General features: G+C 40.3%; 12 protein-coding genes across 14 annotated transcripts; 5 read left to right on the top strand and 7 right to left on the bottom strand.

Annotated features, from left to right (window-relative positions):
- Positions 1 to 33,794: 33,794 nt before the first annotated feature.
- prdm2a (PR domain containing 2, with ZNF domain a) lies at positions 33,795 to 41,338 on the bottom strand. The gene is given in 5 exon segments (XM_054609600.1): positions 33,795 to 34,001; positions 34,914 to 38,559; positions 38,562 to 39,226; positions 39,747 to 39,811; positions 41,233 to 41,338. Coding segments are annotated over 2 exon segments (4,209 nt in total). The 5' UTR covers positions 39,157 to 39,226; positions 39,747 to 39,811; positions 41,233 to 41,338; the 3' UTR covers positions 33,795 to 34,001; positions 34,914 to 34,945.
- Positions 41,339 to 46,929: 5,591 nt separating this feature from the next.
- Positions 46,930 to 57,672, bottom strand: si:ch211-156j16.1 (uncharacterized protein LOC564557 homolog). The gene is made up of 4 exons (XM_054609758.1): positions 57,219 to 57,672; positions 51,018 to 51,440; positions 50,567 to 50,669; positions 46,930 to 48,489 (listed from the first exon to the last, which is right to left on the bottom strand). Exons 1-4 carry the CDS (start codon positions 57,280 to 57,282, stop codon positions 48,483 to 48,485), a joined length of 597 nt encoding a protein of 198 aa, XP_054465733.1. The 5' UTR covers positions 57,283 to 57,672; the 3' UTR covers positions 46,930 to 48,482.
- A 1,036-nt stretch (positions 57,673 to 58,708) lies between these two features.
- LOC129099928 (forkhead box protein J3-like) lies at positions 58,709 to 107,121 on the bottom strand. Its single transcript, XM_054609377.1, has 13 exons — positions 107,038 to 107,121; positions 98,455 to 98,578; positions 97,704 to 98,183; positions 82,984 to 83,058; positions 80,530 to 80,613; positions 76,394 to 76,495; positions 72,440 to 72,595; positions 68,256 to 68,469; positions 66,249 to 66,539; positions 64,227 to 64,316; positions 62,471 to 62,743; positions 61,831 to 61,932; positions 58,709 to 60,783 (listed from the first exon to the last, which is right to left on the bottom strand). The coding sequence occupies exons 3-13, from the start codon at positions 98,064 to 98,066 to the stop codon at positions 60,662 to 60,664; spliced, it is 1,872 nt and encodes a 623-aa protein (XP_054465352.1). The 5' UTR covers positions 98,067 to 98,183; positions 98,455 to 98,578; positions 107,038 to 107,121; the 3' UTR covers positions 58,709 to 60,661.
- Positions 107,122 to 114,210: 7,089 nt separating this feature from the next.
- On the top strand, positions 114,211 to 130,011 carry rimkla (ribosomal modification protein rimK-like family member A). Its single transcript, XM_054609555.1, has 5 exons — positions 114,211 to 115,044; positions 122,653 to 122,883; positions 124,793 to 124,879; positions 126,167 to 126,370; positions 127,117 to 130,011. Exons 1-5 carry the CDS (start codon positions 114,882 to 114,884, stop codon positions 127,626 to 127,628), a joined length of 1,197 nt encoding a protein of 398 aa, XP_054465530.1. The 5' UTR covers positions 114,211 to 114,881; the 3' UTR covers positions 127,629 to 130,011.
- Positions 130,012 to 131,853: 1,842 nt separating this feature from the next.
- Positions 131,854 to 141,716, bottom strand: zmynd12 (zinc finger, MYND-type containing 12). Its single transcript, XM_054609836.1, has 8 exons — positions 141,518 to 141,716; positions 138,550 to 138,679; positions 137,493 to 137,664; positions 137,233 to 137,399; positions 136,786 to 136,908; positions 136,604 to 136,688; positions 135,538 to 135,683; positions 131,854 to 132,089 (listed from the first exon to the last, which is right to left on the bottom strand). The coding sequence occupies exons 1-8, from the start codon at positions 141,655 to 141,657 to the stop codon at positions 131,958 to 131,960; spliced, it is 1,095 nt and encodes a 364-aa protein (XP_054465811.1). The 5' UTR covers positions 141,658 to 141,716; the 3' UTR covers positions 131,854 to 131,957.
- A 150-nt stretch (positions 141,717 to 141,866) lies between these two features.
- On the bottom strand, positions 141,867 to 144,918 carry LOC129100174 (epithelial membrane protein 3-like). The gene is made up of 5 exons (XM_054609735.1): positions 144,838 to 144,918; positions 143,641 to 143,728; positions 143,438 to 143,540; positions 143,185 to 143,325; positions 141,867 to 142,590 (listed from the first exon to the last, which is right to left on the bottom strand). The coding sequence occupies exons 2-5, from the start codon at positions 143,716 to 143,718 to the stop codon at positions 142,415 to 142,417; spliced, it is 498 nt and encodes a 165-aa protein (XP_054465710.1). The 5' UTR covers positions 143,719 to 143,728; positions 144,838 to 144,918; the 3' UTR covers positions 141,867 to 142,414.
- A 1,122-nt stretch (positions 144,919 to 146,040) lies between these two features.
- ccdc30 (coiled-coil domain containing 30) lies at positions 146,041 to 160,490 on the top strand. Its single transcript, XM_054609106.1, is given in 29 exon segments — positions 146,041 to 146,101; positions 147,459 to 147,696; positions 148,458 to 148,640; positions 148,835 to 148,955; positions 149,207 to 149,397; positions 149,743 to 149,823; positions 149,996 to 150,070; positions 150,562 to 150,718; positions 151,218 to 151,289; positions 152,019 to 152,134; positions 152,252 to 152,379; positions 152,544 to 152,580; positions 152,583 to 152,765; positions 152,999 to 153,097; positions 153,604 to 153,732; positions 153,902 to 154,039; positions 154,174 to 154,352; positions 154,552 to 154,819; positions 155,732 to 155,854; positions 156,281 to 156,451; positions 156,679 to 156,888; positions 157,431 to 157,588; positions 157,713 to 157,878; positions 158,455 to 158,576; positions 158,765 to 158,906; positions 159,032 to 159,168; positions 159,421 to 159,538; positions 159,639 to 159,703; positions 159,938 to 160,490. Coding segments are annotated over 28 exon segments (3,792 nt in total). The 5' UTR covers positions 146,041 to 146,101; positions 147,459 to 147,681; the 3' UTR covers positions 160,146 to 160,490.
- A 1,132-nt stretch (positions 160,491 to 161,622) lies between these two features.
- LOC129099749 (zinc finger protein 362-like) lies at positions 161,623 to 170,221 on the bottom strand. Of its 3 annotated transcripts, none has more exons than XM_054609109.1 (9): positions 170,133 to 170,221; positions 168,186 to 168,249; positions 167,631 to 167,865; positions 167,112 to 167,255; positions 166,439 to 166,754; positions 165,685 to 165,909; positions 165,285 to 165,363; positions 164,943 to 165,101; positions 161,623 to 163,844 (listed from the first exon to the last, which is right to left on the bottom strand). In XM_054609109.1, the coding sequence occupies exons 2-9, from the start codon at positions 168,246 to 168,248 to the stop codon at positions 163,728 to 163,730; spliced, it is 1,338 nt and encodes a 445-aa protein (XP_054465084.1). In that variant the 5' UTR covers position 168,249; positions 170,133 to 170,221; the 3' UTR covers positions 161,623 to 163,727. The 3 variants fall into 3 exon arrangements, with proteins under 3 accessions (XP_054465084.1, XP_054465083.1, XP_054465082.1); XM_054609108.1 differs by having other exon boundaries at positions 167,631 to 167,892; XM_054609107.1 differs by having other exon boundaries at positions 167,151 to 167,255; positions 167,631 to 167,892; positions 170,133 to 170,177.
- Positions 170,222 to 174,423: 4,202 nt separating this feature from the next.
- On the top strand, positions 174,424 to 180,993 carry si:ch211-112c15.8 (tumor necrosis factor receptor superfamily member 1A). The gene is given in 9 exon segments (XM_054608658.1): positions 174,424 to 174,436; positions 174,535 to 174,549; positions 175,383 to 175,431; positions 176,464 to 176,630; positions 176,863 to 177,030; positions 177,660 to 177,697; positions 177,975 to 178,077; positions 180,428 to 180,729; positions 180,731 to 180,993. Coding segments are annotated over 9 exon segments (936 nt in total). The 3' UTR covers positions 180,812 to 180,993.
- Positions 180,994 to 191,463: 10,470 nt separating this feature from the next.
- alas2 (aminolevulinate, delta-, synthase 2) lies at positions 191,464 to 199,023 on the bottom strand. The gene is made up of 10 exons (XM_054608818.1): positions 198,897 to 199,023; positions 197,329 to 197,680; positions 197,135 to 197,230; positions 196,767 to 196,989; positions 196,020 to 196,204; positions 195,732 to 195,911; positions 194,965 to 195,129; positions 193,603 to 193,871; positions 192,436 to 192,598; positions 191,464 to 192,094 (listed from the first exon to the last, which is right to left on the bottom strand). The coding sequence occupies exons 2-10, from the start codon at positions 197,657 to 197,659 to the stop codon at positions 191,931 to 191,933; spliced, it is 1,776 nt and encodes a 591-aa protein (XP_054464793.1). The 5' UTR covers positions 197,660 to 197,680; positions 198,897 to 199,023; the 3' UTR covers positions 191,464 to 191,930.
- Positions 199,024 to 200,285: 1,262 nt separating this feature from the next.
- LOC129100048 (N-terminal EF-hand calcium-binding protein 1-like) lies at positions 200,286 to 216,957 on the top strand. The gene is made up of 12 exons (XM_054609553.1): positions 200,286 to 200,542; positions 203,958 to 203,982; positions 208,266 to 208,374; positions 209,544 to 209,569; positions 209,817 to 209,914; positions 212,320 to 212,578; positions 212,787 to 212,866; positions 213,895 to 213,948; positions 214,164 to 214,276; positions 214,408 to 214,485; positions 214,656 to 214,747; positions 215,728 to 216,957. The coding sequence occupies exons 1-12, from the start codon at positions 200,426 to 200,428 to the stop codon at positions 215,754 to 215,756; spliced, it is 1,080 nt and encodes a 359-aa protein (XP_054465528.1). The 5' UTR covers positions 200,286 to 200,425; the 3' UTR covers positions 215,757 to 216,957.
- Positions 216,958 to 230,596: 13,639 nt separating this feature from the next.
- On the top strand, positions 230,597 to 238,475 carry LOC129099624 (large neutral amino acids transporter small subunit 1-like). The gene is made up of 11 exons (XM_054608931.1): positions 230,597 to 230,786; positions 231,392 to 231,925; positions 232,087 to 232,212; positions 234,613 to 234,718; positions 234,876 to 234,920; positions 235,598 to 235,721; positions 235,832 to 235,935; positions 236,236 to 236,332; positions 236,745 to 236,894; positions 237,952 to 238,126; positions 238,399 to 238,475. The coding sequence occupies exons 1-11, from the start codon at positions 230,711 to 230,713 to the stop codon at positions 238,473 to 238,475; spliced, it is 1,614 nt and encodes a 537-aa protein (XP_054464906.1). The 5' UTR covers positions 230,597 to 230,710.
- The last annotated feature ends 1,789 nt before the right edge of the window (positions 238,476 to 240,264 follow it).

Raw genomic sequence — 240,264 nt, forward strand, 5'->3', positions numbered from 1 at the left:
TATGTAAATTGGCTTTTAACTGGTTCCCAGTTATTTCATAGTTTTGTTTTTATTATGAACATACAATTGAATTTGAAAAATTTGAATTCAGCAAAAAAATTACGCATTTTCGTACATTAAATGAATTCCTCCTGACTCAGGACAATTCCCATACCATTACTGTTTCACTATGACAAAGTGCTCTTTTCTCTGCAGGCAACATTCAACACTGTATTCCTGTAATGAAATGGTTTTCAATTTATTCCTTACAAGATAAGCCGTCAGTCTCAATCTGCTCAACATACAAATCCACCAGCTGGAGGAGTAATATCATCCATCTTGCACTGACAATTACATTTTTGTGTGGCCAAAAAGCAAAAAAGATTGCAAGTAACAGATAAAGAGTTAAAGATATCATTTAAAATTTCCCTTCCGGATACTATCACTTAATGGATGAGATATCCCTGGGCATTTCATTGAGTACAATACTCTTGGCCGCAGCAGCATTAGTGATGACAGGGGTTTGACCTTGTCTGTATAAGTACTATCACTGCAAATAACATTCACAGAGATGGGGCAATTATGACTATGAGAAAAGGCAAACAGAAATAGGAATAAAATAATTGAAAATGCAACTATCACAGAGACGTCTAAACAAATTACCTCAAGTTCAAGCTTCCTGCCTTTGATATGAAAGAATAATTTTCAAATTCAAACCACACTGAAGCAGTGAACTCGGGGGAGCTGGTTCTAGCATTTTGAAAATACTGCTAGATGTTTTTGAGCTTCTAGATGTGAAGCTCAGGAAACACTCCGGCTATTTCTGACAGTAGATGAAGACAAAGCTCTCTTTGAACCAAATTACCCAATTTACATTCTCATTTGTCACACTCTGGGATTGAGCTGGGCCACAATAAGCCATCGCCATAGTAGCGCACGGCTGTCCCTCATTGGAGCAGGGCCCATTAGACAGGCCTGGTGGAGTCAGAGGACGGGTTGAGAGGGCAGATGGGACCATGGTGATGTATTATGCATCAGTAAGGACCGTCCCTTGGAGGGCCAGCTGAGGCTCCAGTCGGAGAGGGACAGACTGACCCAGCCAGACCCATCACACTGGCTCCCTCTCTAGCCCCTCCCACCAGTCCTCAGAGACCGTGGGCAGCCTGCACTCCTCCATGAACCCGGGCAAAGGTCCAGCACTATTGGCCAATAGATGTAGAAGTCAGTCTTTTGTGTTGAAATATTAATTTGCGCACAGGATGTGCTTTTGATACAATGCAACAGACCAAGATATCCTGTCTACACTAGCTATATTTCAATCACTACCTTAGCTTAAGCTGTCATGTAAGCAGCATTAATTGTCTTTTGCCTGCATGGGGGCATTTTATCAATTTTAAAAGTTGATACACGTTATATTGATGTATTGCATGAACATGTTAGAAAACAGATGCCTATTAACACATCCAGCAGACATGGAGGCAACATTATCTTTGGATGAAAGCACTGATACTGAACCAAAACAGTAAAGTTGTGAGCTGTCAAACCAAAACAATGAGCATTAAGATACCAAAATGCTAAATGGAGCCGAGGGTGGGGGGGTTGGGTGACAAGTTGCCTGTGGGTTCACCAGTAAGAGTGACACCCTTTACATTACATTTAATTTTCTCATCTATTAGAATAAAAATATTGATAAGTGCAGCTTTTAAGTCAAAATTACCATCCATTTACTTCCATAAACCACATGCTTTCAGGCACTTAAAGTATACTGTATCCATGTCGCTGAGTTCAGAGAAAGAAGACTTTATAAATCTACCATACTTGCTAGCAAAGCTAAGTTTGTACACTTTGTGCATAGAATATTGATCCTCTCAGAATAGCCGGCAACGCCAGCAATATTGATTTGCACTGTGTTCGAAACGCATTACAATGGGCTCACAATTACGCCCTTTTTTAAAAAAAATTCATTACATGAAATATTGATCCAATATGTTCCTGTATTAATTGTTTTTAGCTCTAGAATTTTGTGCAAGTTTGCTTTGTGAAAAAAAAAAGACACATGAGTCTGCTTTGCTTTTTCTGTAAGAGTGACAGACGTGTCTGCAGCTCTCCACTGATGATTAGAGCCGAGTGGAGGTCAGAGGGGTCAGAGAGATCTTATTTATCAGTGTCTCCACTCAGTCACTGTCAAAGTCACCTTTAATGGCCTCCAATCTGCGTCCACATCCCCCCCTGTGCTCAAACTCTCCCTTTTCTCTCCCCCCGTTCCCCTCCACCGATGACTGACAGCACAGCTAATGTAGTCACAGCCGGGTACAGCACGGGAAGGGGAGATGGAGAGAGGGTCGGAGGCAAAAGCTCAGCAGCCAATCTCCTCCCAGCTTGACTGCAGGATACACACCAGATGGGCCCTTGGAGGAAAAGAAAGATCCTCACGGAGCCGCTCTGCAGTGAGCTGTCTGTTGCAGGACAATAGTAGTGGTTTGTTAAAATTTAAATGTTCTAATAATATGTCATGATAAAGTTGAGAAAGGTGAAGGAAGATTTGAAGTCAGTGTGTGACTTAGCTTGTACGTCGTGCACACCCCTCAGTCACTGCAGAACTGCAGGGGATCCGTCAAGATGCAAGTAAAACAAAATAAAGTGGCCAATCATTTAATTCGTTCACATAAAGGAAAAATATAATTCACATCAAAGTATCAAAATCATCCATGTGTTGTTTGTTGATTGTTCTTTCCAGTGATCTATGATGAATCTAGGACACAGAAGACTTTTTCTTTTTTTAAACTTAAAATATTCATAATCCTTTAGCAAAATTTGAATATCATATTAATCTAAACTTTTAAAAACTATTTTCTGTTTCCTGTAGCCTTAGATAAAAAATATTTCATTTTCAATTTTGAACCAAGGCTAGCAACCTATACATGTAGGTATTCATTCAAATGTTTTTTGGTTGTTATGAGACAAATCATTGTAATTTGTCAGTTGTTATGTTTTCTAAAAGGGATTGGTTATTGATTTGGGATTTAACTAATTGGGGACATAATCTGGTGTGGCATTGAACTGTCAAACAAGATAATGTCAAAATATTCATGAACATGTATAAATAAACTTTTTTAAATGTCATTGATAAGTTTTTGCAGTTTTCCCTGACCACAAAATCCCTCCTGTAATATATATATTATCTTTTATTATGAATGTTTTCTGTTTTCTATCATCACCATCTTTTCGTGTACAAAGGTTTGTATAGTCTTGATATTAACACATCAGCCACTTTATACTGCAAGAAGCGTCTTGTTCTGAGGGGGAAAAAAGGACATTGTTCTTTATTCTTACTGATCGACACACGTTTAGTGACTTTTTCCTTGTGCTATGACTAAAACCAAGAGAACAATGTTCAAAATAATGCTGACAGAATGAGAGAAACTGGACTGTGAGTAAATAACAGGACAGTCTGCTGTGTTGTTGAAAGAAAGCTGGCTACCTGTCTATTTGAGGGAGAATGAGAGATAAAGTGAAAGAATAAGGAGAAAGCAGGGGGACAGGGAAGCGCTCCCTCGGGTGCAACTTCTACGTTCAATGTCAGTCAGCAGTCACTCAGTCGTCTCTCTGTCTCCTGTCGTGGCGTGCAAATGGATTTTCTTTGAGCATTAAAGAAGATTTTTCGCCTCGCAGGGAAATAGACGAGAGAATCGAAAAAAAGACAGCAATGATAAGTAGGCACTTTGTTTGGATCTGTGTTGTAACTCATTTTAGTTTTGTATAAATTAAAACATATTAAAATGGCCAACGAGCAAGCACTTAAAGCCTGGCGTTCATGACCATTTCCATTCAGCAACAGCTGCTACATTGTCGCTCATACGGCGCATTTTTCAGCTCAAATTAATTAGAATTTCTGTGAGAGAATACAAATGACGATGGAACAAACAAACACAACAAGCATATGCTTGCAATAAATCGCAAACAGCTCAATCACACTCTTGACACCGCCACTTCAGCTGGCAGCGTCCTCCCTCCCCTAATTGGGTAGGAATCCAGCCTCTCATCTCCTTCTCTTCCATCACAAAGGTTATGTGAAATTATCAGCAAGAACATGAGCAAAACAAGAGGAGAAAATGGAGGGAAAGAGACGGAGGAGAGAGGCTGCCAGTAGTGTCATGTCCCTGTCGCCTCCACTCGACACAACACTAGTGGTTCAGCAAAATCATTTATAAGCAAAAGGTGCCACGCTAGCCGTCCAACAACATCAATCCTCAAACGTTCTGACAGCTGCTTACTTGGGTGATTGACGCCACAGAATATTCTTTTTTAAAAGGACACTGGGGGTCAACTCTTAATAAGAGGACATGGAGGGGGATTCAGTCAAAGAGAGAGGGGGTGAGGATAAAAAACAAATGAACTAGTAGAAGACTGTCGAGCACCATGTTCTGTTCAGTGTATCTGTCATTGCACTGGGGGAATTTAAGTGGCAATTGACTCTGATAGAGGAAATGTAACCTTGTTGTTGCACCCCTATTACACAAAGTCAATATTTTCATTTCATCTGAGGCCCTTTGCCAGAGCAGCTCAGAAATAGCATTCTGTGTCTTCACAAACAATTTGCACTGGTGCAAAATGAAGCATGAAGTCTACTCCTAAACTACTAGTCTGCCAGGTATTGGCACAAACTAGGATGTTCGCTTTTGATTTCACAAATTCAAGCACCTTTTTTTGACCTTTGTTCTCCAAGAGCACATTATCCGGCAATTTATAAAGGCGGATTACATGTGTCTTCACTGCACAACTAATGATTATTTTATTAAACCTCATAAGCCCTCAGTTATTTTTTAATTTAACAAACAATTTCATCGATTAGGCTATAAAATGTCAGATAATAGTTATAAAAGAAGAAAAAAATGCACATAACAACTTAACCACGTTGTTTGGACAGAAGTCTGAGAAGCTTGAAGGAGCGAACGACCTGACAATATAATTATATTATTGAGTAGTTGATTAATCTCAATGATCACATTTATTCCATTTTATTTTGACAAACTATAGGCTATATCACTGTATAATGAAGCATAAAACCAATCAAAATGCCCTACCCTTGAAATCCATTGACATATTAAATAAAATATTGTAATATTAGAGTATCAAAACATGCTCCCTATATTCTGACAGTAGCCTACACTTACCCTTGTACCTGTTTACCCCTGTTGACTTTTGCGGAAGTAAGCTGGCAAAAGGTTATTTTTTTAAACAACATAAATGTAAATGCAATGATCACAACATGAAAGTAGCACAGCAAAAAAATCCCTCAAATAGGTGGTGACACTGTGACTTCATCCAAGATGGGTTACAGATTGAAAGTTTCGACAGATTTCAACTGGTCAACAGAGCAAATTTGTATATCAAAGTTCATCTAAATTGAACTCTTCCCAAAAGCACTAATTTACTTCAAAACCATCCACGATTGCAACGGTTTCATTGATATTCATTAGTTTTGGGGTTAATTTCTAGGAACCTGAAAAACTTGATTCAGTGATGGACCTTATGCTGTTAGAAATGCTGGAGTGAGCAACCAGTAATACCAGCCACCCCTCAACTACCAGGTGGATTAAAACCTGAGGTGATGAATCACCCAACAACTTTTTTGTCAAGTACTGAGTCTTTCTTCTCTTGTCCCACATGCTTACTTGAGAGCAACTGAATCTATTGTTTCTTGTACCTGTGCATCCACAAGAAGGTGCCTCATCAGGGTCATGGACTTCTGCAGTGGCTCCTTCTCCGGAGGAGGAAAGACAGGCTGCTCCTGCTCCAGCGGCTTGGGACCGGTCACCATGATGTTTGCAATCTGGTCATTCAAGCTGTTCAGAGATTGCACAGCTACAGGAAGACACAACAATAAAAGTCAGTTAAAATGGATCATTAGTTCTATTTCAGTTGGTTGTTAATCTGGTGGCATTAAAAAAAGACAATTAAAAAAGGAAAAATGATAGCTTTTTATATGTCCTACCTATGATGAGTGCAGATAGGCTTAAGTGTGTATAAAATGCTTTTAATATCAGAGCGCCTTTAAACACACAAACACATACTTCTTCCTTTGTTGATGTATTGCCAGCCTCTTTCTGAGCAGGAACACAAGATAACAGTGCAGAGATCGGTTTCCTACTGTCACTCTGTCACTTACTTTCTCTGTCAACGCCCTTTCTGGTTCAGAATGTTCCACGTCGGCCTGAGAGCCATCCTGTTTTGTTTCCCTGTTCTTGCCCTTGTGTGTCCCTGGCAAACCTCTCCTTCCAGGTTTCCTCTCCAGCTTGGCTTCCACATTAAAAAATAGCCAGCCCTACTGTATTTCCGTCTCTTCACACACATACACACACACAGACTTCCTCAACCCGCTTCCATTTACAATTAATCCCCCTTGGTTTTTGAAAGGTCATCACAACTATTTCCGAGGCCACCCACATGGCGGTAATGTTGGATAAATGAAAGAGTGTGAGAAAAAGGCAATTTCCATATTTTTGTGCCTTTTAGAATAAGTATCTTTTGTATTTTTCATGAGCTGCTACACTAACCCCTTATGTCTCATTATCACTCTTTCAAGCATTTCAACTTTGCTAAAACCTCAAACTTAAAGCTTTGTCAGTCATAAAGGGAGGCACAGGGATCAAGGATTGACCTTCTGTCCAGAGGTCATCTGATACGGACTCTGAACCATTAAAATCTAGTGTTCTGCTGGAATGGATGCACTGGCACATTTCCAGCCAAATTAAGAAATACAACCTGCTAAATCCATGAAGAGTAGGATGATTTTAGGCCAAGAATCTGCACAGGGTCTTTTCAGGGTGCAAATATAAAGCCTCTTTCACACACAAAAGCCCACGCAAACAAAAAAGAGAGCATAGATTAATGTGTTACATAACAAAAAAAAAACGTTCACCGTGGCTGACATTTCCAAGCAAACAAGCTTTGAGTTGGAAATTTGACATGTCGGCACTGAAAGCAGAGATAAGAAGGGAAAGAGGGGGCTGGAGAAGAAGGCTGTGTCCCCTCGCAGTGAGAGTTTTACAGACATCAGATGTTTGAATACATGAGTAGGCTGGTTGTCGCCTGTGTTCACAGACACTCCAACCAGTTCACCTCTCTAAACACAGTCCTAACACACAATGGATTCCAGTAAGCCAGTGAGTGGTCGTACACATTTCTTTTTCAGTTTAAATTCAATTGTGTAAAGGCAAAAGGCAACATTTTCTCTCAAGCTGTTTTCTGTTTTTTTTTTCTTCTCTCCTCCAGTGGAGCTCTGGCAGATGTGATTTCAGCTGCTTGCTCTTAGTGCCCTCTGCTGGCTAAATGATGAACATGCAGGTAGTTGTAAATTAAAAAATGTGTACTATTCATTTTAATATCCTGAGAACACGTTTGCAAGCCAGCACAGTTTTGTTGTATGTGAAATAATTTAATGTCAAACACAAATAATGTCAGGATGTACATTTGGCTCTGGTTGTGCAATCAGTGGGGATCTGTTGTGTGCTTTTGATGATTTTTTTTAAGAGCTCATTCAGCTGTGTGAGCTCTTAAAAAATGTTTTGTTTATATTTATTTTGGGTTGTAAAACAAATCCATCCATCCATCCATCCATTTTCCGTAACCTGCTTATCCAGTTAAGGGTCGCAGGGGTGCTGGAGCCGATCTCAGCTGTCAATGGGCGAAGGCAGGGTACACCCTGGACAGGTCGCCAGTCTGTCGCAGGGCATAAAACAAATCATCACAATCTATCATTTTCATTTAATTTTTAATACATTTTTAAAATTAGGAAACATCAGAAGCTCTCTGTCCACACTGAATCCTTTAACTATGAACATCTGTAAAGTTAGGTAAACAAACTGCATACCGAGCAGCTGTGCGCTTCAGATCTGGAGACGTAATAGCTTTAAAGGTAAGTGAGGAGCCTACTTGGAAATTACATTCAATAAAGCAAATAAGCAAGTCGGTTGTTAATGGCACTTTTCAGCTCCCTGGTGATCTCCCTAGGTATGTTCTTAGGATAGATATTTTGCACCTGTTGTATTCTGAAGGTTGTTGGATGAATTGGGATATAAAGCAATTCATATGCATATTATTTGTCCAGTAACTGGAGCACTTTTATTTTGAGATTTTTTTTAAATGAGAGAAGGTTCAATAACTTTGTGCAGTTTTGGGGGAAAATGTTAAGTTATCTAATAGTCAATGTTTTATTATGAACATACAGTTAAATTTAAATCCCAAAATGTTTTTGTATTCATGTGAATTATGGAGAATGAAATTCGGCATTGAAAAGAAACGGGAAATCGGTCGAAGAAAATCAGTTTGCTGCTTGAGAAGTGAAACGCTTTCACTGTAGTATGAATGAGGAAAACATTTTATAAACTAACAACAGATTCGACAAATTGCCACTGTAGGGTAAACATTATTGATAAACTTAAAATTCATTGCCATTGATCATGAAAGCTACACTACGCACTGAAATCAATACAGAGATTTTACATACTCACACACAGTAACCTTTACCCTGTGTATTCAATGCCACATATTGATTGTCCAGTCACCAATGCTGCGTTCACTCTATCTTAATCTGCAAAACTGAAATAGATTTCCCCCTTTGCCTTCAGCAAATCTGAAAGCTGACGAGAGCGAGGCAGATATGGAGGTTTGAAGGAAAAGGAGACCTAAAATTTCCGTAGTTAGTTCAAAATGGATGCAAAGAATATAAAATTGTCATTCCAGCTCAGCCCTTGCGCTTTTCCTGTCTCCTTTCTTCTTTCTGTCAGTGTCTAGCCAGCGTAGGCAAATCATAAAGTGCCTTACATGCCCTCCTATAGAGCAGGAACAGCACAACATGTGAGAAAGAAGGATGGCACCCTGGCAGGCCTTTATCTGTTAGGAAAGGGAGAACTCTGGGTGCCAGGGGAAATGAGATCACTGCCGATGAGAAATGTTTGAAAGAATGTATGCAGTAACCCTAGTAGGACGAGGTGACGCCGTCAGGCTAAAGTCGAGATAAAGGGGACTTATTTCATGGGAAATTGTTCACAGCACACATGACATCTAGAGAAGTGTTGAGAAATGTGGAAAGTGATGAGCTAAAAATCCATTTCTTGGGTCTCTGATGACAGACTCACATTTGCTGCAATGCACTGAGCTGTGCAAGGTCAAACTGATCCAACTTCTTCATGGTGGTGTGAAGTATAGAAAAACTTAACACTGAACAGGATTTGTATGCAGCAAGGGAAATAGTGTATACGCGTATTTCTAAATATAAATTGTGTTCATTAATTAAATGCATATTCACCAGGAAGACTAGACTAACACATTCAACTAAACATTTGGTACTCTCTCTGTTACTAGGAGAAGGAGAGGGGGAATGGTCTTTTTTTAGGGTGCAAATATAAAGCCTCTTTCACACGCAAAAGCCCACGCAAACAAAAAAGAGAGCATAGATTAATGTGTTACATAACCAAAAAAAAAAACGTTCACCGTGGCTGACATTTCCAAGCAATGGGTCGGGATGGCATCCACCCTCAAATCACCAACAGCACTGTGCATATGGGAAGAAGGGATATTTTACTCCCTGTGTTAGTATGTTTCAGTTCAGATCGTCATTGATATTTTCATAATTGTTATTATAATGTATTTTTTGTTAAATAGCAAAAAGAGTTTGGTAGAAAAGCACATTTTTATTCCAAAATGAGGGAAAAGTTTTGGTAACAGTACTGAAAATAATGGTTTTGTATGACAAAGTATGGAAATCTTCATAAAACACTACTTATTATATCCCTCCAAGATATTATTGTGTATAAGAATGTTTTTTCTCCATTTGACCTTTATTAAATAGTTAGCTTTAAGTAGGCGTTTTCTCTTTATGTCCTTGGCTGTATAAATAAATACACTTTAAGTTAATTCCCTCAGCAGTCTTCAATGAGAGTGGGCAACAGTTTTACACACCAATAACCAGTGTGAAACCAAATTTGTAACTTTTATCCATCAGACAGGAAAACCTTTTTCATACCATCTTTTAACTTTTAACTGTTTTCTGCCATAGTGACATCTAATAAAAAGAAGCTGAATAGTTTAATTTGGCCTGTTACTTTTCTTAAATATATACTTTTCAGACAGGTTTGCATCAACGATTCCAATGGCCACATAATGGGGGATAATTCCAGCTGGGAGCAATCCTTTTGTGCTCATATTGGTGAAACTGATTCCTCTGGTGCTTAACTGGAAGCCTGGGTCTGGTTTAGTGTGTGCATAATTAGGCAGTTTTCACCTCCTAAACATCTGGCAAACGGAAAAGATGGGCTACAAGGGCTATTAGTTCAAACTGATAAAAGTCCACATTCAATAATGTGTGAGATCATTAATGGCATCATTAACAAAACACATGACATAATAGGAGCTATTTTAGGCAACGATTAACTCTTATGGGCTCTAAAGCTCTGACACAGGCAGGTTAAGATATGCTTGTGGGGTTCTTTATTGATTAAAACATTTAAAAATTCCTATTTTCATGCAGAAAATGTTATTCTGACACGGCATTTGACAGTACAGATAAAGAGACAAGACGGGTGAACTGTAACCAAGACCACGACTCTGAAGCTGCTGCTGACGAGTCACTGAAGCAATTTAGTCAGGAAACCACAATATGCAAGAACTCAAATGATGAACAGAGGTGATCTAAGTAGAGTGCTTTGTTACATTTTAGTTAAAAGGAATGCAGTATCGAAACACATTTCCACAGAGTAAATGATCTGCCTTGGCAGTATTGCTATACAACACTGCCCCCTAATGATAACAATAAAACACTGCAGTATTGGCCTATTGCTATTCTTCATGCCTGTAAACTAAAGTAGTCTGATGTTGTTTCCAGCACTTCAATCAAATCACTGAAGCCAGAAACATTCCCAGGCCTAACATAATAAAAGATCATACAAAAGAGAACACAACAATCTTTCAATTAACATCAGTCTCCTAACAGAGATCAGTCTCTGTTAAGAGATCTGATCGTGATCAGATTACGTTTGAAGTGTTTTCAAAAGTTCTCTGAGGGGTTTATAGTGTCTGATGGGGGAATATGGAAGTGGGACATCGATATGAACCAAATATCTTCACTGAAAACTAGGCTCAATAAGCATCGACATTAGTACACCACTAAATCTGACTTTAGTTAATCTGTACAGAGCTGCTGTTTTAAACCTGACTTGACCACCTGGCAGAGAAGTTACTGTCCTGTTATGGACATATAGACAAACATGCTCACATTCTACTTTGTGCTGAAAGGAAGTTGATCAATCGATTATGCCATCAACAATATTTTTGAAATATGTCACATATTTCCTGATTCCAGTTTTTAAAGAGTGAGCATTTACTGCATTTCTCTTTTATAGCATTGTATATCTTTCTTTTTTTATCTAATGTCACAGCCTTTTGACTTTTGTTTAAGCTGAATAATAACAATAATTATCTATAGACCTACTCTGCATGCATTTTTCCATGCACTCATTAAAACACAGCACGCAACAGAATTTAAACACCCTAGAATAACTCGTAGTTAATGTGCACATGATAACCATAAACAGGTTGCCCCTATGGAACATTCTGCATGTTTACAGGCATGTGCACAAATGCATATAATGCCACCATAATTCCCACCTACAGTCTGAGTGCAAGATGTACATGCTGCCAATAAAAGAGACAGAGATGGTGCAAAGTGAGGAACGCGCATCATTCGTTGAGTTGGAGCTGAACCCCGGAGGTTCTGTAGCTGTGAAGCGGAGAGCGGCAGGCAGAACTCTCATCTCTGCAGAGCTCATTAAACTCCACTAATTGTATCTGTTAGCCCCGTAATGGGCCAAATAAAGCGAGAGAAGCAGAAATGGGATGTGGTCACCTGGAGGTGGATAGCTGTGCACTTTAAATGGTTTGTGTATGTGCATGTGGGTGTATTTATATCTGTGTTTGTTCCTGTGAAAGAAAAATCCAGCGCTGGCTCAACATATCTGTCTATTTCTCCCTCCAACAGAGAACGCTGATCCCCCCCCCCTTCTGTTTCTGCTGAGCTTTACATGACTGAAGCGCTCTTCTTCTCTCTGCCCTCATTCTTCAGTTTTTTTTTCTGCTGCAGTTGTTACAACATCCTCTTGAATGGATTACTGAGCATCTTGAGCTTGTTCTCTATTTCAGCAAAAGAGAGAAAAAAAAAAAAACATATCTGATATCTGGGCACAAAGGGACAGCTGCTGCTACATAATTGGACTAACGCTGTTTGTACATCAACTTCATCTTCTAATAATGTAGCCTCGTAAAACACCGTCGGCTCATGAACAGATTCAAGGCTCTTAAGTTATGAGGCCTCTTGTCTAATGTTTTGTTTTTTCCTCTGGTAAATTTTGAACACAAAGCTCAGGAAAGATTCAATACACGCCACCGCCAAAGTCTGGATGAGATTAGACTGTTATGTCGACCAAAAGCAGTCTGGCTTTTATGCCTTGAGAACATTTGTGGAGTCTTTTCATAGATACTGGGTGGTCTGACAGTTTGCTGTGCACAGCGCTTCTCTGAACTATAAGAACTGTCTTTGTAGATACTGTCAAAGTTTGGATCTAGGCCAAGTATCAAGAGGACGATGATTCTTTGCCTTTGTTTGCTGTGAAAACAGACTGTTTGTTGCATCTGCTTCGACTATGATGATTAAAATGTGGATCCCAGGAAGAACACCTCCAACCGAAGTTCAAAGTTGAACTTCAGAGCACTCAACGTACGTCCCGCATCCATGAGGCAGGATGTTTTTTTTATTTTCTCTGCAATGCTGTGGGAATTTTAAAAGACAAAAATGCTCTCACTGTGAAATGATTTCAAACTCTCTTTAACAGGATTATGCCTTTCTCTGAGCTCACGGATGAACAGTTAATGTGGCTCATGCTGAGTGCATTAACAAAAAGATTGTGGCAAATAAAAGCAAAGAAATTTGAGCCCGACTAGAAAAACTGGCCTGAATATTCTTATCGTTTTGGACAAAACTGTAAACCAACCACTCCTCTTTACTACTTGATGTTTGAAATTTGAATATTCATGAAAGGGTTTTCAGTCGCGAAGGTGATGGTCATTGTAAATGACGCTGTCAATAAGTAGTATGGGATTCTGTAATGTGAGTGTACAGATCTGCCAAACCACAGCTACTAGGGGTTGGGCCGTCGTTTCTATTTTCATATTGTTTGATATTTTCATTTGCGATCCGATCATCACGGGGCGGAAGCAAAGCTCAGCGTCTGACGGAGCTTTGAAATAAAATATCTTAACATCAATGTCTCTGTGACAAACGCCGTCTCCTCTATTCAAACAACAGCTCCCATTTAAAAGTCTGTGTGTGTGCTTGGTGCGGCCATATCACAGCATTGAGTAGAACTTGAAATAAAGCCATTTCCTTTTTTCTAATTTCACAGAATCCAAATGATATACATAACTAGCGCTGTAGCGAATAGTTTGAGGCTTTAAAGTTAATTTATAATGTATTGACATTCAAATTATTATCATCGTCAATTTTTTTACAAAAACATTGTATGCAATAGTCCATCCACTTCTCCCCTCTCTGTCACTCTCCAACTCAGACACACAGCGAACGACACGGAGCTCCTCGACTGTTTGTCCTCAGTCCATAAATAGTTGAAAAAAGATAGACATAATGATTTCTTAAAATCCACAACGTGTTTAACAGAATATTCTGCTTCAATACTTATTTGTTAACGTTTAGCCTTTCAATAACAACATTTTTGCTACGTCAAAAAAAAAAAAAAAAACGTCCTACTTGCATCAGCGAAGATCACACCTGTAGCAGCAAACTAACAGCACCATTACATTTAGACATCCACAGTAACACAAAATCATATTTCTCCTTTTTTTGGGGGGGTGATAAGAACATATGACGACAGACATTCAAAGCTTCATTCTAAAACCTCAATCAAACCTTTGGATGAGGAAAAAACGACATCCGCTACAGCCCTATCCGTAAGTTTTGGTGAGCAGGAATATGTAGAACGAAGATGTGGAGTTATTTGATCCATGAAAAAGTGACGGCAAACTGGTTTGCAATCAAAGATTTGAAATTCACTTGTACTGATTAACGGGGCTAATAATGTAGCCTCTCTATCTGGAAATGCATAGAAGGGCGCAGATTCCAGAGATTATTTTAATGACATTTAAGTACTGATAGAAGTAATTAATCGCCTTAATATTGGCAGAGGAAAAAACAATCCGAAAACTTATCAGCACAAGCCAAACAGCTTCTCAAACCACACTTCAGAAGTCTGTATGCTGGCACCAGGAGAAGGGGGGGGGGGGGGGGGAATGAATCATACCTGACAAGACCATTTCCTTTCATTGTCATCCCTGCTGATTTGGCTGTGGGGGATGGAAGCTGCTGCCAAAACATAAACAAGTGGGACAACATGTACAACATGTTCTTCTGCCTGGGTTTGGTGTTTAAGGTCACACTGAATGGTGCATTTCCTAAGGAAACTTCCATTTAATGAAATGTCTTCAGTGGACCTGTGTCTCATTCAATGAGATTTAAGTGGTTGACAAGTACTAACAACTCCAGGAAGTGCTCATTAAAATGCTGTATTATATATTGCTGTATCTTGCAGAGTTACCTACAAGAAAATGTTGCCATACCAAGAAGAACAAGTGCGTAGATCATCTAGTGATGACCAGGAAAACATTTTTTCAACGTTTCTGTCTCTAACATACAATAGAAATGAAGCAAACTTTGTCACAGCACAAAAACTGACATTTACACTATTACTTTAAGAGCTTTTCCTTAGCTCTGGCTATCGACTACACATTTAAGTCCAGCCAACTAGTTTATTAATAAATAATAAATTCATTTTGGATTTTACATGTTCCTGTTTGTATGCATTGCCTCCACATGCTCTACGATGGTCATTATACTGACTAACTTCCAAATAGCCACAAAGTTAACAAATAAAGAAAATAGAAAAAAATGTACTGTAAATATAAGTACTGTGCCTGTGTTATAAATTTAAATGATCTGTACACTGTGACCAGGTGCAACGAAGACACTGCATCGTGATTCTCTATGCAGGGAAATACTTCAATAGTAGTTAGTAGGTCAATTTGTGTTGAGTAATAAGGCAATCTTTCCACCTAATTTTCTGCAAAAATAAAATGCCCCAAAATTTTAAACTTTTTCTCTAAGGTCCTTTAAAATTCATTATAACAATTCAATTCATTGTACACTATTTCTATAAGAGGAATAACATTTCTAACATGGTGTTAAGTTTGGCTTCTTTGGAGTTAAGTCAACACTACTCAGCTGTTCAGGCCTGACTGATCTTGAGGTCAGCTCAGTCTAACAGCTCTTGCTCTGTGGTTTTGTAGCACGCTGCGCTGAGCCATCTTAACACCTCAGCCGAGTGAGATTACTCCCTCAGGCAGCAGGGCCTCCGATAATTACAGTGGAAGGTGAAATTGTAAGCCTCTTCACACATCCAGAGAATGAAACACATTCCTCCAACCTTGGTTAGATGATAGTGTATGATTTATTATCCATCCAATAACCTGCAACATTGATAAAAATGAAATGATAATTGAATATTCTGCTTTTAAGTTTAACATTTGATGAGCATAATTTCTTCATCCATAATGCATTCCCCTTGATTAATAAGAACTGGACTTCTAGTTTCTTTTCACTTATTCTTTTAATCAAGCTACAAGTATTTTTGTTTTACTGGCTGAAACAGTAGCATTTCATTTGCACGTCAAAAGCAGAAGAGAAGTTTTGAATGGATTAGAGAACCTACAAAAATCTAAAATAAATCGATACGTAAATGATTTGATAAGCAGAAAGCGTTAGCTAGTATGAATAGTGGATGCATAATGAAGCAGAAATGCAAAAAATGGTTAAAGAAAAGAACAGCAATAAATCTGTTTCTGGGATTAAAAAGTGGTTAAAATGCAAAGGAAAAATAATGCGCAAATGAATACATGCATAAAAACAGTTAATAAATGCAAACTTAAATGAATGTCAAAGCTGATGAAAAAAATGGGAAAATTAAAACAAAGGTAACTATTATGTCACAATATATTAACTACTTGATGCCTACAATGTAATTTATTTATTAATTTTGGATTTTGGCAGGTACTGTCCTCCACATAGGGGACATAGCCAAGAACAAAAGCTAATTGTGTCTAGAGACTGTTCTGTTATGTATTCAATGTGGTTGGATATTAACTTGGTTAATTAATACCACAAGTGAACTAAAAAAGTCCCCTCTCGTGTTCTCAAAGTCACAGCAGGCGCTATTGCTTTATTTCAAATGTGCAACACTTGTCCTATAATCCTGTACGTGTTAGGGATTAAAGTCTAAGCTTTTATCATTCATCAATGATCTCTCGTCTCACAGAGGAAAGCTTGCCGGAGATGGATTGTCTAGATGGGAGCGTATAGACGCCTGAAGTGAGGATTTAGAAGCAGGAAAGTGAAGGATTAGACTCTTGGGTTGACCTGATTGGCAGAAATCACATGCTGCTGCTGACGCATCATCCACATGCCGCCACAGATAAATGCAGCCAGCGGAACAAAAAAACAACACAGGAGAGGAAAACACGCGTCAACTGACCACAACAGAATACAAACCCGCTGCAAAACAATCACAACTGCAAACACGATAAATTCTGAGTGATTAGTGAGGATTACAGTTCCGTGGCAGAGCAGCCAGAAGAGAAACGATTTGTCCCTAAAACATGTCAACAATCCTCAGCGTCAAACAGACACTTATCAAGTTTTAATCTGAATCCCATAATGCGATTGTTAGCAGGATGGGAACATCTCTTGCGACACTCCGCAGTGCACTCTGTGCCTTTCGGCTTCACCCTCGTACATTCTGATCTATTGTGAAACCACCTGAGAGCAGCAATCATTTTTACCTCAGAAGCAGAACTATAGACTAATTCCTTATTTATAGTACATCTGCCACCAAGGGAGGGCAATTTGAGAAACACAAATCTTTAAAAAGGGAGACAAGAAATCCTTTTAAGGAGCAGAAATTTGCCATGTCATTAACTGTGCTGTAAGAAAACGAAACACTGACACTCACAGATAAAGGGACTTGTTATTTAATGTGGGCAAAACCAAACACATCAGCCATGGCTGATGATGGCCTCTAGCTGAAACATTCAGTTTTTCCTACAATAAATAACTAGACCCCTTATCTTAGAGTGCCGGTGTTTTATTTATTTGATCCTTGCCACTATACCTTCCACACGATTTGAGGCTGTGCTCTTTTTGTGGTTTGTAGTGTCAGTAAAAACACACAACGTGTACCATACCACTTAGGTTGTGGAGATTTTCAAGTAAAACAAAAAAATCTCAGATTAAGGGTACCTATCATAGTATGTGGAAAATGTGAAAAAGTAAAACAAAACGGCTAGAATCCAAACATAATGAATGGGTCCCAGTCAGTTGATGACTGAGGAAGAGGGGGTAGCCTAGAAGTTGAGGCTGCTGCCTGTCTACTGGCTAACATCCAGCCCTGCCAGTTTGTGGCCGCCCTGTGGTGCTGCTTTGCGTCACTGCCTGCTGTTAGGATAATCACAGCACCACTGAGAGCCAGTTGGCCAGCAGAAATTGAGCCATTACACTGAAGGGAGTTTCAGTGTTGAATCCGGTGGATTCTGTTGGTGGGACCTGTGCAGTCATATAATGCAAAGTTTGTGGGGGAAGTGTCGCTTGTATCAATGTGACAAGGGTGTACTGCAGCACCAGCACCTTCCGTTTCTCATTCAAAAGACAGAAATTGAATGATCCTCAAACACATGGACAAAACCATGACTTGCCAGCGGTCACTGCTTAACTTACTTTCATTAAATATATCCATAATCTTTCAGAGATTGCCCTGGTTTTCACTCAGCTCCTTTTTACAGATATCTGTGTATATGTTATGTAATTGTGAGTAGCCCTTTTTCTTCACAAGTTGTATGCTCAATTAAAAGAAATTGTATAAAATGAAGTCCAGTCCAGTCTACCCTTGGAACTACTTAACTTAAAGCGCTTCATTGGAGTCCTTGATTTGATCCAGCAGTTTAAAGTTGTGATAAGTCTGTCTTCACACACATCTTCAGACAATACACACACAGAGGAAGACATCATCTCCAGCTCTCTACTCCCCCCTTATTATGCAGGATCCATCTCTAGTTGAGGTTTCCATCGACCAATTGCCAATTAGATTTTTCTGCTTCAAGTGCAAAAACTGCAGGGCTGCTTTCATATGTAGGCAAATTAGCACCTGTATGCATCAACAAATGATTGAATCAGGGAAATGAAATCAGCTGCACATGTCTACATCTGTTATTCCATCTACATTCAGTCTGCCAACGCTGAATGACTCTGACACTCTTACCAAGTAGCAAAACCTCGAAAATTGCACTCTACAAACTGCTGCATTGTTGATAAAACAATACACATTATTGAAAAAAAACAACTTTGTCTTACCTTAAAGCTTGTTCTTTGCTTTCCTCTGTATTAAAACGTATTTAACAACTAACTATACATCACAGGGCTCTGTGAACAGCTAGCAGCTAACAGCTAGCAGCTAACTGTTAGCCGGAGGGGATACGGATGCTAACCATGCTAGCGGGGATAGCTAGCATCAAAGTTGCAGTCATTCTCTTGCTAGCTTGCTGTTTTTATCCTCAAAATATCTGCCTATAAACACCCTCCCGTGTTATGATGGTAGTTGCCTGTTTATTGGCTTGCTGCTTTCCTCTATTAAATACCCCTTTTCCACAAACGCTTATTTGATTAGCCCGCCTTTTGGCATTATTCAGATAACCAAACCCATCAATCCGTGTGCGCAACAGAGACACCGTGTGGCAGCAGGTACAGGCTCACACAAAATGCAAAACACAAAAGATAAAATCAGAAAATACAGTCAACGAGAAAAAAAACGTTTTACATTTTTAATTCTGCAACATCTTTTTCCAGAGACAATATTCCTGGTATGCATGAATTCACAGGAAAAGCTGTAACTTTTTATTTGCTGGGACTATTTCTTTGGAAAAAAAAGTGGTTCTAATAACAAATCTTCACAATTAGGTTTTTTTGGGGGGGGGTTTACTTTTAGTTTTTTGCAAATATTTTTTGGGTTGATAACAACTCTAATAACTCTTCAGATGGTCCAAGGACATACAAAGTTTACATTGTTCAGTTGTTTTGTATTGTGTAAGTCACACTAGGCCTACAGTTTATTCCCATTTATTCTTTTTGATTTATTTGAAAATTGTATATTATCAGTTAGTTAGTTAGTTAGTTAGTTAGTTAGTTAGTTAGAAAAACATTGTTCAAGAGATCCATGCCTTTTAATTTGCAGTTAGAATTGTATGGACACATCAAAGTAGATGGTGGCCTATTAAGGGGAGCAGCAAACAGAGAAAAGGAAAATAAATAATTATTGTGTGAAGCTCCAAATCCGAGATACCATCTACTGTAATGTCCTTGAGGTGTGTTATGGTTTAACATGGCTTAAAGTATAAAACATGTGGTCTTTTTATGGCTTTTATTGCACTATAGATAAAATCAGAAGTCTATGTGTTTCTATCACCTGGCTTTCTTGTTGTATATCTCCTGTAAATGCTCCACAGAAGACAACAATTTTAAACACAAGTAATTTGAATTCAGAATGACACCCATGTGTGACAGGATGTGCTAACACTCAAAGTTCATATAAGAAAGGTTGTTCAGCAAAAGAAAGTGGAGAAGACAAGTAGATGGAGAGGCAGCGCCGCTGACCCTCAGTCCGCTTTCAATCAGGCTCCTCTGGCGGCATGCTCATTCATCTGAAGGTTAATGGAAGTTGGAGATGTCCAATTCTAAGCACAGGAAAGGGAAGGTGGTGAATTGTAAATTTTGTGTGCCAGGTGTCCCATGGTCTGCTGCTTAAACTCAAAATGACTGCCTTGACAGCAGTTTTCCTCTGTGAGGAGTTTTGATTAATAAACTTGGAAGGCTTAAACGATTCCCAGAGCAACTGGACCTAAAGTGTTTTGCTGCCACTAAGGAAACATCACCTACAAACATGCAATCCCCCAAAATGATTTGCATTGTTTACAGTCTCTCTCTATAGTTCATATGTGATTCTGAAGTGATTTAGCTTTGCAGATGGCAATACTATGGTTTCTAACTCATGTGAGTAGGTCCACTGGTGCAGACGGATGACCCGCATTCATCTGTGATTGACTTGTCAATAATAGGTCTAGACATAAAGTACATCAGAGCATGTTACATGATTATAATCTCTTTCTTTTCCTCTGGTTGGGTCATAATTTCACTGTTAATCCTGACCACAAATCCACTGAAGTGAAAAGAAAAAAACGAAACTACAGTCACACTAATATTATGCTGCAATAAGACAAAATACTGCAGAGAAGCCAATGTGAAAACATCATATTCTTACTAAGTTTTTCTATATTTTGAGCACCAGGCGCAACATTATTCATGCTCTTTGTAGTTTGTGCACTTGGTATAAACACCATTTGAAAAGAGATTAAATATTACCAAATATACATAATACTGAATATAATATAGAGATTAGTAAGTATGAAATATCTCTAAAGTATATCCAAACCTCTTGGCCGTACGGGTGAAATGATTTGTGAATTTGTTTAATGCTAATTGCTAATCAACCCAGCATGCAGTAATATGCACAATTCAATGTATCACTTAAATTCACATAGAACTACAAAAACACATTTTCCCTCAGCATACCAAAAACTGTGTGGTAACCCTGAAGTATGCAGAAATGCATACCCAAAAGTACTGCACAGCGTTAATGATAATGGTTTCTGTCGGTGCCTTTATTGTTTTCTAGTGTGGTGTGAAACATTATCCTCACTTACTGAGGTTGTGTGAGATCATTTTAAACCTGGCATGATAATGTATTTCTTCAATAAAGTAACATTAATTAGTTTTTATGCAAATCCAAATGACGTAGAGTCAGAAATAGAATGTCAATTCCCTGTCAAGTTTTTTATCAAGCGCAAACTAAATGAATCAATAAAAGCCCAAATTAGTGACTCATCATGTGAGGTAAAAACAGATGTGTTACCTTGCTGGTCGAACACATTTACTGTACCGGCAAACCTCTTGCAACGTGACTCCTTCTACATGATTAGCAACACCAGAAGCATGAAGCTAATCTCTTACTGCAGGAAAGCCCACCGGGTAAAGAGGTGTGAGGAATTTGTGAGTATGCTGGAACCATAACACAAGCGGGAAGCAGGAGAGGAATTAATCACTTCAAAGACGACCAAAATATGTTCTACACCTGCAGTGGTCACAAATTAAAACTTCAAATCACGTTCACCTCTCCTGAGCATGGATTTACCGACGGTTTATTGAGGTTTTAAGGGGATATTCAAGGGTAAAGTGATGCTGAGAAAGCAAACAGCCTCGTACTTTGACTGCTAAACTGAAAAAAAAATACTCTTGTCATCAACCAACAACAAGTAATTATCAAACTCTATCATTTCATCATAGCTTCAGGGCAGTCAGATCCTTTTTTCACACATTTGTCAGATGCTCTGCTGACTCGGGTTCTCACATTATAGTGGAAAACTATAGAAAGCAATTCACTTAAGTGTAATTTGGAAATTGGGCCAAGAGACAATAGGAGACATGAGAAACCAGAAAGTTTTTGTTCGAATTGAGTAACATCCAGAAAGTTAGTTTTGAAGGCCAGAAATCTCAGGTCATGGTGAGGTGACGCCATTGATCCACAATCCTTTGGACAGATATGTTTCAATAAGTTTGTGCTATTTAATGGTAAGCTTTTATGATTTCAGTTAAGCTTTTATGATTTCAGTTACAGGGGCAGTGTATTTCAAAGCACAATCACACAACAAGATGATGGGTAGCAATGATCCTCTACCTAAAATAGACTAACCTTGAAAATTTATAGACATGAACTTTTCCAGAACACTTAAACTATTTTAAAGACAGGGAACTAAGTTGTCACGCTCCTCGAACAAACGGGAACATCGGCCACTGAGGGATTCTCTGACAACACATCACAACACTGAACAGAGAACCAATCAAACCACCAGTGGGGAGGAAGAGAATTGTTGCAGGATTATGCACCTGGCACTGCCACGTGAATACGATTCATTGTGGAGAAAAAAAATTCTGTCAAGTGTTATTCTGCCAGGGAACCACCAGAAGGTTGTTAATATTCAAGCCTTTGGGCATGTGCAACACTCATGTAATGGGGGTTTTTTTTCTCTGCAATTCAGGAAGGCCTTTGCATATAGCTGAGGGCTTTCTGATCCAATGATGGGTGACAGCCAAAGATAACAAAAAATCCCCCTATAATTACTGTTCAGATATTGCGAGCCAGCACTACTGTGGATTAGTCTTGCAGCCGTGTAACAGTATGTAAGGTTGTTGCTAAAAATAGAAAAAAAAACACCCATCTCTTATTCACACAATTTGCAGCTTGCTCACTTTCTTGCCCCATCCCCTCCCTCTCCTCTCCCTCTTCTCTCCTTCCATCTCCCCCTTCCCTTCCCTTCCCTTCCGTCTCTTGCACATCCGAAATCGCAGACATGCAGCAGAAGCTTCAAAGAGCATAGATAACTTGGGGAGCGCGAGACTGACTGTAATTCAGCCCAAACACTTGCAACGATAGTGTCATTTTCACAAGCAGAGAATGACATTTGGGTTCAAATTCTCACAGCGCTCTCACCTATGCTGTGACTGATCAGCAGGCACCAGAGGGGAGTCACTGTGAATGAGCACCACTGTTTGACTTCAAGTTGTCTTTAAGTTTGAATGGGACAAAGCAACAGAGAAGGGAGAGATTGATCCCCTTGGCCATGTGTAAAGCAAAAGTGCAATAAAGACTGAATATTCAGTGTCTGTGTAATTTCAGTATGGTAAAGTCCAAAAACAAAATGCACAAAGAAAACTTGACATGCCTCCAAACATGCCTGCTGCAGTCTCCACTCTACCTGGATGTGAAATAATTGTTTCAATCATTCATATCAGGAAACCTATCCAATTTATTCATTCTGATTTCATAAAGACTCCACAAAACAGCTCACAGAGGAACAGTTTTTTGAAAGAAGCCATTCAAAAAAGTAACTGTTGTACAATATGTCATTGAAAGAAACTTTTCCAAAACAGATGAAGGCCATGGAAAGGGCATTGCTCTCCTATTGCAAAACTGCAGCTGAAAAGCAAACCATTAGTTACAGATGAATGAGAAATCCCACAAGGTACGGCTCAACTCAAAAAAAAAAAAAAAAAAAGCTCAAGGTCCTGCCTCGATTGGCAACTGAGTTGAAGAAATAAAAATAAAAATTTCTACCTGTGAAAAATCACAACTCCCTATGCTTCTATCAGGTCAGCCATGACCGAAGGGTGCCATTTTCTGTTTTAGGAACTATGTGACGCCTTGTAATCGAACACCGCAGATTGTGTCATGCTGTGGGGTTTGATCCTGAAATAAAAAAAGCAACAAGACCTCAAAGCTCCAGAATACAATTCACACTGACACAGTTCATATATATATATATATATATATATATATATATAAATAATGCATATTTGCGCCCAGGAGCAGAGTTTAACTGGTAGCTGTGGGTGTCTGGTACCAATACTGCAGACAAATCCCTTCAAACATTGATCATACTTTTAAAGAAAACCCATTAATTATATAAGCAAAATGAAAATGTGATTGCTAATTCACTCACAGACATGAAGATGTGAAATCTATAAAACTGTATTTGTAATTTGTAGTGTTGGTGCATAATTAATTGCATGTGTTTAAAATAAAATATGCAAACATTTAGTTTACTGGGAATCAACACTGCATTCTGACCAGGTGGACAAACATTATGCTCTTCTCTATAATCAGTCTCTACAAAAAGCAAACATAGGGAACTTCACAAAGGCATTTATTTTCTAACTGTATTGTTTGATATTCTACTGCTGTCAATGATGTTGTGTAAAATGGTTGACTGTAATTGTAGACCTGTGGCATGTTCGGTGGCACAGAGATCAAAGAGATTGTACCCATACGCATGAAAGGGAAGGTCTGCTCCTGCACACGCACACGCACACGCCAACACAAGACAGAGCACACACATTTTCCCCATCTCTCCAGAGCACGAGAGCAGCATGACAGTCTATCATCATTAACACATCGCTGTGTCAAACGGGATAACGATAGGAATGATTCAATATTGATGTCAATTTCGCAATGTATTATGTAATTTTTACCTCGGGAAAACATGTAAAACCCACACATTTTAGAAAGCATTGCCGCATGAAGTCGTATGAAATGCAAAGTGTGTCTTTTTTATGATAGATTTCACAACAGAGAAGAAGCCTATATAACACCCCGTATTAAGGATAAAGGGTAACATGATTAAAGGTATTGAGAGAACTGAATGGCATTCTTCTTTTATTGTGAAACTAGGACACACCTCTTCAACTGTTGCCTCCCAAAACGGATCAGTTGTGCATACCAGTATTGCTCTATCAAAATGTCTGTCTCACTATCAGAACCTTATCTACTTCAAAACAATCTCAATCTGTATTTAACATCAAATCCAAATGAACAGTGGGTGCACTCATTATTTGATCACTAGTTAAACTTAATCAGGATCAAGTACAATACAAGTTTGATATTTTTGCAAGACTTTAGGTGTCCGTTAACACTCACTGGCTTGCATGAGCTGACCCTGACGCCCGAACACCTGGGAGAAAGGGCTGCGGCTGCAGGTGAGCGTCTCCTCCATGGCTGAACTCCTCGTCCTCCGTCTTTAGAGAGAAAAAGGTGCACTGATGCTCAGCCTCCGAGAGTGGAGCAGGTCTGGCTGTTGCACTGGAGCGATCCTCTCCTTCTCACTCTCTCAACTGCTAAATTTGCCTTTTGAAGCCCCCCCTCACACGACCTCCCTCTCTCCTACGCCTTTCCCTATAGCGCCTCCCCCGCTGACTGCAGATCGGTCCTGTGTGGTGCTGCCTCAGATGCCGTCAGAGTTTGCTGCTGCTCCTGAGCTGATGGGAGATCTGCGTTGGGGTTGATCTCAGCCTGCTCATTAGTGCTCCAGTGTGGAGCTGCTTCAGCCGGAGAGCACTGCAAACACAGCATGAACAAAGCAAGAGAGAGAGAGGGAGAGAGAGAGAGAGGGATGAGAAGGAGAAGCCTGCTGGAGAGGGAAGAAGAGACCCTCTCCCCTGATGAAAGTGAGAACAGAGATGAGTATGTGTGTAAGTGTGTGTAAGTGTGTGAACAGCCAGTTTTCACATCATACTTTAGCTGCTGATGCTTGTAGTTGATGGCTGTGGTTTCCTTTCTCTCTTTCTCTCTCTCTCTCTCTCTCTCTCTCTCTCTCTCTATCTCTTGTCTCCTCTCTTTTTAATCCAATCTGACTTCTCTGTGGTGAGTTGACAGGTATGTGTGTTGGAGAAGTGGCAAGGTTCAAAGCAGATAAGCACCACAACATCTGTTTTTCTGACAAATTTGGTAAGTTTGTAGAGGGCTGTCGATGATGCCCTGCAAGCAAAAAGCAGACTCTCAATGTGGCCTGAGGTCTGTTCGTTCAGAAGCATCCTTATTAAATTGGAGTTTGGAAGTCACATAGAGGGGAAATAGGACTCCTCAAACACAAAAGCTAAACATAGACACAAAGAAATGTTGAAAAAAAAAAGAAAACCAATCAGGACTTTGTTGTTCAGCTTGCTAGACTGCACACACTGTGTGTCTCAAAGCCAAATGCTGGTCTCAGAAGCGTCACTGGATTTTGGTTTGGTGTACACCTCCACCTTTACTTTTTCTCCTCTTCTCTGTGATCTACTGTGTGTGTTTTATGCCTGGCTCTCAACCAAATTTCCTTCAGGATAATAAAATTTGAGTTATTTCTCCCCTGTTTCCCCCCCCCCCCACCACCTTCCTTCTCGACTTCAGGTATTATCTTCCAAATATAGACAGAGAAGCACAATGCATCTCTATCTCTCACTGACACACAGGTATATGCAGCTTTTATGCAGCACTTTGCTTGTGCAGGCAAAAAATAGTACATGCGCAAGTCCCGTTCAAAGCAAAACACGGATTCTGAACCGAAAAACTCAAACACGGACGAGAAAATCAGTTTCAAACTAAAGGGGCCAGTGGATCATTAAATATGGATCCACATCCTTTATTAATGTCCTCATTACCATGTCTGTTCCGCTCCTGAACAGCATGCAGAGAGGGGAGAAGAGACTTCAGTAGTTTATCCCAGCATCCTGTTTGCATTACTTGCTTCCACCAGCGCTGCTTTGAGGAGGTTGGTCACCTTTATAATACCAGAGACAGGTTCGTTTCCCCTTTGAACTATCTGTGACAGCCGTGTAAGGAGATCTGCAAGCATACATAGGTTCAAATATTTTAAACTTCAAGGAATATCTGGCCAAAAATGATAGGACTGCACAAAAAAAAACATAAGAAGAAAAAACATACTAAAGAAGAAACATGCAAGAAGAAGTTTAATGTTCAGTAAAAAATTAATTGAACACAGTGACACCCTGACATTAAAGGATGAAAATCTCATCACTGTCTTGTCAGCCTGAACAAGCAATGCCAGAGATGGTGTGAGTCAGCTCTTTTATTAGTCTTCACCTGGAACATTGTAATCCTGACAGGTCCCTGTCATCATTTCATGCACTGTTTACCTATACATGCAAACTTAATCACCTTCATTCAAACTCTAATTGTTTTTTTTGCATTTCCACAAACCAGAAACAGAACAGAGCTCAAACCCACCTTACTGTAGAAAGGAAAAACTGCAATTTGTCTCACACTATTTTATTGGATTCAGGTCAGTATTGATATGGTTTGTCAACTGTCAACAAGACTGACGAAATCAACGATAAGGAGCTCAAAGGGTTTCTCCTCAGCCTTCTGGGATGAATGTTTTTGTTTTCGATCATCTCTGATCATGAGTCCTCACTCCTCTTTATAACTTCCTGTGAGAATTCAACATGGCCATGGGCTAAGAGCCGCAGCTGTGTTGAGCATACAAAATGCAGCCTCGCAGTTTGAAGTTATTGCTGAGCTTGTGAGCGCTGGGAGATGCCGTACCTCTGGGCTGTGGTTTGTCGCTCCAGGTACACTTGCACATCTAACTATGTAAAAGATCATCTGCCAGGTACTGCTGCTTAAAAGGCACATGAAGGCTGGTCGTCTCGTTCCCAGAGACTTGACTTTTTATAATCCTTAAAAAGGACACGAGGTGTATTCAATGCGTTTTGATACACAGCTGCAATGAATCTTAATACCATCTCAGAGCTTCTGTTTTCCTCAATTCAACTGCAAACTTAAATAAACATGTAAATTGTTCACAATTTTATTTGTTCAATTTCATTTATATATATATATATATATATATATATATATATATATACAGATATATATACATACGTATATACATGTGCAGATACATACATATATATACATATACACACATACATACATACATATATATATATATATACACACATACATACTATATATCTCTCTCTCTCTCTCTCTATATATATATATATATATATATATATATACACACATATAAATGTATCTGCTGGAGCCGTGAACTTGTCTTAGAGAAACAGAAAATATCCAAAGAGTCCAAACCACCAGTGTTGATTTTTCACAAACGTGCTAAAAACCTTCACCAGGGGAAGAACAAACCCACAAGCCATCACATAAAAACACGAGGCAGACTGTACCAGCTCGCTTCACCTGCTGCTGCTGGAGTGTATTCATCTGAATTTTATTACAGTGTTCGCTATAACCATGACACAAGAGGATCAGGGGAATTGCTGTGGTATCTCAATGTCACAGACTGGGAACTGGCACAGCTACTGTTTCCAATCCATTTTTCCATTATACTGAAGAAGCTTAATTATTATCTTTCCCCTGGACCCTTAATATTATCTGCTTGTGGCAAATAAAAGATTCTGCATAACTACCAAAATTACAATTAAATTCATGCCCATTGCACTGCATGTTGATGAACAATTCAATTTAGGCAGAGATTACTTTTTTTCTATAAATGTTTGATTGAGAAAGCCTGCTGACACGAGCCGGCACTTGGACCTGTACTGTACAGACGGTATAAGTCGTTAATGTAGCTTTACTAACTTAGTTTCACTTAATTAAAGTCAACATCCATGTTAAATGCAAAAAGGTAGATGGATAAAGTGGTCTCTCAAGGCTTCTGCCATGCAAAGATGTCTTATCTTAGTAAAATAAAAATAAATATTCTATGTTGTATATGAGTAAGCCTACTATATGAGTGCTAAAGCACAAAACTTAAATGTACCCTGCAGAGTTTGACCACTAGTGTGCCAGTTTCACAATGTTTCAATAATTATCTCTGCAAATATTTTATGATGGAAGGAAATGTATTAAACATGCTTGTTAGGCCTCAACTACACACAAAATGTGTTTTTGTGAGTAACATTGAATGTAAATATAAGTTTGTTTACAAAAAACTCCACAGGTCCACCTTAAGCACAACACTTTATGGTTATGTTAGGTAAGTTAAACAAACAAGAAACATTATGTAATGTGCAAATAAGTCAGCTTTAGAAGTGTCATTAGGCATGTTTTTCACTTTATGCTGAACTCGGCTAATGACAGCTCCCTATAATCCTTGCGTATTTACAAAAAATTGTACTATCCATTTAATAATAAGAGAAAACACCCTATATTTATGGACCTACCGTACATTTTCAGATACCGGAGTGCACATTTAGTGCAGATGTTACTTAACCACTTTTAACAGTTGGTCTTAACTGTATGCAACATTGAGTATTTATCATCATCACATCATCATTGTTATTCAGTAACAATTGCACAGCCTACCTTACTTAAGGAACCAGTGTGTAGAATAGTGGAATATGGCGGTGAGGTGGCAGATGGCTACCAGCTGAACAACTGGATATTACACTACACTACACTACTTCTTAAAGATGCTTTGATAAAACCAGGAAGGTCATTTAACACTTTAGGCTGATTTTAAAGTATTTCCAAGTTCCTTGAAGAATCTTCTTCCCATTCTGTCGGCTGTCAAAATGTAAAATGTGGTACTGTTTTGAAGCTCTGACTCTTAGCTAATGATTGCCAGCACATTCACAGTAACTGACCTGAAATCTTCATACACATGCTGCACTTTTATATACTCTTGTAACTCAACTTGTTCAGCCACTCGCTGCTGCAACTAACTAATCAAAGTGATAAATGTGTTTTGCTTTTTGAATCGGACAAAAGAGGCGTGTCAATGTCCTTTTTACAACCAACCTTGTTTTACAGGAGATTACAGGAGATTACTCTGTGTATGTGCTACTCTTTCCACCCTTTTTTACTTTCTCAGCTACTCCAGCCCCTACAGCTTAGCTAACAAGACTTTTCCCACAAAACTGTGCTTCTGTAGATCAGTTTTCTTGAGAGCCATGGTGTGTCACTATTTGGAAAGGGTTCTTAGTGTTATCTCCAGCTAAAGCAAGTATACATACAGTGCCCTCCAGAATCTTTGGCACCCTTAGTGAATATGAGCAAAACAGGCTGTGAAAAAATGTCTTTGCTGTTTATCCTCTTGGTCTTTCACTCAAAATATTCACAAAAATCTTACCTTTTCATTGAAGTACAATTATTGAAAGAAAAAAAAAATGTTGACATTAAATAAATATTTTTCTCCAAAACATGTGTGTCACAATTATTGGCACCCCTAGAAAATCTTATGCTTACAATCTAACTGAAGTATAATTCCAGTCATATTTGACATTTTTAAATTCACCTGTTTGATTAGGAACTCTTAAGTGGTCAACCATGACTTCCTGTTTCACTGGGGTATAAATATGAGGTGACACAGGCCAAATTCCCTTAGTCATTCATCACTATGGGAAAGACCCGAGAGAACACAGTGACGATGTGCGACGAAAAGTTGTTGAGCTGCACAAATCAGAAAATGGATATAAGAAAATCTCTAAACAGTTGAAAATACCCATTTCCACTATCAGGGCATAATTAAGAAGTTTAAAGCGACAGGAGATGTTAAGAATCAGCCTGGAAGAGGACGTGTGTGTACACTGACCCCACGCACCGTGAGGAGGATGGTTCGACTGGCAAAAGAATCTCCAAGGATCACAGCTGGAGAATTGCAGAGGTTAGTTGAGTCTTGGGGTCAGAAAGTCTCCAAAACTAGCATCAGACGCCACCTACATCACCACAAGTTGTTTGGGAGGGTTGCCAGAAAAAAGCCTCTGCTGTCAATCAACAACAAACTAAAGCGCCTACAGTTTGCCAAACGTTACTGGGACTTTCAATGGGACCGGCTTATATGATCAGATGAGACCAAAATAGAGCTTTTTGGCAACAAACATCAAAGGTGGGTTTGGCGTAGACAGAAAGATAGCCGTACAGAAAAGCACCTCATACCCACTGTGAAGTATGATGTGGTATCTTTGATGTTGTGGGGCTGTTTTTCTTCCAAAGGCCCTGGACATCTCGTTAGGATACATGGTATCGTGGACTCCATCAAATACCAGCAGATATTAAATGAAAACCTAACAGCCTCTGCCAGGAAGCTTAAAATGGGCCGTGGTTGGACATACCAGCAGGACAATGATCCGAAGCACACCTCAAAATCTACACAAAAATGGTTCACCGACCACAGAATAAAGGTTTTGCCATGGCCATCACAGTCCCCCGACCTAAACCCCATAGAGAATCTGTGGGATGAGCTGAAGAGGAGAGTCCACAAGCGTCGACCTCGGAATCTGAAGGATCTGGAGAGCTTCTGCATGGAGGACTGGTCTCAGATCCAGTGCCATGTGTTCACCAACCTCATCACGCATTATAGGAGAAGACTCAGAACTGTTATCTTGGCAAAGGGAGGCTGCACAAAATATTAAATGAAGGGGTGCCAATAATTGTGGCACATATATTTTTGAGAAAAATATTTGTTTCATGATAAGAATTTAATGTTTCTTTCAATTATGTTTCTTCAGTTAAAGGTTAAATTTTTGTGAATATTTTGAATGGAAGATCATGAGGATAAACAATAAAGATTTTTTTCACATCTCGTTTTTCTCATTTTTACTAAAGGGTGCCAATAATTCTGGAGGGCACTGTACATCTAGATGCATGATTTTGCCATATGTAGTGTATCCATTTTCCCTCTTCACTTGACTCATCATTTTTTATGCTAAGTAATTTGCAATATTTGTTGTTCAACCTTTTGTTGTAGATATTAAATATGAAGGGTAAAAATAGGACAAACAGAGTTGATAGCTACTCCACAAAAAACATTCTCCGCTTTCCCAGAAAACAGGTCACAGGCTGTATATCTTTGCATTGAGACCTTCATCTACATCCTGATACCAAATTGTATTATACTGGTGGTGGGGGGGGAAATGCTATTAAAAAGGCGAAAACATCCCTGTGTATGGATTATCTAACAGAAACACCAGAAAAGATGCAGTGGTATTACAAAACCCGCTCTCTATTGAATCACTGCTCCAGTGGTTAAAATAAGGAAAGTGTGCCACCACCTGGACATTTTGTTATTTTTCTAGTAAGGCTCATAATGCAGGAACCATGCAAATCTTAACATTGTTAAAAAATAAAAAAGGAAGGACTGAGATTTCTGTATTATTTCCCAACATAAAATCCAGAGACACTTAAGAATAAACAACTATAATTTGTTTAATCTGATTTGTGCACCGAGGAAAGTTTCAAACAAACTTCACATAAGCTTTACATTTTCCATTTATTTTGAACACTCGCTTTGAAAAACTTTAGTGCAAATCATACAGAGGAACTGTTCAGATATTGATTACATGATTTTTAAATAATTAATAAATATACATGACTCAATTTACACTTTTGAGCACTTTTCACAGTTAAATAACAGTCTCCCAAACCGTCCTGTACATTCAACACATTGCAGTCTGTCCGTCTGAATGAAGCAGATTTTACCAGTGAGGGTTGAAAAGGCAAAATTCAAAATAGAGGTAACCATTATTATTTCTCTCTCTCAAAAAAGAGGCCATTGTCAAGTTTTAGTTTGCCAAAATTATCATAATGATAATCATAATGAAATAAGTACCCTGTATAGCACTAGATCTTCAAACTAGTAGCTTATAACATTTTAAATCAAACAAATACAATTCATCACACTCATTCTAATGAGATTAGTGACAATTTGCCACAAACTTTTCCATATATCATTACAGGATTCCAGCATTACATTTCCATTTTGTGATTTATACTGTACATGTGGAATTTATTATATACACTTCACACAATAAACAGGCTGGATTTCTAATATGACGACTTATAGTTTTTTTAAGGGGAAAAAGGTGCAAAATAAAGCCTATAAGCAAACTAGACCACAGTAAATATTTCAGAGGAAATGCAGTGAGGCCAAGCATTAGTCGGCTCTGCCAATGCTGATCAGACTTAAACTCTTAGTATTGTAAAAGTGGAAATGATGCATCTAAGCTGTTCAGATAACATAGTACATCCGTTTGCAATTGCAGTGCCAATACATCAAACTGTTTCCCAAAAGTTTAACATTTATTTGTGGTGGCCTATAAACTCCAAAAATCCAACATATGAGATGTAGTCTCACACAGAGACAAAATAATAAATGTACTCTGGTGGGCCACCAAAATAAATTCCTTATGTGGGAAACAACAAACTAGTTTATTGGTCATCACCTTTATGCCACATTTAGTCATATTATATACATTTGATGGCACAGAGACAAGTATCCTCTAAACATTCATACAAATACATAGCAACGGGGACAACCAGATTATGTACAAATTTGATTTGCAAATGCTGACGCATTAAATCTACCAGTTAACTTCACACCAATAATGAAAACACTGATCTTTCTTATAGTAAATCAACGCTCATGATATCCTTAACAAGGATTTTGATAGGTAGCTTGTAGCCAGTGTTACATGGTATTATAGAGCAGTGGTTCTCGTGGGTCACGACCTCCACCTTTTGGGATTGCTCTAGTGTGTGCAATCGTTGCTTTAATTATAACAGCTTGCACCTAATCATTGTCCAATGTGCTCCAGGCAATGTGACTTTTTGTGACTTTTCTCTCCACTTGACTGGTCAGAAATCCCCCAGTCGGACTCTTACAAAACACTCAAAATGTATTCGGAGGCAAAAAAAATGTCACTGGTAAGGGCAATGTAATGTGATTTTTACTATGTTACTAAATTTTTTCCTCCGCAACAATCTGGCGACCCCCAGGTTGAGAACCACTGCTATAAGGTGTGTTACTTTTATATGATCGTGTAGAAGTAAGCTAGTTGTATCTCCCATGTATTCACACCAGTTATTGTCAATTAGAGCAACAGAACAAACGTCAGCTTCAGTGCTTTAAGGCCTATTTGCATCAACATAACCATCCCAATTAATGTAGCTGTACTACAAGCATGCAGTAAGAGTTTAAAGCCAAACAGACACAGACAACAGATAAGGAAAAGTGCAAATGCATGCTGAGAATGATTGCCACCCGTTATCCCCTCTCAAAAAAAAAAAAAAAAAAAAAAAAAAAAAAAAAAAAAACACCAAGTAGGAAATGAGAGCAGCCTTCATGTTCAATTCCTCCCACTTCCTTTCCAATTTGCGACATGTTGCAGTCAGATTAACTTCAAAGTGCAAATCCAAGCCGTTGACAGAAAGTTTATGAAATGAAGGAGAAATATTTAAAAAAAAAAAACTCCAAGCTACTACAAAAAGCATTCAAATACTCAGTTGAATACATCCACTCACTGCAGTATCCTCAGTCGTCCATTTTATCCATCCTCATTTATTGTACAGCATGATGCAATCTGGGTCCATAGGTTCTACAATTTGATTAACAGTTTAGTATCAGTATGACACAAGAGTGTATGAGGAGCTCCACACAGCGGTGTCCTAAAAACAAGAAAACATATATTTAGAAATATTTGGACATGAGGTTCCTTACAATTATCTCGTTGTTGCATTTGTTGCTTGTAATTTATGATGTTTAAATGATTTTATATTTTATTTCTATACATATCATTAGCTATTTAAGAACATGGCAGTGCTGAGATCCCATTGGCGGTCCGTCCAAAATGTTAATTTCCCAATTAAGAGGCTTGATTATTGTAGAACCTGCTGGTGTGTTACCGTATTTTCCGCACTATAGGGCGCACTGGATTATAAGGCGCACTGTCAATGAATGGTCTATTTTCGATCTTTTTTCATATATAAGGCGCACCAGACTATAAGGCGCATTAAGCGAAACAAAACAGTCAGTCAGTCAAACTTCCTCCACTTCCGTACCATTGATTCATTAATGTTGAATTCTCTCGCAGCTGCTCTATTCCCATGTTCTACTGTGTGACTGATAGCCTTGAGTTTGAAGTCCGCGTCGTAAGCGTGTCTCTTGACAGGAGCCATGTTGGGGTCCTTATACACACACACTGTAATATTATGGTGAAGCACAGTATGTATTACTCCGCGACGCTCCTGACTACGGTAGCCGTAATGCTGCAAGCGGTGCGGCTTTGTAGATTACCAAAGTCGTACTAAAACATTTTGACAGAGCGCCGTGTACCACACAAAATCGCTTCGAGGTCAGTAAGCACAACCAGAATTAATCCATATATAAGGCGCTCCGGATTATAAGGCGCACTGTCGTTTTTGAGAAAATTAAAGGCTTTTAAGTGCGCCTTATAGTGCGGAAAATACGGTACTTACTTATGCTATTGTTCCTATGTTATCTAGGCAAATTAGGAAATTAGCGTACTGTAGGTCTTTTTTAATCGTTATCATTTAAAAAATGAAATGTATTTTAACTACCTGATGATCGCTGGTGGGCTGCAGAGAAGTCTTCAGGTGGAGGGACTCTGCTCAGAGCTGCTGGTGACGGCTCCGCTGGCTTGCTCTCGGCTCTCGGTTGGAGGCAGCTCATCCTTCTGTGGTGGAGCCTGTTGTGGTTTCACTATGGTGAATTTAATGGGGATTCCTTTGGCGCTATGCTGCACTCTGCTGTACTGGCGCATGGAGGGGTTGAAAGTGCGAACGATGGGAAGTTCATTCAGCGTGGGTGTCTCTTGTTTCGGCTGCGTGCTCTCTTTTATAATGATCTTACTTCTCTTGTTTGAGAAGACAGTTTGTACAGGTAGGATGGCGGGCCTTTTAGCAGGCCCAGACCTCTGGAGTCTGGTTTTATGCTGATGTGAGGCATGTTGTTTCTCTTCCACCCCTCTATGCAGGTGTCCATCATTTTCCTTTGTCACAGAGATTCCTCCTTCTTTCCTTTTCTTCACCTCTTTAGGTTTCTTGGGGCAGACTGCCATGTGTTTGGTTCTGCTGCGACGCATCGTGAACTCCCTGCTGCAGTGCGGGCAGACAAAGATCTCCTGCTGCTCATCCACATGTGCACGGGACATTTTATTTGATGAAGGGGCTGATTTGTTCCTCTGCGGCATGACCCTTTGGACCAACTTCTTCTTCCTTTTGTTCAGCACCTTGAACTTCACGTTTACCGGAGATTCTTGACTAGGTTTGGACCGGTTTGACTGACTGGATCTGTTGGAAGCGTTTAGTCCGTTAGTGGAATTGGTGGTGGACAGAACTCCGTTTTGAGTTTTTGCAAAGTGGCGTAGTGGGATGGGATTTCTTTTGGGCGTGTATCTCCTTTTATCACTGGCATTTGCACAAGCCAGGATGTGCTTGTGTAACTCTGGCATGTTATCAAAGCTCTTTCCACACTTGGTGCATCGGATAGCCGTAGTAAAGGTTTGCGGGATGTTGTGGGTGGTGAAGTTTGTTGCTGAAGCCACCGAGCCAGCTGGTGATCTGTTATGGTAAGGAAATGGAGGGGGCTTAAAGCTGGGATAATGTTGGTTAATGCCAAGACGAACATCAGGCCCCTTGATTTTGTCTCCATCTGAGGCCATGATTTTTATCGTTGATAACAGTTCTTCATCAGCCACTTCTACTTCATCTTTTTCCTTTTTCACCACTTTCTTGGCTTCCTCTGCAGCACCGGGCACTGATGGCTCCATGTTGACTTTAATTGAGTTATTGTAGTTCTGAGGTCTTAGTTTACCCTTTTCTTCTTCTGTGTAGGTACACTGCTGGCCAGGATGCAACTCTTCCTGATGTTGTTTCAGATTACAAAGGTAGACAAATTCTTTTGTGCACGCACTGCAAACGTAAGTCTTGCCGACACCGTGGAGGCTTGATCGATGATCGAGCAGAGCACAGGGTTTGCTGAAGAGCAGCACACAGAACTCACATTTGTAGGGCCATTCGTCAGCGTGGTTGCCTACATGATGGCCCAGTTCTTTCATTGAATGGAAAAGCTTATCACACACATTGCAGATGAAGTTCTTGGTGAAAGTCTGCTGTTGCGCCTCGCTTGGCGTGCCGTCTGAGGATTCTTCCTCTTGAGCTTTCTCAGAAGAAGAAGAAGAAGAGGTTTTAGATGAGATTTCGGGCATGGGAACTGTGCTGTCAGCAGCTTCTTCCTCCTTTATGGTTGGTGGCTCTGCAGTAACAACATGCTCTGGTTCAGTAGTTGATTCACCCACAGTAGGACAGTCAGATATCCCTGAGGTGGTGGTGGAGAGAGTCACTGATTCTGCAATGGAGGACATAAGAATAGTGTGGTCCACAGTTTGATGGTTGGGCACTGATACAATCTGTTGCTGTTCTATGTGATTAACAACCATCTGTGAAGGTGCTGGAGGCTCAGCAGTGTTTTCCTGTAAGGTAACTGCAGCGGGGACCATACTTTCTGGGGCTTCAAGAGCTATAGTGCACTCTATCAACACTGTGTTGCTAGTAATGTTGTAAGAGTTGATGAGGGAATCAGTTAGAGTTACGGTGGGCGTGAATGGCACGTCTGACATAGGAATGGACTCAACGATGGGCCGATTGAGATCAGCGAGAAACAGGTTCAGAGTCGGGTCAAGGGATTGGGAGAGAGTGACAGGGTTTACAGAATCTGCAGTAGCAAATGCGGTAGTTAAATCGCACTCTGAGAAATTTAACGCATTTTCTGTGCAGAAAACCAGGGGCTCGGGAGATATATTAGGGGCTAGTAACTGGATTGGTTGGCTTGAAGGGTTAGACATATTTGATGGTGCCAAAACTGTTATTAATGAAGAAGTAGTAGGGAGCATGGTGTGTGAGGCTGGGGAAGCAAATGCTATAGTGCACGGTGAAGCTGGCTGCAAGGCAACAGGGGTAAGGGATGCAGGAGATGGAGTCAGAGAATTTGAGGGAAGCGCAAGCCCATAAACAAGTCCCTCTGCCAGGGGCTCCATTGGGGTCATCACATCTGGACCTGTAAGTATTGTGTAGTCTGTGACTAAAGGGATCTCGGGATTCCCTAGGCTTACATTTTGATCTCCAATATTTACTAAGGCCGTCTCCGTCATGCATGTACTTGAATTTCCTGCTTTCAAAACTGCCTGTGAAACTAAATCAAATGTCAGTTCAGATTCACCTAGGGTCTTCTTTTGAAAGCTCAAATCCAGCGCTGCATCAGTTAAAGATAAGTCTTCATTTCTTTTGACTGTATTAGAGAGATCCAGTGGTTGCTGGTTACAGGAATTACCGCCGGCTGTAGGGGGCGAGCTCTCTGTCGAGACAGGTCTCACTGCTGGCTGTTCCACAGGTGGAGTTGTGTCATCCTTCACATTGGCTGTTTGGTGTACAGCTGGACTATATTGGTTATCTATCTGCCCTGTATTTACGGCGTCACAATCTCCACTATCTGCCGTTTCGTCTTTAGATGTCGGGTTCTGCTGTGGAGAGCTTGGTGGAGACCCGGTCCTTCTTTTAAACCTACCTGTTCCAGCAGCCAGGACAGCAAGAGAGACGGGTGAACAAGGCTTCTGGCCATCTGTGATGAGGGCAAGTGCCGGTTTAAGGCCATCCTGCTTCTCCAGGAGCTGCTTGAGCTTTGGAGACAGAAACACAGTTCTTTCCTTCTGCACAACCGTGGACTCGGTATTCTGAGGAAGAAGATTCTCTATTAAAGAAGATACAAGGGAAGATGATGAAGAAGAAGACACAACCACCTCGGACTCCAGTTCAGTTTTAATTTGTGGTAAAAGAGGTGGTGTTGCAGTTCTTCTCTTGAGCTGTGGTTGACCAGGTATCTCTTTGCCTGCAACTGACTCTGTATTTAAAACATGGCTGATTTGGGATGGGTCTAGAATCAGGGCATCCAGTCCGACTAAGGATGAAGAACCAGAATGAACATCGGGTACGTCACAGTTACTGACTGTGCTTGTTGACACTATCTTTCCATCAATATAAAAGCTGAGATTCTCTGAAATATTGCTAGAGACATCTAGCATGTATTGTTCTGCGCATTCCACGTCATTCTCCAGAATAGCTGCAGGTGCTGTATTGTCACCCATCTCTGTTTCCTGTTGAGAAGGTTCACTGAGCATCCTCTGAAGATTTTCCTCTTGGGCCAGCTGTTTTTTTCCACGTGTGTGACTTGCAGGTGCTGCTCGTGGATCCTACGCTCATGTCGTCGCTTGTTGGTATATGTAGTGAATATCTTTTCACAGTACTTGCAAGCATGATGCCCCTCTAATACTCCTGGTTTGTCTGACCGAGCACTGCGGTCACCGGCCGACAAAACGGAAGTATTAGAGGCGGTGGGGGATGAAGTGTGAAGCTGCATGACTGAGCCCACTGAATCCAGAGACTTCATCTTCTCATGCTGCGACTGACCCGGATTTGAACCAAAAGAGATGTTGCTTTGATGGCTTTTGTATGCGTTTGCCTCGTTGTTCTCCAAAGTATGGATGTGCATGTGTCGTTCTAAGCCTTGTCTGCTGGTAAAATGTCTCTCACAGTGCTGGCAAGGAAAAGAGTTCCATTCTCTCTCAGTATCCTGGTTGGGATCTTTATTAAGATCAGGGTAGAGTGACTTAACCATGTCTGGCTGAATGTTAGTTTCCTCTTGATAATTGTTGTCGTCATCATCCTCCTCCTCCTCCTCCTCCCCGTCCTCCTCCATATCCTCATTGTCTCCAATTTCAGAGATGTACAAGTGTGGAGAGTCCTCCATCTTTTGTGGAGGTTGTATCCAGATCTCTGAAGGAATTCTGTCACAACGGGCCTTTTAAAACTTGTCACACCTGTTGAATAGATAAAGTTATTGTCATTTAGCAAACCCACATATAATATAGCTTTAGGTCCGTTTAAGGGCCGCATTCATTACCTTAAACGTCAATCATAAACACTTCTGCATTATAATCATTCACCCTACACTGCAGTGCAAATCAATACATCACAAACTCTTATCTTCTGTTTTAGTCGTCTGCTTTATCGAGTTATTATTTTTACATCAAATTGCCACCACCTAATGCAATTCAAAATTCTGAAATGTGTTACAATTACAATCACATGTTCATGATATAATCTAAAAACTATACACCATAACACAATGTTATTCTTATCATAATCAGTCTATTTTCTATAAGTTCAGACATACTGCATCAGCCCTCAACATTTTGTAGTAGTAGAGTATATAAAATGATACTTCCTTTTCTTAAGCATTTAAAAAATAAACCAGTAACTCAACATTAAAGTAATTAAAAAAAATATTAATTAAAAATTAAAGTAGTCAACATTAAAATTGTTATCACGCCATTTTACCATTTAATTGATCAATGCAGAGTAGAAGGCATGCTTGGTTGACAGATGAACACAGGCTTTTCTTTCTGTTTGAAGAAGACAGACAACAAAGCACACATTAGAAATGAACTATGAAGCCCACTCCATAATATGGAATGAAACTAATAATTGATAAGAAGCAATAACTGATCACAGTGAACAGTCGTAGTGTGGGATCAGTCGAGGACAGTGTACTTGGCTGCTGAATGAACCTAAGGTCCAAATGTGTGTGCTAATGTACCTCATGCATAATGGTAACATTATGTACCAACAAACACAGAATAAACTGATGCACCCACACAGTGTTATATACAGTGTATAGTGTTTTCTTTTATCTATTAGTTGACTACAGTGAGTAGGGTCCCAAAATAAACTAATCTGTCCCCAGATTACCTAAATCAACATGTCATTGTTGCCTTGTACAACCTGCTACTTTACGCAACTAAATCATTAGCATTTTTAAATAGCTTCCTTTAAGTTCATATTTGAAAACTTTTTCGAAACATTAAGTTGTAGAAACAGAGGTTTATTTTGATATTCATCTACTGCTTTGTAGGACAAAATGGCAGGCCCATCATGTGTCGTGCTCTTCCACCTGCTCCTCACCGCGAGCTGCACGAGCTCTTGTGACGTCTCTATTTTACGAAACCGTTTCTTTAATTACTCGTTGGCATCGGCTATTTTTTCATTTTATTTATCCTTCATAACCAGTCAATTATTAGCTAGTTTTCAGGCAACTGTAGAGGTACGAGAGGAACATGTAAACAAAGATCTTATAGTTCATGTTTTCCGCACATTATATTTCAATATATTGAAGACAATCATGTGGTGAGTTCAAGTTGCACAAATAAAAACAGAATCAGTCACAAGATTGGCAGAATGGAAAAGTATTCCAACGCCGTTCAAGGGGCCTTAATACATACAGACTATTTGAGCCAGTTTCCTATTATCAACTTCTATTTCCACTCACCAGCGCTGCAATACAACTACTTACTTGACTTTATTTGCCGAACATAAAACTGTTATAAATATATCAAAAGTAATTATCTGGGTTTTTTTAAACAAGCTTTTTTATGGTGCGTTCAAAAGCATCTGCTTCACCTGGGTTGTTTGATGACGCTCCCCCCGTCCCTGCACCATTGCTAGCTGGTCACACATCACGTCGTCACATTGCTGTTTGGCTACAGAGGCTGCTAGCTCGTCCACTGAAATGTCACCTGGCTTTTTCTAAAATAGCCCCACTCACACAGTCGTCCTGACACGAGATAAACTGCTGAACAAATCAAACCCCCTATAAGCGTCAAGGTCTCGAGACAAGGCTGCACTTAAGTGGAATAAATCAGCTGTTATCGACATTAGATCATTGACAATGCACTGCTAGCTGCGATGCTAGCTCGCAAAGCCCTTGCTACATTTAGAGTAGAATGTTCGACTCAACCCGTTACGAACACTGACAGTTAATACAAACCTTCACGTGACAGGTTTTGTACATACTCGTGCCCCCCCAAAAGAACTGCCGTAGAACGGTTTGAAATATTCCTCTCCTGCAGGTTTGTGTACAGTTGAGTGTTTTTTTTTTTCTCTCTTCCCCAATGTACCAACAAGAAAACGGCGTTTTGATTGGTCGGCGAATGTGGATGTCAAATGTGGACCAATCAGCAACAGGTTTGTTAAGGCTCGAAGAAAAAAACCAAAAAGATATCATGGCAAAAGGCAGCTGTCATCTCCGGGCTCAAATGAGAACATTAACGCGTCATTGAGCAGAACTGTGCAGGTATTACAGATATTAATCTAAAATCATGCAAAATATTTGTATTATATTTTTTTAATATACACAACGACTTTTGTATTTGAAGGGGGGGGACGAACTCCAGGTTGTAAAACTAATCACAGAGCTTTTTGATTTTAATAATCTAAAACGTCTTTAGATCATCAAAGATACATTTGAATTTCGAATTATTCATATACATTTGACCATTAGTTTTAAACATTAAAGTGATTTAGAAATGTATTTCTTTACAAACTGTATCCTTGTAGTGTATTCAAAAAGCCTGTAGAGGGCGCAATGTAATAAAGTCTCAATCTAAAGAAGTTGGTAATGACTTCAGTACCCTTCTGTTGCATATAGTGTTACTTTGGTCATAATATTTCTGTGTTTATTGCATGGCATGAACATTTTAAAATGTGTATGATAATGAGTTTATTTGTTTCAATTGTAATAGATGCAGTAGTATAAATTAGATTCTTGGTTTTTTGTATATGACAAAATAACTACTGTGAGCTTGTCTGCAATAAAAGTTACTTGAAAAACAGCACAGTTTTGTTTTATCTACGTATTTTAATCTACTAGAAGTGCGTACACTTGTGACTGGATTTAATTTTCATCTTGCAAAAATATGTGGTTGATGGTTGTTGAGGTGATTGCCAATATTAATTCTAATGTTCACGTTCACATTATTTATTATCAATTGCACAACAATTACTGAGTCTAAATGCATAGCTCTCAGGCTCCCTCCAACAATATAATTAAACGTAAAAAAAAAAATGTGAATCAAAGACATGAAAAGTGCCAAGTAATGAAATACATCTGTGGTGGACAATAATTGCTAAATTTATAAATTGTAATGTAAACAGGGGTGTGATAGGAATTAATGATGATCAATTGAATCACAAGGCACTGTTTTATATTAAGCTCATACATTAACATATGAAAAGCAACCCTCTGGTTTCACATGGCGATATTTCACATAGGCGGTAGTGTTCTCATGCCACATGCATGGTATGTCTCTCTTGTAGCAATGTTGTATGTGGGCTGAGTGGTGTTCCACTTTCAAACTACATGTGTGCCATTGGAACTTCTGTGAGCCATTATGAAAGATCATAAACAACAGGCCGTCTCTCTACTCAGGCTTTTCTCCTTCTCTGTATTTTAGATGCAGCCGCCCAAACTTTGCTGTGAAGTTGCTGACACAGTGTGGTGTTTTAAACTTATGTAAAGTTAGCGCGTCACTCCAGGCATGCTCAGGGCTTCAGAATGCCTTCAACAGTTGATGGCAATTGCAGCTGTGGAATTATGAAGAGCAGTTCATGATTGGGTCCACTGGTCAGACACATACGTCAAATCATCATATAAGCAGAGGCTGACCGCCCGGCAGCCATGACTCACACATGGCTAAGCAGTCAAAGTTTGTCATTAAGTAGGTATGAGTTATGCTTGAGCTGAAAGCTCATTACGTATTTGGCTTTGTCAGAGAACAAATTGTACTTTGTTGCATCATGGTTGCATGGCTAAAAAACATCTTTGCAAAAGCTGTGCACCAGACTCTATAACTCTTAAGGTAAGCTGAGGTACAGTAAGGTTAGGTAAGGTACGATGCAATCACATATCAAGTAAAATGCACCCTCTTCCATGTGACTCAAATGGGCAACTTGCTTCACTGCCAAACTTAAGGTCAACATGCGATGCCTCACCTGGTTTGACTGTATAAATAACCCTGGTACTGTACATTTTGAATTTAAAAACAGCATTTTGAGAGGACAAATGCTGTTTTTAATTTCAAAATGTACAGTACCAAAGGTATAAAAGCTCAATGAGACCTTTGAGGACATAATAAACCTAAACTTTTGAGTATTATGAGAGTGCATTCATACATACCTACTGTGTTGTGATGTGTATGATATATATATGCAGGTATGTAAACATCATAATGCTTTTCCTTGGATCTAAGTTGGATGTTTAGTTCACTTGTGTTTCTGCAGATAAAAGCACAATAAAAATGAAATTAATATGAACAAAAAAACAAAACATATGTAGATATGTACAAAAAAAGAAGCCTTTCATTCAAACACACCATAAGGTCTAAAATGTATTAATATTCTTGAGGGCAACTTTAAAAGTGAACAAGAATCTGAGTGATTAGAGAAACTGAGACAAAGTGTGCCCCATGCAGATTAAATGCATGTTATCTTATCCTGTGGCATTGGGCGCCGGTTTGTGCCAATGACTCTGTTCACAATGAAACATTCACCATCCACATGAAATTATAGGACAAGAGAGACAGAGGGAAGAGGGAGAGGTGGTGCACAGTGTGTCTATGTATCAGGCTGACGAGTAAGCGTGAAACATAATGGTCCCTTATAGAAGATATGTGCCACACAAGGCAGACAAAGCATTGTCTGTAATCCCACAACATGTTATGTCACTGGGATGAAATACAATTTAACTGCTTCATGTCATGGGACGCCAGATGTGCAGGGAGGAAAATGTAAATTAGAGCATTTTGGAACACAAATACAAATTGTACAATGCAAAAACACGTCATACTGTACATGAGCGCACAACTGTAGCCCACTGTACTGTATATTTATCTACTGACAGCATACACACACACACGCACACACGCACGCACACACACACACACACACACACACACACACACACACACACACACACACACACACACACACACACACACACACGCACACAGACCACACCCATGCAAATAATCCCCCAAAGTCCAATAAACTCACTGCCCCTTGTCACTTCTGCACACACACACACACACACACACACACAAAACGAGATGCACTCTGACCCCCATGAAGTAGCATGCCATATGTACAAGGATATTGTGCACACACACTTGCATACCACACACACACACCCCATCTATCCATCTCCCATTTCACTGTCTCCGACCTTCTGCTGCCACACAAGCAAATGCAGCTATTATTTGCATCATCCATACTGTATCTGAACACAACCACACTGTTCCTGTCACACAACTTTATTCCCCTTCCCCACCACTCCGCCCTGCCCTCTCTATCCACCCAGCTGTCTGCAGCACTCAAAGCCCACGGGCCTATGGGCTGACATGTATCTCATGACATCACAAACCCGCTGCACCCTACAGACTTGACATGTGGCGCTCCTGGCACACACGCAGACCTACACTCTGGTACTCCATCATTGTGCAGAGTGCAGACATAAATTAATGACACACATGGAGGAAACTGCTCCCTGTTTACACTCGTGTCTTGTCATGTATAAGATACTAATACTTTTTTTTGTATCTCTAACTTCCTGGAGATTTAAACAAAGCATCCACTTAAATCCACAAATGCATTTTGCCCAATGCTTTTGTAACATCACACCCCATATACTGGTTTTAGAAAGGCACTGAATTGAGTGCATCTGATGCTCTGAAACTGTTTCTGATATGGCCGACTGTAGGCTGCATGACTAACACTAACTTGATTGTAGCAAGAAGGTCCTGGCCAACTGAGGACTCCATGTTTTGTATGTACATGCTCCGGTATCTTCACACTGGTATTCTGGTATCTGGTATTAGATAATATTCCTATGAAATGATCGACATTTTCATCAACCAAACACACTAAATACTGAAATCAATATACACATTTGTAAGAATCCACAGTCAGGTAAGAGAATTATCCTCATGCCTGCAGAAACCCTCATCAAAAGCTGTTCATTGCCAAGTACGTTACACATACAAGGAATTTGGCTAAGGGATTGATTGGTGCGTAACAGAAACACATTCATTAATATATATAAATTAATACAAGACATTATTTAAATATAGAAATATGAAAATGTACAATAAAATATGGTAAACAAATAAGAGTATGTTCCTATAGTGCTATACAATCTGTGCTTTCTTTAAATGTTTGGATTATAATTTGCTGAATAGGCACCAACAGCTTTCCGACATAAAAATGACGACCAGTTCAGACCACAGGTTCTGTGAGTGCAGCACAAACTTAGAGACACCGTGTGCCCTGATATTTCTGGTTGCCACTGTACGGAGAAAAATACACATTCTTAAATACACCGCTGTGGTTTCATTTAGCGGGAAAGACATTTCCTCATCCATATGTCTGCTAGAGCTGAGACATTTCTTCCTTCCTCTCAGACACTTTCACAGTCACCCCAGGAAACTTTGTGTAGTGACTAAATCCTGATGAACCAATTACAAATTTTCTATTTCACATGTACAAATATATGCTTGTGTATGTATTTACAGACATGGTACACAACATGTTTTCAAACCAGACTTGGACATGGTGGACCACACAAACACTTGTGAATATGCAGAGCTTCCACACACTCAGCTCATATTTATGCCTGCACACCACATAAGCGGGCGGTTTTAAGTCTGATAATTAAATATGAGACATAGACCGGTGTGTGTTTGTCATGAATCTGACTTGGACTCTCAGTGAATCACACACTTTTATGGTTTGTCCTAATAGCTGCCTCTGCTGGGACATTTTTGTTGGAACATTATGATAGGTTTAACATGTGTTCATAGGCACAGAGGGCACATAGTTAGTGATTTAGATCTCTATTAGAGTATTTATAAGTGTATGTGTGTGTGTGTGTGTGCGTGTGTGTGTGTAAATTCACATGATCAATGCTGGGCCCACCCAGGAAGTGACTCCACCCTGTAGCGATGCACAGAATTCCCCCCTTGCTGAAGGGGAGAGAGGGAGCTGCTGGCTAGCAGCTTCACAGAACGGCCCATAGCCTCTCCATCTGCCCCTTTCAAAAGACTCCATTGTTCCCAGCAGTCTGAGGCGAGAAAGTGAGCTAAAGAGAGTTATGAGGCTCGCCGGTGGGGCAGAGGTTGGGGCGGTGGGCGTTGGGCCGCTGCCTAAAACCACACGGAGGAGAGGGAGCCAGACACAGAGCATCTCTGTGCGACTCACAGCTTACTGTTGGAACCTTGCCTCAGCTTAACAGCACTGTATGAAAAAGTCCACTACATCACATAAAAAACACACCTAACCGTCAGAGGGCTCAACCGAAGCAACGGTCCGAGGCCATATGTTCCTCCATATTTGGTGTTGTTTCTCTCCCTGCTGAAGAGGGTTTGTTTTTTAAATCTGAAGCATTACTTGGATGGGCCAATCACAGCGGACTGCGGCCCCTGTGGAAGCTTTTAATGATGTGTGTGAATTGCAGTATTTTGGTCTGACACAAGACCAAACACAGTGCTGCTCGAAAATGTGTTGACTTTTAGGCGTTGCAACGGCAACTACGTGATCTAATTGACAGGAAATGGCTAGGACAATAACTGGATTTTTTGAAAAAGCTATTGAGAGACATCAGGCACGAAATACAGAAGAGAGCTTTCAGGGTGTTTTCAGTTTTTTATTGAAACAGTATGAACAAAAACACTGCAATTAAATAAAAGGGTTCAAACAAATCAGATGGCACGAATTAAAGATATAGAACTGATGATATGTGGCAAAGCAGAGGAGAGGAAACAAAGACATGTCGTTGCAAACATTTGCAGTGTCTAAAGCCTATTCATTAAACAATACATCACTTATTCAGTGCACATATTAAACACGTTTGTAAAGCAAGCGGAGCGGAGCTGAGACTTCGTTATTTGTACACCCATTTAGCACACTTAGAATCGCAAATATAACAAAATCGGGCATTACTGCCTAATACTGTGCACTAAAACTAAGTGCAACTATAAAATGCATCCCGTGCACGCAATCAGGGTTAGCTCAATTTAAAGACCGGATGGCTGTTCTGGTAATCTAACTATTAACAGAAGTACTCTGAAGACATTGTCAAGAAAAGGCTATCACTATGTCTAATAACCACTGGCTGTGTGTAAGCCTTCATAAGGAACGAGTCATACAAGCTGTTCTGTCTGGAATGGGTGGCAGTTAAAAGGTACAGTCAATTCACATTAATAATGCACTTCAAAAGTTAAAGTCCTCCTAACTACCTAGAGAATACCAGAGACAGTGGCACAAACCCTTCTGCTAAATTTCACAGATATGTATTAGGTTTTTATATGTCAGTGTTAAAGTGGGCAGAATGTCACGTTACTCTTTGCAAACGAGGGTGCATTTTCTTTTCTGTTAGCTCCACGCTAGCCTTCAGAGCTCATGAGTGTGTTATGTCAAAACAGCTTCTGCACACGGTGCTTCATACAGTTGGCCAACATATCAGGGATTCTGGCTTAATGAGAACATGTTTTAACTGGTGCTCAGGGGTGCTTAAAAGGTCTGTTGGCCACAACAATAGCCTGCCTGTATGTACTGTGTATTCCATAATATCAAACGCTAGCCTATGCAACTGCAACATATGAGAAAGTCATTAGCTGTATACTATGTAGTTTTCCTTGCATTGTATATACATCCTGTGGAATTCGTAGCAGTCTCTACTGCTCCCACCTTCCATTTTGTATTTAATTTCCTTTTGTTTTGTCAGTAATTTCCATTTGTATGTCCTTTCAAACTTCCATGCAAATCTAAATCAGTCACTCGTAACAGGAGAATAGATACCTTTCTTTCTCTTTTTTTTTTCTTAACAAAATGCATTTGAAAAGGCCTGAAATTCTTAATGACATCCTGCCGTCACCTAGTTTTGTTCTCTCCAAGGGAGTAGGGGGGACAGAGCCTTTCTAATCAGCGGCTCCTGGGGGGAGGGATGTGGCCGGGGGAGGCGAGGATGTTTGCTCATGTACCCCTCTTGTCTCACATCCATACAGTACATACATTAACACACACAAGCCTCCCTCCCCCCCACCTTTTTTTGGCAACAGTCTAGAGTCCTGGTTAGATAAGTTTAGTTCTGGTATTGTGCTTGTTTCAATTGTCGTGAATGACGTCACAGTTCAGTAGTTCAGAATTTCCAGAACCTTGGGTGCTCCTGCTGCTTGGCGGACTTTTTCTTCAAGGGCTGCGGGATAAAAGAGAGAGTGTCAGACAGTGTTTGAGAAAGGGAAATCGTTGAATCTACAGTTGTTACAGTAGGTACAGAAGCACTAAGCGGCCATGAATTCTAATACTGTTATCTTAAGATCACTAGTAAATTATTTATGATCTTTAAAAAACATTCTTCGTTGTCTTAAGATAACAAGATAAGCAAAAGGTGGTTTCCTCTTATTACTTTAAATGTTTGGGTCAAATCAGCCGACTGTAAATGCTTTCAAACGGCCCAGATTGAACTAAAAGTTGAAAAATGTAAATGTCTTCTGAGTAGCTAATTCACAGTAGAAATGATGGACTTTTACTTTGGAAAATCTCCTAACTGATAGTGATGCTAAAAAATGTATGCAGTCAGAGTTGTCTCATTGTCTGGAATTACTCATAAATGTATTTTTTGAGCAACACAAATACCTAATAATAATAACATTTCCCTCACAATGTTTGGTATTTTCTTTTTAAGTTATTAGAAACACAAGCTACATGTTTCATACTTCTTCTGAATATAATCCAGTCAATCTTATTTCCATATATGTATTTTGTTTTGTTGTATCTTGTTAACACCTTATTTTGAAAGCCTGACAGTGTCACACAGTCACTTGTGTATCCTTCCACTAACTTCACCAAGTCTGACATCGTCACCTTGATCTGATATGACCCAAACATGATATAAGAAATAAGAAAAAAACAACTCTTTGTTTTCACGTGATAACGAGTTACTTATCTTGTTATTTGGAGATAAAAAAGTTTGTTTTCTAAGGATCACAAGATTATCAAATTGTGATTTTGGGATGATGTTATTAAAAATATTTGAATCATGTCCTTTTAGGGATTCTGTAGTAGAGTATCTAAGGCTCAACTTATATTAAAGTTCATTAATCTTCACATTTGTTGAGTTTAGTGGCATTTGATGGTGTACAATTAATTGAACATTGACAACAATATGGATGGTGGAAAAAAATATTTTTTTTAGATTTAAGTAAAATATTAAACATATAGATCGAAATACAAAAAAGAAGCAACATAAGGTGTACATAAGAGGCGTGTTCATCAAAACCTTTAAAAGGGAGACATTTTGTGTTAAAAGCCAGGTTGTATGGGAATAGACAAGATTAGTCTTCGGAATACATGTAGCTTAAATTAGCGCAGATTTTAAGACAATATATTATTTTAAAATAGACCAACAATCACAAAAAGACCGTTAATTAGTTCCTGTGAAGAAAACAAAACAGAAGTTAGCGACTTTTTGTTGCTGCCCCACTTCTGACAAACTCAAGCCCTCTGCTTGTAGGGATCAAATCAAGCTGTTCATATGAAAACAGCCTGCTTGAAGACGGCTGGCCACAAAGACAGACACTGAGTCATAAACAAGCTAATTTCAAGGCCTAATAGAGCCACTTGTCACCCTGAAAGGCCATGGGACTGTTTGTCAGCAGAAGCGGCAGCAACCATTAAACTTTGTCCGTGTTTTTTTGGGGGGAAAGACATTTGTTACACGTCTGTGAATTAGGACCATGATGGGCTAGAAGGGGTTAAAGTTATTAGCTGAAGGAATCAAATAGTAAAAAATGTACAGAAACCAAAACGCTGTCTTTTTTCGTAGGTTTTTTGTTCTTGGCAGGCCTGTGACACAAAAAAAAACATTCATCATTAGCAAGACTTGCAGCTCAAGGCAGTATTCTCTGAGGGGGGGTTGGGGGTGGTCCATGGCAACACAGTCACTTGATCGGACTTACTTTCATGACACATGTCCACGCTCAAATATATGTTTAACAGCAGTGACCAACTATGGTTGAAATGCTACGCAGTTTGTGTTGGGCATGCCAGGTCACCTTATCACACTCTGTCCAGGGCCCATTACATCACTGGATGTGTTATTTCATCAAAGGATGTGTCAGTGATGACTAAAAGCTCATGCTGTTTCTTTCGCTCCATATTTAGAGGATGCCAGAGGTGATGACTCACTGGACAACATCCGTATAACTCCCGGCATTCACATGGATTCAAGCCATGTGTGTGGGTTTAACCAATGTTAGAGATGAGGTACTTACGAGTATTTTCCCATCCTCCTCACCACAGCAATCACCACGGCGATGACGATGACCACTGCCACCAGAGCGCCAATCACGATGCCGACTACCTGGCCTGAGTTCTCTGTGGGACGGAAAGACAAGAGAGATTTTGATGTTACCAGTTTTAATGTTATATATAGACCAGTGAAGTTTTGATATTTTCACACTAAGAATGAATCAATTGCCATCTCTAGAGTAGATTAATAACCTGTGATTAACACAGAATAACATGCGAGCAAAAGATGGAAGAGAGTCATATTCGGAGAAATTTAAGGCCTGCATGTGACTTTAAAACCCTATATGGCACTGCCAAACACACTCACCTCCACATTAGGCTCACACAGTGTCTGTTGTATGACAGACACTGTGTGAGCCAACCACAACTGACCACTTTAACACTACCCAAGCTACCATCCCACACCGTCCTCACCCTCTGGTTCGTCTTCAACGACCACCTCGCCTTCCGTCTCTGCCTTGGCAGCTCCCGTCGGTTGTACCTCAACCTCTGCTGTCTCAGTGGAGGCCGCGGTCTCCACTACAGGAGGGTCGGTGATAAGGGGTTCTGGTTCTGCAGTAACAGCAACAGAGGCTTCTGTCTCAACGATGGCCTCTTCGGTATCGGCTGTAGTGGCAGGAGGCGCTGCCTCTGTGACAACTTCTGTTGCAGCGACTTCTTCTGTTACCACGACTTCTTCTGTTTCAGCAACTTCTCCTGCGGCCGCTGCTGGTTCGGTGGCAGGAGGCCCAGTGATGAGAGTAAGGTCCACTGTAGGAGCATCCGTGACTTCAGGGACGGTTTCTGCTACGGTCTCCACGACCCCAACGTCAAGCTCTGTAGGGATCTCTGTGGGGCCTGGGGAGAGAGGTCACAGATGGGTTCACATGCAGGTATAAATGTGAGAAAACAGTCGGTAGCTGTGACTGTCAAGCTGTTCCTTGTGGGTAATTTATATATATTTGACACTTTGTCTGATTCATTAAAATTGTACTTATCATGGCTAATTTCCTGAAAAGTGTGATTATATAAAGGGACAATACATAAAAATATTGAATACCCCTCGTCATGGTTACAGACGTAGTACAGCATGCTTATACATTGTTCTGCCTCTTGGCCGGTTACATTACGTCCACACTGTCCATTAACACAGAACAGGGCCCTGGTCTGTCAGGATGGGTGCAAAAAAAGGTCAAAAAGGACAAGTAGGTTTAGATTCCTCTCTGACATAATGATGTGATGACATGACCTTTAGTCTTTCTAACACTCTTCCGTAACTCGTCTCCCATCACCAGCATCGTGACAACATGACCCCCAAACCCTATGACTTCATAAAATGCACATTCCCCCTCCACCCCCTCCACTTCTCCACCCCTCCATCCTGTCTTTAAGGCTCTCGTGTTTGTGTGCTGGCATGCCACATCCTCTGCCTCATTTCCTGTGGAGTGAGCTGCCTGTGAGGAGAGCGCGGGAAAGGCTTGTTAACCCTCAGCCTCTTAACATGTGAAGGGTGGGGTTGCTGGGACAACGCCTGACCGTGAGAGACACACCACAAAGTGGTAGATTTGAGGTTTCAAGAAGACTCAGGCAAATTTGATGAAATGGTGGACACCTTGAGGAAAGATCAGCCATATATTTTGAAAGCATTTAAAGCTTTTGGTTTTCTCTCTTTATTCAAAAAAGATATGTGGAATTAATGTATATTATCAATCTTGAGCAACGATGTAAAATCAAGATTTTTTCAGAGCTAAAAAATGACTTTCAGTAGTTGCAGTAAAATGGAGGCTCCCATTTTGTATATAACATCTGCCAAAAGACATGTATTTATCCTGGTGTCTTTCATCAAGGTCTGGACTATGAAGCAGCCAGGGCTCAACCTAATCATTTCCCTCCAATAACCCCACGTTCAACATCTTTGTAGCCACAACTGAAAGCTCTGCCTGGACAGCACTGCTACAAAATTAAGGAGGTAGATTTCAGTGTGGCACCAAAATTACGGTCTACAGTTAACTTTCCACTGACAAGATGTTGGCCTGAAAATCGCATCTTCTTTCCCTTTAAAACTGCTTCTCCCTGAAAACACTCTTACTGTAGAGGCCTATGAGTCTTCTAATCTTAGCGTCTGACATCATGCTCTCTCCTTCTCCCTTTTTTCCAATTGTTCTAAATACTTGAAATAATAGAAAATACTTTACAAGGGTAAAAATAACCCTGAATGGTCCAACAACTGATGCAGTTATTCCTAGTCCTAGATGTCTATTAGCAACAGGCGGGATAAATATAACAAAATATTTGTTTCCACTGAAGGGGTTTTTCAAAAGACGACTCAGACTGTTTGTTTGGAAAGTCTGTAAGCAATGATAAAATGGTCTGGGCTTCACAGAGTATGGCTGTGCACTGTGTAATCGACTCCTCTAACAATTGTTTCATTATGTGTACAGTTACCACAATTAGCTCTAAGTACTATTTCCTCCCCACTGTGCTGACTATCCTGGCTTAATACAGCTGCTTGGTGAGTAAAACAGTAAAACTGCAGCAGTCTACGTCCCCTCTCCTCTCTTTTCATTTAAACTCTCGCCCGTCCTCACGTCCATGACCCTGCCACTCCCTAAGGGTAGGTTTGTTGCAGCTGAAACCCTTTGAGAAGGCTGAATCCCTGGAGAGAAAGAAAAGGGAGGGCAAAAAGGGAAAGAAATCGGGTGGAGTGGAGCTCTTAGCGAACAGCCCCGACTCCCTTCGGATGCTTGATTTCATTGTGAACATGGTCTGTCTCTGGTTTGTTGTCCCTGCTCACAGCGAGATGTGTGTAGTGGTTAACAAGTAAGTGAACCTCTGTTAAACCTCAGGGGGGTCAGAACACAGGATCCCTGAAGCTTGTGGTGGACTTCAACCAAATTGGGGGGTGGGGGTGGGGGGTGGGGGTGGGGGTTGAGTCTCGGTCAACCAGTCAAAGATGTCTCTAGATATGTGAGCACCATGTAAACTCATTAAAAGCTCAGAACTTAAGGGGACCTTGCAAGGAAACTCAGATTTATTTATCCGGTAGCAAAAGCAGTTCAAGTTTATTTTCTCTTCAATCCTAGACCGAGAACGTTTACGTAACTGTGGCGTTGTCCTTATTATTCCAAATGTTTGGTGGCGCACTCGGGTGATTTTACCCACGATTACATCATTCTGGCCACACATGCTCTCTCACATCCATTTCCATGTAAAGCATGAAAGAGCCTGAAATCATCATCACTTAAAAAGCGCCAGGGAGTTCAAACTGAATGTGTTTTTGTGTGTGAGTGTAAACCTATGGCTTTCTCAGCCACTGACTGGGACTTAAAGGGTTGATTCATTGCAATTCCGAAACACACTTTCTCACTTCACATTTCCTCACTCACTATAAAAAAGTTAAGACGAGGTAAGTACAAGTAGAAAACAAAATGTGATGACACTTTCTGTAAAATATTTCAGTATGGCAATGGAGTAATTGTGACTTTGAATGATTTAAAATGTTCCTTTAACTAAGGGTTATGGATGTGATGTAGATATACAGAGAGGGACAGAGAGAGTTAAAAGTAAGAGAAGTTGTACAGGAATACAGCGAGAAGCTGTGGAGGCACCCATGTGGGGCTTCACTCTTGCCAGGCATACATAAAACCTGCAGAGAGAGTGAAAAGAGTGAGGGAGGGACACAAGGATATACAGTGTGAGACAGGAAAGGAGGGAGTAGCAGCTTCCATCCATTACGATCACAATCAGCTGTCACTGAGGCCCCCCGTTTGTGTGTGTGTGTGTGTGTGTGTGTGTGTGTGTGTGTGTGTGTGTGTGTGTGTGTGTGTGTGTGTGTGTGTGTGTGTGTGTGTGTGTGTGTGTGTGTGTGAGCGCTACTAATTCACAGTCCTGTGTAGGAGGGGAAGGGTCCGTGCAGACGGTGTGAGGGAGTGTGTCCCCCTTTGGAGTGCAAGAATGTTTTTGCGGCGCTGGAGGAGTGAATTGTGAGCAAGATAGGCGCCCTGCCCATCTCAACGTACTTTGGCAAGATGCCGCACAGCGTAACCTCCCCCACTCAACCAGTAGGAGTCAGCTGTGGAGATACTGGGTTGTGCCATGCACAGTATCTCCCAATGTCATATCACAGACGCAACACAATGAACTCCACAACTCTTTTTTTATCGCCAGGGGCAGAGACTGAATAAATTGAATGAATCCAGGCAAGGATGAAATTAAGTGCAACCATTGAGAAATGACAAAATAACCAGATCATGCTGTGGCATCAGGAAGCTTCCCAACTCTCTTCTTTACTTTCGAACAAAACTAAACACTGCAGACCTACTATTCAATCAAGAGGCATCTTTTTATAAGATTATGTTTGGGCATTTTATTCTTAATTTAATAGTGGGAGAAATAGACAGGAAAGGCAGGGGGTAGAGAGAGGATGACATACAGCATAGACTATGGGACGGACTCGATCTCAGGCCGCTGTGGTAAGGACTCTGCCTAATGTTCAAGCTCTACCTTGTGAGCTTCCAAGGCGCCCAAAATCTAATCTTGTTAACCTTCAAGTCCAACTCCCACATCATTAAACACCCACCCAGTTGTGTAAGTGTTCCTTAGTCAGCAGCTCAAATTTTTTTTTCTTACTTTCTCTTGCACCATGTCTCACCCTGCCTCACACGTAGGTGCTAAAGATATGAGACATTTGTGTCAGTACTCACAGAGGAGACAAACACAAAAAAAACAATCTCCACAGGGAGATTTGGGCCAGACTCTGAAGCCCTGCTACAGTCTCAAGTCACCAGGGCTTGGGCTTGGTCCCGGCTGAAACGGCTAAGACTCCTTTCCATAAACAGATGTTTCTTTCTCCTTGCGGAAAGTTTTTGGAAGTATGACAGAGCACTTTTTTTTTTCTTCTCAAAATGAGACTCCGTTCACGTGAGAATTGCTCCTTTCCTCATGGTCCCACTTACCGGCCCTTTGTCTCATATTTGGAGTATGAGCGCAACATTTTAGTCATTTCTAAAAGTGGGCAAGGACAAAGGGCATTGACCTCTCCCTTCAGCAGCCAGATGTGACAGGGACGTTATAGGGCCCAGAGGGGCAGACAAAACTCATTAAGGAGACCGGAGGGGGTGGAGGGGCAGCAGTGTGAGGGGAGGAGGTGGAGGATTTTACAGGATACATGGGGTTTGCTAGTTAGGTGAGCTGGCGTGAGGGGGTTAAAAGCCCCCCATTTGTGCAGCATAGTAGTGAAATGAGCTATTTTCTTTGTTTCCCCTTTTCTTTGAGAGGCTGAGACGGCTGAGCTAGGAAACATTCTGAAAGTTTAAGGACTTTTTTTTAGGAGTAAAAACCTCCATGGAAATGGGGCAGGCACGTCGTCTCCTACCGGCAAAGGTTGTTGTTTAAAAATAGACCCAGCCCCTCTCTGCTCCCCTTGGACGACACGAACCCCGTCCCCCGAGGTACAGACTCATCGAGCTCAACAGGGGAAGGGGGCAGATAGTTGAAGGAAGGCGGAGGACTGGGGAAAGTATGAGGGTTGGGGGGGGGGGGGGGGGGGTTGTTAAGTGGTAAAGCTTGATACCCCACCAAAAATGGGTAAATACCAAGGGGCAACGTGCCGCATGGTCTAACAACATGCGAGTAACAGAGGGTGGGGCGCCTCTTAAAGCTCATCATGTACCGGGTGTTCTCACTTTCTCGTCTCTCATCCATATGACCCTCTTAAATATAGAGCCTCTCTCTATTAATAAACGCACGCAAACCAGCCCTGCCCTACAGCTCCGTCAGGCCTCAGCCACACCCCCTGTGCCTGCTGCTTCCCCTGGGCAAACACTGCTGGTCGAGGCAATGGAATGAAGAGATGAAGAAAAGGGGAAACACACAAACGGGGAGAAAGAGATACAGAGAGAAAAACAGATGCAGTGCGAGAGAAATAAGAGAATCAGGAGTAAAATGAGAGGCGAGAGCGGATAAGCTTTCAGATAAATGTGTACGGTGTGTGTTACAGTTTACAGCCCCCATCCCTCTCTCGCTGTGCATGAGCACTGTTTTGGGAGCCATCCAAAGGATATTCCTTTCTTCTCTTTGCCAGTGCCAAGAATTTACAGACACGAGGCAGCAGAGCTCCTGCTATTACATCACATTTCCCTTTGGTGTCTGCGAATCAAACATTTGCTCCATAGCTCAAGAATAGTGTGAAAAGGAGAGAGAAAGCGAGACAGAGGGGGTTAACATTTTCAAATCAACACAGATTATCCATTTGAGTCGCTCTCTTTGTTAAACTAACACCCTTGACCAAGGTTTTGCTTTTCCATCAGGGATATTATCGGCTAAAGTGGAGCATAAGAAAAGGCTACAGCCGGCAGTTGTCAGAAGCAGTGATTATTCAACAGTGAAAATATATAAAAAAATATTAAAAGTATTTGAAATCAGCTTCACTTCAGAACCTCATTAAATAGTTAATGAATACACAAATAAATATTGGGTTATTTTACCTCCTGAAACCAGCTTCCAGAGTGTTGTTGTTCAGTCAACAGGGATTAAAACAGACAAAGAGTGGTGTGGTGTGGGCACATGGAGGCAGAGGGAGTAAGGGGACACAGTGTGCTAACAGCAGGACGGTGATAGCGGAGAGAGTTCACTTACTTGCATGTGTGAAGGCACAGAAAGGGCCAGCCAGGGCCAACAGGAGCAGCAGCTGAACATTCATTGTGGATGAAAACTTTTTCTCCTCCAGTCACAACCTTTAGGGATTCCCTCGGGGCAAAGAGCACGACACCAGAGCCCTCGCACACGCTGCCGCACACACACCAGACACACACCAACCGGCCTCTCCGGAGGAGAAGGTGAAGGACAGCAACAAAAAAGAGGTGAAAATAAATCTTGTGGGGAAGTTTGGAAAAGTAGCAGCCTGGGATCCGTTTAACTTGTAGAGGCGAACGGGCAGAGCCGGGTTGTTCTCAGAGAGACAGAGGAAGAAAGAGAGTGGTGGAAGGATGTAGAGAGGACAAGAGAAAAGAGAGGAGCTGTGGCCACCTTGAGGAAGTGGAGGGGGAGAGAGGGACTGGCACACAGCAGGAGAGAGCAAAGAGAGTGTATGTGAGTGACTGAGCCGAGAGTGGAGGAGGGGTGCTGGTACTGGTGGTGGGCTGGGCGGGTTGAGGAGCAAGGGGCAGGTTGGGTTGGGAGGAGGGAGTCCGGATTGGGGCAGTTAGGTGGTTTCAGCCCTAGTGGTCCGGCCCCGTGCAGGACGCCTTCTCCTCTTTGTGCACAGCCATCCCTCCTGTTTTTTTTCAAACCCTGCAATATCACGCACACACTCACAAACGCAAACACACAGTTGGAAATATCAATAAATACACCGTTGACTTATTTCTCAAAACAACACGAGCACTTTAAACCCCAATTGGCCGGCTCGTACGATTAGAAAGCTGAAGCAACAGGCCTTGAAAAAGATTTCTGAATGAATGGAGCTGAATGTAAACAGAGCTTTGAGGAGCCTCAAATAATACTTAATCACAGAGTTAAGAGCCAAGAGAGAGAGAGAGACAGAGACAGAGAGAGCACAGCTTCACTATGTGTTACCTATCATCATCTTTAACTGTATCTAACTGTTAAAAAGAAAATAGAGAATAAAACGAGCATCGGTAATGCATCTGTATGGATCTTTTAAACCATCAACCGTGTTCTCACAGAAAAGAGGCAAGCGTATATCTGTGGCTGACAGACATAACTAAGAGAGTGCTGCTTTTTAAACGGGTTTTTATGGTGAAAAGGAGCCGAAAATACAGTTAGAACATCGTGTGACTTTCACACAGGCGAACATGGGTGGTCTGCCGAGTTTACATGTGATGGAGGGCAAACAAACTGTTGCTTGGCACTAGGCTGACACCTGTTGGACAACAAGCTACGAGGGTCAAGGCAGCCGGGAAAGCTAAGCCTCACACTTTCGGTTGTGTTTTTCCTGAAAGATCTGTCCAAAAGACTGGAGCAACAAGTTAGATTTAGAGAAAAGTCAATCACTATAGCAACTTGCCCATCATCCGTTAATTCAAACATGCCGACAACTGATGAAATAACGACAGCAGATGTGAGGTTTGCGCAGTAAAAATGGTTGATGACATTTTAATAAACATTGAGACAGATTTTATCTGTTAAACTGCCATACACAGAGTATTTATAACACACAAAACGCCAATGCCATTTTTTTTTACCACTTATTTACAATATAATGAAGATATGTACATACTGTGTCTCCTGAAGGACAGATAACAAAATACTTTCTCTCCATTTGCTGTTTTCTTTTTTTCAGTCTGTGTTTTTCAAGGGCAAACATAGGAGTAACATACTGTTATTTACATGGACAACAACACACAAACATACAAGATATATATGCTGGTCACTGTAATACAGCATTTAATGGCAATAATAAAGAGTATTTTTTTTCTTTTTTAATATGAGACCTTGTTTAGACCATTCGAACAATCACTGAGATCTTCCAAAAGAAAAGCACTTTAAGGTCCCAAATGTCACTTTGTACCCACTTAATACAAACAAATTACTTTTTATTTCTTATGTATATTTTTTTGAGCCGTACGGAGCTGTTTGCTAAAGGAAATCAGAGAAGACTATACACACTTGTACACACAGACAAAATTAAACATCACAGTAAGAAAAGTTGAGCATTTAAAAACCTTTGTTTAGTTTTTGCTCCTTTGCTGATCTGTTTTTTTTTTTTTAAATGTCTTCTGAAACAAAGAAATAAAATGTTCACGGTTTTCTTTTATTTCTGTTCAATAGATGCTATGAAGTTTGGTTTTGTGCAAAAACTGCTCGTCGACTCCTAAATGAGGCATCTTGAAATCATGGCCGACCTTCTCTGCCTGCACTTTCCTAAAATAAAAAAAACCTTAAAACACTGAATTATATTTTGTCATTGTTGACAAAGTCCAAGTCTAGCCAGCATCTCATTTTCATTGTATTTAGTGTTTGTTGTTTGAGCAACTGAAAGCTTATTCCACAGTATTTTTTATCCGTTAGCTTATAAGCTGACAAATTAAAATTTGAAACTTTTTGACCACAGTCACCAGGAGGCTCACTGTTTGACAACTGGAAGCGAACACTGACGTCACCGGACAACACACAGTAACCTCATGTACAGAGATGGTAGTGGTTTTGTGTTGATCTGACGTGGTATATGAATGAAAACACCCTGAGAACACGGCACCATGGACTGTTCCACACACACACACACACAACACACACAAACACACTTAATGACGACACTTAAAATAAAAGTTTAGACTTGGTGTCCAATGTGACAGAACAAAATGTGAAGAAAGAACAGATTGTGGTGCATAGAACTTTTTGGGGGCAAAGGAAGCTATGATGGTGCCTGTTTTAACCAGCAGGTGGTGCTTCATTCAACCACCATTGATTCAAGTTGAACAGGTGCACCATCATTTCTTCTTTCTTCTTCATAAATCATCCTTCTTACTGTAGCTGTAAAGAGCCACACAGATGCCCAGTGTTAGAGTGAACAAACAGATGTTACAAGGAGGAAAGGATGAAATAGTTTGTTGAATGTGTGTGAGAGATGATTTTCTGCAGGGAGTTTGGAAAAAGACAAAAGTTTCTATTCATTTCAGGCACAGGCGCTGAGACTTTGCAGACATGGCACACAAGTTTTAGCAGGAAACACATTTAAGAAAACAAAAAGAAAACAATTCACAGACGATTTGACAACACTTTGGCGACTTGTAACCCTGTTGGCACTGGGGGACACAACATGAGACAATTCAGAGAGCTTCAGACTCCATTTTTGCTTTGGACAATGCGTGTTTGTATCTTGGCTTGGTCCAAACCTGTATCTCATTTTTTGAATGATTGTCTTTAGACTCAACATCCACTTGTAACAGGGGCAAAAAAAAGGCCAGCAAGATCAGAAAAATGACTTTCGGTTTGCTTTCTGTTGGATTGTCTTCTGTTTTTTTTCACACAGGTGAAAGGTTGCCGGCTAGTTCCATACCTCACCTGTCATCACGTGTCTCTCTCACCTCCAGTCTCTCAGTCTTCACCTACGGCTAAGTTTAAACGATAGAGTCCCAGTCAAAGTCGTCCTGGATGTCGTCTGCGGCGAGCATGCGTCTCACCTGGAAGTGTCCCAGAGGCAGCCTGTGTTGCTGCTGCTGGCTCAGCTGGCTGAGATGACCTGGACATGGAGAGAGAGCACAAGTCTAAAGAAGATACTTTTGGACACCCAGTGAAATTACACTGCCACGTCTGCATCGTATATCTTTATTATATATATGTGTGTGGGGGGTGAAGAATAGGAATAAGAAATTTTGAATAAAAAAATTATTTGGCAGCCAATCATGTCATGGCATCAGAAGCAGCAGTTAGTGGAAAAGTCCAAAACCACAGAAATCCTTGTAACAACATCAACTAATTCACCACGCCTTAAATCCTTATCAAACTAGAAACAAATGTCAATTCTAAAATTGGTGCTTTTGAATAGAAGAAAACTTTTGATTCTGGCACACGAAAACCTTGCCATTTAATTTATTACTTATTATTTTTTCTGTAAAAACTGAGAAAACAGTTTGTCTTAAAGGGGCACTCCATTGATTTGTTTCAAGAAGATCAGTGTTCTAGTCATGGTTAGTACGACTAGTCTGTAAAAACAGTCATTTAATGTCTTGATTCTGGTGGAACTTTGTCAAGTCTGAGAAAATTACCAGGGGCCTCATTTGAGTCATGGGAAATGTAGGATCCAGTTTTTTTGCCGTTTGACCCATACTGGAGACAAAAAGGTCAATGCAATACTAAATTCCTTTGTTAATTCTCTGAGCCAGTCTGTGACACCCTTGCATATGTATAGTTTCTAGTCAATGCACAGATTAAAATGTATTAATAAATATGGTGAAATCTACCAACCTTATACAACCCAAAATACTATAAATGATAGGTTCTTTCTGCTTTTTATGAATGTTGGTGTGTGATATTACATTTTGGTTTCACTCCAGGGTAGCATATTATTACTATAAAATACTGATGTTGTACCATCTACTAGGGACATTTTGAAATTGACACAAACACACACACACACACACACACACACACACACACACACACACACACACACACACACACACACACACACACACACACTTGCATTGATATAAACCTGCATACACACATATACTCTTCACTTCCACCTGCTACTCCTGACCTGCTAAGAGAGCGATGGAGGAGTCACCTGTCATGGTGGGAGCCGTGTTGCTCATGGGAGGCATGTGGGGGTATCCTGGTGGGCCCATCAGAGAAGAAATGCTCTGTCTCGAGTCGATGTACATGTTCCCTGTGGGAGAACAGACAAAAGGGCAATGACTAACTGTCAGATTAGTATCCCGGCTTTCACACATGCCTATGTGTCTCTGCAGAACACAATCTGCGATCGCTTGCACACACAGTTTTTACTGCCATATTATGCTAAGTTTGAGAAATCCTACAGAATGTGCTGGAATTCCCACTGGTGAAATGTCTCCTCGTCTCCATATCTTTACTTTAGCTGCGATGACGCTGACATCATCCACAATTCCCTTGTAAATCTATAATAATGAAAACAATGCACAGTGAGGGGAGATACTGTAGTTCAGCTCCAATCACAGCAGGGAAGTGCAGAAATATTGCAAGACTGCAATGCCAAAGGTGGGAGGTAACTAGGACCTTTTTTGAAATATTGTTCTTAAGTAGAGGGAAATATTATATTTGTTTACTCTGTTACATTCATCTGACAGCTGGAGTAACAAGTGAGGAAAAACAACAGCTTTCATATCATGTATCTTTTACTTTATCTTGGAGTGAAATGTGTTGAAATCCCTGCCCTGTATACTGACCCGTGCTGATGTGTTGGTTATGTTGGTTGTGTTGTCCGTGCTGATTGAGCTGGCTGGCCTTCGGGTGCATTGCCCCGTGTGGCTGAGCCGGGTGCTGCGGTGCTCCAGGTGGTGTCGGGTGTGGGACCTGAGGTTGTGGGTGGGCGGCGCCCTGCGGGGGGATGACCCCCGTGGCCGTGAAGAACTGGTTTATGGAGGAGCACAGGTCGGCCATCTGGGCGGCGTCCAGCGACCAGTTGTTGAGCTCGGCCTGCCGCATGCTCTCCTTCAGACCTGGGAGACAGACGGAGGAGCCAAAGATAAACCTGAATGTTCCACATATCTCACAGCTTTAAAATTAGTTTTCTTTTTATTGGTAAATTTCTAACTTTTATTTTTACTGTTAAACAATTTCACCTGCAATTTCTGTCTGTAACGATCGTTCACTAAAGCTACATCACACTCATTAAATCTTAAATGTTAAATTAAATACAAATTGGCATTTCAATTGCTGCCCAGTTGCACCAAGTCTAAAATTATAGGTGTCTTTTGCATCATTATATTCACATGACATATTAGGTTTTTTAAAATGATGCTCCGGTGCATATCCTGGGTTTCCAGGATTTACAAGGTAATGTTGGGAGAATTATTAACACATAATAATAAGATATGTTAGGATTAAAAACAGACGACATACCAGGCTAACACGATCACTGCTAATAAAGTAAGCACTGATTCATGAATGAGGTCCAATCTGATTCTTCTTAAATCATATAGACAGTAACATGTCCTTAACATTAAACCAACAATGCTTCAGTCATTTCTGGTCTGAAATGACTTATTCCAGACAAACACTCCAATCATCTTTAAAATCACAAAATTAAACGTAATTAACATCCAAATAATGAAAAATCAATTATATGTAACATATATCATTGTGAAGTCACAGCACGCCTGTTCACAATTGAAGACGAAAGAACAAGACCCTGAACCGATACGCCTCCTTTTTTTCCAAACAGAGACACACCTAAGCTTCCATTCAACACTTCCTGTCTGATATTTCCCAAAATCAAATTCCCATTGCGCTTGGCGTCGACAGAAACGCGAGGCTTGGACCCTGCTCATTGGAGCTGAGCCAGAGGCGTCGAAGGATGGCATTACGGCGATGTTAGGGAGGTCAAGCGCTGCAGGAGGAGAAAAGAGAGAGAGAGAGAGAGAGAGCGGTGGCGGAGCCCGTATGTTGTAAGACCAGCCGTCGCCATCCATCGTGTGTGGATGTAGCCGGCTTTGTGTACTGACCGTGATAAGAGGCTGTTACTGAGCCGGGGCCTAATTGGATTATTCACATCATACGACTGGGAGGGAGGGAGGGAGGGAGAGAGGGAGGGAGACAGTGTGTGTATGTGTGTGTGAGAGAGACAGAGAGAGACAGAGAGGGCAACCTCGCAGATGCAGGATAATGACTTTTATTAGACCACTACTATTACAACACTGGATGTTATTATATTGTGCCTCAAGGGCGAGTGTATATGAAAGCTCAGAGAGGAATCATAATGGTTTAATCAAAGTAACTGATCGGCATAATAAACATTTTATCAATTCTCAATGTGACGAAACAGAATGCAGGAGACAGCTTCATCATTTCAGATGCTGTTCACACTGATGGCACCAGGACTCTTGGTGTGTGTGTGTGTGTGTGTGTGTGTGTGTGTGTGTGTGTGTGTGTGTGTGTGTGTGTGTGTGTGTGTGTGTGTGTGTGTACAGGATGGTGTGTTACCTTGAAACGGGGAGAGGTCTACGTCAGCCCAGTTGTAGCTGGTAGCAATGCGACAGCTCTCCTTGAGCCAGTCCAGGTTGGGGTACCAGTCTGATGACATGCCAGGGAGAGAGACCACACACACACACACACACACACACAAACACACGTTAAAAATTGTTGTTGTTCAGTTAGTTTGTAAATTGAGGACAACACAAGTTTCCCGGAGCCCAAAGTGAAGCCTACAAAATTGTGGTTTTGTCTCACAAAAAAAATAAACAGCAATCTCACAGCTGAGGAACTGGAACCAGATAATATTGGGCATTTTCTTGATAAATGAATCAGCCATCAAAGTGTCAACTAATTGTTTAAACACTAAAATAAATACAAGTTCAGTCTGATCAGTGTGGCAGCGTTAAATTATCTGAACTGATGCCAAAAAAAAAGTATAGTTTGTCTCAGTAAAGTTCTGCAGTCAACCACAAGGTGGTGTGACTTGACATTGAAACATTTTCCAGCCACAGGTTTTCCTTTTGGTTGAACAAGATAAGGAAGATGCTTTTCACCGCTTTCACCGCCACAAACCAAACAACAATACATTCGGATACTGTGGATCAAAGACTGAGGGATCTCTTTCACTCATCCTCTGCTTGGTTAAGGGGAATACTAACCTAGATAAATAATGTCTGAAGAGTACATTTTTTGGCTTGAGAGCTGTGTTGCAGAGACACAAAGGAAAAACAAAACAAAAATAAAAACAAAGCCTGGGAATATGAGTAGGAAAAGCCTTGTTGAAGCTTTGGAGATACCAGTCTGTATCAGGCCAGCCTCATAATATCAAATGCTCTGGGACCTTACAGTGGAAGGAATATAATATAAATGCAATGAGCCTGTGCAGAGAGACAAGCCCGTTCGGATGTTTAAGGTGAATTGTATTTACACCAATGTGGCTTTGGGAGTCCGGAGAAAAAGAATCATTGTTCGGTGCTGAACAGCATCAATATCTAGGAGACAGTACTATACCATACACTTTGTGGCTTCCTTTCACAATACTCAGTGAAAAGCTTTGCAGCAGAATAGAGAAATAGCTGCATTGACATTACGAATGTTGATGTTGGATTTTATTTCCAGTTTGTGGACCCTTCTAGAGTTGTGATTACACCTAGGAGACTGACGCTGGTTGTTCTCCCACTCAGCTGCTTGTATTTATACTCCATAAAATATGCTCAGTACTTAGTGCAAATTGATGTGAATATGAACAATAGCGGTCTAGGCTCATCACCATTTGCAATACCTAACTCGTGGAAACAATGTGATTTCTCAATCACAACATTACATATTTCACAAGTATATCCTAGAGTATTGTTCAATGGACTATTGTTCATGGACTCGCATGTTGGTAAAGAAAACTTTACTCGTGGAATGTTTTTGTGTTTATAGCGTCTTTCGAATTAGTATGAGTTAGTTATCTTAAGGATTTAAGTACAACTAGGAGCTACTCTTATCAATGCTCTGCTCTTCTAAGTGACTAAATAATTGCTTTTAACCCTGGACCCAAACTCTTCAAATTCCTTCCCTCTGGCATGAGACTGCGGTTCCATCAGGACCAAGACCTCACGCCATAAAAACAGTTTCTTCCCGTCTGCAGTTGTGTTCATCATTAAAGCCCGGGACCCCCACTGACTCAGACACTTACATCCCCAGGACAATTTCTCACAGATAAACACCCCTGCACATCTTTTCTTTTCCAGATTAATATAAAATTTGAAACTTTAATTATATACTTATGTACTTGCATTCACGTACTCTTATTTGTTACCATATTTTATTGTCTTTTTTTTACTGTTAACTGTTATGCACCAATCAATCACATAGCCAAATTCCTTGTATGTGAAACGTTCTTGCCAATAAACAGCTTCTGATTCTGATGATGTTTTATCTGTTTGGATCCTGTGCACTACCAGAGGGTGTCACCAGAATCCAAAATTTTCAATGCCTGCACATGAAAACCTTTTCACGTAAAAACTGCGGCTCTGTTCCTACCTGTTGAGGGGCAGGTTTGTCCGGTGTGACTCTGGTGGGAGAGAGAAGGATGCTGCTGGGAATGAGCAGGGTGCTGTTGGTGTTGGCCATGCTGACCGTGCGACTGGTGCTGGCTGTGGGCGGAGTGAGGGGAGAGGTGCTGCTGAGGGTGATGGGGATGGTGCGATGCCTGACCGTGGTTGTGTTGTTGGTGATGGTGGCCGCCGCCTCCGTTTCCCGCACCAGGAGAGTGCTGGTAGGAGCAGGCGGTCCGGGCCTGCTGGCTTGAATCGCCAGGCATACCCATCAAACCTGCCGGAGAAAAAACAAATCAGAAAAAAACTATTTATCACAGGAGAAATCACAGGTGAGGAAAACAAACAAGAAAAGAATATAAATTGAAACAAAAAAAACACCCTAAAATGGATAAAGATTTACTATTCGTAACAAGAGGGTAAACCGAGTATTGGCTTTTACTCGCAAATACAGTAACAAGAGTTATTGCCTTCAACTCCAAAATTCTTCAATTCATCTGGTTCACTTCACGGTCTCCTACGCGGCATCTTTGCTCGCTGACATTAAGTGGCTAAGCTAACGAAAACACAACAATTCTTAGTTTCAGGTCATTATACATTAATGAAAACATGGTTATTCATTTCTGCCAATCCCCCTTAATTTGACACACTACTCCTTTAAATGTTATGTAAGTTAATCGTAAATGATTGTCACAATTAAGGTGTTCAACAATCAATAATTGTTAAAGATAAAGACAGAGATGATCCTTAAGTGTGGCCAGCAGAGAGTGCACTATCGTCAGAAACTTATTTCCTTTCCATAACTATATGTATCTCTTTTGTTGAGAGTCTTTTGACCTTTTCTTTTATCTGCTGTTTCATGCTTATCACTCCAAGACAGAGTAGCCTGAGCAGTAATGTTAAGCTCTCTTCAAACATCAGAGGAGTGATACAGAGGGACTTTTATTTTTCTGACCAACAAATCAAAATGAAATTGATGAGCACACCGAGGCTATCTGAGCACAACTTAGTGAGTGGTTCTTTCATTCCCCCTGCCATTATTAATTGAATGTTAATTTTGTTCTCTTTTGTTTGAACTGTTATTTCTGTCAGGAAATGATTGCAGCACCACCTGAGTCACTTACAGTTTGATGTGTGGTCTTGGACTAACTGTAGTTTTCAAAGGACACAATGAGCTCCACTGTCTTGGTGACTCAATGTGACTCAAATGCTCGAATACTATGACCTCCTGCTAAGCCTCACACTTAAGGGACCCTTTCAAAAATCCACCAATTCCATTTTCTTCTTCACTTTCTTATTGAGTTTGTCTATATCATACCCCCCCAACAAACAATCTTTTTTGCATGTGCACCCCTGACCACAACTTGACGGGGACCTTGTCAGAGTGTGAACGCAGGCAGCAGTTCTTGAGCTCAACAGAGCGCATCAATCTCCTCGGTTACAGAACGTACGTGGATGTGTACGTGGAGAGGAAAGCGGGAGAGGGAAGGTGATAGGAGGGGTGGGGGTCGAAGTGGAAGGCAACTGGTGACCTGAAAGCTTCAGGAAGCAATTAGCAAGATGCTTCACAAACTGTAGAACCAATCTAATTAGCTGCTATCAAAGCTGCAGAACCCTTTGCTCCGCTCGACTGCAGATGTGTTTGTGAGTTTTCCTCCTACTTCTGTTGAATTCTTTCTCTTAATTGCCTTTACTCATTTGACTGTGCGAGGCGTAAAATGCAGATATGCGGAACAACAGGTTGTTTATTAAAATACAATGGAGTAGGAGTAGAGTGTGATGGAGGTTAATACTGGAATGCGTTTACTTTTGTGAAAGCAATGTTAAATTCTTATCATTTCATTAGGAGCTTAAGCTTGACAGTTAATTGTGCATGACATAGAGGTTTACAAGTTTTTTTCCCCTGCAAACACATGTGTCAATTAGGATGTTTGACGAGCACACATGAACAATTACAAACTAATCCACATATAAAATGAGAGTCGACACCCACCTTGCTGTGAGAAGGACTGCTCAAAGACGCACTTGTAAAGACTGCGAAAAGAAGAGCTGAGGTCCTCAAAGTCGGAAAAACAGAGCTGCTTGTCCCGTGACTCCGGGACGGGCAAACCGTACTGGGGCTGTGGGGGAGGAGGGGGAGGCGGCGGCGGCTGGGCGGGCTGCTGGAGGCTCAGGGACTGGGACGAAGGCTCTGAGTGGCTACTCACCTTGAAGACAGAGGAGAGAGAACAGACATACTGAGAGGTACACAAATACATCAATGAAGAAATTGGTTTGAGTAGAAATACATCAAAGGCTGAATTCACACTGCAGTTCAAAGTGTAAAGCCTGCGGTCAGACAAACATCGGCACTGCATCAAAAAACATTCACTTCAATGAGACCAATAACACCACCGCACCGGTACAACAGGAGTACCGGGGGAAAAAACACAGGGTCGTCAAGTCAAAAAGTTTTTCCTCAATCAGGTTTTTATCAAAACAAAATGATATCCATTAAAGCATAACAGTTGCAAATAAAACATGGCTATGTGCACATTTCTGGAAGGTGACACTTAATTGGAGGTTCTCATCACCTATAGCAACAGCTTTTGTTTGGCGGAGCGGCTCTTTGATGCTTTGAAACATACCACCACAAGCTTGGCGGAGACTGTCCCTGAGCTCACAACCCCCAGACATACATGAACATACACTGTATTTGAAATACATGACCAACGGCTAAATGCTAATACAGGAGGAGGCTGTGGAGGTGGAAGGAGTAAGTTAACGATGCAGTGGCTTGATGTGCAGAATTAATAAGCGGCCAATGTTTATATGGACTGCATAGTGTTAGAGATAGGACAAAGCCATACGAGCAGGGTTGGATGGTTTATGGAACAAGTGCACAGATGTCTACATAAACTACATTGAGGCAAAACATATATTACATATATTTACCTCATCATCGTAAAAAAAAAAATCACACACAAAAACACTGGAAAGGCCACTAATGCCAGAATAGGTGTGGGCTGCTACCTGTCTAAATTGCGAAACCTGATTTCAATTGGGAAAGCTGCACTGTAAAACAGATAAAAAGTAACATTCAGCAATTATTACATTCAGTTTCAAAATATGTAATTTATTTTACAATTGTGCCATTCATATTACATTTTCACATTAATTCTTTCAACAAATAATTTCTTCTATATTCGCTATGATTATTGCAACCAAATTCAATTTCAAGCAATTAAAATGAAATCTTGGCTGGCACTAATTCCCTTTCCTATGAACACACAAAAACAAAATCCACTGCTTTAATTTTCCGCCTCCTATAGTGAATGCTGCCTGTCTCCCTCTACCCTCAATCATCTCATCCCAGCTGTCATCTTCCTCACCATCCACCCAGCAAACACAAGCAATTTGCTGTGATCAGTGTGCCTCCGCAGACAGAAGCCAACTTAGCATGACACATCCCCCACACATCTACCTCCACCCAGTAATGGCTGCCTCTCCGTCAACTTTCTTGGTGTCTTTGAGATCTCTGCCAGTGATGCCACTAGTAATCACCGTCAGTTATGGGGCTATCACCTGTGCCAGGTAATGAGGCAGAACTAACCCTGATCCCCCTGGACCAAAACGCAGATGAGGTCTGAAGCAACAGAGTAGGAGGGCAAGAGATGGAGGAGACGAAGCAGGGAGGAGGAAAACAAAAGACGGCCTCTAGAAATGAGAGGTTAACGAGATGAGATTGCGCTGACCTTTACTAATGCAGGTGGGAGGTGAGTGGGGGAAAGTGATTGATGGTAAAAAGGTGAGCAGCTGTTACAAGGGAAAAATAATAAAAGAGTTGGGACTTCTCAGCGCTCGTGTAATTTTGGAACAAATGTTTTTTGGGCTTGGACTGGCCTTTAAAATTGTGTTATATTTGGTTTAAAAGGACAGAACACAAACACTTTGTCAAACATGTGAAATGCACTACAAGTCTTTCAAAAGTCCCCCTTATTAGATAACGATGAAGGAAACTTTAATAGCCATAATGGGAAAACCTAGCGGCTGCAGGAGCATCAAGTAATATGGAATAACAATGATTAAATTAAAGGATAAAGGAATTAAATTTGCAGCATTTCAAGGGCTTTTGTTCCTAAATATTCAACCCCTGGAAGCATTAATAAACTCGAGTGAAACTATAAATGACTGAGGGTGACACAGAAAGAAAACAAAAGGATTGTCCAAACGGAAAGGCTCATCCTCTGGAGAGCGTTAGTGGTCATGGGGACAACAAAAACATTAAGATTTATCCTCCGGGGACCATAAATATCAAAAACAAATGTTCTGAAAAGAAGTTTTGATCAATGAGAAATAATCAGTGGTTCACCAAAGTCATTATGATTCATCCTCTGGGAACCATGATACATTTCCAATTTAATAGTAATCCGGCCTGTAGTTGTTAAAAGCTTGTGCTCTGGACCAAATAACTTGACAGAAAGAGTGAGATCTTTAGTCAACTTTCATTTTCAGCCAATTGGGAGGAAAGAAAGTGTCCAGCTTCCTAATTTAAGCAAAACCATTTTACATCTTTATCTGTGACATTTAAAATTTAAAGATCAAAGAACTGTCATTTTTTTTTGTCAAGAGGCTTTCTTATATGATATACTCCTGCTCCAGCCATGTTTTCTTCATCTGATTAGCTGCGGATAAATAGTTTGTTGTTAACATTAAATATTTTGTTCTAAATCCAAATCGCTCGGCATGGTACAGTTTAGTTCCTGAGAGAAGGGTTGGCTAATCTAGTCCCTCCTTCATAAAAAGGGAATTTATCATCATCTCACACACACTGGTTGAGACTAATCAATTCAAATATTGCAGCTGAAAGGCCTTGTTTTCTAAGAGGATGAGAAATCATTTAAGCAGTCTCAGTCCCTGTATCTGTGGCAGGCCAAGTCCTGAGTGTACTTTACACCGGCCAAGCCCGTGGGCTCCATTACAGTAGATGACATGAGCCACCTTGATACAAATGAACCTCCCTGTGTGTGTTTGTGTGTATGTGAGTGCAGTAAATGGCACCGAGACAGGAAAATCTAAGTGTGTAACTGCAGGCTTAAAAAATAAATAATTAATCTGTATTCTTTTGTATTCAATTTTGCCCCTTTCTCTCAAAGTCATTAATACTGGAATGGTCAGGCATCATTCGTATGCATCAGAGACGATAAAGGTGAACTGTCAACGCTAAGAGGGATGACTCTGATGTTTCCTGCGGTATAATTTTTTGCACGACAGAGGCGCTTCCATGAAAAAATACCAGCATTTCCCACAGGTTTAGAATTTATTTGTGCCGGTCGACCTTGAGGGGTGTGAGGGGCTGCAAACAGCATTGATAGCCGGCTGCAAAACAAAAAATTCAATTCACAGGCGGTGCATATGAATGAAACATTCAACAACAAGCAAGACACTATTCAATCAACCTGCACTTTTAATTGCATTCCCACACCAGAAAAAATAAATATAAATACAAAAATCTTTATGGGTGTCTGTTATTTCATATGTCTGGGGAACCCAAATAAATTCTCTATATGGAAAACATGCATGTCTCTGCATGTCGAACAGCAATACAATTTATATTAAGCAAAACATTTTAATTATTTAGCAAAAGATCACGACTAACATCTATGATATTTGCAGGTTAAATAGATACAAGAATGTGTCTGTTCATGGCATCTGCTTAACTGTATTGACATTATACAGAATAATGCAAATGTAATCTATGTACACTAAATGTGCTCTGCATAAACCCACTGAAAATATATTTGCTTGCAAAGTATAAATGTGAAACAGAGTTGCAGCAGAACTGTAGATCCAGCGTACATGTCGTTAGCTGGTTACCACCTCCTCAGTCTGCTAAGGGTGCAGCAGACACCTTCCGTACCGACTGAGAGTGTCTGAACTGGTGACTGAATCATCCAGTTTATTTCAGAATCAAGTGCACATTGTAAAAACTTTTAGTTTGAATGCTGTTGCCATTTGTCGATATAAAAAAAAAAAGAGCAGAAGAAAAGTGGAAGAAAGCCACCGTGCTGAGGTGTCCTTAAACAAGCAGTAGCAGCGTCAGGTCAGCTGTTGTCCTTGTGCAGACAGACATAAGAATAGATATGTTTTCCTGCAGCAATCATTAGACTGTCACCCAAAATAAAGAGCAGAACTTACTGGTGTGTAGCTGTGTACGTTGCTGCCGCTGCTGACGGCGGTGTTCAGGTTGTTAAGGTTGACGGATGCCAAACTCTGCTCTGAAAGGCTGTTGCTCAGGCTGCCCAGACTACCAGGACTCTCGCTGCCTTCTGCCTCGGGGTTGTACAGTGCTACCTACACACACACACACATACATACACACACCAGATCCATGTTAATGTGACAATAAAGGCAATTACACAGGGCCAAAATGTTGAAGCAATGCACCATATAAACTCCTTCAAACGTAGTGATTTATTTTTATTCCACTCCTTCATTTTGTCCATTTGCGGACTCATCTCCAGCCTAAAGTGAACATTGTCCACCTTAAGAAATTACCCATGCACCATTAACTTATGAGACAACTCATGAGGAAATATGGAAATTAAAGTGCAGGTAAATGTAAATTGGTCCTATTGCTGCATGAAAGCACAGAACGTTAACTGATGATGATCTTTCTTCCTTAAATATGGTGATTTTGATAGAATGTCATGACCCAGAAACACCTAGGTAACTCCAGAAATTACTTTATTATTTGAGAATTTGGCACAGATTCAGAGGAAGTGTACTGTATATGGTCTTGTGGTGACAGATCACAACGCTTTTAAAAGAAATGCCTCAGGATTATGTTGAATCATGTTTTTGTTGTTTTTCTTTGACTGCCAGTACTTGTGAAGCTGAGCGCCAGCATTACCTCCAGGCTACATTTAATTGTATAGACAAATGTGAAATAATAGCCTCCGGGTTAGAAAACAGTAAAGGCTCTCTCGGGCTGTGCTCTACCCTGTAGATGTTTTTGTAGTGGAAAAAAATAAGCATTTTCAAAAGTCAGTTTCCTTAAGTGTTAATCGTTCTCTGTTTTGGTGTATTTGGTGACATCTGAGTGAATATGTAATTCTACTTGCTGTGTTACTGTAGTAACAAAGAAATAATTATGTGATTTATGAGAACATTTGAAGTCTATATCTATACATATTATACAGGAAAAAATGATAATTATCAAACACCTCATGGTGTCTCTAGAAAGGTTTCACGTTTTTGTAGGAATTTCAAATTTCATGTAAAACGTTCAAATATATGAATTAAATTGATGATGACTTTAACGATCTTGCTCGAGGAAAATATTTTCAGTTATCCTAAGCTCTTACTATCATCTTATAGGAATGTATTTTTCAGAAGAACAGGCACTCTCCAAAGCAAACAGAAAATTTGTGTGCAAATGTGTTATTAAAGAGGCTCTGATGCGCTGCTGTGCCTGCAGGACGCCACCTGTCTGGATGTGGGCGGACATCATTGACGTTGGCATCGGCATCATTATCATCAAGGTTATTCTCTCCCTGCTCTGAATCTTTTTTTTTTCAAAATGTATAGTGATGGCTGAGACGAATCAAGTTTTAATCTTCCCTTGGGTAAAACAGAATACGTGCAAACTGACATGCATGAGGTAAATTACACCAAACTGTCTGGGAAAACAATAATCACTTGATGCTGATCTCCGTGGCCGTTAGTGATGCCCACCTCTCACTTTCTGTTGCCACATTTTAAAGACTTTGTATGTCTGTGGATCTAATAAAACAGTTTTGCTTTCCAACCTTGAGAATTTTTGTTTGTTTTGTTTCCTACATTCTGGTGACTTTTAAACAATAACAAAATAATAAGTCCACCAACAGGGCAGATTGACAAAATGAATGCCCCATTCCTTTGAAACCAGAATTCTTCTTTCCAGGATGTCTGAAATATGCTTGAGTAATTCTTTCTCTTAGTACTCTCCATTTCTCACTCCATTTCTCACTCACTGAGGACGAGGTGCAAGCGGGCGTGCGAGTAGCTGCATAGTTGTCTGAGTGGAAATAGTAGACTTATAGGGTTTATACGTGCTGTTCAGTATCATTCAGGACAAATACGGGAGAATTGTTACCCTGTGAGAAAACCGGGAGAGTGCAATGGAATCAGGAGAGTTAGCAAGAAATGCAATTATAGCATTGTTTAAACTATAAGGGTGCAAAATGTGATGTGAAAATGAATTAAAAATACCTTTAACAAGTTTACCAAAATCCCAAACCAGGCAAACCTAAAAGTACAAACATCAGCAACTTTTCACATTACAAAAGCAAGGCTAAATAATGATGGTGATCAAATAATTTTTAATTAACAGAGCATTAATAATCTGTGATAAAAGTATTGTATTTTGATAAATTATTGGAAGTATGAGTCAAAATGTGCGAAAAGAAAGGCGAACTGGAATAAGCTGTCAAGTCCAGACCTTCACATCACGTCTGGACCAAACCCTCAAGAGTTATGTGAGTTGCTGCTGTGGGACAAATTTCCTCTTTGGTCGGGGTCAGACGAAGAGGTCACGCACCACACATCATCATTCTGTTTGTTTGTGTATGTGTGTGTGTGTGTGTGCGTGTGTGGAAGATCAGACAGGCGTCAGAGGTCACCAGTCGCTGCTTGATCTCTGACCCTCATACAGACGGTCACACCCAGTTCAGCTTTTTAGTCAGCGTTTGTGTGTGTGTGTGTGTGTGTGTGTGTGTGTGTGTGTGTGTGTGTGTGTGTGTGTGTGTGTGTGTGTGTGTGTGTGTGTGTGTGTGTTTCAGTTCATAAGGTTGCGTGTGAAAGCGAGAGCCTGTAAAACGGTCTTTGGATGTGTGCGACCACTATTATAGTTTGACCTGTAAGACTCATTCTGCTGCAAGTACATCTGATATTCAGTTAGTAATAATTATTGAAACTTCAACACATTCTTCTAATCTGCAAGAACAATTAGAACAACAAATTTATTGACTAATTCATTTGTTAAGAATCATCATTACACATCTTTAAGACATAAATATTCATTAGACTTAAAGGGCCACTAAGTAACCTTTTTCTTTCTTCTTTTTCAACTATTCAAAAGTTCTGAATGTAATATTAGTGGATCCTGAAACGGTCCAGAGCCCTTATGAACTCATGTCACTGTGCGAGTGGCTAAATTATAAAAATACTTCCCTGAATATAACATCAACAGTAACAACATACTACTGAAATCACACAGGATTCACTGAACTGTACAATCACTGTTTAGTCATGCATCCTCACTGTGTTTAACAACAGGATCTATTTAATGACTTACCTTCTTTTCATCTATAAGTAGCAATTGTATTTCTACTTCCAGCTGAGAAATATAAAACAACCTTTAAGGCACGGAGTTACAATTTTAAAGCCAGGTATATTTTCTCAAAAAACAGTTCATAATGTGAAATGTAAATTACCGTGGCTTCCCACAAATTAAACTCTTGTTGAGACTAATGATAAATTCATTATTGATCAATCTGCCATTTATTTTCTTGTTTGACTGATTGTTTTTTTATATAAAATGTCAGAAAATACTGAAATCTTCCAATCACAACTCCCAGGACCGAAATGGGATGTATTGCAATAGTCTTTTTAAATTGAAGAACAGGAAAACCAAAACACTATGACAAAGAAATGACAAAGAAAAAGCATCACATCTTCACATTTGAGTGGCTGTGCCCAGGAAATGTTTGGCATTGTTGTTTGAAAAAATACTAAAAAGATTAATACATTATCAAAATAGCTGCCAATTAATCTTCTGTTAATTAACTCATTATTTGACTAATCATTTGAGCCCTGCAGTCAACAGTAAAAAAATAATAATGCTAGTTTTGTTTTACATAAGAAGTTTTTAGCATGACATGCTTTCAAACCAATCAGGAATACAGTACTAAGCAGTTTAAAAGCAAGCAGGTTGGGATTTACGTTCTTACTGCTGACCAATGCAGTATTAGATAAAAGGAAATAATTGCGACTTGTGTCGCTGAATACATTTTTTAACCTGCTTTGATGCCGTGTTTTGTTTTTACTGAAGACTGGTGAATTAGACATTGCTTGAAGCAAACTATCATAAGTGAGTAGCTGGTGTCGTACCTTGTTGGTTACAGCGTTGATGGCCAGAGTGGGGGACGCCCCTCCTGACATGATGCAGTCCATTCTCAGAGACTCAGACTCCAGGCTGTAAGGAGTTGATGCCTGAAAGTAGAGGACAGAGGACTGAGAACAAGGATGGAGACACCAAATCAATCTATAGGCTTTATATAGGCTTTTCTCACAGAAGACATTTTGACATGTCAAAGTAGGAAAGCACAAGTGTGAAAAAAGTAAGCAATGTATGTTAGAGCAGGTAGTATTCTCTTTTTCCTTTATACTCATATGGTGCAAGCCAATTTGAATAGGCATGCATTTTTTTTTCATTTACACTTTAAAGCTATGGTTGATAATCTTGAGAAACTACCAACAGTATGCTAGATTTTAAAAGTATCCAAACGTAAAAAAAAACAGTGTTGCTGACTCTTTTGCAATGAAAGTAGCTAGCAGCAATAGCTACAAAAGCCGCTAAATCTAGCGAGAAGGTGACATCCCATCCCTTGAAGCGTCCCACCAAAGCCACTCCCCTAAAACTATTATTATGAACACACAAAAAACATGGCTATTGTTAGTAGTCACAGCTGATTGGGACAGTAGAAATTATGAAGGAACTTTAATTTGACAAATGTTATAAGAAATTTCTAAAGCTGCAAATTCCTGAGTCTGTTCTGAGCCTCCTGAATTGCTGCCACGCCCCTCGCTCCAACTATGTGAACCAGTCGAGGCGAACTTCATTTAAATGGCAGAACAGTTAAACAGCCTGAAAGTTGATAAATCACTCGCACCTAATACATTATTCAAGTACCTAAAATGGATTCATCAGCAGTTCATTTTCTGTTGTCCTCACAAAGAGCTAAAGTAGAGTTAACTGAGTGTGGGGATAGGAGGAACTGTTCAAAGATCGATGAGGGGCTAAATTGATGCCCGCAAAGTGGAAAAAATATACAAATAAAAATGAGGACAATATTTTTTTTCCTTGTCTGACTCCTTTCAGGGTTCAAGACAGCTTGCCTGCCTTCCCAAACTGCTTACAGTAAGAGGATTGGTTGGTAACAATGCAATCTTTAATTTATGATAAACTCCCAGTGAAACGGGTTGTCGGTTCCCTGGTGGAGGCACTTAAAAAAGAAGACAACGGAGAGGTGAAGAGAGGAGTGAGGAAGGCTTGTGGAAGAAGGGGAGCGAAAAAAAGGGAAGAATAGGTAGGGAGATAATTGAGTGGTGACGGAGCGGCAGACAGGCAGACAGACAGAGAGGCATACAGGAAATGAAAGAGAGTGATTATGCTGAGGGCACTGGAGACGCAGCTACTAAACTAAGTCTACACTGCCTGTCGACACATTTATACAATGCATTTATGCAGCTGCCGTTTAGCCTTGCTGCCAACTTCAAATCTTTTCATTTGCACAACCGTCGCATCAGGAGACGTTAAAAGACTTTGACAGTGTAGCCTAGGTGCAACAAAACCCTAATGAAAACAGTACCGCGTTTTTAGCCATTTATTTTTCAGAAAGTAACTACTGCTATATTTCCTAGCACTTAAAACCTCCCTGTTTCTCCTTAGCCCATGTGACAGCCCACGGTGTGTCTGCCAGCAGCGCAAGTGAGGCGTAAGAAAAAGGGGTCGAAGGGCCCATCCATGTAAGACGAGATGACAAGGCTCTGAATTAATTAATGTTTGTAATAAAAACAATAAAAAAAACGGTGAAGAAAATATGTCTAATGGCAGCCCCGGGGCCTTTCGTGGTAATTAACTGGAACACAAGCCTAGAATACTCTCCCTCCTACTCCGCTTACTTTTTTATCCTTCCTTTCCCTCGCAGCTTGATTTTCCTCTCTGCTCTCTACCTTGATGTCTCTTTTTTTCTGCATCCTTTCTTTTGTCGTCGCCCCCCCCCCAATAAGCAACTGTGATTGTGCACTTTGCTGCGCCACGCCTGCCCGAGTTCCCTGGAGAGGAGACGGCTGAAGCGGTGATACAGACAGAGAGGGAGAGACAGAGGAAAAGAGTGGCGGACAAACAGACGCACAGAAAGATAATGATCAAGATACACAAAGAGTTACGGAGACACAGGATGAGAAAAAGAAGGGAGACAACCAGCTGTGCGGGACCATGATGAAAGACTGCAGGTTTTTAATGCAACAACAAATATATTCAGCTGTACGTTCAGAAAAAGCTGAAGCTGGATACAGTACGCAATGATTAAAAAAAAACTGATTGGTATCTACATACTAGAATTAAAAACTCCCATTTGATATGGTTGCTCAATTGGTTGTTCAACCTTGCTGAAGGAAGGATTGTCATGCTACCTGAAGTTTAGCGTTGATAGGGGATTTTGATATGATGTGATGACTTATCATAACATCATCTAATTACAGATTTACATGTTCTATTTATACTATCTCTGAGTACCTTCTGCAGAGCGTTTGGTCATGTCAACCCCGCAGGTGTAGCAATATAATGCCAGCAGCTACTTTAACCATCAAAGTCTTGGTGAGTTGCTAAACGCTACAGCAGCATTTTTTATGGTGCTAAACTCCAAATTCAGAGCATATTGAGGGATTGACTCCACACGGGTCTCAACATGGCAAAGGCTGAGCCGTCTAGTTATGACCATGCTTATCAGCTGTAAAACTCCACTACTGTATCATACAAATTATACAGAGACATTCATAGTTGAAACAAAAGAGTTGTATGGCTGACAGAGATGATACTAGACCTGCAATACTTTTTCATTTAGACTATTCTGTAGTTTTTTCCTGCTGTATCTTTGGAAATCCAGCAGCCATGTGGTTAACATGTACATACAACATATGGTGGTGACATGTTTAATTGAAACTATAAGCTCTGGTTCTCATATGGCCCCAGGTACATAAAAACTGGCACATTTGCTGGAGACGTATGTCTATCAGACACAGGGACATTTTCTAGCTTAGAAGGTTCAGTAATAAGAGGGTCAATATCAATGACACAAAGCAAATCTGGTGTCACAGATAACCCTGCCTGTTCAACTAAACCAAGGAAAAAGGTGTTTCCATGTAATTGAGATCTTTGCTACTTTTGTGTCTTTGTATAATCATAATTACACCACCCTATTCAAAGTCTGACTTTTTCTGGTGGACCATTAGACTAATGGAGATCATCCAAACAAGCACAACACACAGTAAGAGAGATTTATTTGTACCGCAGTCAGGTAGGTAGCTGACCACGGAAGTAGCTTTATTGTTGTTCAACACAAAAACTGCACAGTATCAATATATGAAGCCTGGAGTCGTGAGTGGTTATGTCATCTCTAAACCATACGTTCCCCTGTCATCTAATCCTCTAGGCTTTTTCACTTGGTATCTCTGATTTAGCATGTAATCACAGACTCTTTTCAGCCGTGATGCAGAAGCAATTACCAAAACTGTGTCATCACACCACACAGAGCCGCCAGCTTGGCTGTAGACTCTTAGGTTTTTGCTTAAAAGGCACCTTGTTTGCCTGCTGGTCTATCTCAGCATCATTATAGTAGGGGAAAAGGGAAAAAAAGATTGGAAGTCTGTTCCCACACAAACATTACTGTAGCATCTCAGTTGACTGGAGCAGCCTCAAATCAAGGCTGAAGACTTTTTCTCTTTGCTGCTGCCTTTAAATAAATCAATTCTTACACTACACTGTAACGTTTATTATTATTCCATTTTCTCTTGTTCTTATTTTCTATTCTCTCTTAAATGGATGTTTTAGTTTAAATGTCCTTTTCATAATGTGGTTATTTTGCACTTGTTTAATGTAAAGTGCTTAGAATTGCCTTGTTGCTGAAATGTGCTATATAAATAAACTTGCCTTGCCCTTTCTCACTCTCTTGTTTTTTCTGACCACGGGCCTTCTCATACAGCTACATCCTTTGCCACTTTGATGTCAGCGAGCTTCAACTGGTGTAAATAAATAATTTTCAAAAATGGAAACTAACAGAGGAAGGTGAGATAATTGTTCTTCGGCAGCAAAAACCTCACATACTTAATTTATTTTTAAGTCTTTCTTTTTTAGAAGTCAGTTCTATACCAACTGAGCACCGTACTGCCACATTATAGTTTTATTAAACAACAAGCTTTAGTGTTAAAAGGAGGATTTTATAAAGCATAATGAAAGTACTCACCCTCTCTCCAGAGCGCGGTCTCTTCTTTGGCCTGCTGGGTACTGTGTCTTCTTTAGGATTGGTGTCTATGGCCCAGTACGAACCCTGGAGAGTGACCCCAATAAAACAAAGAGTCAAGTTTTGTGTTTGATGGAAGACGCTCTGCTTCTATATTTCTCCAATGCTTTTGATTGCTCTCTCATATTCCTTTCTTCTATTTTACTTTAATACAGAGTCAGTGGTGGAAATTAAAGTCCTTAAATAATGACTTATAAAAAGGAATTAATATTTTATTGGTGTAGGACCACCTAAACCTACAGGTGGTGAAGGTCGACCAATTTAATTGTTCTGGTGGGCAGTACTACAGCAAATTATATTTTATCTCGACAAAGTAGATAAACTGATATGATAAGGGAGATAAGAAGATAAAGTTAAGTTTTGAATGTGAAAACAGAGATCTGTAACTCAAAACTTCCTTTAAATACGATGCTTAAGTAAATGTAAATCGTTGCATCCCACCTCTATCGTTCACTTCATTGATCTGCAGATGGTAAACTAATTTGGTTGCCCATGTACAGTGACAAATAGCAAGAGAGACACAGGTCAGATAGACGGGTCACAGCAGGCAACATACTAAGACAACAGATAACCACTAATAAAATAAATCTGTGTCTAGCTGATCAATGAATAAATAAGCAGCCTGCCATAAGTTTACCAAAAATACAGTCAACAAATGTAAAATGAAACCTTCAAATTGCACAATTATACAAACAATTAATATGAAACCAAACCTAACAATGTATGTGAAGAACAAGAATCACGTCATTTAAAAGTTTCAAAGCTGTGGACACAATAGATCTTCCAAATCTTTGGAGCATCTTAACCAGTCACTCAACACAATACTAATTTATTCCACTTCTCTATCCAATCAGTTTTCTCTCGGTTTAGTTTTCCTGTGGTGCACACTCCTGCTTCGCTTCCCCAGAAAATCCACTGCAATCCTTCGGAAACACAATGTTAAAAACACAGCAGACTCCAAAATAAAGGCAATCAATGAGAGCGCAGGAAATCAGTTGCTTTTAGGTCCTTGATTTCCTGCTGGTCTGTTTTTTTCTCCCCATTTTTATTTTCCCTCTGTCCTCCCAGGGAGGTCCAAAGCTGCAGACAAAATTCAGGATGTTCATCTAGGCCACACACACACACACACACACACACACACACACACACACACACACACACACACACACACACACACACACACACACACACACACACACACACACACACACACACACGGCTCATCTCGGCTCATCCCCCTCCTCCCCCATCCTTGCCTCTTCTCCTCCCCCTGTCTCTCAGTCCCACATCAGTGAGCAGTACACAGCCAATTAACGTTAGCACATGCATGATTTAGCTTCTCCCCTCTCTCTATGGCTTCAAACACAGAGCTCGCACATTCAACTTCTCTACACACACAGATGTGTAGCCGAGGTATCGACCACTTCGATCCACGGTGTGAATTAAGGTGCTGGTCAGGTCCAAGTCGGGCTAATCAGGGGGGAGCCGCTCTCTTTGTGTCTTCGCAGACTATAGGCCTCCACTCAAGCCCTAGGATTCTGTTTGAATTATTCAAACCTTCTTCCCCCTTATTCATTTTTCAATGGCTCCAAAATCCCAGCAGTCTGGAGAAACTCCCCCCCAAAACAAAATGAGTTTGGAGCGCACAATGAAAAGTTTGGGCTTGTCAGTTTTTTGTAAAAAGTGCTGGATTGCTTCTCACATTAGCCCTGGGATGAGTTGAAAAGCAGACTTTTGAACTCTTTAAAAAATCTTGTAAGGGCAAGCTTTGCTGATCAACTGTAATTATATACTTTCTCCATCTGATTGATTCCTTCGATTCAGCACCAACAAGGAGTTGACAAATTGTTGTTTTCAAACCAATGCTGCTAAAGTCGCCGCGGCAACTCTGCTTCCTAACCACAGCAGTAGCAGTGGTGAAACATATCAATGCCTCTTCTGATTGTGTGCGTGTGTGTGTTTGTGTGCAAGAGAGAAACAGGGCCTAATAAAGCATAACAGATGCGTGAACAGCCGCGCATCTGAAGGAGTGTACCTACATATACTTATTATTCATTACTCCCTGTACCACATTATTACTTGGCAGAATCAATATCGGAAGAGCCGCAGAAAACCGAGGAAGCGGCATTAGGCATTCAGGTGGTTATGGAGGTACGAATTGCCTTTTAAGTTCAGACACTCTGCATGTGTGAGAAAGAATCAGAACAGGTGAGTGTGGTCTTTGGGAGCACTTATGGACAAATGTTTGCCGCACAAGGTCGACTAAACACATGAACAGTAATCGCTGTTGCCGCATTTTTGTAAGCCCGCTTAAATAGGCTTGTTTTTTCACTGTGTGCCGCACATTATTTCAAGCTGAGCTTTTCAGTCGCATTGCATTGTTCGGGAAATACTTACTTTTCCAGGGTCATCTTTGGAGCGAGGCACTTTGAGAAAACACTTGTTCAAGGACAGGTTGTGTCGTATAGAATTCTGCAGGGAGAGACAGAGAGAGAGAAGGAGAGAAGGGAAGGGGGAGAAAAATGGCAAGAGAGAAGAAGGATTAGGATAATAAAACATTTGTTGGAGTAACTTAACACTTAACAACAAATAAAATGTTTCTAACAAGTAAAATACATTTTAGGTCAACTGATTCTGGTCCCAGTCTATGTTCATTCCAACAGCACTTATTTGCCTTTTTTCCAGAGAGAGGGACTGGATATTCTGTCCCTTTACCAGTGGTATCGATAAATACCCGTGGTATTATCTGAGGGGTCACAAGATAATTAAAAAGGAAAGGTAAAAATAAAATGTCTTCTTCACCAAATGATTGCAAATCAGCACACATTACACACATTATCCCGCCACTCTCCATAGCCTCTGCTGTATCTGACGTTAGCTACGGCTTATTCTGGCTCTGGGCCTCTTTCTTGGCCTTTAGTGACAGTAAAGCAGTCTTCCTCTTTCCACTGTTGTGCCGAGTGAAATGCGAGCCTTTAAGCTGCGGATGTAGACAGACGTTCTGATCCAAACTACAGCGCATCTGTTCCGTCGGACACACCCAAAACTGGCCACTGTAAAAGGTGGTTGAAGCACATTCAATGTAGACAGGCGGCAGCACAGAAGGAGTCTGGGGCAACAATTTGTCAGAGCTGTGAGGAGGAGGGGGGTGAGTGTCAGAGGTCCCAGGATGGAGTGCTCTGGGGTTGAATGCAGTTTCGGATATGTGAAGGGGTCGTGTTCAAGCTAAAACAGGGTGCTATATTGGGCTTCATGGAAGCTCAAGCAGAACTGCAACACTCTGTTGTACAATAACAAATTCATAGTTCTGGCCCTAATGAAGGGAACTCGACATTTCCACAATCTGTAACACTTCCTATTGTTTGTGTGTGTTGTGTACATGTGAAAAGAAGTAAAGGAAGAGAGAGAGAGAGAGAGAGAGAGAGAGAGAGTGAGAGAGAGGGGGAGAGAGGGAGAGAGAGGGCTCACAGCAGCGCAGGCTAACCTGACATGAACCTGTTCTCCCTTCAGGCTCCCGCTCTCCTCTCATCTGCTGCTGCTAATTAATACCACTGGGGAGGAGGAGGAGGGGAGGAGGAGGAGGAGGAGGAAGAGGAGGAGGGGAGAAGACAGAGGGATGGGAGGTATTTCTCTGCTCTTTCTCCTGAGCGCTCACTGCTCTATACCGGCTTTGTTTCTCCTACAATAACCAACCCTCTCTCTCTCTCTCTCTCTCTCTCTCTCTCTCTCCGTCTCTAGCATACCAGAACGGCCTGGTCCACCTCTGCCTCTTGAGCTTTTTTACTGGCTGCTCTACTTAGCGGGTCACTGGCTGTATGCGGCCGTCCATCAAGGAAACGTTTGACAGTCGGTAGGTGAAAATGGCAAGAAGGACTGCCAGCGGCTCGGCACACAAAAGGCAACCATCTGTTCCAGAAACTTTCCTTTGGGAGGAGGCGTTGGATCATTAACATCGAGTCCAATCGTCCCTTCAACAGCCAGCCCGTCTTACTTGCAAACCTCTATTTACACTCATTTTTATTACCCGAGCAGTTTTTGCACACCTGTGCATTACCTGCAATGCACAACCCTGTGTATTTCGTACTTTGCACCCGCAATTTCCCCTTTAAATTCTCATATTGGCCTTTGTTGGCATTTGTTCATGTCATTAAGTTTGGTGAACATTTTCCACACTGCATGGAAATATTTTCAATCCCCTTATAGAAAATAGATAATTTTTTATATATTTTTCATTACTAGGATGCTTTCGGGAGTTGTTTTTTCTCAACAGCGTGTCCTGTAAATTGGGTAATCCACAAATATAGCCATTTAACACAAACCCATTGAAATGCCAGAATACTAGTGGTGTAACGGACCACTGTTGAGAAGTTGCAGTTCGGAACAGCGCGTTAATTACACAGTTTAAGTAAAAGATAAACATTTCGATTTTTTGATGGTTTACTCAGAGCGGTTGAAATGATGTTTGGGACGGTGACAAAAATTTTATCTGAAGCCTTGTAGACCAGCTGCTCTAATCTCAAAATGTTCCTGTCAATTATCTCCTTAAAGCTCCAATTGTCACCAACAAAATACTTTCAACATTACATCAATACATGTTGGGCTCAGTTGAGCTTTTTTGTCAAAATGATCGTGAAATTTCTTTTTGTCAATATAACCCAGACTTTGTATATTACAAAACACCTAGAATTGTATCCGTTCAATTCGATTTGGATATAATATATAACTTCAATTTACTGTAAGATTATTTCTAATATAAACATTATGACCATTTCCTTTTTTATAATGTTCTGCAAGAAACCTTTGTAGCATGACGTCCATACACAAGTCAATGACACAAAAAACGGAACATAAAGGGAAAAAAAACTAACCTACCACAATTTCACCACTCACATAGCTTCAAGGGCGAACATGTTCGTGAAGGAAACTGTGTGTGTGTGTGTGTGTGTGTGTGTGTGTGTGTGTGTGTGTGTGTGTGTGTGTGTGTGTGTGTGTGTGTGTGTGTGTGTGTGTGTGTGTGCCTTTGTGTGTATGATTGTGTAGCGAGAAGGGAGCCCTTCCTCCTGGAGAGCATCAGTCTGAGCCTGCTTGTGTGCACATACTGGATACAATGCCTTCTTTTCCTGCATGTTAACAGTAATATGCCCTCACTGAATGGGAATAGACATCATCAATAAATGTACTGATTAGCAGTGCTGTGAGGTAAGATAATGAGATTCACTGCTGAGTCCTCCTTCCTCCCAGTCCTCACCCTGCCTGATTAATGAGTTTATTGGGCCGGGATGAGGCCACGCCATTCCTGCCCAGTAGCTGATGGATCACACAGTCGCAGGCATCATGTCTGAAATGTAAGAAGGACATTCGTCAACCGGTCCAACTCTATAAGTCTCTTTTTATAAACACTTGATTTTTCCACTGCAGGAATATATCTCTAAATGGATTAAATCATTGTTGCCTTCTATATAGCAGTATTTAGCAGTAAAGCCGAACTCATGACAAAATCAGCAATGTGTTCCTGTTTTTTTTTATGCACAACCAATCTTTGTATACAAAGCCTTAAGCTTAACACACACACACACACACACACACACACACACACACACACACACACACACACACACACACACACACACACACACACACACACACACACACACACACACACACACACACACTTCATGTCAGGATTCACCAGCTGTGTGGAAGTGAGAAAGGAGCCAGGGTTTAAACCTCTCTCTATTTGTTTATTCTTAACACAACTATACGTCACTTTTCATGAGTACAGTCAAGTGCCAGACTTTGGATGTCTTCTAGAAGCGACTGTCTAAAGATGTGCACGGTCACCGCCATATTCAAACACTATCCCGACTCCCTCCTCTCTATGCTTTTCACTCTGCCTTGAGCGTTCCAGTTCACAACAAGTATAAACACTTTTGATTTCCCACTCTTGCTGTGCATAGCTTGTTCAAACCTAAAGAACCTACACTAATCTACAATTTCTAAATTCTCCAACAGTTTCTTGAGACATATGCCACACTGAATTTTGGGAAAAGTGTACAATATGACGAACAAGACGACAATATTTCCATTGGATATCATCTTTGATTCCAATAATGTATGAATAATTGTAGAAGCATGTGTATTATAAGAAAAACTTATATATTAAAATGCATATTGTCTTGGGTAATACATGCATTTCAAAAGAATCCTAATGTTGTGAAATAATTATATTGTAAAACATAATTCTGCAGTCAAAATGAATAATGAAAATGAACTAATGACCCTTTAATAATTATCTAATTAAAGTTTCATCACCGCAAATTTTTAGAGACAGGAAATTAAGAGCTGTGTTGGAGAAAAATAAGGTCAAACTACTGTTTTTTCACAGTTCTTATTAGATACAAGGCTTTTCTGCATGCATGTGTGGTATCAACAGTAGATGCTGCTCATGAGTGTATGTGGCTGCTGCTGCTTAACGTAGGGCGCAGCATCCTGGTGTTGAAGAGGTTAGTTATATAAGGCAGGCTTGATAAGCATGGATGACTTTTTGACAAAATGCAATGTGATATAATGTGATGTGTGACAAAAAGTCAGGTTTTGGAAACTTGCTTTCGGGGTGGAGAGGAGAGACAGAAGAACGGAGTGTAAGACTGTGTGTGTGTGTGTGTTTGTGTGTTTATGTTTTTGTGGATCAGTCAGAAGCGTGATCAAAGAAAGACCGCCACGTTTGAAGCTTGACAGAAATGGTCGAAGAGGTAAAAATATGTGTGTGTGTGTGTGTGCAGAGATGAGATAGGGTGCAAGTTAAAGGAGCCAGAAGGATGTTCTGGCCATAGGCAGGAAGCTTGCTGAATGTGTGTGTGTGTGTGTGTGTGTGTGTGTGTGTGTGTGTGTGTGTGTGTGTGTGTGTGTGTGTGTGTGTGTGTGTGTGTGTGTGTGTGTGTGTGTGTGTGTGTGTGTGTGTGTGCATACGCCAAGGAAACAGGTCACACGGAGAAAGCTGAAGTTATATAAGCGGGTAGGTTTGGAAGATTTGGGTCATGGTAGCTGAGTTAAATACAAAGGGGCAACACGAGATGGCATTTCCTCTAAACCTTCTGGAAAAGTTTCACAAGTAAGGAGACAACACTTTAACACTCCCATTTCAACAAAACAGTGATGATGCCTTTTCTGGGGAGTTTTTCCTACTCGGATGCAAGGTATGCTGTAAAGATAGTAAAGCCCTCTGAAGAAAATTTGGGATTTGGGATTTTGAGCCATACAAAACAAAATGAGTTGAATTAATTTTTCTGCTGAGACATTTCTGAGGTGACTCATAATTAGAGCAATCCAACTGTCCTGGTTGATTCATCAGGTGAGCAGCTGCGTTAGAGAGATATCTGGTTCTTTGATAAAACATTCAAAGGTACAAGTCTGTGAGCATAAAAACTTAAGGAGTGACTCCCAAACACTAGGACTCCAAAAAAACATTTCTGTGATAAACAAAAGCGTAAAAGCCCTCAAAAAAACCAAAACATTAGAAATGCTTTGGTGTGTAAGTTAACATCGTGAAGTGCGATAAACAGGTCACGTTAAAATGAATTACTCAGCGGTCAAGTTTCCATCCAAAATTAGAGCAAATTTAACACAATTTGCTAAGCTGCTTTTTGTTTTTAATCGATGAACCAACTTTTCCATCTCAGACAACTGTTTTTCAACTTTTTTCGGTTTTTTTTTTCGGGTTTTTTAAATTGAAAATGCACATACAAAAACAGATGGATAGCATTTAGTCAACATGACTGTGTAATTGTACTAATGGAATAACTGCTATATGAAATGAAATTACACTAAATTAGCCTTGCAAGCCTTTGGATACAGACATTGATACGTTTCTCTCTCCTTTCAGACCCAGCCATTATTCCAGTATGGCTTTTGTATAATTTAAGAATTTACAGGCCTTTAAACACAAATACAGAAAAGTAAAATCCAATAACAGAGGTATCAAACTCAGGATTGTTGAAAATGTAAAAATAAATTGTATAAGGCTCAAGATCGCACTTAAATGATAATGTTAGATTTTAAAGCTGAAGACAAATGCAACAAAGGAAGAAATTATTCAAACAAATAGTCCGTTGTGGTTTTGGGGATTGCCAACCTCAGAGGCTGGAACAAAGTATATCTTTAAATTTTTGTTTAAAAAATGAATTCACAAATTTGACATGGCAAGCTGTGACAGAAAGGCTGGAAGTCGGTTATTTACAAGGTAAGAAAGGAGCCTGTATGTGTTTGTGTGAATCCCTTAACTGTGCATCTGCAGGGATACTGAGGTCAAAGGGCACAACGTTTGCTGACCATGATATATTAACCTGTGGAAGGCCTATGGAGTTTGACGAGCACATACAAATAAACACCCACACAGCAGTATTCAGGAGCTTCTCATGCCCTTCAAGATGGATTTATTGTGGAGTCATATATATGTATATATATATATATATATATATATAAAATCCTTTTAAGCCCACAGAACAAGAGATTGAGAAGCGGAGAAAAAGAGAGAAAAGAAAGGACAATATAGCAAGAGGGGATATTTTCAGAGAAGAGAGAGGATTGAGATTTTATTAACTTTCAGCTGAACTCATACAGTGCATAAAGAGAGGGTAAAATGTGGTAAAAGTTTGAAGGTAAGGCAGAGGAGAAGGAGCTGGGAGGTGGGAGGAGGGGGGTGCAAGAGGCACAAAGAAGAATCGCTGGAGTCGGCTGGAAGAGGGAACGTGGGGGTACGAGCACATGCGGACAGGTGTCTTAGATGTGAAAGTCTCCTGGGTTCTGAGCATCATTCAGATGCCTTATTATATCCTGATGGTGACGGAGTGACAGACACTCCGTGGGAATGAAGGGTTGGATACAAGTCACTACTTCAAACTCCATCTCATACATATTCATTCCATTTGATGGACCCTTCCCCGCCCTCTTCACTCCCTCACTGAAGTACTTCACACAAGTCGTCTATAAGATGAGGTGTGTGTGTGTGTGTGTTTGTACACTGCTGCATGTGCTTGCATCTGGGTGTGCGTGCAGCTGTGAGTATTTACAGGATTTGTTCAGTTTTTGCTTGCACATCCACCTGAGCACAAGTGTGTGTGTGTGTAGGCAGGTGTGTATCTGTGCATGCGCCTGTCACACCTGTTTATCAGTGTGAATATGAGTGTGTATACGCATGTTGTACTGCAATAGTGTACCTGTATCTGCTTATGGATATGTTTGTGTGGGATGGAAAGAGGAGAGAAAGGGCATGAGTGAGTGTGTACATAGGTGTGTGTGTGTGTGTGTATGTACATAAGTCTGTGTGTGTGTGTGTGTGTGTGTGTGTGTGTGTGTATGTACATAAGTCTGTGTGTGTGTGTGTGTGTGTGTGTACATAAGTGTGTGTGTATGTGTGACTGGCACAAAGACATCTCAGACAAGGTGGAAGAAGGATTGCTGTTGTCTCTGGAGATCTAGCATGAAGCTCCAAAACAATAACATACTAAAATTTAGAGATTTTCCGTTTCCATTTTTTTCTTCACGACACCAATACCTGAACTTGCAGACAGAGTATCGTTCTGATACCACAGCGATAACATCGATTTTATATATCTGTGAAAACATCAAGTTTTCATCAAAAAATGAAATTCTACAAGATAACATTTGAAAATGATTTTATAGTTTATCATTGGCCAACACTATTTTTTACTGAATAGAACTTGAACGTCTCATATTGTAACTCATTGCAGCCTCTGTATATTAGCGGTTAGCTCTGTTTGTTCACAATGTTGCAATGCCAGTGAAGAAACAAGGATTACGAGTGTGTTTAACCACAGGTGTGTAGGACTAGTTTGCACATGTGAGGTATCGGGCAGGATTTACGGATCGGGTAGCGACTGACATGTGTTGTTGATGTTGTTCCTGTGTAGCGTAACAGAGCTAATAAATCATATTATAACATTATATCGTATTGGTTCGCAGTCTCGCATACTCGCTGATACATGTCTAGCATTTCAAGTTGCATCAGAGGCATTTGCAATACTGGTATCGGTACTAAAATTCAGTATATCATTCCAACCAGACATCCTCTATTCATCCCGCTACAGTAAAACATGTGTTTATTTAGCTAAATCATTGCGGAGCAGGTTACATAAGTCTAGCGATGCATTTCAACATGCCTTGGAAGGCCTGCTTTAATTATTGCAAAGAGCTGCGCCAAGCCTTTAACAAATGCATTTTCAATGTATCCTCACACTGGTCCTGCCTTCTTTTATCTTGCCAGAGGATAAATACTCCAGCAAGACCTTAGTGGTCGCAGTTGTTCCAGGCTCAGCTCAGAAGGACTGTTCCAACCACTATAAAAAAAAAAAGGTCATAAGCAGTTTAACTCAGTGTTGTTCTGGGAATGATTCTTTTGAATAGTTCTCAGGGGCCTGAGGTGGCAAACCTATCCAGTATTTCACAATAAAAAGAAAAGATTAAAGAAAAGTACCCATCTTGCGACCCTTTGGGGTGTCCCGACCTCCACGGTGGTAACCCCTGTCCTAAACTGCCAAACATTAGACAGACTCTACTAGCTACCATCCTCCTTGTGTCACATCAGTAGGCTTTCTCATCTCACAACTGATTTGGAAAGACAAAATGCTTTCAGCTGCTATTTTAATACAGTGTTTTAAAAACAACACAGAGACCAAACTAGGTTGCGGAGCAGCAAGAGGCCACAGTGGCACACTTCCTGTTGCTGGTTGTGTCAAGCAGAGCGATGCAGGGAAGTGACAGCTTCTGTCAGCGGCTTTCTGGGAGCGGAGGCGAGTGAGCAGGGAAGGAGGAAGGAGTGGAAGGAGAACGAGAAGGAGTGTCCTGCTTGTACTCTGCTGCTCTACCAATGTTTGACAGCCTGCTTTTCCAGTTCTCTATGCTGTTCAGGTTGGTTGAACACTTATCGTTCCTATCTCTTTTATGTTAGCTTAGATGTCTGACTACTGAATCAAAAAATATGAACAAATTGTGAGCTTAGAGGTTTAATTATTGCAAAGTATCAAAACTGTCTCTGTCACTCTCATTAGCCGTTGTCGGCTGTGACGCACACCTTTTGTTGTTTGGCAACCCAAAGAGGATAAAGAAGAGGAATTCTAAACATTTTTGACTTGTTTCAGTGTGGACAGTGATCTCTACCAAAATGACCTGAGAGTGCTAGGGTGGAGGCGTGTCGTTTTTACATGCATAGAGAAAGATTTCAAAATAACTAGATGTTTTCATGTAAAAGTTTACTCACATTATTACTGTTCATGTTTGACTGCAGTGACGCTGAGCACAAACAAGCGAAATAGCAAAACAGAGGATAAATTGATTTTGTTACTTTATAAAACTTACATTTGTACTATGAAAAGAGTACTCTTGTACTATTTAAGATAGCTTTTGGATTTATTCCATACTTCCATTGTCTTTCAATTGAAAAACGATAAAATAGAATAGATTGTTCACAACTAACCATCACTGACAAAGATCAGCTTTGGTTCAGACTTGGTTAGATCAAAATACTTTGTCAAACATCTACAGTTTCTACAGTTTCCCTCTTTTGTTCTATAAACACTGTGATGTCATTTAGGATCTGACAATAGAGATGGGCCCACGTCTCTCTTTGCGGGGTACAAACCCAGTGACTAGAGAATAAGCTCATTCTGTGGTATAATTGTTGCATTCCAGAGTGCTACGGAAACCAGCCTTAAGCCTATTATTAGCCATATGGAGAGTGCTACAGGCTTGGCTGGTTAGAGAGTGAAACGCGGAGCTGGATGGGTGCCAAATGCTCGAGGAGATCGCAAGAGAAATTCCTTGTTTTTAATTAAGAATTTAATACTGAGACGGCTATAAGTGATTAGTATGTAATTAACAGCACAAGCAGTCTTACACATACAGGTTGAATTATGTGTTTGTGTGTGTGTGTGTGTGTGTGTGAGAGAGAGAGAGTGTGTGTGTGTGTGTGTGTGTGTGTGTGTGTGTGTGTGTGTGTGTGTGTGTGTGTGTGTGTATATATATATATATATATATATATATATATATATATATATATTTATAAACATATGTGTATTTAGGTTTGAATTTTCCTTTTATCATAGTTGTTTTTAAACACACTTCAGAAATGTAATGAAAAGCTACGGTAAAGTTGTATTCCGGCAATTTTTGCTGTTTTTAATCACTGAAACCAAAGAAATTGCTATCAGATATGAGCTCTGAGTTTAACTAAACATCATTTCAAAGTCAAAATAGTATTTGAAGGACATGGAATCGATATTGTAAATTAAAATGTATAGCAGTGTCAGGGAGGGGACATTGACCTTGAGACACACACAGTTCTGTAGGCGTTACCCAGTGGCGAAGGGGTCAACACAGAGCCTCAGGAAAACAAACCGACAGTCGTGGCATGCTCCTCATGCATCATTTTCTGTAGATGTAGAGACACACACTATGCACACTGTGTTTTCCACAGATTATCCCAAAGCGGAATCACAACAAGCGCTGTGGTGAAATTTCCGTTGCGCTCTTAAGACACGAGCTCAGGAGCCCCGGTGCAGCTACATATAATGACTCCCAGCAGCCAATGACAACAGCCTTTCTCCACATACGTAAGTACACATGACACTGTGCGCCGATCTCCACTGAGCACAGTCGCAGATCTCCCACAGAGCAAGCAGGAGAGGATGGGAGGCAGAATAATGGCCCGGTGCTGATTCATATCAACTGATTGTCTGTGACATGTGGTGTTCAGCCAAAGGCCAAAGGCCACAGCGGTAGCACTGCCCTTTACAACGTCACATTAGGCCTTGCTAATTCGCAGGCAATTAGCCTGGCTGCATGGGAGCTAGCCTGAGGTGATGGGGGTCGCCAGGAAGCAGCACCGACTGCAACACGCCATTCGGTGAAGGTACAAGTCTAGACCGTGTTTCTCGAGCGGTAAATAATGGGAAGGCCTTCGCATTTCAATGATAATATAACTGTGAGGTGAGCTTTGAATGACCAACATTTCCCATCATTATATTCACCTTGAATAGAATAAAATAGAGCAGCATTGAATAGGGATTAATCTTACATAGTTTTTCATTTAATCAATTCATCATTTAGTCTTTAAAATGTCAAACAAATAGTGAAAAATAACAGCACTAAAGGAAAGCTAATTACAAAAACATAAAACACAAAATACTGTAGGGCAGGTGGTGAAGGTCAGTTTTTAAGAGTTAGTGATTGCACTTGTGATTGCACATGGGCGGATGTGGCGTAGTGGAGAGCAAGGTAGTTCTCCAATCAGAGGGTCGGTGGTTCGATACCCGGCTTCGGCAGTCGATGTGTCCTTGGGCAAGACACTTAACCCCAAGTTGCTCCCGAAGGCTTGCCATCGGTGTGGACTGGATGTTGCATGAATGTTAGTTAGAGTCTGATGGTGGCACCTTGCATGGTAGCCTGTCATCAGTGTGTGAATGGGTGAATGATATGTAATATACTACTGATTGTAAGTCGCTTTGGATAAAAGCGTCTGCTAAATGACTGTAATGTAATGTAATGTAATGTGATTAAAAAAAAAATGACATTCTCAAAACACCAAAAACAAATTTCAATTCAGACAAACTGATGAAAAAGAGACAAAGACAAAAGCAAAAAATAAGTAACCCCTGCCTGGCTTTGGTCTCCCACTGCATCACTATTGTGGTAAAAGTGGAACCTAAAGTGGAGGGACACGTGGGTGTGAGAGGGCTGCGTGAGGGCTGCAGAGAGCATGGGAAAGTAGAGCGGTGCACAGTGTAGGACCAGACAGAGATTGGGAAAGGTTGGTGAAGATAACATGAGGGAGATGATGCTGTTCCAGTGATAAAACATAATGCGGGAATGATGCACTCTGACTCAGAGCCCCCATCTACATCAGTTCCATTTTTCTTCCTCCACGGCGTTTTGTGTTTTTTTTAGCATCTTCAATCCTGACAGAACAAGTGTGATCATACCACAGCCACTCCACGACCAGCCTGATGCAACGCTGTTTGCATCCTGCTCCAGTATACTGTATCTCCATTCGTTCGCTTTAAAAACAGAGATGCTTTTGGGAGCGTCAACCAGCTCCATAAACAAATGGCAAACGCATTTGTGTGCTATCTAATTTCATGTTTTTTTTTGTTACAGATTCTAAATCTCCTCGACAGCTCTGGAGGAAGGTGCTCATCATTACTCCTTGGATGAAAAGAGCTCCCTATATTCATTTCCAGCTTAGACACAAAAATCTCACGACCTTGGAAAGCATTTGAAAGTGTGTGTGTGTGTGTGTGTGTGTGTGTGTGTGTGTGTGTGTGTGTGTGTGTGTGTGTGTGTGTGTGTGTGTGTGTGTGTGTGTGTGTATGTGTAGATGCAACACATGCAGTAAAGACTGTGGTGTTCAACCAGTGTACGTAAATCGTGTGATTTCTAAGGATGGAAGCCGTGTGTGTGTGTGTGTGTGTGTGTGTGTGTGTGTGTGTCCTGGTTTCAACTCTGTCGTTCCTGCGCTCCTCTCACATTATCATACAGAGCAGACGGAGTGCGTGTGCTGGGTAGTAAAACTCTCCTCTGCTCTCTGACAGTCTCCTCTCTCTTCTCCAACTCCCCCCACCCTCATCTCCTCTCCTGCTGTGCTCCTTGTGTGTAATCTGCAGACTGCACACGTACACTGCCTACCTGAGTGGGAGTCTCTCTGTGGGTGTGTGTGTGTGTGTGTGTGTGTGTGTGTGTGTGTGTGTGTGTGTGTGTGTGTGTGTGTGTGTGTGTGTGTGTGTGTGTGTGTGTGTGTGTGTGTGTGTGTGTGTCTGCACACATGTTTGGTAGAGGGGGAAGGAGATAACACAACGGACCACGTATGAGATTTTTTTTCCTTCTAAAGCTAAAAGTGTTCGCCTTGAGTTGGTACATTCAGAAAACACGAATTTTCCAAGTGTGTACTTGCAACGTTTGAGCCGACCATGTCTGCCGAACGTGGCAGCCAGACAATCTCTGTGTCTGTGTCCCACTGTGTACAGCTGACAGCAATCACCTGAACTGGAATGAACCGGACTTATGTAACTTTCCCTGTGATGGCCGTGGCTGGTATGAAACAAGCCCAACTGTTTTGAGTCAGGTCATCCAGGAAGCAAAAAGTTTACAGCTTTTCCTAACATGGAATGGGACTTTTGCTTCACCTTGAAGTGCTGCTAAATTTCTTACTTTACAGACTTCTTACATATCAGTTCATGCATAAGTCAGTGGTTGTGAATTATTTTTTTTCCACCACAGATCTGTGTAAGAGTGTATAGGTTTCACTGGTAACAACAGATGCAAAAAACAGAACGGACAAACTGAGTGAGGGTTGTGCTTTAAAAAATAAATAAAAAAATCTATAAAATACTGAATATTATTGTGTATTGTTTAAATGGACCTGGCCTAACAGGAAAGCGACACAACCTTGGGTTATATATCTCGCAACAAATTCTCTGCACTGATATTGTGGATAAATGCAGAACATGTGAATATATAGCCACAACACCATCAGTACAGTGCTTTAATGGTGGTAATTGAATGCAGTCACACATACACACTAATCAATGAATCCAAAGGTGTAATTATGGGATCCTAAAACATCCTGGCCCCAGGTACAACCAGCAGGAGAAGGCAGCCATGAGCTGCAGAGAGAGAAACCCTGAATGGTCTTAATAACCCACATCCTCTCTCTCCGAACAGAAATCGAATTGACTGAATCCTACATGCAGTTAAGAAGCTCTGCCAACACAACCTGGCTTGTATCATAACCTTTTTGTCTCCGTTTCTGGCATGCATATCTGCTCAGGGAATGGTTGGTTGAAGATTATAGACGGGCGAACAAATACAGGTTTGTGAGAGGAGAGGAGTGAGTGACTAAGAGAGGAGGAGGAGAGAGGGTGGAGGCTGGTGGAGTGCAAGTGCATGGGAGATGAAGATGGAAAGTGAAAGAGAGAGAGAAATAATGAGAGAAGAAGAAAGATGTCGTCGTTCTCGGAGAGATGAATTGGTTGATAGTTTGCAGACAGCCTTTACGATGTGTCAGTGGAAGGACTCTATCCTTCCCCTTCTTCACTAATAAGGTAGAGAATCCCCAAGACACAACCGTAGGGATCTGTTCATTTCTCTCCAATAACACGGCCACCTTTCCGTTCATAGTAGCCAGGATTTGCATAGCCGCATTTACATAAGGATTTAATAATGTCGTCTGAATGAGACGAAACGCATCTGTCAATCATTGCTGGTTCACTAAAAGGTTTCTGTGCTCTCTTCCAGTCGACCACTGGATCAGATGTGTGCAGTTTGAGCAGCAGCAATAAGGGTTTTGCTTTGATAGCATTTGATCAGTCCAGTATCAGAATCTGCTTGTTGAATCTGAGTCCGGGTTACGTTTCAACATTTGGAAGTTTTAAATAACTCAACTTGAAATTAAGACCTGTAATCAGCTTTTGTTGAATGGGAAGGTAGAAGCACTTTGAGTAGCTATGACATGGAAATAAGATGAGCACATATAAACAAATAATCGTTGTCACCTGCTTCGTCTGCTTCGTCAAAAACGAAAGGTTTCTAATTCAGAATTACTAAGTTGCAGTAGTATTATTATGGAAGTATAACTGGCATAATGGACGCAACACGACACAAACAAAAGCTATCCAAAAACAACATCGATAAAATAACAATTTCAAAAGAGACCACACTCCCCAGCAAAGTATACGCTATGAAAGAGTAAAAAAATAAAAATAAACAGCAGCAATATAATAATAATGACCTAAGCATTCATTTCTTAGAAACGAATTACAAATAAAAGTAATTTAAAGGCTTCAAAGACTAGTTTAGTAATTGTAAATCAAATTCAAAAAAGTATTTATCATTTAAAAGCATAAAAGCTACTGCCTTCCTCCAATATTTTCTCCCACAGTGATTGTGATTATGTTACCACGAGGTCAGAGCTGGAGTGCACTCTGCTCCAACCGGATCTAACAGGGTATTAGACATGTCGACACACAGACCTGAGACCAGCTCTAGAATCTTGACCCTACAAAGCTTGCCAACATATTGCAAAGTGTTTCTCTCTTGTCTGGTCTTACCTTCCAGCCGCTGCCCGCCTCTCGGTAGTAGGGGAAGTTGTCACAGATCCACTGGTAGATCTCACTGAGGGTCATCCGTTTGCGCGGTGAGCCGTTGATTGCAAAGGTGATCAGGCTGGCGTAGCTGTAGGGCGGTTTACCGTCTCGGTGCTGCGCAGCTTCCTCCTGGTCCAGCGTTGTTCCCGGGTCCAGGTGGACGACTTTCTTGCCGGGCCCGTGCCCGTGATGGTGGAGGCCGTGATGGTGGTGTCCATGGTGGTGACTGTGGTGGTGTCCCGCGTCGGACTTCTGTATGGCTGCCCTCATGCTAAGCTGGGGGAGCCAGTCCATTGAGGTCAGGCTACTCTCCAGCTCAGAGGTCATGGCTCTTGTAGTTCGAAGGGGTCAAAAAGGGAAGGGTGAGAGGTTCAGCGACTTGGCGAATGGAGGATCTCCTGCTGGCTCACTCGATGGGTGCTGTGCAGCAGCCTTGGCTCAAGTCTGGAAGAGCAGGAGGTTTGTTTACTACGACTATTCATCTAGCTGGAGCAGAAAGCACACTTGGCAGTGACATGCAGATGTTAACTTGCACATTATTTTCTGCATACAGTGCTGCTTTGTATAATGGAAAACTAAATATTTTGCCATTGTTCATCACTTATATGATCTGCAATGTGCTCTATGGATAAGAGAAAAAAACAGTTGTATTCCATTAATTACGCAGTGAAAAGCATAGCAGTATGGGAGGCTAGGTATGAGTTAAGGGTCTTACTCTTCCCATTCCTTTCCATCTTTCTTTGGGCCAAAGCATCTGGGGAAGTCACCGAAGTGAAAGGTAGAGTCCTTCCCTCGTGCATCCTCACAAGTTCTTCATTTAGCCGCTGCAATGGCCGCTGCTGCAACGAACAAACACAGAACCACACAAGACGGTGAGCTTGCACTGCCAGACAGCCTTCATAAGATATTAATATCGCTGAACCGCTCAACAGGCCTCGGCATCTGTCCAGTCCGATTAAAACTCTTCTCTCTTTCTCTCTCTGTGTTCTGTCTATCTGGATTGCCTCTCGCTCGCGTTCCCTCCAAAGTGGAAATGGCAATTGGATCTGCAGAGTGACTAAAAGCTGGGGAATTGTTTTCACAAGTGCCTGCCAAATGGGGGGGGAGACGACGACCGCTCGGGAGGAATTCCAACCCTCTAGAGGAGCCGAAAGGCTCGTCCCCTTTCCCTTACTGTGTAGTCCCCCCGCACCGTGTTCCCGTTCTCCGACTCTCGACGTGCCTCACTCTCCTGTCAACCCCCCACTACTCCCCCAGCGTCTCAGATCCTGTTCAGACAGACACAAACGATGAAAGAAATGAAAAGCCCCAACATTTTAATTTGGTAGCTATTTTTAGAGCAGCGCTGAACTTAAAAATGTGTCCCGTGTAAGTAGAGAACGTTTTTCTTCTGGTGGTGGGGGCTTTTGGAAATACTTTTAGCATGGTTCAGGAAAAAAAAACCAAAGACGATCATTTGGTACACTAGAGTGAAATTACTCACCAATTGTTCTGTGCTCCAGTCAGTCACAGAACATTCGTAGATTTGTCACTACTGGACTGAGAATGTCATGTAACTGTTACTCATCACTGGAGCGAAGATGTTGCGTTCAGACCACACTCTGATTCTACAAGGAAAATTGCCTCCTTAAGTTCTTGGTACTTTTGCAAGATAAACATCCTGCATTCTGAGAAAAATGCAGGTAAACCTGAGAAAGAGATGAGTATAGAGTGGGCCAATGCCAGTGAATACTTAACAATGGCTGGATGGATTCAGCCTCCTAAGGATACAAAAATCGACATCTAAACCTGCATCTACCATCCCATGCAGTAACCTTCGCATGTCCTTGAACAACAAAGAGCCTATTGGCCCACGCCTCTTCCATTCATGCTCACTGTATATAATCAAGGTGGGAGAACTTCAAGGAGCCTGCCTACCAGCAACACAACTCACTGTCTCTCTTTCCACCAATCCCTCTGAAGAGCCAAGTACACAAGGATGAAGACGAGGAAGGGAAGTGCTCAGCTCCTGCAAAAAACCTTGCTTAATTACAAGCAGAAAAAATAAATGTCTAGCACGCAGACTCATCAAGCCAAACAAGCTAGGCAGTGTGACTACGGGAAGAGAAGATGAACGGAGAAAAGAGATATGCCCTTTGCACAACACCACCCCCATCTCCTCCTCAAGGCCCTGCTACAGCGGGAGAAGCCATAGCCAACCCCCCTCTTCCAAATCCCAGGAAGCCATCTTAATTAGTGCACCTTTTTTTTTTTTCTCGCTGAAGGGAAGGTAGCATTGCTAGTTGTAGTGGTGGCGGGTAGGTGGGGATTGGGGGTGGTGACACACAAGACACATAACAACAAGTACTTATTTTCCCCTCATTAAAAGGAGGCTCAAGCTGCAAATCCGCCTGCCACAAGCCCTGACCTGCTGTGCTGCCGCGGCTGTTGTTGTCGAGAAGTTTGGGAGCGTGGGCTGGCTGCATGGCGGCACGGTGTAGCTCTGCACCGCTAGCCCGGTGAGGCGTTTTGGGATGATGAGTAATAGAAGAGAGCGGAGAGGGAGAAGAGGAGGGGCATGACTTCGCTTCTGGGGAGAAGGGGCTCCTGCTGGGTGGGTAGACGCAACCAATTACCCAGTCGACTCAGTCAACTGGTCCCACAGTGACTGGGCTAACCTCGGCACTGTGCCTTTTGTGTCTGATATATGCTGATTTCACATCAGCCTCGGAGGCCCACATGGTACCAGGGGAGTAAAAATGATCACTGCAGAGAAGACAGCTCACTGTATATCTCTTCTTTCTTAGGGCTATTATGAAATGCATTGTCTTGTATGCATAGATGCTGAGTGCTAAACTCTCATCTCATGTAATTGTTCATGATTATCTGAGTGTACGACAACAGCCATATGTGAGAGAGAAGAAAGTAACCCATACATCTGTTTGGGTCTTTGTTGATGTTCCTCTAGGTAAAATGTTGCATTTCAGGGACAAATGTTTGGACTGGGAACATCCATACAGTCTATCAGTATACTGCACGTACTTCACTAATGTAGCCAGAGATGACCACATCATCCTCAAATTCAGATCCTTATCAAGTGCCTATATTATTATTATTATTATTATTATTATTATGATATTATGTTATCATATATAATAAAATGTTTCTGTTTTCATTCGTAAATATGTGATTAAATGCATGTTTAGGAATAGAACTGCACAGATGAATTTAAAGTAAAGTGCTGAACGTAGTTTATCCTTGCTACAGGGCAAGAGAGAACTAATTGTAATACAATGATAATGGGGCTCATAGAGAAACCCAAATGACACAATTGCTGCACAGTAATGGACAAATCCGCACAAGATACAACTCTGTATCATCGATCTGGACACATCAAAAACTTTACCAACCAGGCAGATTTCAAAGAGCTGTAGAGCAAATAAAGGTAGTGAGGAGGGGATATCCTGGCAGCTGATCACACAGAAGTAGGAGTGTTTGATTAAATAGTTTGAAAGCTTGTAGTATGAATGTGCATGGGGGAACATACAATTTCAGAAACATTTGGCTAACATTAGAAGAAGGAGAAAATGTGGCATCTGGGATTTTAATTTCCTACCCGACAAAATGGAGAAGCACTTAAAAAGTTAACTTGGGCATTTGCAAGCTCTGATCTATTACTTGGCACTTCCAGAAAAGATTACGAGCATTAATATAAAAAAGAAGAGCAAGGATTTGGATGTTTATGAACAAGAAATCTTTCTCCTCCAAAGAATTTAAATACATCACTCTCTGCACTAAGGATGGGGCTTTCATGAACGGGAACATTGTCCCTTTAAAAGAGTTGAGGGTCTGTGTGTGATTGAATGTATTCACCCATTAGACTTTGTAGCTGTGATGCACTCACTCAGCTGTATGCATCACTAACAGCTAACAGTCCCCCGCTGCTTGCAGGCTTTTAGACTGAGAGAGAGGCTTTACAGTTCTGCATTTTAATAGAGAACTTTGAATGGAGTGATGGGGGATGGGTGGGAGAGGGGGGGGAGAAAGCCAAAAGAAAGAGGCATCAAAATATTTTCGGAGGAAAATGAAGTAATGACAAAATACCCACCCGGAGTGTGCAAAGCAGAGGGGGCTTCTGGGAAGGGCTGCCCTGGCAACGGTAAGGCTAATGTGTCAAAAGAAAGTCTGTAAGCATACTGAGCGCTGTCATGTCTAGGAGTGTGGGCCATTCAAAGCGAGAAGGAAAAGGTCCAAAAAAGCAGTATTGAACATCTTAATTACTTTCTGCTTCAGCGCCAGAAAACATACCCCTGAAAAGGTTCAATTATAAGATATCAAGGCAAATCAGCTGCCCTTATGGTGGCTGCTCGCTCATCTCTCAATGGAGCTGGGTTAAGCAATTATCGTTTGATACTGTCTACTTATTCTCAAAGGAGACCCAGAGAAGCATTGATGCAATGCACCGTTTCAAACTCAGATCCGGTTTTGTGGCCTTACTCCTTAAAGCGAGTGGTCAGGCGAACTAATGCTTTAAAGGAAAAATAACATTGGGAAAAAATAGGTAGGCCTAATTCAGAGAAAGGACATCATTTATCAGTGACAAAACACCTTCATCAATGGTTTCTGATCGCTTGACCATGTCAATCAAGCAGCATCTCAAATGAAACAGAAACTTCTGATAAACACCGATTTTTATCAGGCCTGAAAGAAGGCAAGAAAAATCAGCAGGTTCCACTGAATCCCCGAAGCCTAGAATAAAATATTGAAGTCACTAAGCCCACACAGAAGTTAACACCTGAAAACATCTGCCGAGGTAGAGGAAGTTAGCGACCCTGAAGACTTACCACTGCCGACGAGGAAAAAGCTATCACAATTCCAGATTCTGACAACAGAGGAAGTTAAAAAGGCATATTTTGTCATAAATAAAACATAGGAATGCAGCATTTCGGCAAACTCCCCCAACGAAAGGTCCCAAGAGAGGGATGGGATGCTGTTTGTGAACTCATGCTTTGCACAGTAAAGGAGGCTATAGCACTGCATCACCAAGACTCAAACTACATTTTCACATCAAGCCCTATTCAGCGAGGACTAGTCCTCTTTAAAAATTCATTAATTTACAGCAAAAATAGATTAAAGAGCCCAAACTAAAAAGTTTGGCTTGTGAATAGCATTAATAATGGAAGCGAGCATCCAAAACCTAGAGGCCCTGGCTCAGAGGCATGGCTTAGGTTTTGTTGCGCTTTATAATGGAGAGTAATTTACATTTTTTAGAAGTATTACAGCTTTTGATGCTTTATAATTACATTGTTTTACATGCAAATTGGCTAACAATTGTTACTCATTAAAACGTTACCAGGAGAGTGCAGCAACACTTTACATCAGGTTCACAATGGAGGCTTTGCACTGAACTCTTGTTGCTGGAAGCACCTCTGCTGAATTCAATCCAAATGACAGCCCTTTAAAAGTGATCATCCCCCATCTTATCTTTTACATCTTTCTCTTTCAAATCACAGCAACGCTTTCTGAACGGAATCAAAGAGGATTTTGACAAGATAAAAGGATTTGCTGCATTTGAATCCAAATGATGTGTACTTTCCTGGGGACAGGACAGAAATCACACTGACTGGGAGCACTCAGAGAACTTAAAGGTACTTAAAAGGAGAGTAAGCCTGCTCTAATGCGTTGTGATTTTTTTTTTTTTCGCCTTCCAAGCATGAGAAGAGTTTGCTATGGTACAATATAAAAGGTAGATCAAGAACTAACGAACAGCTGATTGGGGATGAAAGGTTTCACATCCACTCACTTGCAGTGGTCTGGTAATTACTTCTTATATCAGGTCATTTAAATAATCACTTTGTCTAAATGATGATTTAAACAGCTGATTATTGATGTGACCTGAAGTAATTAAAATGACCTGTTGACCTAGTAACGTTGTTGTGGCCTGATAGTTACAGAGGGATATTAGAGGGCTTTGAGCTGAAGCAAATTATACCTCTTCCTCATCTCTTTTAATAGCTGTGGCCAAGCCATCTTAGAGCATGGCAGTTTGTCAACCGCCGCTCTGGCGGAAGTGTTCATGATAAACAGTAGAACACGAAGAGGCTCGCAGGCATCATTCCATACAACGGAGGAGAGTGGGTGTTAGTGTTTGCTAAAAGCATAATCTTACTTAGTAGGTCCTTAAGTAAACAGATCTTCCTTCCAAGGTTAAACGCAGATTCTGTATAATGGCAGCGGTATGAAAAGGTGAGCCTATAGTCTCTTTAGAGGGATCAACACTGTGGCTAAGACAGACAAACATCTTCATTTTCCGCACATCAAAGCCATTGAGATGTAAAAAAAAAAAAACTTCTGAATGTTGCAAGCTAACGTTAAATCATGCTGAGTTTTTAAATAGAATAAACTCCAAAAAAGGGTGTGCATGGATTGTATGTATGTATGTATGTATGTATGTATGTATGTATGTATGTATGTATGTATGTATGTATGTATGTATGTATGTATGTGTGTATGTATCATATATATCATTCTTGGCAGACACTGAGAATAAAGAATGGCTGCCCATATTACTAATGAAGTCAAACAAAAATAATATATTACAATTCATAATGGATATGCAGGAACAACATAATATCTTGACAGCTATGATGATACATATACCAGCCAGTGGAACTGAGATAAAAATCTACTTAATTTCTTAGTTTCTAATTGGATTTTGTATATGTGAATTGTATTTATAATTCAATGATTATGTTTAGAATTTGTGAATTTCATCTTATTGAGCAGCCTAGGCTATCTTTATTTACCAACGTTTCATTTGCCAATTAACTCACATTGCTGCTAATGTACTGTACCTTTGTTGGTCGTAAATCTTTAATGCATAATGTTTTAGAATTACTATGTTACTGTACTGTTTTTAGGTATTTTGAAAGCTATTATTATTTTTGTAGATGCTTCCATTTCACCTTTGAAGTTTGCAAGGCGTCATTCCTGGCATGCCAGGCCGCCCCTTTTTTACACTTGACTCACGTAGAGATTTTGGCGTTGGTTATTTTATAAATATAGGTCCAGGTGTCTCGGATAAGAACTGGAGAAGGAAACATGTGTTGTATTGTCTTCCTACAGGTACTTTGGCCCTTTGGTGTGTGTAATAATGTTGTTGCCTATGTTAAGTGGCTTAACTCCACATGCCTCTTATTACACTGGATTACTTTTTCTATATTTTGAATGTTTTCACTTTACTCTTATTGAGAGAGGCAGTTAATGTTTTTGTTGGATTTCCAATCTTAGCTAATAGTTTTTTAACTTAGGGAATATATTGTCAAAACTTCATATGTCAAAGTTAGGTAGTATAGTTGCTTGAGACATTATTAAGAAAAAACTCCTCAAAGTGCTGCTTTGCACTGATGATCCAGATGTGCAATGACTGTGTGTGTGTGTGTGTGTGTGTGTGTGTGTGTGTGTGTGTGTGTGTGTGTGTGTGTGTGTGTGTGTGTGTGTGTGTGTGTGTGTGTGTGTGTGTGTGATATTGTCTTCTGCAGAGAATGGAATAAATGGTCACGTCTCTGACAAACTAACATCCCTTACGCTGGCATATCGAGTTGTTCTTTATCAAAGAAATGCAAATGCATGTAGTGTATCCACAAATAGCCCTTGATTCAATTTTTAAAAAGCCACTAATAATCCCGCTTCTTACCAATGCATTTGCTGACATTGACGATAATAGTGACGACCTTTCCAATGATAAAACAGAAATCAGTAAAACATTATGAGGGTTCCTTCTCCTCACGTTTCATGCATAACGTTTTAATGAGGCATTTAGGGGCCTATGAGTGATCTACTGAAAAAGTCTACAATGGCAATCAGCAGTGAGTGTGGCAGCTGTTTGGCAATTAAAAAGCCAAATTACCCTCAATCAACACCATTTACAAGCGCAAGTAAATCTCAGAGCAAATAATGATGAGAGAAATCTGTTCAGACAGCTCTCATCTTGATAGGAATTAGAGGCGCATCCAAATCATGAACAGTGTACTCTCTCAAACGTTTTCCTCAGTCTGTTCGCCACAAACACACACACACACACACACACACACACACACACACACACACACACACACACACACACACACACACACACACACCTCGCCTTGTCTGTGTGTTTTTGTATAGTGTTGGCTTGCAAACTGCAGCATGATGAAAGATAATGACTCCTTTACAGTATAAGATGGTCCCCGTTCATTCTAAGGCGAGGGTATAGTCCCCGTTATGGAAACAGACTATACCTGTCCATTTGAGGCAACCTTTGGAAAATAAATCCATAGTAGGTTAGCACAACCGCACCATCAACAAACTCCACTTATATTTGAAAACGGCCAATAAAAGAGACCTGCACGCACTGTGGAAAAACAGGCACTTGCGGGCAGTTATGGCAAATTGCTGTATCTCCTGTCTGCACCAAGTATACTAAGATATTTTTTACTCAAAGATGAGCCATTTTGCCCAATCTGCATCTAATATGGAGCACATGTTACTGTCAATTCTGTAAATAATGTTAATTGCTTTCGACACAATATTTATAAAATTCTTTATAAATAGTCCTGAACAAAACATGGGGAGCCACTGAAACATGACACATCCTGTAATAGTGTGCCAGCTGATAAGCACCCAACATGACATGATGCATGCATGAATTACATACTGTATAAAATACTTCATACATCTATACATTCAGAAATCAACACCTATGCTGAAGCTTACATATAAACACTATATAGAATATTTCAAGCTATGGAACATAGTTTAATTAGACCTCTTGAATTCCTGTAAATCAAGTGAACAGATTTGTTCTCTTACCTTACTACTTTTCCTTACACCCATCGAGGAGTCAACTTTGTAGAGGATTCACTACTTTAAAAGATAAATTTGCCTCTCCATGCATTTACGTTGCAGCCAATAGGCACTCATTCCTCCTCGAGTCTGTCTATAAGCTTTTCCACCGTTATCACTTCAAAAGTGTTTTTCAGCTGTGGAGAAAAAACTATTGCATAATTGTTCAATAAAAAACATCACTTTCTTCACAGCCCCGCTGTCTGAATGCTAATGCAAACTTATATTAAGTTGACTTTATCTGACAACAACATTTGGGATAAAGACTAACGCCACAGTGTCTGCATGCATGCGTACTGTGACAGGCAGCGGACTTGTCATAGCCTGCCTGCCTACTGAGTAAAAAGCAGCAGAAGCTTAACACTTCTTTCCCGGTAAATCATTACACTGTCACAAACCGACATCCAAACATTCTCCAGCGCAGACTACTCACCGTCGTAGGGGAAATGTGAACCGGCACAATGATTATTTTATTTTTTTTGTACTCTGGTTCAGAAGCTCCAGACAGCCTGTTCTGTTACTTGGGAAAATCCCCCCCTTTTGCAGACAAAAGCTCCAGCGGTGGTTAGACGCTGTCAGTCTGGCTGCATGCGCGGCGCTCTGCGGGCGTCGAGCTGACCGCTGCCGTGGTCAGCTCCACAGTCATGACGGGCGGACTCGACCCCCCCTGCAATTCGCGTTTGCGCTCAACAACGCGAAGAATCCCCGGGTCCTCTGTGCTCCGCTCGGGCTGCTAAACCACCGGAACTACTTCCAACGCCAGCCGGAGCACGTTGAAGATAAATTCATGCACCACATGGGGGGGGGGGGGGGGGGATGAAATCACATCCATTTAACTAGTTCCCCAATTTCATTATTAACGAGATTCCACCAGGACACACACACGCGCGCACACACACACACACACACACACACACACACACACACACACACACACACACACAGACCTACCATAATTAGCCAATGGATAGTATATAAGCCTTACATATAATAACTATTAATAATAACAATGTGACATCATTATGATACTATTATGTTGGGTTTATGTATTCAAGTAATCACCATCAGCTGATGCACTCCAATCGTTGTAATTAAGGAGTATGAAGTATGAAAAATGATTAAAGCATGTAAGTCATTTTGATGTGATGACATTATTCTGTAGTGTTTCACCAATAAATTGGGGGCTTGGTGATTTCTCAGCTAGGTTGCATGATGGTAATTTGTCGATTAAATGCAAGGAGAAACTTGATGTGAAGCACAGCGCACCACACATCTGGACAGAACATCAGTCAGAGCACCTTGTTGAAGCCTAACATTTATGGTCAGGTAGCGAGTGATATTTGTTTAGCATTCTTCACTCACGTAGTCTCAAGGATGTGTTTTGCAGTGTATGGTCTCGCACTGGCTGCTGTTGCTGCAGTACTGAGTTTGCTGGTGTAATCATTTTTCTGGGTTGAACATTGTAAATGAAAATATGATTGGCCAAAATATGGATTTTAAACCTAAAAGACATAATGTTTAAAGATTAGTGTGAGCTTTAATAATCATGCAACCACAACATACAAACAGTTGTTGCTGTTGCCAATGTAATGTAATTTTATTAGTTGCATGTTTTGCATGTAACTATTGGATCTAAATGCAAATTTTGAGCGACATCTGTATCTACGAGTCACAGAGGCTTTTCACTCAGCATTGAATTCACCTCTAAAGTTCTTGACTGGGATATCAACCAACAAATATAGCTGCATGTAAGATCAATTTGAACGACAGCTTCATCTGTTAGAGCACCTCATATCACTCTACCAATTAGTAACTATGTAAGTTAACTGGAAGTAGCTCAGTAGATATGCATGTAGTCTCATGGAAGTTTGTGAAATAGGGACAAAATTGAATCTATTGGTTCGTATACAGGGACACGAACTGTCTGTTTTTCCGTGTTGCTCAGAATGAAAATAAAGCCAATGGAAAGTCAATTAGGAGCGTTATTCGTGAAATGCATCCACGTGACTAAGCAACAACCAAGACTGTTAACCAGGAAACTGGTGTTCAACACCTTGTTGTTGCCTTAACCTAAGAGTTAGTTTTGTTGCCTAAACCTAACCCATCATGGATTTCATGCCTAAACCTAACCATTCGTGGATTTGTTGCCTAAGCCTAAACCTAACCATGATGTTTTTTCTTAATTTAACAAAGTGGTTTTGTTGCCTTAACCTAAGTCCATTTTAGTTCGTGACTTTTTCATGAATTGCCGTGAGACTGTGTTGGCATGTAAGAGAGAGCAAAGACATGACAGTGGCACAAGCCAGGTTTAAATCTATGCAGACACAGTAGGCTTCAGAACACAATTTGCTTGGCAAGTGTACATATCCCCCTAACACTTAGCTCCATAGCTGTTTGCTGAGGAGTTAGTGAACAGCTAACTCCATAATCCCACTATAAAGCCTGAGAGGATGGGTGAAACAATTCACTCAATAAAATAAGTCAGAATGTAGAGACATAGTTGTTGGAAATTCCATTACGTCTTATATGAACATTTTGATCAGCCTTCTTGTTGAAAAGTGCCAAAATAAACTTATTAAAAACTGATTAATACTGGTATGATGCTGGCAAATTGAGCAAATGAAAAATAGGGAAATTTTGGACCGACTTGCAAATAGCAGCAGTTTTTCTTTATTGTTATACTTCTCTAATTTGACCTTTAATGTGGAGAATGACGTACATTTAGAATTTGACATGAAGGCTGTTTCACATTTATCTGCTGAAAGGGGGGAAGTTTTTCTGTGTACACCTTAAATCTGACTTTTATAACAAGCATGATTTTGTGACATTACAGCTGGTTTGGAAACCACCAATCGTGGTCCAGCTTGTAACTAACTACTTACATATGTACTTCAAACCTCTTGTGCACATACAGACAAGATCATTTCTGGTTTGGCTGACAGAGATTGTAAGACTGAAAAGATAAAAAGATTACCAAAACAACTGAATGACTGTGTAATCTTGGAATTTCTTCTGGGTTAACTGTTGTAATCTGTGAGTCTACCTCTCTAGGCAAAAAAAAAATTGTGTCGCCATGGTATGACAAACCTATCAAAGGTAATTTTTTGAATATGCACTTATCTTCATTTTGCATTAATTTGATATAATTTACTTAAACACTGTAAACTGTGAATAGCCACTTTAAACTCTGTTGTTCTTTAATGTAGTTAAATGATTAACACCTGTCTGGTTACAAAATGCAACCAGGCTTCACCTGTCATGACAAAATATGAACAGCTATTAACTGCATCTTCTTATTGATTCTATCCAAACATGGTTAGCTAATATTCGGCAAATTAAGTGAGACTTTATGATGCAACTCCTATTTCATTTTCAAACTTAAATTTCAAAAAGATTACACTGTTACTTTAAAAGTCATGTCTGTGTCAAGTATGCAGTGTATTTTGCCATGACACATGTAAAACATAGGCTGTTTTAGGAAAACCACAGCTCGTTTTGGCATGGAATTAAAGGTTTATGTTAATGTTGTAAACATGATCAGATAGGATGTTGGTCTTAAAGCAGAAAACTGTCCGTTGTCAACTGCGTGACGTTAATCAAATGGAATTTGTCTACTTTGGTGCTCTACCCTTATGTTGTGACGATTAGGCATGATGACTGGATCTGCCCGGTTTGACCCTGTTGCCTCTCCGACGTAGCAGTGTGTAAAGCCAGGTATGCTAAAGGAGACAAACATTCACACCTGGATATGCAACTTCTTAGGGTGGAACAAGGGTGGAACCTAAAGCGTGCAAAAGCAACATCTGAGAATTCCCATGTTAACCACTGGTTCTCTCAATTCTGAGAATTAAAAGGATTGCAATCAAATGTGTCTTTTGTAAACAGGAGCCGCTGTAGTGTCACTGTGAACGACAGCTTTATCTGTAACAACAAATCATGTCACTTCAACAAATTGCATGTGAGTTAACTGGAAGTAGCTCAGTAGATATGTATACGCATGTAAGAGAGAGCAAAGACATGACAGTGGCACAAGCCAGGTTTAAATCTATGCAGACACAGTAGGCTTCAGAACACAATTTGCTTGGCAAGTGTACAAATCCCCCTAACACTTAGCTTCATAGCTGTTTGCTGAGGAGTTAGTGAACAGCTAACTCCATAATCCCACTATAAAGTCTGAGAGGATGGGTGAAACAATTCACTCAATAAAGTGCAAAAAAATATGTATTAAAAACTGATTAATACTGGTATGATGCTGGCAAGATGAGCAAAAGAAAAATAGGGAATATCCAGCCTGACTTGCAATTTTTTTTTTCTTTTTCTTTATTGTTATACTTCATTTGGATGTTTGACCTTCAATGTGGAGAATGACTCTTCAGAGTTTGACATGAAGGCTGTTTTCACATTTATCTGCTGAAAGGGGGGAAGTTTCTCTGTGTACACCTTAAATCTGTTTTTCCTGTGCCGATGTGAGGGAAGGACAGAGGATGTCGCATGTGCACAGATTGTAAAGCCCTCTGAGGCAAATTTGTAATTTGTGATTCTGGGCTATACAAAATAAACTGAATTGAATTGAATTGAAATCTGGCTTTATAGCAAGCATGATTTTGTGACATGACAACTGGTTTGGAAACCACCAACGTTGGTCCAGCATGTCATTTATACAGGTGTGGTGTGGATACTTGAAACCTTTGGCGCAGGCAACAGAGAGTGGAATTTACAGGGAAGTAAAAACATTTTGTGTCAAACAGTTGAACTTTTGAATTTAGCAGTATTTGCACATTTAGATTTTGTGGATTTTCCATTGAAGGAGAAGGAGTAGGTATCATTTAAATTTTCTTTAATAAAGTAATTTAACTTTTTGGGGATAAAATCATATCGGACACAAATACATTTTTTTATTTATGTCTTTAAGATTCTTGCTAACACCAGTGCTCAACTATCAAAACAACTACAATTACGTTTCTGATCAGCAGTCCTGTGATATAATTACTTCCCCTTTCTTTTAACGCCACTACATTTAGGCAGACCAAATTTGTGCTTCTGTCTGAGAGCTTGGTCACATGGATCCATTCCTACTTTACCAGTGTTGGCTTAGACAACTCAGTGCTGCACTCGTCTGGATGATGGAGGTGCTTGCTGCAAATATTTGTTACAGGATTTGAGGGGTTTTTTTAAGCAGCAAAACAGTGCTTGAAAGATTTTCAAACTGTAAGGATAAAAATCCATGTTTGTCCATGAATTTTCTCTTTATTTTTTTCGTTGAAGTATTAAGAAAATCAAAACATACGAATACATTTGTAATCTTGTAATTTCAATTTAGGCCAAATTCTTGAAATCTTCGAGTCCACCACCAGAGGACTCTCTAGGCTAAAAAACAGTGTGTTGCCACAGTTAGACAAACCTATCAAAGGTTGTTTTTTGAATGTTTACTCATCTGTGTTTTGCATTATTTTAATCTAATGTACTTAAACACTGTAAACTGTGAATAGCCGTGAAAACACTCATTTTTCTCGTCTTTTAAGTCGTTAAATGATCATCACCTGTCTGCTCAAAATGCATCCAGGCTTGACCTGTCTTGGCAAAATGTGAACAGCTATGAGCTTATATTCAGATAAAGTGAGACTTTATGATGTTACTCCTACTTAATTTCAACCCTTAATTATTTATTTTTTAAATACACTGTTACAGTCCTGTCTGTGTCCAGTATGCAGTGTATTTTGTCATGATACATGTTAAACAATAAGGCTGTTTTAGGGGAAACCACAGCTCATTTTGGCACGGAATTAAAGGTTTATGTTTGTGTTGCACACATGATAAGATGGGAGGTTGGCTTTAAAGCAGAAACCCGTTCTGTCTGCTGTTGACTGCGTCGCGTTAATAAAGAGGAATGTGTCTACTTCCATGCCTTAGCCTTACATTGTGATTATTATGCAGCGCGACTGGATCTGCCCGGTTTGATCCTGTTGCCATTCATACGTTGCAGTGTGTTGGGCAAGGGATGCCTGAGGTATCACATGCATCCAACCGGATGTGCAACGTCTCCCGGTGGATTTGGTTGGAGCCTTAAGGGAGGAATCTAAAGGGTGCAACACATTATCAACGCAATAACATTTGAATCACCACGTTTCGGTCTCTTCATATCCTCTGAATGACTAAATGTCTCGAGATGACAGACTCCTGAGTCCAGTCACATAACTTCATCATCTTGTATCATGTTTGATGAGAGCAGAGCGTGTTCCCCAAGCCTCGCGAGAATACGCCTAAACTCGCCATGAGAAAGATGTGAGGGTTTGCTCATGCGCACAGCTGCATCTTGTGAATTTGCTTCAATAATTTCCCTTTTTTTTATGTTGACGTGTATGTTCCGTAACGTGACTGTTGATGAAAAGTAACAGGGTTCAAACGAGCATCGTGTTGTAGCCGAAGAGAGCATCAGATGGAAATGATTAAAATGTTAAACGTTCAGATTGTTATAAGACAGCTGCATGCCTACTTTTGATAATCATCTTTTTATTTTCTTATATTTTTTACTTGCTCCCTGCACCAACTTTTTTTCTGTATACAAGTTTTCATCACATGGCAGATATCAGTACATGATGGAGTGTTAATGATATATATATATATACAGTACCAGTCAAAAGTTTGGACACACCTTCCCATTCAATGTTTTTTTTATTTTTTCTACATTGTAGATTAATATTGAAGACATCCAAACTATGAAGGAACACATATGGAATTATGTTTAAGTTAATAGCATATATATATATATATATATATATATATATATATATATATATATATATATATATATATATAAACATCAGACTGTCAGTGGATTTCTTTAAAGAAAACTTTAAAACCTTATTCGGGAGTTTATTTCTAAGCGGACTCGTTGGTGTTATTGTTGATGGACATCGGAGATGATATCCTTGGAAAGTCCCACTGAATCTAAAATGATATGTATCACGTCTGCGTGCTCACATCTGACTGAGCCCCCCACCCACAGTGATGTTCGTCGCCTCTGGCACGGGGACAGAGAGAGAGAGAGAGGAAGTGGGTCACGCGCATAATTTCGCACCATTATCACATGGGAGTGTTTTCCTTTCTACTCGGTCGACTCAGTTGTCCCCGGGTAGCACTGCTAGACGGTGTAGCCAGCCGCTGTCAAAACACCGGGTACTGGAGGAGTCAACGCCTCTCAATCTCTAGGATTTGACGCAGAACTGACGAAAACAAAAGGAAGATAGGCAGCGCTTTGGCTCGCGATGACCTTGTTTCATTTCCTGCCACTTCGGCATGGAGACAGCGTAGTCGGTATTCGCCAAACCTCCTCGCAACGTCTGGTCTGAACCGGTTCGGGGTGTGCGCAGTCTCGTGCGCACTGCAGACTCCACGCACTGATTTCACGCAGCCCCCCCCGCCCTCATAAGGGCTCCGCGTAGACCTCCCCTCATTGGTTAGGGTGAACAAGTCCCGCCCACATCTTCCGCCAGCTTGATTGGACGAAGCAGTAGTTCTCGACTCGCGATTGGTTCGCACCACTCCAAAACTTTTATTTTGGGGCAGGCCCCACGTATTGTGCACGGGCACGCAGAGAAGTGGAGTTGTAAACGGAGCGCGTGCACGTTTCAGCACCAAAACTCGTGGACAGCAGCCAAACGAAGGAGAGAGAGGGGTAGTCGTGGTGGGCTAGCTTATTGTACTAAACCGACGACTCTGCGGTCTGCATCGCCACACCGCTGCGATCGCGGGAAAAACTTCATTGGTAGTTTTGAGTCGAAAAGGGGACAATATAAAGCGGCACAGCCTTCCGCTTTGTTCGGCCCCGGCGGGCAAGTAGTGCCGAGAGCTGGATAACGGTCGAAGGAGACGCTTCTGCGGGGTAACGCACCGTTATTTTCGGCTCACTTGTGTCGAATTTGCGCGGTCTGGGTTCAAACTAAACCGCACAACGGGAGGACTAAATGGCTGCAAATGAAGGCGATCGGAGGTGATACAGAAGAGTGCTGGTCCTAGCCGGTTCGGTCCAAGACAACAGTTGAGCCGCGGTCCTGTTTTTAAGCCACATCACAACCTGCTCGCGCTGCTAGCCGCCGAGCTCTCTCCCATTGTGTGAGCCGCCCGACCCCCGGATCACCACACACACCTGCTCGCCTCGCACAGCTACAACTGTGTGTGTGTGTGTGTGTGTGTGTGTGTGTGTGTGTGTGTGTGTGTGTGTGTGTGTGTTTCACGCCGGATTCTCTTTTTTTGTAACTTTCTCCACGAATCCACGACATGTGTTCGCGGGTTTGGTTCGTGACCGACCGCCGGATCAGCCAGGAGTACCCTCAGGTTCAGATCCACCGGGCGCTGACGGAGCGCTGCGCAGACGAGGACGTTGAATTCCGCTCCCTCCTCATGGATCAGATCGTGCTAACGATCAGCGAGGGACAGCTAGGCAAGTATCACACGACCGAATCAAAGAGGGTCCCGTGTGTTTCTGACGTTAACGTGGGTGAATGGTCGGTGCAGTGTGTGTCTGTTTACGTCACGTCGGCGGTGATCTTACGTGCTCCACGAAGATAATGGCAGGCGAGTATGTTGTTTGGGGACCACAGAGGGGCTAGCCCCGGTCCGCCTGCTAGCAAAGGAAGCGAAGTGCAACCACAGACGTGACCGCCTAACCCACTTTTCCAGCTTAGAGTGCCTCCAGAGGGGAGCGATGATGCTTGATTTCATTTGGCTGAATACGTTACAATCCCAGCTATTCCGTCGATGATGCGATTTACTTCATCACGGAAGCAACATGGGGAGGGGGGGGTTTGATATTTCAGATGACTTGTAATGTAAACATTATGATATTCTCTCATTTGCTTAAGCAGGGGTTTTAATATGAACCTGGAGGGACACGCGCATGCTCACATGCTGCACAAAGGGGCGTATGTAGACTGGTCCAGATTGAGTGATCAATTAAATAACTGCTATATAAATAAGAATGCTAAAGGTAAGGATTGTATGTACACCAGATCCAACCAGCACCTAAAGGGATATTTTAAACTTTAGTGGGGAAAAAAAGGTATTCAGGTTAAACAATGGAAAACATTAAGCAAATCTTGCATCCAGGGAGCCATAACCAGGACTTGTTATTGATATTACTAGATTAATTACTAAATTGGTACATTGAATATCAAAACTCTCTCATTAGTTTAGTCGACTAATCTTTCATTTTGGGACTTGGTTAACTAAGATGAAGTAAATAATTCCTACAAACCTACATGCATAACACAAGATTTAAAGGGATGTTTTTGCACGAGTCTTTGTGGAGAAACTCAGCTTTACAGATCTGTCGATTAAATTAACTAATCAATTAGCCAACAAAATCATATGTGTGTTAGTCGACTAAAAAATCCTTTGGTCGAGGACAGCCCTATGTCATATCAGCTTAATCTTTCAGGTTTTCTTATATTTTACCTTGTCCATGCTACCTACATTATGCCACAATGACAGATCTTATGTAAAAAAAATAATTAAAAAAAATGGTACTGCTGTGTCTGGAACACATTGTTTGAGTTCAGCTTGTTACGAGATGACAACATTTTCTCACTATCACCCAGGAGGCCTTGATAAAGAGTTGGTAACAGTAGGGACTCTCAACAAACAGACACACATGGAATTCATCAGGGCGGTGTGAAGTGGGGCCGGTGTCACCAGATGAGAGGCGTGCAGGTCCAAATTAACACATAAACGGTGTAGGCTGGCACTGGCAGATGCCGAATAGTTTGGAGACCATGTGGGATGAATAGTGGGGGAGTTTGAGCAGCACGTCCCTCGCAGACTACGTACTGTTGATACTGTTACATCAGGTCTATTGTACAGCTCAGTCATAGCAAAGCTTTCAAATGAACGTGGGGCTTCACGTGCCAACAATGGAGTATTCAAGTGGAAGGCATGACATTTAAGAAACATGTGTTTTAAACACCTTAGCTCAGCCAAAGGAAAATGTGTGAACAAAAGGAAATCCTGGAATCGGATATTTGTGTAGAGAATATCTATCACGTAAAAATTAAATGATGATGCTGTTTCTGCCACCGTATCAAGATAATCCTTTCTAAAGAATATGCTAGGCAGATGATGCTAAATATATCAAGGAAATACTGAAAAAGAGACCATTTTAACCAACAGAGGGGGGTAGGTAGGCTGCTGTCTAGGCCTCTGGCTTAGCAAGATACAGCACCAACTGGAGCAGGGCAGCTAGCCTGACCTGTAATACATCCTGGCCCTCAGTCTGCAGACGTCTTCTGAGCCCTGGCTTGACATCACAGATTAACAGCCAGTGACAGATTAGCCATGCTGTGGTTCTGCTACACATACTCTGTGGCTGCGGTGCATACTGACCCTGTACACGTGGCATTAAATGCAGCTTTTATTTACATTTAAATTAACCCACATCACATTTACAGGTAGACTTAAGTAACTATGGAGTTGGAAGGTAGTTTCCAATGCAAAATCCAAGTGGAAACTGCCGCTCGACCACCTCGTCTTTACAAAGATAAAGTTGCCCATCTCTTGTCAAATGTAAACCCTTTCAGACCCTCTGAATCCCTGTGTGGGCTTAGCAATTTAGAATAAGCATACACTACAGTGCTGTGCATCATTGAGTGTTTACAATATTTACTGTTTCTACATTGGAAATAAAAGTGGTATTTCATGATCATGTGATCAATAATGCCCATGTGGTCACTGACCAACTCTTTAGGTGGTTAGAGTTATTCGCCAGTTCATATGGTCTTGGGTGATTTTATATTTGAATTTAAAAAAAAACATGGTTTAGGGTAATTCAAAATGTATGTTTTTTACAAAGATGTATTCATGTAAAAGTAAAAATTAGGGGAAACAGACTCTTCTACCAGAACAGGTTCAAAGATGAGCTTTACGCTAGTAGTAGATGCTACATTAACAACCTAAACTAAATAAAGTTGAGGTCTTGGAAGCAAAGTATTTGTCGGGGTAGGTCAGAATGCAATCCCAAAACTGATAACACCTTTACGGACTGCTCAGGTTGAGGTCCATGTTTCACACTGAAGTTAATGGGTTCAGTATGTCCCCAGGAGGAGAGAAGAGTACACACACGCACACACAATGCCAGCCAAACCCAGTTCCCAGCTAGCCAGAGGCATTTCACATCCCATGGTTTGTGCTCCGAGATATTAAAACAGAGACCGGATATGAACTGTTGTTATGATCCTTTGCAATCCTTACAAATTCCAGTGAGCAAGCTCTTACCCCAAAGATGATAAATGCCACGCTCCTATGTCAGTGAACGGGAAGATGAAACTTTAAGGCCAGGTCAATATCTTTATTTAACACCAGACATGTGAGTGTATATCAGCATCAACATATATGAGGTCGAGATGATTAGCAAATATAGCATAGATGTTATCCTGATCTCCATATAGAAGCTGTTGTGTGTTATTTTACAGGTGGTAAAAAAAACAACTAATTCATGTCATAAACGTGTCATAAAGATTTGATGGTTCTTGATCATGGTAATAACTTTACCCCACACACTGTAGGTCCCAGTTGCAAAATAACGGCTCCTTTTTGACAAAATGCTTTGCAAATGTATGTGAAATTAAGTGTAGGTTTTTAGGGCTGTGGCTTGATTGCACATGCCAAACCCTCAAAGGAAAATTGTTAGTTCATTAAATAGCCGACATTATCTCATTTGCAAGTTCTCACATTCAGCCGGGAACATTTACATGTTACTGGTAAAGTCAAAGAGGCTCATACGACTAGCTTTTTTTCCTCTTGATAGAAAAGCAGAAAGATTACTAATATGATCATATCAAATAATTCACGTGACAGAAACATTGACTGACACAACCTCCAAAAATATTTTTTACTGTCATTGATGTACCTGGAAACACTGTTCCTAGAATAGCAGCACCTTATTAGGATGTGAGCTGCTGACACATATTTTCCATATCAAATCTGACAAGCTGTTGTCAAGTGTTCATCCTTTCTTTTATATGTGGTCATACCGCAAATAAGCACTTGTGTTTGTAATTTGCATAGTTGCAGTAGCCAAAGAGAACAGTGTCTGCTGTATGATTACTGGACTCGGACCTTATCGTACCATCATTCTATCTGATGATGTCGCGTCAGTGTAAAAACTGTGCTGGGAATAAGCTGCAGGTTACCACAAACCCACACATATTTTTGAAAGAATAATGTTTTTCTACATTTTCTTCCCTGTTTTTAGTGTCAGACCACATATTTGGCACAGCAGCACACATAGACAGCAGCCCCCACACAAAAGTTGTTTAGTATAACCAGTCACTCAAGTTATTATTCACAGGTAACGAAGCATCATTTGGAGATGTTAAAGACACATCAGTTAAGCCAATAGCATTGGTGGACTTTTTTTGTTTGTACCAGCCTATGTGGCTGATGGGTACAACATTTTCCCTTCACAGCATTATGTCAAAAATATAAAAATAGCAATTGAGTAAGGCTTGGCCGGATTGTGTACTGACTCACTCTGCAACTGTACTAGTACTTTCTCCTCAATTCCTTTTTTTTTGTCATCTTATAATGACATGTTGCATTACTCATTAATAGCAATTTACTTTACTAGATACATATATAGTATATAAATATATAGTATACAAATATATGTAAATATATATATATATTCAACTACTGTTTATTAGAGTCATTTATTATTTTGTCATATTGATTCATCACTGTAGTACTGCACACCACATTGAACTGCATGCTGCTGTGAAATCTTGTATCTTCTTAAACTTGCATTCTTTCTAATGGCCATCAGGATGCGACTCCTCTGGTAGCCAAAATAAGTCAAAATTTTTGTTTAAAGTCTTTTCTAATACAGTATGATGTTAATTTAGTTAATTATGGTCCCATTTAAAGTAATATAAACAATAATGCATGTTATGCTTGAGGGCGTGGCTACCTTGTGATTGACGGGTCGCTACCACAGCCTGTCTGGGAGTTGCCCATCTTCTATTTTTAGTACTTAAACCCTTTCACAGTGTGTTTTCAGTTCATGTAAGTTTATTGTTACCTTTTGGTCAGATGAAAATGTCTTATTAAGCGTTCGGTTGTACTTAGCTCCATACTCTCGTGTCACTTCTGGTTGCAAAAAAACAAGATGGACGGCCGTAGAGGAGAATTCAAAGTCTCAAAACTGTAGTCCATAAACCATATTTGTTTTGTATACATATGCCACATCTCATTGGAAATATAGTACACAGTGTTATTGAAATACATCCTAGCCTTAACCCAGGTGCAGAAAATATGTTAATGTGCTATGGGTTGGACCTATTTAATGTAAAAATTCTTCAGTGACGGTTTAATGAGTTAGTTGAGCTCCTTTAACATGCTATTAATTCAGCCAGATATTTTAGTTGTCTCATGATATGTCTTGTCAACCACTGTTAGTTCAAGTAGTGTAAATGCCAAATAAGCAAATTGAGTTGAGTAGGCTAACTCACAGGGGATATGCAGATTGTCATGGCCTCTGCAATTGATGGACAAAAGATCTGTAAGCTTGGCCTCACAGTAGGCCTACAGTACATGTTTTTGTCTGATGTGAGATACTAATGACAGATATGCAAATAGACCATTGAAGGCATTGTCATCCCAAACTGAACCAGAAGAAACTGTGGATTAACCTGCTGGCCCATCATGCTAATTTAGACAGGATACCCAGACGGAGACTGGACTCAGAGACTCTGGCAGGACCCACCAGCCGAGCATTGGCACAGCATTTGTCAGCATTGCCTGCTTTGTGACGTCGCCGCGGTATGCATAGAATGCTTGTAATGCTTGTTAGCTTTGTCAGGCAGATTGAAAACGGGACACACACATATACAGTCCATTGAACCATAAAAACATCATGGTCTGTCATAGAGGAAAGAATAAATTCCATCTGTTGTCACTCGAAACAGGTCACACCTACACCAAATGTAGACATTGTCACACACACACACACACACACACACAAAAAAACATGTTGCCTTTGTGAAACACCAAAATGGTAGGGAGGGTTTCTGAATGTTTTTTGCACTGGTCACATGATGTACAGTGCGGCGCACACGAACACTTGCACAGATGAATAGGACTGATTCATCTGGCTGCCTCATTGGCCTCTGTTTGGTTCCCCTGGAGATGGAGACGAGCACCATGAACAGTGAATACTGTCTGTCAAAAACCATGAGACCGCGTCCCCTGACACTTCCCACTGTAATACCATTCGCAGTGCTCTCAGTAGCTGCACAATCAGAGCAGTGTGGCTGGAGAGACAGTGAATCCTCCTGCTTCTATACTGAGATTGTGAAGAGGAAGAGGAGGAGGAGAGAAAAAGGGGAGGAGTGGCAGTCTTTTCATGGCTTCATACTGCTTTTTTATGCACCTCTACTTTCCCCACCCCTCCTCCCTCCCCTTTTTCTGTTTTACGGCTACAGGACATCCCTGACCTTTTCTGTCTGCTGCCTGTCTCTTGTTCCCTTCTCTTACCTGTCTCTGCACAGAACTGCCTGAAAAACAGTGTCGGTGTTGGCTGGGCCCCGCCCATAGTGCATGCACGATACACACCGTGTAGGCTCGGTGCGCAGTGCATCGGCTGCACATCAACGGCTGTCTGTTCTTATTAAGTATGCGGCAACCATCAAGCTTCTGGTGACCTCTGATGATCTCAGCCAGTGGCGTTGTTTCTATTGTGAGCCTGCAGATTCTAAGATGGCTGAATTAGAATGATGAAGTGATGAAGTGCTGTAATAGTGACACATTTGTCTCCTCCCTTCTACCCAGTACGTATATATATATGTGCATAAGCTACGTGAACACACAGGTTTGGTTGTCACCCAGTCTGTCCTTCCCGATGAGCCGTTGGGTCGCATCGCCTGCTAAAGAATCTCACAGTCTGTCTCTGTTTCCTCTTCTCGTCCAGGGTGACAAAGTTACACCAGGCACCAGTGAAATGGTGCCAAATCTCTGGCTTTGGCCGGTGAATTTGCCATCTGTGTTTGGCAAATATCAGGCCAATATTCCATCGAAATCTTATTCTGTTGGGCCGATCCAGATAGCTGTTTAAAGGGGCTGGAGATGGCGAGTAGGAAAGTTAATGTCAAGCCACGTGTTCAGCTAGCCTGTTGTATTTACAGAGCTTACATTTGTAAAAGTGGTATCAGACTTAGATATTGAAAACAGACACTAACTGACTATTATTTCACATAAAAAAATGATTACTAAATACAATGTAGTGTTTCCAACCGTGCTTTTCTCCTTGTAATGTGTGATTAAATTCAAGACCTTTGGGGCTTCGAACACCTCTCGCTACGCCACTGACCTACATTGAGACAAAGTAGTATATAGTGTTAGTTTCTCAGTCAAAGGAGAACACAGTATTGGGCCTAAAAGGCAGAGGAGCTGGCAGCGCTGCAGGGGCGTTCTGTATATGGATATGGGCAGCATGTAAATAATCGTATCAGCTAGCAAGGCAGCTTCCAAATTCATGACTTAATACCACCAGCCTTGGAGCCGGCTGCCTCTGCCTGGTCCTGTAAGACGGCCAACTTTCAGTCTTTGCTGTGTGGTGGTGACTGCAGCAATGTCCACAAGTAGTATCCAAAAGAGGAGTTCACTTTCCACTAGAAGATGGTGGATTCCAAAATCTCACCAACACATTCAAAATATTTCCAGCTTAATATGACTTTGGGGATGTAATGGTAGCTATAAACAATTATGCGTTGCTTTCTAATGTGGCAAGTATAGAAGACAAGCAAGGTGTTGGCTGATTGGTTCCATGAGGGTTAGAAGCAGAGTGGATATGTGTAAGTTCTCTCTATAGTGGGTCACCATTGTATTGTGTGCTCTGAAGAACTTACTATGTATGAGGTTCAGGTCTGTTTTTTCTCATTTGTATACCCACAGGCTGCCAAACAAATTCATTGCTATCAAATTTGGATACTTGTTTAATGACGGCAATCTTGTTCCCACCCCCTCCTTCCTCACCCCTCCCCACCACCTCTCCAACTTCCAGGTCTGCGAGTCGAGCAGGAATTGGTGACATCTTATCCGCAGGTGGTGGTGGTGCGGGTGCCCACGCCCTGGGTGCAGTCGGATAGTGACATCACCGTGCTGCGTCACCTGGAGAAGATGGGCTGCCGGCTGATCAACCGTCCTCATGCCATACTCAACTGTGTCAACAAGTTCTGGACCTTTCAGGAGCTGGCCGGCCATGGTGTGCCTCTACCTGACACCTTCTCATACGGTAAATCAATACTTGAAGTCTTGCAGTGTTGGTGTGTTGATGGTAGCAGCACTGTGTTGTTGTAACTAAGGCGTCTGGAGCGGTGTGCTTCTTCAGGACTGTTATCAGCAAGTTGTTGAAAAGTGTGATGCAACTGGCTTTACTACCACAAGTAGTGCCCACTGCATTGTACCTTTTATGAAGGACTCTTGGGGTCCAGTGAAGTCAACATAATTGCAGACGGTAATTCCCTCAGCCGAGTGCCTGAAGAAGTTTAACACACAAATGCACAATTGAATAAAGACAGAAACCCTGGCTCTTTAATAGAGGTCTCCGTCACTGCACCTGCTAGACAATCTGTTATAAGCAGTCCCAAAGATCTAGTGGACCTTGCTTCAAAGCCTTAATTATTTCATACATCAGTCATCAATTCTAATGAAATTGTGTCCTACATGATTTTGTTTAAAAATATATATATATATATGGACAGCCCTTGATGCTTTCGTCAATGATATGACTTTATTTTCATCAGATTAAGTGATATCGGGTTCATACAAGCTATACATTACTATATATTATATTATTATAAATGTAAATATTGTCTGCAAGTATGTATTACAAATTATAGGGGTATATAACTGCATTACCTACAATGAAATGACTATTAGCACAAACTCCAGCACTGCTGTGGCGAGTACGTTGTATTTGGACATTTCAATCACATTAGTTGCATCACAGGCTTCAGTCCATGTGTCTGTAAAACAGATTAATAAGCCATTGGTCAGACAACCATAACTCTACTGGAATTACTACAATTACAACAGAGAAAGAATCCCATTTACATACCTGGTCAAAAATCTTCATAGCTGTGCACTAAGACACATGTATTTGAAGTTACTACCCTTGATAAAGTCAAGCTATGTGGGGATGCGGCCCTCACAACACAAGCCAGACTGCTGTTTTTATTGGTTGTAGTTTGCTAACAAAATCGAGGCAGACAGCCAACATCACGCATTTCTTTCTGTTTTCCCAAAAAAATCAGCAGCGGTGTGGTGTTTGTGAGAGCAGACAGAGAAGGATACAGACAGGGGGAAAAAAACAGGAGGGGGTGTTTGGCCTACATTCCATCCGTCTCTCTGCACAGTAGGCCGGGCGATGCATGCTGAGCGGCTGGAGAGCTTATGTAACACCCCCTCAGTGCCCCACCCCATGCCCCCCCTCATGATTTTTCAAAATAAAAGATGCCATTGCCTCACTCCTGCTCTCCACCTCAGCAGCTTATGACGTGGTCGTAACCCACATTGGCTGCCCACTCTTTCCTTCTCTGCTCCCTCTGTTCTTTCTCCCCTCTCACTGAAAACACATGTGAATATTGGAAAAAAAATCTGTTCCCTTGACCGAATGCCAGATATGACCGGACAGACAAACAAAGAGAGAGAGCGAGAGACAGGATAGTGGAGATGGAGAGAAAAAGAAGAATTATTAACACATCAATTATTCAATATTTTTGTACACATCTTCAATCACTTCTCAAGCCGAAGCAGAGGAAGCTGAAGCACATCTGTTGCTACAAGCTGCCACTCTGAGTCAAAGTCGGATATGGTCAGCTGCTTCACATTAATGCATCCCTCAGTGACTGCTCTGTTCCAATCTCATGAATCAAGCAAGCAGCAAAATAAGTACGACGAGCTAAGGAAAACACTCCTACAGCCTCGCTGTTTTGAGTCACTTCTGTTGCCATAGCGACATTGCTACATCCCCCCCCCCCCACCCTGCTGAGTCCGCCGTAATGTGTGAACCATGCTATCAAAACAAGGACAACATTTTTAAAATATATTTTGACACCACTGTGTGGGTGCATGTTTCTGTATGTGTGTGTGTGTGTGTGTGTGTGTGTCTGCTGCGTGTCTGTGTGCATGGCATATCCCAGGAGGGCATGACAACTTCCGTAAGATGATTGACGAGGCAGAGCCGCTGGGCTACCCTGTGGTGGTGAAGAATGCACGCGGCCACAGAGGTAAGACCGTCAGTCTATTTTAATCCTGTCACCGGCTCTATTCACCACACCACACCTTAAAAGAAAATCGGTGCCCTGCAGGCCCCTAACGGCAGCTCAGTCCACCCTCACATGAAATTCATTGACAGAGTGTTAACTGATTAGAACTCGGGTGCCGCAAAAAAGTGACATAACAGAGGCTTGCGACGCTTACAGGATGGCTGCTAGGTCAATCGCTTTTGTTTCTAGTAAATTGACCCCTGGTTTCCTTATTTTGCATGAATTCACAGGGGGCTTGTGTGGGAAGTTTGAGCCTTGCCATTAATGTCAGTGATGAGCCCCAGCGTCTGCTGACCCATTAGGATTTTCCCATTCATAGTAATTGACACGTGAATGGCTCTCCAGGGAACAACAATGCACCATGGCTGCCGTCACGACACATTGTTAGGGAAAGCAGCAGTTGGTCAACCACTAACTTGACCCTTTTTTTATGGAGTTCTGCATCTCAAAAGTTGCTTTTGTCCCCTCTGTGTTTAACCATTGTCATTGGCTTAAGTCCAGCTTGCCTTCCTTCTCTTGAGCCAATGTTAAGGCCTGTAAACAATTTTAAAGGGCTGTTTCAAAATCATTTGTGCTGTTAGGCCAATACCAGATCCCAAATGTCTTGTGCTTTTCCTGGCCAGTTGTTGGGATGTGAAACATTGTAGTTCAAAACATACTGAATGCCTTTGTGTGCACAATCTCAGAATCAATGCTTTAGTATCACCGGTACAAAGTAGTCATGTGTCTCACTGAGTCACAGGACCATGATTCCGCGCTTGTCTTGTTTTTGTAAAGTGTGCCTGGCGCTGTCCATCCTCACGTCTTCACGATGTTACCAGGGGATTGCCTTGTCAACTTGTTTGTAATTGTCACCTACACACAATGTACACTCACATAGCCAGCGCACGATCTTCCCTGGTGCTGCTGGATCAGGGCTTGACAACCAGGAGACGGAGCCGAGCGAAGCTAATTAAAACAGGCGTTTTCTATCCTCTGTGAGAAGCAATTCTGAGGCTGCTAAGAGGAGCGTCCCATTTATTATATGCGACAAGGGAACTGGCATTAGACTTGGTCAGCAGAAGCAGCTTCTTGTCAGCAAGACTTTGAGGAAGTTACCCATCCCTGAACTAACATTGCGCAAATGTCAGACCCTCCAAGCGTCTTATTTTCATTTTCATATTAAACCCCTCTACTTTATCAACACAGCCTGAAAGCTAGCTCATCTTTCCTCTGTTCCTTAATCCTATCTCTCCTCTATTCCCCAAGGCAAGGCTGTTTTCCTGGCACGGGACAAACACCACCTGACGGACCTGTGCCACTTAATCCGCCACGATACCCCCTACTTGTTTCAAGAGTACGTCAAGGAGTCGCATGGCCGTGACGTCCGGGTTGTCCTTGTGGGCGGACGTGTCATCGGCTCGATGCTACGCTGCTCCACTGACGGTCGCATGCAGAGCAACTGCTCCCTGGGTAGGCAAACGCCGGAGAGCCAATGATGACACACTGAATTTACTAAACTATTGAGAACTGACACACACACATTACATGACTGAATTTGCCCCCCACTTCCTCTCATTTACCACCAAAGTTAACAACAATGCCAGCACTGTCAAACTGGAAGGGTCCAATCTTGCAAAGACAGTTTAAATGTAATGTTATGGTTATGAATTTGATTTACCTATTATTTAGACCTTATGGGATCTGTTTTGTTTTTTTAAGACATACTAAAGTGAAAGACAGGCATTTTTTCTTATTATTTGTGTATATGAGGACAATATTTAAAGATCATATCATCTTTCTCAATAATTGATCAAGTACAATGCTCCAACTGCTTTAAACCAGTTTTGGGAGATAGTGCCAAATCAAAAAGCTTGTCCTGAATCTGCCCTGGAGAAATCAAGTGACACAGTATTCCAGCTGATGAGACGGATTTATCAGCGACCAGGCATGGGCAGGTTGGTCCAGCTGATGCTGTAATGTGCTGTGGCATATTTAGGACACCAGCCATCAGATTATTCTGCATTTATGAAGCAGATCATGTTGACACTTGCACTGTTTGTAAGTTGATCTGATGTTTCTTATATACTTTACGTTTTAGGATTGCCTATGATTCATCGTAGATTATATATATTTTTTTACAATTTGGATGGTGAAGTGAGTGCTGCAAAGATTGCTGAGGTTATTAATCTGTTCCCTGTCTCTCTCCGGATCATTAGGTGGCGTTGGTATGATGTGCCCACTGAGCGAGCAGGGGAAGCAGCTGGCCATAGAGGTGTCTAACATCCTCGGCATGGATGTGTGTGGCATCGACCTGCTGCAGCTCAATGACGGCTCATTTGTGGTCTGCGAGGCCAATGCCAACGTGGGCTTCATCGCCTTCGACCAGGCCTGCGGCATGGATGTGGCAGGCATCGTTGCTGACTACGCCCTGTCGATGCTCCCGAGCCGCCTCACCCGTAAGATGTCCCTGCTGTCCGTCGTGTCGAGCACCAGCGAGACCAGCAGCGAGCCAGAGGTGTGCCCGGTGCCCTCCGGCGGGGGCTCGCTGCCCGAGGCCGTCTGCAACATGAGTGTGGGTTCCACTTCCAGCGAAAGCGACCCAGAGCTGGCCGAGCCCTCCCAGTCCTCACCCCGTCAGTCCACAGCCCCCACCCTCCCCGATCTTCCTGATCCAGCCTACAACTTCAACACTCTTCTCGCCAATGAAATCAAACTATTGACTGAGTAAGATCCCAGCAGCTTCATGCACAAACACCACAAACGCACCACAAATACACCACAAGAACATATTCAAAAACACGCAGACACACACCTGTACGCATGCCAACAGACATTCCTTTTAAAAACACATATCGATCCAAAAAACTATTAAAACAAAGAATGTTAAATGCAAAACAGGAGCAGAAAAAAGAAAAAAAAACACACATACAGACACAGCCATAGAAATACAAAACACGAGCCTTGTCCTACTAACTCCCGTCAAAAGAAACAAAGATCTGAGGCTGCTCCCCTGACTCTCCTCACTTTGCACCTCTACTCCAAAACTGCAAACCCCACTATCCAAACTTAGCTCACACGTAAGCAAGGTGGCGGCATAGTGGTGGGAAATAGTACATAAGATAACTGCCAAATTGGCATCTTCTAGTTTCTAATTGCAAAATAGTGAGGTTGAAGGTAAGTATGTTTTTTGGATGGGTGTTGGATTCCCATAAAGGCACCTGCCATATTTTTATCCTTACTTTACCATATTATTTAACGGAGAATCTACGGTATGTTGTCATAACAAAAGGGGTTTTCTGCAGAGACAGTAGTAAGGTTTGGTGGATTGGAGGCAAAATGAAGTGTTTTTTTTTTTTTTCTAGTGATTAGCTCCTTGTGAAAGGAATACATCCTCCTTGCCAGGCACACTATACTGACAGTTCCAATGTAGCAATGTAGTAGTCTTTTCAAGGACACAGAACAGTATGGGGACCATCCTGCAGCAACTGGAGATGCAGGATTTCATGTTACATTTACTGCTATTCATAATAATTGAAATGAGACTTGAATTCACTACGTATGTCATATGTTTTAAATCCAACTACAACAGAATGTTTACAACATGTTTTAACGTTCCTATAACTAAATTCCCAATTTTGAATCGCTTATATTTACATTTTTTCACAGTAAATAAAGAGGCTGACGTACTGTCATAATTAATTCCCTTTCATGCTTAAATACGAATATAATCAACCAAGATTACAAACCCATAGCACCAAAGAGTCATCCTCGGTGCTTACACGGTGTCCATTCACTGTGAATGAAGTGGGCAAATCTAAATGTCAGCAAAGCTACACTAACCTGTGCAAGGTAGGAGAAATAACAAATAGCTTTTCTTCTTTGGAGTCACATCCCGGAATGTAAAAATGAACTGAGTGCCATGACTCGGATTTCTATTTTTAAATTCTGAGATAGCTTGTTTGATTAGCCTTACCAGCAGCAGCAGTCTGCTGCTTTTTAAAATTCATTCAATATCCAGCACTTTATGATTAACAGATGAATTTTTCTTTTTGTCGATCAGATGACATATTTAGGAAACACAAGACAGAGTGTGAAAGCTGAGTCTACACATGAGAACAAAATATACCTCAAAACAGTGACTTTTTACTGCCATGACGACACAGACATTCAAACATACAGTACATATCAGCCAGGATCCTTGTGGTTTTCAAATGGCCCCTGATATACCAGGTGTTCCTTCTCTTAATGTCCAGAAGCTTAAGTGGTAGTAGTGTGTTCTTTTTTTAAATGCCTTTTTGCTTTTTTTGTAAATATTTAGGTAGTGAATAAGTTTCAGTGCATACTAGTATCCAGCTGATGAAACTGGAATGGCTGACATAACTGCCAACATTGAAATTTTCTTAAGCTAATGAGGACAAACTTGTTCGTACAGACCTGCGATACTGCAAAGGTTGAAACTGAAAATTGGTGCTAACATTTCTGGATTTGGTCAGATGTGTTTTCACAGTCATATGATTTGTAGATTTTACTTTTGTTGTTCACCTTATTTTTTTAAACAATGAAGTACCTAACCCACAACATCTGTTGGCATGATGTACAAATAAAAAAAATGGGAACTATATTTTTGCAGTCTCTTTGATTAGAATGTTACTTTTTTCTTTTCTTATTAAAGAAAGGGAAAAAAAATCCAGGGATTTCAGTGGCCAAAAGCTTATTGCTTATGGTTTTTGTTCCAGTTGATTTACCCCCTGTACACCTTCGTAGATAACTATCAACATAGAGGTAGGCTATTCTGGTGTAATTGTCATTCAGGAAGAATAATCATTTACAGCTCTGATCAAAAGCACAAACTCTTCAGTTCTACATAGTGACGTCCATGTTTTTAGACTCCTTACCCTTTCTGTTGAACACTACTCAGGGAAGCAGCCTGGATCTCACCCCTGACCCCCGAAAGCACGACATATCCATTTAAGCATTAGACATGTCAAAAACATTACACATACCTACAGGCAGACAAAAAGACACACAAACAATGGAAAAAAAGGTTGTGAACTACAGTATCAGACAATGTGGTGTATACCATGGTTTAACATTCACTTTTTTTCCTTGCTTGTTTTATATTGTTCCTTGTTTTCTTCCTAATTTATGGTATTTTTAAAGAAAAAAAAAGTGGTTTGTGTGCACTAATATTGTTTCAATAAAGTGAAACCGCTGTGAAAGCTTGATTTTATTTTCCTTTTTTGTGGGCCAAATTTTTACTAACCGCCTGGAGTCTTAACAGGGGCCTGCTTGAGGGTGCCAAATCTGAACCGGAAACAGCAGGAAATGCAGCTTTCATTTTAAGTCTGCTGTCAAGTGATCACAGTGGCTCCACTGAGAAAATAACACCATTTACACTACTGTGACGTTGTTCGGAATCTACATAACGAAAGTATCTGACAAACAAACTGTGAAAACCGCTTATGTCCACTCTCCTGACATGCAAGGGCTGGTGGCCTTGATCATCAACAAGTCCCATCCCAACACAGAAGCTTATATGAGCGATCTATCTCCAGATGTGGTTGTCCCCCTATTTTTTTGGAAGTATTTGTCTTTTTATCGATGCCTGTGTCATTCTACATTGTGTACGTAAATGTAGATCAAAGACCACATATCCTTGACATTGACAAGCCAGCCATAGGAAAAGAGTGAAATGTTCATATCATTCTTTGCTGCCGTTATTGAAATCTGTAGTTTACACAGCATACATATGCACACAGAGCACATAGAGCCATTTCAGGTCCGTACTGTGCCCCAACAACTCTCACAATGCCTTTTCTTTGTCTGGTTTCCTCCGGGAGCAATGATGATCTGAGGATCATAGTTGAGTCATGATCCCAGTTCAGGTGGGTTTCTTTCTGCTTGGTATTTATACATCAGTGGCCATGATTAAGTGGACACAAGACATGGATGCGACTGAAAGAAACGGGTTCTGCATGCTAGGGACACAGGGAAGGAGGAAAAACGTGTGTAAATCATGAAATGATAGCCAGTGTGTGGTACCTGGGTGGCCTGGAACAAACATGTGGGAGCCTTTGTCCTGGTGACTTGTGTACAACACCACACGACAGAGCACAAGGTTACTATTTAATTCCAAACTGCTGCTAATGTATATTTGGCTGAAAATTAAAAAGGGAATATGCGGAAATCCCAGTGTTTCCACGTTTTGCTGCCTCTCGACACATAAAAATGAATCAGAATGCCAAAAAACAAACATTTTGTTGTACAATTCAGTACTAGTGACACTAGTAGTGGGATTATTTTAAAAAGTGATTCTTTGTTTTGATATAATGAATAAATGTTTCTGAATTGTATATAATATGAAGAATTTCACTGCAATCATCGGGTTCTTTTTATGTCAATGTGTTTTGAAACGAACCCTGAGGTTTGCTTAGGTTTACAATATACTTCGATGTGCAGAAGGAAAATGCAATGTTTTTGCCCTGTTGATGATATATAATCATTAGATTATATCTGCATAACAGATGAATTGATGAGGTTTCTGGACTGCTAAGTACGAGGTAAGCAAAAACATTGCGCGAAAAATGGTTTCAGCAAATGTCCTAACCATTATTCTGTTCTGTATCATTCTGACAGTGTTACAAAATGATCCCAAAATCATGTTATTCACAAATGTGCATAATGATGTAAATACATATCCTTCTTTTTTTTTAGATTCAAATAAAGATGAGTCATGAATCAAAACCAATTCAAATGAGTCTCCTTCTCCTCCTTATATCTGAATTTCAATATGAAAATGTTTTTACTTGCTTATTAAAGATACATTACTGAGGACCAATGTGATTTCATTTCCCCAAATGTTTTTTTCATTATCCGCTTACAATACCAATTCACAACATCTGGAATAACCCTAAATCACATCAACATTTCTGTACTCTTTTATTCGTCTCTAATTCATTGATCTCTACATTTACATGGGTGAATCATTGTAGGGCTAAACAGATGTCCCGGTGAAGCAGATCTGTAAGCAGAGGGATTGGCAGGGCAGGTACGATGACTAGTCAGAACCAGGTTGTGATTCCGTCTGCAGACTCTGCACCAGCTGCAGCAGGCCCTGGATACAGTCTGTCAGGTCATGGTTTGGTATCAGCTGGCTGGCCTGCAGGGCAGTGCTGCCAAATCCCAGTGCCTGGCACACAAACACAAACGGAAACAAACACAGCAGCTGCATCTGTTAGACTCTCCGGGGAGAGCAAAGCTGACTTATATAATAATATCACAGAAAATTGGATTGCAACCTGGTCGGCTTAAACTTATCCCACTTTACCCCTCCGACAACCTGATGTGGTAGGTTGTTACATTGTAACAGTTAAGAACCAAGAGAAAATAAGGATATAAAAGCACTGATTTATACTGTTGACAAAACCATGCATGCTTAAATGGAAACATGCCATGCACAATGTGGAATTCCTTGAGGTTTGCAGTGGCATCGGTAGAATTCCTGCAATTTGTAAACAGCTTGGAAAATGCATGTGTATATGTTACTCAAGTGTTTATGTAAGTGTCCCCCAAAGAGCTCTCTCAGTAGTGACTACCCAGGTCCCTGTGCGTTTTTTTACTTGGTAGGTAAATAAATATAAGGAAAAAGAGACAATTGGACTGAACAGTAGACTTGTGGCTTGGTGGCACAAAGGTTGAGCAAATGTTATAGCTGACAACACTCTCCATATGGAGAAAGACAAGCAAAAATGTACTATCACTGTGGAGATCAAATATACTCTTCAATAAGGCCCTCAGGATTAGTTAGGTAACAAAGGCACCATCCTTGTTTGGTTAGGCCTTGTCATGATTCCTACAGCAGCCAGTTTGCCACTCAAAGTGTGGGTAAGTAACTGTGCTTACTTTTCTTTACTGCTGTGTTGACATGTTGACCTAAGAGAAAGGTCACCATTTTACAGGAGTTTTGGAAATCTGGTGTGGGTGTTGGTGAAATAAAAATAAAAACTCTAATTGTATTTCATCCAGCTGTACCCCAAAAAAACACAAGATGCATGACTGTGAAACAATCAAACACATAAACTGATAGTAGTCTACTTGTCTGATGTCCTGTCTGTTTCTATGTTACTTGTACTTTGCCATAAGATCTTATCCAATCGTCAATCTCCACCTGCCCAGGACCCACTTAACTAGAGTTAAATGGGACAATATTTGAAGGTCCCTGCACTTCCCTTTCCCTCACTAGAGCATTAAGCTTAAATGGTTCAGCTGGGCAGCAACCATTGTTTTGACTGCCCTGCTGACTATGGGTTCTGTAGTCTTTTAATGGTTACCATGACGATTTGTAGTCCTTGTTGAATCCACCTGGAGTGAGTCCCCTCTATGACAATACCTCTCATGATATCACATTCTGACATCACATTCTGATGTCATCAAAACCCAACCGGGTTGCTTTGATTCCGTCTGCAGACTCTGCACCAGCTGCAGCAGGCCCTGGATACAGTCTGTCAGGTCATGGTTTGGTAGGTTGTTACATAGTAACAGTTGAGAACCAACAGAAAATAAGGATATAAAAGCACAGATTTATACTGTTGACAAAACCATGCATGCTTAAATGGAAACATGCCATGCACAATGTGGAATTCCTTGAGGTTTGCAGTGGCATCGGTAGAATTCCTGCAATTTGTAAACAGCTTGGAAAATGCATGTGTATATGTTACTCAAGTGTTTATGTAAGTGTTGTGTTACATCCCCCAAAGAGCTCTCTCAGTAGTGAATACCCAGGTCCCTGTGCGTTTGTAGTCTTTTAATGGTTACCATGACGATTTGTAGTCATGGTAACCATTAACACCACCTGGAGTGAGTCCCCTCTATGACACTACCTCTCATGACATCACATTCTGACATCATATTCTGACATCACATTCTGACATCAGTCTTTTACAGACATCCAAAGTCTTTTAATCATGAATGTATTTAAAGGTGCTGGTTAACAACAGGAGCTGGTTCTGTAATAAACTGTGATATTCTGTAATAAAAACATGTGACCTGCATCACTGACGGCCTCATGATCATTTAAAAATATAACATAATTTACTGGTAATATTTCATTATTAACAGACGGTTGTAAACCACTTAAACATCTTTTTGAATTTGAATTTGAATCATTGGTTTATGTGTTGAAGACATGAAACTTGAGGACATGAGGTCGTTTTTACATTTACCAGGGAGAGTGCACGTTAATCAATAGTTCAGTTTCCATCTCAATCTAAATGTGTCAGATTTAGATAGAGAGCTAATCTTTGTCTGTAGTCCCTGGGCAGGTTATTACAAGTTCTAAAAAAAATGTGGGGCTTTTATTCGTTCTGACAAACATGTATAGATTAAAAATCCCTGACCAGAGCTGGTAACACTGAAATAACATCTTGTCTGAATGGGCTCAAGTCAGAATGCAAATGTCCATGCTTGTCTAAAGTTTTCTGTCCCTTAAGTCAAGTTTAGGACCATTCTTCTTACTATTTCTTGTATATAACAATCATGATTATAAAAATGAACAAAATGTAAAACACCAAATAGCCTTCATAAATTACCTGAATTTCAAAACTATTAAGAACACTTCAGATAAATACTATGAGCAAAGTCACCTTTATAGTTCACTTTTTAAATAGCTGCAAACATGAAACCATGGTGAGACAAATAAGTTAGATTTTAGAGGTCAAAGGTCAAACTCAAGGTTTGAACTTTTTGGCCAAGAGAGCATTTGATTCTTAGGTTTCTGAACACAGAAAACCAAACTTATTATTTAATAACAAAAGTGACAGAAGTCTGGTTGCTAAATGTCTCAAAGCAGCGTTCCCCTCAGGTCATTTAGCTTCATTTTCAAAACCAATGAAAAAGCAGTTTGGATTAAAAAGTGTTAGTGAGTGAATTTTGTTGAGCTGCATATTCAACAGAAACAACACTGACTTGTCTCACCTTCTGTCATTCTCACGTTTACATGTTTAGAATCAAGGTTTTTATTTAGCTGAAATGTGAAGTCAGATTGGTTGATGTTTCACTCAAGGTTTTTTTTTTTCCAATGTCCTCTTTATGTGATGACTGTCTATAATTTTTAGAAATTCAGAAATATATTTCACCTCAATTCAAGATTTTAGGAATTTATTATCCTCATTGTTCAGTTTGTGGGAGCCATTTTCAGTATGTTAATTATGTGTCTGTATATGAAATAAAATGTGTTCACCTGATGTAATTCCCCTTTTTACACAATACAATTTAAGACCCCAACAAGGTTTTAAGTCTGTGGCAGTCACCTAGCTGGTGCAGGATGTCCTGTAAAATTAGTAGTATGGACAAACAAACCATTGGTGCCTCATTCACTAGAGATCTGCTCATTCATCCCACATCTAAAGAGACGCTGTTTACACACACAAATAGCCTCCAAGGCATCACAGAGACTGGAGGAAGTCAGAGAATCGAGACAGTCCAATCAACTCCCGCTAATCCCCACCTCATCTTTACGGCTTTACCAATTAGAGCTAATCCCAACTCGACTACGGCCGTCCAAAGCAGGTGCATAAAGGGTAAGTGGGAAACTGTGTCACTGTGTCAAACTGAACCTTTAAGGCCTAGAGGTGACTCACCTTTAGGAAGTCTCCTCCAAAGAACCACAGCATGGCCAGGCAGTGGGCCACCTGTGCAATCTGAGCTGAGTCTTTTCTGGAGTAGTTTTGCTCAAACTCCAACATGGTTTTTAGCATATCGTGCACTTCAACTCGCTGGGCTTCGTCTGATTGAAAGTCGTGGATATAAAAAAAGATGCATATGCTCGTTAGCTTTTTACAGTATACTACCCTGGGAATAAGTACACTGTACATTTGAAGATTGAAACACCTAATTAATCTATTCGTGGTCAACATAACAAATTCTGGTGTGTCTGCATCTTCTGTATAGTTTGTTTAAGCTTCCACATCCATTATTCCCTGGTAAACATCCCAGAAAGCCTGGTAAATTGTATATACCAGGCTTTATGGCAGCTGTGGTGTAGTGGAGAGCAAGGTAGTTCTCCAATCAGAGGGTGGTTCGATACCCGGCTTCGGCAGTCGATGTGTCCTTGGGCAAGACACTTAACCCCAAGTTGCTCCCGAAGGCTTGCCATCGGTGTGGACTGGATTGCATGAATGTTAGTTAGAGTCTGATGGTGGCACCTTGCATGGTAGCCTGTCATCAGTGTGTGAATGGGTGAATGATATGTAATGTACTACTGATTGTAAGTCGCTTTGGATAAAAGCATCTGCTAAATGACTGTAATGTAATGTATTGAAGCTAATAGGCTTAGAATCATATGTAGGGCAGCAGCTGCGATGTAGGGTAGTGGTGCGGATGCTGCACAGCCAGGGATGTGTCAGCACTGGTCTCTAGTCAGCCCTAACCATGCTAGTGTAAATATGGGGTTTAGTTTTCTGATCGCACAGCAAGACAGCTCAGATAAATATAGGCACTATTGACCTTGTGTTTTAAGTGATGCGCCAATGGAGATCCCTGCTGTTTAGCGAGTGGAGCAAATGAAGGATTGGTGATGTAACTTTCTGATTCCTTCCATTTTAATATTGCAGTGGAAATGGATGGATAGCCAAATCCTGAATGTATGCATTTTTTTTGTGGTTCTATATTACATTTACAGTGTGCATATTTGATGATAATACGCACCATAAGAAGGCTCCAACACCTTGTCAGGATTTTGGGCGTGGGTCTCGAGGAGTTTGGTGAAATGGCAGTGCCAAATTTGTGCCACCTATAATATGAGCAATATCAAATAAACCATGCAACATGTAAACAAAAACCTATTTGGTGAAATTGCCTCATGCCTCATCACATCTGTTTTATTTTACCTTAGAGTACAAGGAACGAGCAACGGGCAGCTCCCCCTTTTTGGCAAACACACCAGCAATGAGAAAGTAGCCGCCACAGGTGTCTGTGCTATCCAGACCATACTCCTCACTGGCATAGTAAATCTGAAAACACATCAGAGAAATAAGCTTCTTTACGAGGCATATTCATATGTATTGAAGATTTTCATTGTTTGAGGGTGTACATGATACAAAAGGAACAAAAGAGTTTACATCCTGTGAGATCAACAATGTACACCATTATGCTGCTCTGATCTCACTCAGATTTAAAAATATATACAAGATGTTAGAAAAGTTCATATGGTGAACAAAGTGCAAACAATTGTTCAGAGTTGTGTATACCGAAAAATACCAAAAAAGTAATGGAACAGTTGAAAATACTTAATGTGTTAAGCCATTTTTGGTGAGGGAGTTACTTATGACACAGACATCATTTGCAAAGTTAAACAGAGCTGCTTCCAGGTTTCCAGTCACTATGTGGAGGCGGCCCAGGCTCCTGTGCAGCTGGTGGTGAACTGGTGAGTGTTCTGGGCTCTTCAACATCACCCACTCGGCTTGGGACAGGAGCTCTATTACCTGGGCTAGATTACCCAAACCTGGAAGGTACAAACACACACATTAAACATCATGAAGGGGAAGGAGATAGGAGACAATTTGAGCTGAGAAACCGTTGTGTGCTTTTTCCTCACCCATGTGAGCCTCAGCCAGTAGCAGGTAGGGAGGGACCAGTTGGACGGTACTGGGGCCATGGATGTCTATGGAGAGGCGCAGGCAGGACTGGGCGGCATGCAGAGCCTCCTGGTGTTTCCCCTCAGACAGCTTGCACTGAGCCACCGACCTGCAAATCTCAATCAGCTCCACCTAAGTACGGAACCAAAACCAAAGTACTCGTCAGGCTGCTTTTACCCTTTATTAATTCACAGTGGTAAACCCCTCGTTTTTACTGACAGCAATCACTGGAATGTTCCATATAAGCATTAATATCACCATTGAAACATCCAAATACTAATCACTGAAATTGGAACCCGCTCTGGAAACAGTGACAACTAAACTAGGAAGCAAAAAGAAACCTTTATATGTCAGCTGTTCTCTACTGTATTTATTCAATGGAAAAGCAAAAACATGTTTTTAAGTAGTTCCCTGCACTTATGTCCATCACAGCACATGACAAACTCCTGCTCAAATAAAAGACTTTAAGGGGTAGAACTGAGACTAAAAAAGTGTCAAGCAGAGTAAGGAATGTCTCTTCCGTCTCCACATCAACTAAAACAGCAGCCTTGTTATCAGTCTCCCCTTATCTATTCTGTGTTTCATGACATTTTCACTCAGCTTATAAAGTGATACCAAAGATCCAAGGTGCCTGTGTTTTACGATTACTGTTTCCTGAGAGATAACACAGTCTACGTCAGAATTTGTGAGAATCTATGCTGTTTTTTTTGTTGATAGACAGTTAATTCCACCATTTCATGAATGCTACAGGTTTGGAATTGGCAGCTTAAGTCTTATGAAATTATGACAGCTTAAACTAAAAACGTGAAAGTGAAACCCTAGGCCATTTTAAAAGATATGATAGATCATAGATAGACCTTTGAGGAAAAACACAAAAAATGGCCTTGCGATAGTTTTCAGACTCCATGTTATTCTTTGCGTTTTCCTTAAAAGTGAGAGATAAACTAAACTAGATTCATACTCAAAACAAGATGTCTGTGTGTGCATGTGGTCCTAATGCATCACATGGATCCTCACCTTTTTAAGCTTTGTTTCAATGCGGCCGGCCTGCTGGAGACTAGCGACTGTCGGGGTGCGAATGGGAACAAGCAGCTGACAGATTCTCTCGTGGATTCCCACCCAGTCAGCCTGCTGGTGCTCTGCATCACTGAGGAATACAAACATTTTTTTTAAAAGGACTGCAATTTCAGGGCATGTTTATATACCCAAACTGACTCCCTCTCTCTAGTCAAATCAAAATGATTTATATATCCCAATGTCGTAGATCGCAAATTTGCCTCGAGGGGCTCATTGCCTCAATTTTGTCACAGTTCTGCTCTCACACTCCACAGCCACTCCCACCTCACCAGCCGGTCACAGCTCTGCCCCTTCTCTCCTGCCACTCTCTCTCACTCACTTATCAGTTCATTCAGCGCACCTGTCTGCCACACCTACCTCATCAGTTCAATCACTCACACCTGCTGCACCTACTCACCTCAGTATATAAACCCCAGTCACTCACTCACCCGTTGCCAGATCGCTCTCCACATTATGCCAGACTTTCCAGCGTTTACCCTCCGACTGATTTCCCGTTGCCGACCCTGCCTGTTTGGACTTCTCCGCCTTGCCTCTGCCCCGGTAAATGACTCAGCCTTCCGTCCCCGACCACGAGATTCCTGCCTTGCCTCTGCCCCGGTAAACCGCCATAGCCTCTGGTTCCGCATCCGCACCGCCAGAAGACTTAACTCTCGACAGGCCAGGTGGTCTCTATTCTTCACACGGTTTCACTTCACTCTCTCCTATCGCCCCGGATCCCGCAATGTTAAGCCTGATGCCCTTTCCCATCAGTTCCAGGGGGAGGAAGAACCTACCTCTGGCTCCTCCTCCATCCTTCCCGACTCCTGCCAAGTCGCTGTCCTCACCTGGGAGATCGAGGAATCGGTGAGGGTAAAGCCGGTCCAAGCTCCCGTCCTCCGAACCGCCTGTTCGTCCCGCAGGCCCTTTGGTCTGACGTCCTCCAGTGGGCCCACTCCTCGAAACTTTCCTGCTACCCGGGCATCCAAAGGACTCAGGACGTTTTTCGGCAGCGCCTCACTCAATGAGGACACCAGACAATTCATCAACGCCTGCCCAATCTGCAATCAACACAAGCCTTCTCACCAGGCTCCGGCAGGTCTCCTGCACCCTCTCCCAGTGCCTCATCGTCCTCTCACATCTCCCTGGACTTTGTCACTGGTCTGCCGCCATCTGAGGGCAACACCGCCATCCTGACAGTGGTCGACAGATTCAGCCAGGACCAAAACGCCTGCCGGGAACACCCAGCAGGCTCCCAGTTTGGACAGTGAGGGTTCTTCCTCCGGTTCCGAGGAACCCTAGCTCCAGACCCCCTCCACCCACCTGTCTGTGGATTCGGACTCTGCAGCCTCGGAGGAGCTACCTGGAATAAAGCTTCTTCCTACTACTCCTTGTGTCAATCGTACTGCTTCTGGGTCCTTACCACACCCGTTACAAGTTTGCCTCTTTCAATTCAGCCACCATGGATCCATAGTCATCAAATCATGGCACAATGTGAGTGATGTTTGCTCAGTAATAGAGCTGTTGGAGAATAACCTGTTCTTCATGCTATGATCTGAACAACTACTTGTACTTAGTGAAATGTTTCTATACAGTTTATATCAGTTGGTTTGATTTGAAGTGCGAACACTTCCAAAGCAGAGCCTCTATCCCATTTAGAAAATATCATCTGAGTGCACAGAGGGCATGCTAAATTGTATGCCATTACATAACTGGTCTGTAATTTTGGTCATCTGGCTCTCTTCTCCTGCACACTTCTGTGGAAACTGTCTTGGTTTTCCTTGCATTTTTTTCTACGAAAGAGCAAGTGTGTTCACGCCAATGTATTTGTAGTTCTGGCCTTGAGACAGAGGCAGCGAGCAGACAGTGATCTGGCCACGTCACATCAACAGTTGCACTGACATAGCTTGTGTGCGTGAGTGCACGGACGCACACAAATAAAGGGGTCTTCTCAGGTCGCGGGGCCACTATGCTTTCTTGTCTCTACTGAGCTTTCTTTGCATATTATTATCTCTCTCTTTGTCTGCATAATTATAAACAGTCAGACCAAACATCAGTCTAGATACTAGTAAACCAGCAGCCTGATAATATGATATGGCTCATTAGGTCTCCACTCCTAACAATGTGATAGCTTTACAGTCTTATTTTGAGCCAAAGTAACCTGGTCCAAAAAAATTAAAAAATAAACATTATGTTGCTCTTACAAAGAATAATAGCTAAGTCTCTTTAATAGCAACATAGGTGTAGCTGCATGAAATATAATTTAGGCTATAAGGTTTGATCTAACTCAAGAAATGTGCTAGACTTGTAGTTCGTTTCAAAGGCTGAGAAGGAAGCAGGCACAATAAGTGTCTGTAAGCTCTTCTCAGCAGACTGGGTTTACTGGCTCATCCCTTCACATAAATCCCTACTGGGAGGGACGCCACCACGTGCTCCTCCTCACTCCCCTTACTGTGCCAATGAGGATTTCACCGGGCACCATCTTATGATCTGTAATTGGATCTGAAGATAGGTCCACCTATGCCAAATGGTATTGTTGACTTACATTTAAAATAAAAGATGATGTGGACTAATTCAAAAGGATCGAACAGTCGAAAGCAAGAGCTTCCAGTCACATGAACAGTAAAAAAACAACAACGTTTTTTAATTATATTTCCAGCTGTTCCTCTCCCTCCCGACGACACAGTCACGTGAACGTTTTTCATGCCGACGTGTTACGTGCATGCGCCTCCGTGGTTTGTGCTGGGACACAATGTGTCGAACACTGCCACCTAACGGCCAAGCTCACACAAAGAAAAGAATACAAGACCAATTTTTTTTTTCTTGTGGCATTTTGAAAGTATGCTCTCACAAATGAATGTCCTGACAGCCATAAACTTACTAAAAAAAAAACTAAAAAAAAAACCGCGAGCTAGGATAAACTCGAGCTTACCAGTAAAAGGTGACCAGACAGTCGGTGCATTGCAGGCGCGCTGGTTCTTGACAGAGTTCACACACCTTCTCCGTTCCTTTGGGTAAGGCGAGGTGAACCACCTCTGATGTGCCCCCCGAAACACGAGGCTCAGCTCGCATTATCACAAGAAAGATAGATTCTTAACTGATGAAGCTAATGCCAGTTGTTGACAAACTAAAAGTTTACGGTCGCTATGGCAACTATTCTGCTGCTGTTACTAAAGGCTTAAAAACACGAATCAGCAATGTAGCCTACACACACACGCGCGCACACAAAAAGCAATATAGTCCATATAATGTTGGATACATGATTTACAACTTGGTTTGGTATCAAATGTGCATTTATTTAATGTATTATCAAGATGAAAACAAATGCATATAACAACAATCGACATGCACACATTCTGTTTCTTTGTGGGATATTTATTTAAAGCAGCTACTGAATATATTCTAATATCAGCTTTAGGTACAAAAATATACACATTTTCAGCTTGTTCTATAGGCTAGGGGAAATTAAAAGTAATTGAAATGTCTAATAAGACCTACAACACCAATATATATTACATAACTTTGGTATTACTTTCCCTGGCCAACAGCGGACAACAAAACCTCTTATAGTATACATGTCTTAAAAAAAGAAGGGGAGCATTATATATTGGATTGATATTAAGGATTCAATGTTTGCTAAAAAGAAAACCAATATACATGTAGGCCATACAATCATTACCAAATTAACCATAGCTTGAGCAATAATCATGACATAGGGATTCATGACTACTGCAAAAATAGCATTTCTGATTAACAAGTCGTCAATTTATTTATATGGGCCATAAAAAAACAAAACAAAACAGAAAAATTGTTGTTTTCCCTTCTCTGGTCACTCTTTCTTGCGCAAGTGGATGTATATGACCCCGCTACACAGCAACGAGGGGACACACACCCAGGCCAGGATGAAGCAGTAGCCAAAGTGTCCTGATGTCAGTTCTCTGGAATCCTGAAGGATTTCCTTGTTATGTAACGTGTAAATGAGAGCTGCAGAAAACGCGGTCAGCCCTAGAGAAAAAATAAGACAAGGTGAAGTTCTTATTATAGGAGCAGGATGTGTTGAAAAGTTTGAAATGTTTTAACCTACTTCATTTCGTATATACCTATTGATTCATATCATATATAATAAAGTGAAAGCAACAACCACCCCCTGCCCACCTTTACATGTTGGGCAACACAACATGAAAACATCACAACATACTAACTCTAACTTCAGACTGTGTCACATAAATGTTAATATCTGCAAGCAACGCAAAATCTGTAAAGGTGTTTGGGTCACTCATTCAATATAGACTTAGAAAATAGAGGCATATTTAATTGCAGGTTTGCCATAACAGGTTTGCCTCAGATGTCTACGTGATCCACCATATTATACAGGTTTGTATCAATTTGACCATCACTAAGAGTAAACTAAAGGTACAGCCACTGTATTCAAGGATTAAACCATTATTTAAATGAACCTAAACCTAAAATTTAGAGGGCCAAAATTAAACTGATTTGCTGACCATGGTCTTTAGATTTGTCAAAGCAAACATTAGCCTTTTCAAATGGTATCATCATACTGAGACATGTTGGCGGCACATTGTTTCACTCCACTGTTACCTGCAAAGACTTGACACAGCCCAGTGAAGTAGAAGAGTCCACCCTTAGACATAGTGAACAGCTGACCCAGGAACACCAAGAAGGAGACAGAGGAGAAGACCAGTGAGAGAACCATCAGGACCTGCACCGCCTGAAGCCACTCTGAGAAAAGGAAAACATTCAGACATCTAAAAAACAGTCTTAGTTCTCAGATTTTACCTTTGGGATGGAAATGTTCATGTGTAGAGGTAAACAAAAATATGTTTTTGCTTACCAGTTTCTTTGGAGGATGCACACAACCAGGTTCCTGTGAAGTTGTCAAACCTACAGTTGTACCATAGGTCGGAGTTCTCCATGCCATCCCACACCCACCAGGACTTTAAAGAGAGATTACACATGATACATACAGCTGGATTATGCAACATAAAATTGGATATGTTGGGCATGACTGTTCGCAGTCCTTAATATGACTTATACCTTCTCCATAGTTGCAATGAACAGAATTGCCAGTGTGATAAGATGCAGCAGGGTCACAAACATAAGCAGGTACGCCATTTTCAACTCCCTGTCAAAAACAAACAAAACGGTTTAAATGAAGGCTGCATGAGCAACTGCATCCAACATAACTGTAAGCAAGGAAATAGCGTACGACTGATATAACGGGTTTGCAGGTCACACAGTGAAAATCAGTGTTAGAGAACTTTCTTGTTTTGCCTTGAAACATCAAATGGAAAATCTGAGTAGCTGAACAGAGTATACTCTGTGTTACGTAAGCCCACACATCAAAACAGAGTGAAATGAGTTATTTCTGAAACTGCTCTTTGACTGGGCTGTGTGTCCCCATCGTACAGAAAACCACAGAGAACATGGGAGGGAATATTAGAATTTAAATGGTACCAAAATATTTACCCAATTAATCTCTCTACCCTTTTGAATGATTTTTTTATTTTATTTTATGCATGTAGGGTATACAGTCTGTACTTAACCTGCCATTTGGATTTCATTAAAGCAGCTCTACTTACGAGGGAATTAAAGTTTGAGAAAAAGCCTATGATTTTACAAAGCTATTTGGCATTGCACCTATACAGTAGTAAGCCTAGTTCACAAGCGAACACTTAAGAGTGTATCAAAGCTGTTTTGACAATAATTTCAGTTCACAATGAGGAGAGATGCAGCAAGAAAGAAAAATACAGTGAAATAAGAGAGAGCGATTGTCTGTGTAGATCTTTATCTGTAGGAGAGGTCCATTTGGGTGGGCGGTGCAGTCACAACAATGTAAAATTATGTCATTACACTAGATTTCCACTATTACATGAAAGTCAACGAAAGGTAAACATTCTGTGAAAATGGGTTAAAAACAAAGCCAATGGTTATAAAAAAAAGTTGGTGCAAGTATCAAATAAAATACACCCATTACACTGATATAATAAGTAACATACTTTTTACTGTCGCAGGATAATTAAAAGAAGCTATGGCACATAAACTGTGTGATTATAAAAACATGTGTCTTTTGACGGCAGGATTTTCTTGCTTCCTGATACTTTAAGAGCTTTTGTTCTTAGAAGAATTGGAAGGATCACTATAATGACATCTTTGTTTTTAAATCAACTGGAACCATGATTTAACAAGATAACCACTGAAATCATCTGAAAAGTCAAGCATCTGTCTACTTACCCCGTGTGTTGCTGGTCTCTCTGAATCAGGTCTTTGGATTTCCGTAGAAGCAGCTTCACCACTTTACTACAACGTTTTGTCCCTCCTGGTGGTCCTCTCCTTTCCAGCCATACCACACCCCCTTATATTTTTAGTCACCCCATCCAAACTTTCCAAGGAGAACGCCTATTTCCTCTGAGCAGAACAGAGCTCCCTTTTGCTGTGAGTTGTAATCGCCCAGAACAACATCACACTCTAAAAAAGTCTCAAATGAGACCCACCCATGGGCAGTGGAGGCACACAAAACCACAGGAAAAAGCCTCCTCTGTAAACAATCCACTTGGAATGCTTTTCGGCACAATGATTCTACCATATCACATCCATTCATGACTCCAGTCTTGTTAGGGCAGATATGAAAAATAAACACACAGCTGCAACATAGCAGATTTAATTATGAGTATTCAGAGAGTACTGGTCACACAGAAAACATCTGGGTGGGGGAGACCATGTACATATGCTTTAGTTCATGTGGTAAGGTCAGTGGAAGCCACAGCAAAACAACAATTTATGAAGTTTCAAAACACCTATTACACATTTAAATATAAGTTAAAAAGTAAGAAGAAATCATGTACTTGTAAAGCATAATGCGAATATCATTATCCGACTCTTTAAATTAATCATTTATAAATATTATTGGGTGATTGGTGCTAAAACCATGACAAAATTCATTAAATTAACATGAATAATGATATTTCACCTCACTGTAGAAAAAACAACTAATGCTTATTTGTCGCCCTCTGGTGTTGACATCCATGGATTCATACGGTTCTATGGGGATGCTTCATCAAAAGCAATCTCCATGAACTGTGACTGAGAATAGTGAATAAAGCATGATACTGATAAAGATTATATCTCTTTTGGATAACTCGGTTTTTTGCCAAGGACGAAACTATTTTTTAGGATGAGTTAATTACCATAAGGTCCAGGCATAGGGTCCTGGTTAAAGACCCGGGCCAACCCTATCTCGTTAGTGCAAGGACTTGCACCAAATTCCAAAATATATTGTTGTTGTCATTTACAACAACAATATTCCCTGGAATATTGTTTTTATAAACCAAGACGAACACCGCTATTTGGTTGATTGCAACTTCCCTAATGGGTTTGCCCCCCTGCATCCTCGCAGTGGTACGGTCCGTTGCCTAGGTGCCAGTACAAGCCAATTCACTCCGCCACGCCTGTCCTCGGTGCTTGGCTTTCTGGTCCCCTTCACGCCGCCTTTTGAAAGGTGAGTACAACTATAACGGCAAAAAAGGCGATTTCTCGGGGTTCTCCACTGCAAATGAGTTAGCTAGAGTTTAAGCAGGAGCCTTGAGTTATCACAACGGACACCCCTCACAGCAGGGCGCTGGAGAAAGCTATGGCCACCGTTAGCCAGCTAGCGTTAGTTAGCTGAACGCAGACTAGACTAACGGCAACTTTGAAACTAACTTCACTCGCGTTAATGTCGCGGGGCTGCAGGGTAGTCACGTGCGTGGGTGCTGGGTTATTTACTAGCCTATTCTAGCACGACGTGGTCAGCAAATCAGCGGTTGTTAGTTTGTAGTTAACCATCTTTATTTCTGACAAGTGAGCTTGCGTGGTCAAAAGGAATGCAAGCGGCTGTTGTTCTGCACAAACCCTGGTTTGCTCCTCCTCGTCAGACATTTTGGGGGAGAATGGTTTGCTGGTAAGCAGATATGTTTTAACTCCACATGAGGGGGGGACTAGTTACTGACTGCAGCAACATTGTGCACATTGCATGGAAGTAATGCTACTTAATACTCTGTGGCTTAAATGCAATGTTCCAACTGCAAGCGAAAGCTTCGACGATAGAGATCCAATTCAATTCAATTCAGTTTATTTTGTATAGCCCAGAATCACAAATTACAAATTTGCCTCAAGAGGGCTTTAACAATCTGTACACATGCGACATCCTCACATCGGCACAGGAAAAACTCCCCTAAAAAACCTTTAACAGGGAGAAAAAAGGAAGAAACCTATGGGAGAGCGACAGAGGAGGGATCCTTCTCCCAGGATGGACAGAATGCAATAGATGTCATGTGTATAGAATGAACAGCATAACAGAGATACAACACATTAAATGCATATGACATAAATGATTCATATAATAAGAGTAGTAAGCAGAGTGACGAAGGAAAAAATGAAACTACTTATAATAACAGCAGCAATTATTATAGTAGAATTATAATTATGAAATAGGGAATAGTAATAGTAATGTGAGTAATAATAATAATAATAATGGTAGTAGCAGTGGGTGTCAGCCGGGTCACAGCAGGAGGCACGACTACGGTCCAGGTACCACAACCATTCATGGAAACCTGGAAAGCGAGAAAGCAATGTTCCCCTCATTGCTGTCCCGGATGTTAAATTCCTTCCTGATTTACATAGCAGTAGATCAAACATAGCTAATCACCTTGAAGCTTTGCATACCCTCAGGTGATGCAATGTATAACTCAGCTGTTAAACTAAAGTGTGCCTCTGCCTGACTCAACCGAGAGAGAGATTGTCTAATCTATAAGCCTGTGACTGCAAGTCTCAACATGACTTGAAAGCATTGTTCAAAAGTGTCTAATGTTTTGCAGGGGAACTCGAGGACGAGAGAGTTGTCATGGATGAATGGCAGCAACAATGGGAGGGATGAAGCTGGAAGATTTGCTGTTTTTTTTGCTGCATCATATCAAACTGACATGTGTTCTATGGGATACCATGTAGGATAATTAGTTTTTTGGGGGGATCAGAACTTCCACTTTTGAGGAAAAAGTTCATCATTCACGGATGCTGCTTCATCAAAGTTAATGTCTGACCATGGATCATGAAGAGGTAACATTCATAGCTGTTCATTTTCTTACAGATAACATAGTGGCAGTCACTGTTGAGTAGCTTTGTTCCAAAGTTCAGCACCAGAAATATATGATTGCACTTAGATTATTATTATTAATCAACACAACTTGTGACATTGTTTTGTTAACCTCTGATTCTTTTTTGTCTGCCTGCATTTTCTACCTTTTCATCAGTTTCACATGAACAAGTTACTGTAAAAATGAAAGATGATGAAGTAGTGCTGTAGTGAATACATCTTGCACCCATAGCCAGCATTCATTGTATTTTGGATGGTGGTTGTAGTAAATGTCTAAACTTCCACCCATTTGTTCCACAAAGGCAAGATGATATACCAGTTTGTGTGATGTTTAAGTACAACAGGCACATGAGACCTGATACCTAGCAATATGTTGCATGTTGTTGGAGCAGCTCCAGGAGTAGTTTAAATGCTGCATGGGGGGCCTGCTCAGGTTACATGCTCTACAAAGTACAGTATTGAATTCAGCAACAGGTGTTTAGTGCTGGCATGCCACTCTGATGTTGGGATGTCCTTCTTCTGTCTGTTACACGCACAGGATCACGCACACTTTTGTTAATGCTATTTTTTGCAGTGTAGTTTGCTGGTTAAAGTATAGTTCTCAGAGGGATTTTATTCATTTTGTAACATTTTGCAAGCTGCACATTAACATAACAGTTCAACACTATTGTGATAAATATGATATATAGTCACAAAACATTCAGCTCCTCCTCTGGGTTCTCAGGTGAGGACAGAGCTGGACCAGATTTCTATGCGGCTTCAGGAGGATGGCTTGCCTCCAGGGGCCAGTGTGGAGGAGCAGCAGCGCCACCTGTGGCAGCAGCTGCTTGCAAGGGAGGCAAAGCTTCAGTCAGCCACTCAGGAGCTGCAGACCTTACGTACCCAGCAGGCCAGTGAAATGAAGGAGGTGAACAATGTTTATTGTTTTAGTTTACCAAATGTAACACTGTCCTAGTCCTCTTGATCTGATTGTGTATGATGAAAGCTCCGAAGCTTCCAGTCTAACATGCATTTCTAATATTGGCACAGGACATTGCCAATTGCTCAAAATGGTATGTCAGTCCCTGTCAGCAGTTTGATTTTTGTCTTTTTGTCTGTCAGGTGGAAAGCTATGTTGCACATATTCGAGGGCTGCTTGAAGAGCGAGAGTGTCTCACTTCAGACTATGAAAGAGACAATGAACACTTGCGACAAGAGCTTCACCAGATCAGACAACATCAAGGTGAATTCAATGTAAATGTAGTACGACGTTGGCATTCTTTCCTTTAAGTTGTATCCTTGCCTGGCTCTCCAGATCCCCTGAGGAGGAAATATTTCAAACTCACCATAGTTTACAGTTTCTATGCACGTGTCTGTGATTATATTAAAGCACCTGCTATCTTAGTTTGATTTTTACTTGTGTTTATGTTAAATCTTCTGCCTTATAGTACACTTGACAAACCTCTGACCAGGAAAAAAAAATCTTTCTTCCAGAGAGTCAAAGCAAGGAGCTGGCGGAGATGTTGGCCCAGGAGGACCTCGGGGAGATGGGCTTGAGCAGCCCTAGTGAGCAGGTGGCTTACTTGCTTGTGGAGAGGGCCACACTCCTGGAGAGGCTGGAGGCTGCTGAGAGGAGACTTGAAAATCAGAGCCTCACTGTCAACTTTAGGGAAGTCCACCACCAGGTAAAGGACTAACATACGTACATCAGAACTGTTCAGCTCCCTCAGAATGTCAACTCTCCGAACGAAACACACACAAAAGTCCATTTTGAAATGTTTAAACAGCTCATATAGAATGTATGGTGGTGTCGTTCATTTTCATCATTTGAACTGTAAATGAGAGTTTTCTGGTGAGAGTGCACAGCCTTTACCATCTTAAACCAAAAAATGTACAATCTTCAGTCATAATGAAAATTCTAATTGACCTGTCCAACGCCCTAATAGTTTGAGTAAATGTATCAACTTTAACATCTAAGGCAGATACAGAGATCTGAAGTGAATCTCTGTCTCTCGGTAACTATTGGACAGGAACATATTCGCCACACGATGGGGGAGGAGCTAAGGCAGCAGAGGGAGGATATGCAAAAAACCATAGATAACCTGACGAAGGTGAGGTGACTGTCATTGTGCTTGGCTGAGTTACAGGTCTGTATAACTTTAGGTTGAATTAAATTAGCGAAGAAAAGAACAATTATCTCTCCAGTTAAAGGACAGGGAGTCCGTGTGATAGTTTTGTAGTGTCTGTTGTGATCTTGCACACATGGGTCTCTCCTCTCAGCAGTGTTCATCCCAGAGTCCATGGAAGAAGCTCTTTGGGCTGCGCAGGTCTGGTCAGAGCAAACACAATATTACCCCTGTAGGTTTCAACCTCAAAGCATATACTAACTAAGCAACTAACACTGATGTTGTGATAAAGAGGGCATCGCAGGCTTGTTTCAAAGTTTTACTACTGTTTGAAATCCACGCTCACCATGTGCTTTGATATCTGCATGACCAATATGACGCAGAAGACATTGCTTGTCTCAGTAACAGATCTGTGAATGTAATTTTTTAACAACTGTGTTAAAGTGCTCGAAGTGGGTCGAACAGTAATGGCATGCCACAGGTAACAGCATGCATACTTTTTGTCCCACTGGTTACTCTGTGCAGGAGAATGTTGAAATATACGATTATAACTCACTGCCCTCACTCCTTTCCAGGCCTGTGGTGATGATGAATGTCAACCTCTGAATGCATGCTTCTTACAACAGCATGTTGGGACAATTGCATCTCCAGTCTAACTACCAATCTTCTTTCCTGATGCATTCCTCCCACTCTTACCATCCGTGCTTCATTCTTTTACATCAGGCCCATGGTGAGCAGATTTCCCAGGAGCAAAATGAGCGCCAGCGACTGGAGCGGGACCTTGAAGAGGCGTCTAGGAGGCTGGCAATGGCTCATCAGGATATTCGCAGACTCACCAACGAGCTGGATGCTGCCAAAAACAACAACCTAGACCCAAGTGGTATGTTGCAAGACTTACAATATGTATCCCTCAAAGATTTGTGAGTCTGGGTTTGACAGTGATGTAATGTTTCTAAAGACTATACACTAAAGTTTTGTATTTCGTTTTGCACATTGTTGCTGAATGAACTGGTTGAAAAAAAAAAACATACAGATGATGGCGTTAAGTACCCATGAAGGCCCAGATGTTCAAATGCAGCCCCAGTCTCTGGTCTACCCAGCTCGCTACCTCTGACCTTTGAACTCTTTTTATGTCGACATGAAGTAGCTTCAATGTTATGCCCCACTCATATGTTAATATTACTTGTTGTCAGGCCACAGATATTGCAAGATAACGACTTAATTTTCTAAGCTGTAATTTTTTTTATGTGGAACTTGTGTGTTCTAGCAATCTGCAGGACTTCATTAAAAGCATATGTAAATAATTGTTATAAAAGTCAGACATGAGAAGGAAGCATATTTTGGGCTTTATAGAATAAAAAATATGCTTATAATCTCAGGATCTGAGCTTCAAGGAACGGTCCAAGAAGTAGAGAACCTGAGGAAGGAAGTGGACAAACTGAAACACTGTGGTGAGACAGACAGAAACACTGCCATTCAGTGTGTGATGTTAACACCAGCCACATTGTTTGGAGATTTTACTTTACTATTCTAAAATTCTGGTTGGTTGAAGAGTTTAGTCTTCGATATTGTTTGGATATTACGGATTCTGTTTGTGCTTAGGAAAAGGTTAATTTCAATCTTTCACATTCATATTTACTTATTTTACATGTCATTTATTTTGATATAGGTGACTAATAGAAACACTACCTGATTAGGTAGTAGATTAACTTACTATTACTTGTATACTGTATATTGCTCTCCACTGGCTTTCACCCCTTGAATAGGGCATTCTATTATTTCCCGTATATTCATATTTGGCTGGAGAAAAATGTTTGATTATGTTGGTGTCCCTTTCCTCCATGCTGGTAGTTGTTTGGCTGAATATTTGAGCAGCTGCCAAATGCATCCATGGTTTGGTGTGACATTTGGCAAGTAAACAATCTCGCATAACCAGACAGCTTACAAAGTCACTAATGTAACACTGGTCCCAACAGAAAGTTCCATTAGTTAGTTAAAATGCTTCCCTTTGGAGCCACAGTGTGCTATAGGTATTATCATCATAGTTACTTCATACAGTATATGTGTAACTTTGTAATATTTGGTTTATAAAGGCAAAACAAGATGAAAACAAAAATGTTTCATATCTAATATATCTTTTTTAGATATTCATGCACAGTCATGGTTTTTTCTCTTCACAGATATGGTGAAGCTGCAGCGAGCCAAAGAGCACAATGACACACTAGACGTTGAGAACAGAGCTCTGAGGGAGAGAGTTCGCACTTTAGAGTCTGAAAAGAAAAAACTCCTCGACCAGGTTGGTAATTTACACATTTTCTTCATTGAATTGTAATTTACACATTTTCTTCATTGAATTGAAAACTTATACTGATGTTGCAGCAGCTTGGCATTGTTTGGTGTTGTGTTTGTCCAGGTGACAATAAATGATGCAGACCAAGGTGTTGTGACCAAAGATGATCAAAAGGACAAATGCATAAGCAGTGAACCACAAAACCATCTGTCTGGCTCTTCAATCCAAGACAAGGATTACATTCACAAACGGTAAATACATTAATTGCATCAGCTAAAATATACAGATATGAACTTTATTGATCCCACATCAGGAAAATGCAGTTGGATAGTGTGATAAGTTAATGTTGACGTTCTTTAAGAATGTCAACTGAACGTCAACTATCCTGATTTAAATCTTCATCATTCTCTGTCAGGTGTCAGGAGGCGTTCTTTAAGAATGTAGAAGACGGATTTAAATCTTCATCATTCTTGTACAGATGAGGGAGCTGCAACGGCAACTCCAGAGGCTACGCAAGGAACAGGAAGAGCTGGAGGAGAGGAACGAGGAGCTGGAGGCTCTGCTGGGGGAGGCCCAGAATGCCAGCAAGGGGGAGAGGCATCGCCACGAGGGAGAACTAGAGGGACTACACAGGAGGGTAATGTGCAGCGCTAAAAAAACCATTTCTTAACCGATAACGATAAGGATTGATGGATTATTTACAGAACATACTTAATGTAAGTTTGAAAACGTTTCACCTGAGATGTTGAAGAAAGTTAGTGTCTTAAACATTTATTAATGCCAGTCCTTGACTATAAGAACTCATCCAGTATAATTTAGTCCAGGACATCTCCTTAATGGCTGAATAATAATCTTAACTGGTCAATGCAGATCAAAGGCCTGGAGGCAGAGTTGAAGAAGCTGGATGTCCATGAAAAAATGTTGATGAACGGTGATGAGGTCAAAACCACTGAGTCCTACTTACAGCTGGTAAGGCATTACTCAATTTTGAATATCATATATATTTGTTCTATCTATCATATATGTTTCCTCTGTGCTCTATTTACACTGGTTAGTTAACACAGCAAGAACACTACGGCTTGTGATGAGCTCAACTCCACAGATTTGAATAGTACAAAGAGTAGTAATCACAATGCTGAAAATGCGAATAAAAGTTAGTTTTTAATTGTTTTTTGGGGTAATATAAGCAGCAACAGGACAAAACACGTCACTGAGACAGTTATGGTCATTCAAGAAATCCGTTACAATATCTCAGGTTCGTCCAAAAATATGTAATTTGGTCTCAAATAGAATAAAGTAGAAACTGGTTTTAATGTAAAGTCAAATTCTTACAATTCTATCCTCTCAGATTGAAATGCAGAGAAAGTAAAAAGTGAAAGGGAAGAAATTCCTTAAAACTGGACCATTAGCCTGCAGATTATATGACCCAGTCCAACCTATTAATGCTTTGTGTTCCCCTCACACCATGTATGAAGCACCTAAGGGACAGCAGCCAGGAGAGACTGGCTCTTCTAGAGGCTCGTCTGACTGAGGAGAAAGACTGGAGGAAACAGCTGGAGGTCGACCTCAGTGCTGCCCAGGCCGCCCTCAAAAAAGACAAGGAGGTAAAAACCACACATAGCCCATGCTTTGTCTGACGGAAAGCAATAACACCACAGCTCCAAATTATGTGTAATTACATTTTCAGCTCTGGAGATTTAGTCCTTAAGTATAAAATTTGAGTAACATGCCACACAGATACATTATCAAAATCCCTCGTTCTCTTAATTAAAGGCTTTGCAGATAGGTGAGCGAGAGCTGAAGAAGCTGAGACTTGAGGTCAAAAGCCTTCAGACAGAATGCCAACAAGGAAAAACACTCATCAAGAGCCTAACCCAAGTCAAGGGGGAAAAAGCAGTTCTGGAGGAAAAGGTTTGTTGATTTCTGCCTGCTTATGTTTTTTAAAGCAATAGGGATAAATGATTATTGAATACAGGAAATTAATGAGAAAGAATTTGACAACATTTAAATATGTCAACATGAATTTACACCTCTCCGGCTGACAGGTGGCCCAGATGGAGCGTGCCCACAGACGGCTCGAGAGCGAGTTGGAACGCTACAAGGACAGTAACCGAACCCAGGAGGAGAAGAGAGAATACAGGCTTCAGGTTGACCAGCTGCAGCAGCAGGCTGACCGGCTAACTGCTGAACTCAGCAGCCTCCAGACGACACACAATGCCTTGAGGTTGTTGTCAGTCCAGAGTTCACTCTACAAAACGTATTTGCCCATGCGATTGTATTGTTAAAATAGACCACTGTTGGGTGATAAGTGATAGCACTGCTGCACATGGTACTTCTGTCATGTATAATGGCCAGACCTATCCTGTGACCGGCCATGATACGCCGCAGCTGACTTGTTTTGCATAATTGTGCATATGTTCCAGGGATGAGATGGTTTCTGAGCAGCTGCAGACTGCCGAGCTCCAGGCCAAGCTGAGCTCAAGTGTCCAGGAGAAGCTGAAAGCCGAAGGGCAAAGAGAGAGACTACAGGTTGAGATGCAGCGCCTCAAAGAGCAGCTCAAGTGGCATCAAGAGCAACTCTCCTCAACAAAGGAAGCACTTACTAGAAGCCAGAGGCCTGAACATCACACAGCTCATATAGAATCTAGGTTAAGTCCAGTGGAGAGGACTAAGGAGGAGTGCTTGGATCAGGTAATAATAATAATAATAATAATAATACTGATAATAATAATAACAACGATAACATAAAATTAAAGCATTCTTTATGTGCTTTTTAAAACATATTCACAAAGTGCTTGATATGGTTGAACCAGGATGAAAACATTTCAGGACTAAAATATGACAAATAAACAAATATGAAATGTTGAAGATAAAATGGTGTTGTAAAATTAATAAAAGATCAGTTTAAGGAAGTGATATCATATATGCCACTGATTCTGCAAGCCTTAGACACTCATGCAGGTAGTTCCAGAGCTGAGGGTCCTTGACAGCAAAAGCCCTGTACCTTTAGTCTTGAGCTAGGACTCAGGAACAGCCAGCAGAGTCGTGTCTGCACCAGGCTCATAGAGGAGCAGCAATTCAGCGTTGTAGCTGGGGGCTTAACAATTAAGTGCTTCAAAGGTGATCGGTCAATTATTTAAATCAATTCTAAAACTGACTGGTAACCAGTAAAGAGAGGCTAACACAGGGCGGATATCATCTTGTCTTCAAGTATTTGTTAAAAGCAGAGCAGCTGCGTTTTGTACCAGCTGGAGGTAACTGGATTACACGTCCATCGGTAGTTTTAAATTGGTTTGTAAAAAGCTCAATATGTAAAATCATCTAGTACGACTGATTCATTATTTAGAAGTTCAGAAATAGGGGTAACAGGTTAGAGTAGATAGGATGTCCTTCAACAATGTAAATTCAACATTACAGTCCTGGTTCAATGTGCTGCCAGTCCAGCTTTTATGTCCTTGAGTAAGGAACTAGAACCCCACCAGCTTGAAGACTGAAGCTGATCCTAACCTTTGACCTGCTTGTAGAGGAAGGTGAGGAGAGAGGGGATTTCCTCTGCCAGAACACATATCACTCACACTGCATATTTGTGTGTTTTCATTGTAGCTTTCATGTGTGAAGCAGGAGCTGAATCATCTGCAGACCAAGCTAGGGGAGGAGCGTCAGCTGGCCTCTCAGCACCAACTGGCCATGCAAGCTCAGGTCAATGAAGCCCAGGCACGCATCAAGGTATGCATGATCATAACTCACCCTTAATATGCCCAGTTAGCCATGCTGTTTCTGCAGTTCAATTTAAAATATCTAATAATCCCAGTCTCCTTGTATTCAGTATTTCAGAGTGTCAGTTTTTTACATAGTTGTCTTTGTGTTGCTTTACTTTGGCCTAGGCAGCAGCAATTTAAGCATTTCTGGCATTCTTCCTCTCTTTAAAATGAATAATAAATGCTGATGATTAAAAAGAAAAACTTCAGGCCCCCCCCATTTCCAGTGCTATATCATACTTTTTACAGAATTTAACTTTTCATTTATTTAAATCGAGGGCAAATGGGATTGGCTGGATGATTCACACCAGCCACAAAAAACAGCTTAGCTGGGCTACCTGTCTTTATCTGTACTCCCCTTCAGTCAAACACATCCCAACATTTCCCTATTCAGTCCCAGGACTCGGTGCTCAGCCAGAAGGCCGAGGAAGCTAAACAGATGAAGCAGGACCTGCAGAGGGCCCAGAGCCTATTCACCTCAGCAGAGAGAGAGCTGCGCTACGAGAAGGAGAAAAACATGGACCTGAAGAGACATAACACCCTGCTGGATCAGGAAAAACTCAAAGTTGGTATTTAATTACAGCACAGTTGGAATTTCCTGAATGCCTCTGTCATTTATTACATAATCATCATCTTAATCAATCTCTGCGTTACCCAGTTATCTCACTGTGAATAATAATTACCATGAGCAAATCTGAAACTAACTTAGTCGTAATTGTCAGAATGGATGTTACGTTGGTGTTAAGCATCTGTTTTGTGCTCATGCTCTGTTGTTTCACATGCTTCCCTCAGCTTTGTGCAGAGTTGAAACAGGTCCAGACCAAGCTGGTACAGGTGGAGCAGAGCGTCAACACCCAGGCTGCTGACTGTGAACGTCAACAGCAGAAAATCAGGGAACTGGAGTTGGAACTGGCACGCAACTCCACAAACCGCAGCACCACTAACAGTCTGCAGGAGGACCTGCAGGCCGAGAGGGCTCGGCTCATTGCTGCTGACAAGAAGGTCAGCACTTTCATCATCTCATCTGAATCTGGTGCTCTTTTACAAATCCCACCTAGTTGGTTAACCCAGAGTTTACAGGGCTATTTGGTAACCAGCTTTGTGACACTGGTTATTCCTTGTTGCAAATTTCAGGCTTTGTAACAGAGAACACAGGAGATTTTACTGCTTACTTTCTCCTCTCTTGTTGAGGTTCTGCTTATCAGTCTTAACACTTAATGGAGTACGGTTTCCTATTTGTTGGAAGTTGCTACACAGGAAAAGATGTGCTTGTGCAAATTGCCAATTTGAATCATTCCATCCAAATACACACACTATGATTTAAGTGACCTAGTTTGCACTTGAGAAAGTAAAATAAAGAAAGTAAAATGTGTTGTGCTTCACTTGGTGTAACTCTTCTTCAGGGTTATTCAGCAACATGATGGACTATTTGTGTCAAACACCTTTAGGAAATCCATTGGTACTCTAAAAATGATGGGAGGTTGGTAGCTCATGTTATCTGTTTGTCACAGTGAGTGAAGCCTTTGGCTCTGTTGGAATGGCAGGTTTTGGAGCTGCAGCTGCAGCTTAAGAGTGCCCAGCATCAGCTGCGTGTGGAGGAAGCCCGGGCGGGAGAGAGCAGCCGCATGGAGAGAGACAGCAGGGATCTGTCTGACACCTTGTCGGCTCTGAAAGCCCAACAGCAGGAAGAGCACATCACCAGGTCGCACAAATTACAGTGCTGCTGACGCTGCCCAGTAGCAGTAATGGTGCCATTACCAACGTTGCAAGGCACTTTTTTTGTTGGTCATCTTTCTATCCATCTATTTCTTCCATTTCTAACTCAGGAAGCTATTAGAGCAGCGTGAGGAGGAGCTGCAGCAGCAGGTGCGCTCCCTAAGGCTGAAAGAGGCCTCCATGAACAGGACAAATGCAGAGCTCAGCCACCGTGCCCAGCAGCTGGACACCCGTCTGGCCATCCTGGAGGCGGAGCTTAGCAAGGCCAGAGAGGAGGTAAGGAACAGTGTACAACAGCTTGTGGGATGTTATTGGTACTGCAGGGTTTAGGACACCTGAAACACCAGTCTTTATTTATGTTTCACATCATTTAAAATGTTCGATCAGATGTGATTCAAAACTCAGTCTTTCAACGTAGGATTCAAATTTATGATACTCATCATCTCTTTGATTTTTTTTTTTGTGATTCATTGACTTGAGAAGTTTGCCTTTCTGTATTTCATAAGCAGAAGTTCACATCAATTAATAGGAGTTTAATATAAAGTGGGAGCTTTTATAAAGTTTTTTTCGCAGGTGCTGACAACTAATACCCCAAACAATTTTTGTACCGTCTGTCAGCCCTTTGGCTTTACCTCCACTTTAAATCTTGAGTGGTCTAAAGATTTTAGCCAGTAGCTGCAACCCAGTAAATTCCAACAAGTGCGATAGTCTTTTTTTTTGTAGAAATATGTAATCAGGATTTTTCAAATCTGCTTGACTTTTGGCTTTGATCTTTACAAAGTCTTCATACACAGTCCTCACATAAAACTGCTGGCTATATTTATTGTTTATGTATTTATATGTTACCCTCAGTCAAGAGACAGCCAGAAGTCAAGCCACAGACTGCAGGAAGACTTGATGGCCAGTCAGCAGGAGTGTGACAGACTGCAGGGGGAGCTGCAGCAATTTTTACTCCAACTGGACACATACGTCAGGTGAGACAGCCACACATGCATGAATATAGGTATGTACATTGAAATAAAATGAACTCCAGTACTCTGGCTACCTAATTACCATGTATTTTCTGATCAGCTGAACAAGGTTATAGCATAAGCAATAATTAAAACACTTTGAGGAGTAATTGCTTTTTCCTGAGGTCTATTTCCTCTTCTCCACCAACCAGAAAGTACAATGAAAAGCAGAGTCAGCACAAGGCCAAACTGCGTCAGGCCAAGCAGGTCTTTCTCAAGGAGACTGCCCAGAGGGATCGCATCATCCAGAAACTGGAGAACGACCTGGTGATGGCTTCCAGCCTCTCACACAAGGTAACACACACACGATGCAGAACGCTGTCTGAGTTCCTCTACTTATAAACATCCCACAAATAGATGCCAGAAAAATCTTTTCTCAAGTATCCCTGTTTTTATTAATTTCTCCCCGGTGGCTTCAGGAGAAGGACAGGATCCATACAGTGACGGAAGAAAATGAGAAGCTCTTGGGGGAGAAGAGGGAACTTTTGCGGAAAATAAGCGAGGCAGAGGAAATGGGCAGCAAAGGAATGAGGACAGCCTCCACTGTCCAACACAGGTATCTTAATGAATCACACTAATTAATAACTTTTTATACTAATACCTGCCTCTGTTTCTTTTGAAGTGGCAAATGAAGTGTTATGATTGGATATCAGATAACTAAATGTATGTTAACTTGGCTGAATCATTTTATTGTTATAGTTATTGATTGGGACCTTTCCCAACCAAGACTTTAAATATTATTGTCAAGAAAAGGCCTAACTGGGTGAATTGTTTTTGTGAGTGAGTGTTAAATCAATCTGTGTTAAAGGGTCAACGTCTTAGAAGTGGAAAACAGACAACTTCAGGATCGAACCCTGAAGCTCTCCAACCAAGTCAGTTCCTTAGAGCGTGCCTTGAGGAACGTCCAATCATTCTACAACCTGGAGGTAACACCACACAGATTGTTATGTCTTAATGGGACATGCCACACAAAATTCACAGGTTAAATGTAATGTTTTCATCCTAAATGGTGTAAATACCCAGCAGAATGCCAAGAAAGTGCTCCCCTCTGAAAGTCGCTGTGATGGCTTCCTGCATACATCTACACTGAGGTAAGGTGGTTTTCAGACAACTAATTGTTTTGTCGAAATTATTTTTTATTTTGTAATTTGTGCTGGAGCCCAATTTCTGTCATTGGAGGAAATAATGTTTTGGACAGCTTTGTTAAGCTCTTCGAATAATTATTAACCTCATTTTCTTGTTGTATCACACATTAATAGGTTTACATATAGGTGACCGCTTGTATGTGCATTTTCCGCCAATTCTCACTTCGCCTGTGTTCTCAGTTTGACGTCAGGTTCGTGTGACCCACTCGACATCCTTGATGCAATCTGCCGTGCGAAGGTGTCGGAGCGCGTTGTGGTGGATGGCACTCAAGCGTCTGTCTCCACACACCAACAATCAGAGCAGGGCTACCTGAATCTCACCTCACCATTAGTTCTTCCAGACTCCAAAGGAACAGAGGGGAGCTCTTATAGCAGTGACCAGGTATGAGCGGTGGTGGGTTTCGGCGAACTTGTTGCCTGTGTTTTCAACAGCGAGCTACCAACGAGGACATGTGCTAGGAGTCAATGTCTCGGGTTGTACGAAAGCAATCCTCCACTTCCACTGGAGACAGAAGTCAGAATAAAGGAGTGAAAATACCTAGAATAATAAATAATCCTTGTCATGAGGCAGTAATAATGAAATGAGAGCTTCCACTGCAGTTCTGCTCAGGGTGATGTCTTTTTTGTTTTGCAAAGCAGGTTGTTGTCTGGCTTGCCAGGACAAATTTTTGATCCAGATACAGAATTAACATTTGGTGGACTTTGTTTAAAAAAAAAAAAAAAAAAAAAAAAAAAAAAAAAAAAAAAAAAAAAAAAAGCCTGTGATTGTGTCAATTTGTTATGACATATGTAAAAGGAAACTGAATGTAATAGGAGATTTGATTCTGAAGCTAAACATGTGGCACATCCTTGTTTGAATGCACACCTGTGTGCAAAGACTGGGAGGTTGGTCAGTTGTTTGCATCGGCAAATCAGAATGCTTAAATGCCTTGTGTTGGTTTACGGGAAAGATTATCATATTTTTTTAATGTAAAAATAGATTGAAGTGAAGTGTGAAGTACACTGTTTTATAAAACAATGTACTTCACACTAGCACAGTGAATGTCAAAAAGACATTTCATGAGGGAGATTTGAATGAGACTAGTTTAAACTGAGCACTTTATGAGAAGTTTTAATGTAGTAGTGGAATATAACAGTATATCAATAGTACTTTATTTCCTCAGTTGAATTTATTCCTGGCAGTGTTTTCAATGAAAAAATGCCAAAGGTGTTGTTTATCTATGGTTTTACTGTGTCAAAAATCTTAACGCATTTTTACTCCTATCATACAGTATATAACATTGATATTGTGGATCCACTTGCCCGTTGCATGTGAGCTGAAGCAACTCAAGTATTTACATTTTGCCTCTTTGCTTGTAGTTTAAAAACAGCCAAAATGTCAGAAAAAGCCTCAGAATTCAAGGAGCTTTTTATATTTTTTTATACAATTGGTCAAACTCAATAGTTTCAGGGATGTTCATTCAGAAAGTATTCGTACCCTTGTAGGAAGAGATCTGTGCGACATGGGAATTAAATTCACACTTTTATTATTTTGTGTTAATAATATAATTGTAGTGTGGTATACGTTGTCTATTTTGTCTACAATGTGCCTGAAATGATGAAGTATTTAACTTTATCCTGCTGCTGCGTGAACACACATCAAATAACAAAAGCCTATTTGCAACAGATATGTAAACTAAGATCTAATCGACAAGAAATTGACTTGTGTTGCATCCATGTAAATACATTTTTAAATAAAAATATTTTCATAAATAAAAGTGAATAAATAACAAACGTGATATTTGTTTCCTCCCCCCTCTTTTTACCTCCTGCTCACATATCTGTTGGCAGGTAAATTTATTTTGTATAAAACAAGCACTCAGTGATGAATTTATAACAGTCTGTTTATTAAACAAGGTAAAGATACAAAGCTTGTTTTCCTTTTTTAAACATTGATAACCTTAGTTTAACTTCTCAGTCTTGGCTGTGCATATTTAGTTGTCTAGAAACTGTATATGAAACCACAATGCAAGACAGGAAAAAGTGTAATAAATCTACGCAATATCTTTTCATAGAGAACATGGGTTAAACAGTTATCATACAGATTACAGCTCAGGAACTCCATGCGGAAGGAAAAGAAATTAAAATGTTTACACGACTGAATACTGCAGAACACAATACAGAGTTATGGAAATGGGATGATAAAACAGTTAAGGCTTACATGTAAATAACTGATATAAAACATGAATATTAATAACATATGGGTAGACTAAAATAATTACAGTAAGTTCATACATAAACTTTTACAAAACCCAAACAGAGCATGTTTATGAAAACTAAAAAATAGGTACTATAAATGAGTAACATGTTTTACAGTACAGCAACATGTACATTTTCCCATTATCTCAAAAGAGAGATTAAGTTGAAGAGGCAGGGTCTGTTGTTGGCGTAAATGTCTGTTTTCAGGCCAGTGGCTTGAGTAATAGGTTTTTATTCTTTTGAAAACATACTATATACTGTATATGTATTTTACATCATTCTCAGTTCCATCTCAAACGTAACGTCTAGCTGTAGCACCTTTTTCTGAAGTGCCCTGAAGAATACAGGGTACTCTGTTAGTACCATCCAGAGGTTAAAGTTACAGTAAAAATACAACAAACAATACTGTGTACAAAAAAAATTAATACAAAGGAGAAAAAAATAAATCAAAAAGGAGAAGCATCACCTCCACAAAACTCATAACATAGGCCTATGGAATATGACTTGTACTGCAGTTTATTCCAAATGGGTAAAGCTTATTAAAGTTTAAAAAAAGAAACTTAACTGGGTCAGAGTAGCTGTACATAACTTCACATTTTGGTCCAATGTTTTGGGTTTAAATTTTACCACTTGGGTAAGATAATTCATTTCAGCTGAAGTGTGTTTTAAAGAAGGGATGAGTAGAGTAGAGCTGGCACGGGATACATGTGCAATGCATTCAACTTCTAATACTCCTTATAGTCAAAGCTTGACTGACCGGAGAAAGCAGACAAGCTATGGCAAGATTTGCTTTCTCTTCAAACCTAAATAAGGTTCATATATGGCACAAGTTTATGGGGCGTCAGGGGAACATAAATGTCAAAAACAGTGTTTCTTTGATCACGTTATGATCATAAAGGTGCCGTAAAGGTGAATGTCAAATATGGAGTGAAAGATTTTGGAAATAAAAAATAAAAAAACATTCATCCTTCTTCCCTTCCAAGTTGCTCTACTTTTTGCCTTCCAAAGTCAATAATGCAACTTCCTAATACAATCATTAAATGTTTAAATTGTCATCTAGCGATTGCCTTTCTTCAAATTTAGATGACCCTGTTAATGTGTAATTTCACAAACTGAGTTAAAACAAAAAAAGTTAAAGAAAATGACTGTTATTTATACACAGACAGTACTCTTAGCTGCCACAAGTAATGCCCTGCATTTCCCATCCAACAAGATTGAAACAATTTGAGCCAAAACCACAAGGCCTAAAAGTGCTTTAAGATTATCTTTGGATGTCTCCAGAATACACCCAGCAAACATTTTTTAACATTTTCTCAATTCTTTATAAGGGCAAATATCATCTGGCACATTTTGGAAAACCCATTTCATGGAAGAGGAAAAGATAAAAACAAAAACTAAAACATTTCTGATGGCCAATGCATCCGGCAGTTTACATGACGCTTACGAAAGTGCTTATTAAATCTGACGCAAGACATTATTTGCCACTCGATCCTCCGGACAACATCTAGCTGTATTTTTTTACATTCACAAAATAACGCTGTGCTCATTTTTGACAGGCGGCCTGTGTCAAGATGGATGGAGGCAGCCTGTTTACTGAATCTGGTACTGAATGCTCATGTCAGCTGTCATAATGCTAATGTAAGCCTTATGTAGATGGCGGTGGGTTCAGGGCCTCGTAAACTCCAGCCTAACATAGACTTTGAATCCGACCTGCTGCTGAGCGGCCGGGAGCTCAGATGAGGGAGATGCGTATGGGGATGCTGGGGGACTCGGTCCTCTGAGGCGACTGGTGGCTCACTAGGTGCTCCACCACCGTGTGTTTGGACATGTGCTTCATAAGGTAGGTCTCCTGCAAAAGAGATTAAAACAATCCAAATAGTCAGAAATTAACTATTGCCATTAGGACTTTGTCAGCAATAACAGTTGCATTTCCCACATTACAGCTTACTGACATTTTATTTGTAGGAAATTTGACCTTTTTCTTTGCTTGTATATGAAATGAAAATAAACCCGGAGTACCTGCAAAAATAAGACATTCTAGATAAATATATGTGAAGTCAGTCAATTCAGCAAGATGTAACAACTGTAGCTAAAAAAACTCCAACACATTTAGTAGAAAGCTTTTAAAAGCTTAATTCACCAAAGAAGACATTGGCTGTGCTGGCTTTTGAAGAACAAAGCCAAAATAAATATTTTGGACTGACCACTGTTCACACTTCAACAAACCACCAAAGAAGCTGTATCTTAGATGAACATATTTTTGAAGGTTCTAATTGGCAAAATAACCTTTTTTTTCCTGCAAACTAAAATTTAACCTACAAACTGTTACACCTCAATGGCACTTGGTTGAGAGGCTCCCATCTAATCTATTTAGGAGTATTTGTAACCCAAAGATATTCATATTATTATGATGAATACAAAAAGCTAATATTCACATTTTAGATGCTGTCAGTAAATATTTGGCATTTCTGCCTAAAAGATGCCATTACAATTATTCTATGATCAAAACAGTTGATTAAGTTAATTAATTTTATGTCGATAGACTACTTAAACTTTTATTGTTTCAGCTCAAGAGTAATCTGGCGGACGTAGAGAGAAATTTTGCAGATTTGGATTTGACTGGATGAGAGATTAAATTTGTACCTTGAAAACCAGTTTATAAGTTAAAAAAATGATCAAGTGAACTGGTACTTCTTAGCTCCCCGTTTGCCAAAATAAGGAGTGGACCGTTTCAATAAAAAAGAAAAAAAGAAAAAAAAGAATTCACCTCTTTTCTGTATGTTTGAATGCCAGCAAGAACATAATTATCAGAAGGAGGAAACCGCTAATTTCAAGCGAAGTGATAACAGTCACATCAAAGGCCATCTTTTTCTCTGTCCGTCTGAAGGCACACTGGAAAAACCTGACATACATAATATAACATATAGATAACCTGTGGTTTACTCACTGAGGTGTATGCCCGGCCACACATGCTACAGCAATAGGCCTTAGCGTTTTTGATCGCGTGCGCTGACAAGTGAATCTGCAACGATGCCGAGTCTGAGTAGGCACGGTAGCAGTTTGGACATTTATACGGCTTGTCTTTATTGTGCTGCCTCTGGTGAGACTGTTGGGGAAGAAACACAGACAAAGGTTGTTAATTATGACATCGGCCCTAAAAAGAAGTTAACCTGTTTGTTTGTTTTTCAACTAAATTTGTCATTGTGTAGTAGTCGACCTCAGTGTAATGAACCAGTCGTTGTTCTAATATCTACTGTGGCAGAATTCAGTTGTGTGAATATATACTGACCTGGAGGTTAGACAGCTGGGTAAAAGCCTTTTCACATCCGGGGTGAGCACATTTATAAGGCCTATCCCCAGTGTGGATTCTGTGGATAAAAAAAAAAAAAAAAGGTTCTTGCTGAAAGTTTAAGTAACAACGTTGATGCATCCAATATATAAAAAGAGAAAATACCTAGCCACACAAATACACAAATAAAATGGGGCAAGATTTTATTCCCCAAATGATATGCCTGAAGTGTAAAGGGATGTCCACTGCAAGAAAAAAACACATTTCAAAATGATGTAAATAATGGTAATATGAGTTTCCCAGATTTAGCAAAGTGAGTTAGTAGTAGCTGCTCCTCCTACTCCTCCCCCCCCCCACACTAGCTCAGCTTCCCCTGCTTTGTGTTCACAGCTGGACCCACCTGGTGTGCTGCTGCAGGTGTGACAGCTGCCGAAACGAGTTCTCGCAGTAGGAGCAGTGGTAGGGTTTGATCCCCAGGTGGATGCGCAGGTGCTGGGACAGGTAGGAGGCGTTGGCAAATGTCTTGGAGCAGTGGGGACACTTGTGTGGTTTGGCCTCCGTGTGGGACTTGGAGTGAATCTGCATCTCTGACTTTGTTAAGAAGGTGAGCGGGCACACTTTACATCTTGGTGACAAAAACAAGACACAAGAATAGAAAATTAGCTCAGTTAAGGGTGGTATAGAAACCATTGTTTTGACAATAGCAAGACTACCTCAGTCATTTTCAAGACATAAACCAGAACAAGAACAATTCAGATTCATAATTATAAAGCAGTAGCACTGAGACCCAACCAAAGTCAGAGTAGAGTTTAATTCTTGATTGATTAAAAAAAAGAACAAATCGATAATGGTTTAGTATCCTACAAAGTATTTCAGGGGGTAATAGGGGACAAAGATCAATTGACAGTCCACTGAGTGAATCCAATCAGGTAAAATATGGGTTCATGTTGATGTCTCAGTAAGGAGGACCACATCTCAATCATCTACAGGCTACTTAAAACCCAACTTGTCTCAGGCAAATCCCTATTGATCTGTTGTAGACCGCAATTAAATTTCCATATTTGCTTTGCAAGGCCAGCACTAAAAGGAAAAATATCCTTCCCCCTGTGCTGCAGTAAAATTTGAAGACAATATTCACAGCCTCCCATGCCAACCTGTAGGTTTTGCCCTCTTTGGGTGCCACAGTGACACAGCCTTGGTCAGCTAGGATGGGGTAGGGCACCACCAGCAGAGGACCAGTCGAGTGTTCAGCTTTGATCTTCTTCCGTCCACGGGTTGCCTTGGGTGGGGGGCCCAACAGTCCAGCCAGGCCTCCAACTTTCATGTGGTCCATGCCAGGACCGCTGGCCAGCCCAGAGATGATGTTCACAGAGGGGGCACCGCCCAGGCGGTTCTGACTGGAGGTTGGAGTCGTCGGGGTCAGAGCCTCTGAGGTGTTGTGGCTATCAGGTCGGGATGAAGGAGCCAGACCTTTGGAAACGAAAAGCAGACCCATTTTTAAGGCAAACACCTACCACAACTCTACACATGACATGAGAGAAGTGCTACAGATTTACATGTTTGGTACACAGGTACGTTTTTGAAATCCAATTTTGATCGCATGCTTTACAGTTTTACATTTTTCAATGAATATTTCCTACTATCCAAAAGAGCCATTTGTTTCCATTAATTTCTGTATGATATAATGATCTGTTAGCAGACTCCTAAAACATGTTTAAGTTCTGGAACACATCACAGTGAAATTAACTATCAAGTCTGTATTTATTTTTGCTAGTGTTATATGTTATACACATCTCAAGTTTTTTTTTTTTTGTTGCTGTTATTTACCCATGTCAACAGACCACAGAGACCATGTGGCTGCACTACCTGAGCGATGGTTGATCCTGCCCTGTTGCTCGCTGAGCTGTCTCATGTGCCAGTCTTCCCACAACCCTTTGGCCTTCACTGCTGACTTGTCGTCCATATTTCCATCTGGAAGTTGACAGGTGTTGGCATTTTAATCCGTGAAGAGTTAATGGTCTTCATTTAGATAGACCTTTAGACTTTGTAATGCTCATGTGTGAGAATACCACACAATGCAAAGTCAACAACTGTAGTCTAAATAGACCGTCACATCTGCAAAATCTGAGGTCCTCATTCAAATTATTTAAGAGAGAAAATCGACTGGAGAATTTCAAAATACATATCAGATAGATAACAAATCCACAGACTACTAGGGCTTAGTATGGTTTTACATTTTTTGATATACGTTGGCACATGTTTCAAAAAAATGATACTTAGTTACAGTAAAAATACCCAAACTCTATATGCTTGCCAGTTTTACAAACAACAAAGTGAAGACTTTACCTTGCCCAGAGCTGGATGCAGGACGAGCGTGTAGAGCAATGTCCGGTTGTCCTGAGCCCTGTGGCTGCTGGTGGTGGCCCTGCACCTGCTGCGACTGGGACTTAGGCACCGACATGACGTGCTGAGCGCTGCCGTCCGGGGACGAGGTGGGCACCAGCAAAGACTGCTGGGATGGGGTAGAGGTAGGCGGCAGGTGCAGGGGTCGGATCTTCTCAGCCATCAGCTGCTCCTTAATCTTGTTAATGAGCACCAGGTTATCCAGCTGAAAGGGTTAACGGGTCATGCTCAACAGAAAACAGCCACCGTGTGTGAATGTCATTCACGCCCCATAAACACATCCCAGGAAAGAAAACACGGACCAGCACACAGTACAAGTTTAATTATTACTTTTTTATTTTTTTTATCTACGAGAAAGACCTGTGAAGGATTCTCACTCTGAGAGGTTGTTTGACTGACAGACTGGTGCTGAATGGCTGAAAAGACATTCACACATGGAAACAAATGGCAATGAAAGGCGGAAATGTCACACTAATTACACGTGATGAGTGGACTTACCTGGCCTGGCATGGATGGAGGTGGCGGCCAGAAATACGGGTTGTTAAATCGAGGCTCTGCCATCCTGAAATTAATAAAATGGATTTTAGTCACATTCAAAAGTCAAGTTATACTTCTTGAGCCTCAGTCCGGATCAGAGAGGGGTTTGTGAAACAAACCAATGTTTTGCAAAATCTCTAAATTTTCTTAACTGTTCTTCTACAGGCAGTGTGTACGATGTTACAGACTGGCAGACATTAACTGGGAAGAAAAAAAAATGACAGTACAAAAGGATGAGTGGTTTCCTTTGGCACCAAATTGCTGTTTATGTTTATTTAGTTTCCAACACATATGCATATGCTTTGCATCTACTTCCATGCTTAATCACATGACTTAGAATTCATGGTGTTCAAACTGCTCCACTCATCCACTGAGGAAAGATTTTGAAACCTTTTTCTAGACCAAAAATTAATTATTGGAAGAGCCAAGTTTCACTGCACTGGTTGCACAATAACGAGCAACTGGGGTATATTTAATAGGAAGCTCCATAGAAGTTATTAATATTTAAAAAGGGCTTTCATTAATATATATTTGTTCCAATTTCCTGAAGGACAAATAAAAAGGTTTTTTTGCATTTTTACTGATAGGTAAGTAAAAAAAGGAGGTTGGGTAAACCGAAAAAATTAGGTAAATGTTATGTTGGCTTTGGGTTTTATTGGCTTAAATAACTTAAATAAATCAAATACTTTTGACAAAAAAAACAAAAACATTTAACTACCTTTTTAGACTAAAATTGAATTTAAACAGAACTTGGAAATGCATAGTTTGAAAAAAATTATATTAATTAGAGTTATTACACTTATTAAATAGTTTCTGGCTTTCATCCAAATATCACGGTCTTCCTCAGTTATCATTGACAAACTCCACCTGCAGATTAGGACCTTAAAGCTGCAGTTCAAAAGGTGGAACAATCTGTAAATATGTTAATGTTAAAAAATAATGTTAATAACCCCGTGTGTAAATTAGTCATAGGCTACAGTGTGACCATGAGCCAAAACTGTCACTTTTAAGTTAACACAGGTCAAATATTAAATGTCGCCTAGAAATATTGTATCACAAAAATAAAACAAAAGGCAACAGTGTGACAGAGCCTCAGTCGTGTGGACGTCTATTTCAAATGTTCACAGAAACGCTATGAAACAAAAACAACTTTCCATTCTTTTGACTTCTGGGACATGTTGGCTATCTGACAGCATCTCACGATCCGGACTGAAGGAGGTTTTTTTTTTTTTTTTTTTTTTTTTTTTTTTTTTTTTTTTAAGCGGATCGACCCTCCCCGGTGCGACTCAGACATTCTCAGACAGTTTTCTTTAAACATTTCCAGACAAAAGAGAAACAAAAATGGCAGCCCTTATTTTTTATAAGGCGGGACGCCATATTCTGCAGACCCCCCAAAAAATGTAGGAGCATGAACATGTAATCGCGAAGGGGAGCGAAGGAGAAGCGACCCGCCGCCGACACAAAGGTGTGTTTATCATGTCAAAGGCATGAATGATTGTTTACGGCGAATAGCAGGTTTGAATAGCCCGGCCTCCCCCAGCTCTTAAAAAAAACTGACACTTCCTACAACAACCATGCCCTGCAAGCAAAAAAAAAAAAAAAAAAAAAAAAAAAAAAAAAAACAGCACGGAAACGGACAAGATGCAGGCTCGACCCAAACCCAGAGCGATTAAAACAACCGTAGCAACGCGTTAAGGTCATAATGAACCCGGCGCACAATGTCCCTTCTCCCCCCCCACAAAAAAAAACGCTGTGCCATCTCAACCACATTTCACTTTTTTTTCCCCCACACACATTCTGCAACTTTTGGACGAATCAAAGGACAGCAAATTGCATTTTTGTGCACATTGCACGCATCTAAGGAGAAAATGCACAGCAGCGAAGACACGAACAGACATGCACAAATACCTGGCGTTCCGATTGCAGATTATTGTCTTGCTCGTAGGCTAAGCTATAATATAAAAGGTTGATGTTCTTTCTGCCTGCTTCCCAGTCGGACCACCGCTTCCGGGTCGCTTTGTTCACTTCTGGGTGCTGCTGCTGCAGGCTCAGTGCAGTACAGACACAGAGGGAGGAATTCAGCTAATGTTGTTTTGGATATTTTTTTACACGATGACCTGCTCTAATAACGTTAAATGGGCACCGCATGTATGATTAATCTAATAACGTTATTTCTGCGCGTTGTCTGGGTTGGATTTAGCCGACAGATCCGCAGGGGTGGAAGTCCTAAAATAGCAACGCCACAGTGTAAAAATACTCCCATTACAAAGAAAAATAGCCCGCTGCATCCAAAAGGTCACTTTAGTCAAGTACTGGCTGCTAAATATACCGAAAATATCTAAAGAAAAAAATGGTTAAATACGACAAAATATCTCATTTCAGAGGTTAAATTACTTCAACTACTCAAAGTGATGTCGTTGGGTATTTTCATTTGCAATATGCATCATATTTTCAGTCCATCTGTTTCATAATAGCTATGTGAAATCCTACAATACTACAAGGACAGTCCCAGACAGATACATGCAGTGAAGTAATAACTATAATATTTCTAAAATGATGTGGAGGGGGAAAAAAGCAGCCTACTCCAAAAACAAAATGAAGCAATCAAAATGATAGTTAAAACTTATATATACATGTATCCCGATCTAATAAGTCAAAAGTCATCTGTAAACTCCCAATAAGATATTAGCAGCTCAAATATTGTTCTTTATTTTACCAGATAAAACCTTACCTTCTGAGCCATGTGTTTCTTTATATACCAAGGTTATGTGCAGACTTTACTGTGGACCGTATACTGTCTAAAGACTATATATACACACATTATAACTACTGTAGTGTCAACATTAAGTTGAGTTAAAACTTCAAAGACAATGTTTTAACAGCATTTCAATCACCATATTTCTCTGTCAAACAGGAATGTTTTGGGACTTGCGTTATTGAGACAGTGTTGAAATTACAGTTATATGTAGCTTCGACCTCTATAACATTTGATATTCAGCCACATTTATCTCAATCGTAACTGTCACGTCTAGACGGCTTCTGACCTCCAAATATCCAAATCAATACTTACTGGATGGACTGAGGACGGTTTTATCTTGAGCAAGTAATTAATGTGCACTTCCTTTCTGCCATGCACCATCGATCTGTCAGTATTACATACTCACATCTTGTAGGTGCCCCATGCCATTTAAATATTGTTTCGTGATAAAACATCTGAATTGAAATCATTATTTCACTTAGTTACTGAACAGTTGTAGACATAATTCAAATGTAATCTCAGTGTCAGGCCATGAAACAAACAAACCAAAAAATCGAGACTTCAATCCATAAAGCTGGTTAAAATCCTAATTTCAATTAACTTTTGTAAGAAAGTAAATAAATCATTTAGCCTGTTGTTACATATATATGTTACTGTCCATATTGCTTATATATATAAGGTATATATACATACATTAATAGGCCAAGACAGAGATTTTTCCATTGAACACTCACCCAGGTGAGGTTTACTGCAGTATATATGGTATCCCCTTATTTTAATGTGTGTTCGAAGGCAGTCAATTAGACTTTCATGTCTGTTCGATTTTTCATTAATATTCGTCCCGCTGATCAGGGATTCAGTTTGCTGTACTTGAGTGATCCTCAATCCGATACCTTCCTACAATCTCATCTATATTTGTATCTTTTGTTTTAGTCTCGCTTATGAAGAAAAGGAAAATAGAGTTGCATCATAGCCGCTAATGTGACTAGTATATCGAGTGTACCCACCCTCTTTTTACACACACCACCACCACCACCACCACCTACATCCAAACACTGTATCCCGCCCATAAATTATTCTGATGTACGTAAAATGATTATGTCAGCTGTGCAGGGGAATTATAGGAAACGATCAGGCGGAGGAACTCATTGACGTTGCCTACGCGGGGTTACATGACCTCACTGTGTTTCCTGTTTCTCGCACCACTTCTCAAAGGATTTCAAAGAACTGACAGCTCTGACACACAAACACACACAGGCTTCCTTTAACACTTTATTTGACTCAGCTTAGGAGGAAATTTACTGATGGCTTAAAGTCAGAATTCGTCATCCTTCGGGTGATTTTGGTGTTGTCCTCGCCTGGTGATGTCTGTTTTGTGATCCTCTAAATTTTTGTTTTTCACATGAGATTAACACTCATCTAAAGTTGATTTCTTAATTCCTCACGGTCTACTCTTTCACCATGGATTTTGTTTTGGTGAGTAATTCAAATCAGATGGTTTATTTGGATCCCTTTCACGGTTGTTCCAGGGATGATTTAGCTTCTATGAGTGGACTTGACATCATCATCACTCATCGTTACAGTAGCTGTTGTCTCTGTATTGCAGTTACCATGAAAGTGACCAAACAAAAATACATTATTCGCTAAATAAACCCAGTTAAATGCTTTGATTCAAATTGAAATGCCTATATTTATTTAAAGAACTTGTCATGTGTGTATTCTTTGGTGACATTAATCACTTTAGAGCATTGGTGACTCGAGAAGATTTGGAGTACTGAGAGAGAGATATAGACAGTATATACATATAGTCTCACTGGTGGTTTCAGTTTTTAAGAGTTAACATTGAAGCACAGCATGTTGCTTCTTAGATGTTTATGCAAAACACCAAGGTTGTAATTTCGATGCGAGGTGTCAAGAAGCTATATGTGGATGATTAATGGTGGTTCTCTGTCATGATCTTGCAACTCTGGAGCAGCAAAGTCTACACATTTAATAACCTAATAAATTTGTCTGATTATTGGGATTATCTACGCTATTGTTTGATCCACGGATTATTTGAGTATTCATTTGGTCTGTAGAATATCAGATGACTTTCTTTGTTTGATCAGTAGTCTAAAGCCCAAAGATATTCAATCTACTGTCATAAAAGACAAACAGAAAACTTTTAATTTTTAGAAACTCAATTCACAGACTTTTTGCAATTATTATTCACTTTTGGTTGAAAAAATGAATAATAATTTGGTTGATTAATTGATTAATCGCTTCAGCAATAAGATTAATTTATCTGTGACCAAAAGATGCAAGTGCTTGTTTCACAATGGCTGGCAGATTAAACTCTGTAAAAATAGTGATCACTGGACAACAATCCCGCAACCCAATTACACTGAGCTCTTTGATTTGTTCCCTGCTGCCACCCAACAATGGGTAAGCAAGGAATGACCTGTGTAAAGGACCCCTTTAGAGAAGATCATTTTTGCCCACAGAGTTCAGCATACCCTTGTCTAACTTCCTCGGCACGCAGGTTAAAAAAAGTATTATTTCTTTCAGTTTTCTGAGGGTTTGGAAATTGCCCTATACTGCAAAAGTGTGTAGTATCTATTTTATGCAAGACAAACCATCCATCTCCTTTTTTTGATCACATGAAGCAACAATGGGAAGAGACAAATATCAGAAATGTCTTGGTGTTTAGCAAGGGTTAGGTTTATTCCTCATCAATATGCATAAGGCGTGGGTCGCTTCACGTTTTTTTACTACTTCAAAGGCTCCATCTTTTTTCAGGAGTGGGTATGAATTGTTAAAAATGAGGGTGTGACCCGGGCACCCACTGCCATATTGTTTGAACAGGGGTTTTTGATACCCTTTTAAACTGTTATTAATCCACATTCAGGGTGGTCTCCAAGAAAGTTAAGATCAATGAACTTCAATAAGTTCTGGCAAACTTTTCTGTTCTATTTAAAAAAAATGGACAAATCCCCATTCATAAAATAAGATAAAATAAGATAAGATAATCCTTTATTAGTCCCTCAGCGGGGTAATTTGCAGGCTTACAGCAGCATAGAGTAAAGTTCATGTACTTTTTTTGTCTCTTTTCCTCTCTTTTGCATTTTTAGAGTATTTGTTTATTTATGGCATGGATGTAAAGTAATTGAATATAAATATTAAATAACTTGGAGACCTGTTTGATATCTTAAGCGCATGGAAATCCAAAAACAAAAGATGCCGATGGAATTACTTGATGAGTCGTATTGAGCCACTTTTCCTCTACAGCTGTCCTTTTATATGGCATCTGTAGTGGCAATGTGTCAGTTGATTTGTGAGCATCTTCCTACCCACAACGACTTGAAACCTTATCTTTTGTTTTAGGTATTGATGTTTGCCTACCTTTCCACTGGACAGAGTGAAAGAGAGGTTACAGAACAAAAGGGGGATCTATGTTATAACATGTGCCCTGCTGGTAAGTTAACCAGAGGCGGTATGCAATGACCTTGTCTATTACAGATTTATTGGATTAACCACATATCAACTCATTCCCTTTCTCCCACTGTTTCCCAGGATATCATAAAGTCGGTGAGGATTGTGATGATCAAGTCGCAAAGCACAGATGTAAAGAATGCAGCGATGGCAAATTCACAGCATTAGAAAACTTTGTAAAAGAATGCCATAAGTGTGGCTCATGTGGCAGTAAGTATCTTTTCAAATACCATTATAAAGCAATAGAAACACACACCGACCGCTTGTGGGATATTATGTAAATTGCATTTGACCGAGATACTTAATTGGATCGACATTTTCTTTAAATTAAAATATGATGTTTTTTTGTTGCAGCTAACACTCCGCTCTTTTCATGCTGATTTTTCACTTTTGGGGATCAAAGGAACATTTTTATCTTTGATAAATTAAAATGTAGTGCAAAGTAGCAGGTTTAGGCAATATATCTGAGATTAGAGACTTTGTTCTGTGAAGGCAACGTGTGAATTCATACACTGAATCACATTCCCATTTTAAATCTGTTAAATCTAACAGGTTAAAGGGTCTCGATCTTATTCTACAGCATGTAATCCTCTGGTCATCTTGTTCAGGACTAAGTGTTAAATGCTGTGGATTGAGAGAGAAACACTGTGTTTTGATGTTTTCCCAGATTATGAGGTGAAAAAAAAGAGCTGCACCAGTATAAGTGATGTGGAATGTGACTGTAAGCGGGGATACTTCTCCAAGGCTTCCTATGATTCCAGTGATTGTTCGAGTTGCAGCTGTGACTATTGTAAACGTAAGTGAAGGCAAAGGGAGTTAAAGCGCTAAACTGGCAATCACAGCTGCCATATTGATTATTATCCTGGCTTATTCAATATAATAAACCCTAAAGTGAACATAGAATTCTTTGAACTCTCACATTTTTTCAGACTTTGATCTTTATCCTGACTTCAAAAAGAAGTGCCAGCCCTGCCAAAGGTAGGAGATCTTACAATATGATAGCTGTCTTAAACAGACTTATTTGGATTTAATTTGGTGCACACAAACAGAACATTTGCTTTATTTAACCTTTTTCTCTGTAATACTTACTATCATAATTGTTCCTTTTTTTAAAAATTGTATGATTTATGTATTCTGTGTAAAACATTTTGGCACACTAAATTCAGTATATTTTTCATTCTATTGTTAACAATTTATTTTGAAAGGCTCTTCTATCATTTTAGTATCGGAGTAGATGGATTTTTTTATTATACAGCTTGCAACTAGAGTTAGGAGTTTGTTTGTGTATATACTGTGTATCGCTTTCTCTGTCATGTTGACTTGACCAAGCCTGACAAAAACATCTGTAAGGTTGAAACTAAAGCTGAATCAATTTCTTAGTTAATTGACAGACATCTTTACAGTAAAATGTAGATAATTAATTGTTTCAATAGTTTAATCAAGCAAAAAATTAAACTATTTGTTGACTCAAGCTTTTCAAATGTTATAATTGGCTTTATGCTGTTTAGATTAGTTAAAACATTTTTTTTTATTGTTGGGCGGACATTTTTAGTACACGGACAACTTATTTTTCTTTAACAGCCTTTTAATCTTGATCCATAAGTCATTAATTAATAATTTCAACACTGCACACACATGACAGGATAACAATAGTCAGGTGCCCTTAAGAATCATTGAAACAGTTTTTGCTCTAACTATTCCTTCTGTTCATACTGACCATTGGAAGATCACTTTCAAATGCATTTTTAATCTAAGCAGATAGGGACAGAATCCGCAGGACACAAATCTCCATCTTTTTTGTTACTATGCTATCCCTCCTCTTCAGCTCAGCAGGGAGACACTCTCCAGGCAAACACAAGTTTGATTACATCATTAAGGGACTTTTAACGTCCATTTTAAAATGTAAAATATTTTATGTTCATATGGGCTCCTGACTACTGTTTTAAGACTTAAAAGATAAAAAGCAATGGATAAATGTGTTGTCAGAATCCTGTGTTGTCTATTTTTCAGCTGTTTGGAATCGTCAGAATGCCAGAAGAAATGTCCATTTTCACTTTTTACAAATTCTTCCACGGCTGCAACCACATCTGCATCTGCATCTGCATCTGCATCTACATCTACAGCTGCAAGAACCATCAAATCAAATCATCCTGTTGTGGATCCATTTCCACGTCACTGTTAGTGCTAACTATGTACTGTACTTTAACAAATGACACAACAGAATAACTCACCTTTCCATGGTTTTGTAGTTTTGTGATCCGTATGCCCAAACATACTTTATACTCACATAAGCTGTGGATATTTTAGTAAGTTAGTATTATTCAAGCTATCCTGTGGATCATACAGAGCTGATCAATTAGATTTGATGGGCAGTAGAATGATGTCAGTGTTTCTGTGTGTCCATATCAGCGAATGAAATGCACGGGCTGATTCTCGTGGTGGTTCTGGTGATACTTCTGTTATTCCTTTGGCTCCTGCTGCTCTTCGCCAGGAGCCCCTTCAGATATCCAGACAGTTGTCTCTGCTGGAGCGTGAATAAAGACCTTCAGCCACCTCTCGAGGACCCCAGATTCAACGGTAACCACTGTTGGAATGTATCCAAGCATATTTACTTCAGTACAGTTTTGTAGTTCTTGTACTTTACTTGACTCTGTACAGCTCAAGTTTCAAGTTATTTTAGAGATCAATATTTTACATTAAAAAATGTATGATTAGCTTGTAAATATGACACAGTGTTATGTATTTAACTAAACTGAACATTGAAGTGCTTCTTACACAAGACTCAATCTTTGAAGACAATCCACATTATAATACATAATAATTTGACACCGCCATCAGCCATTATGGCAAAACATTAGTACTTCCAATATATTTTGCTGGAAATATTTTGTACTTGAATGCAGGGCCTTTACTTATAGTAGAGTGTTTTTACTTTGTGGTATTGTTACTCGTGCTTAAGTAAAGTATCTAAGTACTTTCCACTGCTCACAGTAATAGAAGTAGCTACACACTGGTGCTTGGGGGTTTGGTAGTTGGAGAGATTCACACATAGTGGACAAATATTTGTTTGTAGATATGCAGCATTTTCAGTGTTAAACCAAAATATATATTTTTAACTGATTGTCTTGTTTTTAATAAATGTGCTTTCTCTACTGAGCACATTCAAGCAGGAAGCTTACTGATAATATCTGCTTTCCTCCACACAGAACAAAGCAGTCATCAAGGCAGCAGCCCGGACACGCTGGTTTGTGCTCATTTACGCATTTTGTGTTCTGTTGAGATTCAGATCTAGATTGTAGCAGTACTGTAGGTGGACAGTCAGAGGGCTTTGTAAAACAAGAACAAACAAGAACAAAGGTGAAATGTTGATCACATTTTATAGTGAAATTGAACCAAAGCTATGATATTATTTTTTTTGTGATTTAGAAATACTGAAGAATTTCAGCCATCACTCTCTAACATTTAAGAGATGTGGTTGCAACAACGATTTTGATTTCCTCTTTCTTTTTTGTCCTTTCAAGACATTAAACATATCTGAGAATACTCCTATGATGACTCTCAGTCAGAGTCCAGCCATGCCAGAACATCCAGCCCACATCAGTCCTCTAGACGCTGAACACAAAGGTAAGATTAAGTATTTGATGCCCGGCTACAATGCACAGCCTGTGAAAGACTGGGTTGGGCAATTTTTCAATATTTTGTGATGTTTGATGTAACTGTTTCTCTCCTGGTGCATTTAAAATTGTGCTAAAAAATGGACAGGGACTACTTTGTGGCAAACGGCAATTTCATATTTAGGCCATGGAGTTACCCAAGGCTTTGATCTCGGGTTTCCCCTTTAAAATGGAAGGTCAGAGGTCATCTCATGATATGATCACTGCTACCAACAATGATGTCAATAGCATCATAGGAGACATGCATAAAAGTAAAAGGCAGCTCAGAGGTGTTATGATCTACTGAATCAAACAGTAATGTAATCATCACCCCCTTTAAGCAGAGTACATTCCATACTGTGGTTAGATGTGAAAGCAGACTCATATTTATAAAAGAAACATTTTGCTTCTTGAAAGTAATAACCTACTTTCTCTACAACTGCAAAGAAATATTTGTGAAACTGGTCAACAATAGAGTCAAGTCAAGATTTCTTCAGGAGGGGTTATGGAACAATATTTGTGAGGTGAGCTGGTAGTAAAGATAAACTGGTAATTTGAAGAAAGAAGGAGCAAACTACCTCAAACTTCCTATTTGAAAAAAAGAAGTATAGGAGAATGTGAAATAGATACATGTTCTCTGAGATCTCAGAGAGCACGTTTAAATAGATTAGAAAGAAGTTGTATAAAAGGTATGCAATTGTCGAAGGTCTAAATTAGGGCAAAAACTGGAAGTATCCACTCTGCTGAAGTGAAGTGTCCTTGAGCAAGAAACTAACTCCTTTATAGGTGATGGTTAGCGAGTATTGATACTTCAAATACAAATAATGCTGCTCTAACATTGATGCTGGGAGTTCTAGTTAGTTTGGAACACCTACCGATTCAAGGTAAAGTTTCAGTTGTATCTGATTTACCAACTCAATCCCTCAACTATTATCACTATTATTTTTCCGAAGTATGATAATGTATTGTTAAATGTCAATTTGTCAACAACAAACCCTCTCTCAATCACCATCTACCTTTGTCTAACGTCTACCGTCTTATAATGACAACCACAAACATTTTAGTTTTATTGTTCATGGATGCATTTTGATTCATGCAATACTTACTTTCTTTAAAAACAACTCTATTCACCAAGTGGTAAACCTTTTGTACATTTCCTCTGTTTCCTGTTCTCCAAAAGCGTTGGACTCTCTCTTCATCTGAATTAGGCCTCTTGCAAGGTGTAGATTCTTTGTTAAATTATTGCAATTCCAGTGTCAGCTCACAAGGAAAGAGTTTATAATGTTTTGTTTTATTTTATTTGATCCGGTACAGCTTTTTCAGCTTTGCTCTTAGCGTTTAACCCATCTCAACTGCAGCATCACTTGTCATCATGTCACTTGTGCCAAACATCTAGTGACACCTCTGCTTGTTTAGCACACTAGTTATCATTGATCAGCCCTGTGGCCCACAGTGTCAAAGTGGAAACTGGGAAACAGGACGCCCCCTCACTTTTTCACTTTTTTCGTCAGCAATTCAACATTAGAGGAAATGGCAAATCAGATAATGAGTGCACGTCACTTAACTGTGAACAATTTGCACCCGTAAACATCATATTTCAACCTCTTTGAAATTGTCCACATCCACACATGTTCAGATTTTATTTATAGTAATAGAAGTGGGAAAGGTTGATGAAGCCACGTAGATTTTAACATTTCTATTGCTTATTCTCTGAAGCTTTGATTTGATTAGTTTCCTTTATCTGAAGCAAAGTGCGGTAGATCCATGCTTCACTCTAAATAATAACATTTAAATTGTAACTTACTAATTGCCTGATACAGGTCTATGTTGCCAGGTAAACCTCTGAAATTCAAGTAAAATTCTACTTTTAGAACAACTACTGCGTTTCCTGTTTTTCATGACATCACGTTATGGTGTCTGGCACTTGTGATCAAGCTGAAAACCCCCTTGTGTTTGTAGTGCTGTTGGCATTGTGGTAAGGATTGTCTTCTGTATTTCCTTTCATAACATAGACATGGTGGTTATCTCCTCTGCTTTAACTTTCAGGGAAATTTTATTAGGTTGACACATTATAACAAAACTGCACCCAGGTCACTGAATACTAAGTGCTAACTAGACTTCAATAGTACCTGAACTTTACAATAATTAATGTAGTCCTCTTCTCGCATGGTATACTCAAATGCCATTGGACAGTTTCTTTATCTTGATGACCTTTATGGTTTAGTTTGTATCTGGGTTCACAGACAGCAGGCTCTTGTAGCTGACCTTTTCCACAGCAGAGTTTTCAGTGTCCTCTTTTTGTCTGCATTCTCTTCTTTCAGCCGTCAGACAGCATTCGCAATCGGATCAGTGGCCGGCCATCGTCCTCTATGCGATTATCAAGGAGGTGCCCCTGCGTAGGTGGAAGGAGTTCTTGCGTCTGCTCTCGCTCACTGATCAGCAGCTGGAGCGGGTGGAGCTGGAGGCCGGTTTGGGTCTGGGCTCCATAGAGAGGCAGTACCAGATGCTGAGGCTGTGGAGCCAGTGTTCCTCTGCGAGGCTGAACGACGTCTTCTCTGCCTTGCACTACATGGATTTATCTGGCTGTGCCCAGCTCCTGCAAGAAAGTCTAGAGAAGCTACAGCTGGCAGGCCTGAACTGAAGGTTTCACAGCCTGCAGAAGTTACACAGACCATGGTTTCAAAGGGGCATCGCAGGACAACTGAGGCTGCACATGTGAACATTAATGTGTTCAACAGCGGATGCCAGACGTTTCTAACTGTACTACATGGTGCAACCACAGAAAACTGCATTTATGTCACAAATAACTCATACTGAGTAATGTAAATGTATATTGCAATCAAGCTGAGAGTTAAATGGCAGTACAGAGCACTGTGGAGATGCTGATAGGCCCAATTACAATTGGGGTATTTCCACTTTTCCTACATTCTTTAGGTATTTATGTCATCAAATGCGCTCAAGATAAGTGTATAATGTTTCCTTCTTGAGTGCTTATTGAGTTGAGCTTTTTACTTCCAGAATGACACTTAAAATGCAGACTGTATTGTACATATCAGAAATACTGGGTTTGGTGCTTTTCAGAATCAGTTGCAGAATGGGGAAAATGGCTTCCTCCAATACATTGAACAACAACAATAGTAGCATTTTCAAGAAGGACCTCATGGCATGTTAAAGCTCAGGCAGAACTCTAGTAATCAAGGTGGATACTTCATGCGTGCGGTCTCTTAAATGCCAACAGTTGAGGGATGTGGTTTTTCAGTAGAATGCTTAAACATATATTTGTGTTACTCTATGATTGTGTATCTGATAAGAAGGAAGTGGTGAAAAGGAAGAAATGTCCTTCTTTGAATTCTAAAGAAGAAAATATTTATAACTCCAGAAGTTTTAGCATTTAACTATTCAAATTCAAGACTCCTCTTCAGTTTGAGTATTTAATCTGTGTGAACATTTTAGTGTACATCTGTGATGTTTGAGCAGCACATCTTCTTCTCCTTTGAGAATGAAAGTTTGGTCTAACAACTCAGCTACTCATTTTGTTGCGCACCCTTGTAAGGGAAGAATACGTCAGATTTTCAGTTTCCTGCAGATAAATGGTGTCAAGGTGCGGTAGGATGGGTTTTTCCTCACCACACATATTCCATCCAAACTGATGGTTTCCATTTGTGGGGCTGGGGTATCTCACAGTGAGAGTTCCTGACTGTAAAGGACTTTGCAGTAAATTAAGTTATGAATTATGAATGAATGTTTGAATATGTATCCAGGTCTGCGGTTCGTGGCTTTAAATATATACAGTACCAGTCAAAAGTTTGCGCACACCTTCTCATTCAATGGTTTTTCTTTCTTTCTTTCTTTTTCTTTCTTTCTACATTGTAGATTAATATTGAAGACATCCAAACTATGAAGGAACACATATGGAATTATGTGGTAAACAAACAAATGTTCAACAAACCAGAATATGTTTTATATTATAGATTCTTCAAAGTAGTTGAATGTGTCCAAACTTTTGACTGGTACTGTATGTGTGTATATATTTTATAATTATTATTTTAAATGTTTACATTTTGCATATTTTAATACAAAGCTCAATGAGTGGACTATTATACTGACTCTGTTAGGGTTGGGAATGTTATCCTCACTGGAGTCATCTACATGGTACAAATGTGTGACAACATGGTACTGTAAGCCTAAGTCAGTGTCATAATATATAATACAATTCTTAGCCACAAGGTGGGAGTGTTGGCTGAGTGTTTGAACAGCAGCAGCTGCTGTGCAGATGAGCACATCGCCATACAAAGAAAATGAAGGCAGGGTGCTTGAGGAGCTTTTATTCTTGAGGTGGATTAGACCCATCTCATGAATTGCAAATTGCGAACTGCTTCAGCACAAAGAACAGCTGTCCTACGTTGTCCATATTATTCTTTACATAGAAAAAGCATAGATCCCATACAGACCCATGTTGTTCACATTGGCAGTATGCTAGTAGACATACAACCACACTATCAGAAGTTCTGAGAGGGTTCAATAAAAACATTCACGTTGTTTTGCATAGTACAAAACACATGCTTATATACTGCCAAGTAGCTATCATTTCTGATGAGGAAGTAACTGTACAACTGTACTTGTTTTCCAAGCGTTTTATTTACCTATATACCAGTAATATCGGGCATAAAAACGCAATTTGTGTTGATAGAAAAAAGAGGCAGATGGCACATTTTGACATGTTAATGCCACTTTGTAAAAGTCGTCGGAGGGGACGTAATAAACGCCTTTATGGAGATAATGAAACGACTTTTTTTTTTCTCACTTTCACAGCTGTTTCACGATTTCAGTTCCTAGAAGCACTAACATACTACTCATGTTAGCGAACATTGTGGGTTTTTTTTTATCGCCGCCTTTTAAGCCGTTGAAACAACAAGAGGCGTCTCGTTCTAGGGGGTGCTATGGTCCTCCTGCTTAGCACGAGCTTTAGTGGTTTCCATTGGCAACCGGACCCGTGCTCACAGGAACAACAGCTCGCTCATCGGGGGGGATCCCGCGACAACACAGGAGCGCCAGGAGGAGTTTATTTATCTTTATGTGGAGCTAGTTTCGGTACGTTTTTGTTTTTTATCTTGCTGCTATCTCTGTGTCATTCCACCTACCTACCACACGCTTTAAAAAAAAAAAAACCCAAAACTTTGCTGCAGCTTTTGCTTTTGCTGTATGAGCGGACACACCGTGTTGCCCTGGCAACTGTGGGCCGAGAGCTATTGAATTACAAAACATGGGGGCACAGGTTCCTGTTCTGACCTTCAGTAACAGAACATCAGCTGACGACGTCACGGGTTTAGTTTGCTCTTGCGCAGGTTTTTGACGGGTCTGCTTTTGGCAACATAAGTTCAATGAGGCATGGGCTAGAGCAGACCTGGGCATTGTACGGCCCGCGGGATGATTCTGACCGGCCCGCGAAAGATTACATGATAATTAGAAAATAAAACATATTTTCTAATTATCTTATGGGTGGACTAAAACCGCATTGCTTTTATTTTGAAGCCCATTTATTCTCACAGTGCACGCAATCGTGCACGTCAACTGTGCACGTGAAATGCGTGTGATTGACAACCTGTCTTCCTTCCGTGTCACCCCTGAAAAATGCGAAAATGTCGGCTCATGCCAGAACCAGCTTTGTGATAGCCCACAAAATCGCCCAGAACAGTAAGCCATTCTCGGAGGGGGAGTTTGTGAAAGAGTGCATGGTCGAGTCTGCAGCACTGCTATGCCCAGAGAAAAAAGAAGCGTTTAAAACATCCCGCTGTCCCGCCGCACCGTGACGAGAAGGGTGGAGGACATCGCAGAGAATCACAAGTGAAATGGGACACTTGATCTTTTTCTTTTTTTCTTTTTTTTTTTGCACAGTTCTGAAAACATTAAATGTTTAATATAGGCATGTAAAGTCAAAAAGGCTACAAAACTGGGACACTTTTCTTTACACAGTTACACAGTTCAGTGACATGTCTTGTTTATTTTGGCTACAAAGATGATGTGATGTCTTTAGAAAGCTAAGAAAATCCTTGTTTCAATAGTATATGAAACTCAAAATGCCCTTTGTTATTAATGTGACTGAAAATGAGTCAAATGTTTCACATTTTGTTTATCATTTTGGAAATTCTATTTGAATAAATTCTATTTTTGAAAGCTAACCTCACCTTTTAATTGCCAAATAACAACATACACTCTTACCAGCGGTCAAAACAATGCCATTTACTGCTTTTTATATAGAAATAAAATGTATATTATGCATAATTGAGTTCGGCATTTTGGCCCGGCCCTCCAAAATATTTTCAGTTGCTCATTTGGCCCCCTGGGAAAAATAATTGCCCACCCCTGGGCTAGAGAATGCAAGGAATACCCTCTGAACAAGAGGGCTAAGTTTTCACAATGCAAATTTGCTTATCAATTTTTTTGCTAGGTTAATGTTTTCTATAAGACTTAGCTACTGTAAACTGCTTAAAATACACTGTATACTAAAATATAATTGTTTAACAATTCCAGTTTTTATAAAAAGTTTATTTCTTATTTTGCAAGTTTGGTGCGAAGCAGGTTAAGACAAACATGTTTGACTTAAAGTAATGAAGTGTTTCTTGTTGATATAAGACCGTTGCTAAATTGGGTGTTGCAGCAGTACCACACTCACAGTAAAAAAAAACAAATGTAGTAAAATGCTGCTATTTAACATAACAATTTTTGAAAAATAACTTTTTTCCTCATTTCCTGTTTTTAACCATCAGGTGACATCAATGTTGTCATCACTGTGAACAGGTGAAGAGAGACCCAAGGATAGAGAGGGCCTGCTGCCTGACCATGACGGCTCTGGTTCGACCTGGAGTCAGTGTTTCAAAGCTATGTGAGGATGGAGACAAGCTCCTTGCGGTTGGAGAGCTGGGGAGAGCTACCTCTCTCTATTTGTCAGCCTTCAGGACTCACGCAGCCTCCACCGTTACCCACATGCGCAAATTGAAGTCAGGTCTGGGTGGGGTGATCTCAACTTTAGAAGGTTGGCTTGACAGTCACGGGGAGAACCACCCCAGCGAGGGTCTTAATAAAGGTCTCGCAGCTGTGTTTCTCTCCACGCTCTGCCCCAACAATCTGTCGGCCACCATTTTCAAGATGGAGTCTCTCCTTCAGAGTGGCGGGCATGGCTGCGAGGAGATTTTCACTCGTTGCACTGCTCTGCTTGAGGGGCTGCGAAACCCTCATCCAAAAGATGTGACTCACATCCTACTGGAGATAACTCGTGCCCTGGCGTGCTTGTTCTCAGAGCCTCACAGTATCAAGGGACTGAAGCTTTACCTCAAAGCTTACCAGAGTAACAAATCTGAAACCGTCACTCTGGTGAAAAGCAGACAAGCTCAGCACCTACCCCAAATAGTGAAGGCCTTTACAGATGAAGTACTGCTCATACATCCCTCTTTAATATTTGACAGCGAGTGTGCAGTGACATCAAAGCAGAAGGATAAGCTGGATGTAGAGACTTCTGCAACAATTATTGGGTTTTTATTGGCTATCTCACCAGGCAGTACAGAAGTGCAGGAACTTCATGCAGCATACTTGTTTTTGACAGGCAGGTTTGGGGACAGTGCAGATGCGTACTCTGCTGTTTTGCATCATGATTATTGTCAGAAAACATCAGAGGGAAGTACAGACAAGTCATTCCAAAACACTCCTGAGAGGAAAACAAGACTCTTAATCAGTCACGCAGCTGCCTGCTTGTCGGCAGGTGGACGGACTGCTGAGGCTTGCAGGGATCTGGGGGAGGCATTTGAGATACATCCTGCCACTGCCCGGATTTATTTTCAAAAGCTTTTCACAGATCATGGTACAGGGGTGGCCGCTCGCAACCACCTCCGTCAGCAGGCAGAGCGAGGTCTGTCTGGTTACAGAGAAAGAGTCCTCATCCGTCTAGATCTGCGATCCACTGAAGGAGTTGAGCTCCTGGACCCTGTGATCATTCTATTACGGACTCTGTGTCATTTAGAGCCTGACGGAGGAGGTAGAGAGCTGCGGGTACGACTGGCCGACTGTCTTCTCCTCCGAGGGGAGCACAAGGAGGCCCTCTCTATCTGTAGCCAGCTAGCTGCTGCCCGAGGTCAGCAGAGCTATCAAAACACGGTGCAAGTTCTTCGTGGATATGCGCGACTTCTCTCAGATGACCACAAGGGGGCGTTAGACGACTTCCAGGCTGTGATTGAACACGATACACCCCACCCGTCCAGCTGTGTGCGGGCCCTCTGTGGCAGGGGGCTCCTACGCATGATTGGCGGGTTAAACTACCTCACAGCTCTAGACTTTGTGACAGCCAGCAGGCTTCACCCCCAAGAAACAGCACTGACTGTTCGCTGCTTGGTGCCATGGAACTACCGGGGGCTGCTGTTGACTGTTTTACTGGAGCAGGGACGAGTCATGCTCGAGGGGATGGGAGGACATGAATCCAAGTCCAGTTCCAGGGAAGACTCCCAACAGTCCCAGCAGGGGGATCAACCACAGGCCCCATCCAAGAGGGACAAGGACAGATCAGGGTATGATGTTGGTCTCACAACAGTTCACTCAATAGTTCAATATTTTTGAAAGACAGTTTGACATGTCACAGTAGGAAAAGCACAGGTGTAAATAATAAAAGGATGAATAATAAAAATGATGGCTGAATTCCATTTACCTGCTTCGGTTTCAGGGTCCCGGTATAGAGCATGTCTGTTCTCTGTCACACTGTCATGGCTTACTGGGACACTTAGAACTGAGCCATCCTGAATGTTATTATCAGCTGTGCTTCTCCATCATTGTCAAAATGTGTGCTGTGAAAAAAACCTTTGTTGTGTCACCTATCCAAAATCAGAAATGAACTCTGCAATTTTTGCAAAAGGTATTTAGTTCTGCTCATATTTCAGGTATGATCTCTGTTTTAATGAAAATCCTCATTCATGTTTCCTCAATAAAATGTATTTTCTTGGTGCTACCATTTTTCCTGCTCCGTGCATTAGGACTCCTGCTGGTGTCCAGTCTCTGGCTGTGCTGCTGATGGAGCTCCAGCCGGGTGCTGATGGGTCTCAGATCCTGGCAGCAGATGCCTTGTACCAGCTTGGCCGGGTGGAGGAGGCCTACCGGCTTCTTCTATCCATCGGGCCCACCGGTCATCGGGCACCCATCTTGGCACGCCTCGCAGTGCTGCAGCTGCACAGAGGCTTTCTTTATGACACCAATCAGGTAAGTAGGTTTGGGGGCAGTGGGTCCCAAAGTGAGGTGCAGAGGCACCAACGTGTTTTTTCAAGGGGGATCCAGGGTTTGTTCATCGTAATTGGGAACATTACAATTGAATTATAATTCATTGTGAATATTAACAATTTTGTGATTGATGCCATGTGAAGATTTGACAAATGTTTCAATTAGAGATTTCACAATCCTAACTGTAATGTCTGCACATATAGCATACTCAGTTATCCGTTGAAGACGTCTTTCTTTTATTTCCCCGGCACCTAGTGTTACACAGGACACATTCACATGAAAATAGAGAGGCCTGTATCATTCTCATTCGTTTTACTCTTACATTCAGGAAATAAGAAACTACAATGACTCATGTACAACTACTCTTATTAGATTTCATAATTTGTATATGAGTGGAATTAGCCTTTGTCAAACCTGGTGCCACAGCAAATCTATACTTTTCTCACCACACAAACCAGAGGACACAGATACATTTATACAAGAGCTGCATTATGATGAACTACAGTGCTGACCAGCGGTCACAAGAAATATTTCGGCAGTCTAGTTAGCGATAGATTCACAGCATGTTCAGCACTAGAACTTGAAATCAGCTGATTCAGTCTTATTCTTCATCGTTAATAGATTTGAATGTTGAATATTTTTAAATAGAGCAAACTATATATATATATATAACCTAAAGCTAAGAGAGCTGTGACTGTGAATTTGACTTAGATGTAAAATGCATTCAAATTACTTTATTTTGGGGGTGGAAGGTAAATTGGATAGGCGCGGTAAACCATCAAGACATTTCATTTATTTGAGTAGGTGTTATACATTAATAGTGGGTGAGTGGTCTCAGCCTCAAATTATCAATTGAACTGAACTGAATACCATCATTTTGTCATTATTCTGAAATGATACAGTTACAACACAGTGATGTGTCAGGCCAGGTAGCTTAATACATTTACATCTTTTACAGTGAAAGAGATAAAGATTTCATATTTGTCTCTGCAGCTGCTGAAAAAGCTCATTCAGTGCGGTGATACGAGCTGCTTGCGCCCCCTGTTGGCAGTGGCTCAACAGAAGGACCGGGCTTTGCTGCAGGCGCACTGCCACTCTGCTGCAAAACGAATCCTGGAGGGCGCGCGGGAGGTGAGCGCCGTCAGGGAGGCTGTGGCATATCTCTCCATCGCTATCATCGCCTCTGGTGATTAGAACATGATTGATGAGAAATGGATGTTTGTTTTTGGGCTGATTCTGATTGTTGACTTAATAAATAGTGGGTAATACTTTAATCTAGATAGGATTAGTGGGATGAAGAGAAGGACTGGCCGAACACAAAACAGCTAGATTGGCTCTGTATTATTTAACTAGAAGATAGCCAACTTGTGCAGAAGCAATTATAACACATACATAATCATACAAAAATCTCTGTTTGGAATATAGAAATGAGAAGTTGAAATTGTTAATGCTGTGGACATTGTTTTTCAAGGTGGCGAGGCAGCAGAGTCTTTGCTGGAGAGAGCGAGGTGTTATGTCCTGCTGGGCCAACAAAAGACAGCCATCTTTGATTTCAGTTCCATTCTAAAGGAGCACCCAAAACACATCAAGGCTCTCTGTGGAAGAGGCTTCACTTATCTCATGCTGAACCAACCAAAGGTATTCTTGAGTTGAAACACTGTCAAAACATAAAGCTCAGAGCTTGTACAGTGTTTTAAACATTCAATTCCTTTTCTGCAGCCTTCTCTAGACTTCAACCTGCACTAGACATTTTTACACATTTGTTGCTGCAACTAGCAGTGAAATGTCAATGTATAGGGACATCTGTAAACTGCCAGTATCACGCTTGTTGACCAACGTGGGCAGGAAAAAAAGAGACAAACGATGTATCATTTCATGTTGGCAGTGAAGTCAACAAACCTAAAAAAACGAATGGGATCTACACGAATGGGATCTACAGAGTGCTCTTTTTTTTTAACAAACATTAACATTTTGGCTGATAAGATAGATGTATTTAACGTAGAAGTGTCTCAAGCAGCTGCAGGCAATATTTACGTTCAGTGTAAATATAAAATTCAAACTGCTTCTTCCCCTCAGGAATGCACTCATGATATCCTGGCAGCACTTCAGATAAACATTGACATAGTCACCAAAGACATCCTGTCACTTAAGGACAGTGCACGGAAGCTGGTCTGTAATTGGCTGCATCAGTTCTGTCGGACCAATCTGTCAGAAATCCTACTTGCTAATGCTGTCCCCTGCCATGAAGAGCATCTCCGAGAGGCTTTTCTAATTGGTGGCGCTCTGATGAGGACTGACTACAGAGACCCCAGATGGCATCTCCTCAATGTGGACACACTCTTAGCCAAAGGTGAGATGGGAAGTTTGCCAAACTAGCAGCAGAAATTCACAATGGGATCCTTGATGTCACTGGAAATGGTCTGGTTGGAGATATTAATTGATAAAGAGAACCACTGAACTTGGTGCCCCTTGTTAACAGTAACCTTTACTCCTGATTCTATGGCCCATCGGGCCCCAGGTGAAGTCAAGGCAGCAGGCACTCATCTGTGCCAGGTGTTTGGCCAGGAGCCAAGAGATGCAGTGGCCCAGGCCAGGATGGGTGTGGTGGAGGCCTGGCAGCAGAACTACCGCAGCGCAGCTCGCAGGCTCAGCAAACTGACTGAAAAAGATTCGTCCAGTCTGGTTTTCTTGCTGGCCCTGATCCCATTCAATCACCGAAAACGCATGGCTCAGGTAAGCCTGAACAATATAGCAATATAGTCGAGTGTTGCAAAAATAATTGCGGTCTAATTTATGGGTTTTCTTCAGTCTTATCACATTAAATTGAGCTCCTCTGTGATTCTGTGAAGTGAAGCTCCTGGTATCTTTTCTTAAGATAATTTCTTATTTTTCATGCAAGCATTTTTGCTTTAATCTCTTCTGACTAAAGTTTTCACATGGTATCATTTTTATTTACTTCACTGACTTTATGGTTTAATACAGTGCAGACTAAAATATATAAAAAAAGTAAAAACGGTCGGAAACTACAGTGGGACCTCCATCAATTTAGGAGGTTCTCTCTGAACGTATCCCAATGAATATTTCATATGCTTGAAATGGACAGTAAGGATGGAAAAGTATGCATAAGGTTTGATGATGGAGAGCATCAATAGATAATTTCACGAAACTTAAAAGACAGGGCAACAGCATCTTTCCATAATCTGGCTAAAGAATGGTAAGTAAGTAAGTAAGTAAGTAAGTAAGTAAGTAAGTAAGTAAGTAAGTAAGTAAGAGTATTTGTGTGTCTATAAATTGCATATTAATTGCTCAGCTGCATATTGTAACAGGCTGCAGCACAGGAGGCCAGCAGTGTGTCATCAGGTGACCAGTGGGATCAGGCCCTCACACTCCTGAATGTGGCAGTACAAGCCGTGGGCGATCACAGACTCCAGTATCTTCGCCAGCGGGCTGCCTGCCTCGCTCAGCTGGGCCTTCACGAGCGGGCCATAGCTGACCTGGACAGAGTTATCCAGAAACACAATGGACCTGACTCCAGCAGCTCAGAAGATTACCAAGTCTGGGCAGAGGACTTGTGTCGACGAGGCCGCAGCCTGGTGCTCTGTTCCAGAGAAGGAGCGGCTCTGGACGACTTCAGTCGGGCCTTGGAGCTCCACAGGACCCAGGCCATCCAGTGTGTGGAGGCCGGTCTGGGGAGGGTGCGTCTGGCTGAGTGCTTCCTGCGAGGGGCGCTGCAGCACTATGGGGAGCAGCAGCTCAATAAAGCCTGGACAATGATTGAGTGTGGCCTCGTTGTGGACAATGAGAACGCAGAGCTCCGCAGATTGAGGGCAAAGGTCAAACGAGAAGTGGCCAGTCCCTGCAACGTCAACTAGTGTTGAAGAACCGAAGCTCCAGCTGAGCTCACACAATGTAGCCATGCCAGTGCCCGTAGGAACGATCTCACTGATTCCACAATTTTAAAGCACGTTTGATGTTTCTTTGGAGGTTTCTAGCGTAAACAACAGTGTTTGTTATAGTATTCATCAATAACGTCATAATTTCAGCAAATCAATTTATTTGATATGAGAGGAGAATGTGAAAAATAGCTATTTTCAACACCAAGGATTGATTGAATGTTTTATTATGCGGTATTTTATGAACAGACTTTGGCACTTCATACATTTTAGAATTGAAACATCAGTATTTTAATTATTGTGGTAATGTGAACAAAGCTTGATTGTGATGATCAATATATGATATTAAGAAAATCACGCAACGTCAAATTAAATATAGTTTAATTCAAACAATCACACCTAGATAAGATATATAAGAAAGTGCCTCATGTGCAGGTTTTATGCTTTTGAAATGGAGAAGGCACACTTTTCTTTAATCATATCCATGACAGAAAACACAATTTAGAACACATCAATACAGGAAAACAGAAATAAATTCTTGAATTAAAGCATGCTTAAACACAAGAACAAAATCAGTACTTTAGTTCTCTTCTCAGTGCACCTGAAGAAGGACTTTAAAAGGTTGTTGCATTTATGTACCTGTAACTTGACTAGAAAAGCTACATGTACTCTGGTATTATGCCAACAGAGTAATGTATTGTGGTTCCATGTTGCCGAAGTAGGATTTCTCCCACTCACTCATGAGGTCGAAATGCAGCGGGCGATCACAGAAGTTGCAGGAAGCTGTGGCCGGGCTGTTGAGCAGGAGCCCCGCCTCCTGCCACACCTCCACCAGTTTCTCTGTGAATGAAACATAGACACACAATATTTATGTCTCTTTTACTTCACTGCCTCAGAATTTAATCACTGCTCAATATAGCAAGCACAAAACAAGGTTATAGTGTTTAGTTTAGCTGCTAAGGCACAACAATTTAAAGTTCTCCACTGAGTATTGTCATTTTTATTGCATTGCAGTAAATGGTGACACATTGATGCCAAGAGACCTATATGCTGACAAAGCGAAGAGTCTCACCAAGGAAAAAACTGTCAATCACTTGTACCAGCCATTGTCCTCATTTAACTTGATTGGACATTTACTAGAACAACTCTGACCTATTTTCGGTAACGATCCCCACACTCACCCACAAAGTACTCCATCATGGCGGGGTTGTGATGAGGAGACGGAGCCAGCCTCAGCAGCTCCTCACCCCGAGGCACTGTGGGGTAGTTGATGGCCTGAACATAGATGTTGTGCTTCTCAAGCAGGGTGTCACACACCTTGGTGTTCAGCTCAGCGTTGCCTACCTAGAAAATGGTTCGTGAGAGTTGATGTGAGCCGTTTAGTGCCTGCTTTTTATTAAACACAATAAGGTCATACATGTACAAATCTGAGCCATTAATGTGATTAACTGGGCGAATGGAAACATTATAGAATTGTATGTGTTTCCTTAAAATCATACGATACATTTGTAAAATAAATTACAAATTCATTAATTTAATGTGCATTTAAATGATGCATTAAAAACATGATAGTCATAAATGACTTTTAAAATTGTATCACAAAAAGGAGTGTTTCACAAAAAGAGTTAAGTTTTCTTAATTTAAATGCAAATTGAATTATTTCAGTGGCTTCTAATTGCTTTTTAAAGATTATGAATTGGATCATAATTAAACACTGAAACAGTCTAATTATTTCGGTGATACACTCCAGTCTCCATATGTTCTGTACTTACAGAGTTATAGAGGAGTAGACATTGCAGATGTTTTAACCTGTCACGATATTAAACACTCAGGTGTTGTAATATCATTAACGACGGCTCTGTTCCATTTAAGTGTCCCAGTAAGTCAGGACAGTGACAGTTAGGCAGCAGGCACAATACCAGGACCCCGAAAGTGAAGCAGCTAAATGGAGTTCAGCCATCATTAATCTCTTTACTTAGACTTGTGCACCTTTTTACTACAGTGACATGTCAAATGTAAAAAAAAAAAAAGACCTATACACTGTACTCATAAATAGGCTGAAACTTGGATGTACAAAATGGCATGTGTCTGTAGGTTTATTAAACATCAAAGAATAAGGTTATGCCTACAATCTTAAGGTAGATACAGAGGAATAATTGTATAAGTGCCAGAGTTGTTCCCTAATGATGTAATATGCAAATACATTGTCATCCAGTTCAAGATAATTATCCTTGAGAATTATGAGATAAATTGCATTGTTAATATTTCTTTGGACTAGAATAGAAAGAGGAGGAGCTCGTGGCGTGAGATATGGTAGAGGAGGCAGCAGCAGTGTTAAACCTTCTTACCCGTATGGGGATGATGTGGCTGGGACAGTTGACCACAGGTAGGCCCTTGTCCATCAACACCTGCCTCATGTGTTTGACGTTCCTCTGGTGAGATCTGCGAAGCACCTGCCCCTTGGGGCTCTTCAGGACGCGGACAGACTCCAGAGCTCCAGCCAGGACCATCGGGGGCAGGGCAGTGGTGAAGATGAAGCCAGCTGCGAAGGAGCGCACCGTGTCCACCAGGGCGGTGCTGCTGGCGATGTAGCCTCCAACACAGCCAAAGGCTTTGCCTGGAATAGCAACAGACAAGTGGTATGTGAGGTGAGGAAATAATCAGTAATGGGAGGTGCATTCATTAAAGTACTAATATAACATAATTAACTTGAGTATTTCTACTTTCACTTTACTTTCTCCACTCTACTACATTTCAGAGGGGACAAATGTATGCCATGCATTTACTTGACAGCTTAAATATGCATTGTTGCAGATAAAACCCAACAGTATATCAATTTGTTAAAATAATTCTGAATAATATTGACTTTTATTTAAAATATATATTTACTAATGAGACTTCTGATCCTGCATATGTATTTTTACAATGTGGTATTGATACTTTTACTTAAATAAAGAAATCCAATAAATATTTTTATTATTACACTTGTGTAATCATTATTACACATTTTTACATATGCATTATTATGCACGGCACATTTTTCAACGTATTCTGTTGATAATGATAATAAGCTTACCCTGTTATTCCCATAAGTCTCAAATATGATAATTTTATTGAGATAAATGATATGATAAATAATTGATTGTTGTCTCTGTGTCAAATAATTACATCACAATAATGTATCAAATTGTATCATGAGTTTTGTGTATTGATACACCATTATTAATTTGCAATTTCAGTTTGAGCTTGTTTTTTACTTTATTGCCAGGAGTTGTAACCCAGGATTAGTTTACATGATTTTGACCTAAAACCCTACAGTTGTCAAAAAGCGACACACTGCCCAGACTCCCTCACGATAGTTTTATCGGTACGACCAGAGAGGGAGGAGAGCCAGCGCCTATCTGATAAAACCTCTGCTTCCTCTGATGAGAGCCCACTCCTCTCCTGCACTCATTTACCAGCTCCAGAGCAGTATCATGCTTGTTTAGAGAATTTTGCTGTCGTGTTGGCAATATGACAGTGTCAGTTGGGGCAAAATGGGAGTTTGGCAAAGAAAAGAGGCACTTGATCTAAGATAGATGAAGCCGTTTGCCTTGCCCTTTCAGTGTCTACTAGTATGTTTCATCATAACTTTGAAAACAAAAAAGGGATGAAACAAAACTGTTGGCTTAATTGTCAAAGGGAGATGAAGTTCTTCAAAAGCTACTCACCTAAGGTCCCAGAAACAATGTCAATCTTGTGCATAATGTTGTCCCTCTCTCCCACTCCAGCTCCATGGGCTCCGTACAGGCCCACAGCGTGAACCTCATCAACAAACGTCAGAGCTCCATGACGATGAGCAACATCACATAGCTCTTCCAGAGGACATATTTCACCTGAAAGCCCAAGAGAATAAGTTGTTATCATAAAAGCTTTGAATATACATTATGCAAACAGCAGTAAATGCATGCTTCAAATGTCATCACTGTGTAAGATCTAGATACTATATGCTTCAAATGAAAAATCATTTACACAGTTTTTTGTGATGGTGTTTTTAAGAAATCCTCCTGGATTTGGTCATCCATTCAGTCTACTGCAGTTTTGTGCTTTATGGAGCTGTCAGCGGTATAATATGCCACAGTGAAATAAAATTGAGGGGGGAAAACTATTTCCTCTCATAGAGAGACAGTGATGAATGACAAATAATGCAGGCTGAATAATTGTAGGCTGTAGAAATATAAATCCTCTAAACCTGGCTTTCACTCTATTAGCTATGAAATATGAATGTTGCAGATGGTGATTGTTGCTAATTTCTAATATACAAACAGACTAAGCAAATTTGCAAGTGGCATTTCTTCTCATGAATGTTACTTAACTTCAGATTTCTCTGACTCGTATGTCAATTTATGTTTCTTTTTTTTATCTTAAAAAGACACACATTTATATATATATATACAATCTCCTCCATCACTCAAAATGAACATTTCATAGTACTCACCATCCATTGAGTGCACAGTCTCGAATGCCACTATTTTAGGTGTCTTGGGGTCCGAGCGTTTCAGCAGTTCCTCCAGGTGTCGGCTGTCATTGTGGCGGAAGATGAAGCGATTGGCTCCGCTGTTCCTGATGCCCTGAATCATCGATGCATGGTTTCCTGCATCAGAGTATATCTCGCAACCTGTGTGCCACAGTGAACAAACAGTGAGCCCAGGGGAGATAACATCCCCCTAAACAGTATCAATCCTCAGATCTCAAACTACAATATTGGTCAGAGGTCAGTATTCACCTGGCAGCATCTTAGCCAAAGTGAAGAGGGTTGAGTCATTTGCCACGAAGCAGGAGGAGAAGGCCAGAGCTGCGTCTTTCTGGTGTAGCTCTGCCAGCTCCTTCTCCAGAGACACATGGAAGTTACTGGTGCCTGAGATGTTCCTGGTCCCACCAGCTCCTGCACCGTGCCTCTCCACAGCATCTCTGAGAACATCCATGATAAAACATTCGGCTCACATGATCTAATGCCATGAAAGTTTCCCCATCTTTCAAACTCATAAATAAAAGTTTTTTGTATTCAGTAAGACAGTGATACTAGATTGAACCCCTCATTGACATTTACCATCTAAATACAAGTGGTGCAATTACAATCAAATGAGACAGATGAGACAGATTCAGGACTTGTTACTGGACTTGGACTTGACTAACATAAGACTTAATTAATTAGATTAGATTAATTTGACATTTGCCTCCTTTAGTTGAGTGCCAAGACCTGGCAGCAAAATCATTGAAGCCTTACATTTTGACCTGATGCAATAAAAAAAGTCAGTGACAGGGAGGTCCTTAAACACAATACATCTAACAAAAATAATTATTAGGCCTCTTTGTTAAAGGGCTTCATCTCCATCTATGTAATGAAGACACTATTAAGACAGCTTTGAAAGAAAATGCAGTCAGACACCTCAAGTACTTCCAAATGACTTTGAGTTTTCCTACTTTTTCCAGAAGACTTACAAACAAACAAACTTTTCCTGTCTCTATTTACCTGATAGCGCTGAGGACCTGAGGGTGCCGACTCATTCCCAGATAATCATTGCTGCACCAGACGGACACCTGGGAGCCTTCTCGCCCAGGGATGGAGTAATCCTCAGCAAAGGGGAAGTCCTCAGCTCTCCTGTTCACAGTCTTGAAGACTCTGTATGTGTGATCGTTCATTTTCTCAGAGATCTTGTCAGCGAAGAAGCGATCATAGTCGTAGCTGGGGCCAACTGCAGAGGTGACAATTGTGATTTTGAATCAGTGACTGCATTCGCTGAATAGCTAATCTAATCTAAAGATACATGTATTACTTGGCTGCATCATATTAAATAGTTAACTTTAGAGATGTTTGAGCTAATTTCAACTAAAACTCACCCATGTTGTCTTTGAGGAGGTGGGTGACAGTGTTAGTTTGGGCTGATGTCGGGAGGATTGCATCCTTGAAACCCTTCAAAAGAGAAGTCATCAAACCTGTGAAAGAGGAGTGCAGGTATGTTAGTGTGAGATGTTACTCTTTTGTCTTGTATGTTCGCCTCGTCCTCATCATAACAGATGATAATTCTTCCTACCTTCTTGGACGTCCTCCTGTACTTCAGGGCTGGCTCGGACCATCCCAATCTGAGAGGTGACAAAGGGACAGCCCTTCGATACAGACACGGCCACCTGGGTAGCAGTCTGAGCAAACAGCCTCCTTTGGTCCACTGTGGAAAGTCGGTGACTCTCCTGTTTGCCGGATGAGACGCTCACCCTGGCCTCCAGAGAGGCTGTGCCGCTCACAGTGATCTGGCGAGCGATGATGGGGCATCGATCGGCCAGAGACAGCAAGGCGAATCCAGTTCTCCTCAAAGCTGGCTTAGGCGAAGACTTTATGAAGGGGCAGTGATGAAGGAAGGCCGCCATTGTACTGCAGCTGTTCTTACACTGAGTTATGACAGATGACAGGAAATTCATTTTATTCCCCAAAACCTCCAAGGCGTATGCATTACATCTGTAAAGTGTGTGAATTTCATAGCAGCCAGGATGTGTACATTTTTTTTTATGTTTTTGAGTTTGCCTTAAGAAATTGTTGCTCAAAACTCAAATCTCATCCAATTTTACAGTCAGTTTATCAAAATGTAAAGTGAGGATGGCTGAATTTGAAAATCCCATCATAGTTTACTAAGCTAAACATGTTCAGAGGGGCCAGAAATGTTTGCAGTGGCTGGGTTTAGCTACAGAGAGTCGGTGCCTCCTCCAGGGTGCGGCAGGTTGGTGCTGCTTATCTTAACTCTGCAGGCGCTCAAGTACTGACGTCACCAGCTGAGGCTGATATCAAATAATCCTCTATAGAACACAGAAGGGATGAATCTACTTCTTTTGATAAATAACTTTTATTTCCCTGCTGTTTAAAGTTTCTTAAACGCAGAGGACAAAATTAATGTTGGATGTAAATAATATGAACCAAATGATGACAAATAAAAAGGAATCTAGATTATAATTTGCAGATGAAGACCTCTATGTGTAGTTTAGTTTAAAAACAAAGGGCGGCTGTATCACTTCCCTAACAACCTCCTGCGGTCAGCAAATAAGGCAATTCTTGGAATCTGTGGCTTTGTCTTGTGGTTAGATGTTATCTTTTCGCTGCTCTGTCAAAGACCAGAGTCTTTTTAAACACCACATGCAGGTCAAAAGTTTTATCTTAGTGATGTTTTTGTTGTTTTTGAATACGTTTTACTATTAATCATGTGCAAAAAAGAAAGACACATATCCTTTAGTTAGCTATAGGCTGTAGTATCCACATCTCCTGATTCTTCTAATTGACTGTCAGAAAAAAGTCATTTAGGGATGTGTGTGTACAAATTACAATTCATTCATGTAGTGTGTTGTCTACTACATGGATGAATAAATAAAGCATAAATTGATGTTAAAATGTATGATATATTCCTTGCTGTAAGTGTCATCTAACATAAATATTGTTATATGGCAGTGTATTTAAAAACAACACAGATTTTACTAATACTCATGATAGTAATACTACTAATACTAAGAGTGAAAATCGTAATAGTAATGCTGATAACAACAATAAATAATAATAATAATAATAATAACAACAACAACAACAACAACAATGAAACAGATAGTAAGTTAGGAAACTCACCTGTTGACCTGCACTGAGGACGAACTTCAGAACAGCAAATAGACAGAAGGTCAGAAAATGTCAACAGTTATTTGTCAGATGTTGAACAGCATTATGCAATCAGCTCTTCTGGTAAAGGTCTTAGCTTTAGGGGCCACCCAGGGAGGTGTGTGTATGTGTGTGTGCGTGTGCGTGTGTGTGTGTGTGTGTGTGTGTGTGTGTGTGTGTGTGTGTGTGTGTGTGTGTGTGTGTGTGTGTGTGTGTGTCCAGTATGGGAGGTGCAAATATGCTGATAGGGTTCCATTAAGGTTGCATCACTCTCTGTCATGTAAAATGACTTCATTGTGGTCAATTTACTCTCAAGTATGAGTTGTTGAAACAGTGATGCTGTATTCTCAAAAACATACATGTATATTAATCATATTGATTCTAAGGTCACTTTAAACTCGCATTGAAATATTATACAAATATTCAAGTGAAGCTTTAGGTACTAAAAATCATATAATAAAATACTTTTAGGGATTATAACTATTTTAACACCACCACAAATACATTGTTTTTAACAGTTAATACCTGAAAATAACAAGGTGGTACAAAATGTTAACAAACACTGGTGTTTCATTTTTACTTCTTTAAATTAACCAAAACACTGAAAAAGAGGACGATCTACAAGGTAGATAATAATGAGAATGAATATGAAACAACATTTAGGTAATACTGTCTAAACTAAAAAGGTTTGAATTTAAATCAAACACCATTACTAAACTCTAGTCAATGCTGATCTATAGAAGAAACCATAACGTGCATTTTTGGATTGATGGGGAAAACAATACTGAACGGAAATGCTATTGACTCTCATTTCATCCCATAAAAAAATAATAAACAGTGGTTTGGGATTGGTTTTGGTTATAGTCATATATATAGGACTATATCCCCAATATAGTATACACACATATATATATATGTGTGTGTGTGTGTCTGTGTGTGTCTGTGTGTGTGTGTGTGTGTAGGACTATAACCCAAACCAACTAGTAAATGTTTATTTACTATTATAGCAAATCATCTGTTGGGAATATCATTTTAATATTGATACATATTACAGTGCAAGTCTTCAAAAAAAAGCCAAATACTGCCTGTCAGCTTCAGCTTCTTTGGTTAGCTGTTTTTTAAACTCACTGACTGTAATTAACCTGTAACTGTTTATCCGTGTGTGTGTGTGTGTGTGTGTGTGTGTGTGTGTGTGTGTGTGTGTGTGTGTGTGTGTGTGTGTGTGTGTGTGTGTGTGTGTGTTTTCACCAGCAGATGGTGCATTTTATGAATTGCTGCTGCTTCTCGTGTGGAGGCGGAGTTTTCCTTTTGCTGTTGTCAACTTGCAGGGGGCGGGCACCAGGCAGAGGGCAGAGGGCTGGGTCCAATCGCATCCTGACTGGAAGACAAAAGCAACATCATCATCCATCATCCACTCTGACAAGGACAACGCCAACCAAAATAAAAAAAACAAACAGGGACAGGACAATATTTTTGAAAGAAGTCGGATCGAAAGCGGCAAGATGCTGGCCTGCACAGAGATGATCACCATGTGTCTTCAGTCTGCAAAGCACGAACACATGAGGAAACAGCAGGAGCTTTGCTACAACCAAAATCAAGGCATCTCCCTTTTTCACGATGTAAGTACACACGGAAATTTGCGATGTATATGTGGTATTATAATTCACCCTCTTGTCATTTTAGAATACCGTTTAGTTTGATTAATGCATGATGTATCCATATTTAGATGTGGTGATATAAAGGCGCAATATGAGTAATACACCGTCCTTCATTCAGCTCTTCATGAATGGTTTTTATTGAGCCTTCCATTCACATTGTGCATGATGTGCAGCAGCCCTATTATATAAGAAAGGTGAGTGCATGTGCACTAGTGCGTGAATGACAAAAGAGATGCCACAACACCTTCCTCTGACATACACATGTTCTGATTCATTCGACCTGCAAAGTATTACAATGTCGTTGTTTTAATTTGGTTGATTTCTATTTTTTTTCATATGATAATGCGGCTCATGACATTGGTTGTACCCTAGATAAAACATGCATAGTGCCTATAGAGAACATGCTATGGTATGCATTATTAATGAACAGCCTTCCCTTCACACAGCTCCAAACAGAAACATAAAAATAGATGTTACATTTTGAATTATTTAATCAGGGTATTGCTTGCAGAGTTGACAGAGGACTGGATTTACATGCACAGAAATGCTCTCTAACTGAGCTGCCGGGTTATTCAGCTTTTTGCTACTAAAATAGCAGGTGATCTCTCCATATAAAAGACAGCAATACTAAAGCAGTGCATGCAGCATTACAGTATATTTTTATCACTGCTTTATGTTTGGAGCCTTTATGGCTGTTTTTCTCTGGTTTACTGACTTAAATACAAGACAGTGTATTAGCAGCATCATTTCCCAGCCTAGACTCCCTGACAGCTGGCTGTAAATATAATTTCCAGTTTCCTCGAGGCAGATTATTGGCCATCGAGGTGAACATTAGACTGCAGCATTTGGCTTAAATGCAGTTAGCATCTATTCTGCTCAGCCCATCGATGCATAACCATTCTTCTCGGAACCTATTAAAGTGGCAAATGGATGGTCATTTATTCTTTAACAGCTGTAGAAATTAAAAGTGTGATCACTCGAGGGCAACCTACCAAACCTACCTGTCATTTGACTGCACTGATTCTTTTTTCTTTTATTCCTTTGTCTTCCTAACAACTAAACCACCTTGGTGCTTACCCTCATCTGCAGTTGAGGTTTTTTTGTTGAGAAAATTGAGCCTGATTTGCTCTTTTCTTCCTCTAGACAGACTCATTACAGGTTTTCTTTGCTTTGTGTCTCTGTCTGTCTAAGAAAAAGTCTGTTTCTCTGTTTATATAATTAAACAAGCTGAAGGAGTCATTGTCTAATTTGACCGACAGTTACTCCTCCTGCTGTAGTTTTATTGTGATCAATGGGAGGCAGAGAGATAGAAATTACAACCATTTAGCCTTCATGTAGCTAATACTGATCCTCATTGGCTCTGTGGGATGAGCTTCATTGCCTCCACCAATCTCCCACCTAAAAGCACCAAGGAGGATAAAGCCCATTAAATCTCCTCTCAGGTTTCGACCAGAGCAAATGTTTATTGCTCTCAATTTTGTTTCCCAAATTTTATGGAGCAGCTCCCTGTTGGCTTCTTCTGAGATGTCTTTGACAGGATCCTTGCATCAGCAGTTCTAAGGTTTAGGGAGATTTAACGGTGATGGCTCATCCACCAGGTTTCACGCCATCAACTGCATCCAAAGGTCATCATAAAGTTAAAGGGCTAAACTAGCTGTGTTGCATGGTTTAGCCATTCACTACAACTCCTTTATACTTGAGATCCCTTGAAACCTCTTGCCTCTCAACTGGGACGGTGGCTAACAGCTAATGGGGCTAACAGCGCTAACAGTGCAATCAATGTTGCCAGTGCTGACAGAGGTAACAGTGTTAGCCTGAGGGGAAGGTGGAGGATTGGGTGTTACATTTCTATTGCTATTGGTCGGGAGAGCGCGAGCTGTAACCGCCATATGAGAGCCATGCAGAGTGGCGGCTATGAGATAACCAGTTGGGTGCGCTCACGTGCACTAACATGCACTAAAAGGCCAAGGACAAGCTCAGATTATACACACAGAGGGAGAGTGACTTCATTCTCTTCTCAGGTAGACATTACTCCACTATATCTTTTAAATAGTAAGTAGGTGTTTGACGCTATATTGATGTTTTGAATTTCGTATGAAGAGTCTTTTAAAAACAAATTATATTTAGGAACAAATGATCATTGTTGGTATTGGTCTCAATAATCAGTCTTGCTCTAGTTTGTACAATCCTTCATAGTAAACATCACATCTGCATTCTTTTTTGTTCATTATTGTTTTGAGGCAGACCTTTTAAAATAAAAAATATGCCCATGAACTGCATTAACATGCAATAATAGTGTAGCTTTGAAATAAATGAGAGCAGACTTGATCGTTCACTGTGATTGATTTTACACATAATAATAATCAAGTCCAAGAGTCTCTAAGTGATTTTATTCCACAATGAAAATCAATGGTTGCCTGAACATTTAGGGAATGACTAAAACTAGATAGCAGGTGTTAAAAAAATGGTCAGCAAACATGTTTAATGTACACACTGGTGTAGTCCTTACAGTGCCCTTTAAAATGAATCATAAAGGCTGAATACTTTTACAGGTTCCTGAGATCTTTATTATTGCAATCATTCTAATTCTGTAAACACGTTTAGTATCCTTCTTTCTTGCGTGGATTTCTTTGAGGCTCAGTAGATGTGTGTTTAATGAAGTAGATAATGGGATGTGAGCAGAGCATGTCCAGGCCTTCACACTCCGATGTGCTCGAAAGGTGACAGCTGGATGTGAGTGCACTCTGAAGGTACTGTTAATAAACCAGCCACTGGACTCTATTGATCCGCAGGGTGACTGAACAGAAGAAAAACACACTCTGACATAAAAGAGCTGCCACTCTGATCTCACACAAAACACTCCATCAACGGATCTGACTTCCCACCGGTTCGCCGTTACACAGGAGATTATGTCGAATACATTAAAGATCATTTATTACCGTGTTCACAGCGTAATGAAGTAAACACAAAGGACTCTTTCTTCCTGCTTTCAGGTTTGGCACAAACCAAGGAAACACCTTAAACGCAGCACGATGTTTCTCGAGAGAGAAAAAAACCATAAAAGCTAATATTCCAAAGCTCCTCATGGGTGCATATAAATGTCAGCTTTTCATTTCCTGAGATACCTCTTGTTTCTTTTGTTATTGAAATGAGGAAATTACAGCTCCTCCAATGTTTTCCTGTGCATACAAATAAAATAAAAATACATACAAATGGATTGCCTCACGGAACTGTTCTTAATTGCTCAGAACTCTTAATTGAGCAATTAATTGCTCAAAACATAACTAAATCGTTGTGGTATGTTTACTTATTTTTTTCATTTGTGCCTGTACCCAAACCTTAAAGCCTTTACCAAAATCCTCTTTTCTCATTGCAGATTTTCCGCCGGGCAGACAAAAATGGTGAGTATTCAAAATATGTAGCTAATTAGATCACATGGCTAATTAAAACTCAACTACAACTTTGATGGCTGTGTTCAGACAGGTGGCTTGTTTTGGCTCTGAGGGGATTTATGTTAGTCTGGTGGTGGAACTTTCTGTTTCAATGCCGTCCTTAAGAGATCAGAGTAGGGAGGATATAAATAACCAAGGTCTCAGTGAGACGGCAACATATGCAACCTATATGTAATCGTGCTATACAGTAAATGTGGCCTCAGGAGACAATATATTTTAGCTCAAAATGGTACCAATTCACTGGAGACTTGCACCATTTAAAAAATCCCCCTCTGCACACATGTCACTGTTACATTTGATTAATGTGTTACAGTGTTACATTGAAATCATCTCTTTACTTCAAAGGGAACATTACCCTTAACCCCTCCTGGGAAAACACAGAAATGTCAGCTCTGCATGAAAAAACAGCGCTTACAAACAGTTTAATGGAATGTCACATGCAAAGGGGGCAAGAGATTAATCAATCTAGAGTATCAACAAACTCTGATCCCTCTGTTTCCCCAGGAGGACGGTGAATGTGTTACATAAGAGCAGGATTAATGATTCTACATGTACCATGATGACCAGGGGCGGTCTAGGGCCTCACAGCTCGTGTGGTGATATTCAGATACAAAAAGGGGGAAAAAATGCAGTTTTTGAATTATGAAAAAAAACAACTTAAAAGATGCCTTTTCTTTGTGGCTGTTGTGAAGAAGCTGTAGCAGACAGAGAGAAAGGGTTGGTGTATTTTCATGTCTTCAAGTTGTGTCCTTCTTGAATTGGAAGAGGAAAACAGTGGCTGAAAACAACATGGGTGTGACATTTTAATAGAATAGTGTTCTTTCTGTCAACCCGCTGCCCTCCAGCACTCCACACAAAGCTTTTTTCAGTCTTTGTAGGAAGAAGGCAGATAAATCAGGAGAAGAGAACTCTGGCGTATGTTTTTGGTAGCTATCTTGAATTTGCAGCAGAGCTCTGTTTGGTTCCTCGTCTTCACAAACTCACTGTGTCGTGCACTCGAGAGAAAAGTGCCTCCTACCAATCAGCACTGAGTGGGCTGCCATGATACGCCTTGAGCACTGCAGATTTACCACATAATGAGGGCTGGCTACCAACCAGCCGCACTCTTATTCCTCCACGATATTGTAATGAGGAATTACATTTTTTTTAAAGCAATGAAACAATTGTTCTTGTGTTCTTGTATGAATACAATAACATGAAGTAGATACTGAAAGCTTTTACTGACCAGTATTGTGCCGAAATTTGGTTTCTTATACATTTATGCTGCTGCTCACTGAGCTCAAATGTACACATTGATTTTAACTATTATATAAGAATTACATTTTTCGCTGCATCTCTGATTTGTCGTCTGGAAATAGCAAAAATTTTCAAAACGTGAAAAGCACTGATAAGTAAGCAATTATATTTTAGTCTTATAAAATAAGTGAACTCTTTCTTAGGCGCGATTATTCACAGATTTGCCTTCAGCAGACTTTCATAAGTGTCGTCATCTCAGCTTAATTGCTATAACAAGCAGTGGACTGAAAAATGATTTGTCAGGTCCTTTGATTGATTTCACATAGCGCACTAGTTTTATAACGTGGACCAGTATTGTTTAACTTTATTTCGTTTTATGATATTGAAAAACAGTTTCGATTAAAATGTAATGTGCAAAGGTTAGTTTGTCTTTTTCTCTCTTGACACACAGATAATAAAAATCACTGAGGTTTCTGTCTCGCATCCTTGCAGTCTTTTAATTAATGCTGTATTCAGTGCAGTAGCAGAGATGATGTATATGACTGCAGAATCCTCAAAGGATGCAGTGATGTACTGAAGTGCTGCAGCTCTGGGTGGAAGAGAGGAACATAATAAATAATTTGCCAGAAGAAGATATTAATTTGAATAAATGATCAACAAAATTATTCCATTCATTTGATCTTTTGTCATCTGATATACTGCAGATTAATGAAAGTTAAACATACAATTCTGAACTTGGTTCACCATGTTTCTCTGTAAGGTGAGTTTATCTATTGTCTATGTCTACTCTTCAGTATGTTCTTATCTCTCATATTCTCCTGAAATGAATTGTAGGGCTTTTAAAATCATTGGTGCTGCTTTGATATTTAGCACTTTTATTTTTTGAATCCCTCAAGAAAATGTGATCCTGTTAAGATACGAGCTTCAACAAGGAGTTTCAGCTAGAGCTGCAGTAGTGTGAAATGAGAAAATTAGAACAAATAAACTGCCTTGCTTCTTATGTGAGGTTGTGATTTATCATCCATCCTCGCAGCACTTAACGTTTCCCTGCAGATGTGTTATATTGACAGTTGTTGGTCTCAAAGCTAGGGGATCAGTTGCTGCAAAATCTGCTTATTCTTGAATTGAATCTCGCTGTCTTGGGAACTGAAAGTCTATGACAGTCACCAGCTCTTTTCATAATAATAATACAAATTATATGAAAAGAAAAAGGCAGCAAATCCCCACATTTGAGAACAAGGATGTGACAAATATTCAAATTATTATTGATGGACTCATCTATCAAATCCTCCAAAATAAATGTTTGTCATTGCATTCCGAAACAACCGTTGCCTCATCTGGTTTCCGTATAGTAAAGTTATGGTTCAGTTACTCCAATGGCCAGATGACGGAAACATAAGTCATTTAGAAGTCTATGATCAAACAATCTAAAATGCTATATGATTTTTAGTTGAGGAGAGTCTCACTAGCCGATTCATTGACTAATCATTTCCATAGTAATTGTCATTAAGTGTTTCCAGAGCCTACTTTTGCACATTCTGATTAAGCGATGAGATTTGGAAACAAAATCTTACAGGCCAAGCACATGCTGCACAGATAACTGTCCTGTCTATATAGCTAGAAGCTCAACCATTCCTCCACTGCTGCTCTGCTCTCTGAAAACCAACATATTGGGCTGCACTGTAATTTGTATTTTGGTGTCTTATTGGGTGTGAATCTACACCAAAGCAGTTCTGATGGAGATTGCTGGAGAATGAGTCAGAGGTGCAGCAGAATGTGTTAACTCCTACGTCATGTGGAAAGACGATTTTTACAGGGAAGTTTGTGAAGGCATTTATGATTCTAACAGCTTTATCTTCCATCTTAGGTTTAACGTAGTCAGACCACAACAAATGATAAGAAAACCCACAGATTTCCATCTAAAGGGTGTGATCAATATGTAATCATAAAACTATGTAAAACACTTACAACTTTAATGTTACTTATTAAACACACAATACAACTTGCCCAAATCAGAACGAAATCTCTTGGAAATTTGTCATTTTACTAACAAGCCTTTGCTGCATCCACTGTGCGAGCTGGCAACAAGTCAAAATGGTTCTCGCAAACATAACAGATGATATGATTTACTGTTGGCTCAGGCCTATCAGTCTGAGTTCTGTTGCCTGGCGGGGATCTCAGAGCTGGGTCTCAAAAGGTTTCTCTGCTTACAGTGCGAAGCAGGCGAGATGGAGGCGAGATCTCATTACCGTCTGAAGTTAGTCCGCTAGTGAGCTCCCACTCTGACTACTCAAACTAGCCCTCAATCCTCGCTCCTATTTTCCTAAGGACCCTGCAGGCCCTCCAGCACACAGTCCCAGACGCTGTTAATCAGAGGCAGACTGTGCTCATCTTCAGCACTCACTTGTTTTTGTGTTTATCTTCTGCCATTAACACACACTGGTATACGATTGGTTGATTTGCAAACTGTGCCTACGTGTTTGTTTCATAATTGTAAAAGGAGTAATTGATTGTACCGGAAATCGAAACAGTGGGTATATTATTATGCAGTATCAGCTTACAGCAGGAAGGAAATGAAAGCAGTGATGTGGTTTCGTTTAAAAAGTGCTCTATTAGGTAATTATTACTCCAGAGAGCAAGAATTGTTTTTTCCAGCTGTATCACATCACCAACAAATAATGATTTGCTGCATTAATGGGGTTGCATAATGGGAACTTAGTTAGAAGTTTAATTTATTTTAATGGAAAAGAGTTCTATGTGTAGTTTCATCCTTCACAGAGCTAAATGAAGTCAGTTTTTGGGACTATGCCGATTGAGGTGAAATATTTTCATTTGCAGCAGCACCTCTGAGGTTATCACTGAAATTAATTGAGTGTTGTGAAGCCAAAGTAGCCTTCTAACATTATATTGAATGATGGAGACACACTTCATCCAGGTGATAAAACCTTTCAGGCTTCAGCTAGGTGTTATTTATGCTGTCTCCTTTCTTCTTTCAGATGATGGGAAGCTGTCCTTGGAGGAGTTCCAGTCGTACTTCACTGATGGTATCCTCACTGACGACCAGATGCAGGAGCTGTACTGCTCCATCGACAGGCAGCAGACAGAGTAAGCTGATCTTCCTTTTGGACTTCCTCCAACTCTGCTGCCATCTGTAGCCCATCCTGCTCTCCTGCTGCCTGGCAGTGAGATGTCAACACCTCACTTCAGTGAAGATTATGTCAATATTCCATAGAGAGCCTTAATTCAGGCTTGAAAGCCTCATAGTTTGCAGTACCCTGTTTGCACACTGATGAGCACAAATAAGATTGTGAAAGATGCAAAACATTTGCCTGTGCCAACAATATCTGAAAAAAAACATTTAGAGGAATAAATAACGTCTGGTGTTATAGCAAAAGAAAATACCAAAGAGGAGGTTCTGTGCTGTGTTTGTAGGCACAACACTGATGAAATAGAAATGAGACACCACTCCTTTGCCGTTGGCATCACTGAAGTACCAACCAATCAAAGTGAAGAATGATTTATCAGCTGTTAGCTTCGCCCTTTCTTGTGTATGTCAACTGTTTAAGAAAGAAAGCTTGCATAACAAAACAAACAAAGACTGTAATTGTGCGTTAATTTAAATGTTGAAGGAAACACAAACAAATATATTATCTTGCTAAATTGTTGAAACCAGAAGATCATATAGTATTGACTGAAACAATACTAATATAATCTCCAATGCATCTTGCCTGACTATGCTACTGTTTAATCAAATCAAGTCAATTACTCTACATTACAGTATATTGTAATTGCTATAAATGCATTACATTATATTGCAATGTGTGCATTGTGCTTATGTGCAGTAAAAGTGCTTTTAGGTTTAGTAAAAAGGCAGTTGTGCCCCTGTGTTAAGTGCCTTGTGTAAACGCCCCTCAGTGATCAGTATTGAATATCAATGCTCCTTGTTTCAAATCGAAAGCTACTACAAGAAAACAGGAGTCTACAGCTGTGCTTTGAGCTTAATGCTAATATTGGTATGCAAACATGCATGCGGTGTCAATGCTAGCAATGACAATGCCTTTAAGCTGGTATAATGTGTTCACCATCTTAGTTTATTTCACTAAACATAAAGTACAGCTGAGGCTGATGGGAATGTCATTATTAGTAAGTTTAAATTTTTACTTGATGAAACCAGGTTCACCAAAGTTTGACAAAAAGTAAGTGTAGTGTTTCCCAATGACATCTCTATTTAATTAACATGTCTCTTTTTGTCTTCTTCCCATTGCCTCATATAGCAACCTGGACATTGACAAACTCTCAGGTAATTGTGGGGCATTCTTGATTTATTTTACTGACTTTGTTAATAAAATCATGTTTAAAATTGAATAGACAATACATAAGATCACCTGTATGTATCACAAAAGCCAAATGCTTCATTGTTTTATCTCTTGCTATTTGGTAAAGCTGTCTGATAATTATAACCTTTTTCTGTCTTTTTGGAGAAAACCCCACTTATCTGTGTGTTTATCAGACACAAAGTATGCTTAACAAATCCTGTTGCCTTCCAGAGTACTTCAGTCCACATCTGGGGGAATACGTCAACGTCCTGTCTGCTCTGGATAAGCTGAATGTGGCCATTTTGAAGGCCATGGATAAAACTAAAGAGGTCTGTGATGAAGGCTTTCACCTATCTGCACCTCGTTGAAATTTCACATCACAAGGCATGATTTAAATGTTGCACGATATCATCATTTCAACAGCTTGAAATGACAGAACACTTTCCCAACAATTTGTTAGACTTCTGTTATCCCGCCAAGCTTTTAGACTTTCAGTCTGTTTTTTGTTTGTGGGCTCAGCTGTCAGTGTGAGAGGTCTTTGAGGTGTTTCCACTGTGGCGGGCAGCTATTCAGAAGAAAAGATAACTGCCCAGCATGACTGACTCTACCTGCTATCTGTTCTCGCCTCACTAACAATACGTTCTCAAACATGAGCTCACAAAGCCTTAGAGCACGAGCCATGATTTGAAAAAATGGCCTTGTTAGTGTGAGAAACATTGGCAGCTTTGTAAATCTGCTAGACAGTCAATAACAAGGAAGCAAAGCAATTTATTTATATTTTTTGTAGGAATTGTAGATTTATTGATTGCTATGGATGTCGTAGAGCTGCAACATTCATTATTGGATAATATGTTGGTCATTTTTCTCTTAAAGTTTCAATTGTGTAGTATATAAAATGTTAGAAAATCATGCACCAATTTTCAACACCGATCGAGATATCTTTATTTTACTAAATTTCTCTGACCAATAGTAAAAACAGGACCAAGAGTCTACAGCCATGCTAAAGGCTCTGTGAGGCACAGCAGCACTTTGAGCTAAATGCTAAAGGTAGCATGCTGACATGCTCACAATGATAATGCTAACATGCTAATGTTTTGCAGGTATACCATGCTTAACATGATTTTCATCTCAAGTTAGCGTGTCAGCTAATTAGCAATAAACAGAAAGTACAGTAGACGCTGATGGGAGTTTTAATAGTTTTATAGCTACAAAGCAAAGTATTAAGTATAAAATAAAAAATTGACCTATGATGCTACTCTGAGGAAATTTCTGAGGAACAATGAAGTTATTACAATTCATCCTGAGCTAGCAGCACTTTGCACTTAAAACCGCAAATGGGAACTCCACTGTGGTGCTAGAGGACAAGTCAGGGGATCACACAAGTCGGTGGGATTCATCGTCTGGGCACCATGAAAATAAATATATTAATGTCATGGCAATCCATTCAATAGTTGTTGAGCTTTGAGTTGAGTGGTGCATGACGCTAATAGATACATAAAGATAATCAACTAAGCTGTAAAAGAAGGAAAAGCAAAAAATCCTCACGCTGATTGTATTGCATTGTTCATTTAACATTACATTGACCATTTTTTTGTCACATATCCAGTAACTAATATCGTAACATGTTTTCATACGTTTGGTGTCATGAATTCCTATTTGAGGAGCTGAATTAGAGATCAATGGTTCTCAGTTCATAAGAGTGAAAATTCTACTCCACCATTTTTTCTTTCCAGATAACAAGAGACAGAAAAGCATCAAATCACCAGCCTTGAACTGTGAAGCATGCTAATTAGAGCATTATGAAATCCTAGTATGAGGCCTGGTCGAGCAGAACAGTATGCTGTATATTCCTTGAGATGAAGAGGTGATTAAAGTGCCCCCGACATGCAGGGCTGTAATCCCTCTGTTTCAGGCGCACACAGTGCAAATCAACATCAGAGAACTTCCACTAAGACATAACTAATAGCTCAGCTCACTTTTTTTTATCAATCTCAGCTAACCCTCCATGTTAAGCCAAATGGTGAATATGTATATTTATCTGACAAGGGAAGAGAATCCGGTGCAGACTGTGAATGGATGGTGATGTGGATGCAGACTTGTTTTGAGGTTGTTTTCTTTGATAGCCAGTGACTTATTTTCACTGCAGTGCAGGAAGTGGGCTTTTACTGATGAAGAGAGAGGAACAGAGTGATAGTAGAGCATAGATGACAGTAACGAAGGCTGACAAACCCCCCAGCTGTCCAACTGATCTGATGTCAGATGTCCTCCACAGAACTGCAACCACAAACATACAAACATTTTTCAGCTGCTCTAATCTCCTTCTCTTTCAGTTTCTTTTCAAATGTGCTCTTGTAATTTTTTGCTGAACTCAATTTTGTTGAGGTTGATGGGTTTCATTAAACCAGCAAACTGTGCCACTGCACTGAAACTTATATAAAATAATCCAATATTACCTTTTGTGCGTTGCACTCATTAATTCAGGGTAATCCAGAAATGTACATGTTAACACCAGGTTTCTTTTTTTTTGTTTTTAGGAGTTGAAAATAATCCTATTTTAACTTTGTTCCTCTTACCAAATACCTGCAATGAGATACCTGTTAAATGAAGATATTATTCTCTTCTTAAAGGGGGACTGAGAACATAATCCTTACCTTAGTTAAGATAAGAAATGAGTGAACAATGAATAAATGTATAATTGTATTTTTTTTCATTCATTTCTTACCCATCCTTTCAGGAATATCAGGGTTCATCAGTGCTGGGTCAGTTTGTGACTCGCTTCTTGCTGAGGGAGACCTCCACCCAGCTGCAGTCCCTTCAGTCATCAATGGACTGCGCTATGGAGGCTGTTCATGACCAGGGCTGTACTGAAAGGACGATAGTGAAGAAACCTGAGGACCTGCCTATCCAGAGGGTGGCCAAACGCCCAGGTCGACGCATCCAGAAGAACATGTGTCTCTCCCCTACTGACCCTTACTCTGGCATGCTGACCACAGGTATGTTTCAGTAACATTGCGGTTAAGATGCTGGAGGTAAATCTGATGAGGGGAAAAGTTTGGCGAAATCCTCTAAATTTAAAAGGGCACATTGCAGAGACTTAGCCCAGGAGGATACTCACAGTAGACCATGCAAAACAAAAAATTCATCCCTTTCGTATACTTCTCATTGTTAAGACTTCATGTGTTGTGCTGTTTCTGGGTTCAGGGGTCAGCGTGGAGCCAGACAACCACTGGGGCTCCCAGATCAACCAACTGGAGCAGCTCATAGACAAACTGGAGTGTGAGGTTTGTACAAAATCTGTTTTTGGACTTCCAGTCTTTATGCTAAGCTAAGCTAACTGTCTGGCTCTAGCTTCATATTTAGACAGACATGAGAGCGGTGTCAATCTCAAGAAAGCAAATTAATATATTTCCCAAAATGTCTATATATGCATTAAAGAGATAGTATTATATTATACTTGTAGCACTCTCACAATGAATCTCTCTTGGAATTTTGAAGAGTGTTTTGAAAAGCGTTTTAATGAGAATTTAAGCTCTTTAAATGAGCAAGAGGATCACATGCTTTAGTTTCAGTTTTACGTGTAAGAAAGACTAAAATGTGCAGCCAAAAGCTTTGTCTCATGAGGGAGAACTGCTCTTTGTTAAGATCAGGTTGAACTACAGAGGCTCAGCTGCTACAGACAGAAATGTCAAACAGACCGTATGAGCCCTACTGTGTGTTTGCAGATACACAGCGTTTGCCCTGCAGTACATGTTGTCAGAGGAGATGATTTGTACAAAATGTATGTGGTTGCTGAGGCCAACAATACAAGCTGTATTGAACTACACAAACTGAATGTCATGCATAAGTATCAGCCTGTGAATACATGCTGTGCCTCACTCAAATGCTGAGTGCTTGACACAGATATTGATGCATCGGTGTAACCCTGTTACTAATATTCTGGGATAACAGGTTCATGTTGAATTTTGTGAAATTTACAAAAATCCACCAGTATTTTGCCTGTAGGTCATAAAAAGGGCACAGATAGCAGTATGGTGCACCGATGGGATTTATTTCAATTTGAATTATTTCATATGAAATTATAGATTATAGTATTTGCTAAAGTTAGATATAAGCACTGCAAGCATAATGATTTATCTTCAGTCATCAGAGCTGCAGCGAGACTGTTGGAGGGTTAATATGAATATAGCGATCTCTGCCTTGTGACAGAAGGTAACTAGAGGCCGTGCTTTTGCTGGTTTGGTTGAGCCGGTTCTGCTGTATTTCTAGTTCTGCTCATGACTGACTGAAATATTTATGCCCGCATTTTCAGAGTCCACATCTTGAACCACTGAAAGAGGACACATTGGCTGGGACGTATAAATCGGTGAGTCCTGCGTTTGCTAGTGTGTAAATTGAGTTTATACAAGATATCTTTGCACAGAATCAAACATATTTATAGTTATAATATTTGATTAATATGTGATATTTCTGAATAGCTGTAATCCCTCATGTTCAATGCACTAAAAATCTAAAATTGGCCTTATTTGTTGATGTTATTTGAAGATGTGATTATGACTCTAGTTTGTTTTCTCTCATCAGAACATACTTCTGGTCCAAAGACAAATGTCTGTGAAGGAGAAGGATGTGGAGCAGTTTCAACAAGCTCTCAAAATCTACACAGATACCACCAGCAGCCAGCTAAACAACCTGCAGTATGTCGTTTTGTCTGCCTCGGGACTTCTCTGTGATTTGTTGCAGCAACATCAAATTGCTTAAATTTTTCCCGCACATATGAGATAACCCCCACTGCTCTCATTTCGTCTCTGACTCTTTTCATTTTTAGTGTCTCCGTTCAGAACCTGCCAGACAGATCATGCTTCATCATGTACGAATTTTGGCAGGACCGTCTCTCCTGGATGAGGTAGGATCAGAAGAATTTCACAGAGTATTAGACTGGAAAACATGTTCTGAGAATTTAACTGATAAACCAAAATGTGCCTTGAACACCAAGCAGCTCACAAGCTCCCTTTGAAGCATTATTACTGAGTGGGAAATGGCCGTCTCATCTGTGTCATCCCTCTTTCCTCACAGCTACCTGCAGTCATCCATCAGTAAGACCTTCCAGCGCTGCGTTATCGACTCACTAGAAGAGCCGGAGATGGTCTCCACCATGCTCCTCCCAGGTAGAAACCAGACCCTTAAACAATGAAATCTATCTTACTGAAGGCTTCTATTTCATGCACTTCATCTCACACAAATGCAGTTTCGATTTGCTTGATATTTTTAGGAAACAATGATTACTATTCTCAGTAAAAATGTGAGAGATTTAAAATAGCATGGCCTTGTGGTAAAATATTGTTGCATGTGTCTCACACAATAAACACAGGTTTTCAGATAGGTTTCAAGATACAAAGGATTATCTGGGGGTTGTTCTTGGAAAATATTTTGTGGGAAACAATAGAATTTGTGCTTTATAGGTAAAGAATGACTTTCATATTAAAGCTGCTTCAATCAATATTTTTATAACAACAAAAGAGCAAATAACGATATGAAAGGAATCGCTCATAGTGTTGAACTCAATATAATTATCACCCTGCAGCTCCCCTCAGTTTTAATGGAGCATTTTAACTTCTCTCGGTGCATTGTAACTTCTATGTTTTTGTTTACTCTCACCACTCTCAGCTGCTGTTTTCAGCTAAAAAGCTCTGATAAACACAGTGTAATCTACCTGGCACACAAAGTTAGCAACAAGCATGAACGTTGTCGAGCATTTAGCAACTAAAGAGCCAAGGTTCATCAGTTTCCCAGAAATAATTGAATGCTATTGTTGCTCTGTATCTGCTGGATGTGTAAATATGCAACTGTTTGCATACAAATTGGCCATATCATCTTAAAAGGGGATAATGTGCCAGTGTTGTGTTAACAGCTTGTTTCTGCTGCACCCAAGTAGCCCCAAAAAAAGCAGGTAATGCAGGTTTAATGTATTAATGTGGAGAAATACTGTATTAGATATTTAATTATAATTTTTGAAGGCCATTGCTTACTTAAGTAAAAAATAGAAATACATGTTGATATTTAGCTTCTCTTTCTGGTGTCGTTGTCAGTCTCATTTGTTTGGCCATAACACAAAACACTGATGCTTAATTATTGTTTCATTTAACAGCCTCTTGGTGGATTATGAACAACAACTGACAGGACAAAGCTGCTGCTATTCAACACAACGTAAGCAGGAGGAAGAGCTGGTCGTGTAATCGTTTGATATTTTTATTCTTTTATATCCACTTTTTCCTCATGGCATGACCAGGATTGTTTTTTGCAAAGCTTTGCTCTGAAGTTATACAAAAGAAGACTGCTCAGATAAGTCAGTCAAGAGTGGAACAAAATTTAAAACTTGGAGAGAAAGAATTAAGGTAATGCAATACTTTATTGTGTGATGAGGATTTGTGCCAACATTCATTTAACAGGCACATTTCTTGCTTCTGATTTAATAGAAACATAAGAACTAAAAAAAAAAGAATTGCATGATTATTTATTTCTCAGTGCTAGTTTATTTTAATTAAAACATTATCTTAAAATAGATATAATGTCACTGATGCCACAAAAATAGAAACACATGAATGACAACTGATCTGTCCATCCATCACTATCCATCACACTTTCTTCAGTGCAGACAAAAACAGAAATAGTGGTCGGGTTAACCTGCATTTTACCCTTGTTCTCTCTGTGGTATTGTGCTTTGTTGTCTCCTTCAAAGCTTTGCAACCAAGCGTCCTTTTGCTGATGGGTTAGACAGCCAATAGATACAACGTAGTTCATGATTATGAGATATTATAAGAACGATTATGGTCCATATCTAAATTTTTATCATCCGTGTGTCACTCCAGCACTTTAGAAAAATATGAGACCTGGACCTTATTGCGAAGAACGGACATTTATTGTTGATTGTCAGTTGAAAGGGTAGAATTAACTGCTGTTAAGAGCTGCACTGATGTGTAGGGAGACATTAGCAGACAATAACAATAGAATAAGTCTGCAGTTTGTCTGTACTGTTACTTTAGAAATAAAACTCAAAAGCCATTGTTTTACATTTGCAGTGTGTGGTCAGTATACAGTACACACACAAATAGAAGTTTATATTTTGAGTACAGAAATTAAACAGTTGGGTGTTATAACATTAGACAGAAATTCTATTTAGGTTGTGAACTGTAGTTAATAAAAGCTGTAAGATGTAAGTTATTGTTGTAGAACATTGGTAAATGTACAGTATGATAGTATATTGAGCAGAGGTTGCTCTGGTAATGTTGGGGAAGAATGTGTTTGCTCTTTTTTTAAATGTATTTTATCATTTATTTTATGAATAATATAGAGTTGTCATGTGGATGCTATGTTTGTTTTCTGGCATGAAATAAAGTTCATGACTTGTTGATGACATGAAATGATTGTCTTCTTGCTTAAGATGAGTTCGGTGTTTATAAATTGTGATTAAATAGAAAAAATGATCAATATTTATTAGTAAATAAATGTTGACATGGTCCACTGTATTGCTGCCACCTCATATTGTGTTATTGTTTATAACGGTCTCTGGTGGCTTCTCCTGTATATAGTATTCTAAATTGTGTTATAATTCAATTTTCATGTACAACACCTGTCAAAGAAACGAAAAAAATGAAGAAATCATTTTTCATCTCCTTTACTGAATAAGACCGACAGACTTTAAATAAATATAAGCTCATGATATCAGCTGCTTAAACCTTCAAGAAACATCTAAAACACAATGAAAAAATGTAAAGCCGACTTGTTTTCACTCTTCAAAGTCAGTTTGTACCTTTTGAGTCAATCTCCTAAAGCACAATCTTAATCAGCTCTAACCAAGCATTAAAGCCTAAAGTTTCAACTGCAGCATATTCAGTCTGCATTTTCTGCATTAATAATATATACACATCAGGATATATTTGACTTCACAGCTTCAGTGTATTAACTACCAGAAATAAGCAGTTTAAGTCGTGGAACTGTTTTACTTAAAATCCTCCCAATATCTAATCTGTACAATATAATAAATTATGATGATATAAGGATTTCCTTGAGCACAAACTCTATATAATTGTATCTGAATAGCCACTTATTATCCATAAGTGGTATTCAGACATTGAAAATAAGGCAATTTGTTTACCTCTCATTGCAGCTGAAAGTAATGCTAGATCAGTCTCAATAAGTAGAAGTAAATATATGAACCCTATTTTTCATATGATTCTAATTAAACCTCAACAGCTTGAAAGCAAAATCTATAGTTGTTCCAGCAAGCAGTGAGATACGCAAACCTTGGGGTTCCAACAAATGTAAAGGTCAATGGAAATATTTCTCTATGATGTAAACTGGAGGAAGAGAAGATGATGCAGCCTCTCATGTAGAGAAATGCCTCTGCTGCTTCAGAACTCATACATTAATCCTTCCCTGCTGCTATTTTCTCCTCAGTGAGAGTGAGGCTTCTGCCGGGGATGTGAAGGCCAAAACAACTGCCAGCTACGTGGGCTAAAAAAAAACCCATCTTGTATATGTTCCATGTGTATGTATAAGCAGCAAGTCAGGTCTCTCAGAATCAGAGAGGGTGTATTTTTAAAACTACTAGAATCACTATTCTTTGTGCAGATCCTAGAGCAAATTGAGCAGAGAATAGTCAATATTCTACAGCAGACTGAGGGGACACCAATAAATGCCAAGTGGACATAAGAGAAGTCAATATGATGTGAATCAATTGCCTGTAATTTGGTTCCAGTTGTGGTGTTTGGCACCCATTAGAAGAGAAGGCTATTCTGTCGACGATATTATAGCAACTGAATGTCACTACACAACATTTTGGTCAATTAGGAGCTTATGTGCATGTGCTTGTGCTTATGTATAATTAAGAATAGGTGGTTAAAATTGTTGGAGACAGGGTGAGAGGGAATGAACGGACTAGAGAGAAAAATAAATGGTGTGTGAAGAGACAGAGTAAAATCAGGGTCAACTGTCAGGGCACATTGACGCCAAATGGAGGCAAACTCGAGCGGAAAGCATGAGCTCTGGTACCCTCAACAGACTCACACACCAGTGGCCAGATTTCTGATAAGCTATAAGATTACAGGAGGATGGATGGAGGAATGCGAGGAGGAGGTGGGTCCTGGAGTTGAGAATTCAGAGAATGCATTGGAGGGCAGAGTTTCATGTCTTCTGGCGTTCTCAGGCCAGTCTACTGACTGTTTATCAAGGAGGGATTACTGACAGCCCAAGGCACAAAATATATTTCTGGAAGCAGAAGGCATTTGATCCGTCTTATCAGATGGGCTCAGATTCCTTTACTTATATTGCTCACACATTCACTCTTGCATCATAGGCAGATGATACAAGCACGTGTGGAGGAGAGCATCAGCTCACGAGCAAAATAACGGTGGAGCTTTTTGAGATTTTTTTTTCTGTTTAATGGTGTGGATCAGAATAAAACTGAAATGATGACCTTCAACATTATGGTTATGTTCCTGCTCCCGCCCATAAACAAGGAGAGGGATGGAGGGATTTTATTTCTTCCAATTAGCCTTAGTAAACATCAGTGAATCAGCAGTGAATAAGTACAAAAGCACTGCAGAAAGCACACCATTTCATTTTACTTGCTGTTTCAGGTCATTTTATAATGTCACTAAATGGAATTGTAACCATAGAGATGCCAAAAATTAAGACTGACAAGAAGCTTCAGCTCACTTAAAGACAACCTTTGCATATTTTTATAAATTGAGAACAGTTGACATTCGGTGATTAGTCATTATCTGGATAGTCTGGCTCGACAAAAAAGCACTTGACCAACCACAGAGTGGTGGAGGGGTTCAAGAGGAGGTGGACAAAAAGCACAAAAAGGATCGCAGAGAGAGAGAAATGACATTAAAAAACTCTATAGAAAGATAAGGGAGCAATGAATAAAATAAGAGGAGGGAGGTAAAATAAACCCATATTGTAACATCATCATCTTGTACAGGCAGAGTGGGGTTATCAGGAGGGAAAGGCAAGAGGTTTGGTTGGAGGAGGCCTGATGAAAAGACTGATGAAACCAGGAGGAACGTGGGTGGGTGGGTGAAGGAAGCGGGGGGTGGATGTTCTTTGAAGAGTGGAAGGATGGTAAATTGGCACCGTGAAATAAAGGACAAAAACTGGGGGAGAGGTAATATGAAGGAGGAGAAAAGAAATGAGCAGATGGAAGCCTATAGAATAGAAAATGGCAGCACGTGGGATCATCTTAAGGTAGAAGTAAAGAGATTTATAAAAAATATATATAAACAACCTGCAGTATTAACAATACATCTACACTATATCTCCCAAAGTCTGTGGACACCCCTGTCCATAAAATGATGTGCTTTTCTTGGGTAGTGTTTAAGAAAGAGTGATCTCTCCTCTGTTGCTCTTCCTCAGGTTTCTTACATAGTTTTTTCCCTGTTAAAGGCTTGATTTGTATAATTTTCTTAAACCTTAATTGAGGGTCTAAAGCATATTAAAGCTCAAGTGGAATCATGTATCCACATACTTTGGCCATGTATAAACATATACAATGCAATATATGAGTATACTGCATCAATCTATGTTCTGCTTCAGATTATGTCTTTTAAAACTGATGCTCAAAACATTCATCATGAAGTTATCCCTGTCTATCCTCCTTTATAAACAGAGCACAGCAATAAAAAGAGATATCAACTATAGAAAAGTGTAGGACGGAAGAGAGGAGGCAGGCGGATAAGAGGACAAGAAAATGAGAGGAGAATGGGTTGAGAGAACAGAAAAGAGAGTGAGCGAGTAATTTGATGGTTAAAAAAAGATTATGAAAAGAAGATGATAGGATTAAAAGGTGAAAACAGATGAGATTGAAGCAGCCTGTGTAATAAGATTACAGATATGAGTATGAAAGTGAGAAGAAAGATAGAAGCAAAATAGCAACAATGAAGAGCAGTAAAAATAGTAAGGCCAAAAATAAATGAAAAAAAAAGTAGAAGACAATGAGAATAGAAAATCAGATGCATAGCCTATAGACAGGTAAAAACTAAAATATTTGAGATAGTATAATGAAAGACAGATGATGAGACGTTAAAACTATCGTAAATTTCTTTCATTTCGTACTGGTGCACTGGTTGCCATGATTTTGCTGATTATAGCAGATGTCATCATGTGCTCAGTATCTTCCAGAAGTATGTAGTAACCTCCTGATCTTCTACCCATGAAGTGTAACCACTGGTAAGTACAACCTTTCAGTTAGGCTACTTTACTTATATATAAGTAAAAAGTACCTACATTCATGTGTAGTGATGCTGTATTCAACATGACTCATGAAATAAGCTTTTTGAAATATTGCTGTCAAAATGTCTAATTTTTTGCAGCAAGAGTCATGAATATGGGCCAAGTGTTGTTTTAGCTCTGGGATAATGCATGTTTACACTGAGCAAATAATCCTTAATTTGAATTGAAAATCCTCAGATTAGAGATATAAAGTGTCATAATTGTAATATAGTGATGGTTATTACACACAGTTTTGTGTGTTGTACAGTATAATCCGCTACAGTATAATGGCATATTACTTATATAATCAGGCTCAGTTGCAATAGAACCAGCTACAACATTCAAATACTGTTTACTCATCAATAATTTAACACTCTGGGTACATTAAATGTGAACAAGCCTATGTATAGGTATTTTAACACTGTGGACTTCAATTCATTGTTTTTAAATCCTATGAGCCCCCCTGTAAGATGCTTACCATCTTTCCTTCGACATCTGTCGTCGTTGTCGGCACAAGCAGTAAATAATGTGCAATCATACTGATGCAACACATGGTCCTATCAGGGTAATCATGCAAGCAATATATTTTTGAGTCTGATAACCTCTGCAATGCAGGCATACCTCTCATTCAAACCCCCTACACACACATTTGCTGAAGTGATCACTTTCATCATCACTGATCTGCAATATTTCTTGTATTTATTAATCAGTCTGTATGTATAGAAGTAGATTAAGTCGACTGATGGTAATATTCATGAAAGCACTTTATAACTGTACTTGAGGTACTTGAGTAAATGTACTTACTTGTATACCACCATTAACTTCACCTGTATTATGATTTCACCTCACATAAATGCATGATGGATTAAGAAAAGCTTCTCTTGAGGTTATGAAGCATACCAATCAATAACAAAATGTATTTTTATTAAAATTATCAAACAGCAGGAACACAATGTGCTTAGACAAGCAAGTAGAAAGTTACTAGCAGTAGAAAGTTATTAAGTACATTAAATTGAGTACAATATTGAGGTTATTGTGTTTTATTTACCATTTTGTGCCATTTTATACTCCACAATATTTGAAAGGGAAATATTTAAATGTTTACTTGACTACATTCATGTGATAGCTGATAATTGTTTGTGTAGATTAACATACAAGATATATGACAAGATTATAAAATATGATGTTTTGTTATGGACTGAACATACTTGTATATAAAGTAAATTGGCTCCACCTGAACCAACTACAGAATTAAACAACAATTTATAGTAAGTAACAGTATTATATATGATAATACACCTAAAGGCTCTATTGTGCATAATATAGCCTATTTTTGATTAAGTAAATACATGAATACCTAATCCACCAATGGTTATTAGTGAATTAAATACAAAGATAAGAATACTGGTAGGTTAGTGGTGCTGATAAAGCGTGCCACCTGGTTTCCCCTGAGAGAATTACTCCCAGTAACCTCTGATTTCTTTTTTGTTTCCCCATCAGCTTCCAGTGATAATTTGCCAATGTAGCTGTGACCTTCCTTAAGCTTCCGGACTCACAGATTTAAGAATATAGAATTAATAGAGAGTTAAGAAAATCATAAATATTGTACAGCTATTGTAAGAGTATACCTTGAAATGGTATTGACAGGATCGTGCCAAAATACGTGTTACTTTACTCATAAAGTAAACCGGTGGAACCGACGCTACAATAGCATGCTGGGCGCGAGCTGTTTGCATTGATTTAATGTTGTGGCAAGATTGTGCTTGTATACACAAATAATTAACATATATAATACCATACTTGTGGTGGCCATTTATCTGGCTGCGCCGCCTTTACATATCCCATGATCCCTTGCGGTTTTTTAACTAGCTGCTCACAAACAACAGAGACGATCTTTGTAAGAGCAAACTGCCCCTTGCATTTCATACCTTTCATTCATACATTATTCATTCATACCATTCATACATAATGCGGACCAGTTCCACATTTTGTGACACCGTGATCGTGAATAACTGCTGTGTGTCGCCCTACTAAGTCTCCGCGGGACCTTAGGTACATCCGGGCATTCTGAAGGCTTGCACTCTGGGCTACTTACAGGGGACTCAGTTTCTCACACTTCCGCCCAGGGGAAAGTCCCCGGACTCCTGACAGAAAGTGTCCTGGGTGAAACCAGTGTTGGCTCGCGCTTCATCGTTATGAGCGGAGAAGTTCGTTGAACAGAGCTTGATGATCGTGAGCCGACTTTGTCAGCGATACTAGTAATGCAAGTGAGCATCTAACGCCGCAACAGAACGGGGCTCATTCTCGGAATGCACTTTTTGGATGATAGAGATGATGCAAATACACATAACATAAAGTCGATCGGGTTTTTAATAATCTAAATAAAAAACAGTGTCTTTATTTTCATCAATCATTTTAATCACGCGTTTTATTTAAAGAGTTAAAATATAAGTACAGTAGGTGGCGGCGTTCACTGTTCAGTGTTGGTAGTCCGCTGGTAAAACCAAAGGGGAAGAAGATGTGGGGAGTGGATCTACGTTTGAAAACACAAGTAAGTAGAGCATTTGGAAATAAAATAACGGAATGTTCTGACAGAACTGTGGGTCAAATGTGTTGTTAGAGAACGCTGATACCGCGTTTGTGATTGGAGGTGCGTCTGCGTGGTCGCCGTATTGCTTGGAACAGCTACGATCCGCTAGTAAACAAATACAATATGTATTGAGAGATGCAGACTTATCTGCTTAATCAACGTTTACACATCTCTTATAAATCGTGAGAAATTGAACATGCGGACTACATTTCGGAATTAAAAAAGCTGGGGTGGTTACATCAGCGCCAAAACAACTTCCCCTGGAACATGCATACTCCAATATAGGATAATATACTTCATGTTTTGCTGATTATATTTGAATTAAAGAGTTGAATAAAATTGGTTTAAGTGTGATTAAAGAAAATAGGTTGAAACCTATCTCTATTCTCTAGAGAAACTGGACAGATTGTGAAGTCAAGATTGCTACAGTTGTAAACCACTGTTAGGCCTAGAAAAAAGAAAGCATTCCATCCACAATATACTACATTTATCCCAATACCTGCTTTGCTATACCCTGATCTTTTACTTACTTTGGAAAGTACTGGGGATTATGATTGAGTCTTTGCCTCAGATTTAATTAACAGAGGGTCTTCTCTAAACAGGCATATTAATAAATGAAAAAATCATAGTATTGCAAAAAAAAAAAATCATACAGTATGCCATGAAAATTTTGTGAAAAATCTAAAATTATAAAATATCAAAAAATGACTTAAAAGTCATAGTAAAGTATGTTGAAAAAAGCAGAAAAAATGGATTTCATAGTATATATATAAAAATTCATGAAAAGTGACTAGTATAGTATGTCAAAAAAAGTGAAAAAAGTATAATATAGTATCTTTAAAAAAGTCCTAATATAGTATGTTGAAAAAAGTCGAAAAAAACTCATAGTATAGTATCTTGAAAATAATTCATGGTATAGAGCATCGTCAAAAGTGATAGTATGTGGAAAATTTTTAAAAAGCTATAGTATAGTATGTCGAAAAAAGTGAAAAAAGTCATAGTATAGTATATTGAAAAAGTCCAAGTATAGAATGTTGAAAAAAGTCAAGGTATAGTATGTCGAAAAAGTCATAGTATAGTATATCGACAAAAGTGAAAAAAAAGTCATGGAATAGTATGTTGAAACTGACGGAAGTTCACCCTTCAGTGGTGCTAGACCTATGCTGTATATCATTCTTACCTGTAGAAAAACAAGTCAGAATAGAATGCTACACTACTGTAATGAGAGAAAAGACTCACTGCATTTTCTGGATTTGTCCAAAATGACTCAAAAACTCAACTGAATCAATTGTGTGACTTCATTCAGCAGGCTCTACAAAGCTACATTTCTAATTGAACCTTACATTTTTACTTTGAAACTCTCTGATTGGTTGTTTATTACGGCAATGCTCTTAGGACTTGTAGTTGACTCCTACATTTATTTATTAAACACTTTTTTCTCACTGATAAAAACTGTAATCGTATTCTTTGTTGATAGCAATGGTACCTTTAATTTCATGCTGTAACACTCCTGTTGTGATTCAGTGTGTTGAATTAATAAAATATATAAAATTCAATTAATTATCTGTAATTTTGTTTCTTTGATGATTTTTTTAGCTGAGAAAATCAGGACAATGGAACATCTTGAAGAACTACAAAATATTGGATTCTTTGGCACAATTGTGAATTAAACTTCATTTTAAATATGTCCTTTTTCTCCAAAATTATGAGCGTAGGTTCTTTCCTCAAGCAGATTTTGAAGAAGACCAGTACCAGTATATTACATTCATGTAGCTGATGCTTTGATCCAAAGCCACTTCCAATAATTTAATTTAACAATGTGGATACAACCCCAAACATGAACTTCAGCAAATATGCTGAACTGCTTTAAGTGCTACTTTTAGCAACAATAAGAGACAAAGACTTATTATTATATATTTGTATTTATATATTTATATATAAACACATATATATGGGCAAAGGTGCGGTCAGCACAGATGCGTTTTCAGTCTGCAACAGAAGATCTAGTTTTTGCTGCAGAACTTTATTTATACACCACTTTTCTTAACAAGGTTAGAAAGTGCTCAAATAATGCTACAGCCTCTAGCATTTTTTTTAGGTCTACCACCTTAACTAAGAAGTGCAATATGATATAAAACATGATACATTCTATTCAATTTAATTCAATTCAGTTTATTTTGTATAGCCCAGAATCACAAATTACAAATTTGCCTCAGAGGGCTTTACAATCTTTACACATGCGACATCTTCTGTCCCGGAACCCTCACATCGGCACAGGAAAAACTCCCCTAAAAAACCCCTTTAACAGGGAGAAAAAAGGAAGAAACCCATGGGAGAGCGACAGAGGAGGGATCTTTCTCCCAGGATGGACAGAATGCAATAGATACAACACATTCAATGTGACATAAATGATTCATATAATAAGAGTAGTAAGCAGAATGACGAAGAAAAAAATGAAGACTACTCATAATAACAGCACAAATTATTATAGTAGAATTATAATTATGAAATAGGGAATAGTAATAGTAATGTGACTAATAATAATAATCGAAGTAGCAGTTGGTGTCAGCAGGGCCATAGCAGGAGGCACAACCACAGTCCAGGTACAGCCACCATTTATAGAAGCCTGCGAGCAATCTATCAGAACAGATTGCTCAGGATGAGAGAAGACTGGTCTTAAGACTCGATGTTGTTGGATCAAACCTACTATTAAGCCGGTATTTTCATGTCTCCCACCTAAAATGAAGACATCAAATAATTTTTTCTACCACCTGTCGAAAAAAGTCATAGTATAGCATTTCAAAAAAGTCATAGTACAGTATGTCGAAGAAAAGTCTTGGTATAGAAAATGTCGAAAAAAGTGTAAAGCAGTCATAGTATGGTATGTCGAAAAAAGTCATAGTATAGTATGTTGAAAATAGTCATGGAATAATATTTTAGAATGTCGAAAAATGTCCTAAACAGACATAGTATAGTGTGCCAAAAAAATATAAATTAAAATATAAGCAATTGGTTATGTCAGGCAATGAAATAAATAGGAGCATCATTAAAACTGCTCAAAAACTAATGAAACTGCCATGATTACCTTAAAAATCGAAATCAAGCACGAGAAATTATTATCTACAGAACCTTGAATGAAATCTGTACAGTAACTTACATTATCACACAACTAGGGAAACAAGCAACCACCATTAAAACACACATTAGCCATTTAACTGCATTTCTTAAACTCTACAATCTTACACTAATTTTGAGTATTGTGTTTATTATCAGCTGTTGCCCTTCTGCCTATCCACAACTATCTTTCTCTGTCCTCATGATGTCATGATGTTGTTCATGAGCCTGTAATATTGCGCTTGCTGCTTTTTTTTAAGTGTTTATCCACAGGTGGTGTTGATTTCCTCTGTCAACAATTGTAGAATGGGAAAAGTATTAAAAAAACCTGATATACTTCATGTTCTTCTTTTACTTCAACTTCTTCTTCTACTTTGGATTGTGCAGGCTAAAGTTCCAATGGTGTAATGCTGCCCTCTACTGTTTGTTAAATGATCCTCTTCACAGTAGTGCAGAAGGGTGCAGATTAAAAACTGTTTCTCCAATATTGTTCAAAAGTCTCTGAACATTCTGTCTCTGAATGTCCACATTCAAATTCACCATCTAGATGTTTCGCAATCAGAGCCAATCGCCCACAATAACCAAGCCTCCAGCCTGGTTATGACAACTACATATTTTCTATTGCAGGCTAAAATGCCATTTCTTCTGTTTCCTCTCCCACATATCTTTGTGTGACTTGTTTATGATTTAGGTATATTCAATTCAATTCAATTCAATTCAGTTTATTTTGTATAGCCCAGAATCACAAATTACAAATTTGCCTCAGAGGGCTTTACAATCTGTGCACATGCGACATCCTCTGTCCTTCCCTCACATCGGCACAGGAAAAACTCCCCTAAAAAAAACCCCCTTTAACAGGGAGAAAAAAGGAAGAAACCTATGGGAGAACGACAGAGGAGGGATCCTTCTCCCAGGATGGACAGAATGCAATAGATGTCATGTGTACAGAATGAGCAGCATAACAGTTCTTAGATACAACACATTCAATGTATATGACATAAATGATTCATATAATAAGACTACTTATAATAACAGCAGCAATTATTACAGTAGAATTATAGCCATGAAAATAGGGATAGTAATGTGACTAATAATAATAATCGAAGTAGCAGTGGGTGTCAGTCGGCTCACAGCAGGAGGCACGACTACGGTCCAGGTACCACAACGATTCATGGAAACCTGCAGAACGAGAAAGCAAAAGGGCTTCAGGGTGGAAGTAAAGCTAAAATGCTTAATGGTACAGGTAATAGTAATAGTAATGTGACTAGTAATAATAATAATGGTGGTAGCAGTCGGTGTCAGCAGGGCTGTAGCAGGATGCACATCCACGGTCCAGGTACAGCCACGATTTATAGAAGCCTGCGAAGCGAGAAAGCACAAAGACTCCAGGGTAGAAGCAAGTCAATAAGCGTAATAGTACAGGCAATAATAATAGTAATGTGACTAATAATGATAGTGGTAGTAGTAGTGGGTGTCAGCAGGGCCTCAGTAGGTGGCACGATGACAGTCCAAATATAACCCCGATTCCTGGGAACCTGCGAGGCGAGAAAGCACAAGAACTCCGGGGAAGAAGCAAAATCAGTAATGTGCATAAATAGGAGATTAATACATAAAGAAGGAGGGAGAGAAGAGGAGAGAGGAGCTCAGCGTATCCTAGGTAGTCCCCGGCTGTCTAGGCATATAGCAGCATATCTAGGGGCTGGACCAAGGCGAACCTGAACCAGCCCTAACTATAAGCGCTATCAAAAAGGAAGGTCTTAAGCCTGCTCTTGAAAGTGGTGAGTGTGTCTGCCCCCGGACTGAAACTGGAACCTGGTTCCACAGAAGAGGAGCCTGATAACTGAAGGCTCTGGCTCCCATCCTACTTTTATATACTCTAGGAACCACAAGTAACCCTGCATTGATTGAGCGCAGCTCTCTAGTTGGGTAATATGGAACTATAAGTTCCTTAAGATAAGACGGTGCCTGACCAGTTAGAGCTTTGTAGGTAAGTAAAAGAATTTTAAATTCTATTCTTGATTTAACAGGGAGCCAGTGCAGAGAAGCTAATACTGGAGTAATATGATCTCTTTTCTTAGTTTTTGTTAGAACACGTGCTGCAGCATTCTGGATCAACTGTAAAGATCTAAGAGACCTATTAGAGCAGCCTGATAATAAGGAGTTACAGTAATCTAGTCTAGAGGTAACAAATGCATGAACTAGTTTTTCTGCATCACTTTGAGACAGGATTTGCCTGATTTTCGCAATGTTACGTAAATTAAAAAAGGCTGTCCTTGAGATCTGTTTTATATAAGAGTTAAAAGACAGATCCTGGTCAAAGATAACTCCAAGGTTCTTAACGGTAGTGCTGGATGCTAGAGCAATGCCATCTAGAGAAACTATATCGTTAGATAATTGAATTCGAAGGTGATCTGGACCTAGTAGGATAACTTCTGTTTTTTCAGAGTTTAACATTAAAAAGTTACAGGTCATCCAGGTTTTTATGTCCGTAAGACATGCTTGAAGTCTAGAGAACTGGTTAGTTTCGTCTGGCTTAATTGATAGATACAACTGGGTATCATCTGCATAACAATGAAAGTTTACTGAGTGTTTTCTGATAATATTCCCCAAGGGAAGCATATATAAGGTAAATAAAATAGGTCCAAGAACAGACCCCTGTGGAACTCCGTGACTATACATACCATGACATACCATATTCTGGTGGTCCGCATGGTAGGGCAATGTTTTAAAATAATTTGATTAATCTCTGCCGGTAGGCTTAATCAGGTCAGTTAATGTTGCTGCTGCGTCACTACATTTATTGTAATACCTGGTTTATTGACTATACTGGTCTACCTGAGAGGACACGATGTGCACTAAGTGGTTATTTTTAACGAAAGGCTACAAAGCAACTCAATTTATTAGAGCTTGAGATGCAAATTATTTGAAGTACACCATCTCCCACTTGTGCATTACCTTATACTGCATTGGTTGAACATTAAGTGATAAACACAAGTCTTAAATTGGAACCATATATAGGTTGCCATCTAGTGGTTAGAAATGTGACGTGCAACCAATTAAATTCAAACAGAAGAGCCTGACATATATTTGGGGAAATGAACCTGATATTAGACTTTTATCTGGCAAATAAAAACTTAAAATTCTCAAAAAATATTAATGATTCACCTTTTACTTAAGAAGCGCTCCCAACACCTGGTCAATTTTGGGTATACAATTAGCTGCGACCTTTAATATTTTAACAATTCAAACATCTCAAATGCTGTGAGTGTATAAAAATAATTCTCTAAAGACTGTCAAATTCCAAGCCACCCAATTTGTCTTTCTATCTGTCCAGAAACTGCTACTATAGCTATGGCTGACTTTCCTCCTGAGAAGTCTGTTACACAAACTGGTGTGTGTCTCTATCTAGAGTATACTATACTGCCCCTGTTGTTATGGTGCAGTAGGAGTACACTGACTATGATACTGTGCCTCATCATCCATATTCTGCATTATGTGCACTGAACTTGGCCAGTGGGCGTACATTTTCTCTTCAGTGTCACCTTTCTGCAAGCAGCGGGAGAACAAAGACACTTGTTCCCCCATGTTGACACCACTAGAGGGAGTGGTGCTGGTCCAGCATCCTTCCTAATACACTCTGACATGAGAGCATACACAGGCGTACATGGACATTACTACTGGATTAGGTAGTACACAAAAAGATTAGAGCATCACATGGTGGCCCCTCCAAATGGTGCCTGCCAGTAACCTACTTCCCCCTCTAAGCTATCCCATCGTTCATTTGGAGTGGGCGTGGGCTAGTAGCGCAGCAGCAGCTCAACAGCATCATCACAAAGGTTCAGCCCCTCCCTGCTGTATCCTGGAGAGACGGAGGGAGGGAGAGACAGGGAGAGGATCAGGGTCAGATGAATTCCAGTCTGAGTGAAGGAGGCAGTGTGTGCAAATGAAGAGGAGAGTGTGTGTGCATGTGTGTGAGAGAGGACGAATCAGGAAGGGCTAGAGACACACTTGGGGGGCTGGGGGGAGGGTTGTGTGTGCGTGAGGGAGAAAGAGAGGAAACCCAGGCAGGAGGAGGAAGGGGACATAAAGGGAGGAAGAAAAAGGGGGGCAGGAGGAAAAAGACAAGACAAGGGGACCCAGATTAAGAAGGAAGATGGCTGAACCGGAGCTGAAATCACGGAGCAGCCGGGAGAGCGTTGCCAAGGCAGCAAGCCAGGAGAAGATTGGAGGTAGGTATAGTGCATGCTCACACTCCTGTAAATACCACATGGTGCAGAGCTGCATTAGTCCGCCATGCACTCTGATGCAACATTGCCTAATGCAAAAGTACCTACTGATTGATGTGGCTATAGAGATGCTTCATGGTGTTTTGGGTATACTGTGTTCTAGTAACAGGTGAGGAAATGTCACAGATAATACATAAAAATAGAGCTTGTGTTTCCATAAGGGCCCTATACTGGGCACAATTACCTGATAATGTGCCTGTGTAAATGAACAGAGGGAGAGGTGAATTAGGTGAGATAGTTTCTTCACTAACAGGTTTTATAAATCAATCAGTAGTCCATGCCACACGTTTTCCCAAATTGCTGAATCAGAATGCACACAGCTTCTATCGCTTTCTGCTTGACACACAGACATTAGAAACACATCTGTAAGTTTGGTATTATATTCTGTTAAAATAACCAGAGCCTAAAATATCTCAGCAAAGAAAAACTTCAAAAAAACGCTTGTCACTTTGATGATGTCCTCTTTTTTGTGATCTCTGGCATCACTTAATGGTTTAAACTCAAATATGAAACACTCATCTCCTGGTCTGCTGTCTACTATTCTCCAGCAGTTGAAGCAGACCCGGACCAAGATGGTCTGATTGTAGAGCAGCCAGCGTCTCCATCAACCCTTATGGTTCCTGCTCCCACTGCCACAAGCCCTACCACCGACACGCCTGCCAAAGGGGAGAAGATCGTGCTCAAACGCAGCATCACCCTCTTCAACGGCGTGGGAATGATCATAGGCACCATCATAGGCTCTGGCATTTTCGTCACTCCGACAGGCGTGGTCAAAGAGACCGGTTCAGCCGGGCTCTCCCTGATCATCTGGTCCGCCTGTGGAGTGATCTCTACCATGGGCGCCCTATGCTATGCTGAGCTTGGCACAACCATCACCAAGTCGGGGGGAGACTACACCTACATCCTGGAGGTGTACGGCGAGCTGGCAGCTTTCTTAAAGCTGTGGGTGGAGATGCTGATTATCCGGCCGTCATCACAGTACGTGGTGTCGCTGGTGTTTGCCACCTACCTTCTGAAACCTCTGTACCCAAACTGCGCCGTGCCTGACAGTGCAGCCAAACTCATTGCCTGCATGTGTCTAAGTGAGTGAGGGTTGTTGGCCGGGGTTACCTTGCAAATACTTCTCTTTCTTCACAGATGACAAATAATAACATTTCATTTATTTGATACACTTAATCGCAGGTGATTATTTCCCTAGAGCTTAATTTGTAAGATTCTCTATGTATCTCCCCACCTCCTTTAGCTACCCTGACGTTTGTAAACTGCATCAGTGTGAGAGCGGCCACCAAGGTGCAGGATTTGTTCACAGCCTCCAAATTACTAGCCCTTATCATCATCATCATCTTTGGCTTCATCCAGATTTCCACAGGTGAGTCCCACTTACTCATAGACTGATAGAGCCACACAGGTTTATAGTTGGTTGTGGTCAGGCTCATTCAGAGATCATGTAAATCTGTGCCGTATAGCATTCTGTGGCTGCAGCTCTACAACACACACAATAACGACAATAACACAAAATTCAGACTAATGTTATAACTCAAGGTAATATCAATTAGCAGGCGGGTTTTGCAGTTCAGTCATTATCACTGTCTAGTATAACTTCCAATGTTACATCTAACTACAAACATCTTGATCCCAACTTGATGCTAGGTTGAGTGGACAAGTGAGACAAGTTGATACTTAGTAAAATATTTTGTTTGTTATTATTAGACTGTCCATGTGAAAAACAAGCTGGCTCATCTTCACTTTAGTTCTTGTTGGATGTGTGTCTGATGAGGTATGTGTCAGCCAAATAAAATATACTTTAATGCTCAGTAAAACACTTTTGTATGTTTGCCATTGGCTGACAGGTTCAAACCCGTTTCAATATATTCAAAAAGCTTTCCAATGGGGCTTTTTTCTAAAAACTGAAGTATCATCATACTTTGCTCTAAATCCTCTTTGATGGGCCAATAAGTATAAGTATGTTTTTTTTCAATCCTAAAAAAACATTGCTTTCTCCATCATTCACTTTGCAAGGTGTATATTTTTCCAGCATGCAGCTGAATATCGTGTGTTAATCTATTTCCCACGTTTATTGCAATAATGATGGTCATATAAGTATAATAAAATAAAAACAAGTACATTACATTACATTACAGTCATTTAGCAGACGCTTTTATCCAAAGCGACTTACAGGAAGTGTATTCAACATAGGTATTCAAGAGAACTACTGGTCACCAGAAGTCATAAGTGCATCTCCTTTCTTAAACAAGCATCTTAAAGCATAAACCAGAGCAAAAGTACAGTGCAGAGGCAAATTACTACGAAAACAATAATTGCAACAGACTAATACGAATACAGTAAGTGCTACAAACTAATACGAATAGGATAAGTAGGGTATTATCAAAGTATAGTTATATACATTATTGTCTCAGTGTCTCACTGGCGCTGCTGAAACCCAGGTTTATTTCTTTTGTCTCTACTGATCAACAAATTGCTGACTAACACTAATGAGCCCAACCAAGCAGACTGCCCTCCTTTCAGTTTGTTAGCAGTTAACAGAACACAAGGCTTGTCTGTCTGCAGCCATGTGATTGAGTGTGAGCGAGTGTGAAACCAAATAAACGTGTGTCTGCATGGGTGTACTCTAAGCTTGAACACTGATGAGCTTAATTGGTTTAATAAATGACTCATCTGTACAATGTGTATCCTCTATAAAAATATATACTGTTTATGTTACAGAATAAGGGAAATATGTAACAGAATATGATAGAAGTGATATAGTCATATAGGGGAAATAGTGGAAACACTGACTGCAAAAATTAGACTGTTTCTGTTCCTGCAGTATTTCATTGTCCTTGCAATGAATTTAAGTGTGAACATATCATTGTTCTTAACAATAGGCAGTAAGTGCAGTGTCAACTCTATCTTGAATATATATATATATATATATATATATATATATATATATAATTTCAGTTTTGAAAAGCATATATATAAATACTGAATCAGTCCATCATTTGCTCCATGCTACATCTGCAACTCCCCTGCCACCCCCTCCCCTTTTTGCAAGGCCACACCCACCACCATTGTGCTCCAAGCTGTGTTACCATGGAAACTAGGCAGCAAAGCTTGCCGGCTGTTGTCACACTGTGGTCTTTCAGAGCGCGAGAGAGGACAGAGTGAGCAAGTAATGTGTGTGTGTAATACAGGCCTCACACAAAAGCAGAGTCATTACCATCAGAAAGCAACAGGTAGAGGAGAGAGCCGCGCAGAAGCAAGACTTCAAGCGCACACACACACACACACACACACACACACACACACACACACACACACACACACACACACACACACACACACACACACACACACACACACACACACACAGCCAACATGGCAGTTGCCCTCGATGATGATAAACTGGATTTTTTAACTGCTGAGGATAAATGAGAGGATTGAGGTTTACTTATCAGAAGATATTTCAAATGTCAGCTGGACAGCGCCTTATTATGTTTCAGTACATTAAACCAGATGCTCAAACCTGGAGGCAAAGTGTTCGGACAGAGTCCCAATAGGTTAGTTGAAAATGTCAGGCCAGTCAAAGGGCAGACAGCGAAAGACCAGCCTTCATGCAAGAAATAGAACACTGCAGCAGCTCTAAATGAGAATCCATTTCATTTCTATGAAACCATATGATTACTTCATAAACTAAAGTTGTTACTGTAGAGAGAGCTTCAGTTGTTTAAGATTCCTTTAACTTATTCTTCTTTCTATGTGTGTGCAGGTGATGTGCCGTACCTGACACCAGAGAAAGCATTTGAAGGCAGCAAACTGGGAGTAGACAATATTGTCTTGGCTCTGTACAGTGGACTCTTTGCTTTTGGAGGCTGGTGAGGCATTTGTGACCTTTTTTTTATGTAATTATAGACCAGATATAGAAATAATTTATCTATAACTGCCAACTGTTTGCTTTGCAATAAAACGTACGGTAATTCCAGTTTTAACTCAAAGGCTAAAATATTGTTTAACTGTATTTCTTTTTTTTAGGAATTACCTGAATTATGTGACCGAGGAGATGATCGATCCAGAGAGGTGACATAAATGTGATGAAGGTTGTTTTGAGGATTGTACATGCCTACAGCATGACTACCCTCATCCATGACTGAGCTTGTTTACCATCATTTGTTTGCATGGAGGAAATACATACAAAGTAACACGATACACCTTACGTTTTAATACAATCTAATACAAAAGCAAACTCAAAATCGGCTGTAGAGCTGAATACACAGCTCTTTGGACAAAAGCAAATTGTAAACTTTAGTTTTGCATATGCAGAATTGCATATTTAAGGGTTACAGCTGCATAGTTTTATAATATAAAGTCTAAAAAGAACAAAACTTTTGCACTCCAGTAGGATGACAGGTGCGTAGAAGAATACCTTAGGTAGACAATATAGATTATAGAATATTTCGAAAATTACAAAATAACCTGATGAAGGTCTACGTACCGAAACGTTGTTACTGAAATATACTCATATGCAAGTGAAGAAGACTTTTGTGCGGGAGCTTTTGGTTCTATAATATAAAGTCTAGCATGACTGACCACTGTAAGACAGTAATCAGATATGAAATACTATAGTCACATTTGCCAACTGGAATGCATGAAATTAGATCACTAAACTCGCAAAAACAATCGCAACAATAAGATATTATTAGAGAATATGGTGGATGTTCTTTCATCAAATGACCTTGGACCCTGCCCCCCCATAGGAACCTGCCCTTGTCTATCATCATATCCATGCCTATAGTAACGGTGGTGTACGTCTTGACCAACCTGGCCTACTTCACCACCATCTCTCCTGAAGTCATGGTCGAGTCAGAGGCTGTTGCTGTGGTGAGCTTTGTATTTCTGCCATAAAGTTAGCTACAACTTGCCGATCAAGTCGATCAGGTGCATCTTTTTGGTAGGCTGTGTTTTCTCATATATGTTGTGCTGTTTGGCAGAGTTTTGGGGAGTACCATCTTGGTGTGATGTCCTGGTTGATTCCTGTCTTTGTGGGACTGTCCTGCTTCGGAGCTGTCAACGGATCCCTGTTCACGTCAGCAAGGTGTGTGTGTCTGCATGGAGAGAATACAACTTAACTAGTTTCTACCAATGTTTTATAGTTAATGCAGGAGAGGGGTGAGAAATAAGGTCAAACGATCGACTGCTCAAATCAGTTTTGAGCGCATTTTAATTGCAATGATTAAATTGCAGTCAAATATTGGTCTTAAAGGTGTTGAACACTCTCTGATGTTTGGAGGATGTGAAGTCTCATATGATATGACAGTAAATCTGAGGCTAAACATTTTATCAAGGCCAACTATTACATCACAAAATAACCACTACAGAGCTTTCTCTCTTCTAGGTTGTTTTATGCTGGAGCTCGAGAGGGTCAACTCCCTGCTGCTCTAGGTTTGGTCCATACAGACCTCTTCACACCAGTGCCATCCCTCATCTTCACAGTAAGACGCCTCTCTAACAGCTATGATCTGGAAGTTACTTTTGGTTTTAGAAATGCTTGTTGTCAAATCATCCCAACAACCTATGATGACATTAGGTTTTAGTAAATAAAGGTGCACTAAGTCAGGTTTGACCTTTATTGACATATATCTACAATCAAAGAATTGCTACAGTTTTCTGACAGATGTCCTCCAATTTTAAACAGTTGATTATGGCTATTTGAATTGATTTATTTTACGATATTGATTTTTGTCAAAGCCTCTAAAACTAGTCACAACTCTGTGAATGTTCACAGAATGAAGGCATTTAGCATAACACATATTTCCAAATAACTTGAGGAGTACAAAATATGTGTGTTTATATGCTACGTATACAAGTCTTATACAATCTTGTCTTCCTTTTCTCTTCTATCAGTGTTTGCTGTCCATGATGTACGCCCTCTCGCAGGACATCTTCTCTGTCATCAATCTCTTCAGCTTCTTCACCTGGCTGTGTGTTGGTATGGCCATTGCTGGCATGCTCTGGCTGCGCTTTACCAAGCCCGACCTAAGAAGGCCCATTAAGGTAGAGTAGCCATGTCTAAGAGGCTGTGTTGTGCATTTGGTAAATGCTTTTTGCACTGGAGATTTATTAAAGAAAAGTCATTTTTAAAGGATTTAAGACTCACTGCGAGGTGTACAAGTTATGGAAGACTTTGCTCTATCTCAACCTCAGCTAGTTTTTTGTCTGCCCAAAACATCAACACGTCTCCTGGTTTCATAGAGCATCCACTTTTCTTTTCTTTAACAAAAAAAAATGAAAGCACCATTGTATCACTGCTCTTGTTATGGTGGAACCATACTGTGTTTTCAGAATAGTAGGGAGTGGTGTTTCCACGCATACATGGCTCTTTGTTTCTGTTCCATCATGGGAATATTACTTTGGTTGACCAGTCTTTCATCTTTGCTTTCAGCCTGAGTGCTCCCAGTCTATTTGTTTATAAGATGAACCTCTAACAAGCAATAAATAGCTAAAAAAAAATACTACCAAAGTAAAAGTACTCATTATGCGGAATGGCTCATTTACAATTTATTTATAATTAGATTTTTTCTAAAATTATAATGAGACATCATAATTCATTTGTTAACTTTTTTATTTTTTTTATTATTGATCAGAATTTGTAGTGACAAGTAACTAAACATATCAAATCAATGCAGGAGCATAACATTATTTTCCCTCTGAATTGTAGTGGAGTAGAAATATAAAGTAGCAGAAAATGAAAATAAATGAATTACAGTACGTGAGTAAATGTACTTATTTACCAGTAGTGATTTGATAATATAAACAAATGACCCAATAAGGCAAATTATCTCAACTACTTATTGTATCATTATCTTATCACAACATCAGTAAAAGTTGTATTGTTATGATGGTTTTACATGATTTTTCCAGCTATATAGAGATACATGTATCATTTTACAACATATTACTGATTATAACTTATTGCACTAATGTTAAAAAAGTAATTCCCTGAAATTCATTTTTGAAATTCAATTTGTCAAATATTATTAGGCTATTTTATCTACTCTCCTCTTTTCTAACAGTAACAAATGCCCACATCTATGGTATTTTCTCTTTGCAGGTGTATCTGTTCATCCCTGTGACCTTCGTTTTGGGCTGTGTCTTCATGATCGTTGTGTCCTTCTGGGCAGCTCCGTTTGAGTGCCTGGTAGGCAGCGGCATTATTCTCACAGGCATCCCGGCGTACCTACTGGGCTACAAGTGGAAGAAACCTCATGTGGTCAAGAAGATGCTGGGTGAGTGAGACATTTTAGTTTTTTTTAATACCGTCTTTGTCTATTTGTTCAGGCAAGATCGGAGAAGCATTCCTTACAGTTTGTTGTGAAATTCAGGTGAGAATATCTCCTCAAGTGCAGCTGTGGGCAGTGATATATTTGTTTTATTTATATAGTCGGCAGGAAGGACGGAAACCAATATGTTGATCCGATGTTAAATTAAATCTACAACCTGCGGTAACCTAGTAAAAGAAAACAGACAGGGCTGACGCTGATGAGTTGTTTCTTCTCAGAACTCTTCACCATGTTCTGTCAAAAGATCTTCATGTCTGTTCCTGAGGAGAGGGAGCAACGTGAGGCGGCTGAATAACGCTGGACAGACGGAACAAGATGATGGATTGTGTCAATATTTTTGACTGAACATTCTTGATATGTCTACATTCATTCACTCGTGAATTGCCTATTAATTTCAAAACTTTAACTTGTCTGGATATAACTGTGGAACCAATTGGTATTGAATCTTGGTAAAGGGGGGTTTACATATGCTCTTGTGTACCCTTAAAACTATGAAGGTATATCAACATTTGGAGGGTTCATATCTTGTGAACCCTCCAAATGTTCTAAATTTGCCAATGACATCTCCTTTAATGCTAGAACATGCTAACATGCTGCATGTTAGTAAGTTAATGGAGAGTCATGCCCTGATCTTAAAATGGGAGTAATTATGTGCTGCCAACACAGTTTTACAAGGTGCATTCAGATACTTTAGTGGCCTAACGTACAACATTTGATAACTACAAACTACACATAGTTTGATATAGTTTACAGTTTTATAAAATATGAAAGCGTATGACCTTTGAGTTAAAACTGAGGACTTACTGCAACATTTAATGACATATGTACTAATTTCAAGTAAAAAGACCTCACATAAGAAACTGTGACACAGTGTACGGTGTATGAATAAGGTCAAGGTTGGAGGGGGCAACGTTCAACTAGCATAGCACTGATTGCATTATAATCGTATGCTACTAATATTTGTGTTAGTAACAACTGATTTTGTATATTTTTTGTATTCATTTGTTACATGAATTGACAGCACTTTCTGAAAGCACAGACTAAAGTGAGATAAAGGAGTGTATGTAATATTTCCTGAAGATGTGTTGCTGTGAAGCTCGTCTGTTTCTTGTATCACTTTATTGTCACATCAAACCATGCAGTTATGCAGTGCTCCATATGTGATGATATTTGATGAAATGACAGTGGATACCATCAGCTGTTTGTAAGGCATTATGATAAGAAACTGAAGACCTGCCTAGATGTCCTTCTGGTTGTATTTAGAATACTCCATTGTAGTGTTAGTGTTTAGTGTTGTTTGTATATATTATCTGTGCAAGCAATTGTAGTACTGATATTCTTTTTTTTTTTTTTTTTTTTTGTTTGATTGTCACTATAAGTCCAGAATGAATGTTGCAAATTTAGTGACATCAGCTTTGCTTTCATATTTTACATATAAAATCTTACTTTTAAACTGAATATCTGAGGTTTTCCTAAAGTTTTTGTAAGAACATTGTCAATTTACTCAAGACCCCAGGGGAAAAAAAAGTATTTGAGAGAAATGAAGGAAGGTGGAGGTTATGTTAAGTCCCCTGAAAAATCTGACAATCCGGGTTTTGCAGGACATTGTCAGATCAAATACATGAGCTGGAATTGGATAATAATCCGTATTGGTTGAAGACATCAAAGAGAAAAAATAAATATCTTCCAATTTAAATTAAGTCAAAGCTTTCAGAATTTCGAACAACAGCAGAATGAAGTAAAGGCTGAAAGTTGTAACATAATTTTTGCAGCGAGAGATGAAATGTGGCATTTCTCTTTTGTGAAACGCAAGTGGATGAATGAGTGGTGAATGGAAGTTGGACCAAGTTCTCACAACAAACTTGACAACAATCAATCAACTTTTAAATTGACAGCAGCGGAAATAAATCTACCTGGAAATGTATTTGGAATCTGTATTTACAATCTAATGACAATGACACCCATAAATGCATACACCCATAAATGCATACACCAGATTAAAGAAAAGCGGATATGAAAGTTTAATACAAATTTTGGAAAATACCTCACCTTCTCCACTACATGATGTATTCAAATATAAATGT

This window comes from Anoplopoma fimbria, chromosome 12 (genome assembly GCF_027596085.1).
Source record: "Anoplopoma fimbria isolate UVic2021 breed Golden Eagle Sablefish chromosome 12, Afim_UVic_2022, whole genome shotgun sequence".
Lineage (NCBI taxonomy): Eukaryota > Metazoa > Chordata > Actinopteri > Perciformes > Anoplopomatidae > Anoplopoma > Anoplopoma fimbria.

Excerpts from the sequence above, each read along its gene's own strand:
- zmynd12 (XM_054609836.1), bottom strand. The coding sequence starts at position 141,657 with ATGCGAGCTGAGCCTCGTGTTTCGGGGGGCACATCAGAGGTGGTTCAC. Across the intron at positions 136,689-136,785 it reads CTCGTTCCTTGTACTCTAAG|GTGGCACAAATTTGGCACTG; the intron begins GTAAAATAAAAC and ends CTCATATTATAG. Across the intron at positions 135,684-136,603 it reads GGTGTTGGAGCCTTCTTATG|ACGAAGCCCAGCGAGTTGAA; the intron begins GTGCGTATTATC and ends ACTTTCAATCAG.
- LOC129100174 (XM_054609735.1), bottom strand. The coding sequence starts at position 143,718 with ATGGCGTACCTGCTTATGTTTGTGACCCTGCTGCATCTTATCACACTG. Across the intron at positions 143,541-143,640 it reads TCATTGCAACTATGGAGAAG|TCCTGGTGGGTGTGGGATGG; the intron begins GTATAAGTCATA and ends CTCTCTTTAAAG. Across the intron at positions 142,591-143,184 it reads GCTGTGTCAAGTCTTTGCAG|GGCTGACCGCGTTTTCTGCA; the intron begins GTAACAGTGGAG and ends TTTTTTCTCTAG.
- LOC129099624 (XM_054608931.1), top strand. The coding sequence starts at position 230,711 with ATGGCTGAACCGGAGCTGAAATCACGGAGCAGCCGGGAGAGCGTTGCC. Across the intron at positions 230,787-231,391 it reads AAGCCAGGAGAAGATTGGAG|CAGTTGAAGCAGACCCGGAC; the intron begins GTAGGTATAGTG and ends ACTATTCTCCAG. Across the intron at positions 231,926-232,086 it reads CATTGCCTGCATGTGTCTAA|CTACCCTGACGTTTGTAAAC; the intron begins GTGAGTGAGGGT and ends CACCTCCTTTAG.
- alas2 (XM_054608818.1), bottom strand. The coding sequence starts at position 197,659 with ATGGCGGCCTTCCTTCATCACTGCCCCTTCATAAAGTCTTCGCCTAAG. Across the intron at positions 193,872-194,964 it reads CATTGTTTCTGGGACCTTAG|GCAAAGCCTTTGGCTGTGTT; the intron begins GTGAGTAGCTTT and ends TTGCTATTCCAG. Across the intron at positions 192,095-192,435 it reads CATGATGGAGTACTTTGTGG|AGAAACTGGTGGAGGTGTGG; the intron begins GTGAGTGTGGGG and ends TTTCATTCACAG.
- LOC129099928 (XM_054609377.1), bottom strand. The coding sequence starts at position 98,066 with ATGACCTCTGAGCTGGAGAGTAGCCTGACCTCAATGGACTGGCTCCCC. Across the intron at positions 83,059-97,703 it reads AGGCGGGCAGCGGCTGGAAG|AATTCTATACGACACAACCT; the intron begins GTAAGACCAGAC and ends CTCTCCCTGCAG. Across the intron at positions 66,540-68,255 it reads GCAGTCCTTCTCACAGCAAG|GTTTGATGGGTATGCCTGGC; the intron begins GTGGGTGTCGAC and ends TTTCTCCGGCAG.
- si:ch211-156j16.1 (XM_054609758.1), bottom strand. The coding sequence starts at position 57,282 with ATGAATGTTCAGCTGCTGCTCCTGTTGGCCCTGGCTGGCCCTTTCTGT. Across the intron at positions 51,441-57,218 it reads CTGTGCCTTCACACATGCAA|GCCCCACAGAGATCCCTACA; the intron begins GTAAGTGAACTC and ends CTCTCTCCCCAG. Across the intron at positions 50,670-51,017 it reads CGTTGAAGACGAACCAGAGG|AGAACTCAGGCCAGGTAGTC; the intron begins GTGAGGACGGTG and ends TCCGTCCCACAG.
- LOC129099749 (XM_054609108.1), bottom strand. The coding sequence starts at position 168,248 with ATGGCAGAGCCTCGATTTAACAACCCGTATTTCTGGCCGCCACCTCCA. Across the intron at positions 167,893-168,185 it reads CTCCATCCATGCCAGGCCAG|CTGGATAACCTGGTGCTCAT; the intron begins GTAAGTCCACTC and ends TAACCCTTTCAG. Across the intron at positions 165,910-166,438 it reads AAAGAGGGCAAAACCTACAG|ATGTAAAGTGTGCCCGCTCA; the intron begins GTTGGCATGGGA and ends TTTGTCACCAAG.
- rimkla (XM_054609555.1), top strand. The coding sequence starts at position 114,882 with ATGTGTTCGCGGGTTTGGTTCGTGACCGACCGCCGGATCAGCCAGGAG. Across the intron at positions 122,884-124,792 it reads ACCTGACACCTTCTCATACG|GAGGGCATGACAACTTCCGT; the intron begins GTAAATCAATAC and ends GGCATATCCCAG. Across the intron at positions 124,880-126,166 it reads GAATGCACGCGGCCACAGAG|GCAAGGCTGTTTTCCTGGCA; the intron begins GTAAGACCGTCA and ends CTATTCCCCAAG.
- LOC129100048 (XM_054609553.1), top strand. The coding sequence starts at position 200,426 with ATGCTGGCCTGCACAGAGATGATCACCATGTGTCTTCAGTCTGCAAAG. Across the intron at positions 212,867-213,894 it reads TAGACAAACTGGAGTGTGAG|AGTCCACATCTTGAACCACT; the intron begins GTTTGTACAAAA and ends CCGCATTTTCAG. Across the intron at positions 214,486-214,655 it reads GACCGTCTCTCCTGGATGAG|CTACCTGCAGTCATCCATCA; the intron begins GTAGGATCAGAA and ends CTTTCCTCACAG.